The sequence below is a fragment of the Aquarana catesbeiana genome, linkage group LG02 (assembly GCF_042186555.1).
Source record: "Aquarana catesbeiana isolate 2022-GZ linkage group LG02, ASM4218655v1, whole genome shotgun sequence".
Taxonomy (NCBI): Eukaryota; Metazoa; Chordata; class Amphibia; order Anura; family Ranidae; genus Aquarana; species Aquarana catesbeiana.
In genome coordinates this window covers 187090142-187378499 of record NC_133325.1, presented here as the reverse complement: position 1 = coordinate 187378499, position 288358 = coordinate 187090142, and the positions used below count along the sequence as shown (strand labels likewise).

Here is a 288358-nt window from a genome sequence, read left to right as displayed (position 1 = left end):
ACACGCAATCGCACCCGCACGAGTGACCCGAGGGAGAGCGCTTCTCTAAAGGGGCACTCGAGAAGAGGAGGAGCCAGGAGTGCCGCTGAGGGACCCCAGAAGAGGAGGATCGGGGCCACTCTGTGCAAAACCGACTGCACAGAAGAGATAAATATGAAATGTTTGTTATTTAAAAAAAAACAAAACAAAGTTTTAGTTATCCTTATCCTTTTACTCTCAATCTCTGAAACTGGCCCTATTTAGATTTTCATTTGAACAGTCATACAGAAATTCTGAAACATGGTTCATCTGAACATTCTTTCTTGTAAAACTCATCAGGTCTTAAAAAATATGTATGAGGTAGATAAAAAAACAAACCTTCATACTCACCCTCTATGCTATGATTGCTCAGTTCTTATCAGTCACCGCTCTACCCCTTGGGGCATCGGGCTGAGATGGGGCGGGAGTAGCTGGCTTCTGCTCTCAGCCGTGCACTGAGAGCTAGAGCCAGCTGACAATTTGATAGCAGGGTGGATTCCAACAATATTGTCAGGATCCTTTCAGAGCCTGGAGCTGCTCTGTAAAGTCAGTTGACAGCAGGCAATAGCCCAGTATAAGTTGTCTTTGGCTAACGAGGGAGCAAAATTAAGTGCACTTCAGTGACCTACAAGAAAAGTATAACCAAAAAAAAACTTTGGCCACACTTTTTTTTAAGGGTATGTAAGGTGGGGGGGGGGGTTGTTTGTCATGTGCTCCATGTTTTCTTCCTTGTTGTGCACCAAGCAAGGGTCACATGAGTGGCGTGCCCCGGGTTGGGTTCTTTTGGGCTACGTTGGGCACTTTGTACAGGGTCACTTTACTACACACACAGGGTACCTTTGCTTTGTGTCATTATCTCGATACCTTACAACAAGCCTCTGGCTGCCGTTGTGGATCACTCAAACCTAGGGTGGACATCTACTCTCAGAGATGACACTGACACTGCAACTGTTCTCCAATTAACTCTCAGTTTCTCGTGACAATGTACACCTTCACAGTAACGTAACTTGCATTCTGGAGGGACACGCTGAGCTAGTGTCCACAACCACCCATCCATCTTTTCCCACTACAATCCCCAGTAGCAGAGTGGGCCCAGCCGTGCACCCTGCGTGGACTCCACACATGCACTTAACTTAACACTTCTGTTACTCTTGGTAACCACTTATGTCTTCTCATTACTCCATTCCATACTGATGTCTTCATACCCCAATGTGTTAAGACCCACCATTTAACTGTGTGTGTGCCAGTTACTTACGATACACCTCTTTAGTAACTTCAGACCAGGCAAGGACAACGTTTCAGTACTTTACTTAGCAAAAGTGCAAAAACAGACATTTCAGGCAATACGTGATACTTCCCTACTCCTAACTATAACTACAGGTTGGTGTGCTGCCCCGCCATACCTGCAAAAGTGCATTCCAGTGTCCATAGTCCTTTATAGGCTCTCTCACACAAGTGTAGATCCTTTTGGAGGCATAGTCCAGTGCTGGCATCTTCAGGGCAAATCCCAAGTTAAAAGTTTTTCTTGCAGGCCATGACAGACGACATTCTTCTTCTCCTACGGGTCTCACAACCCAAGGCTGTATGGTACTCACAAAATGCTTTCTTTGGTACCACTGGCAACTCCCCGGATTTCCACAGAGTCGACTCCCTTGCTGGACTCTCGAGGGACTCTTTTTCTGAACTCTCTCAGAATGGACTTCTGTCCCGTTTATATCAGACAGGCAAGTGGGCCAGGCCCATGCAGGAAAAACCCACCAAAGAGATCAGGATAGCGGGCAAAGCATTAACCTCCCCCAGCTGGGACAGAACCCACTAACCGTTCCAGCGTGCTTGCAGGTATTTTCCAGGCCACAATATGTTACACTGTATAGCTAGGAATTTCTACATCTACACTCTGGGTAAAGAGTCTTAATTGCAGCCTCATTCATTACAAGGACTAGTCACATGGTAGTACAATTGGGTACTTATTGGGTAATTAGTAGCGGACAGATAATGTAAAAAAGAACATGGCTACTGATTGTATTCTGATCTGAATACTATAAGGTCCCGATGGCCCAGTCTGTCACTTTTTCCCTAATTTCCGTGGGAAGGGGAAATTTTGTATAACGTATAAACAAACTGGTTCCGTGCTTCATAATATTTCCAACTACAATATAACAGTGCTCTGCCATTCCTCAATTACATATTATAAACACACTGGTGTACATTACCACCATCAATGAACAACTAAATGTGTAAAAAGTCCATGAAAGAGACAAAAAAGTGAAATAAAATGTAAAAATAGGCGTTTTAAGAACATGCTTCATTGTATAGTCACTGATCCCGGGTGGGAGTACATCTGGTGGAGGGCACACAAGCCCTTTGGCATGTAATTGGCACTGTTCGGTGAATTGAATTAAGAAGTGGGCGAAGAGCAATCTACACTGAATATTGTTTTTCCATCACTACTCACCTTATTATGAGGTGACGTTTGGGATCATTTTTATTTCTATTTTTTTAAATGTATTTCACTTTTATTGTTTTTTTCATGGACTTTTTACACATTAGTTGTTCATTGTTCATTTATGGCGGTGATGTACACCAGTGTGTTTATAACATCCAATTTAGGAATGGCAGAGCACTGTTATATTGTAGTTGGAAATGTTGGGAAGCGTGGCACCAGATTGTTTATATATTTTTTGACACATCTGAGAGAGTGATAGGTGTGGGCAATGCACTATACTTACCTTGCACAGCAGCTCCCAAGGTTTTACACCTTTTGAAATTTTGTATAACACCCATTGTGCTGGACATGCGCTGTCTGCCTTTCATCTCCTTATTCCACCTGCAGTACTAGACCTTCCATGCACAGTCAGAGTATGTTTCCACTTTCCGTACTAACAGGTACCAAATTCACCACGCAAGGTACCTCAATCTGTCCGACAGGCTTCCACATTACAATCAAGCAGTCCTGCCCAAAACAAACAAATATTAGGATCTATGGGAAAATGGCTTTCCCTCAGTGTATGATATACAGCCCCTGCTGCCAGAGTCTTGTTGAATCTGAAGCTGCTGTAATCAGGTGCAGGCCTCTACACATCCCATACGTACACATTTGCTTTGTACCAACGCTGTATCTTGGCTTAGGCTAATAAGGTCCAGACCTAGGGCGGCACATTGGAGGGGGGCAGCAAAAAAGGTGCCTCCCCCACACATAATAAAACAGCCTCCTCCCGGATCCCACACGAAAAAAAATCCCCGCCAGCTTACCCTACACTTTTAGTGTAGCGCCAGTCTTATGGGGCGGACTGGGCCGGGGGGGGGGTTCTGAATTTTTCACTTATTTGTATAATGACTAGGGAATTCCCAGTCATACAAATAAGTGAAATAATCCTATGATTACAATCAGTGGCAGCAAACACAAGTCCTTCTTACAAGATAGGAGTAATCTTACTAATCCAGTGACATATTGTAATAGCACATATGGGTGAACGGGTCCTAGTTTAACTAAAACAAAGTCCCAGATAATATCTTATGTATTAGCTAAGATTAGTAGTATAAATATTTCTTCTCTACAACATACTGTACAATGTGCAATGCATATTATATTATCCATCTCAAAACTCGGTATTATATAAAACTGAATTTCTCATTGTTAATTCTTGTAGTTATTAAATTATTAAATATTTTATAATATGCATATTTTTATAGCATATATATATTCTTGATTGTTTTTTAGTTTAATTAAACTACAATCAAAAAAAATAAATTAAAAAAATATATATATGTGTATATATATATATATATATAAAATGTATTTGTTGACAGGGCGGGTCTTAGACAGGAAGGGGTGTGGCCTTGACAAGAAGGGGTGGTTCATATATAAATTAGGGGCGCACGAGTTTAGTCAGGCCTAGGGCGCCACAAAACCTAAATACACCACTGCTTTGTACTGTGTGTACAGTGTGCTGCTTTTACTGAGAGATCTCTTTGCAGGGATGAGAAACTGACAGATCGCTCCCTCTATACAGAACTCTGTGTTGTTTACAAACAAAAGAGCTTTGGGCTGTGATTGCACACAGCTGATCAGCAAATCCTGACTGTAAATCATTCGCCGGGACTTGCTGACAGGCTCCCACTGTGTGCAATCACAGCGGGTGCTGGGCAGGGGGCGGGTGCGTGAGAAGTACGCTTTGCCTACAGCAGCCACCCGTCCGCAGTACATTACGGGCGGGGGTTGCTAAGTGGTTAAAATGTTTTTATTATTACTTTTTTTTTTACATTCATTTTTTGATCAACTTTATTGCTATCAAAAGGATGAACAACAACCCTTGTGATAGCATTAGCAGTGACAGGTACTCTTTACTGAGAGATCGGGGGTCCATTAGATCCCCAATCTCTCCTCTGCCCTCCAAACCGGCCAATTAAATCAAGATCAGTTTGATCGGCTGTTTTACTGGCCAGTAACGGTTAATAAACAAATAGCTGAAACTTGAAGTGATGAAACCTTCTTTGCTTCCAAATTCATACTGGGGAATGGAAGTCGGTGTGGGGGGGCCCTTCGACTGCAGCCACAGCCATGATCCTGATATCACTACTTCCCGACGAGGACATACACAGTACCTTCATCAGTCGGAAAGTGGTTAATACTCTTCACTATCTGAAACTTGCACACATATCAGCTTTGATAAAGGGTGATTATAAGGGGGGCAATAGTCCTACTACTACTACTACCAGGGGCGTCAGGAGGGGGGGTTGGGGGGTCCTGAAGCCCCGAATGTGACCCCGAAAAGCCCAGAGTCTCAGGCATGCAGCTCTCCATTGTTAGCCCCGAGCGGCGAGCGCCGGGACCAATCTGATCCTGAGCGCCGCCGAGTGCCGCGGAGTGTGGCCGAGTCCTGCCAAGTGCGGCCGAGTGCCATAGCAGGTCTCGCCTTCTGGAGCCTGCAGCGCCTATGATGGACATCCCACTGGTCCAATGCCATAGGCGCTGCAGGCTCCAGAATTACAATGCAGCTGCCGCGCCACATCCCCGCTCGCCGCTCGGGCGAGCGGCTCTCCTCTCCTCCTCGGCTCCTCCTCTGAAGACTGACTGACTGACTGCCTGCTTGCTGTGACACCGCACACCACAGCTGAGCTGAGGTAGGTCAGACAGTGTTTGTAAATGTCAGTGTATGTAGGTCAGGCAGGTCAGTGTAGGTAGGTCAGTGTATATAGGTCAGTGTAGGCAGGTCACTACTGTCAGTGTATGTAGGTCAGTGTAGGTAGGTCAGTGTAGGTAGGTCAGTGTATGTAGGTCACTACCGTCAGTGTATGTAGGTCAGTGTAGGTAGGTCAATGTAGGTAGGTCAGTGTATGTAGGTCACTACCGTCGGTGTATGTAGGTCATGTAGGTCAATGTACGCAGGTCAAGTAGATCAGTGTATGTAGGTCATGTAGGTCAGTGTATGTAGGTCATGTAGGTCAGTGTATGTAGGTCAATGCATGTAGGTCATGTAGGTCAGTGTATGTAGGCCAATATATGTAGGTCATGTAGGTCAGTGTATGTAGGTCATGTAGGTCAGTGTATGTAGGTCATGTAGGTCAGTGTATGTAGGTCACTACCTTCAGTGTATGTAGGTCAGTGTAGGTAGGTCAGTGTACGTAGGTCACTACCGTCAGTGTATGTAGATCATGTAGGTCAGTGTATGTAGGTCACTACCTTCAGTGTATGTAGGTCAGTGTAGGTAGGTCAGTGTATGTAGGTCACTACCGTCAGTGTATGTAGATCATGTAGGTCAGTGTATGTAGGTCACTACCTTCAGTGTATATAGGCCAGTGTAGGTAGGTCAGTGTATGTAGATCACTACCGTCAGTGTATGTAGATCATGTAGGTCAGTGTATGTAGGTCACTACGGTCAGTGTATGTAGGTCAGGTAGGTCAGTGCATGTAGGTCAGGTAGGTCAGTGTATGTAGGTCAGTGTATGTAGGTCAGGTAGTTCAGTGTATGTAGGTCAGTGTATGTAGGTCAGGTAGGTCAGTGTATGTAGGTCAGGTAGTTCAGTGTATGTAGGTCAGTGTATGTAGGTCAGGTAGTTCAGTGTATGTAGGTCAGTGTATGTAGGTCAGGTAGGTCAGTGTATGTAGGTCAGGTAGTTCAGTGTATGTAGGTCAGTGTATGTAGGTCAGTTAGGTCAGTGTATGTAGGTCAGGTAGGTCACTGTATGTAGGTCAGTGTATGTAGGTCACTATCGTCAGTGTATGTAGGTCAGGTAGGTCACGGGCCAGCCAAAAAAAAAAGCCTGCGTCACATACACCACCCCACCCCCCCGTTTCCGGCCTTGGACTTTGGGCTGAAGCCCCTGGTCTTTTTGCCACCTAGCAACGCCCCTGACTACTACTACTACTACTAATAATACTGTATATGGCTACTTTGTTATGTGTTTTAATTAAGGGATAACTGTAATGTAAACGTGTGGGTGGTACCTCTACGGTAATGTAAAGTTTCAGAAAATATTAAAATATTTTATTTTATGGCTTAGTTTATCCCTATTTTTAAAGCAACATTAAATAATAAGATCTGATAAGATTGAAATCAGAATTTGTGAAGTTTTTCTAGAGTTTGCTTCTTCCATAGTGATAGCCATGTTTGTTCACACTAATTAAAATGTGTAACTATGTTATACTGGTCAGACCAAAATAGCAAGGGTCAACCCCCCCCAGTAATGCAGTCATACCAGTTTAGGTGACCCAAGGAGTGGACAGGCAAGCTTTACGTAACAAGCCATTCCAACAGTTTCAAGTCTAACTATCGCCCCCTAGTGCTGTAGTGTCTTTGTATCCCAAGCATGTTCATTAAATAAAATGCTTTGAACAGTTCAAAGCTGTTGTTTAAGTACTGTTTTAGGGCTAGTTCACCTCACAATCCTCGCATTCAGCGTTCATTTCCACAGGCGTGTTTTTAATGCAGTTGTAATGCATTTCAGTGTGTTTCCATTTTTTTCTTTTGCAAAATCTTTATTTTTAAAGCAGCATGCTAACATTTACTTGGGGTTGCTTCCTGCTTCTTCCTCAGATTCTCCATTGTTTGGTATGTGCATTAGTGCAGAGAATCTTCAGAGTCCTAAGGATCCCCCTCGTGTTTATGTGCCTCCCATTGCATTTACTTGCATTTAAAAAAAATGCATTCTACTGTACTTTTTTTTACCTTTTACTTTACTGAACACAGTGGTGTGAATAGGGTGATTGAAAAACAATGATTTTACTGTGAATCAATATTAAATTATGTGATTGCGCTGCCTCAATACTAAGGTAGAGTAAAAAAAAAAAGTGACAATAAATGACTATAGATGTACACATAATCCCTTTCATGCCTAATGCCGCGTACACACGACCGGACTTTCCGCCAGAAAAGCTCAGACGGAACCATTCCATCGGATATTCGGATCATGTGTGGGCTTCATCGGACTTCTTCTTTCGAAAATTCTGATGGACCTAGAAATAGAACATGTTTTAAATCTTTCCAACGGAATCAATTCCTATCGGGAAAACCGTTTGTATGCTATTCCGACGGACCAAAAACGACGCAAGGGCAGCTATTGGCTACTGGCTATTGAACTTCCTTTTTCTGGTCCCGTCGTACGTCACCGCGTTGTAAACGATCGGACTTTGGTGTGATCATGTGTAGGCAAGTCCGTTTCAGCGGAACTCTGTCGGAAAAATCGTCAGAGTTTATTCTGCTGGAAAAAACGGTCGTGTGTACGCGGCATAAGCCTACTTCTGACATTTGTTGCTTACAAGTTAAAATCTGCTAGAAAACTACTTAGAACCCCCAAACATTATATATATATATATATATACAGTGGGGACGAAAAGTATTCAGACCCCCTTAAATTTTTCACTCTTTGTTATATTGCAGCCATTTGCTAAAATCATTTAAATTCATTTTTTCCTCATTAATGTACACACAGCACCCCATATTGACAGAAGAACACAGAATTGTTGACATTTTTGCAGATTTATTAAAAAAGAAAAACTGAAATATCACATTGTCCTAAGTATTTAGACCCTTTGCTCAGTATTTAGTAGAAGCACCCTTTTGATCTAATACACCCATGATTCTTTTTGGGAAAGATGCAACAAGTTTTTCACACCTGGATTTGGGGATCCTCTGCCATTCCTCCTTGCAGATCCTCTCCAGTTCTGTCAGGTTGGATGGTAAACGTTGGTGGACAGCCATTTTTAGGTCTCTCCAGAGATGCTCAGTTGGGAGTCAGGGCTGGGCCATTCAAGAACAGTCACAGAGTTGTTGTGAAACCACTCCTTCATTATTTTAGCTGTGTACTTAGGGTCATTGTCTTGTTGGAAGGTAAACCTTCGGCCCAGTCTGAGGTCCTGAGCACTCTGGAGAAGGTTTTCGTCCAGGATATCCCTGTACTTGGCCGCATTCATCTTTCTCTCGATTGTAACCAGTCGTCCTGTCCCTGCAGCTGAAAAACACCCCCACAGCATGATACTGCCACCACCATGCTTCACTGTTGGGACTGTATTGGACAGGTGATGAGCAGTGCCTGGTTTTCTCCACACATACCGCTTAGAATTAAGGCCAAAAAGTTCTATCTTGGTCTCATCAGACCAAAGAATCTTATTTCTCACCATCTTGGAGTCCTTCAGGTGTTTTTTTAGCAAACTCCATGCGGGCTTTCATGTGTCTTGCACTGAGGAGAGGCTTCCATCAGGCCACTCTGCCATAAAGCCCTGACTGGTGGAGGGTTGCAGTAATGGTTGACTTTCTACAACTTTCTCCCATCTCCAGACTGCATCTCTGGAGCTCAGCCACAGTGATCTTTGGGTTCTTCTTTACCTCTCTCACCAAAGCTCTTCTCCCCCGATAGCTCAGTTTGGCCGGACGGCCAGCTCTAGGAAGGGTTCTGGTCATCTCAAACATCTTCCATTTAAGGATTATGGAGGCCACTGTGCTCTTAGGAACCTTAAGTGCAGCAGAAATTTTTTTGTAACCTTGGCCAGATCTGTGCCTTGCCACAATTCTGTCTCCGAGCTCTTTAGGCAGTTCCTTTGACCTCATGATTCTCATTTGCTCTGACATGCACTGTGAACTGTAAGGTCTTATATAGACAGGTGTGTGACTTTCCTAATCAAGTCCAATCAGTATAATCAAACACAGCTGGACGCAAATGAAAGTGTAGAACCATCTCAAGGATGATCAGAAGAAATGGACAGCACCTGAGTTAAATATATGAGTGTCACAGCAAAGGGTCTGAATACTTAGGACCATGTGATATTTCAGTTTTACTTTTTTAATAAATCTGCAAAAATGTCAACTGTGTTTTTCTGTCAATATGGGGTGCTGTGTGAACATTAATGAGGAAAAAAATGAACTTAAATGATTTTAACAAATGGCTGCAATATAACAAAGAGTGAAAAATTTAGGTGGTGACTGGTACTCTTTATGGAGGGATCGGGGATCTAAAAAAACCCAAATCCCTCCTTTGCACTTCAAAGTATTCAGATTGCCAAAAACGGCGCCATTGGCAGCTGAGTAAAACGCAAGCGACGACACAAAGAAGACTGGAACTAAGCCGTTTCTGGCTTCCTTCCAGTCTCACTCTAGCCGGCGGAAGTGCCGGATCACGGATTGGGTCTCCCGGTGGAACGGGAGGCCCGGGAAGAGCGGCAGGAAGGTGGTGGGAGGGGGGACATTCCCTCCCGCTCCTCCGGGATAACAGACAAGCGGCTTTTAGCCGCATTGGTTGTTATCCCTGAAGAGCCGACCGACCGCTCTAAAAAACAGTACCAGGCTGCAGACATCACCTCGGTATAACCCCTTAAAGCCGAGGCCGCATATGTGCATACAGTCGGCACAAAGGGGTTAAAGATAAAGTGTTAATGCAAAATAAACCCATGAACAAATATATAAATAAAATAATGCAAAAAAAAGTCCAATAAAGTGAAATATGAATAATAAAACTTCTTAAATAAGTGCAATACAGAAAGTTTCTATTTCATAAGGTGCTTCATAGAGATGACACCACGGTGTTTCAACAGTTATCAGCTTGTGCTCCTTTCACCAGGTGAAGTGCAAGCTCACCTTCATAATGGACCCCAAAGCCGATCAAGCAGTTGGACCACACTCTGATGTTCAGGTTCCCTAAAGACCAATGGGATTCCTTCTCCAAAATGGCTCCACACAGCTCACAAGTAGGTCATAGGCAATAAACAGAAAAGACAGCCTCCAATAGTACAGTATCCAGGTTAGTAAGCTCAACAAACCGCACAGAACCCACTTCATAAAATGCACTCACATTTATTTCATAAAAAAACAGCAAGTAATAAAATCCAGCATCTCACATTATCCAGTGAATAATCCCACAGCCAGGCTCAAGCTCTATGCGCATGTGGTTCGCATTCAGTTCAGCGGGAACTGGCTGAATTTCAATCCATGTATAGCGTTCCCATTCATGAGAAGTCAATGTATCAAGCGACTTTTCATGAACAGGCATGCTGGTATATTTTTGCTCGATCAGCACTACAACAAATCAGCTGCAGCGCTGATCAGTGTATTCTGACGGCGGGCGAGTATCACCATCATAATACAATAACACAGAGGGGAGGGTTTCCCTATCCATTAATGGGGGGCACAAATGGCAAAAAAAAAAACAACAGGGGTTATAATCCTCCCTTACTCTTCCCACTGCAGGGATTAACTGCTTGTTTTGTCCAGGGTATCATAAACAAGGTGATCTACCTACCTTATTCACTCAGCAACCAATGTTCTCCTCCACGGTTTGATTTTCCTGCAATATGGGCAGTTGCTTGGGGTCCTCCTGTACAATGCAGGACTCCAAAGCACCAGTGGCATGAAGAGTGGGAAGCCTGCGTGTGCGAGGTATAAGGTAAGTATAAAAAAAACCTTCTCTCATGCTGCTTACATTTTTTCCTTTAGAAATGTAATTTTGCTGCGGTACTTTTCTAAACATGGGAAAAATGCGCTACTTTACAGCCAGACTAAGGGGACCCCCCAGGCACGATATTTAGAGGAATATTTCATTTTTATTGTTTCACTTTAAGCATTCTTAAAATCACTGCTCCCGAAAAAAACGTCAGTTTTAAAAACTTTTTTTTGCATTGATCCATGTCCCCTGGGGCAGTTTTCGGGTCCCCAAACACTTTTTATGGCAATAACTTGCAGATAAGCCTTTAAAATTAGCACTTTTGATTTTTCACGTTTGTGTCCCATAGACTTTAACGGTGTTCGCATGTTCGCACACATTTTTTGTCTGTTCCCAAGTTCTGGTGCGAACCGAACCGGTGAGGTGTTCGGCTCATCCCTACTTGAGAGGTAACATATCTATATGTACCTATGTATCATGATGTGAAAGCATGGATCTGATACATCATTTGGGATGGTAACAAAATGCAATTTGAGGAGTTTTGTTCTTTTTTTTGCAGTTCAGTATTTCAAACTCTTGAGTTCAAACTATATAAGTTCTAGACCTTCTGTCATTTTTTGGACCATGGAGGTCTCTGTTGATCGTGGTGGTAATATTTCCACTTAACCATATTCTCAACACACCTATAAGAACACTATCTTGCACTTTTCTAGTGCACACACCAAATATCTGTGAGAGAATCTCCCAGTCTCACAGTTTCTGAAGGTCCTCAAGATTTGTTCCAAACCAACTAACAGAGAAGCTCAGATTGAACATGTGCAGGAAAAAATGTTGACAGGCGTTATCCTGATAAAGAGGATTCTTGAAAAACATTAACAAGTGCCATTACAAAGGTGGATAATGAGGTACCTCATAAAATGCAGACTGGACGACTCCCTTTTATACAGACGTACAAATTTTACCAACAGGCACAACAACGTTCTTCTCAGCAACAGAGGCTTATGCCTTGAGGTCAAGAAACCTCCTGCACATTTATAGAGTTGAACCCATCTATAAATGTCAGAAAAAATCCTTTTTGGCTTTCTAGCAAAGAAAGGTTGGTTTGTTGTGCTCTTATATGTGGTTTTACATTTACCCAATCTCACACAGGTCAAATCTATCATATTCCGGAGTATTAAAACTGGAACACAGATTATTGTGTATATCCTTTGCAATATCCTTGTTTGTGCCCCTTTGCCTTCATTTTTTCTTTCTCTGCATCCTCTTTTATGTCTTTTCCGTAAAATGGATGTAAACCCGAAATTTTTTTTTTAATTAAGGCTTGCACCTTGTACAGTTAAGGATTTCATATCATCTATGCCCAGTCTTGCCACAAAGAGTTAATCCAGCTCTGAGCAATCCTCTTATCTTTTTTCAGTAAGATAAAAACTGACACACAGAGAAATAGGAGTCAGTTCTTCCTCCTTGCTGTGAGTGACAGGTGATTTACATATCTCATGCAGGAGCGCGAGAAAGACATTCTGTGTACTTCAGATCCCCTCCTCCTTTCGTCTCAAGCTCTCCCAGGATTGGCTGCTCCACACCTCAGCATGATTGGGCATGCTGAAGTCATGTGGTGACTTTTCTGGATTTTGACTGGATGTTAGTGATCATAGCAGAAGTTCAGTGTAAGAAATACACAGGAGAAAATGCATATTGACAAGGGGAGTGTAGAGGTGGGTGGGGAGTCTACTGACATCACAACTCCACCCACGAGCTCCGGACAACAGACCCACCCACAGAATATGCACAGAGGGGAGACATTTGACAGGTAAAGATACATGCAGGAGGCATGTATATCCTTATAGATAACCACTATGGCAGTAGTTTAGAAAGGATGAGAGTGGGTTTACATCCACTTTAAATGTTGCCTTTTCTTTGTTTTTTGTTTTCTTTTTTTGTTTGTTTTTACTCCTCTGATATCCTCTTCTTAGTCCTAATATTTTGCCTGTTGTACTTTTTCTAAAATATCCTCTTCAACTCCTATATCTATGCCTTATCTTAAAGACTACAACCTTGGTTTCCAGGTTCATACTTATATTTTCAACTTTGTGCTGCTGAACTTAAAGGGGCACTCAACTAATATACCCTAGAACAGTGTTTCTCAACTTTTTTCAGTCAAGGCACCCTTTAAAATTCCGCACAATCTCGGGGCACCCCATTCTAAAGTGTAAAAAATGAAACAAATAGTTTTACATAACGAAGCAACATCCACACACATAGGACAACCCACGTTACAAATGATTTACTCTTCTAAAGCAAATACACCTTTGCACACTGGTACTGACTAGTATTCCAGAGTTTCTCTTCTCTCTCAGATTTTTTCCCTCACTCAACCAATGTGACCCCAGTGCTGATGGGGACGGGGAGGGGATTAGCAAACCAGGATGCTGTGCAGATGCCAGACATCCTCCTTATCAACCGATGATATCATTGGTTGTTAGGATGCTGGCAACTGAAAGGTTGTAATGGTGCACAATGAAAACCCATGGCTTTGTGTAACTAAATGGCAGGCTTGATCCACCTGCTAACTTTTATATACAGTTTTTTCTGCAATTTTTTTGCAATTTGCGAAGGCACACCTGAAGGAACCTGAAGGCACCCCGGTTAAAAAGGGTTGCCCTAGACTGTGCCATATGTTATTATTGCTAACCTTGCCCCTTCAGTGTCACCCTCTGCAGAATGATTTGAATATGTCCCTAATATGAGCCGTGGAGGAAGCTGACTTATTGAATCTACACTCTAAAGATGGTCACACAAAGAGATCTCAATTTAAATTTGTCACTCCTGTGCTTATTGCCTGAGAATTGAATGTCTCATCTTGAAGCTTAAAGCCGGCCATAGATGGATCGATTTTCTTTCCTGCAACCTGTGGCTCGTCAATCGCTTGATTCCCCCATCAACATCAGCACAGTCTGTGGAAAAAATGCAAATGAAAAAAAAATGTGACAGTACACAAATAACAATCGAATACACAAGAATGAAACAATGTAATATTTAATGTTGAACCTTACCTAAATACACCCCATAAAACTCACACCTTCTAAATAGAAAAAAGAAAAAAGCAAATTTGTCCTAAGCCACTTAATGGCTGAAATCCAGTAAAATCTTGCAGCAAAATCAGTTTCTCCTAAATCACTGCTCTCATCCCTATTAACCACACCTATTAGCCACTATGCTAAGTCCATCAGATACCTTATCAGTCAAAAGGAGAATTATTTAATTGGACAGGACACAGTGGGGGACATTTACTAAAACTGGAGCATTCAGAATCTGGTGCAGCTGTGCATGGTAGCCAATCAGCTTCTAACTCCAGCTTATTCAATTAACTACTTGCCGACCAGCCACCGTCGTTTTACAGCGGCAGGTTGGCTCCCCTGCGTGAATCACCCTAGCTGTACGGCGGCCGCTTTAAGGGCTATAGGGGAGAGCCAGAATGGGGATCTGTCAATGTAAAAGACAGATCCCCATTCTGTCAGGGAAGTAGAGAGAGATCGCTGTTCCTAGTGATCAGGAACAGCGATCTCTCTCTACTCCCAGTCAGTCCCATCCCCCCACAGTTGGAAACACCTCCCTAGGACACACTTAACCCCTTGATCGCCCCCTAGTGTTAACCCCTTCGCTGCCAGTGACATTTATACAATAATCAATGGCTATTTTTAGCTCTGATCGCTGTATAAATGTCACGGGTCCCAAAAAAGTGTCAAAAGTGTCCGATCTGTCCACTGCAATGTCGCAAGCCCGCTAAAAAACGCTGATCAACACCATTACTAGTAAAAAAAAAAACAATAAAAGTGGAAAAAATCTATCCCCTATTTTGTAGACGCTATAACTTTTGTGCAAACCAATCAATATACACTTATTGCGATTTTTATTTTTACCAAAAATATGTACAAGAATACATATTGGCCTAAACTGATGAAGACATTTTTTTTTTGGGGGGGGATATTTATTATAGCAAAAAGTAAAAAGTATAAACAAAAAGAAAAATGGTAGTTGCGCTGTGATAAAACGGGAAGGGGAGTGGAATGTGGAAGGGACTCAGTGTAAAGCGAAGGTGATAGAGAGGTGAAAACAGCCCAAATGGGGCCACAGATACACTTAAAAGGAGATACCGATATATACAAAATGATAAAATCAAATGTAGCATGTATAGTGTATAACGAATGTGGCAACTGTGTGGCCTATAACAAATATCTCAAAAAATGAATATACAATGGATAAATTTGATCAAACTTAAATGAAACACTCAACCAAAACGTCCAAATGGTCTAGTCACAAAACTAGCACAAATTGTCTGACATAAATTAGGAGCTGAATACAGTGAATCCATATAGGTGAATATATAGCAGTCCTACCACCAAGCAGCATACAGATCTTCAGTGTGAACACCTCCGTGTCTATAAGCAGCTCACCTTACTGCTGTAAGGTATACAGCATGTGCTTAGTTGCAGACCACGGGCGGACATGGATATCCCATCCGGGTGTTTAAAATGGTTCCAATGGTGGATATATAGAACGATAATGGAAAATGACATAAGCAATATATCAAGTATAACACCGTGATGACCAGAGAGGGGACGGACCAGGGAGAAGGGATGCACTCACTTTTTTAAAATGAGTGTGGGCAGCAATCCACGAACGCCGAGTTCGTATGCCTCAATAGATATCTTCAGTTAGTCCCAGCTCCACAATGCTCGTCAGATGTAGTAGGTGTATATTGGGTATAAGGAAAGAGTATGCATAGCATAATTCCGAATAGTAAACTAATTTTATTCAAACAGTAAAACAGACTCACATTTAAAAGCAGACTGCGGCACATAACATCCACGAGCGCCGAGCTCGTCTCCTGCCGTTAAGTTGTGACAGTATCCTGTGCTCCATTTTTCTTTTTGTTTATACTCTTTCTGTTTGGATCAGTCACACAGGTGTTGCAGCAGTGTCCCTTAGTTTAGGTTCTTCGTGACAGCGCGGGAGTCACTCATATTCAAAAAGTAAAAAGTATTGTTTTTTTTTTTGCAAAATTGTCGCTCTTTTTTTGTTTATAGCGCAAAAAATAAAAACTGCAGAGGTGATAAAATACCACCAAAAGAAAGCTCTATTTGTGGGGCAAAAGGGAGCTCAATTTTGTTTGGTTACAGCGTCGCAGGACCGTGCAATTGTCAGTTAAAACATCGCAGTGCCGTATCGCAAAAAATGGCCTGGTCATTAAGGGGGCAAATCTTCCGGTCCTTAAGTGGTTAAGCTTTGACAAAAAAAAAAACTGTAAGCAAGCTGAATGGTTTCTATGCAGAGCTGCACCAGATTTTGCACGCTCCAGCTTTAGTAAATCCCCCCAATACATCGTTTTTACCAGCAGTGACAACAGTTGGATAACATGGATACTATGGGGTTGATATCTGGAGCAGAGTGCAGAATCTGGTGCAGCTGTGCATGGTAGCCAATCAGCTTCTAACTTCAGCTTGTTCAATTAAGCTTTGTCAATAAAACCTGGACGCTGTTTGCTTTCTATGCACAGCTGCACCAGATTTTGCACTCTCTAGTTTTAGTAAATTAATATAATGGGGAGGCCCAACAGCAGCTCTCCATTTTTTCTCCTTGATATAAGCTTCTGCTGAGATCTAGACATACATAACTGATTTAACCCACAATACGGTTCTGCTTATTTTATAACTCCTGCAATAATTCTAAATAAAATATAAATCCCTAATACCCTGTCCCAGTTGGTCTTTCTGTACCGAAGACAATGGTCACCAGAGCAAACAGAGATAGGGTTGCCACATCATCCCTTTAATCCAGGACACATATGAATTCCATAGGTTCTGAGGCTGATTTAATGCAGATAAGGCATCAAGTGAGTTTAATTACCACCTTAATCAGCCACAGAACCTGTGTAATTAATGTGTGTCCTGGATTAAAGGGATGATGTGGTAACCCTAAACAGAGAGGGCGGGTTTGCTCATCAGGGACACAGACGGCAATAGAAACTTGAAAGGTGTTCTCACTCCTTAATCATTCTATCCAGAACTTAAAGTGTTTGTTACCCTAAAAAAAAAAAAAAAAAAATGAAAAAAAACAATCCTGTTCCTTTAAAGCATGTTATGCAGTACAGTGCTTTGCTGTGTAATTTGGCCCCCTGTAACACATGAAATACCTGGCTGATCCTGCCTGGCTATACCCTCCCCCCTGTAAACTGACCACGGTTTATCATGGCTGCTGAGCCCTGACACCGTGGTCAGTTTACATGCCTCTGTCATCCGCAGCTCTCTCCTGTCCTCTCCCCCCTCCCCTCCCTGCCTGTCAGCTCCTGTATGTATGTGTGAGCCGCCCCTCCCCTCTTGCTGCTATTCGTAGTAATTTAAACTATAACACGCAGTGTATGTGTTTGTGGAAAACAAAGTGTCTAAATACCTTTTTTGCAGGTCTTTTCAGGCCGGTCACATGACTTTCGGCCGCTCTCCGCCCCATCTAAGGGCTGCAGCGGGAGGGGCCGAGCAGCCAGCACAGCGGTCACTTGACCTCCTGGCTGATGTCAGTGGGAGATCTTGGCCCCTCCCGCTGTAGCCCTTAGATGCAGGTGGAGAGCGGTGGGGAGTCACATGCCCGGCCTGAAGATATCTGCAAAAAAGGTATTTAGATGCTTTTTTTATCCACAACTACATACACTGCATGTTACAGCTGGATACAAGAGAGGGGCTGGCAGCAATGCAGTGTAAGGTTCCGAAGACTGTAGCCTCCCTGACGGTATTCCCGAGTGTGGCTCGGGTTTAAATTTCAGCACCATTAGCGGTAACCCCGAGCCACACTCGGGATTACATCTCAGGATCCTGGTGCAGGTTACTTACCTTGTCCCCAGGATCCTGCGATGTCCCCTGCGGTGTCTGCGGGCTCCGTCCTCTGCCCGAAGCCTCTCTGTGCCAGGTTCCGTTCCCTGCGAGCGTCGCGACGCACGGGGGCGGAGCTTGGCGGCAAATTCAAAACATTTTTAAAATTATAACACATACAGTACTGTAAGATTACAGATTACAGTACTGTATGAAATCATTTCACATCCCTTTTGCCCCCAATGCTTTGGCCCATGCCCTGCATGCAGTTTTATATTATATATACTGTTCTTTCTGCCTGGAAACTTGAGATTGTCCATAGCAACCAAAAAGTGTCCCTTTACGTCAAAAGTGGCTTTAGACCAGCTAGAAAACAGCGATAGTAAATTAGAACACTTGCAGAATTGAGCGATAGTGAATCGTGGGGAAATTTATTTTATTACTATTATATTATTATTATTATTTTAATTATTTATATTTATTTATTATATTATAATTTATGATTTTGTGTTTCAAACTTCATCATACCCGAGATATCTACTAGACTCTTGGTGGACAGATCTAAGTGTGTTATTGCTAAGAATTACAGATCTACAATATAAAACGCCAAATTTCTATGCAAAATAATTGTACCGCTTTGAGACGCAAAAATCTGAAATGATCATACCGCCAGGGAGGTTAAAGCGATTCTAAAATAAATAAAATAAAACAATTGTTATTCGTACCTGCCAATGGTTTTACACAGAGCAGCCCCAATCCTCTTCTTTTTGTGTTCCCTGCCAGTGGTTCTGGCTCCTGCTTCCCTGCCTAGTGTCTCCAATAGCAAGCCTCTTGTTTTGGGGGCACTCAAGCAAGCTCACTTCCGAGCCACCCTCCTGTGAATAACCACTGTCCATTCACACACAGAGCATGGCTTGGCCCCACCCTCCACTCTCTCCTCATTGGCTTACTGTCTGTGATTGACATCAGCAGGAGTCTGTGTGAGCCAGTCAGGAGAGAGAGACCAGGGAGAGCCGGGAGAGCCGCTGCTGTAATGCGCATCATTGGATCGAGATGGGGCTCTGGTAAGTATAAGGGGGGGCGCTGCAACCAGAAGGTTTTTTACCTTAATGCATAGAATAGATTAAAGTAGAACTATAGGCAAAACTTTTTTTTTCATTTTGGATAGAGTAAGGGAGGGTTATAAACCCTGTCAGATTTTATTTTCGCCATCTGTGTCCCATTGCAGAGATTTCCCTTCACTTCCTATCCCATAGCCAAACAGGAAGTGAGAGGAAATCCTTATAAATCAAGGGAATTCCTTGAGGACCCCCAGGTCACCAGAACTAGTCCCCACTGCAAGATTTCTCCTCTATTACTTTTCTGGGGACAACCCAAATTTGGGATTTTTTTAACTTTCACTTTCAATGATAATGGTAAACATGACAGAGAGGATAAATCTCCTTAACAGGGGCACAGACAGCATTAAAAACTGACAGGTGTTCTAATCCCTCTCCACTCTATCCAAAACAACACAAAAAAAGTTTTGCCTTTAGTTATACTTTAAGGTAAAAAAACTTCTGCCTTCAGAACCAGTGGCGGCCGGTGGAATTTTTTTGGGGGGGGTAGCAAACAGTATTCCCCCCCCCCCGTTCGGTTGGTAATATTCATTCGCTGTTGTAACACACCTGGGTGGGCTCCGGTCGCATTCTCTGCAACCCGAGCCCATCCTATTTTGAAGCCTATTAGAGCCTCTGGTTCTAATCAGGTGCTTAAAAAAAAACAAAAACCTGGCAGCTGTAATTTATGCACCCGGTGCCCTGAAAGGGGCCGGACGCATGTATAGGGGGTGTCTGGGGCAGCTATGCATGAATCTAACCATTGTATATCGAGGGGTGGCCTGGAGAGAGGGGGCGGCGCCCAGGAGCCCCTAATGGACAGGCCGCTACTGGGCCCAACTCAAGAAAACTTGGAAAATTCCTCCTTGTAGTAGGGCTACACTTGCACTGCAAGGGTTAACTGTTCATTTAGGACTAGGTGACATGAAAAATTAAAGAGTACTTACCCAGTATTCTGATCCGTTGTGCTACTAGACCAGTCCCCACAGTGTCTTCTCCTCAGACCTGATGCAAGGTCCATAGCCCTGTACTAGACATGAACACACAAGCGACAGGCCACTGCCAGAGCATAGGAGAGTGCTGACTCCCCTGGTCTTAAGTGAGCAGTTTAATGAGCTGTATTTTGTCAGCAAACAGTGAGAAATGTTGATGGTAGCTGGCTGTGTACATATACTTATCCTGTACAGATTTTTGGACATAAAGCGTGGTATAGATATATGAATATTTGCTAGTGTTTCTCCAGCTGAACATCCGTGTTTCGTTCTTTTTGCCATTGTTTTCTAATGCTCATATTTGGGAAATTCCTGTTCAGACAGTCCAGTGTTTTGTAAATGAGCCTTCCTGCAGCACATTAAGTTATTTTATTGGTGTTTCCCATTTCCTGCTACTGACAGCCCCTGACATGTTTCCTGTTCTTCACACCATGGGGATGGGATGCTTCTATCATGTCCACCTCTCCAACTTTGTTTTATTTACTTTGCATCTGTGCTTGAAGCACTGCACAACTTACAGAGCAGATGAACCATCCTCTACCCACTTTGAGCATTCACTTCTAAAGGGGTTATGTGCTAAGATTTTTGGGCAAGCAATTAAACGTTATTGTGGACAACAATCCAACAGTGTAGGGGCACCCGTACAAGCAAAAATAAGTACAAGCAAATAAATTGCAGGAGGGCTCACCTTGCTGATTTCGGGCTCAGATTTACCCTGCAATTATTTATTCCATATGCCTTACAGAAAATAAACAATACAGTTACAGTATGTGCGCTGTAAAGCATATCTCCAGGCAGGTATAGCTCGTTTACACTTGCAGCAGCCTATACCACCCCTCTAAAAGGGAATCCATGGTGGATCGCTTTTTAGAGGGGAGTGGTTGACAGGCAGCTGGGAGACAATGGGGTTGATTTACAAAAGGCAAATAGACTGTGCACTTAGCAAAGTGCAATTGTTCAAAGGGCAGTTTCTCCAGAGCAGTGGTCTCCAAACTGCGGCCGGATGTGGTCCTTTGCTTGGTTTTATCTGGCCCTTGGGGTACTATTTTATTCACTGACAACAATGAACGGCACAATTCCTAACAATGTCATCAATGATAGAGCACAGTTCCTCCCAAGTACACCAACAATGGCGCCCAATGACACCATTGATGGGGCACAGTTCCTCCCGAGTACACCAACAATGGCGCCCAATGACACCATTGATGGGGCACAGTTCCTCCCGAGTACACCAACAATGGCGCCCAATGACACCATTGATGGGGCACAGTTCCTCCCGAGTACACCAACAATGGCGCCCAATGACACCATTGATGGGGCATAGTTCCTCCCAAGTACACCAACAATGGGGCCCAATGACATCAATGATAGGGCACAATTCCTCCCAATAACACCAATGATGGGGGATTGTTTATTCCTACCGATGCTGGGACATTCTGTACTCCCAATGGCCACAGTCCGGCCCCCCTTAAGTCTGGAGGACAGTAAACTGGCCCTTTGTTTATAAAGTTTGGAGACCCCTGCTCCAGAGCTTAGTAAATGAGCAGAAGCTCTGCTGACTTCCATCATCCAATCATGTGTAGGCAAAAATGCTGCTTTTTTATTTTCCCTGCACATGATTGGGTATTCTTTGTATAGTGAAGCTTTACCTCATTTACTAAGCTCTGGAGCAACTGCACTTGCAGAGTGCAACTGCACTTCACAAAGTGCATAGTCTATTTGCCTTCAGTAAACCAACCTCTATATGTCTCCTTACTGCGTTTTAACCCTGAAAAGCCAACACCACTGCACCACGACTGTCCACATCATGAATGGCTGCAGGGTGGTTGCAGTGTGGCTTCATGGATTCATTTTGGAGGTGATGCTGCCTGCCCAACCCAACATGGATCAGCAATTTTGCCACAGCCTCTTTGCAAAACATTGGGGCCACAGCATGTGTACAACCTTATCTGGCTGCCAATGGCGTTTCAATAGGGCAGTAGGATGTTGGGTGGAGTGGTTACATCAGGAACAAATTATTATTATTATTATTATTATTATACAGGATTTATATAGAGCCGACAGTTTACGCATCGATTTACAACATTAGGGCAGACAGTACAAGTACAATACAATTCAATACAGGAGGAATCAGAGGGCCCTGCTCGTTAGAGCTTACAATCTAGGAGGGAGGGTCAAGTTATACAAAGGGTAATAGCTGTGGGGTTGAGCTAATGGAGAAAATAGTGCAGTTGTTAGATGGAGGCAGGATAGGCTTCTCTGAAGAGGAAAGTTTTCAGGGATCGCCTAAAAGTGGATAAATTTGGAGACAGTCTGACAGATTGGGGTAGGGAATTCCAGAGGATGGGTGAGGCTCGGGAGAAGTCCTGGAGGTGGATATAGGAGGAGGTGATGAGGGAGCTAGAGAGCAGGAGGTCTTGGGAGGAACGGAGATGGTGATTAGGTTGGTATTTTGAGACTAGATTAGTGATGTAGCTGGGGGCAGAGTTGTGGATGGCTTTGTAACTTATTGTTAGTATTTTGAATTTAATTCGTTGGGCGAGTGGTAGCCAATGGAGGGATTGGCAGAGAGGGGTAGCGGACACTGAGCGGTTTGTAAGGTGGATTCTGGCAGCAGCATTCATGATGGACTGAAGGGGGGGTAGTCTATTTAAAGGTAAGCCAATGAGGAGGGAGTTGCAGTAGTCCAGGTGAGAGATAACCAGGGAGTGAATCAGGAGCTTTGTGGTTTTGTTGGTTAGAAAGGGACGTAGTTTAGAGATGTTGCAGAGGTTGAGACGGCAAGCTTTGGAAAGTGATTGGATGTGGGGCCGAAAGGAGAGTTCAGAATCCAGGATAACACCTAGCACCCTGACATTTGGGGACGGGTGGATGGTTTTGCCATTGCTCTTGACAGACAAGTCAGGGGAAGAGGCACGTGGGGGAGGAAATATTATAAGCTCGGTTTTGGACAAGTTGAGTTTGAGGAAGTGGTGTGACATCCATACAGATATGTTGGTTAGTAAGTTAGTGATGCGTGAGGAGACTGATGGAGTGAGTTGAGGGGTGGAGTTGAGGGGTGGAGAGATAGATTTGTGTGTCATCAGCATAGAAATGTTATTGAAAGCCATGAGAGGCTATCAACTGACCCAGGGAAGAGGTGTAGATTGAAAATAAAAGAGGTCCAAGAACAGAACCTTGGCGGACCCCGACAGAGAAGGGAAGAGGAGTGGAGGAAGTAGAATTGTAAGTGACACTGAAGGTGCGTTGGGATAGGTAGGATGAGAGCCACTGAAGAGCACAGTCACAGAGACCGAGGCAGTAAAGTTTTTTGAGGAGGAGGGGGTGGTCAGCCGTGTCAAAGGCAGCTGAAAGATCCAGAAGTAGGAGTACAGAATAGTGTCAGTTGGTTTTTGAAGTTAGTAGGTCATTTGTGAGTTTTAAAAGAGCAGTTTCTGTGGAGTGTTGGGGGCGAAATCCAGATTGAAGGGGATCAAGAAGGTTGTTTTTAATGAGGTGGTCACTCAGTTGGTTGTAAACCAGGCGTTCAAGGAGTTTAGAGGAAAAGGGGAGCAAGGAGATAGGGCGTAGGTTGTTAAGATTGGTAGGGTCCAAGGACGGCTTTTTAAGTATTGGGGTGACCAGTGCATGTTTTAGAGCATTGGGGAAAATGCCAGAGGTGAGGGAGAGATTGAAGATGTGGGTTAGAGAGTGTAGGATGGGGTCAGAGGGCGACCGTAGCATTTGAGAGGGAAATAGGGTCCAGAGAACAGGTGGTTAGGTGGGTGATAGAAAGGAGTTTAGCAACTTCTTCTGTAGTAGCAAATTTGAATAGGGGGAGTGTCAGTTGTACCTGTTGTTGACATGGGGTCTTAGCTGGGGGAGATACCTGTAGAATGGAGATTTCATCACGGATTGTATCAATCTTGTTTTTGAAGTGATTAGCGATCTCCTGGGCAGTGAGTAAGTCAGTGGGTGGAGGCGGTGGAGGACAAAGTAGAGAGTTGAAGGTAGAGAAGAGTTTACTGGGACTGGATGAGAAGGTGTTAATAAGAGTTGTAAAATAGGTTAGCTTGGCAGTGTGGAGGAAAGAATAGTATTTTTGGAGGGCAGATTTGTATTGGTTGAAGTCTTTGAGAGACTTAGTCTTGTGCCACAGACGCTCAAGAGCGCGACTACGTTTTTTGAGAATTTTAGTGTTATCTGTTTGCCAGGGTTGTAGGGGTCGAGGCCTGATTCTGCGTGTAGTGAGGGGAGCGAGCTTGTCCAGGGTGGAGGACAGGGATTAATTGTAGATGGACGTGGCTTGGTTGGGGCAGGACAGGACTAATGTATTAGTACATTTATTTGTAAATGACAGAAATTCACTTTATTTTTAGCCCGTGAAAGAGAGGGAATGCAGCAAAGCATGATCAGTGTGCTACTGCTCCTTCATTGTCAAGTGCTGAGTGGTCCAGAGACAAGGCTGTATTCCTGCAGGATAGATTGCAGAGAGATTTTGGACCTGGCGTTGTCTGGTGTACCTGGATCAAAATTTTGGAATTGAAGCATTGCACTGCAATATTCAAGTCCAAACATAGGTTTACTCCAAACATAATGTCAGGAACCTAAAGCAAGCTGTGCTCATTTACATACACATACTCATACTCGTGAGCGTAGATGTAGAACTGGACTTGCAAGATGGAAAATGCGCATGCTCATGTGCATTAATTAATATCCATGCAGTCTGTACTTATTTCATGATGCAAAACACTCCACACCGATGTGCTACACATTTTTTCCCATGTTTGTAAAATGCTTTCCCTTTCTTTCTAGGCCTATGTTTCCAATGGGTCTCATATAGCCTTCCCTTTCAAGGGGTAATAATAATCAGTCTTCTCTTATCCACAGCCCCAAGGATTTTTGGATGGCTCCAATCTCCTCCAGTTTATAAACCCATCAAATAACGTGTAACAGAGACACAGAAGAGGTGACAGGGGTTCTATTACATTGTATTCCCCACCAAAAAGTGTTTCAATTAGGTGAGACTGGGGAAATGTAATTTATTATAAAAAAAAGTCTCCACTAGGTGGCAGCAGTGTACAATTATAAGAGAGCAAATAGATGACTACAGCAGTAAACATTCCTGAGTTATAACCATCATTGTTCTACTATACAGTAGCTAGTAGACAGGGTAGTTTTGAAACTGTGGATATTTTAATAATACTCTAGATCAGGAAGAGGCAAGCTTGGAGGTGAGGAAGGTACACTGAAGTGTCCAAAGATATACCATGGGTCCTTCCAGAGACAGTATTATCTAACAAAAGTCCCTACCAATTGCCAATTTGTAATATAGATAGATAGATAGATAGATAGATAGATAGATAGATAGATAGATAGATAGATAGATAGATAGATAGATAGATAGATAGATAGATAGATAGATAGATAGATAGATACAGATAGATATATCTATCTATATATATAGATAGATACAGGGCTTTTTTTCAGGGGGAACTTGGTGGAACTCAGTTCCACCACCTCTGGCTCAGACCCTTTGGTGCCTGCTCACCACAATTGCTTGTAAATACAGAAGTCTGCTTTCTGTGTTTACAAGTGACAGCTCTGCACTCTGTATGTAATGCAATCCTGGTATTTAATACCCCTTTAAGACTCTCCTACCGTTTTTGTGAAATTTGACTGAACACACCCACTATTTGATGTGATTTGGAGGGTGTGTGTAGGGGGAGGGGTTTTGTGGGGCCAAGTTCCAGCACCTATTGTTTGAGAAAAAAAGCCATAGATAGATAGAGAGATAGATAGATATAGGTATATAGATATCTATCTATTGATCGATCGATAGATATCGCAGGGCTTTTTTTCTCAAATAATAGGTGCTGGAACTTAACCACAGCCCCACAAAACCCCTCCCCCTACACACACCCTCCAAATCACATCAAATAGTGGGTGTGTTCAGTCAAATTTCACAAAAACAGTAGGAGGGTCTTAAAGGGTCATTAAATACCAGGATTGCATTACATACAGTGTGCAGAGCTGTCACTTGTAAACACAGAAGCCAGACTTCTGTATTTACAAGTGATTGTGGTGAGCAGGCACCAACGGGTCTGAGCCAGAGGTGATGGAACTGAGTTCCACCAAGTTCCCCCTGAAAAAAAGCCCTGTATATATGTGTGTGTTTATCTATTTATGATTCATGGCAGAAACAATCACTTCTGATAGTTCTCAGCTGCAGCCATTGACAACTACTGTGAAAGCTGTGATTGGCTACAGCTATCACATGGTCAGGGCTGCTAATAGAAATCATGGGGCCCCGTACAGCCTACCTGACGGGGCCCCCCTCAGCCTGCCCCTGGTCCCTCTTTCAGCCCCACCCCTTGTCCCGCCCCTGGCCCCTCCCCAGACCCCACCTTGAATTAAAGTGCAGGTTTGTCTTCAAGTGATATTTATCTTTCTCCAGCCAGTTATAAGTTTGATTATCCAAAAGAAATACTGTGATGATACAAGAGAGGGTCAGAGACTGCAGACATACTACAGGAGATGGTCAGAGACTGCAGACATACTACAGGAGATGGTCAGAGACTGCAGACATACTACAGGAGATGGTCAGAGGCTGCAGACATGATACAGGAGATGGCCAGAGACTGCAGACACAGTACAGGAGATGGTCAGAGACTGCAGACATACTACAGGAGATGGTCAGAGACTACAGACATACTACAGGAGATGGTCAGAGGCTGCAGACATGATACATGAGATGGTCAGAGACTGCAGACATGATACAAGAGATGGTCAGAGACTGCAGACATGATACAAGAGATGGTCAGAGGCTGCAGACATGATACAAGAGATGATCAGAGACTGCAGACATAATACAAGAGATGGTCAGAGACTGCAGACATAATACAAGAGATGGTCAGAGGCTGCAGACATGATACAAGAGATGATCAGAGACTGCAGACATGATACAAGAGATGGTCAGAGACTGCAGACATGATACAAGAGATGGTCAGAGGCTGCAGACATGATACAAGAGATGGTCAGAGACTGCAGACATGATACAAGAGATGGTCAGAGGCTGCAGACATGATACATGAGATGTTCAGAGACTGCGGACATGATACAAAAGATCAATGCAGCCGCACCAGTGCCCTTCAATGCAGCCTCACTGTGCCCATCTACAGCCTGATCAGTGCCCATCAATGCAGCCTCACTGTGCCATAGGCATGTGCAATTCGTTTCGTTCCGAATTCGTTTTTTAACGAATTTCGACAAATTCGTTAATTCGGGAATATCCGAATTAACGAAAACCCGTTTAAAGATTTTTTTTCGAATATTCGTAAATTCGATAAAATTGGACATTCGTAAATTCGGGCATTCGTACATTCGCAATTTACGAAAATATATTTCTACATTCGTACATTAGTAAATTAGTGAATTTGTAAATTTGTAAATTCGAAAATTCGGAAATCTGAAATAACAGTTAACTAATAATAACTTAACTATTAGTAATTACTAGTAACTTTTAAATTATAGGTATTGTAATTTCCTTTCAAATTTGGCTGTTAGTGAATGTAGCACATACAAATTTATCCGAAGTTATGAATGATCCGAAAAAACGGAATGGAAGGTAATGAATTAATAATAATAAATAACAATAAAAATAATAACAACGTTTTATTATTATTATTTATTATTAATTTGTTCAGTTCCATCTGTTTAGATGCAGCATTCGTTTTGGATAATTCGTAACTTCGGATAAATTCGTATTTGTTACGTTCACTGACAGTCAAATTTGAAAGGAAATTACAATACCTATAATTTAATAGTTACTATTTCAGATTTTTGAATTTTCGGGTTTTTGGATTTTCAAACTTCGAATTTACAAATTTCCGAATTTTCTAATTTACAAATGCATGATTTTACGAATTTATGAATGTACGAATTTACAAATGTACAAATGTAAAAATGTACGAATGAACGAATGTACGAATGAACGAATGTTCGAATGTACGAATGTACGAATTTACGAATTAACTCATGGACGAATTTACGAATCGCGATCATAACGAATGACCCGAAAAACGAAAAAAATAAACGAATGAAACGAAAACGAAAATGAACAAATTTTTTTACTGTGCACATGTCTACTGTGCCATCAATGCAGCCTCACTGTGCCCATCTGCAGCCTCACTGTGCCCATTTCAGCCTTATCAGTGCACATCAATGCAGCCTCACTGTGCCCATCAATGCAGCCTTACTGTGCCCATCAATGCAGCCTTACTGTGCCATCAATGCAGCGTCACTGTGCCCATCTACAGTCTCACTGTGCCCATTTCATCCTCATCAGTGCACATAATTGTAGCCTCACTGTGCCCATTTCAGCCTCACTATGCCTATCTGCAGCCTCACTGTGCCCATCTGCAGCCTCACTGTGCCATCAATGCAGCCTCACTGTGCCCATCTGCAGCCTCACTGTGCCCATTTCAGCCTCACTGTGCCAATCTGCAGCCTCACTTTGCCCATCTGCAGCCTCACTGTGCCCATTTCAGGCTCCCTGTGCCCATCTGCAGCCTCACTGTGCCCATTTCATTCTCACTGTGCCAATCTGCAGCCCGACTGTGCCAATCTGCAGCCTCTCTGTGCCCATTTCAGCCTCACTGTGCCCATCTGCAGCCTCACTGTGCCCATTTCAGCCTCGCTGTGCCAATCTGCAGCCTCACTTTGCCCATCTGCAGCCTCACTGTGCCCATTTCAGGCTCCCTGTGCCCATCTTCAGCCTCACTGTGTCCATTTCATTCTCACTGTGCCAATCTGCAGCCCGACTGCGCCAATCTGCAGCCTCTCTGTGCCCATTTCAGCCTCACTGTGCCCATCTACAGCCTCACTGAGCCAATCTGCAGCCTCACTGTGCCCATTTCAGCCTTACTGTGCCCATCTGCAGCCATACTGTGCCCAGTTCAGCCTTACTGTGCCCATCTGCTGCCTTGCCAGTACCTTGATTACACAGAGTATTACACAGGAATCTCCCTGTTCCCCAATGCATGTTTTAGAGCATTGGGGAAAATGCCAGAGGTGAGGGAGAGATTGAAGATGTGGGTTAGAGAGTGTAGGATGGGGTCAGAGGGCGACCGTAGCATTTGAGAGGGAAATAGGGTCCAGAGAACAGGTGGTTAGGTGGGTGATAGAAAGGAGTTTAGCAACTTCTTCTGTAGTAGCAAATTTGAATAGGGGGAGTGTCAGTTGTACCTGTTGTTGACATGGGGTCTTAGCTGGGGGAGATACCTGTAGAATGGAGATTTCATCACGGATTGTATCAATCTTGTTTTTGAAGTGATTAGCGATCTCCTGGGCAGTGAGTAAGTCAGTGGGTGGAGGCGGTGGAGGACAAAGTAGAGAGTTGAAGGTAGAGAAGAGTTTACGGGGACTGGATGAGAAGGTGTTAATAAGAGTTGTAAAATAGGTTAGCTTGGCAGTGTGGAGGAAAGAATAGTATTTTTGGAGGGCAGATTTGTATTGGTTGAAGTCTTTGAGAGACTTAGTCTTGTGCCACAGACGCTCAAGAGCGCGACTACGTTTTTTGAGAATTTTAGTGTTATCTGTTTGCCAGGGTTGTAGGGGTCGAGGCCTGATTCTGCGTGTAGTGAGGGGAGCGAGCTTGTCCAGGGTGGAGGACAGGGATTAATTGTAGATGGACGTGGCTTGGTTGGGGCAGGACAGGACTAATGTATTAGTACATTTATTTGTAAATGACAGAAATTCACTTTATTTTTAGCCCGTGAAAGAGAGGGAATGCAGCAAAGCATGATCAGTGTGCTACTGCTCCTTCATTGTCAAGTGCTGAGTGGTCCAGAGACAAGGCTGTATTCCTGCAGGATAGATTGCAGAGAGATTTTGGACCTGGCGTTGTCTGGTGTACCTGGATCAAAATTTTGGAATTGAAGCATTGCACTGCAATATTCAAGTCCAAACATAGGTTTACTCCAAACATAATGTCAGGAACCTAAAGCAAGCTGTGCTCATTTACATACACATACTCATACTCGTGAGCGTAGATGTAGAACTGGACTTGCAAGATGGAAAATGCGCATGCTCATGTGCATTAATTAATATCCATGCAGTCTGTACTTATTTCATGATGCAAAACACTCCACACCGATGTGCTACACATTTTTTCCCATGTTTGTACAATGCTTTCCCTTTCTTTCTAGGCCTATGTTTCCAATGGGTCTCATATAGCCTTCCCTTTCAAGGGGTAATAATAATCAGTCTTCTCTTATCCACAGCCCCAAGGATTTTTGGATGGCTCCAATCTCCTCCAGTTTATAAACCCATCAAATAACGTGTAACAGAGACACAGAAGAGGTGACAGGGGTTCTATTACATTGTATTCCCCACCAAAAAGTGTTTCAATTAGGTGAGACTGGGGAAATGTAATTTATTATAAAAAAAGTCTCCACTAGGTGGCAGCAGTGTACAATTATAAGAGAGCAAATAGATGACTACAGCAGTAAACATTCCTGAGTTATAACCATCATTGTTCTGTTATACAGTAGCTAGTAGACAGGGTAGTTTTGAAACTGTGGATATTTTAATAATACTCTAGATCAGGAAGAGGCAAGCTTGGAGGTGAGGAAGGTACACTGAAGTGTCCAAAGATATACCATGGGTCCTTCCAGAGACAGTATTATCTAACAAAAGTCCCTACCAATTGCCAATTTGTAATATAGATAGATAGATAGATAGATAGATAGATAGATAGATAGATAGATAGATAGATAGATAGATAGATAGATAGATACAGATAGATATATCTATCTATATATATAGATAGATACAGGGCTTTTTTTCAGGGGGAACTTGGTGGAACTCAGTTCCACCACCTCTGGCTCAGACCCTTTGGTGCCTGCTCACCACAATTGCTTGTAAATACAGAAGTCTGCTTTCTGTGTTTACAAGTGACAGCTCTGCACTCTGTATGTAATGCAATCCTGGTATTTAATACCCCTTTAAGACTCTCCTACCGTTTTTGTGAAATTTGACTGAACACACCCACTATTTGATGTGATTTGGAGGGTGTGTGTAGGGGGAGGGGTTTTGTGGGGCCAAGTTCCAGCACCTATTGTTTGAGAAAAAAAGCCATAGATAGATAGAGAGATAGATAGATATAGGTATATAGATATCTATCTATTGATCGATCGATAGATATCGCAGGGCTTTTTTTCTCAAATAATAGGTGCTGGAACTTAACCACGGCCCCACAAAACCCCTCCCCCTACACACACCCTCCAAATCACATCAAATAGTGGGTGTGTTCAGTCAAATTTCACAAAAACAGTAGGAGGGTCTTAAAGGGTCATTAAATACCAGGATTGCATTACATACAGTGTGCAGAGCTGTCACTTGTAAACACAGAAGCCAGACTTCTGTATTTACAAGTGATTGTGGTGAGCAGGCACCAACGGGTCTGAGCCAGAGGTGATGGAACTGAGTTCCACCAAGTTCCCCCTGAAAAAAAGCCCTGTATATATGTGTGTGTTTATCTATTTATGATTCATGGCAGAAACAATCACTTCTGATAGTTCTCAGCTGCAGCCATTGACAACTACTGTGAAAGCTGTGATTGGCTACAGCTATCACATGGTCAGGGCTGCTAATAGAAATCATGGGGCCCCGTACAGCCTACCTGACGGGGCCCCCCTCAGCCTGCCCCTGGTCCCTCTTTCAGCCCCACCCCTTGTCCCGCCCCTGGCCCCTCCCCAGACCCCACCTTGAATTAAAGTGCAGGTTTGTCTTCAAGTGATATTTATCTTTCTCCAGCCAGTTATAAGTTTGATTATCCAAAAGAAATACTGTGATGATACAAGAGAGGGTCAGAGACTGCAGACATACTACAGGAGATGGTCAGAGACTGCAGACATACTACAGGAGATGGTCAGAGACTGCAGACATACTACAGGAGATGGTCAGAGGCTGCAGACATGATACAGGAGATGGCCAGAGACTGCAGACACAGTACAGGAGATGGTCAGAGACTGCAGACATACTACAGGAGATGGTCAGAGACTACAGACATACTACAGGAGATGGTCAGAGGCTGCAGACATGATACATGAGATGGTCAGAGACTGCAGACATGATACAAGAGATGGTCAGAGACTGCAGACATGATACAAGAGATGGTCAGAGGCTGCAGACATGATACAAGAGATGATCAGAGACTGCAGACATAATACAAGAGATGGTCAGAGACTGCAGACATAATACAAGAGATGGTCAGAGGCTGCAGACATGATACAAGAGATGATCAGAGACTGCAGACATGATACAAGAGATGGTCAGAGACTGCAGACATGATACAAGAGATGGTCAGAGGCTGCAGACATGATACAAGAGATGGTCAGAGGCTGCAGACATGATACAAGAGATGATCAGAGACTGCAGACATGATACATGAGATGTTCAGAGACTGCAGACATGATACAAGAGATGGTCAGAGACTGCAGACATGATACAAGAGATGGTCAGAGGCTGCAGACATGATACAAGAGATGGTCAGAGACTGCAGACATGATACAAGAGATGGTCAGAGGCTGCAGACATGATACATGAGATGTTCAGAGACTGCGGACATGATACAAAAGATCAATGCAGCCGCACCAGTGCCCTTCAATGCAGCCTCACTGTGCCCATCTACAGCCTGATCAGTGCCCATCAATGCAGCCTCACTGTGCCATAGGCATGTGCAATTCGTTTCGTTCCGAATTCGTTTTTTAACGAATTTCGACAAATTCGTTAATTCGGGAATATCCGAATTAACGAAAACCCGTTTAAAGATTTTTTTTCGAATATTCGTAAATTCGATAAAATTGGACATTCGTAAATTCGGGCATTCGTACATTCGCAATTTACGAAAATATATTTCTACATTCGTACATTAGTAAATTAGTGAATTTGTAAATTTGTAAATTCGAAAATTCGGAAATCTGAAATAACAGTTAACTAATAATAACTTAACTATTAGTAATTACTAGTAACTTTTAAATTATAGGTATTGTAATTTCCTTTCAAATTTGGCTGTTAGTGAATGTAACACATACAAATTTATCCGAAGTTATGAATGATCCGAAAAAACGGAATGGAAGGTAATGAATTAATAATAATAAATAACAATAAAAATAATAACAACGTTTTATTATTATTATTTATTATTAATTTGTTCAGTTCCATCTGTTTAGATGCAGCATTCGTTTTGGATAATTCGTAACTTCGGATAAATTCGTATTTGTTACGTTCACTGACAGTCAAATTTGAAAGGAAATTACAATACCTATAATTTAATAGTTACTATTTCAGATTTTTGAATTTTCGGGTTTTTGGATTTTCAAACTTCGAATTTACAAATTTCCGAATTTTCTAATTTACAAATGTATGATTTTACGAATTTATGAATGTACGAATTTACAAATGTACAAATGTAAAAATGTACGAATGAACGAATGTACGAATGAACGAATGTTCGAATGTGCGAATGTACGAATTTACGAATTAACTCATGGACGAATTTACGAATCGCGATCATAACGAATGACCCGAAAAACGAAAAAAATAAACGAATGAAACGAAAACGAAAATGAACAAATTTTTTTACTGTGCACATGTCTACTGTGCCATCAATGCAGCCTCACTGTGCCCATCTGCAGCCTCACTGTGCCCATTTCAGCCTTATCAGTGCACATCAATGCAGCCTCACTGTGCCCATCAATGCAGCCTTACTGTGCCCATCAATGCAGCCTTACTGTGCCATCAATGCAGCGTCACTGTGCCCATCTACAGTCTCACTGTGCCCATTTCATCCTCATCAGTGCACATAATTGTAGCCTCACTGTGCCCATTTCAGCCTCACTATGCCTATCTGCAGCCTCACTGTGCCCATCTGCAGCCTCACTGTGCCATCAATGCAGCCTCACTGTGCCCATCTGCAGCCTCACTGTGCCCATTTCAGCCTCACTGTGCCAATCTGCAGCCTCACTTTGCCCATCTGCAGCCTCACTGTGCCCATTTCAGGCTCCCTGTGCCCATCTGCAGCCTCACTGTGCCCATTTCATTCTCACTGTGCCAATCTGCAGCCCGACTGTGCCAATCTGCAGCCTCTCTGTGCCCATTTCAGCCTCACTGTGCCCATCTGCAGCCTCACTGTGCCCATTTCAGCCTCGCTGTGCCAATCTGCAGCCTCACTTTGCCCATCTGCAGCCTCACTGTGCCCATTTCAGGCTCCCTGTGCCCATCTTCAGCCTCACTGTGTCCATTTCATTCTCACTGTGCCAATCTGCAGCCCGACTGCGCCAATCTGCAGCCTCTCTGTGCCCATTTCAGCCTCACTGTGCCCATCTACAGCCTCACTGAGCCAATCTGCAGCCTCACTGTGCCCATTTCAGCCTTACTGTGCCCATCTGCAGCCATACTGTGCCCAGTTCAGCCTTACTGTGCCCATCTGCTGCCTTGCCAGTACCTTGATTACACAGAGTATTACACAGGAATCTCCCTCTGTGTCGTTGACTGGGGTCTGAACTGTTCGGCGGTCATCAACAAAGCCCCGCCTTCTAGATCGTGATAGATGGAACACTGATTCAATTTCCCGGTATTGGAGCATTGTTCCGTCTATCATAAGGCGGGGCTTTGATACAGTGAGTGGATGGCCGCTGGACAGTTCAGACCCCAGCTCCATGACACAGAGAGATCTGCTGTGTCTGGTGGACACAACAGCAGTCACAGGAACCTGCTGCTGCGCGGCCCTGGGGGGTTCGCACATGATGCAGTTTTGGGATGACATACAGATACATCTGCCTAGATCAGTGCTTGTCCCGCCCAGCTGTTTATGTATAGTGGCCAGGCGGAAAGTGGATAAAGTATGTTACCCCAGCATTTCCTGATATGTGCCTGCTATATCATGTACTTGTGTTAAAAAGTATCCTGTTCTATTTGTATTGCCTTCTTTCTGTGAAATGAATGCTTGGTGATCCTTCCAGTCCCCCTGATTTGCTATTTCAAACTGACCACGCTAGGCATGAGACCACATCCATCCCAGTGTAGTCAGTTTTCTGGTTGTACTGGGAGAACAGCCTTCCTGTCTTCCAATTGCCAAGACTTGTGCTGACATGCCCTCCTACACAGCTCCTCACTTTCAAGTTCAGTGTATTGCTTCTCCACCCGCTTCCTCCAAGACCCTAAGAATAGAAGTTACCGTATGTCATCACTTATAAAAAAAAATATGTTTTTTTCTTATATTTATGCTCAAATGTTTTGCCTTTCATTTCTATTTTAAACTGATAAACATGATATTTATCATGAATCATATGGGTAATATAAATAATAATAATAGATTAAAAAATCATAAAAGTGACCTAAAAAAAAACTGATAATAAATTTTAGAATCACCTGATAAAAATTCCTTTATGCTAGGACTCATATACCAGATAGAAACAATGTGAAAGTTCATTTATATGTTGACTAAGAGTGCCAAAATAGTATTAATGAGCATTGATGGAAAAACTGCACGCAGTTCCTAACTTGGAGTGAAACTAAACCCTGCTATCCTTTGCAGCCAAGGAAGCTACCATCTTAGCCTCTGTTTGATTTTGCAACTGTCATGGTGCTGCATATGTGATCAGTTATGACAACAGCCATTTGATGGTTTGACAGTTTGGTTGAGTGCAAAAGCAAATGTGACAGCTAGCATTCCCGGCATGCTGGGAATATAGCTATTGTTTTAATTTGTTAAATCGATGGGTTTATTATTATTATTATTATACAGGATTTATATAGCGCCAACAGTTTGCGCAGTGCTTTACAACATTGGGGAAGACAGTACAATTACAATACAATTCAATACAGGAGGGATCAGAGGGCCCTGCTCGTTAGAGCTTACAATCTAGAAGTTTAGTCCCACTTTAAAGTGTTCACCCTGAACTTTTTTTTTTGTTTTAGCTAGAGTGGGTGACAATGGTTTCATCATTGAGGGAAAACGTGCAATGGAGACACAGTTTGGGTGAAAGGGTGAAATTACAATGTATTCCCTACCAAAAAGTGTTTCAATTAGCTGAGACTGGAGAAATGTAATTTGTTATAAAAGTCTCCTCTAGGTGGCAGCAGTGTACAATTATAAGAGAGCAAATAGATGACTACAGCAGTCAATTTTCATTGCTCTGTTATACAGTAGCTAGCAGACAGGGTAGTTTTAAAAGTGTGAATAATTTACACTTCTTGATAACACTAGAAAAAAAAAGCCTTTGAAAATTCGTTTGCAATAACTCCATCAGTATCACCAGCAAAGAAGCTTCATTATTATCCGATTAAAAGAAGAATAGAATGTGCGCTGCATTTGGAGATTTCATATTCTGCCACGTCACGAATGTTAATTCTCGACGAACGCTAGTTTACAAGACTGACTGCTTCTGGCTCGTCCTTGCTTCCGAGCATGCATGTTTGTACTTTAGACTTTTGTCCGACAGACTTGTGTACACACGATTGGAAAATCCGGCAACAGACATTTGTCCGCGGAAAATTTTAAAACCTGCCATCCAACATTTGTTCACGGAAAGTCCGTCAACAATTGTCTGATGGAGTATACAAACCTGGGATGTGCTGTGGACCATAGGAAGGAATCGAACAGGCTGTTCACACATTTGAAGAATGAAGAGGGGATCCAAATCGGGGAATTTCTTAAAAAATATAGAAAGACTGGTAAAATCTTCATCTTAAGAAGATTAACCCTACCAATGAGTGAAAGAGGCAAATGCTGCCAAGCATCTAGCTGTGTTTTAACCTTGGTCAGTAACGGCAGGAGATTCAATCACATGTAATCTGCTACTTTAGAAGTTATGTGAATACCGAGGTATTTAAACTGTGATACCCAGGCAATGGGGACCTTTTTTGTCGCCAGAGCCTGAGCACCCATATCAATGGCCATTGCATTTGACTTCTCCCAGTTCACACACAACCCCGAGAACCGGGAAAACTCTCCCAATATCTCAAAGGCTGCCTCTAAGGATAGCCCTGAGTCCTTTAAAAAGAGAAGCATGTCATCTGCATACAAGGCAGTACATTCATGAATGCTTCCTACCTCTAATGCCTTTACATCAGGTGATTTCCTCAGCACTATGGCAAGTAGCTCTATCACCAGGGCGAATAATGAAGGCGACAAAGGGCACCTTTGACGCGTTCCTCTATGCACCTCAAACTGGGGGGAGATAGACGTACTTAATTTGATGGCCGCCACTGGCTTACTGTAAAGCAGAGATATCCATGTTCTAAACACATCCCCAAACCCCATATGTCTCAACACCGCCGACATGTAAGTCCAGTCCACGGAATCAAAAGCCTTAGCCATATCGAGAGATACCACCACTGTAGCCCCAGGATTAACATGTTCAATTTGTAGGTGTGTGAACAGCCTGCAAAGGTTTGTCTCTGTCGACTTCTGGGAGATAAAGCCTGTTTGATCTATTGCTACTAGAGTAGTAATAACCTTTGATAACCTTGTGGCTAGTATCTTTGTCAAGATCTTAAGATCCTGATTCAAAAGTGCTATGGGTCTATAAGAGGAGCAGGCTAACGGGTCCTTACCCGGTTTGGGCAGAAGGATAACCTGGGCCTCCAATAGCGAGTCTTTTTATCTAAACAGTAAATAAAAAGAGACCTAAGCCGCGGAACCAGGGCCTCCAGATGTGATCTGTACCACTCTATACAGAGCCCATTTTTATCACCCTGTTTAAAGATGGACTCAGCCCTCCTTGTCCAGGAAGTATGCTTTAGCTCTGTAAAGTGCAGCGCCAAAAGACGGCGAGCCTCCAAAAGCTCCAAGTAGGTGACGTCTGATTAATCATTCGCATGAGCTAATTCACACAACCCACACTATAGGCAAATCAGCCGAATCAAGGTTATCCTCCCAGTAACCAGAAAAGTGCGGTGCCACCTGAGAGGATACTGACTCTACTTCAAACCAGCCCGGGTTTAACCTCCATGCTCCATGCCTAAGCCGCGAGGGCAGACCAAGCTGCACAGATAAGGGCGTATGATCTGAGAGGCCTCCAGCAAGATAATTAGCGCCCCGTACTAACTGCAGCATGGGACCATTGGCAAAGGCCAGATCTATCCATGAGGATGATCTATGGGTTTTTGATAAATGGGAGAAACTCCTGGTGATTGGATTTTTCCACCTCCACAGCTCCGTCAAGGAAGCCGTGTCTGCCCAGGCAACTAAATCCGCCGATGCCACTCTGGACGCGTTGGACGAATCCAAGGCGGTACATAATATGGCATTAAAATCACCTGCTATCAATAGGGGGAGATGTATGAAAGGAGCCAACTTACCCAGCAGATCGTACAGCACCTGAATCTGGAATGGGGGAGGAACATAGAGGTTCACCAGCACCATTTTATGTGTATATAGATCAACCAGGAGAATTATGAATCGACTACCAGGGTCAGTTATGACCTGATGAATGGTACAGGGTACCGCCCTGCTGATCAGGATAGCAACTCCTCTGGCATATGTGGAGTACGTGGCGTGAAAAGCACGCTGGATCCATGACCTACGCAAGGACAACACTCTGTTCCCATCCAAGTGTGTCTCCTGTAAAAACACCAGCTGCGGTTTTATTGGTTTCAAGTATTGGAACATCAAGGCATGGCGGAACTTATCGTTTAGGCCTCTGACGTTCCAAGACACCACATTAACAATTGACCCCGCCATAGTCATATATTAACAACACATAGTAATCCGCATATACCGTAAACTTTAGCATGTGTGACCAATAGATCCCCATATTTTGGACATATACCTGAACACTCATGTCTAGAAACCCAATATGGAATATTGCACATTCGTCGAACAAAATTCCCAAATCCCATGTAACCCCCTGCTGCAGTGTTAAGAAACCAGAAAAAAACTATACACCCAGCTTGTTCCCAAAACTTGTCCCCAAACGTTGAGAGAATGTGACCGTAAAAAAGGAGTCATAACAAAACAAAAACAAAGAAATAAAAAGCGAAAAACTCACATCCCGGCCATGCCCCCCCTGTAGTCTATTTTTAGTAAAATTGTTTCTTACTGTGTTTTCTGCTTCCTTGTAACTTCCTTCATGAGCTCCCAAACTTCTCCTTTTCCCTCTCACGTCCATTTGTGTGGAACAAGCAGTGCAGTTTAGTTGCTGTCACATGCACTGTTCTATGCACACTTCAAAACCCATATAGTCCATTGTCCATTTGGGGCTCGAGCAGGAGAGAGTGGCTACATTCTTACATACAGTGGGACCATGGAGAACAAATGTAGCCATCCTCTAGAAGGAAGTCAGATTGGAATTTGGAGATTTGGAGGAGGCTGAGAGGAATGGAAGGGACTTTTTTTTTTTAACTCTGTACTGTCACTTTTTTTTTTTTTTTTAAACACTCTTTATTTTAAGAATTTTACATACAGATAAGAATACTGGAAAAACGTATACAGAGTTCAACATAAGCCATTTCAAAGGCAATATGACAAAATAGACTAAACAGAAAACCTTCCTGTCCATAGAGTGTATAATTGCTCTTTAGCCTAGGTTCATGCTGATGCGATGCGGGAAACGCAAATCCTGTGTGTTTCCCGCATTACATTGGAATTGCATGGCCTCCATGGTGTCAATGTTAGATTAACGACCCAAAACAGCTCGCAAAATGCAGTGCCATTGCCAGAACCACATCAAATGGGTGTGAGCAACCATGCGATGCGATTCAGGTGTGGGAAAAAAAGAAGGGTCCTCTACCATTTTGGTGCAGCAGCGATTTACAAAATGTGTGGCTTAAATCGCACCGCACAGATATTGCATGTGATATGCACATGAATGCAGTGCGATTCACATGCAGTATCCCGCAATGCACAAGTGTAAACCCAGGCTTACTGTCACTTTAAAGTTTCCCCATCAAACAAAATTATTCGGGGGATTGCTATAACAATTCAGACAACATTTCAGCTGGAAGCCTTTTTTAGACCCTGTTCACACTGGTTCTCTTTTACTGTGCTTTTTTTTTTTTTTTTTTTTTTTCTTTTTCTTTTTCTTTTTTTGTCTCTTGTTCTTTGCCACATCAGCTAAGTACTATTCATGAGGATATATTATTTCAACTTTTCAGTCAAACTTATCCCTCAATACTTTCACATCCTTGTGGCTGTTTTCTATTGGCAGATACACCTTATAATCCCTATATACTCTATACAATATTTGCCTTTTACCTTCATGGTTTAATTCCGTATCCTATTACTATATACCCTCCCCCCTCACCCCCACTCCTCCCGAAACCCCCCATTTGAGAGAGAGAGCTCCAACGCAACCTCAAGCAGTTGGTAATCCCTTCCTACTATTTCTAGTGATTCTATAGCCTGTCGCAATAGGTAACTTCAATCTTAATTAGGATGCTTCATTTAGGGTGAGTTTTCTGCTTTGTCCTCCCACACCTCAGCTGCCTGGTTGGAGGCCTTAAATTTGGCCCAGTCTCTCCATGTCTCCTCATACTCCTCCATCTCCGTTCCTTCACTGTACCTCAGATATTCCATATGATAGATTTCGTCTATTTTGTCGAGCCACTCCCGCATTGAAGGTCTCATACTGTCTCGCCAGTGTCTAGGGATGAGACTCTTGGCCGCATTGAGGAGGTGTGGTGTTAGGCTTTTACGAGTTTTTGGAGTTTTTGGATGGTGTATTGCTACCATGGTGCAGGCAAACCCAGGGGTCGTCCGAGATTTTCTTATTGGTTATCAAGTATGTGGTCTCTCGCACCTCCTCCCAGAATTTTTTAATTTCTGGGCACGACCACCAGATATGCGCTGCTGTCCCAACTTCCCCGCACCCCCTCCAGCAGAACTGCGAAGTCTCATCCTGCATTTTATGTGCTAAGTCCGGAGTGATGTACATTCTGGCCATAACTCTATAATTCATCTCCGCAATCCTATAGTTTACTGACATGCCATTTACTCTACTCAGAATTCTCCTCGCCTCATTGTCACTGATCTTATTTCCTAATTCCTCCTCCCATTTCCCGAGAAATCTTGGTCGGCCTGTCTCTCCCATTTCTATCAGGCTTCTGTATATTCTTGACATTCCTCCCCTCCTATTTTTCTTTATGAGTAATCTGTGCCCTTAAGCGGGACTAGCGGCGAGTTATATTTCCACCTCTCTCTAGTGTGAATTTTATCCCAAGTATTTAAAACGTGTTTTGTGATATCGAATGTTTTAGTGTTTAATTTTCTAACTTGTGGTGGTATCCAAATATTTTTTCCCAGTTCTACCCCGCTCATTATATTTCCTATTTTCACCCATTGCTTTTCCTTGTTGTTATTAATCCATTCTGGTATACGTGATAAGATTACAGCTGTGTAATATTTTTTGATATCTGGTGCTCCCCAACCCCCCCTCTTCTTGCTACGCACTAATTGTGCATATTTTACTCGTGACTTCTTCCCTCTCCATATGAAGTTTAAAAAAAGTGTGTGCATTTTATTCAAAAAATTCTGTGTGATTGCCAGAGGTAGCATTTGAATTTTGTACGTGATTTTGGGCAGAATTGACATTTTAAGTAAATTTATTCTCCCGCCCCATGATAGCCTATTCCGCGGAACTCTATTTAGCTCTGCTCTAGTCTCATTAAGGAGATTCATGAAATTGGCTTGAAACATTTCTTCTTTTGTTGGTGTTATTTTTACTCCCAGATAGCTCAGTTCCTTTACCCCCCATTTAAAAGGTATGCTCTTTTGGTAGGCCTTATCCCCCCCTTTATCTTCTACGACTTCCATTACTTCTGACTTTGTCGCGTTTACCCGGAAGTTTGATAGCCGCCCATATTTTCTAAGGGTCGCTAATATATTGGGGAGGGTAATCCTTGGGCGAGTGACGTATAACAAGACGTCATCTGCGAAGGCTGCTATTTTATATTCGTCTTCCCCTATTTTAATACCGCTGATGTCCGGGCTGTGTCTGATCGTGGCTAGCAGCGGCTCCAGAGTCAGCACGAACAGCAGCGGGGAAAGTGGGCAACCCTGTCTGGTGCCATTTTTCAACTCAATGGCCTCAGACAGGGTACCATTAATTTTGACTCTGGCCGTGGGGTAAGTATATAAAGCCCTGATCTTATTAATCATTTTGTTACCAATCCCAAATTCCTCCAAAGTATTCCACATGAAGCCCCAGTCTACCCTGTCGAATGCTTTTTCAGCATCGATCGACAGGAGTAGTCCTGGGGCTCCCCTGTCCTTCATTATCTGGGTCACCATTAGGGTTTTTATACCGTTATCCCTCCCTTCCCTCCCTGGTACGAATCCCACTTGGTCGGGGTGAATCATTTCTTTTATAACCCTTTTCAGTCTATCTGCAAGGATCTTTGCATAGATCTTTATATCGATGTTCAGGAGAGAGATGGGTCTGTAACCGGAACATGTGGTGCCATCCTTCCCCTCCTTCTTTATAACCGTTATCTTCGCTTCTAATGCTTCCTTTCTTATCTGCCAATTTTCCCCGATCCCGTTAATGTAAGAGCATAGTATAGGGAGGAGGGGTTTCTGCAGCTTTTTATAATAGAGGGCAGTCAGCCCATCGGGTCCTGGGCTTTTCCCGTTAGGAATATCCTGGATGGCCCTCCTGACTTCCTGAAGGGTCACGGGGGCATCCAGCATGTTACTGTCCTCTTCCGAGATTTTATTTAGGCTTGCCTCTTTTAGGAACATTTTACTGGCTTCTTGCCTATGTATGACCTGTTCTTGAGTGCTACCCGCTTTAATTGCATACAATGCCTCATAGAACTTATGAAAAGTTTTGGCTATATCTTGCGTTTTGTATTTAATATCCCCCGAGCTGTTTCTAATTCTTTCGATGTAATTACTTATTTTCTTCTTTTTTAGGGTCCTTGCCAGGTATCTACCGGGCTTATTGCTATTTATGTACCTCTCTTTTTTGACCAAGTAGTAAGTTTTACGTGTTTCTTGTTCCAGGGATATCCTCAGCTCTTTTCTCTTTTGGTGTAGGGTCCTCCAAATCTCCCTCCCCCCTGATGTTTTGTGTTGTTGCTCTAGTTTGTAAATCTCTCTGGTCAGGGCAAGCCTTTGATTTTTCATTCTCTTATTTCTTTCCCCGCCTATCATCATAAAGATCCCCCTTATGTATGTTTTATGCGCTTCCCAGATTGTGGCCTCATTCACCTCACCGGGGATATTAATTTTAAAAAACCATTCTAGTTCCTCCTTTAGTCTTTTTAAGATAATGGTATCAGCTAAAAGATCCTCATTTAATCTCCATCATGTGCCCTGTGCGTCGGTTTCACCCATCTTTAAATGCAGATTCACAGGCACATGGTCCGAAAAGGACATATTGCCAATGGTAGCCTCTGTGATTTCCTCCAACATCCTGTGTTCTACCAAAAAAAAATCGAGTCTTGAGTATGTCCCATGCACGGGGGAGTAGTAGGTGTAGTCTCTTGTGTCTCCCTGTTGTATCCTCCAGACATCCACTAGTTGGAGCTGGTGAAGTTTTTTTTTAAGTTTCTCCGGCCACAATCCTCTTTTCCCCCGAGCATGGGACGTACAATCTCTCTCGGGGTCGAGACATAGGTTAAAGTCTCCTCCTACGATTGCTCTCCCCGTCTTAAAAGTCTCAAATTTGGTCAGTATGGCCATTACTGTTCTGTAAGTATTTTTATTTGGCCCATAGATGTTCGCCAGGGAGTACTTCCGTCCGTTGATTTTCCCTTTCAAGAAGAGATACCTCCCCTCCGGATCGGAGAGCCTCTCCTCTAGTTCGAATCTCGTTTCCCCGGCAAACCCTATGGCCACTCCCCTAGCTCCCCTAATTGGTGAATCACTATAGTACCATTCTGGGAATTCCCTGGAGAAGATGGTTTGATTCCTATTGGTGCTAAAATGAGTCTCTTGCAACATTACCACCTCGGCCTTCAAGAATTTTAATTCCCCCAAAATATTTGCACGTTTAACACAGGCATTTAATCCCCTTACATTGTAAGAGATGATTATTAAGTTAGCAGGCATCTCTCTTTTCTGTTAATATTCTATTTTCTATGAGACAAGCTCCTGATACTATGGGTTGCGTTGGGCTCTCCCTTACTCCCCTCCCCCCCCCCCCCCCCCTCCAAAACCCCGCAAAAAAACCCTTCCCCCCCCTTCCCTTTCCCCTATTTTTTGGGGGTGTAGCAGGCCTTGTCTTGGCCCTTGAATTATAACCGAGGTTCTCCACCGCCACTCAGCCCCCCAGTTATCCCCCAGAGGTTGAGCTCGGTGCGGGGTATGGTCGCGATCGCGGGGCTCCATTTCTTGTACAGGAGCTATCGGCCTCGGCTCTCCCTCCCTCATGCCTCTCCCCCTCCCCCCCCCCGTCCCGGTCACCCCCCCTCCACCATCCCCCACCAGCCCCATGGTCTACCATATCATCGCTGGGTAGACTGTTTGTACGTCTATACACGAGCCACTGATTATCCTTATTCCTGCTTCTTTCTCCCTTTTTCTTTATTATTATTATTTATTTATTTTTTTCTCTTTTTTTTTTTATTTTTATTTGCAGGTATACTACTGATTTCAAACAGGTCTCCAACTAGGTATTTCCCCTATTGGTTCGTGGTTGGTATTTTTCTCCCACCAACCCGGGATGTCCACCGGGGGGATTTCTAAATGTTCACAGAATTTTTGTGTTTCTTCAGGGAATCTTAGCACGGCCTTTCGGCCTTCTTTGCGTCCGATCAGGCAGGCTGGGAAGCCCCAGGAGTATTATACTCCATGCGTTTTTAGGGTCGCCAGGAGAGGTTTCTGAATTCTTCTCCTGTTGAGCGTCTCTGCTGCAAGGTCTTGGAAGATTTGGAGGTTTGTATCTTTATACTTAGCCTGGAGATTTCTCTTTAAATTGGTGGTTATTTGTTCTTTGTCCGCAAAATTGTGGAAACGCATGATAACATCTCGTGGTGGGTTTCCTCTGATATCAGGTGGTTTCCTAATTCTGTGCACCCTGTCCACTTTCAACTTTCGGCCTACTTCCATTGGGTTCAACAAATCATTAAAAATTTCTTCCATTTTAAGCTGGAGGTTCTCTATTCCATCTTGTGGTTCCGGGAGGCCTCTGATCCGGAGATTCTTTCTTCTGTTGCGATTTTCTTGGTCCTCCAATCTGTATTTGATATTTCTATGTTCGACCTGCATTGCTTCCATCTGGTGTTTCATTTTTTGGATTTCGGCTCCCTGTGTTCCCACAATGGTTTCCGCCTCTTCAACTCTTTTCAGTAGGTGGCTCATATTTTCATGGACTATATTGATCTCCCCCTTGATTGAGGCCTCCAGTCTGGCGAACATCTCTGCTATTTCTTCCTTCGTGGGGAGTATTCTACCCTGCTGGAGTTCGCCTGATGATTCCTCATCTCTATCTTGACCTATAGGTCTTGTGTCCCCTTCAGCCGTTTGTTTTCTTGTTCCCGTTTTGCCTGCCCGCTCCGGTGTCTTGTTTTTTGTGCCTGTCGTCACTGTTGCCGCTGTAGCCCCTGTTAATTCGCTCGAACTCTCTTTGCTACCATCATTCGTCATGTATCTCCTGATTGTACCTGGACTTGAGCTAGTCCTGGGTGGATTTGCCGTATTCCCTCTGGTTGACTTGCCCCTCATTTCCCTGTTTCTTCCGGCCCCTGAAGGGGTAGGCCGCTGAGATATGCTGACCCTGAAGGTGAGGGGGTCCCCAGGAGTTACCCCAAAATGGTGTTCGCAGTGTACCTGGGATTTCAATCTTAGGGGTCTACTGCTAGACTAGTTGTGCTTGATATTCAAGACAGTCACAAAAATAAAGAGACCAGAAGGTATGGTCGTAGACTCAGGGATGTATGCCACTATTCCACCCCCGATTATGATCCCGGGTATTATCAAATGTGAAGGGCTCTGGGGGTACCAATGTCGTTGTGAGATCGTTATTAACTCCTCCCGCCCTTCCTATCTACCCCTCCTTCAGTTATATCCTGGTTAGGACTAACTATTTAGCACTGAGTGGATAGTTTTTGTACAATGGTTTCAGACACTTAATGTTGCAAGATATTACAGATAGCATCATGATTTGAGGCCCAATCTTTTCAGGGATGGGGGGGCAAAGATATCCAGCCAGCTGTAAATCACATTATGGCAGTCACTTACCCTCCTCGTGGGTTTAGCATTTTGCAGAGTCTTACCCTTCCTGGCTCCTTGCACCTCCTGGATGCTTCCCGCAGTGCTTAGATTGCCACTTACTTGCTTCTCTGTTGAAATCTTCAATTCCTGCTACGTGCACTTCAGCAACTCTTTCAGTGATTTCGCCGCTGATGAAGATCACTTCCTAAGAGCTGGTTACTTTATCTCCGGGAGGGGGGGTGTGACGGCATCCCCGGCCTCAGACCCGGCCGTGATCCTCTCTTGCTGCCACCGCCGTCTCCGTGAATCGCGGCACTGCCTCCACCGCCCTCCTCCCTACCTTCGATCTCGGGAGCTGGGGAGGATGCCGAAGGAGAGGGGGGCGAACAGGGGGATGTCGGCTGCGTGCTCCGCACAGTAGTCACAGCACGCCGGGACGAGAGGGGGGGGAGGCTAGTGTTTACTCCGTGAGCGCGTCGTCTGCATCACGGCTGGAGGGGCGCCGAGCTGCCGCCTCACATCTCTAGCGATCCGTCCTCGCCCACATCCAGCTCCTCCCTCCCGCTCCCTCTTTTACTGTGCTAAAACACACCTTTCCAGTGCGACAAAAGCACATGAAAAATAGTTCCCTTTAAATTCTGTTCATATCTATGTGCTGCATTTTTTAAAAGTGTGCTGCATATTTTAAGTCTTGCTTGCTGAATCTTTAGTGCCTTGTTTGAAATACGCACCAAAAAGGCACCTTCCATTATAGTCAATGGAAACCGCAAAAATGCACCAAAAACGCAGCACTTTTTTTTAAATGTGTTTTTTGAGTCACGTGTCAAATTTTTTCCAGGTGACCAGGGATAAAAATGCATGCAAAATGCATGTAAAACACGAATGTGGTGCGTTACAACTCAGTGGGGGTTATTTATTATTATTTACTAAAACAAATACAGTACTGTAGCTGCTGACTTTTACTATTAGGGTACTTACCTGTCCAGGTATCAAGCGGTGTCCTCACCCGAGCCAGTTCTTGAATGAACTCTCGGTGCTGCCGCCGCCGTCTTGGCTAAGGGAGACCGGCTGTGAAGCCTTGCAGCTTCACAGCCGGGTTCCTACTGCGCATTCGCGAATCACACTGCTCTCTCTCAATGGGCCAGGGGAAGGAGGAGGAGCCGAACTGAGCCAGAAGTGGCGGCAGGTACCCACTCCCCCCCAAAAGGTGCCAAATGTGGTAGCTGAGGGGGGTGAGGCAGACATGTGGAGCTTCCCCTTTTGGGTGGAACTCCGCTTTAATTGAACAAGCTGAAATTAGAATTTGATTGGCTACCATGCACAGCTGCACCAGATTCTGAGTGCACAAGTTTTAGTAAAACTAACCCAATATGCATTTTTAAAAGCGCATATCACATTGCATGCAATGCATCAGTGTGAACAGGCCACTAGTTTCAGTTAATTAAAGTGAATGTGAACCCTATCTATCTTAAAACATTTCAATCAAGTACAACAGGGGTCCTCAACCCCCAGGCCGCAGGCTGGTGCCAGGTCCGTCTATTGATGAGTGGGCCGCACAGTGGGAGGTGACCACCTGCTTTGCGGCCAAGTCTGTGTGTCCTATCCTGACTCCTCTGCCCATTTGGCCGACAGTGTCATTCTATCAGCAGGGCAGGTGGCAGGAGGGGCTGTAGATCAGAATGGAGAGCTCCTCCCGCACCCTGCCCTGTTGATAGGATGACATGGTTGGGTGGGCGGGGAAGTCAGGAGAAAACACACACTCACTAATCACTTCCTCTGCCCTACCAAAGGTAGCCAAAGATAGGAGTCCCGTTTAGGGGAAGCAGAGATTAGAATGAGGAGAGAGGAAGGGGGGGGAGGCAGACTGCAGGGGCACTGTGATGGAGGAGGCTGTTATTGCTAGGGGTACTAGGGGGAATGCACTGTAATGGGGCACTGTAATCATTACAGTGCCCCTTTACAGTGCAGTCCACTTTATATTCAGTGGCATCATTGGGGGGGCAGAGGGGGCCATGGCCCCCCCAACATCATACTGTGCCCCCCCCCATGTGCCCCCCAATTAAAAGAAATGGGACTGGGAGCAGTGAATGCAGGGGACAGGGATGGACTAAGCCACCGTAGTGCTGGCTCCGGCTCAGCCTCCACCTTACTCTACTCCTGACCATTGGTTGCTAGAGCCGCCTGACGTCTAGCAACCAGTGACGTCAGAGCCGGAATTGATAGTCCTCTCTCCCCCTTCCTTCCTCTCTCGCACAGGATGGGAGAGGAGACAGCCGATCTGCTCCTTCCCCCTCCAACCCTCTCCTGTGTGTGCACTGCGGGAAGTGTAAGCTCGTTAGCTTCTCACTTGACTTCCCGCGGTGCACACACAGGAGGGGTCGGAGGGAAAAGGAGCAGATTGGCTATCCCCTCTCCAATCCCGTGTGAGAGAGGAAGGAGAGGGGAGAGAGAACTATCAATGCCAGCTCTCGGGTTCTGAGCTGTTCTATGAGAGAGATGCTCTCAGCTCAAAGCCATGCTGGAAGGCAGGTGGCATTCATGAGCACTGATAGGAGGCACTAATGGGCACTGATAAGTGGGATTGGTGAGCGCTGGTAGGAGGCACTAATGGGCACTGATAGGCAGCATTAATGGGCACTAATATGCTGCACTTATGGGCACTGATAGGCTGCATTGATGAGCACTGATAGGTGGCATTTATGGGCATTGAGCACTGATAGGCAGCATTGATGGCCACTGATAGGCTTCACTGATGAGGAGGCACTGAAAGGTGGCATTGATGAGCACTGATAGGTAGCACTGATCAGCTGCACTTGTAGGCAGCATTGATGAGCACTGATAGGTGACACTGATGGGCTTTATTGAAGAGCACTGATAGGTGGCACTGATAGGCAGCACTGATAGGCAACATTGATGAGCACTGATAGGCTGCACTGATAGGAGGTACTGATGGGCACTAATAGGTGGAATTGATGAGCACTGATAGGCAGCAATGATGGGCATTGAGCACTAATATGCAGCATTGATGGCCACTGATAGCCTGCACTGATGAGGAGGCACTGATAGGTGGTATTGATGAGAACTGATAGGTGGCACTGATGGGCACTGATAGGCTGCATTGATGAGCACTGTAAGGCAGCACTGATGGGCATTGAGCACTGATAGGCAGCATTGATGGGCACTGATAGGCAGCTCTGATAAGCTGCGCTAGTAGGCGGCATTGATGAGCAATGATAGGTGGCACTAATAGGCGGCATTGATGAGCATGTATGTTAGCCCAACATTAAAAAACAATTACACTCTTTGAATTTAGGTGGCCGCCTGCAGTTGCAATGTTCAGCTAACATCTCTCTTTCTAACAAGACCTCTGGAGTGCATTCTATTCTTGAAAAAAAAATAAAAATATATATATATATATATATATATTTTTATTATATATATATATATATATATATATATATATATATATATATACATATACACAGTTGTGCTCATAAGTTTACATACCCTGGCAGAATTTATGATTTCTTGGCCATTTTGCAGAGAATATGAATAACACTAAAACTTTTCTTTTACTCATGGTTAGTTTTTGGCTGAAGCCATTTATTATCAATTAACCGTGTTTACTCATTTTAAATCATAATCACATAACAGAAACAGAAACTACCCAAATGACCCTGATCAAAAGTTTACATATCCTGGTGATTTTGGCCTGATTTTGGCCTGATAACATGCACACAAGTTGACACAAAGGGGTTTGAATGGCTATTAAAGGTAACCATCCTCACCTGTGATCTGTTTGCTTGTAATTAGTGTGTGTGTATAAAAGGTGAATGAGTTTCTGAACTCCTGACAGACCCTTGCATCTTTCATCCAGTACTGCACTCACGTTTCTGGATTCTGAGTAATGGGGAAAGCAAAAGAATTGTCAAAGGATCTGCAGGAAAGGGTATAGTTGAACTGTATAAAACAGGAAAGGGATATAAAAAGATATCCAAGGAATTGAGAATGCCAATCAGCAGTGTTCAAACTCTAATCAAGAAGTGGAAAATAAGGGGTTCTGTTGAAACCAAACCACGGTCAGGTAGACCAACTAAAATTTCAGCCCTAACTGCCAGGAAAATTGTTCGGGATGCAAAGAAAAACCCACAAATAACTTCAGGTGAAATACGGGACTCTCTGAAAACATGTGGTGTGGCTGTTTCAAGATGCACAATAAGGAGGCACTTGAAAAAAGATGGGCTGCATGGTCGAGTTGCCAGAAGAAAGCCATTACTACACAAATGCCACAAGTATCCTGCCAAACAGCACAGAGACAAGCCTCAAACCTTCTGGCACAAAGTCATTTGCAGTGATGAGACCAAAATTGAGCTTTTTGGCCAGAACCATAAACGCTTCATTTGGAGAGGTGTCAACAAGGCCTATGATGAAAGGTATATCATTCCTACTGTGAAACACGGAGGTGGATTGCTGATGTTTTGGGGATGTGTCAGCTACAAAAGCACAGGAAATTTGGTCAAAATTGTTGGCAAGATGAATGCAGTATGTTATCAAAAAATACTGGAGGAACGTTTGCATTCATCAGCAAGGAAGATGCGCATGGGACGTACTTGGACATTCCAACATGACAATGATCCAAAACACAAGGCCAAGTCCACCTGTCATTGGCTACAGCAGAATAAAGTGAAGGTTCTGGAGCGGCCATCTCGGTCTCCTGACCTCAATATCATTGAGCCACTCTGGGGGGATTTCAAACGTGCAGTTTATGCAAGACAGCCCAAGAATTTACAGGAACTGGAGGCTTTTTGGCAAGAGGAATGGGCAGCTTTACCATCTGAGAAGGTAAAGAGCCTCATCCACAAATACCACAAAAGACTTCAAGCTGTCATTTATGTTAAAAGGGGAAATACATGGTATTAAGAACTGGGGTATGTAAACTTTTGATCAGGGTAATTTGGGTAGTTTCTGTTGTGATTTTGATTTAAAAAGAGTAAACACAGTTGATTGATAATAAATGGCTTCAGCCAAACACTAACCATGAGTGAAAGAAAAGTTTTTGTGTTATCATTCATATTCTCTGAAAAATAGCCAAGAAATCATAAATTCTTCCAGGGTATGTAAACTTATGAGCACAACTGTGTATATATATATATATATATATATATATATATATATATATATATATATATATAAATTGCGTTTTATAGTTGGCCCCCCTACTTTTGTCCCTGTTCCCCCATGTGCCCCCCCCTTAAATATCAAAGCTGGAGACGCCACTGTTTATATTACAGTGCCCCCTTTACATCACAGCCCCCCTTTACATTACAAAGCCCCCTGTACAGTGCAGTCCCCTTTCCATCACAGTCCCCCTTTACAACACAGTGCCTCCTTTATAGAGCATTAATGTAAAGAGGATCTGTGATGTAAAGGGGACTGCACTGTAAAGGGGCACTGTAATGTTAATGGGGGCTGTGGTGTGAAGGGGAACTGAGGACACTGATATAAAGGGGGACTGTACTTTAAGGGGGGGTTGTGGTGTTAAGGGGGGGCAGACTCTGTGAATATCTCATATCCCCCGACATGTCCACCAACCCAACCCCCTCTCCCCAGTCCCTGAAAATTGGCTGTCATAAAACCGGTCCCTGGTGCCAAAAAGGTTGGGGACCGCTAAAGCACAATACTAATCTAAGGCAATTTAAGACAAAATAAAATACTATTTTTGAATAGTTTGCAAGCAGTCACGTGAGCTCTAAGCAGACCCTGCATCCTGGGCTCTGAGGGGTGGCTGCTGCCAACATCACATATCCCAGCTGCTGTCACTCAACTGGGCAGGGGGCATATCTTCAGAGATCTGACCACAGGAGTACAAGCAAGCACAGTGTTTTGTAAGGCCTCATTTACATGGAATATATGAATTTGTGCCCCGTGTGATGCCCGTGTGTTCCACCCATCCACGTGTAGACAGTACTATTGCTCTCAATATGACATCTGTGCGGGTTCAGGGATGGGGGATATGAAAAATATCAGAAATGTTTGCAGCAGGCTTCACTTCTTTCACAAAAGACCAGCAGGTATGGGAAGAGCATACATTGATATTTTTAAAATCAATTTAGTGCCGGTTCACACTGCTGCGATGCAGAAACCCTGAAAATCCACTGCGGGTCTCTGGCGGCAGTTCACACTGCCCTATGCGAACAGCTGGGAGTGTCAGTTAAAAGTTAATGACACCCCCAAACCAGCAAATTCAGACAGGAATCAGATCGCATGGGTGTGAACACCCATGCAATCCGATTCTGCTGCAGACCAAAAAAAGGGTCCTGTGCGAGTTTGGTCTGAATGTGATGCAAATTTAGCCATACTATCTGTATGGCTGAAATCGTATCGCACAGAGATCGCATGTAATTTGCACTGCAGTGCTGTGTGAATCGCATCCAATCTCGGACATCGTAGCAGTGTGAACCGGCACTAAGGCTTGGTTTACACTAGTGCAAATTGGATGAGGGTTTCCCCGCATCCAATTCGCATGACAGGAGATTGTGACTGGCTCTCTATGGAGCCGGTTCACATATCTCCGTGGCAGCTCCGGAGCGGCTTGCACAGGAGTCCTGTGCGTCTTTGGCTCTGTTTCGGAGCTGAATTCAGGCAAAAATTTGGCGCTGATTCGTCCCTGAAACAGAGAACAGGGATGCACCGGACCCCTGCTGCGAGACGCATCCGGCTTAGATGTGCACCCAACCTAAATCTTTTATGTAATCCAGCATTGCCAAGCTTCTCACTTGTGCTTCAAGATGGAACTGCAGTGGAGTGAGAAACAAGTAAGAAGCAGAGCCACTCACAATATGGGCATACAAATAACTATGGGGCAAAAGATAAATCTTAGGATGAAAATAAGAACCATTCAGAAATCTGTGTCTGCTGAGACCATCATAAAACAAGGTTTTTCATGTTTGATTGGCATACTGCACCTTTTGCAATAGATAAATAAAAAAATAAATGCACCCATATTAAATAATATGAAAAAGGTGCATTTATTATTTTTTTGTTTCTGAGCCTGCAAGGCATCACAACGGATTGTGGGTACAATGCTCTGACTCTTGGAGATTATTCCTCCAGCCAGAAATTTGTACTAAGGCACAGATCCTTCAGTTATGGGGCTGGAGGAATTATCAATGGATGACAAGTTCAGTGGCATCACCGCACTCCTACTCCATTGAAAATGATGAGGTTCATTTACTAAAGGCAAATAGACTGTGCACTTTGCAAATGAGAGCTTAGTAAACAAGGTAAAGTTTAACTTTGCAAAGAATACCCAATTATGTGCAAGGTAAATTAAAGAACAACTTTTTTTGCTTGCACATGATTGGATAATGGAAGTCAGCAGAGCTTCTGCTCATTTACTAAGCTCTGGAGCAACTGCACTTGAAGAGTGCAACTGCACTTTGCAAAGTGCACAGTCTATTTGCCTTTAGTAAATCAACCCTTATGAGTCCCTCTGCAACAATGGCAGATGGGATTTGTAGTTTTTCATCCACGGATCTCTGTTGCCATGCTGTATATTACACCCTAAATATGGGTTCAATATAAATGGTCAGAAAGATGGAGTTCTCTTTTAAAGAAGACCTCAACCAGGTGATAGTTTTCAAATACTCATGGATACACTCAACATACAATTTTGGCATAATTTGGATTAATGAATTCCCAATTGCTTTACTGTCATCTCTCAGAATTATGGATTATGGGTTTGCAATAGAGATTTTTTTTTTGTATATTCTATTTTTAACTGTTTGCCGACCGCCGGCTGTCAATTGACGGCCAGGCGGCGCGGCTCTCGTTGCGGGAGGGCGTCATATGACGGCCTCCCATTTAAACAGGGAATGTGCGTGATCGTGTGCGCGCATCCCTGTTCCTTCGGTGGCAGCGTGTCACGGAGACACCGCTTGCCACCGTGGGGGATGAACAGCCATTGGATATGGCTATTTACCACGTGATCGGCCGTGATGAAGTCACGGCTGATCACACATAGGTCCACCCCATTGTGCACAGCGCATGCGCGGGATCGCGAGCGCACTGCTCGTGCACGTCGGTGGCGGAGTGTTCGCGGGAACACTACTTGTCACTGATGCCGGTAAACAGCCATTGGCCAGCTGTTTACCCACATGATCGGCTGTGATCCTTTCACAGCCGATCATAAATGTAAACACAGAGCGATAACTAGCTGTTACTAGCTCTTCTCTCCTCACACACCGTTTCCAGTGTGAGGAGAGAAGAGCCAGAAGCAGTGAGTTACCCATCTGTGTTCTGTAGTGTCTGCACCAACACCACACCTGTCCCATCGGCCCCCCCCCAATTGTCATCTGTCACCCAACAGTCACCACAGTCACCCAATAAAGTGCACCTGTCACATAAGGGACTGCCATCAGTGACCGTCAGCGGTGCACCTGTCACCCATCAGTGACCGTCAACGGTGCACCTGTCACCCGTTACAAATCAGTGACCGTCAACGGTGCACCTGTCACCCATCAGTGAGCGTCAGCGGTGCACCTGTCACCCGTTACAAATCAGTGACCGTCAGCGGTGCACCTGTCACCCGTCACCCATCAGCCATCACACGTCACCCATCAGTGACCGCCAGCCATCACCCATCACCCATCAGTGACCGCCAGCCATCACCCGTCACCCATCAGTGACCGCCAGCCATCACCCGTCACCCATCAGTGACCGCCAGCCGTCGCCCATCAGTGACCACCAGCCATCACCCGTCACCCATCAGTGACCGCCAGCCATCACCCGTCACCCATCAGTGACCGCCAGCCATCACCCATCAGTGACCGCCAGCTATCACCCGTCACCCATCAGTGACTGCCAGCCATCACCTATCACCCATCAGTGACCGTCAGCCATCACCTGTCACCCTTTAGTGACCACCAGCCATCACCGGTCACCCATCACCCGTCACTGTCCGTAGCCTGTCACCCATCAGTGACCATCGCCTGTCACACCGTCATCACCTATCAGTGAAGGTCAGCTGCCGCCCATCGCACAGCTCATCAGTGACTGTTACCTGCCACCTGTCACACCGCGTCATGTCCAAAAGAGTATACAACAGTGAGGAGGCATTCCAGATCCTCTCCATGACCGATGAGAGCAACGGGGAGTTCTCATCAGATTCTGATTCTGATTCTGAATCCAATTCGGCACTTGAACCGAATAGTGAATCGGCAAATGATTCGGAGGAAGAATGGGTCCCTAAAGGGCACGGCACTCTGGAAACCAGGATTATATTCCCAGGCCCAGTACCAGCGCTGCCACCAGCAATAGGCCCCAGGAACAAATTCCCAGGCCCAGTACCAGCGCTGCCAACAGCATTAGGCCCCGGGAACAAATGCGCAGTACCAGCGCTGCCGCCGGCAATAGGCCCCAGGAACAAATGCCCAGACCCAGTACCAGTCCTGCCACATCACGCCTGAGTACCAGCACAGGAAATTCCAATCCAGCTACTGGAGTGTCACACCCCCCAAGAGCCAGGGCCTCTACATACATGCCAGATGGTCTTGCCAACCCAACATGGCTGCCTTCCAACTCGGCATCACCAATTATTCCCCCTTTCATAGCACTGCCAGGTGTGCAGACCAACACCCAAAATTTCTCAGTGATTGATTTCTTTCATATGTTTTTGCCCGACACTATGCTGCAATTTATTGTGGACCAGACAAATTTATATGCCCAGCAATATATTGCCAACAACCCCCAATCTTCATATGCCCGTCCTTTGGAGTGGAGAGATCTGAATTTGGAGGAGTTCAAAGTGTTTATGGGCCTCACCCTAAACATGGGGATTTAAAAAAAAAATGAAGGACATGCCTATTGGTCCACCAACCCTATCCACAACATGCCCATTTATTCTGCCGTAATTTCCAGGTCCCGATACAAGATGATAATGTGCTTTCTTCACTTCAGCGACAACACCCAGTGCCCTCCCCACAATCATCCAAATTACGACAAGTTATATAAGATTCGCCCACTGATAAATTTCTTTTCCCAACAATTTGCAGAACTCTATGTACCCAATCAGAATATATGTGTCGATGAGTCCCTGGTACCCTTTTCAGGCCGGCTAGGAATAAAGCAATATATTCCTAGCAAAAGGGCCAGATACGGAGTAAAATTATACAAGCTATGTGAGAGAGCCACGGGATATCTGTATGCGTTCCGCATATATGAAGGAAGAGATTCCCAGCTCCAGCCCCCTGAATGCCCGGCCTACATGGGCACAACTGGAAAGATTGTATGGGACCTGGCATACCCACTTCTGAACAAAGGATATCACATATACGTTGACAACTTTTACAGGAGCCTGCCCCTTTTCAAACACTTATACATTGCAAAAACCCTGGCCTGTGGAACCTCCAGAAAAAATAGGAAGGGCTTCCCAAAATTTCTAGCAAACAAAAAGCTGCGAAGGGGGGAAAGAGCATCATTGCGATACAACGAAGTGCTGGCCTTGAGGTGGAAGGATAAGAGGGACGTGCACATGATGTCCACCATCCATGACGACACTACAATTGAGGTACAAAGAAGACGAGGTCCCATTGAAAAGCCAACATGTGTCCAAGATTATAATCTCTACATGGGGGGGGGATTTTAGTGATCAAATGATTCTGCCCTATTTGTCAATAAGGAGGTCCCGATTCTGGTATAAGAAGGTAGCAATTTATCTCATCCATTTGGCCATTTACAATTCCTATGTAGTCTACACCAAATCCATTGAAAGCCCCACCCCCTTCCTAAAATTCATAGAAGAAGTTGTCACGTCCCTCATCTATCACCAAAGACCCCCCCCCCCGAGAAGACCTTCGCTCTAAAGCTGTTTGCCGACTTCATGAGCGCCACTTCCCCTTCAGCATTCCACCATCTGAAGCAGACCGAAGACGGCAAAAAAATGTCGCGTGTGCACCAAAAGAGGATTTAGAAAAGATACCAGCTACCATTGTCCCCAGTGTCCCTCCCAACCTGGCCTTTGCATTGGTGAATGCTTCCAACTTTATCATACATCCCTAAAATATTAGCCCATATTTTTAACCATTTCCCAATTTTCATCATCTGTGCTGACCATTTTCCATTCTTCCCCAAATAACCATGCCACTGCCTTCCACGTGAACTGACCCTGGCCTGTTTTTTGACTATGCCTCTGCCTTCCGTTTGGACTGCTTCCACGTGAACTGACCCTGGCCTGTTTTGTGACTATGCCTCTGCCTACCGTTTTGACTGCTTCCACGTGAACTGACCCTGGCCTGTTTTATTAACTACGCTACTGCCTACCGCTTGGACTGCTTGCACGTGAACTGACCCTGGCCTGTTTTATGGACTATGCTTTTGCCTACCGCTTGGACTGATCTGTTGCCCTGCTACTGTAGTACACAGGGGTCTCACATATGTAAGGGGCTCCAGAATTTTTTTTCGGATGGAGAAAACAATTTTTTTTGTTTTCTCCGGGTTTCGGAATTTCCGGATTAGGGTCTGGAGTCCGGAGGCTTCATAGAGATTTGGGTGGGTCGAAGCCTCTACCCCTGTGCCCCTGTGCACAGGTCTTACCTGATTGCGGCCCTCAGCCTGCTGCTGACTTACTACCACCATGCCTCTGCCTGTCGCATGAATGGTCCACACAGCTACCTGGACTATGCAAATAATTCACTGTAGCAAGAGGCAGTATGTTTATGAAGGGCTGGAGAGCGGTACAATAATGAGTGTCTGCAGGTAACAGTGTACCAGGACCAATATTATGGCTGTGCTGGCTGTCTCTGACTGGACAATTTCTATGGACTGTGCTGTGCTGACAATATCCTTGTGCTGACTATAGACAATATTCCTGCCTGCTGCCTGGATAATTACTATTGCTGTCACTAAGCACATCCCTGGCTGCTGCCTGGACCAGTGCTCTCCTCTGTGGATACTACTAAAAGCACAGGTAATGCTTTTTTTTTACCCTTTCCGCAATAGAATTTATTTTGGATTGTAATTCTTGGTATGTGCATGCTATGTGTTAGAAATATGAAGGGTTTTCAAAAATGATAGGTTGCCAGGAAATTATATATGTCATTTATGCTCCTAGAACGCCTGATGGTGCTACTTGGATGTTGGGCCTCTGTATGTGGCCAGGCTGTGTAAAAGTCTCACACATGTGGTATCGCCATACTCAGGAGGAGTAGCAGAATGTATTTTGGGGTGTCATCTTTGCTATGTACATGCTATGTGTTGGAAATATCTGATAAATGAACAACTTTGTGTAAAAAAAAAATGCGTTTTCATTTTTTTCCCACATTTTCCAAAAACTTCTGGAAAAAAAAGAACCATTCAAAAGACTCATTATGCCTCCTAGATTATACGTTGGGTTGTTTGCTTTCGAAAATGTGGTCATTTTGGGGGCAATTCCATTGTTCTGGTGCTCCAGGGCCTTCAAAAATGCAATAGGTGGTTGAGAAATGAGATGTGTCATTTATGCTCGTAGATCGCCTGATGGTGCTACGTCAATGTTGGGACTTTGTATGTGGCCACGCTGTGTAAAAGTCTCACACATGTGGTATCCCTATACTCAGGAGGAGTAGCAGAATGTATTTTGGGGTGTCATCTTTGCTATGTACATGCTATGTGTTGGAAATATCTGATAAATGGACAACTTTGTGTAATAAAAATGCGTTTTCATTTTTTTCTACATTTTCCAAAAACTTCTGGAAAAAAATGAACCGTTCAAAAGACTTATTGTGCCTCATAGATTATACGTTGGGGTGTTTGCTTTCCAAAATGGGGTCATTTTGGGGGCAATTGTCCTGGTGCTCCAGGGCCTTTAAAAGTGTAATAGGTGGTTGAGAAATGAGATGTGTCATTTATGCTCGTAGAACGCATGAAGATGCTACTTCAATGTTGGGCCTTTGTATGTGGCCAGGCTGTGTAAAAATCTCACACATGTGGTGTCGCCATACTCGGGAAGAGTAGCAGAATGTATTTTGGGGTGTAATTGTATGCATATGCTCTGAGAGAGAAATAACTTGTTAATATGACAATCTTGTTAAAAGAAAAAAAAATCTTCATTTTGCAAAGAATTGTGGGAAAAAATTACAACTTAAAAAAATTCACCATGCTACTTACTTAATACCTGGAATGTCTACTTTCTAAAAAGGGGTCATTTAGGGGGTATTTGTACTTTCCTGAGTTAGTGTCCCAAGAAATGAGATAGACCGTCAGTACATCAGGTGTGATCAGATGTGATCAGTTTTCAGTGATTGGCACCATAGTTGTAGACCAGTGTTTCTCAACTCCAGTCCTCAAGGCGCCCTCAACAGGTCATGTTTTCAGGATTACCATTATTTTGCACAGGTGATTTGATCAGTTTCACTGCCTTAGTAATTATCACAGCCGTTTCATCTGAGGGAAATCCTGAAAACATGACCTGTTGGGGCGCCTTGAGGACTGGAATTGAGAAATGCTGTTGTAGACTCTATAACTTTCACAAAGACCAAATAATTTACACTAATTTGGGTTATTTTTACCAAAGATATGTAGCAGTATAAATGTTGGCCAAAATTTATGAAGAAAAATTACTAATTTGCAAAATTTTATGATAGAAACAAAGAAAAAGGCATTTTTTTCACAAATTTTTTTTTTTTATAGCACAAAAAATAAAAAACCCACTAGTGATTAAATACCACCAAAAGAAAGCTCTATTTGTGTGAAAAAAGGACGCAAATTTCATATGGGTACAGTGTGGCATGACTGAGTAATTGTCATTCAAAGTGTGAGAGCTCTGAAAGCTGAAAATTCGTCTGGGCCGGAAGGGGGTGTAAGTGCACTGTATTGAAGTGGTTAATAGTATACATTTCTTTTAAAAAAAGGTTGTCATTTTCATCATCAAATTCCAATACAATTCACATAAAACTTCTCCTAACCCAACCCCCCTCCCCCCCCAAAAAAAAAAAAAACACTAAAGAAAACTTAACAAAACACCCCCCTCCAAATCCTCCATCCTCTAAGGATCCAAAAGTAGAGGCGAGGCTCTTCTCCGCTGAACGTTGCTGATTGCTCCTGTACTCCCACAGTCAACCACTTATCTACCTAGCTATCCACTTTCTCACTTATTCATCCCCATTTAAACATTTTGGGCTGAAATGGGAGAGATGCAATAGGGATTTAACTGGAGAATCCCCCAACACACTGATTTACGAGGTGAAACAGTAAGGGGAGCTCGAAGGTAGCCTATTGTCAACAATGCAGACAAGTGTAAATAAATATATATTTATTTAATATTATAAATTGTATATGTTTGTATTTCAGGATAGTACTAGTCCTTGGCCTTAGGCACAGGATCTCTGCCATTTTACAATACCGGAGGGTATTGATTCAAAAGAGACTAACTTGGTTCTGGCTGATTAATCTCCATTTCACCATTATCATAAAATTTGAACCATGGTAAGTAAAAGTTCATTTAAATCAGCTGACATGTTAAATATTTTCCATTTTTAATATGTAAAGGCAAACATTTTTTTTTACATTTTGTATAGAGTGAGGAAGGGTTAGACACTTTGTCAACTTTATAGCGCTATCTGTGTCCTTGTTGGCAAGGTATGGCCTCCCTCCCCAACAGTTAGCCGGAGCAGATGGTGTGGGGTTTCCAGCAGAAGGGCTGGCAACAGGGTCGAGTACTGCTGGACTCTGCCCTCAACTAACAGGAGATGGATTTCCTGTGAAGGTGGATGGGACTTCAGTCTCCACCTGTATACTCCAGGGATGCTGGGCAGTCGGCCCAGATCCCCAACAGCATGACGGAGTGAGCCCAGTCCCCCTGTCTTCTATCCAGCGGCAGAAAGGACTCCAGGGAGAAGGGCCAGTCCAGGCCTCTCCCCAGCGGCAGATATGTTCTCTGAGAGAGGCAGAGGTTGGCTGGGTGAGTAATACTCTGTTTGGAACAATTTGTTTGGGGTACTGTGTGGGTACAGGCAGTAGAGGACTGGAACTACTGACTAACTTCGGAGTCAACCCGTCTGGGGCCTCCTCCTGTCGAAAGGGGAGAAATGTGACAGACCTAGCCGGGACAGAGGCTGTTGGAGAGGACTGGGTGTGAGCCTCTTGCCTTTTGATTATGGGCCCTGGATTTTCAATGGAACGGCGCTCTTTGTGGGGTGAATTGGAGGTCCGGTCTGAACTGTACTAATCGGACTCAGTCGTGTATATAGGTATATATTGTATGTTGTTTGATTCTGTTGGGGACTCCTTGCTGTGGATTTGTGTCCCTGAAGAGGGAGGGGGGATTCCTCCAGCAGCCCCCTGCTGATAGGACTGATTAATTCTGTTGGGACACATCCTGTGAGGAGATGCTGGTGTCATCAACTCCAACTACCTGTGTTTATGTTAATTGAATGAGCTGATCACATTGTCCTCTATACAATGTAGGAGACGGGACGACTCCTATTGGAGCTGCTGCTATTGTGAGGAAATGTCCTGTGATAATTAACTCAGTCTGGGCAATAGGTCATGTCTCAGTCACCTAGGCTGTATAAAGGATTAGTTAATTAGCTCATGTTAATTAGGTTAATTAGGTTAATTAGGCAGATCACCAATGAGGCAGGATGCCCTCCAGGGGCCAGCTTAAGGGCAGCACACTGACTGCATCACACCGCAAAGCTCCGCATGTGCAGGGCGCTGCTGTCTCTGCGCGTTATTCCAAACGTTCTTTTTTTGGGCCTTTTTTGAGATGAGTGCATCAGATCGCCTCGCTGCTATTTGCAACATATGTCTCAAGTGTATCTCGCGTGGCCAAAACATCTCCCGATTGGGCACCACATGCTTGACCAGACATATGTTAACCTGCCATGCAGTTCGTTGGCAAGCGTATCTAAAATACCCACACCAAACAACAAAGAGGACCTCTCCTTGCTCCTCATCAGCTGAGATCTCCAACCCCACTATACCTTCAGTCCTCTCTGAGACCTGCACTGAGAGGAATGAAGGTGTAGAATTAGGCGTGTCACAGCCAAGTACTTGTGGGCAATCTGCTTTCGGTACACCGATGTCAGATTGTACCAGGCAAATTTCCCTGCCCCAGCTGCTGCACCGCCGAAAGAAATTCGCTCCCAGCCATCCACATGCCCAGCAGTTGAATGCTAGCTTGGCAAAATTGCTAGCACTTCAACTGCTACCTTTTCAGTTGGTAGACTCTGCCCCCTTCCGGTTCCTAAGTGGCAGGTACCCAAACGCCACTTTTTCTCACGGATGGCGATTCCGGCTCTCTACCGGCATGTGGAAGGCAATGTCTTGGCCTCGCTGTACAGGGCAGTCGGTGGTAAGGTGCATATTACCGCTGACTCATGGTCCAGCAGGCATGGACAGGGACGTTACCTAAGTTTCACGGCGCATTGGGTCACTCTGCTGGCAGCTGGGAAGGATGCAGGACAAGGTGCAGTAGTGTTGGAGGTTGTTCCGCCACCACGCCTCCAAAATGCCACTACTAATGATTGTGACACACCTCTCTCCTCCACCCCCTCCTCTTCTTCTTCCTCCATGGCCTCTTCCTGTGCTTTGTCCTCGGAACCAGCGGTGCTCCGTAGGCATTCAAGGGGCTACGCAAGTATGCAGGCCAAAAGATGCCATGCGGTGCTTGATCTGATGTGCTTGGGGGACAGGAGCCACACTGGGGCAGAGGTTCTGTCAGCTCTGCAGGGGCAGGTTCAGAGGTGGTTGACGCCACGCCAACTTAAGGCAGGAATGGTGGTTTGCGACAATGGCACCAACCTCCTCTCCGCCCTCCGACAGGGACAACTGACCCATGCTCCCTGTTTGGCTCACGTCCTTAACTTGGTGGTGCAGCAGTTCTTGGGCAGGCTTAGAGGATGTCCTGAGGCAAGCCAGGAAAGTCTGTGTGCATTTCCGCCGGTCATATAATGCCAGTGCTCGGCTGGCAGACCTCCAAAAGGAGTTTAACCTACCCAAGAACCGCCTAATCTGTGACATGCCCACCAGGTGGAACTCAACGTTGGCCATGCTACAGCGGCTGCACACGCAGCAGAGGGCCATCAATGAGTACCTGTGCGACTATGGCACCAGGACAGGGTCAGGGGAGCTTGTTTTTTTTTTTTCCCCACGCCAGTGGGCCATGATCAGGGATGCATGCACTGTCCTGTCACCATTTGAGGAGGCCACGAGGATGGTGAGCAGTGACAGTGCATGCATCAGTGACACTGTCCCCCTTGTCCACCTGTTGGAGTACACGCTGCGTGAAATAATGGACAGGGCACTTGAGGCAGAACAGAGGCAGGAAGAGGAGGACTTCCTTAGCTCTCAAGGCCCCCTTTATCCAGACAGTGTTCCTGCGTGCCCGCCGATCACACAGGCAGAGGAGGAGGAGAAAGAGGAGGAGGATTGTGTCAGTATGGAGGTGGAGCCTGGCACTCAGCATCAGCAGCAGTCTTTAAGGGATCAGTCCCAAGAAACACATGGACTTGTACGTGGCTGGGAGGAGGTGAATGCGGACCATGTCATCCTTAGTGACCCAGAGGACCGAATGCCTCAGCAAACCTACGCTGCATGGCCTCCCTGATCCTGCAAAGCCTGCATAAGGATCCTCGTATTCGTGGTATCAAGGAGAAGGACCAATACTGGCTGGCAACCCTCCTTGATCCACGTTACAAGGGTAAGGTTGCGGACCTTATCTTGCCGTCGCAGAGGAAGCAGAGGATGAAACATCTTCAGGAGGCCTTGCAGAAAGGTCTGTGCAACGCATTCCCAGAGACTGGGAGGTTACAAACTCCTGTTTCTGGACAACGTGTTGCTGAGGCTTCGGTCAGTCAAAGAAGGAGCGGTGGAGAAGGTGGCCGTCTGACCGATGCATTCAGACAATTTTTTAGTCCGCAGCCCCAAGGTATGATCGGTTCCAGCAACCATCGCCAGCGTCTGTTTTACATGGTGCAGGAATACCTAGGGGCAAGATCTGTTTTGGACACCTTTCCCACCGAAAATCCTCTGGGTTACTGGGTCTTGAGGATGGATCACTGGCCAGAGCTTGCACAGTATGCAATTGAGCTACTGGCCTGTCCTGCATCCAGCGTTCTTTCGGAACGCACATTGAGTGCTGCTGGAGGCTTTGTAACCGATCACAGGGTGCATCTGTCCACCGACTCAGTCGATCGACTGACCTTCATAAAAATGAATCAGTCTTGGATCACCACCAAGCACCTGATGCTGATGTAACCGAATCATTTTTTTTTAAATGTCAGATCCCTTCAAAGACTGCCTATGCTGATGCTGAGTGACTATCCTGTTATGCTGAGTAATTATCCTCTTCCTCCTCAATGATCATGCTGATAGCTTGTAAGAACATTTTTGGTTCTGGGCGCCTCCACCAGTGCCTAAGGCCCAATTTTTAAGCCCCTGTTTAACAAGGGCATGTAATTACAATTTTTGATGCAATTCTTTGCAGCAGGGATAGTTCCTGCGCTCCAGCTAGAATATCTGTGAGGGGTTGCAGTGTTGTGGCATCAGCACCAGTGACTAAGGCCCAATTTTTCAGCCCCTGTTTAACAGGGGCGTGTAATTACAATTTTTGATGCAATACTTTGCAGCAGGGCTCGTTCCTGCGTTCCAACTAGAGTATCTGTGAGGGGTTGCAGTGTTGTGGCACCAGCACCACCACCACCAAAGGCCCAATTTTTCTGGCCCTGTTCAACAGGGGCATGTAATTACAATTCTTGATTGAATATTTCACAGAAGGGCACGTTTCTGCGCCCACCAAGATTAACTGTGAGGACTTACAGTGTTGTGGCACCAACACCACCACCACCTCCACCACCAAAGGCCCAATTTTTCAGCCCCTGTTCAACAGGGGCATGAAATTACAATTCTTGATCAAATATTTCACAGCAGGGCCCGTTTCTACGCCCACCAAGATTAACTGTGAGGACTTACAGTGTTGTGGCACCAGCACCAACACCACCACCAAAGGCCCAATTGTTCAGCCCCTGTTCAACAGGGGCATGTAATTACAATTCTTGGTCTAATATTTCACAGCAGGGCCCATTCCAGCTCCCACCAAGAGTAACTGTGAGGACTTACAGTGTTGTGGCACCAGCACCACCATCACCAAAGGCCCAATTTTTCTGGCCCTGTTCAACAGGGGCATGTAATTACAATTCTTGATCTAATATTTCACAGCAGGGCCCTGTGAGTGCTTACAGTGTTGAGGCCACAACAACACCTAAGGCCCAAATTTCTGCTGAGTATATAGGGCAGGCCCCTACTTTCAAACATCCAACTTACAAACTACTCCTACTTGCAAACGGAAGGAGACAACAGGAAGTGAGATGAAATCTACCCCATAGGAAGGGAAATTCTCTTCTGTAAGAGTTAATATGGGAAAAACTTTTCTCCTTTCCACTGATGCTTTATCACCAATCCTTGTTTTACTAAAAACCCCAAATTTTCAAAAAAATATGTCATTGGGACAAAAAGTGAGGTGAAATCTTCTGAAGAGGAGCACAGACAGCAAAACAAATGTCACAGGGGTGATAACCCTTCCCTATGTTTTCCAAAAAGCTTAAAAACAGATTTTTTGGCTGGAGCTACACTTTAAAAATGTACCAGTTCAAAATTACAAACAGATTCTACTTAACAACAAACCTACAGCCCCTGTCTTGTTTGCACCACCTGTATACTGCTGTTCAGAGTATATAGGGCCTGGGGGCCCCACGCTTTTCCTTTTTTTAATTTGGGTATGGGGTTCCCCTAATATCCATAGAGGACCCAAAGGGCCTGGTAATGGACTGGAGGGTACCCATGCCGTTTGTCTCACTGATTTTCATCCATATTGCCAGGACCCGACATTACATTAAAGCCGCAAGCAGTTTTAATTGACTTTTTTTCCTTTAAAAATGTCATTTTGTGCAGGGACTGTTCTAAGCACGGAAAACACGCGCCACTTTACAGGCATACTATAGACACCCCCCAGGTACGATATTTAAAGGAACATTTCACTTTTTTTTTTTTTAAACTTTAAGCATCATTAAAATCACTGCTCCCGAAAAAACGGCCATTCTTAAAAGTTTTTTTTGCATTGATACATGTCCCCTGGGGCAGGACCTAGGTCCCCAAACCCTTTTTAGGACAATACCATGAAAATTAGCCTTTAAAATGAGGACTTTTGATTTTGAACGTTCAAGTCCCATAGACGTCAATGGGGTTCTAACGTGCGAATTTTCGGTCCGTTCTCAGGTTCTGGTGCGAACCGAACCGAGGGGTGTTCGGCTCATCCCTAATTATCACCTAAACAGAAAACAAGGGGAAATACAAAATTCAATAGATTTTCCACCAGAACAAGAGTTGTTCCATTGGCAGCTAAGATTCACTAAGCTTTCACTTTTGGGATCCTTTCTCTGATTTACCGTTGCATCTTGAGGACAATGCTAGCTGATCAGCCCTTCTGTACTGTACCTTAAAAATAAATGAAATGAAAGTCTACAAAAATATGTGTGTTTAAGATGGTGCTGTTTCCAAGAAAAGTCTTCCTGAAGCTGCGTTCAGCTTCCCAGAAGTTTGTAGAAATTCGGCCATGTTAGCAGAAAGTTGCTGAGGGTAGTTCTGAAGCCGTTGTATGTTTACAATGAGAAATTCCCTTTTTACCTATAAACTAAATACATAAATGGCAGAATTCTATTAAACATTAACTGTGACAGGGTGTGTATCAGGGATCATAACAATGACAAAGCACCTATTTATTTGTGTTAAATGTGTACTCTTCAACTGCCATTTGATACCTGTTTGCTAGTTCTACGGGCCAAGATCCAGGTACCATATCACACAAAAGTGAGTACACCCCCCACATTTTTGTAAATATTTTATTATATCTTTTCATGTGACAACACTGAAGAAATGACACTTTGCTACAATGTAAAGTAGTGAGTGTACAGCTTGTATAACAGTGTAAATTTGCAGTCCCCTCAAAATAACTCAATATACAGCCAATAATGTCTAAACCAATGGCAACAAAAGTGAGTACACCCCTTAGTGAAATTGTCCAAATTGGGCCCAAAGTGTCAATTTTTTGTGCGGCCACCATTATTTTCCAGCACTGTCTAACCCTCTTGGGCATGGAGTTCACCAGAGCTTCACAGGTTGCCACTGGAGTCCTCTTCCACTCCTCGATGACGACATTACAGAGCTGGTGGATGTTAGAGACCTTGCGCTCCTCTACCTTCCGTTTGAGGATGCCCCACAGATGCTCAATAGGGTTTACGTCTGGAGACATGCTTGGCCAGTCTATCACCTTTACCCTCAGCTTCTTTAGCAAGGCAGTGGTCGTCTTGGAGGTATGTTTGGGGTTGTTATTATGTTGGATTACTGCCCTGCAGCCCAGTCACCGAAGGGAGGGGATCATGCTCTGCTTCAGTATGTCACAGTACATGTTGGCATAATGAACTGTAGCTCCCCAGTGCCGGCAGCACTTATGCAGCCCCAGACCATGACACTCCCACCACCATGCTTGACTGTAGGCAAGACACACTTATCTTTGTACTCCTCACCTGGTTGCTGCCACACATACTTGACACCATCTGAACCAAATATGTTTATCTTTGTCTCATCAGGGTGGCACAGTGGTGTAGTGGTAGCACTCTCACCTAGCAGTAAGAAGGGTCGTTGGTTCGAATCCCAACCATGACACTACCTGCCTGGAGTTTGCATGTTCTCCCTGTGCCTGTGTGGGTTTCCTCCGGGTACTCCGGTTTCCTCCCACACTCCAAAGACATGCTGGTAGCTTAATTGGATCCTGTCTAAATTGTCCCTAGTATGTATGAATGTGAGTTAGGGACCTTAGATTGTAAGCTCCTTGAGAGTAGGGACTGATGTGAATGTACAATGTATATGTAAAGCGCTGCGTAAATTGACAGCGCTATATAAGTACCTGAAATAAATAAATAAATAATAAATAAATCAGATCGCAGGACATGGTTCCAGTAATCCATGTTCTTTTTTTTTTTTTTAAATTGTTTATTTATAAGTAGGATCAGGACCGAAAGGACCCACAAGGTACATATCATCACATTAATGACATATTTAGTACAGAGTGACATAGGAGGATAAACATTGTACATTGCGGTAACTTATTTCTGGTAACATCTTCTAACAATTTCAGAACTAATTTGGTGTGGACCAAAATGCTCAAGAGGATATACTCCTAATTAAACTCCCCCTTGGTGATTGGCCGGTTAGTGTCCACGGGCCCGATCCCCTTTTTTTTTTTTTTGTATGGAGAAAAGTGTGGAAAAGTATATAGATAGAAGCAAGGTGTTAGCTAAGAAAAGAGAGACAAAGAAAGGAGAGGGAAAAGTTAAGGGATAGAGGGGAGGGAGTATGGAGCTTGACGTTGTGGGTGAAGGTATGATTTTGAAACTCACAAACATGGGGCAACGTTTGGTTTGACTTTTTCAAGGGCTTAACCGCACAAATTGGATTACACTGCTGATTTTAAAGTTTGGCCCTCTGATGAGTATATGAACATAGTCCATAATTGCCAGGTCTTAGAGAATGTTTCTTCTCTGTGTTGTTTCGTCAGGATAAGGTCCTCCATGCTCTTTATTTCTTCCACTCTTTCCAACCACATAGTTATGGTCGGAGGTAGCGGAGATCTCCAGCAGAGTGGGATACATGCCTTAGCGGCATCCAATAAGTGGCGTATCACTGACTTCTTGTAAATTTTCTCTGGGGTATCTGTCGCGTGTAGTAAAAAGAGTGCGGGGTCATCGGTAATTGTCATGTCCGTAAATTTTTGTACTGTTTCTTTCACTATCTTCCAAAAGTGTGCTAATTTGGGGCAAGACCAGAATACATGTAAGAGGGTCCCTTTTTCCTTCTGGCAGCGCCAGCATGTATCTGGTATCGCAGCGGAGTATTTGTGTAACAGCTCAGGGGTTCTGTACCACCGAGATAGTATTTTGTAATTTGTTTCTTGTGTCCTGGCACAGATGGATGATTTATGTGTGAATTCAAGAATACGTTGTCTCTTTACTTCGCTAAACCTACAATCTAACTCCTTCTCCCATTTTAACAGCCCAGGTGGGACAAAGTCTGGGGGGGGGATATTCAGGAGGCCGTAAGCCAGCGACAATGTGTGTGTTAGGGTACCTGTCTCTGTAAGGATTGTCTCTAGTGTCGTTAGGGTTCGAGTATTGTCCGCGGGTGGGGGTGGTATAGAGTTGAGAAAATGTCTCAGTTGGAGGGTACGTAAAAAGTCCAATTTGAATAGACCATTAGGGTCAGACAATTCGCCATTCGTTTTCCATCGTCCCCCCGTGCTAAAATGTGTAGCTAGATGTAGTCCCTCCTCTTTCAGTTTCCGGAGAATTCTATCTTCCAATCCCGGTTTAAACAGAGGGTTGCCTATTATGGGGTATAAGGGTGAATTTTGAGAGGAGAGTGTCGTCTGGGAAACAAGTCGTGCGCATATTCGTGCCGTGTTGCCTATCAATGGATGGCATTTGAGTTCAGTGGGCAAACCCTGGTAGCACCAAGGAGTGCCTTCTAGGGGAATATTGGTGTGTGATTGCTCTATAAGGGTCCACATTTTGGTCTCTTTATGGCGAGACCAGTCTATGAGTCTTCCTATGTGTATTGCGTGATAGTATGCCCGGATGTTCGGTAGTGCAAGGCCTCCATCTTTTTTAGGGAGTACCAATATTTTGTTGGATAGCCTGGGTTTCCTCTTTGCCCAAACAAAGTCTGTGAAAGTTGATTGTAGTCGCTTAAAGAATTCAGAGGGGATGTGTATGGGAATTGCCTGTAATAGATATAGAATTTTTGGCAAGATGGACATCTTTAAAATGTTGCATCGGCCTAGCCATGAATGTAGACCACTCTGCCAGTTGTTGAGAAGCTTTTTAATTTTCTTTAGCAAGGGGGGGAAGTTGAGTTCGTACAACTGGGATAGAGATGAGGGGATAAGTGTGCCCAGATATTTGAGTGCCCTGTTCGTCCACTTCAGCTTGAAGCTAGCTTGAAGATGTGTGAGTTGAGTGGATGGAATCCCCACCCCCATTGCCTCTGATTTTGCAAAGTTAATTTTTAGGTGGGACAGTCTGCCGTATTCAGTGAATTCTTTCAATAAGTTTGGGAGTGAGATTATTGGGTTTGATAGTGAAAACATCAAATCATCCGCGTAAGCGGAGACTTTATGTTGCGTTTGGTTAATGGATACTCCAGTTATGTCTGGATTCCGTCTTACATGGCACAGGAAGGGTTCTAGTGAGAGTGCAAAGAGTAAGGGCGACAGTGGGCAACCCTGACGTGTACCGTTCGTGATTGGAAAAGCCTCTGAGGTTACTCCATTAGCCCTAACCCCTGCCGACGGTGAAGTGTAAATAGCAGAGATCCAATTCAACATATTATTTCCCAGACCAATATGTCTTAGGGTAGCAAACAGAAATGACCAGTTTACCCGGTCAAATGCCTTCTCGGCGTCAGTACTAAGGAAGACCGTTGGTACGCTATGTGTGATTGCTTTATTGAGTAGGTTCAATACTTTGGTAGTATTGTCTCGTGCTTCTCTGGATGGGACAAAGCCTACTTGGTCTAGATGGATTAAGTTGGGTATCTGTTGTTGAATTCTGGAGGCGAGTATTTTAGTGAATAATTTTAGGTCCGTATTTAATAGGGATATTGGGCGATAGCTCCCGCACTGCGTCGGGTCTTTACCTTCTTTGGGTATCACTGCAATTTGGGCTAGTAAGGTTGCTTGGTGAAATGCGTTTCCTTTACCTAAGTCATTGAAAAGTTTGAGCATGTGTTGTCCTAGTGTTGGGAGTAACGTCTTATAATATTGTATGGTCAGACCGTCAGGGCCCGGAGATTTCCCTTTTTTGGCGTGTTTTATTGCTGTGTGAAGTTCCGCCATTGTTATAGGTTCGTCCAGTATGTCTCGTGTTGTAGTCGGAAGAGTGGGCATGTGAGAATTAGCGATATAGTCTTTGATGTGTTCAGTAGGGATTGAAGGTGACTGCAAATTATACAGTGTCTTGTAGTAAGACAAAAATTCCTGTGTGATCTGTTGGGGAATAGTCTTCTTTTGTCCTGTGGGGCTGAATATATGTGGGATATAAGTCGCTAGCTTCTGTGCCTTAAGTGATTGGGCTAGTAATCTACTGCATTTATTGCCCGATTCGTATATTCTTCCCCGGGCTATCTGAAGCGCTGCCTTCGCCTTAAATTGTAAAAGATCCGTGATCTGTGTGCGTACTGTGTCTAGCTCACTACCTCGAGTCCCGGTCGGATTCTGTTTGTGGTCTCTTTCTAGTGCGCGTAGCTTAGTCAGTAGTGTTGTCAGTTGTGTATTTCTTTGCCTTTTTAGCCGTGCACCATGCTTTATAAGAACTCCCCGGATCACCGCTTTATGTGCTTCCCAGGTTAGGCCCCCATTTTCGTCGTTCGTAGTATTAGTGTGGAAATATCGTGTGATTTCTGTCGTCACATCTGCTACTACTTCTGGATTCTGTAGAAGGCTTTCATTAAGTCTCCACGGGTTCCTTTGTCCTCTGTAGTAGTCGGCTAATGCGTAAGTCATTGAGACTGGTGCGTGATCCGACCAGGTGATGCTGCCAATCTTTGAGCCTTTGACTGCGTGTAGTTGGTTTTGGGGAATTAGAAAGAGGTCAATGCGTGAGTATGATTGGTGTGGCCGTGAGAAGAAGGTGTAGTCCTTCTCTCCTGGGTGAAAGAGACGCCAGACGTCTACCAGTTGTGATGTGTGGAGTGCCGAGTGTATCTTTTTACGTGTGCTACTTGTGATCGATGAGGATCCTGTAGAGGTGTCCTCTGCGGGGAGTAGTGGAATGTTGAAATCGCCCCCAATTAAGAGTTGGCCTTCAGTAAATTTTTGGAGCGCGTCTAGTTGTCTTTTTATGAAGGAGTCTTGTTGAGTATTTGGGGCATATAGATTGGCAATGGTCACTTTACTGCCACCTATGAGGCCTTTTACAAACAGGAATCTCCCTAGTGTGTCTGTCTTTATGTCTGTCAGAGTCCACGGGACTTTTGCTGAGATCTGAACAGTTACCCCCCTAGATTTGGCTGCTGAGTGGGTAGAGTGGTAAACTGTCGGGTAATGTCTGTTTTTGAGTATCGGTAATTTATTGTCTTTAAAGTGCGTCTCTTGTAGCAGCACAATGTCTGCTTTCATTCGCTTCATATCGTTTAAGAGCATGCGTCTCTTTTCAGGAACATTAAGCCCTTTCACATTAAGGGTGATCACATTTAGTTCCTCCATGTTTATGAGCGGGTTAAGGGTAGGGATGAGGGGGGAGGGGGGGATGAGAGGGGGGGGTTAAGCAGGGGAAAGAAAACGGAAAAAAAGTAATGAAAAAATAGGTAAAGCAGAAAATGAGTAGTTAGTAGGTTAGAAGAACGTAGTGGATAGGTGTACTCCGAGTGTAACTTCCTCAGGAAGCACCTATCCCCACAAGTATGTCTACAAAACTAAGCAAAAACAATATTGCTTTTACGCCCCTGGGTATTTACCCAAGCAGGAGCGTTTGCCTATGTGGGGGAGAGTCGAGCCAAGGCCATGTATGGAGGACCCCGCCGTCCTTCACCCCCTCAGACCTATAGTTGTGTATGAGCATGTGAACGAGGTCAATACATTTGCAAAAACCAGGTGGTATCATTTACACATAACAATATGCATTCCTGGCATCTCCTGGATATGATCAACCTGAACAATGATAACCAAACAAAAACACCCCAGTAACTTTTTCAACCAATTGTGTTTGCATTTGTATCCCTGGCGGCATAGCCCCTTCCTCCCGTGTTCATTAGCTCCCTCCATTTCTGGTCTTCTAAAATCATCTTAGTTACCGGTACTACGGGAGGTGTCTGCACTCCGAATGGAAAGTATCAAACCTCGGTAGCGGCTCCCCCGGTCAACCTGTTAGTCAGGCCGTCAGGGTATCCCTCAACCTTCCACAGTATCGGTATACATCCCCTCACCAACCTCAGGGCCCCCCCAGTCATATATCTCTACAGTAGTATAATATATTGATGCAGACCCCTTCATCCCCCCCGCATTATTTACACATCACAGTTATTAGTCCTGTTGTCATCGGATGCAACGTCAGAACCCGCCTCCTCCCCCCTCCCGATGTGGGTATAGAGCCAGTTTGTTGCCGGGCTTCCCAAAGATGACAGTTACAGGGCTAGTAGGAAGTTGCTCTCAAACCTATCTGGCATCTCGGGTGTATAGATCATGTTAGGAAGACCCCCCGCTGGAGGATTGCTCATCTTCTGTCACTTACTTTTTCAGTGAGTGTCTCCTGGAGTGGTTGCCCGGTAATCAAAGCCCATGGGGGAGTTATATCACACCTCTCGTACACCGGCAGGTTTTGTTATGTGCAGGCAGAGGTGGTGAAGGATCGTCTCGATGGTAAAGAGGTCGAGGGCTCACCATCTCCTCCTGCCGTCCGATGGGCTTACCGCTCCTCCCATCAGGATGTGGGATCTGTATCCAGCGGGGGAGTGGTGTCTTCCGGTGGGTTGTTGTCAGTTGGGGGGTTGAGATCTAACGTATCTGTGTGGGTGAGATGGAGGTAGGGGTGTTACCTCCCAGATGCTCCGCTGCAAATCAAGTAGGAGGAGATAATCGTTTAGGGCTGTCCGCGGTGATACCCAAGTGCTTGCCATAAAAAACCAAGGGTGCAGAAAACTTATCGTCTGTAATACATAGAGGCAAGAGAAAAACCAAAAACAAATAAAGAATAAACAAAAAGTGCGATTGCTCAGGATTCCAATCTCCCCTTAAGACTCACGGGCAACGTTATTTCCAAGCCTGATGCGGGAGCGTCCCCTAGGCCTTTGGGAGCGTGTAGGTGGGTTAGCTCTTCCCGCATTCAGGCCTGGGCGACCTGTAGGACGGGGTATCTTCAGTAGCCAGTTTGGGACCGTAAATGGTTCCGACTCCAGGAAGGTGAAGAGAGCAGGGAGATCCGTCGGAGTACGCAGCGTGAAGGATGATCGATCGTTCCGAAAGGTAACTGCCAACGGATATCCCCACCGGTATGTACATCCTCGTCGTCTTGCTTCTTTCAACACTGGTTTTAGCATGGCCCGACGTTGTAGTGTGGCCCTGGATAAGTCTGGAAGGATTTGGATGTGGGCACCATCGAATTCGATCTCCCCCTTCTCCCAGGCATTCCTCAGGATCAATTCCTTCTGGGCAAACCTGTGTAGTCTGCACAGGACGTCTCGGGGTCTGGCTGGGTCCGACGACCTGGGTCCTAAGGTACGGTGTATTCTGTCTATTTCCATGCTAGGTGGCGGATCCGACAGGAGTCCACGGAAGATTGCCGTTGCTGTTTCGGCCAAGTCCTCAGGGCCAGTGGCCTCAGGGATCCCCCGCAACCTTAGATTGTTTCGGCGGCTGCGGTCTTCCATTTCCTCGATGTGTATTTGCATCTCCTGGGCTTCTAGTGAGTGTGCCTGTTGTGTTTGCTCCATAGCTTGTATTTTCTCCTCCAGAGCCGCAAGTCTGCTTTCTCCAGAGGTGACGCGGTTTTCCACATTATGCAAGTCTGTTTTCACCTCCTGGATGTCCTTACTGTGGGCCTCCTCAATTCTCTGTATGAGGGCCTCTATATCAGCTCTTGTAGGGAGGGCTCTGAGCATGCTGCGGAGGTCTTCCTCTATAGGGGGCTCGAAAGCTGAGTTACCCTCCATGGTTGGGCGGAATATCGCCGGCGTTCCCGTGAGGGGAGTAGGTGTCTGTGTGTCAGCAGGTTGCGAGCTCTGTGATCTCGCCGAAGCAGTAGCTATGGATGATGCACGTGGAGCAGCCACGATGGCGCCTGGAGAGAGGGCTGTTTTGCCGTTAAAAAAGTACGGGATCCCTGGCTGTGTAGATCGGTGATTAGATCTCCTGGTAGATGATCTCGTCCTGTAGCGTGTGGAGAGGTTCATGCCTCGTTCACATGGGTCAAAAGATGTTTTTCGGTCCGTGTAAGTGGGTTCGGGCAGGGAGCTCCAGACAAACACGTCTTCACACAGCCATCGCTAAGCCACGCCCCCCGTAATCCATGTTCTTAGTCTGCTTGTCTTCAGCAAACTATTTGTGGGCTTTCTTGTGCTACATATTTAGAAGAGGCTTCCTTCTGTAACGACAGCCATGCAGACCAATTTGATGCAGTGTGCGGCGTATGGTCGGAGCACTGATAGGCTGACCTCCCACCCCTTCAACCTCTGCAGCAATGCTGGCAGCACGCATATGTCTATTTCACAAAGACAACCTCTAGATATGATGCTGAGTACTTGCACTCAACTTCTTTGGTCGATCATGGCGAGGCCTGTTCTGAGTGGAACCTGTCTTGTTAAACCGCTGTATGGTCTTGGCCATCATGCTGCAGCTCAGTTTCAGGGTCTTGGCAAATTTCTTATAGCCTAGGCCATCTTTATGTAGAGGAACAATTCATTTTTTCAGATTTTTAGGGAGTTCTTTGCCATGAGGTGCCATGTTGAACTTCCAGTGAACAGTATGAGAGAGTGAGAGCGATAGCACCAAATTTAACACACCTGCTCCCCATTCACACCTGAGACCTTGTAACACTAATGAGTCATATCATTGCTCACATAATTTGTAATAAAAACATCTTTGCCATTCTGAAGCTTCCTTCCAACCATCTTGCTAATTATTTTATATATACTATGATTCTGTACTTGCCAAATATGCTGCAGAAATCTCCCTCCACGAAGTGCTGCAACCATGCTGCAACCATTTTATCTGTGAGCAGCTAAAGTTGCTGCCTGTTCACTTCCTGGATTTACACAGAGGCACATCTCCAGCTCTGCAGACCTGCAGCGCTCATTTGCCCTCTTATGATTCATCCCCCCTCCCTTCCTGGCAAACTCTCACAAGAGTGAGAGAGAGAGCTGTGCATGATGTCATAAGCCTAGGCTTTTTACCAGACAAGAAACAGGAAGTGGGGTGTATAAGGTATTTACTGACAGAAAAAAAATGTTTTACTATCCAAAGTTAAAACAAGAAGGGCAGAAGATTTAATAGATGGAAAGTTTAAAAAATGACTGAAGGCCCGCTTTAGAGTCAAATATGTTTTTATTGCTTTTAACTGAATAAAATAATACAATATAGGGTAATACAATGCAAGTCACACTTTCTGTATATTGTTGGAAACATTTCCAGTGTTGAAGGTCTGCTTTAATGGCTGTGTGTTGAGTTCTTTTGAGGGGACAGCAAATTTACACTGATATACAAGCTGTACACCCACTACTTCACATTGTAGCAAAGTGTCATTTCTTCAGTGTTGTCACATGAAAAGATATAATAAAATATTTACAAAAATATGAGGGGTGTACTCACTTCTGTGAGATACTGTAAGTCTAGTGCTCTATGGAGGATATTTAAATTATCCATACAGAATGAAACCCTGGCTTTGTCTTTGTGTTGCTTTTCTTTTTTTTTTATCTATGGGTATTTTTTTAAGAAACTCTAATGTTAAGATTTAATACATGACAAAGGATTCCCAGAACACTATGGGTTATCTAAACAGACAGCACAACAGGGGCTGCTTAGTACAGGGGATGAGTCAATAAATTGCAGCTGGAATTGAAGAACCCGTAAACAAAAGCCTTTTTTCATCAGGCTGTAAATAGATACATTTGAATAGGAGCCAGAAGCTCCATTTGCTACTTCAGAAGGAAATAATATGTGTACAAAACTACTATACATTTCCTTTACAAAAAATGAAAAAAAGAATTAACTCCAAATATCCAGGCCATCCCTCCGGAGCCCTCTGCGTGAAGGCCGCTGCTGTGATGCCAAATGCTGCCGATGTAGTGGCCCATACACTGTACACCACAATACACAGCCCTGGAGTGAGTATCCATCATAATGGTCACAAAGGCAAGCGCTCAATGATAGATGAAAAAAGCACTTCTTATTGGTCAGTGCAGTGGTTGCACTTAGCAATGAACGCTTGCCTCTGTGAACAGTATTGGGAATACTCACTTGGAGCCTGCAGTGCTGATCAGTGTATTCAGACAGCTAGGAAGTTGTCCTGCTCTCAGAATACAAAGGCACAGTGGGGGTGATTCCTCCATCAACCCCAAATGTGTGAATGGGGGAATTGGGTCAGGTTTTTTCATTCAACCCAGTGGTTGACGAAAAAAAACAGACTCATCTATGGCTAGCTTAAGTCCCCATTGAGTAGATTCATTGTCTCCTTTTGTCCTGGTGACCATTTTCAAATGAAAGCAAATCCAAAATGTTGTCACTGGAACAAGAACAAATATTCCAACGGTAACACTTGTTCCAATCACAAGTGTCCCCCTTTGGAGAGATTTCCTCTTATTTCCTAATGTGTCTCTTGGACATAACTTAAAGGTAAATCTCTTCAAAGGAACATAGATGGCAAAAACCTGTTAAAAATATTTTGGTGTTAGATATACTTTAAATAACGAGCACCTGTTTCTTTTAGACCCTGTTCACACGTGTAAAATGATGTGCGCGATATGTGTCCTGATTTCTGTGTCTTTCAAACATTCTTTGAACTTTTGGGCATCCTCTCAGCCATACCTTTCCTTTAGTTTTGCTGGGCACTGGTAAAAATAATGGTACCAGTAGTAGCAGGCAGGTTTTGTGGCTACAGTCGTTGTTTTTAATGGGACCACCATGTGCCCTTGAATCTGGAAGACCAGCATTAAAGTTCAGAAAAGGCAAGTGTTGCACATACCTTTTGATATTAATATTTTCAGAATTGTCAGACGAATGTGAAATCCTACATTTTTTTTTAATTATAATCATCAGTACTGTAGTTCATATGCACAACTGTTGTCTAGGTCTCCAGCAACAGGGCTCAATGTTCTAAGCTTGCCGCAACTTGATGAATGTTTTGTGTGATCACTCAGAAATTATTTTTTATAAAGTGTTACTGTAGGAATTTGTATAATGAATTCACTGTGGCTAATAGGCTTTAAAACCTTGATCAGATTATATTAACAAAAAAGCTCATTTTTCAAATGATTAGCTTGTGTAACAGTAGTACATTTCCACATTTCCTTGTTCTTTCTGTCATGTCATTAGTTGTTTTAGGTGTGCATGATATCCTGGTGAGCTCTGTTATTGTAATTCACAGACCCAGAATGGTTGCAGAGAAACAATTGTAGTCTATAACAGTAATAGCAGGGTTTTAAGAAAAAGTCTATTTTTTTTTCTTGCATATCAAATGCACACTTTCTTTCTAAGATTGCAAATGTGTTATGGCCCTGAATTAGTTCTTGGGTTTAAAGTGTTAATAAACCCTAATGTATTGCTCCTTTGTCTTTTTTATATATATATATATATATATATATATATATATATATATATATATATATATATATATATACAGTGGCTTGCGAAAGTATTCGGCCTCCTTGAACTTTTCAACCTTTTGCCACATTTCAGGCTTCAAACAAAGATATAAAATTTTAATTTTTTGTGAAGAATCACCAACAAGTGGGACACAATTGTGAAGTGGAACGAAATCTATTGGATATTTTAAACTTTTTTAGCAAGTAAAAAACTGAAAAGTGGTGCGTGCAAAATTATTCGGCCCCTTTACTTTCAGTGCAGCAAACTCACTCCAGAAGTTCAGCGAGGATCTCTGAATGATACAATGTTGTCCTAAATGACTGATGGTGATAAATAGAATCCACCTGTGTGTAATCAAGTCTCTGTATAAATGCACCTGCTCTGTGATAGTCTCAGGGTTCTGTTGAAAACGCAGAGAGCATCATGAAGACCAAGGAACACACCAGGCAGGTCCGTAATACTGTTGTGGAGAAGTTTAAAGCCGGATTTGGATACAAAAAGATTTCCCAAGCTTTAAACATCCCAAGGAGCACTGTGCAAGCAATCATTTTGAAATGGAAGGAGTATCAGACCACTGCAAATCTACCAAGACCTGGCTGTCCCTCTAAACTTTCAGCTCAGACAAGGAGAAGACTGATCAGAGATGCAGCCAAGAGGCCCATGATCACTCTGGATGAACTGCAGAGAACTACAGCTGAGGTGGGAGAGTCTGTCCATAGGACAACAATCAGTCGTACAATGCACAAATCTGGCCTTTATGGAAGAGTGGCAAGAAGAAAGCCATTTCTCAAAGATATCCATAAAAAGTCTCGTCTAAAGTTTACCACAAGCCACCTGGGAGACACACCAAACGTGTGGAAGAAGGTGCTCTGGTCCGATGAAACCAAAATCGAACTTTTTGGCCACAATGCAAAATGATATGTTTGGCGTAAAAGCAACACAGCTCATCACACTATCCCCACCATCAAACATGGTGGTGGCAGCATCATGGTTTGGGCCTGCTTTTCTTCAGCAGGGACAGGGAAGATGGTTAAAATTGAGGGAAAGGTGGATGCAGCCAAATGCAGGACCATTCTGGATGAAAACCTGTTGGAGTCTGCAAAAGACCTGAAACTGGGACGGAGATTTATCTTCCAACAAGACAATGATCCCAAACATACAGCAAAATCTACAAAGGAATGGTTCACAAATAAACGTATCCAGGTGTTAGAATGGCCAAGTCAAAGTCCAGACCTGAATCCAATCGAGAATCTGTGGAAAGAGCTGAAAACTGCTGTTCACAAACGCTCTCCATCCAAACTCACTGAGCTCGAGCTCAGTGGGGCAAGAATTTCAGTCTCTTGATGTGCAAAACTGATAGAGACATACCCCAAGCGACTTGCAGCTGTAATCGCAGCAAAAGGTGGCAAAAGGTGGCTCTACAAAGTATTAACGCAAGGGGGCCGAATAATTTTGCACGCCCCACTTTTCATTTTTTTATTAGTTAAAAAAGTTTCAAAAATCCAAAAGATTTCGTTCCACTTCACAATTGTGTCCCACTTGTTGGTGATTCTTCACAAAAAATAAAAATTTTATATCTTTATATTTGAAGCCTGAAATGTGGCAAAAGGTTGAAAAGTTCAAGGGGGCCGAATACTTTCGCAAGCCACTGTATATATATAGTCCAAAATGCAGGGCTAATTCAAATCAGAAAGTTAATTCAGTGAAGATCAAGAAACAAATGAATGAAGAACCTTCCGCCAATTCTAGTGCGCTAGGAAAGTAGAAGCACTCAACACCCAAGTGTGTCTCAATCTGCTTACCAGATATCGATTGATAATGAGCCTCAAATCAATCATGGGTAGTATAGGCGTCTCTCTCCACAGGGGAGAGACGCTGTGGTCTCAAAAGGATCAAGTAATTCAATAGCATATAGCCACCATTCAGAGAATTTCCAAAGTCAGGGCAGGATTCATGGATTTACACCCCTCAGCAATGCAGCATTGCCCATCGACATAAAAAGAAAGCCAAAGTGGCAAGAAATAGTGAAGCCTGTCAAGTAAAAAAAAAAATGTATTTAATTGTAGTTCACTTACAGGTGTACAGAAGATACAGTCATCATGATGTAGGTCAAAATTCCGCGGTTCTTAGCGTGCTTGCATCAGCCAGCCTAACATATCTCCATGCCTCTGATGATATCCTCTTCGGATGAAACATATTAGGCTGGCTGATGCAAGCACGCTAAGAACCGCGGAATTTTGACCTACATCATGATGACTGTATCTTCTGTACACCTGTAAGTGAACTACAATTAAATACATTTTTTTTACTTGACAGGCTTCACTATTTCTTGCCGCTTTGGTTTTCTTTTTATGTCCATGGGCAATGCTGAATTGCTGAGGGGTGTAAATCTATGAATCCTGCCCTGGCTTTGGAAATTCTCTGAATGGTGGCTATATGCTATTGAATTACTTGATCCTTTTGAGACCATCTGTGGCCCTGTGGAGAGAGACGCCTATACTACCCGTGATTGATTTGGGGCTCATTATTAGTCGATATCTGGTAAGCAGATTGAGCCACACTTGGGTGTTGAGTGCTTTTACTTTCCTAGCGCACTAGAATTGGCGGAAGGTTCTTCATTCATTTGTTTCTTCATCTTCACTGAATTAACTTTCTGATTTGAGATAGCGCTGCATTTTGGACTATATTTATTTTTGTTTGGTTATCAACGAACTGTGCTGGCTGCTTTCATATATTCTGTGTATATCTTTATACATTTGCTATAGCGCTGATATCCATCTACCTCCTTCTTTACATATATATATTGTGCATTCACATCAGCCCCTGCACCTAAAAGAGAAGTATGGGTTTTCTTTTTATTGCAGAATCATACTTACCTAGGTGAATACAGAATCTGTCCCCCGGCTCCTCTAGGACTGACAACCAAACACCTCCGATTGCTCGGTTCTCACAGCTCCCTGAGCAGGGAGATGGTGACTTTCAGTCAGCGGCTCTCCGCTCTGCCCCCTCAACCCCCCCATGCTCCCTGGGGCGCTGGGCTGTGGAGGGGGCGGGAGCTGCCAGCTCAGGCTCTCAGCAGCACACTGAGAGGCTGAGCTGGGTGCTGGCCCAGGCATGTGGGTGGATCCCAATCATATGGCCACAATCCTTCCCGAGCCAGGACCAGCTCTGTAACATCCGACGATATTGAGGTTTAGCTTCTGTCTGCTGAAAACAGGTCACAGAATTGCAGAATGAACTGTACTCCTGCGATTCACAGGAGAAGTACAGCCAAACGAGCTTTGGCTGTACTTTTACTTTAGGAAATTTACAATCTACAGTACCTAACTCACATTTATACATACACTAAGGCCAATTTACCTACCAGCATGTCTTTGGTGCGTGGGAAACTGGAGTACTCAGAGGAAACCCATGCTGACAGAGAAAGAACATGCAAACTCCAGGCAGCAGTTGTTGTGGTTGGGATTTAAACCAACAACCCTAATGTTGCAAGACAGACGTTCTAACCACTTAGCCACTGTGCTGCCCTTAATTTATGGCCTTTAAGAGTTTTGCTTTCTTTTTAATTCAGTGTATGCTGTGTATGCTGATGTAAGGAGGGGGGCTCTGGTGACCAGAGTCCCCCCCACATCAGAGTTTCCCTTTACACCACAATCCACAGAGTTCCCCTTTAAATTAGAGTCTGCAGAGTTCCCCTTGCCCTGCCCTTACCCTGTGAACGCTGATGCTGCAGACTGTGATGTAAGGGGGAACGCTGCAGACTCTGATGTAAGGGGGCTCTGGTGATCAGAGACCACCTCACATCAGAGTTTTCCTTTACACCAGCCTGTCTGTAGACTACTCTAGCCTGCCCATATACCTGCAGACCATGGCTGGTGTGAGAAAGAGAGCCAGTGCCACCACTATTTGTCTTCAGGCGGGGTCCAGAGGCGCAAGTGCAGGCCTGTGGAACACGGCAAAAGAAATAGGTGGAGAGCTGCCGCAAAAATTTCTGAGTCAGGGGCGGAGCCCATGGGGGGGGGGGGGGGGTGGCAAAATGAGGTTTCGCCTAGGGTGTCAAAAATCTTTGCACCAGCCCTGCGCCTAACAGAAAAAGAAGCCTACTGAAAATAATTTTCGATTTGAGTGAAGTGTAATAAAGTTACCTCTACTGCAGAACAGGTCTTATTTTCTTTATGTTGAAGGTCTAAAGCCAATCTGTCCATTTCTTTGCCCAACACTACCTGTCCAACATGTGATTGGAATAATCTTTTCATTGAATTACAGGGGATTCAGTCATTTAGGCTGGGTTCACACTGGTGCGACACGACAGCCGTCCTACTTTGGATCCGACTTTGCCCTGCGACATGAAGCCGGCATGTGTCCGACTTTCAATGAACGGGGATCCGACTTGGATCCCCGCCAATGCCGGCACTGTGTTTGGTATGAATCTTTAGGGGGGAACTCCGCGCCAAATTTTAAATAAAAAACCGGCATGGGTTCCCCCTCCAGAGGCATACCAGGCCCTTGGGTCTGGTATGGACCTTGAAGGGAACCCCCTACGCCGAAAAAACGGCGTGGGGGGTCGCCCCCAATCCATACCAGACCCTTATCCGAGCACGCAGCCCGGCCGGACAGGAATGGGGGTGGGGACGAGCGAGCGCCCCCCCCCTCCTGAACCGTACCAGGCCGCATGCCCTCAACATGGGGGGTGGTGCCTTGGGGGAGGGGGGCGCGCTGCGGCCCCCCCACCCCAAAGCACCTTGTCCCCATGTCGATGAGGACAAGGGCCTCTTCCCGACAACCCTGGCCGTTGGTTGTCGGGGTCTGCGGGCGGGGGGCTTATCGGAATCCGGGAGCCCCCTTTAATAAGGGAGCCCCCAGATCCCGGCCCCCCACCCTATGTGAATGAGTATGGGGTACAGCGTACCCCTACCCATTCACCTAGGAAAAAAGTGTCAATTTAAAAAAAAACACTACACAGATTTTTAAAGCATTTTATTAGACAGCTCCGGGGGTCTTCTTCCGACTTCGGGGGTCTCTCCGGTTCTTCTCCACGCTCTCCGGATCTTCTGCCGGGCTCCTCCGCTCTCTTCTGCTCTTTTGCCGCTCTTTTGCTAAAGCGGAGGAGCCCGGTCTTCGGTCTTCAATCTTCTGCCTTCTGCCTTCTGCCTTCTGCCCTCTTCTCCTGATGTTGACACGACGCTCTCTGGGGCTAGAATGCTCTCTGTGCGCTCTGCTCTGACTTATATAGGCGGTGACCCCGCCCCCTTATGCCGTCACAGTCCCTGGGCATGCTGGGACTGTGACGTTTTAGGGGGCGTGGTCATCACCCGATGACCACGCCCCCTAAAACGTCACAGTCCCAGCATGCCCAGGGACTGTGACGGCATAAGGGGGCGGGGTCACCGCCTATATAAGTCAGAGCAGAGCGCACAGAGAGCATTCTAGCCCCAGAGAGCGTCGTGTCAACATCAGGAGAAGAGGGCAGAAGGCAGAAGGCAGAAGATTGAAGACCGGGCTCCTCCGCTTTAGCAAAAGAGCGGCAAAAGAGCAGAAGAGAGTGGAGGAGCCCGGCAGAAGATCCGGAGAGCGTGGAGAAGAACCGGAGAGACCCCCGAAGTCGGAAGAAGACCCCCGGAGCTGTCTAATAAAATGCTTTAAAAATCTGTGTAGTGTTTTTTTTTTAAATTGACACTTTTTTCCTAGGTGAATGGGTAGGGGTACGCTGTACCCCATACTCATTCACATAGGGTGGGGGGCCGGGATCTGGGGGCTCCCTTATTAAAGGGGGCTCCCGGATTCCGATAAGCCCCCCGCCCGCAGACCCCGACAACCAACGGCCAGGGTTGTCGGGAAGAGGCCCTTGTCCTCATCAACATGGGGACAAGGTGCTTTGGGGTGGGGGGCCGCAGCGCGCCCCCTCCCCCAAGGCACCAACCCCCCATGTTGAGGGCATGCGGCCTGGTACGGCTCAGGAGGGGGGGGGGGCGCTCGCTCGTCCCCACCCCCATTCCTGTCCGGCCGGGCTGCGTGCTCGGATAAGGGTCTGGTATGGATTGGGGGGGACCCCCACGCCGTTTTTATCGGCGTAGGGGGTTCCCCTCAAGGTCCATACCAGACCCAAGGGCCTGGTATGCTCTTGGAGGGGGAACCCATGCCGGTTTTTTATTTAAAATTTGGCGCGGAGTTCCCCCTCAAGAACATCTGAGCACAAGTCGCGTGCCAAAGTCGGATCATGCAAGACGGCAATCCGACTTTGATCCGACTTCAATGATAGTCAATAGACTGAAGTAGGATCAAAGTCGGACCAAAGTAGTACAGGGAGCATTTCTAAAGTCGGAACGACTTGTGTCGGACCAGTTAGGACGGCTCCCATAGGGAAACATTAAATTTCACACGTCATGCGACATGAGCTCCCAATGTCGGAGCGTTTGTCGGACCAGTGTGAACCCAGCCTGAAGCAGGGAAATAGTCCTCTTCGCCAGGTGTTTGAGGCAGGGCAAATAGAATACAATCATGTGAGACCTAATTGCAGCCATTGCTTAGAGCCCTTTCACACTGGGGCGGTTTGCAGGCGCTATTGCGCTAATAATAGCGCCTGTAAACCGACCCGAAAGTGCCGCTACTTTCATTCCAGTGTGAAAGCCCCGAGGGCTTTCACACTGGAGCGATGCGCTGGCAGGACGGTAAAAAAAGTCCTGCCAGCAGCATCTTCGGGGCGGTGAAGGAGCGGAGTGTATACCGCTCCTTCACCTCTCCTGCCCATTGAAATCAATGGGACGGCGCGGCTATACCGCCGGCAAAGCGCCTCTGCAGAGGCGCTTTGCGGTGGTATTTAACCCTTTCTCGGCCGCTAGCAAGGGGTAAAACCGCCCCGCTAGGGGCCACATACCGACGGTAAAACACCGCTAATAATAGCGGCGTTTTACCGCCGACGTCTCCCCCGCCCCAGTGTGAAAGGGCTCTTAGTGCCAATAAACCTGTCAATGGAACCCAAGGCTACTGTTAAACATAATGGGGCCTTGTACAGCCTACCTGACAAGACTCCCTCTGGAAATATCAAATTTTTTTGCTAAAAATACACAAAAATAATTTAGCGAGCACAAACAAATATAACTTACAGTTTCCTGCTAAATATCAAACTGTATTGAGTTACTAAATAAAGCTCTGTGTGTGAATTACCGTATTTATCAGCATATAACATGCACCTTAATTTTAAGAGGGAAGTTTCAGGTAAAAAACTGAAATTTTAAATAAAGAACTTTGAAGCAAAATAAAGGCAATGCCCATCAATGCAGCCTGATCAGTGCCCATCCACAGCCTCACCATTGCCCAGCAATGCAGCCTGATCAGTGCCTATCTGCAGCCTCACCAGTGCCCATCAATGCAGCCTGATCAGTGCCCATCCACAGCCTCACCATTGCCCATCAATGCAGCCTCACCATTGCCCATCAATGCAGCCTGATCAGTCCCCATCTGCAGCCTCACTTTTGCTCATCAATGCAGGCTGATCAGTGCCCATCTGCAGCTTCACCAGTGCCCATCAATGCAGCCTCACCATTGCCCATCACTGGGGCCTAATCAATGTACCAGTGCCCATCAATGTAGCCTGATCAGTGCCCATCAATGCAGCCTGATCAGTGCCCATCCGCAGCCTCACCATTGCCCATCAATGCAGCCTAATGAGTGCACATCTGCAGCCTCACTATTGCCCATCAATGCAGGCTGATCAGTGCCCATCTGCAGCTTCACCAGTGCCCATCAATGCAGCCTCACCATTGCCCATCACTGGGGCCTAATCAGTGCCCATCTGCAGCCTCGCCATTGCCCATCAATGCAGCCTGATGAGTGCCCATCAGCTCAGCCTCACCAGTGCATGGAGATTAAAGCTGCCGGATTACACAGAGCGGGGATCTCCCGATTACTCGGCTGCCACTGTTATACTAAGTCCCGCCTCACATGTCCCGGCATTGGACCAGTGTGCTGTCTATCATAGGAGCCGGTCCAGGAGGCGGGACTTCGTATAACAGCGGCTGCCAAGTAAGCGGGAGATCCCTGCTCTGTGTAATCCGGTGGCGCTCGCCCCCCCGCCCACTCCCCTTACCCTCCGAGGCATCCCAATAGAAAATATCGGCTTAAAACACGCACACATTATTTGCACTCTGTTTTCAGGGAGAAAAAGTGTGCATTATACGCCAATAAATATGGTAGGTCTTATTCACATGGGTGCTGTGACCTGTACAGTGTGAATCAGCTTTTTTTTTATGTGGCTGGAGCTGTGTAAAGGCAGCCTATGTTGCACTATGGGGACACAGCAGCTGTACAAACACAACTCAGACAGTTGATTCTTACAATTTTTACATTATTTTTTTACATTTTTTTTTACAAATATTTTATTACTTTTTACAATTTTTTTCAGATCCCCAATCCTTTCTCTGCAGCCTCAGCTGCACTACAGATGAAGAAACAAGGTGCTCTGTACAGAGGCTTTCTATTCATTCAGAAACTGAAGCATAGTAAACACATTGGGGCATTTACCCAAACTGATCACTTGTGGTTCTCCCTACAGCAGCTGAAAGCCAGGTGGAGGGAGAGAAGGGATGCTGTTATCGCTGTGGGGGTAAGGGGGGTCCACAGGTGGGCCTGGGCAGCAGAGGGAATCAAACCATGGACAGGAGGGGTGATCGGAGTGGTGGGGGAGGCAATTACTGGAACTGATCCCCAAATGTAGATCTCTCTGCAGCATCTGAAAGCCAATGGGAAAGAGAGGAAAAGAAGCTGGTTTCATCCGCTGAAGGGACTCCCACTCGGGGGGATCTGTTCTAGTAACTGCCCCCCCCCACCACACTGATCACCCCCTTCTGTCCATTATCCAATTCCCCCTGCTGCCCCATACAGGAGGCCCTGAGGGAACCTATCACTCAGTCACATTTGAAGTACCTGTAAGTATCTTTAAATGATAGCTCTAATTTACCCTAAGAAAGGTGGATATCTGATTGATTTACAAGGACTCAGTGGCGTCGGGAGGGGGGCTGGAGCCCCGGCTGGAGCCCCGAAAAGCCCCGGGTGTCAGGTGTGCCCAATTTTATTGTTAGCCCTGAGCGCCGCCGAGCGGGGACTGATCTGATCCCGAGCGCTGCCGAGTGCGGCGGAGTCACATAGCAGGTCCCGCCTTCTGGAGCCTGCAGTGCCTATGATGGATGTCCCACTGGTCCAATGGCAAGACCACGGGACATGTGACATTCATCATAGGCGCTGCAGGTTCCAGAAGGCAGAAATTACAATGCGGCTGCCTCGCCACATCGATCCCCGCTCAGCGCTCGAGAGGGCGGCTCTCCTCCTCTCCTCTGGCTGCCTCGCACACCAGCACCACGGCTGAGCTGCTGCTGCTGCAGGACCTGGACACATGAAGTCTGTCTCCTGGTCAGGTAGGTCAGTCAGTGTGTGTATGTCAGATAGGTAGGAGCTCAGTGTAGGTCAGTGTGTGTCAGGTAGGTCAGTGTAGATCAGGTCAGTGTAGGTCAGTGTATGTTAGGTAGGTTAGTATGTGTCAGGTGGGTCAGTGCATGTCAGGTCAGTGCGTGTCAGGTCAGTGAGTGTCAGGTAGGTCAGTGCGTGTCTGCTCAGTGTATGTGTCAGGTAGGTCAGTGCATGTCAGGTCAGTGCATGTAAGGTCAGTGCAGGTCAATGTATGTCGGTGTATGTCAGGTCAGTGTGTGTCAGGTAGGTCAGTGTATGTGTCAGGTCAGTGCGTGTCAGGTAGGTCAGTGCATGTCAGGTCTGTGCATGTCAGGTAGGTCAGTGCGTGTCAGGTCAGTGCATGTCAGGTCAGTGTATGTCAGGTCAGTGTATGTGTCAGGTAGGTCAATGTATGTGTCAGGTCAGTGCATGCCAGGTCAATGTATGTGTCAGGTAGGTCAGTGCATGTCAGGTCAGTGTATGTGTCGGGTAGGTCAGCGCATGTCAGGTCAGCGCATGTCAGGTCAGCGCATGTTAGGTCAGTGTATGTCAGGTCAGTGTATGTGTCAGGTCAGTGTATGTATCAGGTAGATCAGTGTGTGTCAGGTCAGTGTATGTCAGGAGGTCAGTGCGTGTCAGGTAGGTCAGTATATGTCAGGTCAGGTAGGTCAGTGTATGTGTCCAGTAGGTCAGGGTGTGTCAGGTAGGTCAGTGTATGTCAGGTAGGTCAGTAGGTCAGTGTGTTTATGTCAGGAAGGTCAGTTTAGTGGTCAGCATTGATGGGCACTGGTAAGCCAGGCAGCAACCAGCAAGTGAGCTTACCCCCCGCCACACAACCACACAACCCCACCGCCCATCCAAAAAACCCCGCCCCACCCCTCGCCACACAACCCCCCCCCGGTGCCGGCCTTGGACTTCAGGCTGAAGCCCCTGGTCTTTTTGCCACCTAGCAACGCCCCTGCAAGGACTTTACCTGTTACAATAAGACTGGTCCACTAAGAAAGGGAAACTCTGCATAAAGAGGCTTTTAGGAGAAATGGGAAATCATTATTGTACTTCCACCAAGTGTGTTGCCAACTAAACATTAGCGTAATGCCGCGTACACACGAGTGGACTTTCCGTCAGACTTGGTCCGGCGGACTGGACTCCGGCGGACAATTCGATCGTTGTTTCAAATCTTTCCGATGGACTCGAGTCCGGTCGAAAAATCCGCTCGTCTGTATGCTAGTCCGACGGGCTAAAACTGACGCTAGGGCAGCTATTGGCTACTGGCTATCAACTTCCTTATTTTAGTTCAGTCGTACGTCATCACGTACGAATCCGTTGGACTTTGGTGTGATCGTATGTAGCCAAGTCCATTCATTCAGAAAGTCTGTTGGAAGTCCGTCTAAAGTCCGTCGGATAGTCCGTTGGACCAGTCCGGTCGAAAAGTCCGCTCGCGTGTACGCGGCATAACACTCATTCATGAAATCTCTCTACACACTAAAACCTGTATGTACCAAAATCATTACATTTCTCTCTCTGATGCTTTACTTGTAGCCTGGAATGCCTGTTGTTTACAAAGCTCTATAACTCAAGCTAAAATCTACACACAGTAGCAGAGCAGTAGCTAGTCCTTTCTCCCCGTGGTCCCTGTGTACAGGTCCATCCAAGGTTCCCATGGCCTTTGGGAATCTTTTTTCTGTACAGCTGTGGCCAAAAGTTTTGAAAATGACACAAATACTAATTTTCACAAAGTCTGCTATTTCAGTGTTTTAGATCCTTTTTGTCAGATCTTACTATGGTATACTGAAGTATAATTACAAGCATTTCATAAGTGTCAAAGGCTTTTATAGACAATTACATTAAGTTTATGCAAAGAGTCAATATTTGTAGTGTTGACCCTTCTTTTCAAGACCTCTGCAGTTTGCCCTGGCATGTTGTCAATCAACTTCTGAGCCACATCATGACTGATGGCAGCTCATTCCTGCATAATCATAATGGAGTTTGTCAGAATTTGTGGGGGGTTTTTTGTTCACCCACTTCTTGAGAATTGACCACCAGTTCTCAATGGGATTAAGGTCTGGGGAGTTTCCTGGCCATGGACGCAAACTTTTGATGTTTTGTTCCCCAAGCCACTTAGTTATCACTTTTGCCTTATGGCAAGGTACTCCATCATGCTGGAAAAAGCATTGTTCATCACCAAACTGTCGATGTATGGTTGGGAGGAGTTTCTCCCTGAGGATTTTTTTGTACCATTCTTTATTCACACCTCTGATGAAATCCCATTGGATGAAACATGTCAGGCGGGCAGATGCAAGCATGCTAAGAGCCACGGTTTTACACATCATGATGTCTATATCCTGTAACTAACTGTAAGTGAACTACAAAAAAATAGCTTTTTATACCTGACGGGCTTCACTATTGCTGCCTTATTCTTTTAATTTGGGTATCGCTGACCTATTGATTGGATAAATTACATCTACCATATCCTTGGAGTTTGTGATTTTGATGGCTTTAAGTGAATAAGTGCCCATTACAAGCTATATTCTATGATTGGATCAAGTCTATTACCATCAGCAGGGCTTTTTTCAGGGGGAACTTGGTGGAACTCCGTTCCACCACCTCTGGCTCAGACCCTTTGGTGCCTGCTCACCACAATCACTTGTAAACACAGAAGTCTGAGTTCTGTGTTTACAAGTGACAGCTCTGCACTCTGTGTGTAACCCCCATGAACTCTGCACTCTGTATGTAATGCAATCCTGATATTTAATGTCCCTTTAATACCCTTCTACTGTTTGTGAAATATGACCACACCCACTATTTGATGTGATTTGTGGGCGAGGGGTTTAGGGGGGTTGTGGTTGAGTTCCAGTACCTATTGTTAGAGAAAAAAAGCCCTGACCATCAGTGTTTGGATAAGAGATGCAGTGATGCCTTGTGATTGATGAATTTATGTCTATTTATTATCACCTTCAGCAGGTTTGATTCACATTGGGTGTGGTGTGCTTTTCCATACACACTGAAGCTGTGAAGGGTCCTTTCATATCTATCCCTTCTTGGAAAGACCTGTTATTTGAAACAAGCGCTGCATTTTGGACTTTCATTCTTTATTCATGGCTGTGTTCTTAGGCAAAATTGTGAGTGAGATCACTCCCTTAGCTGAGAAGCAATCCCATACATGAATGGTCTCAGGATGCTTCACTGTTGGCATGACACAGGACTGATGGTAGCGCTCACCTTTTCTTCTCTGGATGAGGTTTTTTTCCGGATGCCCCAAACAATCGGAAAGGGGATTCATCAGAGAAAATGACTTTCCCCCCAGAGCTCAGCAGTCCCATTCCTGTCTTTTGCAAAATATCAGTCCTCCCTGATGTTTTTCTCGAGAGAAGTGGCTTCTTTGCTGCCCTTGACACCAGGCCATCCTCCAAAAGTCTTTGCCTCACTGTGCATGCAGAAGCACTCAGCTGCCATTCCTGAGCAAGCTCTGCACTAGTGGTGCCCCGATTCCGCAGCTGGATCAACTGTAGGAAACGTCTTGGTGCTTGCTGAACTTTCTTGGGCGCCCTGAAACCTTCTTCATAAATGCAGTAGAAATGTTTTTTGTGGAATTAAGTTAATTTTCATGGCAAAGAGGGACTTTGCAATTAATTGCAATTCATCTAATCACTCTTCATAACATTCTGCAGTATACGCAAAATGCCATCATGAAAAGCGAGGCAGCAGACTTTGTAAAAATAATTATTTATGACATTCTCAAAACTTCTGGCCATGGCTGTATATTAAATGTTTATTTATGAAATAATGTGTTATATATATATATATATATATATATATAATTTTTTGTTTTTTGTTTTTGTTTAATCATTTTTTTAATCATTTTTTTCCCCTGCATGTTTGACTCAGATCTTACCTTTAATCGGCATCCTAAAATATAACATTTTATTGGCAGCATTGATATTTATGTTGTGTTGTTGTGCCCTGTTGATGATTCCAGAAATGTTTCTGTATCAAACCGTATATATTTTTTTGTGCCTGTAAATCTCTACAAGGAAAGACCTGGAATGCAGATAGTAAAACTTGTTTGAATACAAAGACTACTTGGTTTCAGTGGTTAATAAAGATGGTCAAACAAAGGCCAGGTATCAGCAGAAGAAGAAGATCATTAACTGGTTAACAATCACAAGCTATTCAATCTTAGCAAATACTTCATGTGAAAGGCCGAAAGCAAACCCCACTGCCCTCAATATGCACACAATCAGCTATACATATACACACACTGGCACACATACAGATATCTGTGCAAACACAGCCTCAAACAGAAATCCCACAATTGTATCTATACATGCAGCCTGCAATGCAAACACACGCACAAGTACAGATTTTTCCTTAACACACTGAAAATTAAATACATGACAAATACGTGGACAGAAAACACACCCTTCACTAGCTTTAGGTATAAATACAATGTGGAGCTCAGCTAGAGGCCATACACCTCTCTATTGGCAGTCTTCTGTTTTAAAAAAAATATTAGCAAATTAAAGTAGAGCCAAAGGCACTTTTTTCTGTTTTGGATAGCGTAAGGGTGGGTTATAACCCCTGTCAGGCTTTCTTTTGCCATTTGTGTCCCCTTTGGGCCTTGGGGGGGGCTCCCTTCACATCCTACCCCATAGCAAAACAGGAAGTGAAAGGAAACCCCAAATGTCACCAAGGTCAGGGAAACCCCAAATGTTCTCATTGGGAGATTTCCCCTCTATTCCTGTTCTGCGGACAATCCAAAATTTGGGGTTTTCTTTCACTTGCACGTTTGGTGATATTGGTAAACATGACAAATAGAGAGGGTGAATTTCCCTAAAAGGGGCACAGACAACATTAAAAAACTGTCAGGTGTTCTATTCCTTCTGTGTTTTTTGATTAGGTCTTCTGGTTTTTTTTTTTACTGGTGTTTCTGTCCCAGGTCAGTAGGATAAGGACAAGTGTACAGAGGTCAGCAATATTAAGATCAGTATTCAGGGATCGGTAGGGCAGAGGACAGGGGTAAGCAGGTCAGGGGTTAGCAGAGCCAAGGACAGGGGGTCAGTAGGGCAGAGGAAAGGGGTTATGAGCAGGGCTGGGACAAGGGGTGGGCAGGAGGGGGGGCTTCCCTGGTCACTGTGGTATCATGTGAGGTTCGGGATCACCAAAAGGAGATTGGGGAGGGGGTTTGTGTTGGGATTGGGAAATGAGGGAGGGGGGGCAGCATGAAGTAGGAATTGTTCTAAGAGGGAAAATTTGGGGAAGTGTGCTAGGAATGGTGATTTGGGGGGGGGGACTTGTGTTGAGAGGGGAGGTGGGGAAGAGGATTTGTGCTAGTAGGGATGATTGAGGGGCATTTGTGCTAGAAGGGGAAATTGGGGGGGGGGTGCTGGGAGGGGGGATTTGGAGTGGGGGGATTTGTGCTTGGAAAGGTAATTTGAGGGGTAGAGGATTTGTACTAGGAAGGGGGACTTTTTTTTGGGGGGGGGGTTGTGCTGGGAGCATATGTAGAATGAGAGGATTTGAGCTAGGAGGGCATGGTGCAGGGGTGTCAGGAAGATATGGTATTGGGGGGTCAGGAAGGTACAGTATAGGGGAGTCAGGAGGGCATGGTACTGTGGTGTCAGGGGAGCATGGTGTTTGGGGGTCAAAAGGGAATGGTGCTGAGGTGTCAGGAGGGCACAGAAGTTATTTCCTGATGCAGAACAGTGCAGGAAAGCTGCTGTTGCAAATGTACATGTTCTGATGAGCTGATCCCCGCCGGCCCTCCTCTCTCGTCCATTCCAAATGATACCATCCACAAGCGCCTGGCATGAATTAGAGAGGAGGGCCGGTGGGGTGAGAGCACTACACTCAGGGGAAGAGCTTGAGCTGCTTGGTAGAACGGGTTCTCTGTTCTAATGCCTCAACTCTGACAACAACCTCAGCCCTACTGACCCACCAGGTTAATCAAATGGATACTGCACTGCTACTGGGAGTACAAATACAGATACTCTGCACAAAACTAAGGTTTAGTATCAAAAAGCAAATATCAGACTGCTTGGAGAACCCATTATATTGTCAGGGATTGCAGTAAATAGCAGTATGCACATAAACGATTAAGTAAACAATTAGGTAAATCACTGTTCACTAGACAATATAGTGGGTATAAAAAAGAATCCCCTCAACCTTTAAAATAATCACATTTTGTTGCTTTGGAGCCTGAAGCAAAGATGCAATTTTTTTTTTCATCCAGCTGTATTTACTCAGTGCAACTTATAACATCCAAGTGAAAGATATAACACCAAAATGTCAGAAAAAATAAAAAAATTCAAACACAGAATCACTGATGTGGAAAAAGGATCACTCCTTGTGTCAGTATTTTGTTGAACCACCTTTTGCTTTATTACAGCCTTTAGGCCCCTTTCACATGGACTGTCCGATCAGGTCCACCTGTCAGTTTTTCAGGTGGACCTGATCGGACCCTGCAGTCTCTTCTATGGAGCGGTGGATGTCAGCAGACACATGTCCTCTGACACACGCAGTCATCAGATCTGATCCTGCCTGCCAAAAACAGACGGATGGTGGTCCTATTCCCCATCCATCTGGCAGATCAGATTGGATCGAATGGCATCGGATGAAAATGGACATGAGGTCCATTTCCATCTGATTGCCCCATAGAGGAAAGCAGGACTGTGTCCATGTCTGCTCTGCATAGTGGAGCAGACACAGACCTGTCATCCGCCTGCTGGTTACTGTGCCAGGTCTTTAAAGGGCCGGTTCTTCCTTCTGGGTGGATCTTGTAAACTAGCAATCCGGGCAATCCGGGCAACTGCTTACAGACAATATAGGGCTAGGATTTCGACTGATCAGCTAGCTTATGCTACCTGGGGACACCCTGATTCCTCAGCAACAATCAATCACCCAGGTGCAGGTCCTGCACCCTCACTCTTAGATCGAACTTTCTTTTGTTTCACTAACCTCAGATGTCTGAATCCATCTAAACCTGCTCATAGGCCATTTTCAGATTCTTGCTCAGGCTCGATCCCCTGTGGAATGTCAAAGATATCTGGTCTAGAGACGTGCCGAACGCCAGGTAGCCAGGCCTCTCTCCCATGAGCATACAGGGGAGAACCCCTGTAGCATTGTTCTCTGTGCTGTTGTAGGCATTTATCACTGCTGAGATACGCCTGCTCCAGTGGTGTTTCTTCAGGGAGTGTCCCAAGCATATCTAGTAGGATGTGGTTGAATTGTTTTGGTTGTGGATCTCCATGCGGGTGATAAGTGGTTGTTTTGGGCTTTTGAATGCCCAATAGGTCTACCAGTCTCCTAATGAGTCTACTCTCAAAGTCTCTTCCTTGGTCATAGTGAATGCATTAAGACAGGCAGCAATAGATGAAGAATTTCTCTACCAGATGTTTGTCCACTCTATGCTGGTCTTTGGTTGGAAACACCTGGATGTACTGGGTGAAGAGGTCGCTCATCAACAGGACATTCCCCTGTCCATTCAAATTACGTTTCAAACACAGAAAAAAAATTGCGCGCCAACTCCATCGGTCCTTGACTTTGGAGATGGCCCATTGAGGTGGCTTCAGTGGGTAAAGTCTTTCTTTGTGAATGGAGGAGTAAGTGTGTTATTCCCTACCTGCGCAAAAGATGTGTTAAAATTGTAATCATATATTAGGGGCTGCCCGTTGTGAGGTTTAACCTATAAATGATTAACCTATGAAGTGGAAAAATTGGTGATGAACCGCACACCCTTGAGTAAATTATAAAGTGCAAAGTGCAATGCTATAAACAACCACTAGATGTCCCTAGTGTGTGATAGGGCAATGTGCTATACAAATATAGTGTGACTACAACTGAATAAGCGTTGAAAATCCAGCTAATGTTTCCGGTGGATACCAAATGTGCAATGTCCAAAAAATATCAATATATATATAAGTAATTAAATAAAGTTAAAAAAATCATCAGATGATTTCCAATAATACGGTGATCTCGTGAATCCGACAAACAGATAACTGTAAAATCTTCCTCCACCAACACCGATCACTCAGCCTACTCACCAGATAGACATGACCCCCAATACAGAAGTCATATACAGCATTGGGTGCAAGATGTTCCCGTGCTCTGTCTCAGTACCTGGTGATGGAACCTTCAGCCATTCATCAAAAGGGATACCCGCCAAATCTCCAGACATGATCAAAAAGTGAAAAAGGAACAATCTCCCATGGTGAAGTACGTTCATTTTTTTAAAAATAAGCGCTAAAAACACTTTACAAGTGTGCAAAGTTAAAAAAAGAAGCAGTTTTGTGCTCCACCTGTGTCCCACTGTGAGTGGAAGTGACGTGTCACGCTCGACCACACCCATCACTTTTCGTCAGCATGTCTGACGTCATCGGGGGTCTTTCTTTTTTTGCATTGCATGCAGGAGTGACAGTATCCTTCAATATTAGCCTGCCTGCAGGACCAATAAAAAGGGTCTCTAGTTTGAAAGTTCTTTCAGGCCCTAAATGGCCATGATCATCATGAAAAATAGCCATCACAGTCTCTCTATGTTTTTCTGTCAGGAACAGGCCGCGTCATCACGTAGCTGTAACTAATTTCATTCCTTATGAACCAGGCGTGCTTCTTTTGGAGAGTTTGTTAGCAGTAGATTTGGACTTCGACCCTCCAGAGCCTTAATTGTTAAACTGCAGAAAGTGTGATCGATCTGATCCTTCCTGAAGTCTTTCTTTGAGAGATTGGGCAGGTCCTTGTCCCTCACTTAGGAAAGGTCACAGTATTATTTTGGGACCCCTGCAACTAAGATTCCAATGGCTTTAGCCCTGCCACTTCTCGGCCCAGTGCTCTTGGCACAAGCCTTGGCTGTGGTAAGTACATATGTGAGTGGGTTATTGTTAGTTTTGACCACAAAGTCTTCACCATTCAAGTTAATTTTCTGTTTATCTATCACTGCCCACTTCAAGGCCAAGGACTCTTTCTTGTGTGTAGGGTAGTTCTTTTCATCAGTGTAAGACTTCTGCTCACATATGCAACTGGTCGCAAATATCCATTGTGCTCTGGATACAAGATCCCACATAATCTGCCTCGACTGGCATCGAGATGTAGTTGTTAGGGTTTGGTTGGGCCACCATAGGCTAGGATAGGGGCATTCATTAAGCTCCGGTAGGCCTGTGCACGCCAATCAGTCCACTGGTCTTAGTTGGACTCCCGAGGCTTCCTGAGTCCTTTAGTTTGCTTGGTTTTAGTGAGTCTATGTCATCTCCCTCATCCTCCCTCTTCACCAGCTCATTGAGGGGTTGAGCTATCTTAGCAAATCCCTTGACTAACCTTCAGTAGTATGAGCAGAACCCCAGGAATGATCTCAGTTCAGTCACATTACTTGGTCTTGGCCAGGATGTGACAGTTTCCAGTTTCTTGGGGTTGGTGGCCACTTCCTTAGCAGAGACAAAATGTCCAAGATAAGTGACAGAAAGCTGGTATAACTGGCACTTCTCTAGAGACAGCTTCAGCCCCTCATCATGAAGTCTTTGCAGCACTTTAGAAAACGATGATGCCCTCTAGATATACCAACACTTTAATCAGATTCATGTCTCCCACTGTATGTTCCATCAGATGTTGGAAAGTTGGAAAGATCAGCAACAGGTTCTGATCTCAGACTCTTCTTTTTGTTCTCCAGCATGGCTTCCTCTTGTCACACAGTCCTGAATAATTCAGGATACTTCATGATGGGGTCCAAGAGCTGAGCTTTTCTTAAAACCATTCTCTACCCCTCCAGAAGCTGTTTGGTAGATTGGGTTCTCTGTTCTTCTGCCTCGACTCTGAGAACAACCTCAGCCTCACTGACACACCAGGTCAAGCAAAAGCTGCTTAACCCAGTTAAGCAATGCTACTGGGAGCACACATATAGATACCCTGCACTAAACTAAAGTTCAGTATGAAAAAACAAACATCAGACTGGTTAGTGGAAAATAAACCCAATATATTGTCACAGGCTGCAATACTGTAAATAGCAGTATTTACATAATTATTTAAGTAAAGGATTAGGTCAATCACAGTTCACTAGACAATATGTTCACTAGGCTATAGCAGCAAAGAATTGAGTTCTATGCTGCTATATTATAGTAAACCTGGCAATCCACAAAATCAGCAATAAGTAATGGCATTAGAAAACAGTAATGTCAATAATAATCAGTACTGTGATAATCCCTCTGTAAACAGAAGGCTAGATTGACTTTAGAGTGCACTCTATATATGAATGTCAGCGATTAAATTTAGGACTCCCTAAAGAGGTACCTCTTACTATGGGCAACAAGCAAAGTTCTTGTGAAGCTGCTATCTGAGTGAGCAGTATTTAGCCTTAGTTCTTCAGCCAGCTAGCATTGGGGGCCCAGTCTTTATGGTGGTGCACAAGTATAGTCCCAGTAAAGTCTGCTGGCAGTAAGTAATGCTGCTAGTTAGATGGCCAATCCCTATGTGGTTAATCTCTACTAACAATGACAGGTTAAGGGCAGCAATGACCTCTCATTAGTCCTTGCGATACAGCAACAGGGGTCCCGCTGCTCAGATGTCAGCTCACTTCTGGATGTTCCTGGAGTGACTCCAGTCTTCAGAACACTGCTGCAGGCTTGCAGCAGGTTGATGTGTACACAGGACCAGCGATATGCACATCTCTGTCTCCTCACAGTAAATAGTAAATCCCTTGGTATTCGGCCTGTGAAAATACAGCTCTCTCTCTCCTTATACTCGGCTCACATTGGGAATTGTAGTCCAATAGTCCGTTACGTGCCACAGTAAAGTTTATTTCCTGAACCTGATCTCCCATGATTCAGTGCTGCCAACCATCAAGTCTTTTGAGTTCATTCTGTTTGTGAGCTCCCTCTGGTGGATGGAGGCGGGGTAATGTTAACCCATTCAGTTGAAGTCCTAAATTGCTCTCTGTCTTTAGCCAAGCACCTGGCTACATTTTATATTATGTGTGCATCAAGGCACTTATTCTGCGACTGTACGTACTGTGCCTTCTGAATCCTTATAGTTTATTGTAATATGCCAGAAAACAATAAACTCTCTGCAGACATGTGCCAACAATGCTCTCATAGCCAGAGATCATGTTATCTATATGTTAGCAATAAACATACACATTTCTCTTGTTCAGGCTGCAGATTGAATGGCAGAAATCTCTTAGATTTTTCCATTCATGCTAAACAGTATGGATGGAAGAAGAAGGATGAGCTCAGGCACGCTCAGATGATAGTCTGGACCCTTCTTAGTTATCCCAACAGTAAGCTGTCACTGCACACCACCAATTAGAAGTGGCCGAGGCATCCCTGCCCTGCATCCGCAATTATATGCACCCCGGGATGGGGTATGCCTCAATCTCTTATTGTTGGAGGTGCACAGTGACATCTTACTGGCAGGATAGCTCATGCAGGTTTGGACTAAGATTTAAACATGCTGAGCTCATCCTTATGGAAGAAACCCTCTGCTAGCTATTTATTTCAGACAGCTGTAGCTGTCTGAAAACAGGAACAGTGACAGGAACAGTGACTGCATCTAGTAGAAAGCAGTCACTGTTCAGCCAACCATGTGGCTAGAATTTTAAATGATTCTGCAAGAATCTGCCTAAATTCCAGCTATACATGGCCAACTATAGTCAAATGAGCATCATAGCAATAATAGGGTACCTTTTAAATACAAAATAACAATTTAGTAATGCTTACATGTGGTTTACAGTTTCCTTTGAATTGTGAATTACAATCATTGGTCCACCTTAAATGGGTTTAGGAGATGGGACTGAAGTGTGTTGATACTGTGTGATACTTGGATGATGAGTAAAGATAGCCTTCCTATTATTGTTTTATAGGTGTCAAGGAATCTTCATTCAAGTGTCTCATTATGATTGGATAATTGTGCTTACCAAGTATAACCACCATTAACATTTAAAAAAAATACCAAATCAACTTGGTTGATTAATGTCCTTATGTCCTTGCTTAATAAGTAATATTAAAGGATTTATTGTGTGGTCATCTGGAAATGTCTGAAACAATTTACCTTGATCCTACAACTCCTGCAAATACAAAATGTGCATTTCAAATTCTACCTACTAAAAAGGTGTAGGGATCCTGCCCACAGCAGTATGGAACCCAGTCTGAATATAGTGGTTCTCAGCCAGCCTGGGCATTATTGTTGTAGTTCTGCTTTTTGTTTGGTCTCCCTTAAGCTCAGCTTAATTTTAATTCTGCCTGCTGTTGGAGAGTGTACCTGGCAAGAATATGAGAGTATAGAATGAATCTGAGTTATGAGTATTTCTATCTCCCTAGAAGGAGGTTTGTTATCAAGTGTGCATGCTAGAGAAGGATACAAATGTAGCAATAACTCTCGATGAAGCTGCTGGTTTAAGCGGGCTTGTTACCTTCACTCTCCTTCCCTCTGTTTTACCGGCACTGGTTCTAGGGTTCCGTTGAGTTTACCTCTGGACGATACACGCACCAACACTTGAGTACATTTTCAATGCTTTATTAAACAATTTACTAAGGAAGTAGCAGGAAAGAGGCAGAAGGGAAACTACAGAAGAAACTCAAATATCTTCTTGTAAGATTCTTGACAAGTGTCCTGGTAGAATTTGGATATTACAATAGAATGCGCTCCCCTCGTGGGACACACTCTTTGCTCGCCTGGATAGGCCTCTCTCACTTGCCTAGCAGCCAGTACATAGCACGAACAAAAGTCTCTGCCACAGACTTGTTTGGGATAAACCTGTACGATCCTCTGCCACAGGATGTATTGGTCTTTATGCGATGAACATCAGTCACAGTGCTTGAACCTTTAAGTCAATCCGGCAACACTGTGCTGTATAGTTACTTTAGTATACGTCCTCCAACCGAGTCACCAGGCCCCTCTCCAGACCAGCACGCTGCGTGATCCTTCCATGACGGGTCCTCCCCTGGGATCTCCTCGGTTGTCCAGCTTCTTCCCTCTGGATAGACAGCTCAGGACCATTCCTTGGCTGCTGTGGAAGGCCCCAGACAAGCTTCTGGGCCCAACCATGCGCCGCAGCGACGTGGGCCTCCGGAATGGAGGACCACGAGATTGCTCTCTAACGCATACCTGTCCGCCAGGAGGGCCAGCAGGTGGCTGTAAAACTAACCCCACAATATGGCGTCTGTCCCATAAATACCCTCGCCCAGAATGCAACTCGGAGGACCACCCCAGAGATGTCTCCGGGACAGAAGAGCATCCATACGCTTCAACACGTTGCCTTTCCAACACTGACCAGTGATAACAGCGACACCCACCGGTCAGCATGGAAACACACACAACATCAGCCAAGCTGGAACAGAGGCAAACCTAACCTTCTTAATGAACAAGTTACTAAATTTACCTAGCATATGATAGATCACAAATCTACCAGCGCTACACAAATATTTAATTTGAACCTGGAAAAGAAGTTTCCTACTGTCCTGCTAGAAGGCATAAACAGGTTCAGTAAGGTGATCACATGAGTTGGAGTACCAGAGGTGAAACTTGTCTGCTGAAGGGTGTCTAGAGCTGGGTACAGGCTCTGACATTTCAGGGAGTTATGACAGCTCATCTGAGTCATACTTGTGCTGCTCTACACTCTGTAAAATACAGTGTGCCGATTTGGCTTATAGGGCCACTTCTGTATTGACTGTTAGTAATGATTCAGAATCTTCATTTTTTTTTGTCTTTTTGGGTATCCTGTCCTAACCCCCCTCTCCCTGCATTTCTGGTTCTATAATAAACCCTTAAAATTTTTAAAATGAATGGTGCCCAACTTCTTCAACCCTATAAAGAGCCTAGAATTACACCCTGAGGTGAAATGCTACCCTACGGGGCACCAGGAGGTCCTTAACCATTGCCTAGGGTGGTGCTACACAGGTGAACTACAGTTTCTGTGAAGGGAATTCCTACCATTTATTACAGTATCATACCAAAATGACACAGATTTCTTTACATAAGAGTTAATTTGAACCAGCTGTAGACCTACAAGGTACAGGAGAGGAGTGGGTCTTGACATTTCTATACTAATAAGAAGCAACTGGTTAGCTAAAGGTTCTATTACATGGTCCAGTCATCTGGGTCAAAAGGAAAAAAATCAGTGATCCTAAATAGCGCTCAGCATTCATCACAAAAAAGATGTTTACTGTATCTTTTGTTCTATCAAAGTTTGAAGGTGCTACCATATATATAAACAATGATTTAATGTGAACGAGGGCTTTAATTTTTCCTCAAGGCACCCCTAGATTTATTTTGGCCCACTGTGTTGATGTGGGAATGAAGCAAATTTCTTTCCTGCAACCCCTGGTTGCAGGAAAGAAATTCACTCCATGCATGGCCAGCCTCAGACTGCCAGCAGACTACAAAATACACCTCCACCCAAGCAATTTCTGTTACATCATGCCTAGACCTTTGACTGCCCTTTAATGTAGATGCCCAATTAACCCGATTTTAGATGTTTTCACTGATGATTTGTCATGTTTTCCGTAAAGTGGGGCGATTTATAAAAGTTTTCACACAACGATCACACATTTTTTTACTTGGATTCCATTGTAAAATTGTGTGAAATCTGGGAGAAAGTTGTGTGAATCTTGTGTGAAAGCAATTATCAGTAGACCCCAAAATGTGGTTTACTGTATTTTTTAACTCTAACTGTGTTTGTTGTCCCTTCAAACTGATTGGGGTAAATTCCTATGACAAAGAGCAAACTAAAAAGGTCAGCAACCAATCAGATACAATTTTTCAGAATCTGACAACTGTAAACTGAAATCTGATTCTGGTTTTGATGCCTTATTGTACTTTCCCAACCCTCATTGCTCTAGTACAACATTAATATCCTATTCAGATATTCTTATTCCAACTGTGTGGTTTCTGCCCCATCCTGGTCTGGTTCCAGTATTAGCACTATCTTCATACTGATCACTCAGCACCTACATTGGGTAATTGAGGCAGCTGCAGGGGTTCCGCAGAGGAAAGCCCCCTCCCAGAACACAGAGCTGTTGCCCTTTGCATTGAGCCTGCTAATCACGCTGGGATTAGACTCATTAAACCCACCGTTAGCTTCCCTTCTTACCATGGTAATCCCCTCCGCTCCCCCCAGATAAACGCATTCTTTTAGGGCTTACACAATGTTTACTGGGGGTGACCGCAGAGCCCTCAATGAAAGTGTTGTTTTACATGTTCTTTTCCACTCATATCTGAGAGCACAATAAGGAGGTAGGAAACGTACGTAGGAGACAGATGAGGAGCTGGCTCACGCAGTGTTGGTTTAAATGTGTCACAAGTTATTCAGTCTATCATGAGCTTGCAATGACCCTCGGTGACTGCATTTCCTTCAGTTTACTGTGAATTTGCTGCCTTAATGGATTTTTTATCTACAGTGTGCAGCAACAGGATTTTTCCTCAGCTTTATTGTACTGTTACCTGTACAGTCTGGTACTAATACTAAAAGGTACCTATACAAATCAAATGCTGGACACTGACAGGCAGACATTTCCCAGAAATCAATGGGCAGGAAACATTCACAAACACTAGAATCCAGGTTTAATCATAAAATTTGCCTAATTAAGTGGTGTATGCTTGGTTAAAGCGTATCTAAACGCAGGAACAAAAATGTAAACACAGCAATCATTGGTTTAAATCAGATAGTGAGGAGGCAATATGTCGCCTCCTCACCACCTATCAAACACTCTCGGATCGCTTTTCATGGGAGCAGCAGTGTCTGCTGCACTTGTGAATGAGCCCTTAGTTGCATTCAGCAATGGCACCCTTAATGCTCCTTCACACGTAACGTTGGGGGGTGGTAAAACCCTACGATTGAGTTGGCTTATATGGCTTTTGCTCCCTTCTTCAGCTCCAACTTTACAAGTAGTCCCTCTGAATTACACTCTGTTTGATGCTCTGGAATGGCGGGTCAGCAAGTCCAGATTGTGATCAGATTGTGATCTAGACATTCGGGATGGAAGCAATTTACAGGTATACTTTGTGTTTTGCAGCACAATTGCTGCTTTAGCTCTGGGAATTGTGGATACACTCCAGCATAGTGTATGTGGGGCTTGATTCCCGGGCTATGTTTTGTTCAAACCCGGAGTTGCAATGCGCTCTGTGCGGCCCCCCCTCCCCCCCTTTGGGGATCGGGCGGCGGCTCACAGCGCATCGGCGTCACGCCTCGCTCCTCCATACGGCGTCACTGGTTGGCGCTGTGATGGAGGTACGCGCCTTTACCATCCATCCGACCCAGCGGGACGTGGTGACGTCAGTCATGGGCGGGTCTCCAACGCCCAGGCTGTAGTCCCGCCTCACGCATTGTTGGCCCTTACGTGACGTTGGCGGTCACTGCCGACGCGGGCGGCGTACATATTCAGGCGCCTGTTTTCTCCCTCGGACGCTACCTTCACTCCCGCACACGTGCAGACGCCACAGCTTCAGGAAGCGCTTGTCCTAAGCACACTAAGGTAACACTTAGTGGTTCCTTTTTTGTTAGTATTTTACTTTTTATACTTTTGTTGTCAATAACATTGACTTCTCTCTATGGACTTTTCATCCATTGTAGATATACATCTATGATGATTTTGATTTGGTTTTCTGTTTTTTTTTTTTTTTCTTTTTGGAAGTGATGGTCCGTGTTCTGGGGATGATGCCTGTGTATGCCTGTCCTGCGTTGGGCCCTTGGCCGCCTCAGCTCCGGGGGAGAACAAACCCTCCTTAGCCCGGTGCTTACCCTACGATACACCTTAGCTAGCTACTTAGTGTAAGTATCCAGAAATCGACTTACTGTCCTTTCTGGTTGCTTTTAGCTCATTGGTTGATGTTTTCATACTTTGTCATTTACAGATACCCCACTGCATCTGCCCCTGAAGAAGTGCTATTCACAGAAACACGTCGGGCAACATGGATGCAGCTACTTTTGTTTTAAATATGATTTCATCTAGATCAATGTTTTTAGGAAATTGAATATCTATACGTACCTTTCATATCATGCTGGCATGTACCTCCCAGTTTTGTAATTGTACCCTTTTTATGTAATCTGTCAATCTTGATTCACTGCCCAGATGTCATGTTATTTGTTGTACAAGCATGTATTTAGACAGGTTCTGTTTAGCGTGTATGCGCATGCAACTTTCTATGCTCCTATTGTGTTATGTAATTTTGGACGCCTATGCAATAAATTGACCTTTTTTATCTCAACTCCATCCTGTCAACTGCCTCATTTAAAGTCCCAATGTCCTCCCTGCTTATTCCTTGAACCCGGGATGGAGGCACTAGCCTGTCCTCATTTAAAGTCCCATATTCTCTTTTTTGCTATATTAGGGATGGAGGCAGCTGACAGCAGCTGGCAACTATCCCCTGCCAACTGGTTTTGGAGTTGCTCTGTGTGTTGGTGCACCTCCTTGGTCCACACACAGTTTTGTTTTGCAACACATTGTTTAGGCTATGTCTTATGCGTACGCATGAGCAACCTTTTTTCTTTATATGTGACGTACATCTGGAAGCCACATGTAATCAATTTGACATTTGGTACCACATCCCGTGAACTGCCTCATCCAAAGCCCTTATGTCCTTGCTCTCTTTTTTCTCCCCTAACCTGGGATGGAGGCACTACCTGGTGCCTCATCCAAAGTCCCATTATACAAAAAGTAAATATTTTTGTTTTCATTTCTAGACATTCGGGATGGAAGCAATTTACAGGTATACTTTGTGTTTTGCAGCACAATTGCTGCTTTAGCTCTGGGAATTGTGGATACACTCCAGCATAGTGTATGTGGGGCTTGATTCCCGGGCTATGCTTTGTTCAAACCCGGAGTTGCGATGCGCTCTGTGCGGCCCCCCCTCCCCCCCTTTGGGGATCGGGCGGCGGCTCACAGCGCATCGGCGTCACGCCTCGCTCCTCCATACGGCGTCACTGGTTGGCGCTGTGATGGAGGTACGCGCCTTTACCATCCATCCGACCCAGCGGGACGTGGTGACGTCAGTCATGGGCGGGTCTCCAACGCCCAGGCTGTAGTCCCGCCTCACGCATTGTTGGCCCTTACGTGACGTTGGCGGTCACTGCCGACGCGGGCGGCGTACATATTCAGGCGCCTGTTTTCTCCCTCGGACGCTACCTTCACTCCCGCACACGTGCAGACGCCACAACCTCAGGAAGCGCTTGTCCTAAGCACACTAAGGTAACACTTAGTGGTTCCTTTTTTGTTAGTATTTTACTTTTTATACTTTTGTTGTCAATAACATTGACTTCTCTCTATGGACTTTTCATCCATTGTAGATGTACATCTATGATGATTTTGATTTGGTTTTCTGTTTTTTTTTTTCTTTTTGGAAGTGATGGTCCGTGTTCTGGGGATGATGCCTGTGTATGCCTGTCCTGCGTTGGGCCCTTGGCCGCCTCAGCTCCGGGGGAGAACAAACCCTCCTTAGCCCGGTGCTTACCCTACGATACACCTTAGCTAGCTACTTAGTGTAAGTATCCAGAAATCGACTTACTGTCCTTTCTGGTTGCTTTTAGCTCATTGGTTGATGTTTTCATACTTTGTCATTTACAGATACCCCACTGCATCTGCCCCTGAAGAAGTGTTATTCACAGAAACGCGTCGGGCAACATGGATGCAGCTACTTTTGTTTTAAATATGATTTCATCTAGATCAATGTTTTTAGGAAATTGAATATCTATACGTACCTTTCATATCATGCTGGCATGTACCTCCCAGTTTTGTAATTGTACCCTTTTTATGTAATCTGTCAATCTTGATTCGCTGCCCAGATGTCATGTTATTTGTTGTACAAGCATGTATTTAGACAGGTTCTGTTTAGCGTGTATGCGCATGCAACTTTCTATGCTCCTATTGTGTTATGTAATTTTGGACGCCTATGCAATAAATTGACCTTTTTTATCTCAACTCCATCCTGTCAACTGCCTCATTTAAAGTCCCAATGTCCTCCCTGCTTATTCCTTGAACCCGGGATGGAGGCACTAGCCTGTCCTCATTTAAAGTCCCATATTCTCTATTTCCTAATACCTGTTAATCTTGCCAGAAATGCAGTGTCTATGTCACTTCCTGTGAGCTGAAAAGAAAGCTCAAAGGACCTTATCTTTCTTGTGTAAACTACAAGTCCCATCATTCCACCATTTAATGGAGGTGAACAATGGCAATTAGGTTTAACCCCTTAGAGCTGGCGCCTGCCAGCCCTTTAAGGGGTTTAGAATGGCGGGAGGTGGGGCGGGCTTATGATCATGTGACCAAGGTGATTGGCTGTCATGGATGGGAAAGCTCCCGATTGCAAGCAGCAATCAAGAGCTTTCGGTAACTGTGCTGGGAGCGCGCAGGGCGCGCGCTTTTGGCACAGCTCTATTGGCGCTATTGCATGCAAATATTCAGCCACTCAGTGCCAAGGCCTGCCTGCCGTTAGGCTGCATATTTGCAAGCACTCTGCGTGAAGAGATTAAAATCCAGTCTGTGTGACAACCATGGCTCCTTGGTTGTCTTGTCAAGAAATGAGCATAGCCATGAAGGAAAGCATGCTGGAGGATTACAAGGTGAAAATAAAGGTAAAAAAGCCTGAAAAAAATACAAAACAAAACAAATCCAGCCACCACATCTAATGATTGGTAAACTGCAATACATTACATACAGTATTTCTTTTTAGGCTTAGATATGATTTAATCTCATCTTTATACACTCACCTCTTCGGCAGGAGGATTCTCTGACCAAGTTAAAGGGGTTGTAAACCTTCGTGTTTTTTCACCTTAATGCATCCTATTTTATAAGCAGCAAGGATCGTCAGTGCCTGTTTTAAAATGGCAAAACAAGTGTTGCTAAGCTCTTACTCAGTTGTGGTACTTCTTCTTCTATCTTAGCAATGGCGGATTTCTTACAGCCACTCCACCTGTCAAATCTTCAGCTTGAAGTCTTCACTTTACAGTTGAAACTGAGAATTTCTTAGGTCGATCAGTGTTAAGCTGGGCTTGAAGGCTCTCAGAAATGTCTGCCAGACCTCCTATTGTCAGAGTTTCCTCCAGCTTCCAAGTACTTTGATGGTGTAGGAAAGTGTACTGGCTAACACCTTGGCTTTCTTTGCAATTTCTCTAAAGGAAAGCCCTACACTTTTAAGGGTTATAATGGTCCGTCTGTCTTCCTTTGTTAATTGCCCTTTTCTTTCAATTTTGAGGGCAATATACTACTTCCTGCAGTACAAGAGAAGTATGGGAATTTTTTTAAATCCCATAATCATTCTTACCTAGGTGGTTGCAGCATCGTACCGATGCTGCATCTGTCCCCCGTCACCTCTGCACTGAGAATCGAGCCATTGAACACCGCCAATGGCTTGGTTCTCTCATCTCCCCGAGCAGAGAGCTGCTGCCTATCAGTCAGCAGCTGTCTTGCTCTGCTCCTCCACGCTCATTGGAGTGCTGAGCTGTGGGGGCCGGGGAGCAGCCGTCTCAGTGGCTTGCTGAGAGGCTGAGACGGCCATCAGTCCAGGCACCTGGCGGATCCAGACTTCATTGTCGGGATGACGTGGTGCCTGGACTGATCTTGGTGACGTCAGCAGAGAGCGGATTTCAGACTGCTCTCTGCTGAAAACGGGTCACAGGAGTACAAAACGAATTGCACTCCTGTGACCCATAGGAGAAGCCCAGCCAAACAAGCTCAGGCTGGACTTCTCCTTTAAAAGGGTGCAGTAACACAGTCTGTTTCAACACTGCTTTATTACAGACAGAGCTTGTAAGTAATGAGAGAAAGTTGGGACACCTGTAGGAAGTGTTAGCACAAAGTTTCAAGGCTTAATTTACTTACACTGCTGCAGAATAACTGTAAGTTGTTAACCCATTACTTCTTGTCTGAAAAGGCAGTTTTGTATAATCCTGAAATGTAAATTATTTTTCAGTTTTTGTTAAGCTAAACTTTTTTTTATCACCTCTGGCAGTTTACTGCTTACCTTTGTACCATTTCATGTTATTCACTGGACTTGACCTGTTTAATTTTCAGTAAAAACTGGAAAAATTGGGGTGTTCCAGAACTTCTGACTGGTAGTGTATGTGGCCAGTAAAATAAGAGCAGAGCCGGACCTCCTGGTCAGCTGATTTGTTTAGTGTCACTATGATGATTAAAACCAGAGGATCAGCATGACGTACTGCCAACTAGTATTTTAAGAAGAGGATTGCGTATGGTAGACAAGGTATTTCTCTTGGTAAAGGACTTCTTGAAAGAATCAGAAATTCTTACTGCTCAGCAATATAGTATAATTTGGGAAATAAGAACTGCAACTGTCCATGGAACTAAACAATAAACACATCTATACAATAGACAAATGGCTTTCTGAATGCATTTAAAGAAACAAGACTATAAGATGGGATAAATTATAACCTGGTTTATTATCAGAAAACACATTAAATAAGATTACTTGTTAAAAAGATATTAAATTCTGTTTTGAACATTCATTGTCTCACATCTAAAGGAAGCTGGAACATTAAAATGAACAAATTAAATTACAATTTATAAGTAGAAAAATATACTCTAAGACTGATTGTGCAGCAGCTGTGTTAAAGCAAATTTCCTTTGCAAAGTTACAGTAAGACTTGATCTAAAAAAATATATCTTATTCTGAAAAAGTGGCACACTTCTCAAAAAAGGCCACCTCTTACCCTCTGGTAATTAATAATGCATGGCTCGAGAATGTAGTATTTTTATATCATTATAAAACATGATCAGTGGTAACAAGATTGTCAATGCGCAGAAAGGAACAGCTTGGAAAACTGGAGCACAGGTAGAAGTTGAAATAAATAATATTAATGAGTTCAAAGCTTTCTTGTAAATGTGCTTATTATAGCATCTGTTGTCTCCTTTTGCCCTCGGTATAAACATGTCTCACAATGGTAAAAAAAGGGAATGCCATCCATTCATTTGATATAATTCAGTAAATTCAGTAAATGTGAGGTCAAAAGCAGGTTGCTTGGACAGTGCCAGCACAAAGGTACATCTAAGGCTTGGTTCACACCTATACCTTTTTTAATGCTTTTTGCAGAAACACACTACACTCCATTTAACATGATTCCCTATAAGACATGTTTACAGCTAAGCTTTTTTCAGCCGCTGCATTTTTGGAAAGGGTTAGGGACTTTTTTAAAAGCAAAACGGTGCGTTTTTGGTTCAATAGACTTCAATAGAGAAGCTGCCGAAAAGCATGTTGTGCGTTTTTGCCGCAGTTTGCATTTTGTAATCCACCCAACAAATTGCCCAAATAAAAATGCAAAACGCAGAAAAAATGTGTCAAAAACGCGTGTGCAAAAATGCAAAATGCACCGCAAAAAGAACTGCAGAAACGGCAAAGCAAACTGCATAAGTGTGATCCAAGCCTTAGGCCCCTTTCACACATGCGGACCGTTCATTTCATTAGTTCAGTCACAATTTTTCAAAGAAAAAAAAACAGATAAAGTTTACACCAGTTTACATTAGTTTTTCATCGGTGTCTCCTCAGTTACTCATCAGTTTTTTTACATCCACTACGAATGCAAAAACGGACCGTTTGTCTGTTTACATCCATTTTTCAATTATTCAGTTTTATTAACGGAAAAAAATAGGGCTTCAATCCATTATAAAAAAACAGATGTTGATGGATGCAGATGATCATCTGTTTACATTTGTTTTTCATATGTATGGATGAAAAACAGACAAACGGTCCGTATGTGTGAAAGGGGCCTAAGGCCATACATGGTTTGAATTTCCAAATCTTTTCAATTTTGAATTTCGAAAACAATGTTGGCCTCATCGGATCACAAAATGTCTGATTTTCAAAAGAAAATTAGTTTGGAATTTGACCTATGTATGGCTTGCATTGGGGACTGGCTCAAGCAACAATATAATTGTTCAGTCTGATGACAGGTGTGTGTTTCCCAGATATAGCTTTTCAGCTTTCAAGCTGATCACTTATATCAACACCAGAGTCATCGGGTCAATGATGTTGCAGGCCTGATAGGTCATCATAAGGCCATGTACGCTCGGGAAAACTTTCCTCACTGAGGACTATAAGTAATCTTTCCACTGTTTTGATGTAATCTTGGCCCAATTATGGCTGCTTGGGCTATTTTAGAATGCATTTACAGGAGTCTTGTTTGTTGGGCAAATAATGACTGATGCTGAAAGATATCAAGATACCAATCAAAACCAGCAATCACATGAGTACATTATGTCACTGTGTGGCTGGTATTTTTGCAAGGTATAGCCAACTCGCCCTGATTCTGTCATACAAGTAAAGAAAGCCTACTTCAGGCTTAGTGAAATGGGAACCCATCTGTTCTTTCAGACACTGTGGCTTAGTTAATACAAGCAAGTGAGAGGGCATTACTGGCACAACTGGGTTTAATTTACTAAAACTGGAGAGTGCAAAATCTGGTGCAGCTCTACATAGAAACCAATCAGCTTCCAGGTTTTATTGTCAAAGCTTAACTGAACAAGCTGAAGTTAGAAGCTGATTAGCTACCATGCACAACTGCACCAGATTTTTCACTCTCCAATCTTAGTAAATAAACCACAGTGTCTTTATATGAATTGTATTCCCTTGTTTCTTACTTTCTAAAAGATAAACACAACATATTCCCACCTACCCATACATAAACCATCAACTTAAATAACAATCATATTTGACAGTACAGTAGTATAATAAGAACATGCTGTTTTTTGTTGCATTTTTGCACCATAGCAGAAGTATAATCATGTGTTTGTACACACGCTGTTGAAGATCTCTTAAGAATGAGTGTTAACAGATCATAACTGTTATGGCAAAAGTAAAAATAAATAATCAGTGCACAATGACCTTTGCCTTCTCCTCTATTTCAGTGCATTTATATCTAGAGACTGTACGCAATTTAATTGTACAGACAGGTGATCAGAATTGCAAACTGTGATATTGAGACAGACAAAAGCATCATGGTGTTCACAGGGATCCAGTGTATAACTATTAAGCACTCTGGCTGGTCTACAAGGCCAAGATTGTGCCTATAGATAGTTGGTGTGCATGTCTGCCGACAAAAAAAAAATAAGCTGCACAAATAAAAACATGCTGAACCAGCCATGAAATTGGGGCAAAAAGGCATTAAACATAAAGCTGGTCATTAATTATCAATGCCTTTGTTTTGTTAGATCATTTGACAATAATATGAAATCACTTGTAGCACCTATAGCTCACAACTCCTTTTAGAGTCACCGGGGTAACTTATACTTTAAAAGACAGCATACATTTATTTACTGACACTTATACACCATATGTGTGAATCTGTCTTTTGCCCTGGTTTGTCTAATGCCGCGTACACACGGTCGGACTTTTCGTCTACAAAAGTCCGACAGCCTGTCCGACAGACTTCCTGCGGACTTTCGGCGGACTTGCAGCAGACTTTCTAACGAACGGACTTGCCTACACACGACCACACAAAAGTCCGACGGATTCGTACGTGATGACGTACACCGGACTAAAATAAGGAAGTTCATAGCCAGTAGCCAATAGCTGCCCTAGCATGGGTTTTTGTCCGTCGGACTAGCACACAGACGAGCGGATTTCGGGGTCCGTCGTAGTTACGACGTAAAGATTTGAAGCATGTTTCAAATCTAAAGTCCGTCGGATTTGAGGCTGAAAAAGTCTGCTGAAAGTCCGGAGAAGCCCACACACGATCGGATTACCAGCCAGCTTTAGTCCGTCGGCGTCCGTTGGACTTTTGTAGACGAAAAGTCCGACCGTGTGTACGCGGCATAGGAGTCTCCGCAATGTTCTTTGCATGGGAATTCGTTTGTGATTTGAGGCTGCTGCAAGCAATATGAGAGGCTGTCATGACTGGGATAAAACTGAAAACTACACAAGGCTCCCCTTCCAATGATCAAACATCTACTTTCTATCCTCTCTATATCAGAATGTCTTCCTATTATATAGGAATTTCCCCCCAAAAATGGCAATTTCTAAAACAATTTTAGCAATGACCTTCTTAAGCAATTATCTGCACAATAATTTAGCACATTCCAGGTCCCTCTGATCGCAAATAACGTTAGCCACCAGCTTTTTTATAATAGTCACTCTTTGGGGACCATGTTCCTTCAGGACCATGAATCTTAGCAAGCTGTAATTTGCTTAACTGTACTCAGCAGATAGGCAAAACAGGAAACTGGAGGTCTGTGGGAAGACATTTCAGCAGCATTTCCAGTTAAATCCATCCTTTTTTATAGCATATCAAGGCATTTCCCACCCAAGGACTTTTTTGGCCAGAACAATCAGGAAGTGGCAGTACCAATGAATCCCATCATTCCCTATAAATTCTGGAAGAATGGAGAACAGGTTGTAAAGTAGTCTTATAGGAGCGAATGACCTATGTGCCATTTCATGCCATTCAATATTTGCATAGCAAGATGTCAATACACCATCTACAAGAAGGGTTCCATGAGCAGTCAGTGGAGCATAAACCCCTGTTTTTTCTTGTATGGAAACATTTACAACTTTAGATGGTAGCAGCTGAGTGCTATTAGCAAATATTTGAACAAAGTCCCCAACCTGGACACGATGTGCATAAACTGGCAAAAATCCCGCCAGTGGGTCTCTGGTTGCAAAGATCAAATGGTTTGGTGTAAGCCGAAGGCTGTATGGATGTCCTTCAGCCTCAATAACTATGAACGTGGCTGGCTCATCCAGATCTTTGTGCAAAAACAGCAAAACCTCTGTTGATATCAAATGTCCTGTTTTATCTGTGGTGAGGATTTTATCACCAAGTTGCAATTCTGACAGAGGCTTACGATGACCGCTAATAATATTGACCATGGCAGTTCCTGGAAAGCAGCCACCAGAACGGACAGCTAAGGAGTTGTCTGAAAGATAAAAAATTAGATACATAAGAAAACAAGCAAATGAAAAAACTAAAAGGTAAACACAGAAATAGAACTGTATGATCGAGCCTAATACAAAGAATTTTCAAAGCTACATAATCACTAGTAACTTTGGGAAAATATTGGAGAAACTCTTAAAAAACATGAAACTGCTTTTTAAATTATTAGCACTATGATGTAATGTATTATGTAATATTACAGTACAACAACTTACAGTGGGGACGGAAAGTATTCAGACCCCCTTACATTTTTTACTCTTTGTTACATTGCAGCCATTTGATAAAATCATTTGAGTTCATTTTTTTTCCTCATTAATGTACACACAGCATCCCATATTGACAGAAAAACATGGAATTGGTGACATTTTTGCAGATTTATTAAAAAAGAAAAACTCAAATATCACATGGTCCTAAGTATTCAGACTCTTTGCTGTGACACTCATATATTTAACTGCTGTCCATTTCTTCTGATCATCCTTGATATGGTTCTACATCTTCATTTGAATCCAGCTGTGTTTGATTATATTGAGTGGACTTGATTAGGAAAGCCAAACACGTGTCTATATAAGACCTTACAGCTCACAGTGCATGTCAGAGCAAATGAGAATCATGAGGTCAAAGGAACTGCCTGAAGAGCTCAGAGACAGAATTGTGCCAAGGCACAGATCTGGCCAAGGTTACAAAAAAATTTCCGCTGCACTTAAGGTTCCTAAGAGCACAGTGGCCTCCATAATCCTTAAATGGAAGACATTTGGGATGACCAGAACCCCTCCTAGAGCTGGCTGTCCGGCCAAACTGAGCTATGGTGAGCCTTGGTGAGAGAGGTAAAGAAGAACCCAAAGATCACTGTGGCTGAGCTCCAGCGATGCAGTCGGGAGATGGGAGAAAGTTGTAGAAAGTCAACCATCACTGCAGCCCTCCACAAGTCGGAACTTTATGGCAGAGTGGCCCGACAGAAGCCTCTCCTCAGTGCAAGACACATGAAAGCCTGCATGGAGTTTGCTAAAAAACACCTGAAGGACTCCAAGATGGTGAGAAATAAGATTCTCTGGTCTGATGAGACCAAGATAGAACTTTTTGGCCTTAATTCTAAGCAGTATGTGTGGAGAAAATCAGGCACTGCTCATCACCTATCCAATACAGTCCCAACAGTGAAGCATGGTGGTGGCAGCATCATGCTGTGGGGGTGTTTTTCAGCTGCAGGGACAGGATGACTGGTTGCAATCGAGGGAAAGATTAATGCGGCCAAGTACAGGGATATCCTGGGCGAAAACCTTTTCCAGAGTGCTCAGGACCTCAGACTGGGCCGAAGGTTTACCTTCCAACAAGACAATGACCCTAAGCACACAGCTAAAATAACGAAGGAGTGGCTTCACAACAACTCCGTGACTGTTCTTGAATGGCCCAGCCAGAGCCCTGACTTAAACCCAATTGAGCATCTCTGGAGAGACCTAAAAATGGCTGTCCACCAATGTTTACCATCCAACCTGACAGAACTGGAGAGGATCTACAAGGAGGAATGGCAGATTATCCCCAAATCCAGGTGTGAAAAACTTGTTGCATCTTTCCCAAAAAGATTCATGGCTGTATTAGATCAAAAGGGTGTTTCTACTAAATACTGAGCAAAGGGTCTGAATACTTAGGACCATGTAATATTTCAGTTTTTCTTTTTTAATAAATCTGCAAAAATGTCAACAATTCTGTGTTTTTCTGTCAATATGGGGTGCTGTGTGTACATTAATGGCTACAATATAACAAAGAGTGAAAAATTTAAGGGGGTCTGAATACTTTCCGTCCCCACTGTATGTAAAGTGTAGTAACTAGTTCCATTTCACTTTGCTTAGTTTGGAACAGTTGGAAGTGTCATTGTTGATTGGCTTCCATGTCTTACCAAACTGAGCCCTGATGGAGATCCAGTTGGCTGCTGGTTTTCCAGCATGCTCGTCTGACAAAAGCCGGCTACTGTTGGACCAGCTGCCATGCACACGGGACGAATGTCAGGTGGTTTTTATTGAACCGGCCGATGTCGCCCGGCATTCGGCCTATGTGTACTAGGCCTAAGGCACCCTGTAGACAACTGGTTATTGGAGAAATACCCTTAGACATCTATGAGGCCAAAACTGGTTCTGGGCAGCAACACAGGTTTTTACAAAAGGGGACAACTTGTTGGACCCTAATTTGCAAGCAAAGATCTCTGGATCTTCACACTCACTTAATCCTTATCCATGGATCTTTTCCTGATGGGATCTTTCCAGTGTTACTCCAGCATCAATGCTGCTGTCTACTGTGCTAACTGCTCCCTCAAGCATACTTGATGTGGGTCAGATAAGAGAGATCATTGTTATAAACATAGGTGCTTCATAATCTACAGGGTGAGCACAAAAACCCTCCTTGATTTCAAGTAGTTATACATTCAATACTTATTGGAGTATGTTTACAAATTTGGTGACCACAGATCAGGGACGTGCGGTGAGGTCAGTGGCTGGTGAAGCACTGGCTAGTATCAGAGCCAGATACACACAGGTAACATACGCCGCGAATGTTAGAGCAAGAGCAATAATTCTAGCACTAGACCTCCTCTGTGACTCTAAACATGTAACCCGTAAAAAGTACTGAGGTTTGGCGCCATTCCACAAGTGTGTGCAATTTTAAAGCGTGACATGTTAGGTATCTATTTACTCAGCGTAACATCATCTTTCACATTATACAAAAAATCAGGCTAACTTTAGTGTTTTTTTTTTTTATTCATGAAACAGTTTGTTTCCAAAAAAACACGTTTGAAAAATTGCTGCGCAAATACCGTGTGACATAAAAAGTTGCAATGACCACGATTTTATCCCCTAGGGTGTCTGCTAAAACAATATATATATAATATTTGGGGGTTCTGAGCAATTTTTTACCAAAAAAATGATGATTTTTACATGTAGGAGAGAAGTGTCAGAATTGGCCTGGGTGGCAAGTGGCTAATTACCATAAGTAAGTAATATACAAATAATTATTATATATTGTTTTTAAGGTATTTTACTATATATTTTTTTTCAAAAACTGTATTCAATACAAAAAATGTATTTTTTCTACTTGAAAAAAAAATATTTATCTACTCAAAAAATGTATTTTTTCTACTGCAAAATCTCTGTGCATGCCTCCCACTGCCGGAGGGCAGTAAAATCCAACATGGTGCTCACTCAACAGCAACACAGCTGGTGCATGTTGGAATTTTCTAAAACAGTGTTGTGACTGTGCAGCCTGTTTTTAAATGCAAATTTAATGTGGATCTGCATACTAAAAACTCCATTTTGAAGTGGTACCACAATTTCATTGAGAAAGGATGCATCTGTGATCAAAGAAAGGGACATTCAGGCTGACCATCGGACTCTAAGCAAGTTGTTGATCTAGTCAGAGAAGTTTCCTTGAACAGCCCTAAGAAGTCAGTGCGCATAGCTAGCCGAGAGTTGCATGTCCCACAAAGCACGGTAAGCAAGATCTTATGCAAACGCTTGCAGTTTCACTGTTACAAACTGCAATTGGTCCATTTACACCTGCAAGACAATGAAACGTGACTTAAATTTTGCAGGAATCTCCAGGCGTTAATGGAAAATGATTACCTGCCATCTAAGATCATTTCCAGTGATGAGGCAACCTTCCATTTAAGGCGCACATCAAGTTTGTGTGATACCAGCCAATACCACATGAAACTTTATGAGTTGATGCAACGGTAGCCACCAATGTGTAAGAATATTCCAATAAAGTTACATTCTATATGTGTTGGAAAGTTTGTTTCTCATTCTGTATTTGGGTGTATTTAGTACACATTAAATGCGGTAATATGTACTGTAAATTAATATTTTTAAGCTGACACACAGCAAGCACATCCAAACACAATGCAAACACAGAAAAACATGTTGAAAACTGCAGAAGTCCAGTTGGGTTGAGTTCTTTTTTAAGTTTTCACTTTATTAGCTATATATGCTAGTTATTTTAAATGGTGAAGCATTTGGCTGCAATTGTTTGCATAATGGCTACAGATGTAGTGAGGAGGTTCAATTGTGGTTCAACCAAACAGAATGGGGAATACGCATGATCTAAGCATGCCTGTGGAATGATTGTGGATCCCAGACAAGGTTATTGCAGAATCTCAGAAACTATTAACCCCCTGAGATCTTCACACACTACAATTTTTCCCCGCAGAAAATGAAATAATAGGGATCAGTGAAAAAATGGAGTGCAAACTGAGAGCTAAATATCCTACAGTGGTGTGCCAAATAGGCATCTCTGAACATGCAACATGTTGAACCTTGAAGAAGGCAGGCCACAGTAGCCCCAATTCATTCTGGGTCTCACTTCTGTCAGGTTTTATTGGTTATGGGATTACCAAAAATGGACAACTAAAGAGTGGAAAATATTGCCAGGTCTAACAAATCTTTCTGCAGGAAATGAATTATACTATTGAGTCACTAAGGAGCAAAATCCCCGAGAAATGTTTTCTGAATCGATGCTCTGAAGAAATCAGGCTATTCTGAAAACAAAGTAGGTACTACCAGTACAAGTACTACCTAGTCATACCTAATGAAGTGGACTTTGAATGTACTATATATAAGCAACAAATACTAAGACGTTGTTGAGTTTTTTAAGAGTGGTTAAAAGGTTTATATGTTAATTCTGAAGATTAAAATGAATATATTATTTTATTTTCAAAATATAATTCATACTCGCTGTTCAGCAGCAAGCAGTAAACTTTTTAAAAAGACTATGCAACCCCTTCTCAAAATACTTTGCACATTTCTTATATTCTTCACTAATCTCAGTGCACAGTTACAGTATTAGAGGAGGGGTTGTGTCACTATGGCAAGTATGAAGGTAAAAAGTGAACAATGCTGAGAATCAAGGTGAGAATACAATGGCTAGTGTGGCTTCAAGAAGAAAACAATAGGGAGTCAGTGTGAATCAGAGTGATTACAGGTACATGTGAGAATCTAGGCATTGGAGTAAAAGAGAACAGTCTATTTATAGTTAATTAAAACATAGATCTAAAGAATGTTTTTCTTCTTGTATCAGAAGGTTGTAAGGGCGGAGATACATGGATCAAAATTCTTCTGGTTTAGCAGGGACCAGCTGAATTTTGACCCATGAATAGGCAGGCTGGTTGTACAGAAGTCGATCTACTGATCGACTTCTGTAAAATCAGCCTGTTGGCTATAGCCAGCAGCACTGATCACTGTATTCTGATGGCGGAGAAGTCAACCCAGTGGTTGAACTAAAAAAACTATTACTGTATGGCCAGACTACTGTAACTCTCACTAGCTATTAGGACAATTACAACAGTTTAGAAAAGGAAAACCTAATTAATCACCAATAACCTGACCCCCATAGTGGCTTCTCTTCTCCCAGCATGTACAAACGCAATTTTGTAGGGGTCAGGGAATCTCCCACTCTACCGCTTACGCAGCAGTACTGGCTAGTGATACTGTACGTAATCTGAGATGAACAGAACAAGCGATTTTAAACCACCAAACACAAACAATATCCAGTAGTCCACAGACATTTTTTCACCATCCATGGGAAAATTACTGAATGACAGGGCTGAGAAAGCTCACCATAAACTTCACATGTGTATGAGGGGCTTTAAGTCTGATTGAGCCCTCTACTTAAATCAGTTAAATGCATTTTAAGTGCATTTAAACAAAAGGCGTTCAACGTCTTACAATTGATTTTCTTTCTTTTACTTGAATTTATTGAGAAAAATTAAGGAAAATGGGTACTTACACAGTGTAGTAAGATTGTGCAATAGAACAAACAATTGATTTTCTTTCTAAAGCCTAGTACATAGGGGCCAAATTTCAGGCGACATTTGGCCCATGTGTACTGGAGTCGATCTGACAGAAGCTGGCCTTTCTGCTGATCAGCTCCTGATCAGTGGTGGTGGTGGTGGGGGGGGGGGCTGTCTCCCTATTAGAACTCAATACTAACACCAGACTGTACTAACATCATATTGTTAGTACAGCGGTTCCAACCTGAGCTGTCAGCGGGTTGAACAAAAAAAACAAAAAACTATCAGTGTGTATGAAGCTTAAAGCAAGCCACAGTAGTAGAAAAGCTTTCCCCCTGCCAGCATGCTGCAGAGAAGGACGCTTGCTCTCTGTGTGGAAGCAGTGATCTATTTGCAGATATCCAATAGGCCCTCTGCTAATAAATGATTTGATTTTCAAAATCAAATTATTACTCAGTAATATTCACTGTTCAGCACCAAGCAGAAAACTTAAAAAAAAAGACAATGTAACCCCTTCTCTATAAGCTTTGTAAATTTCTTACTTTTCTTATATTTTAATTAAGTACAGTTACTAGAAGAGGGGTTGTGCCATTTTGACAAGAAGGTAAAAATTGAACAATGCTGAGAATCAAGGTGTGAGATATGAGAACACAATGGGAAGTGTGGCCTCAAGAAGAAAACAATAAGGAGTAAATGTGAATCAGAGTGATTACAGGTACGTGAGAGAATTTAGCCATTGGAATAAAAGGAAACAAAAGGAGAACAAAAACAATTTTAAACCGCCAATCACTAGCAGTGCTATTAACAGTATGCTGTCCACAGACACTACTTAAGTTCCCCTTTTGAAAAAGGTGGTGTAGAGGCTGCAGATGCTGGAACATGTAACATTTTCCACCCTATATTTCAAAACAAAAGGTGTTCAGTGTCTTACAGTTGGTTTTCTTTCTAAAGCAGCTACATCCTGAGTAAAAAAACTTGTCTTCTGCAAGCATGCTGCAGAGAATGACCCTATCTCTCTTTGTGAAAGCAGTGGTCTCTTTGCAGAGATCTGGCATTCTCCCTGCTAAAGCAGCAAGCTATCAGTCCAATGCTGCAATTGCCCCTGCCACCTTTAAGACTGAGAACTGAACAATCAAAGACCACTGATCACTCAGTTCGCTGTCTTCACTGAGCATAGATCTGGTGACTGTCAGCTCTCTGCTTTACTGTTCCAGCGCTTACTGGAGTGCCAAGCTGTGGAGATGGTGGGAGCAACTGGTGGCACACTGATAGGCTGAGCCAGCTGCCGCTCAGGCATCTGGTTGGATCCTGACATTAAAGTCGGGATCTCTCCAAAGCCTGGACTGGCTGAGTGATGTCAGCTGACAGCAGACCTTGACCCAATGCCGGCTGAATATGCGTCACAGGAGTGGAGAACAAAGTGCACTCCTGTGACCAACAGGAGATGTAGGGCCAAAAGAGCTTTGGCCCTACTTCACCTCTAAAAGTCCATCTAATAATCTAAACAGAATCTTCTTTAGAATAAAAATGCCATCTATTAAGTTTGCCCATCCTCCAAGTGGCGGAAAGAGCTGTATACCTCCAAAAAGGGTACCTGCTTTCACTGAGACATGGATGTGTGCTTTCGATTCATAGTACACCCAGTCAAAGCCAGCTTCAACTGCCAGGCGAGCTAACATGCCATATTTGTTTTTGTCTCGGTCTGAAGTTGTGATGTCAAGGGCACGTCCTTCATAGTGCAGAGAGTCATGGGCATGGTGTCCATCCTCGTCCCAGCCTTCTGTGACCCGTAGCCTCACTCCTGGCCACATATTCATGACAGAGATAGCCAAGGCGTTCACTCTATCCTTGCAGCGCTGTAAAGGAAGAAAAGAAGGTCATAAATATGCAGAATACTTCATAAGCACATATTTAACTTTTATTCAAGATAAAAATATGCAGCCAGTGTTGGTATTTGTCAGTGGGACTGCCTATGTCTTCACAACATTGTCATCTTTTCTGCACAGAATCCAAATTAAATTATAAAAATGTATTTCTTTTGCATTTTTTATAACTTAAATGTAGAGAAACCATAGGGATGGGATGGCAGTCACTGTTTTTATACGGTACTGACTGGGCAGGAATCTTATATCTATGGGGAGCCAGACCTGGGCCAGATAGGCTTTCAGGAAACATCTATTATGCCATTTGATGACCTTCTCTAGCTGATATTGTTACTAGCGTGTCAAATTCATTCCTCTCCTTTCTGTTCACATGATCTATAAAGATCTGCCTGGACACTGCATGTGCCTGAAGTCAGTGGTATCATGCATACATATTTTGCTGCCCTCTAAATTCTATGGATGGCTGAACTTTGAGAGATTTTTTTAACTAGATGTAATCTACACCTTAATTTATATAAAATCCATAAGAAACAGATTTTAGCATTGACCAGGGGTCAAGATTATATGCTATGTTATATTATATGCCATGATTGTAGTTTGCTAGAATATTTCATGTACACTTTCAGGTCAAGTGGTGAGCTGTAGGGATGAGCCCGATGTTCAAGTCGACCGTAAGTGCGACTTGAACATCGGGTGTTCGCGGAATAGCGAACAATTTGGGGTGTTCTCAGCAAATTCGAAAGCCGTGGAACACCCTTTAAAAGTCTATGGGAGAAATCAAAAGTGCTCATTTTAAAGGCTTATATGCATGGTATTGTCATAAAAAGTGTTTGGGGACCTGGTCCTGCCCCAGGGGACATGTATCAATGCAAAAAAAAGTTTTAAAAACGTCTGTTTTTTCAGGAGCAGTGATTTTAATAATGCTTAAAGTGAAACAATAAAAGTGAAATATTCCTTTAAATTTCGTACCTGGGGGTGTCTATAGTATGCCTGTAAAGTGGAGCATTTTTCCCGTGTTTACAACAGTCCCTGCACAAAATGACATTTCTAAAGGAAAAAAATCATTTAAAACTACTCGCGGCTATAATGAATTGTTGGGTCCCGGCAATACAGATAAAAGTCATTGAAAAAAACGGCATGGGATCCCCCCCAGTCCATTACCAGGCCCTTTCAGTCTGGTATGAATATTAAAGGGAACCCGAACCAAAATTAAAAAAAAAAATTGCATGAGGTCCCCCCAAATGCTCACATTTTTTTTCATTGATACATGTCCCCTGGCGCAGGACCCGGGTCCCCAAACACTTTTTATGACAATAACTTGCATATCAACCCTTAAAATTATCACTGTTGATGTTCTTGTCCCATAGACTTTAACGGTGTTCGCGTGTTTGAAATAGTAACGGGTACATTGTACCCGTACCATTTCACAAAAAAAGTGTCAAGATGTTAAAAAAAAAACAAGACACACCTTGGGACAAGTCCTTTATTAAAAAATAAAAAAATAAAAATGTCCCATGAAGTCCATTCATCTTCTTCTATGGCTCCGCCGACGGACCGAAAAATAAAATAAAAAAGATCTGCCTCCATGGGACGCACCTGCTGTATGACGCTTCAGCGCCGATGACAGTTCTTTTATAAGTGAAGGCAGGGCCACACGGTGACATATGCGGGTGATCCTGCCCCCCTCTGATGCACGGGGACTTCCCAATGGCTTCCCCGTGGTGTCAGCGGGGGGCGGGGCCACACGTTTACATACCTGGGTGGCCCTGTCCCCCTCTGACGCTACGGAGAAACCACTGTGAAGTCCCCATGCGTCAGAGGGGGGCGTGGTCACCCAGACCTGAAGGGACTGGTATGGAATATGGGTGGACCCCCCACGCAATTTTTTAAAAAAATGTTGGTTCGGGGTTCCCCTTAATATGCCACACATATAAGCCTTTAAAATTAACACTTTTTATTTCTCCCATAGACAATTCATTATAGCCACGAGTAGTTTTAAATTACTTTTTTTCATTGATACATGTCCCCCGAAGCAGGACCCGGGTCCCCAAACACTTTTTATGACAATAACTTGCGTATTAACCCTTAAAATTAGCACTGTTGATGTTTGTGTCCCATAGACTTTAACGGTGTTCGCGTGTTCGAAAAAATTTTTTGCCTGTTCGCATGTTCTGCTGCGAACCGAACCGGGGGGTGTTCGGCTCATCCCTAGTGAGCTGGAAGATTCCTACTACAAGACTATAGTTCATCTTCACTTTGAGAACACAAATGGGTTACTTTACCTATTTCATTTGCACCTTTTTAATGTACATTGTACTTTCATTGTATACATTGTACATTGTACACACATTAATAAGTAACATATTTGCAGCACATTTAATCTAATTTCTTCAGTGTATCAGCCCAAATGACACCCATTCAGCAATTACTAAATGAAACAGCCAACACTGGACAGATCTGTTTCAATAAATAATAGGAACACAACTTCAACAATGTAAATCCTAGTGATATGTTCCCTAAAAAATACACAGTAGGTATGGCACGAATAAGAATCGGCTTCCGAATATAAATCTAATTTATAACAATAAAATTAAAAATGAAGCTCAACAGCAGTATATTCCATATATACATACTGGATATTACAGCCAACATGCTGGAACAGCTAGAGCTAGCACTGCTAGTTCACTGGCATTGGAGTTATCGAAGAGTACCAGTGCTCAGGATTTTCAATCAATACATCTAAGAGTAGGCAGAGGCGGTGCAGGTGCGATTTCCAGTGCTTTGTGGTGTGCTGCCACTGTATCGACTGGCAAAGATGTGAAGAAATCGAGTACAGTAAGGTTCAGAACATCTGTCTAGTTCTACTGTTGTCTGTGTCTCTTAAGGCTACCAACAGACATGGATTGATGTTTGGAAGACCTGACCTCTGAACAATCATTCTGTAGAACACTTTTGAAAGGGCTATATAAAGAGTGGTTACAGTAATTTTAGTCAGGATCTGCCTAGAGCAGGGGTCTCAAACTGGCGACCCTCCAGCTGTTGCAAAACTACAAATCCCATCATGCCTCTGCCTGTGGGAGTCATGTTTGTAACTGTCAGCCTAGCAATGCCTCATGGGACTTGTAGTTTTGCAGCAGCTGGAGGGCCGCCAGTTTGAGACCTCTGGCCTAGAGAGATTCCAGGAGGATCCTGAGGGGGCTTTTCCCATAGATTTGGCTGTGGGATTTTACAAATAGCCCATCACAGGTGGGCAGTTTAGGCAATTCTTTAAGGGCTACTGTATCAATAATTTCCAATGCCACATCTATGTAAAAAAAGAGGTAGTATACTCACCCGTCCTGTGGTCCGTGTCTTCTACCTTCCCTCCATTTGAGAGATGGTAGTAGACATGGTCCAGAAAGGTATACTACCTCTTCTCTAACAAGAAGCTAGCACTGGAATTTATTAATGGCCCAGATAGGGTCTCTTTGAAGGAAATCAGCTGAGATGAACAGTTGCAACCCATTTTCATTTGGGGTGAGTGAAGAAAGATGTTCAGGCAGTTTTACTTCAGTCCTCTGCCTGCAGGCATAAAAAATGTAAATCTCTCCTTTGAAGTACACCAACTAAGCATGGGTGGTACCAGGGGGAGTTTTGGTTTAGTTCCTGCCAGTACTCTTTCAACGCATTTGGGTAAAATTTAGCAAATTTAGAATCATTCAAAGGCTTAGGGATAAATGTGCTGAAACTGACACGTCATACTGACTTGGTGTTAATAAATCTGTACGAAATTTGGAACTGATTGCCTTTCAACATGCTATAAATGTTCTAGTAAATTCACATTTAATGTGAAGCGTGTAGTCTGGATTATCCTTATTACTATGAAAGGACCTTGTTGTGTACTCGGGTTCAGAGAAAGATGGACAGAGAATGTTACCCTGAACCATCTAATGTTTTGTTGGCATTGGCACTTCACAGAATATTTATGATCTTCTAAAGAATGTAAGTATGATCTCTTGAAAAAAAGTATAGTGGAAAAAAATTCAGATGTAAGAGAAGTTGCAGTAGGAAGCCCTGTGTACCTACGTATTAAGTAATAAGGCATGGAGCTGTGAAAGGGGTCAAAATTCTGGTTCTTCCCAGATGATTAGAGTTAGTTGTAGGTTATCTGGTTTAGCACGTAACCCATGTGAAAGTGTTAGAAGTGTTTTCAGTTTTGCAGAAACACACTACAGTCCATTTAACATGGTTTCCCATGTAGCTCACATCTGTGCATTTTATGGAAAGGGCCAGGTTTTTTTTCTGTTTTTTGGTTCCATAGACATCAATGGTTTAAAGATGTGTATTGAAAAAATGCAAAATGCACTTGCAAAACTGCAACCTGCATAAGTGTGAATCAGGCCTAAAAGAGGATATGCTAGAACTGAATCCTAACAATTTGCCTAAAATGTAATGTGATTACTGAGCAGTATATAGGTTAGTTCCTAAGTTACAACTCCAATTCCAATGAGTAGAAGTTAGTAACTAATGCTGGGAAGTAATAATTTTTTGATTCTATTTAACCTAAATCTTTTTTTCATTCAAACTAGAAAAGTATATGTTGTCCTGCAGGAAGATACCATCTTGGAACTCCAAGTACTGAAATTGTATCTCCTTGGCTGCAAGGCTCAGAGCGCACTGATAGCTGCACTGAGGGGTGCTTCATAGAGTGTGTCCTAAAAATAAAGCCTCCCCACCAACCTAATGCCTGTTAGTACTGGAATCCTCTTCACGGCTGGCACTCCATTTTCCTTTTGTCTGATTCACTGGTTTTCTGTCTGCCTTTCATTTTTCTTATATAGCATCCTCTTGTCTTAGGCCATACCATTCTAAGCTTTCCTAATTCTATAATTCTGTACATCTGCCTTGGAACCTATTTTTTTCATGAATTGGTAAAGGATGGAGTGCATTTTTTATAATAGATGTTTACATTCAGAAATTGCAAAACTGCTGCTCCAGACTTCCTGGGTTGGTGCCCATCCTCCTTACAGCACCCACGGGCACAGCCAGTTATCTCTGGTATGCCAGTTCTGCAGTCAGTGCCCAGCATAAGGCAGAGTTTCCCAGCCGCTGGCGCAGATAAGTTTCATGAGAGCTGATTTACCCAAACATATATACTGTTGCGGTTACCAAATTTTACAACATTGGTCAACCTCAGTGTTATGTGATCAACTTCTGTATTTATTTAATACAAGTTATATCAATAATGGAAATCATTGATACAAATGCATTTAGCCCATAGATCATAAAATGAAAAGAAATTTTTTGTCTATAAAGCCATTGAAAAATAACGATAAGAAGGAGATACTCAGATATCCCCACGTTGTCCAAATTCATATTGTTTTCATCTGGCTAGAAGCATTGTATTGCAGTTCTAAAGATAGGATAATCCTTACCAGTCATAAATCACCCCACTTTGAAATACACAAAGGTACCAAGGTTGCACTTCTGTATTGTTCACATTAGCCCTCAAAACAATTGTCTGCCTCTTTAGAGACAATCCTGATACTGTTGCCATAAATCATGAACTATGAAGATTTGCAGACCGTATTATTTATACTTTTTATAACATCACCATTATAACAATAACTATTTTATTTCTGTTCATTTTTTTTTTAAATAATTTAAATTACTGTAAAAAATATGAATTCCAAATCCAAGGCACTTAAACCAGCCCTGAAGCACTTTGTCAATCCAACCTACTAATTGACTTATAACCGTAACCTTGTGGCTGCCATAAGATAAAGTGTATTTAAAGCCAAAGTTTTGGACAGAGTGGGGGAAGACTGAAACCCCTGTTAGTTTCCATGTTCCATTGGGGAAATTTCCTGTTGACAAAGCAGAAAGTGAGAGGAAATTCCCCCAAATTGAATGGAAATCAACTTTTAGGGTCAGTGGCATTGGCTCTTGTTTGCTTTCAGTGAATTTCCATTACAAGTCTCTGGGGATGCAAAATATGATTGAGGCAAAAGGAGGTTAACTGGAGGTTGAATGCACTTGTCAATAGATTCTGAATGATCTCAAAAGCATGTCAAACTGACGTCTGATAATATTGAAACATGTCCAAAGCTCAACGACAGAGGCTCTTAAAGCGGAGTTCCACCCAAAAGTGGAACTTCCGCTTATCTGATTCCTCCCCTCCTCTGGTGCCACATTTGGCACCTTTTGGGGGGGGGGGGGGGGAGCGGGTACCTGTTTTTTACAGGTACCCTGTCCCCACTTCCGGGAAACCGGGCCACGGTGAATTACGTCAGAAGCTCGGCCCCTCTCCTCCTCCCTCCCCTTCTGCTGGGCCAGTGAGCGAGTGCAGCGCGCTTCGCACTTGCGCATTAGGGACCCGGCCATGAAACCGAAATGCTATATTGCCGGGTTCCCTTACCCGCAATGGCGGCAGTAGCACCCGACCAGCCGATGCAAACTTTGACTGCGGTGCCAACATCACTTAACTCCAGGACAGGTAAGTGTCCTACTGTTAAAAGTCAGCAGCTACAGTATGTGTAGCTGCTGACTTTTAATTTTTTAAAAAGCGGGCGGAACTCAGCAGAGACTGGCCAAATTCCAATCTGCCTGTAGCCCTCCTCGTCTGACAAAAGAGGATTGTTTGAGCACTAAGTGTAATTTCTGTCTGCTGCTTTATTCTTCTGCTATCTGCATGAATCACTTCTGACATGTTTTCACCACGTTGACACCAAGATGTAAAAAGGTATCAGAGAGGAGGGAGCTCCAGCACACAACATGTGAATGACAACATCAGCTCTGTTCCTGTGTGAATGGGGTGTGTCCCTTCCCTCCAATCAGCTCTCAGCTTTACCCCCCCCCCCTTTCAAAGCTCAGACAAGCTGTATAGATTCTGGCCTTTGAACAGCTGTAGAGAAGAGAAGATTTAGATAAACAGGTACATCTTATGTAGGAGGATTTGTTTAATCTCCGTGCATTACCTGAGGATAGTCACTTCACTGAGCATATGTGAAGATTTACAACCACTTAAAAGAGCAACTGCAGTCTGCTCACATAATTTGTAATAAAAACATCTTTGCCATTCTGAAGCTTCCCTCCAACCACTTTGCATATTATTTTATGTATACTGTAATTCTGTACTTGCCAAATATGCTGCAGAAATCTCCCTCCACTAAGTCTGGCTGCATCCATTTTAACTGTGGGCAGCTGAAGCTGCTGCCTGTTCACTTCCTGGATTTACACAGACACACAGAGGCACACCTCCAGCTCTGCAGCCCGGCAGCTCTCATTGGCTCTCTTATGACTCATCCCCCTTCCCTTCATGGCAAACTCTCACTAGAGTGAGAGAGAGAGAGAGAGAGAGAGAGAGAGAGAGAGCTGTGCATGATGTCATAAGTCTAGGCTTTTTACCAGACAAGAAATAGTAAGTGTGCTGTATACAGTATTTACTGGCAGAAAAATAATGTTTTACCACCTAAAGTTAGAACAACAAGGGCAGAAGATCTAATAGATGGAAAGATGAAAAAATGACTGAAGGTCCGCTTTAAGGGAGAGGTGGTGACTGGAGGTGAATTAAAAGGTCACTGTATCCTCAGACTAGAGTGTTTGCATACAAGGTCTTTCGAAATGCACCCATGTTTGCCTTAAACCTCTCTAACAAGGACACAGACAGCAACAAACAGCTTATAAACCATTTTTTAAATTCCAGTGTAAATCATATTACTGGATATTTGGGAATCTGTATAACTGCAGATTACACATCCTTATATACGGCTTGCAGTCCCATTTTTTTAGACACACCCACACCATTCAAAGCCTATTGCAAGTACTGTATACTGTATTTTGTGGTTGGGGCAGAACAGTTTAGTTAAAGTGACACTTTTCCCTAAAACAGTATGTATGTATGTCTATTAGAAATTCTTCTTATGCAATTAGATTTCTGCAACATCTTGAGAATAAAATAGTTTCCTGACCCCCATAGATCCAATATAGCCAAACAGCTACATATACTGTAAACATGACCTGTCTCCACAAGCTTGAAATTCCAGTTTACTTTTCTCTTCTATTTAGAAATTTTGGAGGGCTCCTTCACACTATGCCATTCTATTGCAGGACGTTACCACACATGAGTTAACACATGGTTAAGACAGCCCATTCATTTGGCATGAGCTGCCATTGCACCCCAACTACAAATAAAGTGCATATGACCCCTTTATAAATACAGTGCACAAGAATGTGTGCTGTAGTGTGCTGTAGCTCAGGTATATTGCCAGATAGAATTGTGCATTGAAGTGCCATTCAAAATGCCATGTGTGACGCTTTTTATCATGTATTAACACAACACATATGTCTGAAGAGTACCTGAATGTTCTCTGCAAGGCGAGTGTACACAGGCATTTAAAGTGGTTGTAAACATTCGATTTTAAAAAACCCAAAAACCCAAAACAAACGAACATGCCTTTACTTACCATTGCACAGAGCAGCCCTAATCCTCTTCTTCTGGGGTTCCCCGCCAGCGCTCCAAGCCCCTCCTCTTTATCGGGCGCTGCTTTCCGTGGGGCCACCCGTGTGGGCTCGCTCCCCAGTCCCACTGCTGCGTCCACTAATGCAGACAGCGGGACTTGACCCCACCCCCCGCTCTTGTGTCACAGCTTTTGATTGACAGCAGCATGGGCCATTGGCTCCTGCTGCTATCAATCTGTCAAATGAGGAGAGCAACAGCGGCTGGAGCCGCTGCGTACGTGCATATCGCTGGATCGGATCGGGTTCAGATAAGAAAAAGAGGGGTCTGGAGGGGAGCTGGAGCACAGAAGGTTTTCACCTTAAAGAGAAAGTAAACCCTGATGGGGTTTACTTCCTCTTTTGTTCCCTGCAAAGTAAAAGCATAATGGGCTTGTATGCATCGCATACAAGCCCATTATGTGCCATTTACCTGCAAACAAAACCCGCAATGTCCCCGATGTCCCCGCTGGTGGTCGCATTTATCTTCACCCCTCTTCCTTCTGGGGCCTTTATCTCAAGCACTGTGACTGGCCGGAGTCGCGTGACATCACTTCTGCCGGTCACGGCATGGGTCCTTTGGAAACGGTACGATCGTGCCCTTTCTTCAGTGTGCATGCACCGATGATGTCAGCGCATGTGTATATGGTAAATATCTCCTAAACAGTGCAGGTTTAGGAGATATTTCCAGTACCTACAGGAAAGCCTTATTATAGGCTTACCTGTAGGTAAAAGTGATGTAACTAGGTTTACAACCACTTTAATGCATAAAATGCATTAAGGTGAGAAGCCTTAAGGTTTTACAACCACTTTAACCGGTTCCCGACCGGCGCACGCCAATGTACGTCGGCAGAATGGCAAATGTACTTACAGGTACGTCCATTTGAATTCCCCGCCATGCCATTGCATGCGCGCCGGCCGGGAGCTCCGTGAGTCGGGTCGCGGGTCCCGCGGATTCGATCGCCGCGGGGATACCCATGATCGCCTCATGGAGAGGACGAACGGGGAGATGCTGATGTAAACAGCATCTCCCCGTTCTGCCTAGTGACAAGTGTCACTGATCTCTGCTCCCTGTCATCGGGAGCTGTGATCAGAGTAATGACACTGCTAGCCCATCCCCTTACAGTTAGTAATCACTCCCCTAGGACATACTTAACCCCTCCCCGCCCCCTAGTGGTTAACCCCTTCACTGCCAGTGTCATTTACACAGTAATCAGTGCATTTTTATTCGCACTGATCGCTGTATAAATGACAATGGTCCCAAAAATGTGTCAAAAATGTCCGACATGTCCGCCATAATGTCGCAGTCACAATAAAAATCGCTGATCGCCGCCATTACTAGTAAAAAAAAAAATTATTAATAAAAATGCCATAAAACTATCCCCTATTTAGTAAATATATAACTTTTGCGCAAACCAATCAATAAACGTTTACTGTGATTTTTTTTTTTACCAAAAATATGTAGAAGAATACGATTGGCCTAAACTGAGGAAAAAAAATGTTTTTTTATATATCTTTGGGGGATATTTATTATAGCAAAATGTAAAAAATAATGCGTTTTTTTCAAAATTGTCGCTCTTATTTTGTTTATAGCGCAAAAAATAAAAATCGCAGAGGCGATCAAATGCCACCAAAAGAAAGCGCTATTTGTGGGAAAAAAAAGGACGTCACTTTTGTTTGGGAGCCACGTCGCACGACCGCGCAATTGTCAGTTAAAGCGACGCAGTGCCGAATCGCAAAAAACGCTCCGGTCAGGAAGGGGGTAAAATCTTCCGGGGCTGAAGCGGTTAAGATGCATGTGGCATGAGTTCGAAACATGTTAACATGTGTTTATAATGCATTCACACTGACTTGAGTATTAGAAAAAAACACAACCTGTTTTTTTTTTTTTTCACAATAGAAAACACAACCTGTTTACAGCAAATCTCCAGCCAAATAAAAATAACAAGATAAAAATGAATAGCCAATCAAAATTTAAAATAAAATAAGTCAGCTTTTGTTGTAATATTTACTTTCAATTAGGAGCTATCCTCCATGGTACTTCTTTTCTGTCACGAGATATCCTTAGTCTGATGGCCAGCATCATTCAAACCACCTCCTGTGAGCTCAGACTGTCCTGGACCTACTCCAATCTTTGACTGGACAGTGAAAGCAGAAGCAGCACTGTAATCAGCTCATATCTCTGCCAGTCTGCTTTCTTCTGATTATCTCCTTTTGCTGCTTCTTCTTCTCACACTCCAGCCCTGCTGCCCATGGACTGCAAGTGGCTAAAACTAGATACTTGCAATAAAAAATACATTTAATGATGGAAAAATAACTACAGAGTTGCATTAATTGGTGTCTACTATATCTGCCCAGAGTTCAGCTTTAACTTCTCAAAATGACCATATGTGATCTCAAATGCCAATGTAGTCTATCCCTGTATCCCTGTAGTCTATAAACTAAATTATCTGGACAACTGCTAAATACCGACTGCAACTTAACAACCCAAAAATGAAATAGGACTTTAACGGATATGTCACTGTCATTGAGGTAAGCACATACACAGTTCATCATAAAAATACGACTTTATTACAAAAAGCATAAAATATTTTTCACACTGAACATCAGGCCACTTATAGAACCTTGGCCACCATACTCAATCCATAAAAACTTGAAAGATGCTTGTGCATGTAGTAAGCCGAAGCATTTCGCAGAATCAAAGACTGCTTCTTCTATAATAATAATTAAATTTACAATACCTATTTCCAATAATTTGGGGATTTCCCATATTGTTCCTCACATAAATAACAAAAGCAGACCCCATGGGTCCCTCTATGAGATATTTCACCTCTACAGAAATGGTTTAAAGGAAAGTGCTGTATTAATTCCTGGGGGCATGGTTGCCTTTTGGTTATAGATCCATTTAGCCTCCTGTTGTAGGATCTTTTTGTGAAAATCCCCCCCACTGTTGTTGCTGAGAAATTACTGTGATTAAGGCCTGCATTTTTACATATTGGCGTGTAGAGGAGACCAATATCAAGATAATACAGGTGGTCCTGTATTCTTCTAGTAAAGGTGCGTTGACCTGATTGATGACTCTGACATCATTAATCATCACCGGATGCTGATCTGTCTTGTCCTTATGATGCTGTGGTTTGCAAGTAATCAATATTTTGAAACTTGGTGAGCACTTATAATAATGATATTGTACTATATATATATATATATATATATATATATATATATATATATATATATATATATATATATATACATGTTAAAAATAAAATGATACTAATGTTATTTCTATGATGTTTACTCTACTCTTTTATGATTTGGGACACGTAAATGTTTGAGCAATTAAAACCCTTTTTTCCACTGCTAAATATCCAAGAGTTCATTTTTGTCCACAAAAATAAAGCTCCTTTTATTTTGTGTTTAGGCACAATAATTATACGAACATAATTTATTTTATGGCTCCTAATGGCATTTTCATTTTGATTGTAAAAAAACTAAAGAATTTCCTGGAGGGAATTTTACAGTTATCTCTTGATTAAATGGTTGGCCATATTTTTTTACCAATAAAATTCCAACATAAAATGTGTGAAAGAATCGCAAGACAATGTGACTTACTGTTTTGTATGTTTAATGCCACTAGGACAAACACAAACTTAGGGGTAATCTATTATTATAATTAAGATATATTCTGGTGTGTTTGGAAATTGCATATAGAGTTATATTAAAATAATAGCCAATAACAGGTTCTTTAGTGAGGCTACCATTCTTGTAGTCTTCTAAAAAGGCTCTGCCCACCTTCCCATCCTATTTTTCTAACTAAATTATCCTCCACCATTCTCCTTTTGTATGTCTGCTGCATGATTTTTTTATTAAAAATATATTATTAAATGATTTATAATATATGAGAGTCACAGTACAAAAGTTATTATACAGATTCAGGCAGTGAAAACATAAATATATAATGTCACTTCACTGTTTTTACTAAAATATTCCAGACAGAGCAACAGTAATTGTTCTAAAAGTTGTTCTTAAAATGTTGGCCATAAGCTTGTACATTTTCGAACTAACGTGCTTATGACTATTTATACGAACACTCATAGGAAAATTCTCGGTACATTTGATGACTTGAGGAAAGTCGTTTCGAAAGTACGTCAAAGCTTTGTTTCCTTTTAGCATTCGATATTTGAATGAATGTTGTAATCCGAATGGAAACCACATTCACTGTTGGAAATTTGATTGTTCAAGAAGACTTTTTCCCTCCTGCTCCTTTGAGATTTTTTTTGGCACTACAGTCAAAAACAAATGTCGATTTCACCACACTAATGAATTGAAAGAACCTTCTTCAAATGTAAAATTTTAAACAAAATTCTACTAGTGCATGGCCAGTTAAGACCTGCATGCCTGTATCTAAATACTTTATTTTGCTGGTTGCACTTTGGTTCATACTCACAGAAGGCCAAGATCTGAAAACACTTTAATGAAAACAGAATATTTTGTGATTCTATAGTTTATTCATCTACTTTTTTTTTAATATGCTCGTATATGCTCTCTTTTGTATTTTTTTTATACAGTAGATGTATGTGATTACTGTTTAAAGTGGTAATAAACCCCAAATCAAAAATGTATTTTATTGCAGCTTACCAATCATTAGAGGTTTGGCTTTTGGCTTTTTTCCCCTATTTTCACCTGGTGATCTGGACAGTAACACACCTCCTGTATTAGTAAGACATGACTCTGGAGGAATGAGCATGGAAGGCACAGCAGACAGCAGAATTGGCAGTCTGAGGGGAGGGGAGTGATAAATTATTATTATTATTATTCACGATTTATATAGCACTAACAGTTTACGCAGCGCTTTACAATGTGGGGGGGGGGACAGCACAATTACAGTACAGTTCAATACAGAAGGGACAGGAGACAGGAGAGCCCTGCTCGTAGAGCTTACATTCTAAAGAGAGGGGGTGGTGGTACAAAAGGTAATAGATGCAGGGAATGATTTGATGGGGGGTGATAATAAATGTATTGGCAGATTTAAAACCACTAACAAATCAAAGGCAAACTCCAACTCACATTTGATAATCAATTGCAGCAAACATTTTTTTTTTCCTTTTAATAGGAAAAATAAAAGCTGATCATTTTAATTACCCCTGCCAGTGTTAAGTGGTTTGTCTCATCCATGTAAACTGATACATTCTGCTGGAGAGCTTGTTTTTTTGAAAAACAACAGACTTGCTGTCTGGTACACCAGATAAAAATAGAAACAAGAAAGCCTAAAAAATCAACCAATACAGCCATCACATCTAAGAATTGGTAAGCTGTCATATAATAAATACTGCTTTAACTGTGTTTCCTAATAAAACAAAAAACAAACAATTTAGTGGAAGCAGATGTGAATACTATTCCTTTATAACCCAGTGACCTCTAGCTTATAGCACAGTCATTTTTCCAGAGTGCATGAAGCCATTTGTTGTTTATCTTTCAAAAATACTGTATAACGACTATTTCATCTAAAAGTATTGGGTTGTGAATTTGCTAAACACCTGGAATCCCTGGCAAACAGATCACTAAACAACTGAAATACCTATATGTGAACTATGTTGTCTGCTAAATGATTAGTCATTTTGTGGTAAATCAGACACTTCCATTCCATTGGACCACTTTAGCAGAGTCTGGACTCATTTTGATCCATTTATGGCGGTTCCCGTTCCAGAGAAGTCGATCTAATGATCAACTTCTCTTGAATCGGCTTGTTGGAAATGTTCCCAATCTGCTGCAGTGCAGTTCAGTGTATTCTGACAGAGGAGGAGTCCCTGATGTCAGAATACAATAGTACAGCAGGGAGGATTCCTCCATCCATCTTGCTTGTGTGAATGGGGGAATCCAGTCTCTTTTTTCAGATCAGCCTATAGGCTAATCGAATAAAAAGACTGATCTATGTATGCCTAGCTTAACACCTACTACAGCTAGGCAGGCCATACATAAATCATATTTTTCGTTCAACCAGAAGGTTAAACAAAATAAAATGATCGGATTTCCCCATCTACACATTCAAAGTAGATGGGGGAAGCACTCCCACTGAGCTATTGTATTCTGCCAGTGGAGAGCCTTCCAGCTATAGCTCACCACAGAAAAATGGTGGAGGCATCTTTCACTTGTCACAATTTTTTGTGGAATCCTACAGCACATCACTATTGAAGAATCACTGGTTTTTCATGGACTAATTATTTTGATATGGTCAGTTTTAAATTTATTATGGACTTTTTTTCACTCAGTCACCTGATTTGTTATACAGTTTATTTTATTTATTTATTTTTCTCATTTTTTGTTACATTTTCACCAGTCCATCACAGTTGTATTTTTCACTCCTTTATTGCAGTACATTTTGTTTTATTTTGATGTATCATGTAGATTATTGAGCATCACTATTTAATGTAGTCATTTACTCACTCTTGTTCCTTCCCCGAGTGGATCTTGTAATTTCAGGTTTACCCAGTGTGGCAGATTGGCATTCATTACTGTGAGTACATATCTTATTGTCTCACGATTTCAATCATTTTAGCGTGACTTTTTGTTCTTTACACTTACATTTAAAATTCTTGACAATCAGCAAAAGAGGTAGAATCAGCAGGATGGAGACACCACAAGACTGTATGTGTACAAGGGCAGCTCCTGATCCCCTGGCCGGCATCAAGGGGACCCACTTTGACAGCTCTCAAAAATCCACCAATACCCGGCATCCAGCACCGCTATCCATTGCCTCGTGGTAACCCCTACATGCTGATGGAAGAAGCTGGTGGTAACGCATTTCAAACGAACAATCCTCCTTTTTCAAACCTATGTATAGAATCGGCTCAGCTGGGAGTTTAACACGCATTATGTGTGACCGACAGCATCTATTAACAATGTGATAGGAAGCGATTTTTAGCTACATTTAATTGCCACAACTTTGTGTCAGGTGTGGGAATTGAATGTAGCTAAAGATCACTGTCTGTCATTTGACATGTACCTAGAAGATTCACCTGCAACTAGTATTTGGTGAATGTCACATTCACTGCTTTATAAATATACCCTTTCAGGTTACACTTCTACAATGTATATATACACTGAGCAAAATTATAAACGCAACACTTTTGTGTTTGCCCCTATTTATCATGAGCTGAACGCAAAGATCTACACATTTTTCTATTTACACAAAAGGCCTATTTCTCTCAAATATTGTTCACAAATCTGTCTAAGCCCAGGTTCACACTGAGCTGTGGAAATGAAGCCGTGCGAGTTCAGCTGATTTCACTCCCGCATGTCAGTGCCAATTTCGCCCGCGATTTCAGAGACATCTGTGCAGGTTTCTGCACAGATGTCAATGTAAATCGCAGCCCAAAATCGCAAAAAGTAGTACAGAAACAAATTTTTAAAATCGGTGCAGCGCCGCAGATGCGTCGTCGCACCAATTAGGATGGTGCCATTGACGGCAATTGCCGCAGATTTGACACGGGATTTGACATGTCAAAACGCTCCAGTGTGAACCAGAGCTTAATCTGTGTTAGTGAGCACTTCTCCTTTTCCAAGAAAATCCATCCACCTAACAGGTGTGGAATATCAAGATGCTGATTAGACAGCATGATTATTGCACAGGTGGGCCTCCGGCTGGCCACAATAAAAGGCCACTTTAAAATGTGCAGTTTTATCACACAGCACAAGGCCACAGATGTCGCAAGTTTTAAGGGAGCGTGCAGTTGGCATGTTGACTGCAGGAATGTTCACTAGAGCTGTTGCCCTTGAATTGAATGTTCATTTCTCTACCATAAGCCGTCTCCAAAAGGCATTTCAGAGAATTTGGCAGTATATCCAACCGGCCTCACACAACCACAGACCATGTGTAACCACACCAGCCCAGGACCTCCACATCCAGTATCTTCACCTCCAGATCATCTGAGACCAGCCACCCGGACAGCTGCTGCAACAATCAGTTTGCATAACCAAAGAATTTCTGCACAAACTCCCAACCATGACATTACTTGCCTGGAGTTTGCATGTTCTCCCTGCGCCTGCGTGGGTTTCCTCTGGGTACTCCGGTTTACTCCCATACTCCAAAGACATGCTGGTAGGTTAATTGGCTTCTGTCCAAAATTGGCCCTATTATATGAATGTGAGTTGGGGATCTTGGACTGTGGGCTCCTTGAGGGTAGGGACCAATGTGAGTGTGCGATGTATGTGTGGAGCGCTGCGTAAATTGAAAGCACTATATGGGTACCTTAAATAAATAATATATAATAGAGGAGCATCTTAATGAGACACGAGGGATAGGGACAATTGTAGACATTCACTCAGGATGGACTGGTGTCTTTATTCAACCTTACTAACTATGTAACTATATAACTGTCAGAAACCATCTCAGGGAAGCTCCTCTGCATGCTTGTCATCCTCATCAGGGTCTCGACCTGACTGCAGTTAGTCATAACTGACTTGAGTGGGCAAATGCTCACATTCAATGGCATCTGGCAGTTTGGAGAGGTGTTCTCTTCATGGATGAATCCCAGTTTTCACTGTACAAGGCAGATGGGCAGACAGCATGTATGGCGTTGTGTGGGTGAGCAGTTTCCTGATGTCAACGTTGTGGATCGAGTGGCGCATGGTGGCGGTGGGGTTATGGTATGGGCAGGCATATGCTATGGACAATGAACACAGGTGCATTTTATTGATGGCATTTTGAATGCACAGAGATACCGTGACGAGATGCTGAGGCCCATTGTTGTGCCATTCATCCACGACTATCACCTCATGTTGCAGCATGATAATACACGGTCCCATGTTGCAAGGATCTGAACACAATTCCTGGAAGCTGAAAACATCCCAGTTCTTGCATGGCCAGCATACTCACCGGACATGTCACCCATTGAGCATGTTTGGTCTAGATCGGCGTATACGACAGCGTGTTCCAGTTCCTGCCAATATCCAGCAACTTCGCACAGCCATTGAAGAGGAATGGATCAACATTCCACAGGCCACAATCAACAACTTGATCAACTCTATTCGAAGGAGATGTGCTGCACTGCATGTGGCAAATGGTGGTCACACCAGATACTGACTGGATTTCGGACCCCCCCGACCCCCCCCCCCCCCCCCCAATACAGTAAAACTGCACATTTTAGAGTGGCCTTTTATTGTGGCCAGCCTAAGGCCCACCTATGCAATAATCATGCTGTCTAATCAGCATCTGGATATGCCACACCTGTGAGGTGGATGGATTATCTCAGCAAAGGAGAAGTGCTCACTAACACAGATTTAGACAGATTTGTGAACAATATTTGAGAGAACTAGGCCTTTTGCGTACAATAGAAAAAGTCATAGATCTTTGCGTTCAGCTCATGATAAATAGGGGCAAACACATAAGTGTTGCGTTTATAATTTTGCTCAGTGTATATATATTTGATGTGTAAGAACTCATTGGGGTTGATTTACTAAAACTAGACAGAATCTAGTGCAGGTGGTACCCTATCAGCTTCTAACTTCAGCTTGTTCAATTAAGCTTTGGCAATAAAATCTGGAAGATGGTTGGTTTCTATGGAGAGCTGCACCAGATTGTGCACTCTCCAGTTTTAGTAAATCAATCTCATTGTGTCTGGAGTGGCAATTTTTCATAATTTAGTTTAACCAAAAGAAGCTTTCAGATGATGTGCCACTGTGGCTGGCACCGATCAGAAATATGTCATAATAAATGCCAGTATTAAATGAGGCCGTCCTGTTCCACCACTGCTTGTGGCCTGCAGCATACGGCTCAATGACTTCACTTTAATAGTTTGTCACTAATTAACTAGTTTCCATGCAAATTCTTGATTTGGAATGTAAAAAATCTAAAAACTTTCAGATTATGCTTCCTCTTACTCCTACAACAGACATTCTTCTTGAGACACCCTGCAAGCAAAGTTAAAACGTACAAATAATAACGCTGTTTAAATGCACAAAAGACCACTTTTTTTATATCCTCTAAAATCAAAACCATGTTTAAATGTACGTTGTCAGGCAATTACATATGCAAACTCAATTATACCTATTTTAGGTCTCTAAGGAAAACGTGAAATGGACTTTTTTAATAAACATAACCCATCCTCCACTATGGATAGGGAGTAACCTTCCTTTACAGCAATGGGTGATGTTAATAGTTAACAAGTTACAGCATGAGTACATGAAAGCTCAAAGAAACAGTCCGCCAACGTCTTAGTTCAGATCAGTGACCCAAAATACATACTATACTGTATAATATTCAGATATAGCAGGAAAGTAAATTACCCCTTAGTTTCCATAAAGCTGATCTCAGGGCATCACGCCACCCCTTCTTCTTTTGAACTTCACCATAATTAATCACTGTGAATCTAAAACACTCTTTTATTTACCTAAATTTGTAGTCACATATCCTGAGTTGTTTTTATTCCTTATTGAACACCACTAGGCAATATGAAATATTCCTGTTGGCTGTCCAGCAGTGAGGTCCTCTCAGGGTCCAAAAAAGTTCCACAGTGTGACTGAACCGGTCAGTGCACGCACAGACTACCGCGCTGGATCACCAATCCTATTTCCAGGAGAGGTGCAGTGAAGGACACATGGCAAAAAACTTAGATTATATTTTCATTTTATTCTTATTAATTGTCAATTAGTGAGAGGGGTGGGATGTAAGGAGGGGTAGGAGGTTAATATTTGACCATAGATAGGCTTTAAAGCCCAACTCTGGGCAACTAAGAAAATATCCCTTGCATTGGGGCTGTACTCTCACTGTACAGGTTAATTGCTCGCTTAGGTCTAGAAAACCATAACAATAAGTTTTACAAGTGCTTAACTAATCCTCTGCTCCTCCAAGATGCTCGATGGAGTCCCACAGCCTCTTCTTCCCTATGCTCTAGCAGTCTAGGATCCTGATGTCATCAAGACCAAAGCAGGTTTCATAGCCATGCATTGGACTTGTTGATGCCAAGGGACAATCCATTGACAGAACGCAGGGGAGCTCCATCTGCCAGGGGAGCGGAGGATCAGGTTACTACCCTAGACAAAATGAGCAATCAATCCTTGCAGTGCGGGTGCAGCCATTTGCCATTGCTGACCTCCTAAAAATGCTAATTGCTCTCAGGCATCAATCACCTCATTGACCCAGAACAAGCATGCAGCAAATAAAGTCAAAACTTTCAATCTACATTGGTCGCTGTTTGATTATTGAAGCCACAGAATCTAAATAACAGTGAAGCAGTGGGCATTTTCAGAAGAACCACTCAGACATGACATCTCACAGTGTGAAAGGATAGGTTGTATGTAAAGTGGAGTACGTTTTGAATGTTCTCAGCTTATGCCAGACATGCAAACACAAAAGTACATTGAACAATTGTCAGAAGAAACATGTCTTAGCAAACATCCCTTAGACCATTGATGTATTACAGCTGTACATTTTCTCCAATGTTACTCTTTTCATACATAGTAAGGAATTGACAAATATTTAGGCCATTTTTAGAATTTAGAATGGGCTGCCAATACACAACCAAGCAACAAAATAACAGCCCAGCTCTTTTTTTAATGCAATGTACTATCCTGCATGGTATGAACTTGGTGGTGCTGCAATGCAGGTGCATTGGCACATACTGTACCATACATGTGCCTTTTTGGGCCACTTTGTTCTATTTCGTTTTTCCTGTACGTCGCCCCCTATCAGGAGAATGATAGCTTGGCAGGCTGATGGAGGATAAAAAACATAGGTGCTGGATGATCTGCTGCACATGTGTCAAACACAAGCCTGTGGGCTGAATCTGGCCTGCCAGGCCATTTCATGTGTCCCTCACACCTCTCCTGCAGCTGTGGCACCCCCTTTGTCTCCATCCTCACCTTGAGCAACCCCTGGTCTCTAGTCTCTACCTCCCCTGGGCTCAGCTGACTCCAGCCCTCCTTTGGTTCTTTTCCAGACCCTGCACATTCTGCTTCCCAGATCCACCCCCCAGGTTCTTCCTGGCAGCAGCACCAGGTAAGGGGGTACACTTCTGATGGTGGGGGTTGGGGACTCTTAACATCTGATGCAGGGGGGGGTGAGGTGCTCTGGACATCTGCTTATAATATTTATGATAATAATATAATTCTATATCAGTTGAAAAGGACGGTTGCACTTCGCCGGTTTAATCCAAAAGAAACTGTATTGGAGATCATGACAGAACCATGTTCTGTCTGGGCAGTCTCCAATAAAGTTTCTTGTGAATGATATCGGTGATGTGCGACCCTCCTTTTTAGACATCATCTGCTACAGGAGTGTGAGTTGGCTTTGTGCCGGTCTGCACTTTCTTTTCACAGCTTTAAAGTGTTTGTTAACCTAAAAAATAAAGAAATAAAAACTGATCCTGGTTCTTTGCTTGCGCTGTGTAATTCTAGCACCTAAAAAACCTGGCTGATCCTGCCCGGCTATGCCCTCCCCTCTGTAAACTGACCACGGTTTATCATGGCTGCTGAGACCTGACACAGTGGTCAGTTTACGTGCCTAGGTCATCCGCATCCCTGCTCTGTCCTTCACTGTCCTCTCCTCTGTCCTCTCTCTGCCTGTCTGCTCGTGTCAGTGCCTGCCCACCCCCCCCCCCCTCCTGCTGCTCTCATAACTACTATAAAATCCTCCCATTCCCATTCTGTAACATAACAATAAGTGTCCCTGTGCCTGTGTTATATAAAATATGCTGATCTGTACCTATATCAGAGCAGCTCCCGGTGCTCATGTGACTCCTCGGCTCTCTCTCCTCTCTTCCACTCCTCCCCAGCTAACATCAGCGGTAGTGCTCGGCCCCGCCCGCTGGAGCTGTCAGCCAGGCAGAGGAAAGAGAGCCGAGGAGTCACGTGAGCGCCGGGAGCCGCTCTGATATAGTTACAGATCAGTATATTTTTTTATATAACACAGGCACAGGGACACATATTGTAATGTTACAGAGGGGATGGGAGGTTTTTAACAACCACTTTAAGCCCCGTACACACAGGCCAAATGCCAGGCGACATTGGGGGAAGACAGTGATTATTGCATCCGCTTGCGATAATTGCAAGCAAATCCAGCAGGCTGGTTGTACCCAAGTCGATCGATCCGTTGGTACATTCAGCCTGTCCATTAATGGTTTGAGGAACCGGACGAGATTCAAACCATCTATGGCTGGCCTTAAATTATTACTAAAATCTGTAATAATCCAATGCAGATGGAATTATTTAGTAGGATAAAGAGTAGATACATTTATACTGTATAGTTTTACAGATACAACCGGCTCTTTGAGGGAAACCATAATGCTAATGTGGCCCACGATGAAATTGAGTGTGACACCCCTGATCTACTGTATCTACTGATTGTGTGGAAAGACTCTAAACCAAGCTTGAGTGTTACTTGTAAAGTTTATTGTGCGGCTGTATATATCAATACTATATATATATATATATATATATATATATATATATATATATATATACACACACACACACTTTTTTTTCTAATATGCCTCATATTCTGAAGATGTGTGAAAACAAATCTGTATATAACGTATGCTCTGAATTGTGTTCTATGCAATACCTTCCAGGGCGCACCAAGCAGTCAAGCAAGACTGAATGTATGTAGCTTTCCATCGCACAGGGACCACTGCCAATTATTCACCAGCAAGTGAGGGGGGAGAGTGTGATTCACTTTTGTTTTCTTTCCTGGCAGTTTTCTCAAAGCATCCTACACATTTTACCCAAGACACCTTAAAAATACTTTTATTATGCCTCTGCATTCCCACTGGGTCACTACTGCAAGATTGTATCGCTGTCATTGGCTATAAAGCAGTTCATTAGTCCAAAGACATTCTTGTAGTTTAATTGTCTCCTGTCTAAATTGGTCCTAGTATGTGTATGTATGAATGTAAGTTAAAGACCTTAGATCCCTAATGCCCAACCCACCAGCCCACCTGCAAGCTGTTGGGCACCAATTTGGCAGCAGAGTGGCAGTGGGGTGCTGGAGCGCCTGAACGCTTATTAACTGTCATGACCACCAATGCAGGGGAAGAAAATGGGGTTTAACTTTTATTGACACTGACCACAAATACAAGGGGAGTAGGGGTTAAATTTCACTGCCACTGACCACCACTGCAGGGGGGTGGGGGAATTATATTTCACTGCCAGTGACCACCAATGTGGGGGGTTAAAGTAGAATTCCGTGCAAAGCCTAGCTACTCTTATCAATGCTAGCTCCCCCCTCCTAACACCTATTCTGACTTATTTGTGTAAGGAAGACCTGTATACGCGCCTATTTTCAGACCGCTCCAGTCCAGTCACGGGATCTCCTCTGTGTCAGCCAGTGGCCACTGCATGGGAGAGGCGAGAGCGCTTGCCAATGGCTGGTATGGCCTGGGAGAAGTGACATCATACACTGATCAGCCATAACAGCATGACCACTGACAGGTAAAGGGAATATTTCTTTACAATGGCATCTGAAAATTGGTGGGATATATTAGGCAGCAAGTGAACATGTTATCCATGGTGAAAGCAGAAAAAAAATATGGGCATTGCAGTTTGTTGTGTATGGGGCTCTGAAGCCCATGGGGACTTATGTCCACAGCCAAAAGCTTCTACAATGGTCACATGAACATCAGAACTGGACTACAGAGCAATGGAAGAAGGTGGCCTGGCCTGATAAATCACGTTTTCTTTTACATCATGTGAATGGCCCGGTGCGTGTGCGTCACACAGGAAGCACCTACATGGTTAACAGAGGACGGAATTAAAATTAGACTTGAGAAACTTAACATTAATAAATCACCGGGACCAGATGGCTTGCATCCGAGGGTACTTAGGGAACTCAGTCAAGTGATTGCCAGACCGTTGTTCCTAATTTTTACAGATAGTCTACTGACTGGAATGGTACCAGCTGATTGGAGAAAAGCCAATGTAGCACCTATATTTAAAAAGGGCCCAAAATACATCCCTGGGAATTACAGACCAGTTAGCCTAACATCGATAGTATGTAAACTCTTGGAGGGGATGATAAGGGACTATATACAGGATTTTAGTAATACGTACGATATCATTAGCAGTAATCAGCATGGATTCATGAAGAATCGTTCTTGCCAAACCAATCTATTAACCTTCTATGAGGAGGTGAGTTGCCATCTAGATAAAGGAAGGCCTGTAGACGTGGTGTATCTGGATTTTGCAAAAGCATTTGACACAGTTCCCCATAAACGTTTACTGTACAAAATAAGGTCTGTTGGCATGGACCATAGGGTGAGTACATGGATTGAAAACTGGCTACAAGGGCGAGTTCAGAGGGTGGTGATAAATGGGGAGTACTCAGAATGGTCAGGGGTGGGTAGTGGGGTGCCCCAGGGTTCTGTGCTGGGACCAATCCTATTTAATTTGTTCATAAACGATCTGGAGGATGGGATAAACAGTTCAATCTCTGTATTTGCAGACGATACTAAGCTAAGCAGGGCAATAACTTCTCCGCAGGACGTGGAAACCTTGCAAAAAGACCTGAACAAATTAATGGGGTGGGCGACTACATGGCAAATGAGGTTCAATGTAGAAAAATGTAAAATAATGCATTTGGATGGCAAAAATATGAATGCATTCTATACGCTGGGGGGAGAACCTCTGGGGGAATCTAGGATGGAAAAGGATCTGGGGGTCCTAGTGGATGATAGGCTCAGCAATGGCAGGCAATGCCAAGCTGCTGCTAACAAAGCAAACAGAATATTGGCATGCATTAAAAGGGGGATCAACTCCAGAGATAAAACGATAATTCTCCCGCTCTACAAGACTCTGGTCCGGCCGCACCTAGAGTATGCGGTCCAGTTCTGGGCACCAGTCCTCAGGAAGGATGTACTGGAAATGGAGCGAGTTCAAAGAAGGGCAACAAAGCTAATAAAGGGTCTGGAGGATCTTAGTTATGAGGAAAGGTTGCGAGCACTGAACTTATTCTCTCTGGAGAGGAGACGTTTGAGAGGGGATATGATTTCAATTTACAAATACCGGACTGGTGACCCCTCAATAGGGATAAAACTTTTTCGCAGAAGAGAGTTTACCAAGACTCGTGGCCACTCATTAAAATTAGAAGAAAAGAGGTTTAATCTTAAACTACGTAGAGGGTTCTTTACTGTAAGAGCGGCAAGGATGTGGAATTCCCTTCCACAGGCGGTGGTCTCAGCGGGGAGCATTGATAGCTTCAAGAAACTATTAGATAAGCACCTGAATGACCACAACATACAGGGATATACAATGCAATACTGACACATAATCACACACATAGGTTGGACTTGATGGACTTGTGTCTTTTTTCAACCTCACCTACTATGTAACTATGTAACTTACCTGGGGAAGAGATGGCACCAGGATGCGGTATAAGAAGGCAAGTTAGCAGAGGCAGTGTGATGCTTTGGGCAATGTTCTGCTGGGAAACCTTGGGTCCTGCCATTCGTGTGGATGTTACTTTGGTGTCCATGCCTCAATGGGTCAGGGCTGTTTTAGCAAAAGGGGGCCATACTCAATATTAAGTGGGTGGTACATAGGCTCCTATGGGCCATCTGTTGTTGGTGCTCCCTCCTCTCCCCTGCAGAAGCCACTGGTTGACACAGTGGAGTCGGATCACGTGAGCAGACCAGAGCGGTCTGAAAATAAGCAAGTATAACAATCTTCGTTACACAGGTTAGTAAGAATAGGCGTTAAGAGGGGGAAGGGAGCATTCAGCATTTTTAAGAGTAGTTAGCTATTACATTGAATTCTACTTTAATAGTTCTAACACAAATGTGATACATTTGACGTGGATTATTGATGTGCAATAATTTGCATTGCAGGTTGCTTTAAACAAATAGAATATTGCATTTACTGTCTTTTTTTTTTTTTTAATTTTTTTGCCACATCAGTTAACTTTAGCCAGAGACTGCTTTCAGAATGATACTCATATATGTCTCTAATCGAGTCACATCATTGTGGCCTTTCGAGTTTTTTTTTTTTTTTTTTAAGTAATGTGTTACGATTTGCGTTTCAATGTGAAAATAGTAACAATAGTCCCGAACTACAAATCACATACCATACAACTTGTACCTCAAAGCCGGTTGGCCACATATCCTATTATTACTATTATACATATTTATATATTATTACTTTTCTCTTGATTAAGCCCACCCCCCCGCCCCCCTGTGACCCTCCCTTATTGGACCCCCATAATTCCAGGGCACACCCAATGGACAGCATCGATTCTGTACATTGTTCTCTCTTGTCTCTAAGCTACTCCTAACTCGGCCGCACCCCATTAATAAGGAGGCAAGTACTCTCAGCGCTAGAGTAGCACTGATTGCGGGCATGGCATTGCTTGGACCCACAAGTTCCACAATCTCACAAACTTATTGTAGTTGCCTGACCTAATGTAAAATGTCCTTTTGCTCCACACTGTGGAGTTGACGGTTCCAATCCAATCTTCCGGAGTTGGAGGGGTTCTTGATTGCCAAGACTGTGCTATTAGTTTCCTGGCTTGAAACAGGCATCTTGCTACCGATACCGCTGTACTCCTGTCTCTCAGCCCATTATTAACATGTCCCAGCACACAAGTCTTGGGATCAAGCTCTAAATTAATTTTAAACGTTGTATTTATTTTCTTTAAGATCTCGGACCAATACCTGACTAGTTTTGGACACCTCCATACCATATGAATTAAGTCGCCTGTTCTTCTGCATCTAGGGCACTCGTCGTTAATTCTGCGGCCAAACATAAAAAGCTTTTTTGGTGTATAGTAAGATCTGTGCAGCAGCATCAGATGGGAGGCTTTTTGTGAAGGTGAGACCCGACACCTCTGGTCCAAGTTCCAGGATCCTTTTCCACTGTGTGTCCGTTATCTCCCCCACATCGGCCGCCCATCTATCCCTGCCCCCAGGGAAGCCTACCTGCATATTTATTTGCTTTATTAATTGGGTATATATCTCTGAAATTAACCCCTTAGAGGTCTCTGATTTAATTATTGTTTGTAGTAGTGGAATCCTACACCATGTGGGGGGTTGCCTGCCGAGCTGCTTGCTCAAGGCATGCCTAATCTGTAGATAGCTATAGAATACACGATTTGGCAACCCGTGCTCCTGCCTCAGTTCCTCAAAGGATTTCAGGGTATCCCCCACATATAGCTGTATCAGCCGGCTTATCCCGCACCTTTCCCACACCTTGTTACTGTCGACAGATAGTAATTCCTGCAAGTTCTTATTGTTCCAGATTGGTGAGTATTTTGAGATTCCTTTATACCCCATTATTCGCTTAGTTGTCTGCCAAACCCTAGTGATCATTTTAAGTGTCGGGATCTCTCCTTGTAGTGACTCTGCCTCCAGTGCTTCCACTAGTGAACTATGTGGGCTTCCCTGTAAGATAATTTGGGCACTCTTACTTCCCCCTCCATCAATGGCGCATCCGCCGAGTTGTTGTAACTGGGCTGCCAGGAAATAGGTGGACGGATGGGGAACTCCCAGTCCCCCCTCCGTGACGGGGCACTGCAGTTTTTGTAAACCTATCCTGGCCTGCCCTTTTTTCCATATTAATTCCCTGAAAAGGGATTGAATTTTTTGGAACCACTTCTCCCCAATCCAAACTGGGGAGTTGTGGAGCAGGTACAACAACTGAGGCAACCAGACCATTTTAATCAGGTTGGCCCGACCCGCAACAGACAAGGGGAGTCTACTCCAGATATCACATTTTTTTAAAAATTTTGATAGGAGGGGGACCAAGTTGTCCTCGATGAACGCTCTGGGGTCCTTGGATAACACAACGCCGAGATACTTCATTTTCTCCATAACTTTCAATTGGGGCAAGCTCATCGGAGTCGGATTGGCCAATGGATCAACCGGCAGGAGCGATGATTTCTCCCGGTTAATGGTCAATCCTGAAAACTTTCCAAAGTCCTCTACTAGATGCATCACTTTCTCCAGTGAGGAAGTCGTGTCCCCCAGGAAAAATAGGACATCGTCCGCAAAAAGCGCTATTCGCTCTTCCTCCCCTTTTCTATGGAATCCCTGCAGTTCGGATGATGATCTCACCGCTCCCGCCAGTGGCTCCATGGCCAAGACATACAGCAAAGGAGACAAGGGGCACCCCTGTCTCGTCCCTCTTTCGAGGGGGAAACTTTCCGAGTAATCATTATTTATCTTGAGTCTTGCCTTTGGATTTTTATATAGGATCTTTAACCAGCTGATAAATACAGGGCCAAATCCAAACCTCTCAAGCACCCACCAGAGGTATTCCCATTCCAGGCTATCGAAGGCCTTGGCGGTGTCCAAAGACAATATAGCTCTAGACCCTACGTTCTCTGTTGGTACCTGGAGGTTCAAATAGGCCCTTCTGATATTAGTACTGGGCATTTACTGTCTGTTTTCTATTCAGATCCTACTCCGCTGTTGTCCTCCGATTCTTTGTACAAGCAAATTTTAGATTTTTGGTACTTTGTGTTTCTTGACCAATACTACCTAACATGCTTCTGTCAGGAAAAAAAAGACACAGAACGTTTCAAATCTATGCCTAATAAAGAACTATATAACCCAACTATACCCTGATGACCCTTTTATTTGTAAAACCTTAGCAATTGCTCCTGGCACTTATATACCATGTCACCAACAAAACGTAAAGTGATGGTTCATATTTCACTTTTATCGTACATTTTACAATTGTGTCCTAGTCACAGTGATATGGAAACCTAATGGTTCTACATAAAACCTTATGCATATGAAATAGTGACTCACATTTTTGTGGCTTCGTTGCCAAAAACAAATCGCATACACAGGCTGGAAACACAGCTCAAAGGTCATGTACTGAATGAGACATGTATTTCTTACATCAATAAATGTTTTATGGATTGGGAAGTGCTCTTGGTGACAGCGGGAAAAAAAAAAAAAACTGTTTATGATACAGAGAAAAACTAAAGGAGATCTATGATTTGGTATGGTTGCCACTTACAATATTAGCATATAATGAATCAATATTTCTAGCTTCAGGAAAACTTTTAGGGCTCATGCACACTGCAGCTCAAAGGAGCTCAAAGAAGTGACTCCTACAGGCGTTTGAGCTCTTTTGAGCTCTTATATTTTTTGGCCTGGAAACTCCCCTCCATGTTAGCCAATGTGTCCATGCACACTATGGCTTTTTCAAGCATTTTCAGGCATATGCTCCTACAGGCAGAAAAAACACCCCACCAAACTCACGTTTTTGCGAGGAGCTAGTGCCTCAAAGAGCTCAAAAGAGCTCAAAGAAGCTTGAAAATGAGCAAAAACATTTGTTCCAGCTTTTTGTTTTGTTTATACAGTGGTTCAGAAAATACTATCTAGGATAGTCTAGGAACGCTTATGCTCAAAAAAGCTCAAAGGAGCTAAAATAGAAAAGGCTCAATAAAAACATGCACAAGAGCACAAAAAAAGCAAAAGCTTCTTCAATCTGAAATAAAAGCTCAAATGCCTGTAAAAGCAACTTTTGATAAATGAAAAATATAGAGCTCATAAACACCATGTTTCTGCATTTGCAGTATGGTAACGTCTATACGCCACAGATATGCATTCATGGTGGTTGAGGTTTCTGTGCTGAGAGCATGCTCACTGCATGCTTCTGTGACAGTGACTGAGCTGTCACCTACAGCTCCTAGTTTCTAGTTATTATTGTGAGCTGGCAAGATGGGCTCCTGATCATGTGATCACTATGAAATCCAATCGCAATGGTCATGTGATTGGGAAGTCCATCCTGCCCCTCTGCCCTAAGACCCAGTTAAGGGGTCATGGCGGGTGGGCAGGAATGGGTTAACACTAACCCTCTCTTTAACCTTAACACTTATCCTTCCTGTAACCATCACATTAACTTGTCCTGTATCCTTCACATTAACACACTCTTTAAGCCTTACACTAACCCTCCCTGTAACATGAACATTTAACTCTCCCTGTAAAGTCATACACCTTCTATGGCCGGCCTTAGTATGCCATAATGTGCACATATTCTGTATATACTTGTACATTATGTCAAGAGTGACTCACCCTACAAGCCCATATTCAAAATTAAGCTGGCCATAGATGTTCGAATCTCAGCTGGTTCACCAGAAACCGGCCAAGATTTGAACTGTGTATAGGCAGGCTGAATGTACCAAGTTGATCGATTAACTTGGGTACAACCAGCCTGATGGATTTTACTTGTGATTATCGCTAGTGGCTGCTATAGCTGCTAGCAATAATCACTGTCTTCGCCCAGTGGGGATGGCTTCCCTGCCCCCCGCCACCGGGAGAATACAATGTCTCTGCAGGAGGGATTCCCCTGTCAGCACTGTCTGTGTTGATGGGGAAATTATACGAATGGCCTGCCTTAGGCCAGCCATACACAGAGCAAATTTCTTTCCAGCAACCACGAGTTGCAGGAAAGAAATTAGCTTGATTTCCCCATCAACACAGACAGTGTTGATGCGGGAACTTGTCTCCTGCCGGAGAAGCATAATTATGAGAACATACAATGATATCACATATATCAAGTTCCGTTTTACAGCAGAATTTTTTGAGTTTTCTGGTAAACTGCATAAAAATAATCCTACAATTACAATATAACAGTAAAGTCTACTAAAGAAAAGCTATCTCTGGAATAACCTAGCCAGTGTTTAAAGTGTTAAACCTGAAAAATTTGTGACTTTGCAAATGCAAACACTTTGGAAACAATGGCATAGCCTTCCTTGGGCAAATATAGCTGGACAATAAACATCTGTTTCGCTCGCTTTGAAAATTAACAATTTCTTATTTTTCATGGGGGGCAGCGGAATAGGGAGGGGTCAAGAATGGGTGTTGGTTAACTGTTTATTGACATCAATCTTAACTTTGTTAGAATAGAGAACAAAGGGCAAAACAGAGCAATTCCAGCCAACCTTTTGAAAGTCCATAGTTTATTGGAAGGGGTAGGTAGTGTTTGTGTACTTTTGGGCAGTATGCTTCTTTTTTCTGTAATATCACATTTTCTATTTTCAGTGAACCTGACCATAGTGATTCTAGAAGAGATATGTAATACTTCACCCTCCAAAGACTGATCTCTGAAAAATATCTACAAAACTTTAATACAATGGGGTATTTGTTATTTATTTTTTTAAGAAAAAACTGTAAAACATAAAAATAAGATATGTGCATTTTTTTTAAAAGTGAAAAAAGATAAAAACTAAACACAAACAGGATTTTAGCCAATTGCTGCTGAATTGGCCACAATTAATGGGTAGCCCTGTTGGCACAACTGTGTTTAACAAAAGTTTTTTCAATCAACTTTTGATAGATCTCCTGTATCCAAAAAGATGGAAGCAGTGTTCAGGTATTTTTTACAGCCACAGTTGCCAACTGTCAGAATACAATACCCAGCAGGGAAGATTCCGCACAGTGGTATAGTGGTTAGCACTTTCACCTAGCAGCAAAAGGGGTTGCTGGTTTGAATCCCGACCACAACACCATTTGCCTGGAGTTTGCACATTCTCCCTGTGCCTGTGTGGGTTTCCTCTGGGTACTCCGGTTTACTCCCACACTCTAAAGACATGCTGGTAGGTTAATTGGATCCTGTCTAAAATTGGCCCAAGTATATGTATGAATGTGTAATAGGGACCTTAGGTTGTAAGCTCCTTGAGGGTAGGGACTGATGTGAATGTACAATGTATTTCTATAGCTCTGAGTAAATTGACGGCACTATATAAGTACCTATAATAAAATAAATAATCCACACTGTTTAGGGTGAATGAGGGAATTTTCTTATTTATCCTGTTGAGCTGAACAGAAGAAATCTTAAAATGAATGGCCAGTTTCAGGGCAGCATTAATGTAGGGGCCATTGGGGCTGCAGCTCCAGGCCCCTAGCCTAATATAGGCCGGGCCAGGACTGGGGGACCTGAGCAAGCTGCTCCTTACTGTGTTCTTCTTCCTTCTTCCTCTCTCCCCCTGTCAGGAAAATGGGGACACCTGATGTAAAGGGCGACTCTAATGGAGATGCCATCCGGCCGGGGGGGGGCAATTTGCAATCTTCTCCCTGGGCACTGGGTGACCTTGTTCCGGCATTGGGCCCAGCTCAAAAGAAACAGGCTGCGCACAGAAAGCAATAGACATATGAAGAGGAATCTACCCTGACTAGTCCTGCATTCCGCACAAACAGCCTGGGCAGAGTCGTGGGATTAATACAGGGCACTGGGTGGGCAGTCCTAACGGAAGCCTGGTATTTGGCTTCAGTAGTGTCATGTTAGGCCTGCTACACCCTTCTCACTCACCTTAGGGCACGTGCCTGGGGCTTCTGTAGGGGTGGGCCTGAGCGGCTGTGCCCTTTCATCTCATGGCAAATGGCGACCCAAAGCCCTTACAGAGGTCTGGCAATTCAGATGCCAGGCTTCTATAAGGGTTACACCTGTGTGGCTGCACCCTCTCAAGTTTGGGTGCATTCCAGCACAGGCTCCGGAAAATGCAGGAGGGCAGCCAGTAGGAGAAGAGCTGGGATATGTCATATTATCATATCCCTGCTGCTCCTAAATCTGCTCACTGAAATCCTCAGCACCAGGCCCATGATGTTCTTAATCCAGCCCTGGCCAGCATATACTTTGCTTAGAAAATCATTTTTTTAGGGATTAAAGTGGATATAAACCCTCACATATACCCAGTGAAGTGAACAGCCTCAGATGATACACAGAAATGAAACAAATTTCCCTATGTAAGTTTTACATGTATATCTGTTGTCTTCATCTTTATATATTCTTTAGAAAGTGCACATTGTGTTAGAGATTTTCTCTTCCTGTTCAGCACTGAAAGTGAAGTCTGGGCATACAGCTAAGACAGCTGATCGGAGAAAAGGCACACACCCCCACTCCACATTGTCAGAGATTTGCAGAGCTGTTCTGTGAACAGATCAGCTCTCTGCTAATCTATTTATAGCAACCTCCCTCACAAAATTCAGGCTAGTTTTATCTCAGTTAACAGAGAACTTGTCAGAAGTTATCATGCTGATAACAGAACGGGACTTAGTGCTTTGAAGAGAGATAAGAAAACACTGCAGATATATGTGCCCAGCTCAAATTTCATGAATCGGGTTTACATCCACTTTAAGCTGGCCAAAGATGGATCAAATCTCAGCTAGTTTAGCAGGGACCGGTCATCGATCAACTTCAGAATAACCAGCTTGTCGGTTTTTTCATGCAATCACTGCCAGCGGCTAGAGCTGCCAGCAGTGAACATTGTGTTTTGCTGGCAGGGAATCAAACACACAATTCCCAACGCATACATTCCTGTAGAAATGGCTGTGCATGTATGTGGGTGCTGAGGCGACCACCTGCTGGAACCATAAATAGTCAGAGCAAAAGAATGTCACCAGCACACCATGGATTTCCAGAATGGGTCCAAAGCTTTAATCAGCGATTACATTGTTACAGCAGATAGCAATGTTTCGGAGCCATGCAGGACCCCTTCGTCAGACATGTGATGAGTGTCACATGTCTGATGAAGGGGTCCTGCACGGCTCCGAAACGTTGTTATATGCTGTAATGGTGTGATCGCTGATTAAAGCTTTGAACCCATTTTGGAGATCCATGGTGTGCTGGTGGCATTCTTTTGCTGGCAGAGAAGGCTCCCTACGCAATAGCGCTGTGGGAGGGACTCTCCCATCAACACTGACTGTGTGGGGAATCAAGCAATCCCCCCCCCCCCGTGGGGGGAAGGGGTAAAAATTGCATAAGCAAGAGCTGCTTTAGGTGTTAGGGGAGGAGGGAAAACTCTACCTTTCAGAGTAGCTACTGTATATACCCAATCACTAAAATCACATATAAATTTTAATATGCCATTTCAAAAAGCCATCTTTTGAAATCTGCACAACTTGGGTACAGAGGCCCAGCGTTGTCATCCTATAACAGGGAGTGCCTGAACAAGGTCCTACATTGGAGGATCACCATGTATTATTCTAATGAAAGCAGCAAATTTGAAAAGATGCCTTTTGAAATTACATTAGCATGTTAAAGTTTATATGAGATTTTAGTGATTGGGTATATAGCTACTCAAATTATCCCTTTATAAAACAGACATAAAATGGGTACAGTTTCAGAGAACGGACATCGTTTTTCCAAGATCCAGCTGCCTCCCTAATTCTAAATATAGATCTCAACTTTTTTTACTGTGTACTATAAAACTTTATAATCATGCCATCCTATTTTAGAATGGCTTCACAGAGAAGCATCCTGTGTGTACCACCAACATTCCATTTCCTCCTTGATAAAATGCCTTTGTTGATACATTTCAAAGAGTCATGTGCTGGGGTTTTTTCAATGTGATTGGCTCTTGTATCTTTCTTTTTTGATACCAAATCTACAACAAAGGAAACAGAGGTATTTGTTACTGCTGCTGTTTAGCCCATGTAGTGCTGACTAGAGCTTTCTTCCTACTCTCACTAAATCCCAACATCAGGATGATGGTGACTTCCTTTTATTTCACTATGTCTTCCTTCCCTTAAGGAGCGCTTCCAAGGAACAAGTGAAATCAACAAGTAACTAATGCTATTCAGCAATGCTACAACTCTTCAAAAATTGAATATTCCACTCAGTTTAGCCTTATCTGAGTAACCTAATTTAGGGAGCACTTAAAGTAGAAGTAGTAGTTATAGTACTTCATCTGACACTTGCTAGAACTTGGCCAGACTGCTGGTTGGAAGCTAAACAGTGGGGACCTTGAGTGGAGAGTGTGAACAAGTTTGCTTTTGGTCAGGGGCGTAACTAGAAATAGCAGGGCCCCATAGCAAAATGTTGTATGCCCCCCCCCCCCAGCTGCCCTAGTGTCAATGCAGCGTGACCTGTGCCACATACAGCGTGACCTGTGCACAATGCAGCATGACCTGTGCCCAATGCAGCGTGACCTGTGCCCAATGCAGCGTGACCTGTGCCCCATGCAGCGTGACCTGTGCCCCATACAGCGTGACCTGTGCCCAATACAGCCTGGTCTGCCTGTGCCCCATACAGCCTCACCTATGCAGAGGAAGAGGCAAGCCACCCGGATCAGCAGAGAGCGGGATTGCCCGCTGTAACAGCTTTCATTTGAATTTCCCATCTTCCCGGGGCTCATTGTCACATAGCCCCACCTCTTGGCCCGACGCCTTTGATGACATCACATGTCCTGCATTGGATCGGCGTTCTGTCTATCAAAGGCGCTGGGCCAAGAGGTGGAGCTATGTGACGTGAGCCCCGGGAACAATGGAAGTTCTAATGAAAGCTATTACATCGGGCAATTCAGCTCTCTGCTGATACGGACAGCTTGCCTCTTCCTCTCCTCTCTCTTCCCCTGGCTGGGAGACTGTGCCGGCGGTGCTCTCATCCTCACCGGGCCCCACTCGGCTGCGGGCCCCATAGCGCCCGCATGGGTCGCTATGGTGGTAGTTCCGCCCCTGCTGCTGGTGATTGCTGGGTTGCATTTTTAGGTTCTTTTTGGCGATTTTCCTTGTAGCTTTTTAACACCTTTTTCTGTCACTTTTAAACATCTTTTTTTTTTCTTTGCTTCTTTAAGCCTACTAATTAAGGGGAGTGGTTAATTGGTCACAGGTGCTTGAGGCCTATATAACTTTCTGTAGAGCACATCTGAAATTGCCAGACTGCTGGTTGGAAGCTAAACAGTGGGGGCCTTGAGTGGAGAGTGTGAACAAGTTTTGCTTTTGACTTCTGGTGGTTGTTGGGTTGCATTTTTAGGTTCTTTTTAGGGCTTTTCTTTGTAGCTTTTTAACACCCTTTTCTGTCACTTTTTAAACAGCTTTTTTTTCTTTGCTTCTTTCAGCCTACTAATTAAGGGGAGTGGTTAATTGGTCATAGGTGCTTGAGGCCTATATAACTTTCTGTAGAACACATTGTGAGCCTGCTCATCTTTGAGCTTGCTGGAACTTAGACCAAGTGGAACTGGACTATGTGGTGAGTTAAAAAGACAGAGTTAGTGGAACTGGACTAAGCGGTGAGTTAAAAAAACAGAGTTATGCCGCGTACACACGAGCGGACTTTACGGCAGACTTGGTCTGGCGTACTGGATTTCGTCGGACAATTCGATCGTGTGTGGGCTCCAGCGGACTTTGTTTGCTCAAAAGTTGGACGGACTTAGATTTGAAACATGTTTTAAATCAATCCGTCGAAATCGAGTCCGGTCGAAAAGTCCGCTCGTCTGTAGTTCGACGGACAAAAAGCCACGCTAGGGCAGCTATTGGCTACTGGCTATGAACTTCCTTGTTTTAGTCCGGTCGTACGTCATCACGTACAAATTCGACGGACTTTGGTGGATTGTGTGTAGGCAAGTCCGTTCATTCAGAAAGTTTGTCGTAAAGTACGTTGAAAAGTCCGCCGGGCAAAGTCTGCCGTAAAGTCCGCTCGTGTGTACGTGGCATTAGTGTAACTGGACTAAGTGGTGGGTTATAAAACGAAAGTTGAAAACAAGAGGTTATAACAGGGGTCAAGTACCTGTGTAGGGTGAGTGTGTACCTGTGTATTGTAAGTACATGAGTGCTGTATTGAGTATTAGTGTCAGGTAGTACCTGTGTATTGTGAGCACCTGAGTGTTGTCTGAGTAGTGTGTGTGGATCGTTAGTACGTGTGTATTGTGTGTGTGTGTATGCACGTTGGTCTGCGAGTGCACGATGGTCAGTGAGTGCACGGTGGTCTGCGAGTGCACGTTGGTCTGCGAGTACCTGTGTATTGTCTTGTTGAGTACCTGTGTATTGTCTTGTTGAGTATTAGTGTCAGGAAGCTAGTTGTTAGGTAATTTGGACAGGGTATAATCCCCAATCCTCATTAAATTAGTAGGTACGATGCACGGTGGGTGTGGAGATGCTACTCGGTGCATGTCTTGCAGCATGTATGCGTTCCTTGATCATCTGATCGGGGGTGAATACTGCTGTGCAAAATGTAAACGCATTGTTTTCCTGGAAGCCCACGTTCTGAGTCTGGGGAAGCAACTGTCAGCACTGAGAAGACCCTCCATACTAAAGGAGAGCCAGGAATGTACACGGCAGGTGCCGGCAGGGGCCAACACAGAGGCGGATGGAAACAAAGAGGTGCAGGCACTAGGAAAGAGTAGATGGGTGACAGTCAGGAAGGGTAAAGGGGGAAGTGCCAAGGAGGCCGATCCAGGGCTGGAGCATCCCAAAAAGTACGCTCCATTGAGTGACATTGGTGAAACCAGTCAGCACTGCTGGAGCTGAGGGACTCTCCTAGCTGCCGGGGTAAGAACTCCTCCAGTGAGAGTGGGGGGGGAATCGAAAGGGAAAGGAAAGACAGATTCTGGTGGTAGGGGACTCAATTTTTAGAAGGACAGAGAGAGCAATCTGTAACAAAGACCTGAAGCGCCGAACTGTATGTTGTCTACCGGGTGCTCGGGTTCGGCACATCACGGATCTGGTGGACAGATTACTGGGAGGGGCTGGGGAAGACCTGTCAGAGGCAGATGGAGTGTCCTAAAGAACGATTTTAGGGACTTGGGAGCTAAATTGAGGAAAAGGACCTCCAAGGTAGTATTCTCAGGAATACTACCAGTACATCGAGCCACACCAGAAAGGCAGAGGGAGATTAGGGAAGTAAACAAGTGGCTGAGGAGCTGGTGTAGTAAGGAGGAGTTTGGGTTCCTGGAGGACTGAGTCGACCTCTCAGTCGATCACCAGTACTATAGAAGGGACGAACTGCACCTAAATGAGGAGGGTGCAGATCAGTTGGGAGTAAAGATGGCCAAAAAGTTAGAGGGGTTTTTAAACTAGGCAACAGGGGGAAGGGCCCAGAGGTAGAGATAGTCAGCGCGGAACATATTCCTGAGGGTAGTATTGGGGGCATTAGTGGTAGGTTGACTAAAGCACATAAACCCAAGGTAAGTATAGTAACAAGTCCTAGTTGCAATCTCGGAACACCCAACCGGTCTAAACTACATGGCATGTTCACCAATGCCAGGAGCCTGGCAGACAATATGGGTGAACTAGAGATACTGTTGTATGAGGAAGATTTGGATTTTGTGGGAATTTCAGAGACCTGGTTCAACAGCTCTCATGATTGGCTTGCAATCATTCAAGGGTATACCCTTTATCGCAGGGATAGAGAGGGTAAAAAAGGGGGAGGGGTATGCCTATATATCAAGAATAACGTACAAGTAAATGTGAGAGATGACATCACTAAGGGAGCTAGGGATGAGGTGGAATCCTTATGGGAAGAGCTCCAAAGGGATGAAGCTAAGGGGAAAAGAATACTGGGAGTATGCTATAGGCCCCCAACCTGAGGGAGGAGGGGAAGACGGATCTCCTATCACAAGTTGGATTAGCAGCAAGGATGGAAAGTGTTATCATAATGGGGGATTTTATTAATCCAGACATAGACTGGGCGGAGGGAACCACGCATTCATCTAAGGTTCGCCAGTTCCTAAATGTCTTGCAGGACAATTTCATGGTTTAGATGGTAGACGCACCAAGTAGAAATAAAACGTTACTGGATCTACTGATTACCACAATACAGACCTGATCACGGATGTGGAAATACGGGGCAATTTAGGGAACAGCGATCACAGGTCAATTGGCTTCAGTATAAATCACACAAATAGGAAACATATAATTCAAAACCTGGACTGCCTGGGTGAATTCTGGACAGATAGCAACCCTAACCTAGCCTAATAAACATGAACTTGCTACAAACTAAATAATAATTGTGTTGAAACAATAACTTGGGGCAAAATTGCAAGGTGTTCCCCCAACCCTACTTCCTGTAGTGACAACAAATTTCATGCATCAACCTAGGTCTCTATATACTGCACAATATCCAAAATTTCTTGCATAAAAGTATGTTGCTTTTAAAATAGGTAATTTCCAAAATTTGCTGACACACTTTGATAAGAGGCACAGGTTCCATATAAAGACTTGTATACTGTATGTAAGATGTGTTACTGAGCAGTTGCTGAAATATGAGAGCGACAGAAACATTTATTGGCCTGCAGCATAATCAACAATAGGCAGTATTGTGGATTTGTCCTTAGACAGAGGAAGTAAATACTGAAAATTCAATGTAACACACAGATAATAGTAGAAACGCTACAAAACTGTTCATATAATAACATCATCTAATAACATACAGAACAAGTTGTTATATTTATATACAAAATTATAATGTACACTGATCTGTACCTTAAATACATAAGTGATACCAGTCACTTGTCATAATTATCTTTGGATAATGGATATAGAGTAATGCCAAATAGTGCTAATTACACCCAACATACCGAACAACATTAAAGTACAATGTACAATTTAGGGGAAAAACATTGTACGCGCATGCACAGGTAAAGACAGATGCATATACTATCGCATTTTACAAGCATTCAGACGCTAACACCCATATACTTGTATTGGCACCTGTTGTGACGCCAAGGCTCCCTGGGCGCAAGTAAGCGCCAAGCATTTTACACTGCAAGACTCAGAGAGCTCCAAGAGAATATAATATTTGTATGCATCAGAACTTAAGCCCCGTACACAGGATCAGAAAATCGTACAAAAAATACCGCTTTCGAGGAGATCGTACGATAATCTGATTGTTAGTACACAGCTTTCCTTCTAAATTATCCGAAGGGACAAACACGAAAGCGTTTCTCATACGATACAAGATCGTATGATTTTCGTTTGTTTATTCAGTACAGTTTTTGTCCGAAAATACAATACAAATACAACACATTACATCACTTCCGATTTTTTATTCTGTCCTACGAGAATTTTCGTACTTTAGTAACCTCTTTGTTTTCGATATGGAGACTGGCATGCAAAATAAAAAATGAATCTCATTGTGTGTACTAGGCTTTGTAGAGATTTAAAGTGATACTAAAGTCTCGTTTTTTTGTGTTTAAAAATAACAAACATATCATACTTACCTGCTCTGTGCAGTGGTTTTGCACAGAGTAGCTCAGATCCTCTTCTTCTCGGGTCCCTCTTCGGCACTCCTGGCCCCTTCCTCCTGCTGAGTGCCCCCACAGTAAGCAGTTTGCTATGGGGGCACCCAAGCTGAGCCGCAGCTCCGTGTGTCCATTCAGACATGGAGCCGCAGCGAGGCAACACCCTCTCTTTCTCCTCATTGGCTTACTGACTTTGATTGACAGCAGCGGGAGCCAATGGTGCTCCGATGCTGTCTCAGCCAATCTGGACGGAGAGCCGAGTTTCTCCTTCAACATCGCTGGATAGAAATGGGCTCAGGTAAGTATTATGGGGGTTGAGGGGGTTTCTGCACACAGAAATTTTTTATCTTAATGCATAAAATGCATTAAGATAAAAAAACCTTCTGACTTACAACCACTTTAAGCATCAAACCAAAATGGGACTACTAAGAAGAAAGAGAAAAAAAGGGATTTGATTCCAAAAGAAGAACAGACCCCCAAATGAGGAACAGTTGGGAGCTATGTATACATACGGATTTAGAACAGAAGAATTACACCATGCATATTAAGCAAAGTATGAAGACTCCTTGAACCACCTTTAGGAAAAGGGAGCCTTGACTGCTGGAAGCATGGCATCACTGTGGGTGTGAACCTAAAAGGGAAGTTAAGTAGCTCTCTTAGGATTGGCTACAAGACCTGAGGTGACTGGTTGGAGCCTGAACTCTAGGAAAAGGCCCTCAAGTTATATTCTGGGGTCAGTCTAATGCCTGTCTGGCACTGATGTTAAGGACAGGCCTCTTAGGCTATGTGCGTTTATATTTATGGGTGCTCGTGGTATACTGTATACTGTGACTGTTATTGTTTGGTACATTTGGAAAGTTGTACTTTTGAAAAGTTCAATAAAGCTGTGGCCTTGCCCTATTTCCAACTTAATCAGCTTCCGTGTCTTTTTTTTTTTTGGGGGGGGGGGGGGGGGGGGGCGCAAGGTATTGGTTTACTGTATTAGTCGGTCATAAGTGAGCCCATGCTTCTCAGTAGTCAAGTGGATAAAAAAAGTCCTGCTAGCAGCATCTTTGGAGCGGTGAAGGGGCGGTGTGTACACCGCTCCTTCACCGCTCCTGCCCATTGAAATCAGTGGGGCAGCGCGGCTATAGCACTGGCATAGCGCTGCTGCACCAGTGCTTTGCGGCGGTTTTAACTCTTTCTGGGGGGGGTAAAAGTGCCCCGCTAGAGGCCGAATAGCGCCACGAAATCAACGGTAAAGCGCCGCTAAAAATACAGGCGCTTTACTGCCGAAGCACCCACCGCACTAGTGTGAAAGGGGTCTTACGAAAAGGCTTTACCAGTTAACTACACTGTTTTTTCTAAGTTGCTGCATGGTTACCTTCTGCTACATTGTATGTGCCCTGACTATTCCTAGGGATTAACAAAGGGGGATATTCATATAGCAACCTGGTCAAATATGGGGCTGATTTTTGAGAAAAATTTAACGAAAGCCATTTCACACCTATATAGTCAGATCTTCGTAAATGGGGCCTGTAAATGCTTGCACTAAAAAGTCTTGCTTACTTACATATACAACTTAGGTTGTATATGACCTGCTAAGGAGTTTTGCATATTATAAATCACTGTTTAGGAAAAAACTGCTGTGTCACAGTCAAATGACAATCTTTATTATATAGGGATCAACGTGACATTAGTCACAGCTTAGAAAGCTCTTATGTAAATATGTACACTTATGTACACAGTCCTATGTACACTATGTAACGTTTTAGTTTATTCACATGTGCATATGTATGTGCAGGAGTGTCGAAGAGCATGGGAGCAATCAGGGACAAAAGAAATACCACTATAGGATGTCTGCAGTTTTAAAAAGAGTCTCCTGGAACATTGCCCTCTCGTCTTCCTTATACACAATCTAAATGGACTCAAAGAGGTTGTAAACCTCCGAAAACAAAAAACCCTGCAAGACAACGGCATAATGAGCTAGTATACATCGCATACTAGCTCAGTAGCCTCCCTGGCGGTTTTCCCGAGTGTGGCTCGGGGTTAAAATTCAGGACCATTAGCGGTAACCCCGAGCCACACTTACTTACCTTGTCACCGGGATCCTGCGATGTCCCCCGCTGTGTCTGTGGGCTCCGTCCTCCTCTGAAGCCTCTCCGTGCCAGGCTCCGTTTCCTGCGAGCGTCGCGATGCACGGGGGCGGAGCCTGGCGACAAATTCAAAAAATTGTAAAAATCATAACACATACAGTACTGTAATCTTACAGATTACAGTACTGTATGAAATGATTTCACATCCCTTTTGTCCCCAGTGCTTTGGCCCATGCCCTGCATGCAGTTTTATGTTATATATACTGTTCTTTCTGCCTGGAAACTGGAGATTGTCCATAGCAACCAAAAAGTGTCCCTTTACGTCAAAAGTGGCTTTAGACCAGCTAGAAAACAGCGATAGTAAATTAGAACACTTGCAGAATTGGACGATAGTGAATCGTGGGTAAATTTATTTTATTATTATTATTATTTTTTTTAATTATTTATTTTTATTTATTATATTATAATTTATGTTTTTGTGTTTCAAACTTTATCATACCCGGGATATCTACTAGACACTTGTTTGGACAGATTTAAGTGTGTTATTGTTAAGAATTACAGACCTACAATATAAAACGCCAAATTTCCATGCAAAATAATTGTACCGCTTTCAGCACCTAAAATCCGAAATAATCATACCGCCAGGGAGGTTAAGAAATACTTACTTTAGAACGATGCCCTGCAGTGCCTCCTGCACTATGCTCCCATGACCGACATCTTTTACCGGAGTTACTTCCGGGTTCGCAGGCTCCAGCGCTGTGATTGGCCGGAGCTGCGATGACGTCACATGCGCGCGGGAGCTGCCAGTCACGGCACAGGCTCTGAAAAAACAGCACCAGCGGCTGTTTCCTCAGTGTGCATGCGCCGATGACATCGGCAACATCGTATATAGTGAATATCTCCTAAACTGTGCAAGTTTAGGAGATAAATACGGTATATACAGGTAAGCCTTATTACAGGCTTACCTGTAGGTACAAGTGGTGAGTTTACACAGAGTTTACAACCACTTTAAAGTGTATCTATGGTCAAAATGTAAATTCTTATATTTTCCCATTGTGTTTCAATAAATTTTATCCTACTCCTATTGTTCTTAACACTTATTTAGCGGTACTTATTCAACTGTTATTCACTATGCCCTGTGAGTAGGCACTGTTGTGTCACACATTTCACAGACCCTGCCCTCTGAACTACAGATGTGCTGAGAGGAGGAGTTTTAGGAGTAGAGTCACTGCTTGCAAGAAAGCAGTGAAATCACTGCTTGCAAGAAGAAAGGTACCATGGGACATGTAGTCCTTAGAAGTTAAACGTAAACAGCAGAGGGGAAGCTGCCAAGAATCCAGGAAGTTGTGGAAAGCAACACACGCTGCCTGCTTTATCCCCTTGTTTGCTGTAGTGCACAAGGTTGCACAGCATTTGCAGAACAGCCTCATTCACTTGAATGCTACACCCACCAACCATGGCAGGGCGTATAATTTTTGCTGTGGCTATGACATGTGTATACCCCTGGGCACTGCAGATAAAGGGGGTGCAGTTGGATCAGGGGTGGTAAATATGGGGTTTTACTACTCACCAAACTACAAATGTATATGAACCCTTACTGTTCTGAGCCACCTATAAGGCTTCTTTCACACTGATGTGCTGTGGTTTACCTGCATTGTGGGTGCAGCGCAGTGCATCTTTCTGGGTTTGCTGCACTTTGCCATACACTTCTATTATATCCTGCAGGTGTGGTGCACTTTCAGAAAGAGCACCAAGACTCCTGCATTCAGAGAGTGCACAAACCCACAGAATATAACTGAAATCTATGGCTAAGTGCAGCAAATGCGCAAAAAAGCTGCAGGTGCATTGCACCCACAGTGTGGGTAAACCGCAGCACATAAGTGTGAAAGCAGCCCTATACTGTTATGTCCAGTGTATTGCTTCATACTGACCTGAAGATCTCTTCTTTCCAGCTGCTGGCACCACTCTGGGGACTGCTAAGCGGGATAAGAGGTGTAGTGCAGTTGGTATCACTCCGCATGGGACAGGAGCCAACACTACAGAGGAGGCATTGGCTTATGAGGCTCTTGCTCTCTACTATAGCTCCAACTACAAGTAGTCCTTTGCATTGCCCCTTGTTTGATATTCTGGGATGGTGGGTCAACAAGCCCAGATCGCGATCTACCAATCACCTGGCCGCGATCTACTAGTTGCTGACCCCTGCTATAGATCTTCTTTAAACAGCTCAAATACACCTTTCTTGTGGTTGGACCACTGCTGCTTGATCAGGACCAAGAATTGATTACATCCACAGCTAATTTGCTTTCCTGCACATGCATGGCGTCTGTTAATAAAGAACAGCAGATCACACACCCAGTGCATTTTGAATGCAGAACAGGGGTCTCCTGCACTGAATTCTGGTGTGAACGAACCCTTAAAAAATTTCTTTCTACTCAAGCTGACCATAGGGCTTATTCACACCAGAATATGGAGCGGAGAAAACTGCATGCCGTACGCATTTCCTGCAGCGCCTTTAAAACGCAGTGAGTGTACGATCTTCTGCTGGTGTTAATGTATTCCTAATTAGTGAAAAATATACGTTCTTTTTTTTTGTTGTGCCTACCCCCACTAAGCAAAACAATACATAACCGTCCAATACATAAAATAAGGAATTACACACGTGCCTCTATATCTATAAAGTTAAATCAATAAGGTGACTAAAATGCGTAAACACAAGTCTCTTCGTATTTTATTCTTCCATACAGTGATTAAAAGTTCATATATAATAATCCACCCTTCATGTCAATCCTTTTTATCATGCAGGTCACTCCCACTACCATTCACATATGTGCTCACTTTCAAGCGTGACCTGTCAGTACCAGGTCAACCCACACTTTCCCCACACTGGGGTGCAAAACCAGTCCAATACTCAAGTGTATTGCCCTTTAAATTCATGAGGTTGTCTTGCGGGCAAGCTCATACAACACAGGATACCCTCATCACGTAATATGTTAAAATACAGCTTTTATTGTAAATTAATGCACTTACATGAGTACACAATTACACAGCTTGTAATATAGACAGAGGGGTCGTGGCTACCACGTCTCTTCCGGTTTCGGCAAATGTCACCCAACTCCACCCACTTAGGGTTTTTTAAAAGTAGTACATGCACTACTTTTCATATGATCCAGTGTGATTTCAGCCCTTTCACCTAGGTTCACACTAATGCGGTGCGGGAAACCCAGCGATCCCTGCCAGTTTCCCGCATTAAAATCGCACTGCCCTTGTGATCTGCAGCGCGTGTCAGTGCAATCTTAACAACACCTCAAACGCAGGCCACAAACACAGTGCGGACTGATGTGAATGGTTTACTGTTCTATATAAAGCACTGTAGAATACAGTATATTATATACGAGTTATATATACAAAAAAATACTCGCACCAACAGATTTCCACAAAGAGGCACTTGGATATATCTCTCATTAAAATCAATGGAAATTATGTCAGGCTACCTGGCTAAAAGTAGAATGGAGAAACTTGAAACGTAGCAAAGAGAGAATGTCTATTAAATTCATTACCAAAACTACAACACTACAATGACTCTCTAGACCAGAGTCAGAAACCTTTTCCACGTTAAGGCCTCATGCACATACAACAAGTATTTGGGTTTTTTTTCAGCCTTCAAACAAACCTCTATGGGGCCATGCACACATAGGCATTTACAGGCATTCTAGAAGAAGAGCTCTTTAGAGGCTTTAAAAAAAAACACACACACCACCAGCACGTTCAGGAGAAGCTTTTAGGCAGAAAAAACACAGAACGCTCCTAAACACTAGGGCATCAGCGTTCATTCATTCCAATGGCCAGAATAAATTAATATTATGGCCAATGAGATGCCCAACGCTTTTGCAAAACACTGCTTTAGACACATTTTTATGGCTGCTTTTTCTTCCTCTGGAGCAGGGGAAGAAAAGAAAATGTCCTGTGTGCATGAGGCCTAAGTGCCAATTTACAAATATTAGACAACCAGTGTGCCAGTGAACAATAGCCCATTCAGACCTCAGATCAGCCCCAATTTATGTATCTTCAAAAGTACAGCCCCAAAATTGTTGGAAGAACTACATGTAATGTAAAGTCGCTTATATGAACTGACAATATATATATGCATTATACCTTTCCATCCAGCAGGTGGCACTGCAGTATGAGAGTGTGTTATTCTATGGTAACATGATAACAGGATGTTCTGTCTATGCTAAGTGCATGTACTTGTATATTCCTGTTTCCTGTGTCATGTTTCATGTTTCCTGTAAGTCATGCGTTGCTAATCCTCCATGAGAGTAAAGTATTCTCTGCATACAACAAGCTTCCAAGCGCATGATTCAATAACCTGCTAATAGGTTATGGGTCCCAGTCACCAGCAGCACCCAGGGCACCAAGAGTCATTGGAGAAGATACTACAAGCCCAGGCACTGGAAAGAATTCTACAGTGAATCAGTGAGTACCATATGCAAGCTACTGAAAGATGGCAAGTGGTTCAGATGTGAAGTTTATAATTGCAAAGCTGAACAAAGCCAATTACTAGCTGTGGAAGTTCAAGCTAAAATTGCTTTTGAACATGGATGATTTGTGGCAAGTGCTGAATACAGACAGACCCACAAATGGGGAGACGGAGGAATGGGACACAAGAGATAGGCAGGCAAAGGCAACTATATGTTTGCTAGTGGAAGATGACCAGCTTATCCACATAAGAACAGAAAAAACAGCCAAAGGTATGTGGACTTCATTATAAAAGCTTCATGATCGTTCAAGTCTAAACAGCAAACTGTTTTCACTAAGAAAGTTTTACAAGATGAGACTTCAAGAAGGCCAACAAATGTGTGACCACTTGAAAGCTATGCTAGAGATCATAGAGCAGGTGCGTGCCATCGGAAAGGACATCAAAGATAACCATATTGTTGCCCTGCTCCTCTGCAGCCTTCCAGAGACATATACTACTCTCATTAAGCTTTAGAAAGCAGACCCAAGCAGGAGCTGACACTAGCATATATCAAAGGGAAATTAATCGATGAATATGACAGAAGGAAAGAAAATATGCACCATGATAACGAAGCTCTTAAGATTTACAAGGGCTTAAAGCACAACAAAGAAAGCAAAGCCTGTTGTTTCGCTGTAAGAAGACCGGTAACTTATTTATTATTGGCCTTGGACTTATTGCTTTGACATAACTTTTTTGGTTGAATAATGATTTGATTTGGTATATTTTCTATATTTTTGGATGCATAGAATGCACTTTTTGGTTACGTTCTATTGGCAGATAGCATGTCTAATTTTATTTGTTTTATTTTTTTAATGCACAATAAAAAAAATGTGGAGAATAATACTTGGCTATGTGTTTTACTTCAAATGACAGTTTGGGAGTAGGCAGTTACATTTAAAAAAATACAATGTAAAATTAACAAGGGACACCAACATAGTTGTATCTTTGATTTTAAAAACTATGGGATAATGGTGTTGTGGTAACTTGCCTAAAAAAGAAAAAAAAAAAAAGCATAATAATATTATTCTTGATATCACTAGAAAAAAAAAGCCTTTGAAAATTTGTTTGCAATAACTCCATCAGTATCACCAGCAAAAGCCGCTTCATTATTACCCCATTAAAGAAGAAGAGAATTGTGCGCTGCATTTCGAGATTTTAGAATCTGCCACGTCACGAATGTTAATTCTCCATTACGAACGCTAGTTTACAAGACCGACTGCTTCTGGCTCGTCCTTGCTACTGAGCATGCGTGTTTGTACTTTGTACTTTTGTCCGACGAACTTGTGCACACATGCTTGGAAAATCCGACAACAGAAAATTCCACGGGAAATTTTAAAACCTGCGATCCAACATTTGTCCGCAGAAAATCTGACAATTGTCTGATGGAGCATACACATGGTCGGATTTTCCGTCAACAGTCTGTCATCACACATTTCCCGTCGGAAAATGTGATTGTGTGTACAAAGCTTTACAGTCAAGTTCCAGGGTGATGAATGCACAATTCACAATATTAAGCAATGCCCCGCAAAAGGAAAACTGGATGATCATCTATACAGGCTCATCACCACAGACCAGCAAGCCAATATAGTCTCTAATGACCTAGACATGAAATCTGTTCCCTTATGACACAGACGGTTGGGGCACAGAAGTCCAGAAGCTATACAGGATATTATAAAGAGAGGTTTATTAGAATATTTGACAATAATGCTTTGCAAAGTGCTCATGAAATGCAAGTGCTGTATTGAAGCAAAAGCCACACGTGCTCCACTTCCACAGACATCTCAAAGAAAAACCACCCACCCCCTGCAGCTCATACACAGTGACGTATGCGGTCCAATAAAAACTCTCACATCAGGCGGGAACAGATATCTATTGACCTTGATTGATGATTATTCCAGGTACACAACTACTTATCTGATGAAACACTGAAACATCAGAGAAACTTCAAGAGTTTGTTGCCATGTCTAGCAACAAATTCCAATGCAAACCAGGAATAATACACACCAACAATGGAGGAGAATACAAAAGCAAAGAAGTGGCATGGTATTTTAAGAGACAAGGAATAGTACACCAGACAACCACACCATACACTCCTGAACAAAACGGCATAGCAGACAGAAAGGAAAAATTTCATTCTTATAGAAATGGCCAGATGCATGTTATCGGATGCCAACCTACCTCACAAGTACTGGGAAGAAGCAGTCATGACTGCAACCTACCTACAGAAAAGACTACCCTCAAGAGCCATTAAAGGTACTCCATTCCAGTGGGGGCCCATGCATTAAGGCCCGTGAATTACAGCGGGGGGGGGGGGGTGTTTTTGAAGCACCTAATTAGAGCCATAGGCTTTAATAGGTGTTAAAAAAGGTGACGTGCGAGCACTATGCTGGGCGCTCGCAGGTCACTCAGCTGTGTGTTAGAAAAGCAAATCCTAACACTAAACCGCCTTTCCGCTAATCAGGTGCTCGGGTCTGTTACCTGTCACCTGATTGGCTGAAATGACGGCTATCAGGAGGAGAGGACGGGAGATGAGGAAGGCAGGAGACGCTCGAGGGACCCCGCTCATCGCCGTCACCTGCTGCCCCACCAAGACAGGGTAAGAGCGGGTGGGGGTCACACTGGGGGTATTCAAGGGCACACTGGCAGCATTTGATGGCACAGTGGCAGCGTTTGATGGGCACAGTGGCATCATTTGATGGCACAGTGGCTGCGTTTGATGGGCACAGTGGCAGCATTTGATGGCACTGTGGCAGCATTTGATGGCACAGTGGCAGCGTTTGATGGCACAGTGGCAGCGTTTAATGGGCACAGTGGCAGCGTTTGGCACAGTGGCTGCAACTGATGGCACAGTGGCAGCATTTGAGGGCACAGTGGCAGTGTTTGATGGCACCGTGGGAGCGTTTGAGGGCACAGTGGCAGCGTTTGATGGGCACAGTGGCAGCATTTGATGGCACAGTGGCTGCAATTGATGGCACAGTGGCAGAATTTGATGGCACAGTAGCAGCGTTTGACGGGCACAGTGGCAGCGTTTGACGGGCACAGTGGCAGCCTGTGATGGGCACAGTGGCAGCGTTTGACGGGCACAGTGGCAGCGTTTGACGGGCACAGTGGCTGCAATTGATGATTTTTTTTCAAAAATTTTTTGCACCCCCCCCAAAAAATTTTGAGCACCAGCCGCCACTGCTCCATTCAAAATGTGGCATGGATCAAAGCCTAGCATAGGGCACATCAGATTGTTTGGATGAAAAGGATATGCCTAAATTCCAAGTGAAAAGCGATCCAAGCTGGAGAACACAGCCATAGAGGGGATTCTAGTAGGCTACAGCAAGCAAACAAAGGGTTACAGAATCCTACACTCAAAGAGTGACAATTAGCCATATGCCGCTTACACACGATCAGACATTCCGACAAACAAAATCCTGGACTTATTTCCGAGGGATGTTGGCTCAAACTTGTCTTGCATACACACGGTCGCACAAATGTTGTTGGAAATTCCGAACGTCAAGAACGCGGTGACGTACAACACGTTCAACAAACCGAGAAAAATGAAGTTCAATAGCCAGTGAGGCTCTTCTGCTTGATTCCGAGCATGCGTGGAATTTTGTGCGTTGGAATTGTGTACACATGAGCTGAATTGTTGACATTCCGATTTTGTTGTTGGAAAATTTGAGAACCAGCTCTCAAATTTTTGTTGTTAGAGATGTCCGATGGAGCCTACACACGGTCGAAATTTTCAACAACAAGCTCTCATCGAACATTTGTTGTCGGAAATTCCGACCCTGTGTATGCGGCATTAGTGTTTATTTTGATGAGAGCCCATCATCAGAAACACTAAACCCTGAAAGCTGTGAAGTGAATATGCCAAGCAAACCAGAAGAAAAGGTCAACCAAAGCGAACCTTTGCAGGAGTCAGGACAAGAGGTGGAACTCACATTACCTAAATCCAATTCCCCACCAGAACCTGCTGAACTGTCTGAAGACAGAAGATCCACTCGGACTACAAAGGGGATACCATCCCGCAATCATAAACTGTCAAAACACACAGCATACTTGAACCAACATCCTGGAAAGATGTAGAGAAACTGCCAAAATGTGAAGCCAATAAATGGAGAAATGTAGCAGAAGAAGTCACTACAAGAAAATAAAACCTGGACACTCACAGAGTTCCCTCCTAACTGCAAAACTATAGGAAGTAAGTGGACTTTCAAAATCAAGTCAGATGCAGAAGGGAATATCCACAAACACAAAGCCATATTAGTTGCCAAGGGTTACTCCCAAGAAATTCGGTGAAGATTACGATGAAACATTCGCTCCCGTCGTAAAACACTCCACCATCAGCTTCTTAATGCCATGTATACACGACCGGACTTTTCGTCGGACTGAACCCCGAAGGACTTTTCGACGGAGTTCCGACGGAGTTTGAGACGAAACAAAACGGACTTGCCTACACACGATCACACCAAAGTCCGATCGTTTCGAACTTGATGACGTACAACCGGACTAGAATAAGGAAGTTCATAGCCAGTAGCTAATAGTTGCCCTTGCGTCCTTTTTTGTCCGTCGGACTAGCATACAGACAAACGGATTTTTCGATCAGACTTGAGTCCGTCGGAAAGATTTGAAACATGTTCTATTTCTAAAGTCAGACAGATTTTTCGACAATACAGGTCCGATGAAGCCCACACATGATCGAATTGTCCGACGAATTCGTTCCGTCGGACCAGTTCGGTTGAAAAGTACGGTCGTGTGTACACGCCATTAGTGTTGCAGCCGGGAAGGGCATGCAAGTGAAATCTCTACATGGAGCAACCGCCAGGTTTTGAGCAAGGAGATAACCTTGTGTGTAAACTTCAGAAGAGCATCTACAGTCTTAAGCAATCTGCACATATGTGGAATGAGAAAGTGAACAAAGTACTTGCCAGAGAGGGATTCTCAAGAAGTAAAGCAGACCCCTGTCTCTACTTCAGAAATCAAGAAGACAGATAGATATATACCCTTATTTATGTTGATGACATTATAACTTGTTTTGAACAAGAAGGTGATTACAATCAGATAGTTCACAAGCTGAAAGAAAATTTTGAAATCAAAGAGCTAGTGTACATTAGCTACTATCTAGGAATCCAAATGGAGAGAAGAAGATGGAAGTTATCTTTTCAACCAATCTCAGAAAATCTTCGAAATCTCAGAACAATTCCATATGCAAGATGCAAAGGAAGTGAAAACTCCTATGGAACCAGTCTAAAGAGCAATGAAGCAGAAAACTTGATACCCAACAATGACATGTATAGCAGAGCAATCTGTAAGCTGCTATATGTTGCCACTGTGACAAGACCAGACATAGCCGCAGCAGTGGGCATACTATGCAGGAAAGTCTCGGCTCCCTGTCAGCGTGACTGGAACACAGTAAAAAGAGTGATGCAATACCTCAAAGGAACAATTCAGATGAAGTTATAGCTACCAGCAGCATCAAATCCAAAACTGGTGGGATATGTGGATGCTGATTGGGCTGGGGACTGTACGGACCGCAAATCCACAAGTGGTATGGGGAAGGAACCATAAGTTGGTCTAGTCGAAAGCAAGCAACTGTTGCTCTATCTTCAACTGAAGCAGAGTACATTGCAGCAGCATACGCTTGTCAAGAAGCAGTATGGATTTGTCAACTTTTTATGGACACTGGGATAGACATGACAAAACCAATTTCCATTTTTGAAGACAACCAGGGTTGTATAAAGCTTACACAATCAGAAAGGGTCAATCCTAGGACCAAACACATCGATGTCAAGTATCACCTACTGAGGGACAATCAAAAGCAAGGTGTTATTGACATTCAATGCTGCTCGTCAGAGGAGATGACTGCCAGTGTACTCACCAAGCCTTTATTGAAGGAACGTCATAGTTATTTCCAGAAGTAGCTGAATATAATTTGACAAAGCAGATGCTGTTGAGAAGGGGTGTTGGAAGAACAACAACATGTAATGTAAAGTCGCTTATATAAACTGACAATATATATATGCATTATACCTTTCTATCCAGCAGGTGGCACTGCAGTATGATAGTGTGTTATTCTATGGTAAAGTAATAACAGGATGTTCTGTCTATGTTAAGTGCATGTACTTGTATATTCCTGTGTCATATTTCCTGTAAGACATGCATTGCTAATTGTCCATGAAAGGAAAGTACTCTCTGCATACAACAAGCTTCCAAGTGCATGCTTCAATAACCTGCTAAGAAAATATCCACCTTCATATCTACAGACCAGCCCCAATTCAAAAACCTTCAGACCTCAAATCAGCCTCAATTCATGCACTCTCAGACCTTAGAGCATCCCCACTTCAATTACCTTCAAACCTCACATCAGCCCCAATTCCTGCACCTTTAGACCATATATCACCCCCAATTTATGTATCTTCAAAACTACAAATCAGATCCAATTCATGCACCTTCAGACCTCAGTTCAGTACAAGTCCATGTACCTTCAGACCTCAGATCAGTCCAAATTAATGCACCATCAGACTTCAGATCAGTCCAAAATCAGGCACCTTCAGACTTCAGATCAGTCCAAATTTATGCACCTTTAGATCTCAGATCAACCCCAATTGATGCAACTTTAAACTTCAGATGAAGCCTAATTGATGCACCTTTATACCTTAGATAATCCCCAAATCCTGCACCTCTAGGGCTAGTTCACACTACTTGCCACGGAAAACCATCTATGCACTTAGAAACATAGGGGTTTTACTTGCATACCTGTTGCACCTGCTGGTTTCACTGGTGGAAGAAGAGGGTAGGCGGGCAGGCTATTTCACATCTTACACCAATGTCATTGGTGAGCCTATGCTTATACTTAGAGTAGGGCCGGTATCTGAACATCAATGGCATCAGGGAGGTGGGTGACCCTTGGGCACATAAGGGCAGGCCAGACTTTGCAATTACAAGGCGAGGAAATTGTCAGTTACAGCTCATGGCAATGGTGCTTCTGGATGCCACAAAAAAAAGACATTACCATTGCTGACCCCTACGCTACAGTAAACAACCTGCTTATCTGAAAACTGCCCACTAGTCTCCAGGCACACAAATTTTTGCCTTCCAGATATTTTTTTTTGTAAAGTGCATGTTAAGCCAAAAATGGACTTTCTCTGGCACCAGTGCGTTTTGTATTTTTCTATATGATTAATTTTATGATGTATTACAGTTCACAAAATGATGCTAGAAGTACTGTGATAGGCAGAGTTTGTTTATGTGGGTATACATGGCGTGTGTCTAAATATTTCTTCTGCTATTATACAGATTCAGTGGGTTACTGAGCATGGTGCAGCTGCAAAGTCACTGAATAAGGCCTATGTTGTATCTTGTTATCCTACTGTAAACTGGAATCACCTCCTCCTACACGCTGCTCATTCAATGTCTGTCTACCAAATATCTTTCCATGAGATTCTCTTCCAGTGTCCTCGGCCAGCACAGGCGGAATGTTGATAGATGGTGATTTTTTGATAGTTCAGAATTATTCCACAGCAAAACAATGCTCTTTGTTAGTAAGATTCTCTGAGCTGGCCACAGATTTTGTCCTTTGGGCTCCAAATTGCGTTACACATATCCTCTTGCTACCCTCCCACATACAGGAGGTACAGGGATGAGGACAATGAGCCTCTGCTTTCTGCTACACAGGCTGACAGGCATAAAAAAAAAAAAAAAAATCAGAACGGAAAGACCTCAGAAGACACCGGAGAAAGAAATGAATTGTGAAAAGAGAAGAGGTGGAAATAACAGTAGCCAATGACGGGTAAATTGTAGAATGCACTTATTAATTAATGTGCCTGTACCTTTAAGCATCTTGAAGTAAGAAAAGGGTCTACGTGTAGAATGGTACTTGGACTCCTTGCCAAGCCAAAACAATACCCATTTTCCATCGTCTAAATGACTTAACAGGGTGAGAATTTGCCAGCACAGAGTTCAGAAGCAACATAGCAGCTAGCTCCCCAGCCTGCCCACAAAAGAGCTTTTCAGAGACGTCACTGCTGTCAGGAAGCGGGGCAAACGGGGAAAAGGGCAACGTGGGACTGAAGAGAAATCACTAAGCCCTATGTGCGTCCATCCCCTCCTTTTCCAGTAGGCACAAATGAACCCTTGTGGGCACCTCTCCTGTGTCAACCTGAACTTGTTCACCCTGTGAAAATGCAGAATCATCGTCATATCTGCTTCCTGTCAGGCCCCCATGATATTCAGATGTGGTCTTTGTATAATTCCCTGTATGATAATGTTAATTCCTAAGAGATGTAACCTTAAAAAAAAATCACATTTTAAGGTATGAGCTTCATAATACATTTAAAGCTAGAATTGATTTTAAATACAATGAGGTTGGCTTACTAAGGAAGTAGAATTGTTCACTTAGCTTAGTAAATAAGGTGAACCTCTGTTCATTTAATCACATAAAAGGGGGGAAAAAGCTATTTTTTTTTTGGGTGAACAAGTTAACCTCAATGTAAAATAAAGAGTCGGTGTGTAGAAGAGTGGTCTCTCTGCAAAGGTCCAATACACCCCTGCTAAGTCAGAGTCAAAGCTCTCCAGTAAGCAGGGAGCACCAGTTTTACTGATTGCAGTGCTATAGGTCTGAATTGTCGGGAAGGGGGAAGTAAGGAGAATGTGGTGTAGAGGGCATGTCAGTCCTCTGCAGAAAGACTACTGTTTCCACACATAGAACAAGGGTCCTTCTCTGCAGCATGCTGGTAGTGGACACGATTCTCTACTAATACTGTGACTGTTTTCCAAACAAAAACCAACTGTAAGGTTTCAAGTACACTTGGCTGTCATTTACCAAGGCCATGGGAAAACACAAAACGTTCCTATCCTAAATGCAATTCTTCCCTGGTCAGGAGAGGAAGGTTGAACCTCACCTAACTGCGGCAGCTCCTAAACTCTACTAGGAACCTAAGTGTGCAAAAATACGCCAAAAGCTCCTAAACTCACGTTTAGGAGCTGCTAGTGTACATGAAGCCTAATGATTTCCTGATTTTTCTGTGGAACTGGATGTAAAGCTAAAGCTGCTTTATCTGAAAGTTTAATTGGGTTTTGAAACAATGCTACAATCGTGGAGATTCTAGACAGAAAAAGCATGCAACACTGGCAGATGAAATGTAAAACTTTATTTTATTTTGAAGCTATAGTAAATCTATACAGTAGAGCCAGAATTAAACCACCATCTCAGTAACCCTATAATGTGCGGGCCACAAAAGAACATTGGAACAGCTATAACTCTTCATAAATTTGAAAGACTTTCCCGAAACCCCCCTTTGCACCCAGCAGTCACTACCGAGACCTGATCGTACCACAAGTGTTTCCAAGCATTTTGGGAAATTCAAGGTTGAAGCACTGGCAATTGCATGGTTTTCAGTTGGGAATATTCGCTCTAGTGTGTTCCAGGTGTAACTTCACTTTTGTTAGGAAACAATGCAATCATTTCCATGTTTGATTTAGGCATTGCTATTATTTTAGCAGAAGTGTACCTCCGGGGATTTGGCTAATATGTGCATGTATATTCTATTCACTTTCTGCTTCTTTTGTGCTGAAGTGGAGGGTCTGCCTGAATCAGTTGTAATTGGTGAAAAAATATCTTAATTTTTCTCCAGTTATAGAAAACCACATCTGGTTACAGGTCTAGAAGCAAAAGGTCATTTGTTAATAATATTATATTACAAAATGGCTCAGGTAAAAATGACATATACCAATTCTAGCAAACGTAGTGTTACTCTTCAGGCCCTCTTTTTTAATACTAATGTATTGCAGTATCACATTTCTGCAACACTGCCAGCACAGAGTATTTTGTGTGGTGCCATTCATATTGCATGGCACCCCAACACACACAACACAAGTACAGTAGGTGCCAATAGACCTGGGCTTTAGCACACCGTAGTGATGTGTGTGTGTGTGTTGTGAACGGGTTGCCTTAACACAACAGAAACAAATGTTCAATATGCACAAGGTCCAAAGGTTTTAAAACAAAAATAGATTCATCAAGGTCAGCAGACAATAGGATTAGCAGCAGCAGCAGCAGCAGCAACTAAAGTGAAATTAGCTCAGATCTTGTGGATCTTCACAAACAGATAAGAATAAATCAGAAAACTGTAGCAAAAGAAAAAAAATGAGAGCACATTAACCTAGTGTGAAAAAAAAATCAAAATGCATTTGAATATAAAACAATAATGCATTTACAAGCAGAGGCGTAGCTTAAAGCTTGTGGGCCCTGATGCAAAAGTTGACCTGGGGCCTCCCACTACCACCCGCTGCTTCTACCGTGCACCAAGATACTCCCACCGCATGCTAAGATACTCCCACCACATGCCAAGATACTCCAAGTGAGTAAAGAGATATTTCAGATCTTTATTTACATATTGAGTGGGTAATTCAAAAGATTTGGGGGAAACTGTCCACATGTTGACATTCCTCTCTACTTCTTTTTAATACCCTGGAGCAGAGGTAGGCATTCTTTGAGAGGTGGTGATCTACCTGAACAACATGAAAGAGATCAAAGGTCACCAAGGTTTGGCACCCATTTTTTTTTTTGCTTTTAAGAAATTAACTAGCAAGGCCTAACTAAATACTAAGGAACACTTAGAAAAATAAAATAAAACAAATATCACTGTAGAAATATAAATTTAGCCTACCTTAGAAATGGATAGTGTTAGCTAGTAGAGCAGTGGACAGTTTGTGGAGAGTGTCAGTAGTGGATGATGTCAACAGGGCCATGGAAGGTGTCAGTAGGGCAGTGGACGGTGTCAGTAAATGGACATGTCATTAGAGCAGAGGTTGGTGTCAGTAGAGCAGTGGACGATGTCAGTAGGGCAGTGGACAGTGTCAGTAGGGCAATGGATGGTGTCAGTAGGGCAGTGGACAGTGTCAGTAGGGCAATGGATGGTGTCAGTAGGGCAGAGGACAGTGTCAGTATTTTTTAATTTTTACTATTTTATTTTTTATTATTTTTTACTATTTTATTTTTTATTGATTTACTTTTTTTTTTAAATATTTTTTAGGAGCCCTTTGAGGCCTTAGGTAAAACGGCAGGGGTCTAAACAGACCCCTGATGTCTCACTTTTGAGACAGAGAGGGGGACTGAAGAAAAAAATTACCCAGTCCCCTTCTCTGTAGCCTCAGCTACACTGGACAGTGAATGAAAGGAAAGTGCTCTGTGCTGAGCGGCTTCCTGTTCATTCACAAGCTGAAGCATTGTTTACTATGCTTCAGTTATGAATGGACACAGTGAGTGATCGGTACCGATCACTTACTGTGTTCATTCGAAAAGGGAAGGGGCCAGTAAATTACATATTTACCATGCCCTTCCATGCTCTCCATCCCACGCAGCATCTATCAAAAGAGGAAAGGAGGGAAATGCTGCCGGGGGGGGTGGGGGACAGGAGAGCACACAGGAGGGCCCAGCCTGCATAAATAAGAGTAACCTGGGCAGCAGGGGTAGCATATACATGAATAGATCCCCAGAGAAGCAGGCTTTCAGCAGTTGCAGGAGGAAAATGAACGGGAACAGTTCTTGTATATTGCTCCCCCATCGCCTCTCCAGTCGAGGTGTAAAAACAGAATGTGACAGGGAGGCTGCACGGGCCCCCTGCAGCATGGGACGGGATCGCAATAGCGACCCATTTGACCCCTGATTCGGTGCCAGTGCTTAAAAGGGTACTCAGAAAGAGCCTATGCAGAACCCCATGGCCAGCAATGGGACTTCTAATCAGATGGTTTGGATCTGCACAGGGTAAAGCACTACAAGTCCCATGTCAAGATTGCATTTAGGAGCATTACTACTAAGTTTATAACAGCAAAAAATGTTTTTGTTATCAACTTATAAAGGCAGCAATTACCACTATTTTAGCGGCTCCACTTAGATCCTCTTCTCGGGCACATTGTCTGACAACCCCAAGAACCCAAAATTAGACTAAGCTACTCTGCTCACCAAAGCAATGAAGATGCCACTCAAATCAATCTTAAAGTGTGACTTGTGCTGCTTTACCCTGTGCAGCTCTGAACCATCTGTCAAGAAGCCATATTCAGACTGTACCTTGGCCTATATGCCCTGCTTTTGAGTACTCTTAGGGCGCAATATTGTATCATATTTTAATACATTTGGAGATTTGTGACCTCTTTCTCTTTTACCTTAACACAATGTGCATTAAGACATGAAATACTAACATGAGGTGTATAATGTACAGCATAAGATTTAGGTGTAACAGGGCCCTTAAATTGAATGGTTGCCTGCCTCTTTTCCCATGTGGAGGGTAGGGGCAATTAGGTGAACCTGTTGCTTTTCCCTCCAAGGTTATTTTAAAAACCTCCTGCATACAGCATTTCCACGCATTTAAGTAAAAATTAACCTGGGTACTTAAGACAAGTGACAACCCTTATCTTCCTTAAGACATATGGGAACAGGTAAACTGCCTAAAAAAAATATTGAATGATCACACTGATTTGTACCTGGTTGATTAGGTTTATTATCTGATTTTCTCAACTTATGGGTCAGGAGGAGGTCTATGAAGAACACGAACCTGGAGGTACACATGTAACCTGTTCTGTATAAAATTTGGGGACTCTTGCTAAGATAAGTACAGACTATTGTTCACTGTCTTTGGACAACCATCCACCAAATAGCCTTTTGTCAGAAGCCTGTTTCATACTGATGTTTATTGTTGCAGGTTCTGACATCCCAATCCAAAAAATTCTCACAGAAAGAGCGGGATCCATTTCATCACTAGTGGAATATGTGTATCCTATAGCAATCCTTAACCTTAACTTAAATTCAAACTTGGCAGAAGATACTGACACAGACTGGTGATCCGTAGTCATGACAGCTTCTCAGAGCATTCTCATACCTGGAGTAGTCATTTCTGTTGTGCATCAGACATGTTCATCATGCTGCTTTATACATTTTTCATAAATATAAGCTCCAGGTATCACTGGCACAAGAAGTAGAAGAATTCATTCCAATGGGAACAAAAAAAAAAACCTGAAAAATGTTTTATCAATTGTTACTCTACCCAAAGCTAAGGCTCAGACAGATCAAGTAAGATAAAAGAAGGGTAAAATATGTATCTTTCATAACTAAGCCTATTAATATGAATTCTTACAAATTGTGACTGGTTCTCTTCAAAAAAGACCTGCCAATGTATGTAATTTCCCACTGTGGATATTTTAAAGAAGTATACTAATGCCGCGTACACACGATCGCACATTCCGACAACAAAATCCATGCTTTTTTTCCGACGGATGCTGGCTCAAATTTGTCTTGCATACACACGGCCACACAAATCTTGTCGGAAATTCCGAATGCCAAGAACGCAGTGACGTATAACACGTACGACGAGTCGAGAAAAATTAAGTTCAATAGCCAGTGCGGCTCTTCTGCTTGATTCCGAGCATGCGTGGAATTTTGTGCGTTGTATTGTGTACACACGATCGGAATTTCCGACAACAGATATTGTTGTCGGAAAATTTGAGATCCAGATCTCAAATTTTGTTTGTCGGAAATTCCGATGAAAAATGTCCGATGGAGCCTACACACGGTCGGAATTTCCGGCAACAAGCTCCCATCGAACATTTGTTGTCGGAAAATCCGATCGTGTGTACACGGCATTAGAGTCTGTCATCCTTATCCATTTCTTCACTAGATGCTAAGCCACTTTCTTTAGCAATAACTCTCAATCTTGCAGGAAAAAGCATAGCGTAGGTAAGGTGCTGCACTCACAGATGGCGTTTGATGTTGGTGAATCAAGCCCTTAGGCGCTGGACCTCTGCTGAGAAGTCGGGGAAGACTGCGAGGTGTGCGTTACCGAATGGGATGTTTCCCTTCTCACTGTTAAGACGAAGGATCTTGTCCTGGTCGTGAAAGTTTAGAAATTTGGCAATGAACGTTTGCAATGAGGCCCCAGAGGAAGGCTGGCAACCAGGTATGCAGTGAGTGCGCTCCACTGCGAACATGGTGGGAAAGGCCTCTCTGCCATATGTCTTTGTGAAAAGCTCTTCCGGGAGAGATGCGGGATCAGTGCCCTCCGCACCCCCCGGCAGCCCAATGAAGTGTAGGTTACATCTGTGAAGCCTGTTCTCCATATCGTCCTGCTTCTGGGTAAGAAGGGAGATTTGGTGCTGCATAGTGTCAGTAGAACACTGCGGGGGGGGATGGAGATCATCCTCCACCCTGCTGATCCTCGCTTTGGTCTCAGTAACCTGCTCCTGGAGTTTCTGAAAGTCCTGGAAGGTTAAGGATATGTCCACCTTGACTTCTTCAACCTTGGTAGTCAAAGAAGCTTTGGCTGGCAGAGATAGCGTCAAGGACTTCAGCCGTGTCAGCTGCTGGCTGCTCGTTGTCAGTAGAGGCCTGGGCGCCATCTTCTCCTGGTGAGTCTTTCTCCTGCCGCTGGAATTTAGCGAGATTTGAGCTGGCCTCTGGGGATTTGCGAGGGGGAGACATCCCGCCGGGGGTGTCGGGAAGGTTGCCTGGCTCTTAAGTGGCAGAATAAAGTCAGCAAGTGTTCTCCAAGAATAGACTGGAGGATAATCATGAGCGAAGCACCAACACTATGCACCCTATGCCATGCCACTCCAGGGCACGCCCCCAATAAGCCACTTTCTTAGAACAAGACTATGTGTATCCACTGCTAGGACACTTGTCATAGGCATCATTTTTCTCTCCTAAAAGTAATAGAAGGGTAAGGATGACAACTCCAGAGCATGCTTCTTCAAAAAACAAGTTATTATTCAGTGATGTTCTGATTCAGCCAAATTTGCTATCGTGCCCTAAAGCAGTAGTGAAGGCTTATCATTTTTTACCTTAAAGAGGAATACTTGGCACCACCTAACTAATTAAAAAAATGCTCCCTCGCCCCTCCTAACACCTATTCTCACTAAAATGTGAAAGAAAGATACCTGTATACCTACCTATTTTCAGGGATGCTCTGGTTCAGTCAGGTGACCTGACTCCCCTGTTTCAGCCAGAGTGGTTTTAGTGGAGAGGAGGGAGCACCCACAATGGATGGGCCTTAGTAAGGCTGGGTGCACACAGACTGAGTATCAGCCAGTTCAACAGGAACCTGCCCACATTCGGTCAGTGTGTACAGCTGTCTTCTGTCCTTCAAGCTTTTGTTGAAGCAACATGCTGTAAAACAAAACATTCGTTTACGTGTTTATGTGTGTACCATGCTTAAGCCTATAGGTTATGTCAACACTCCAGGCTTTACCAGCAGTTGTCAAGAGTGCTATCATCTCTCTTCTCTGCCCTGCAGCCCAATGGCTGACACAGGGGTGATCATGTGACTGGCCTGAAGCGCCCTGTAAATAGGTAAGTATATACATCTTTCTTACACAGGTTAGTCTGCATAGGTGTTAGGAGGGGGGAGAGAGCATTTTTAAGGTTAGCTAGGTAGTACTTGGAATTCCACTTTTACCTCACGTGCACTCAATGCACTTCACAGGGCAAATCCCCTATCCCCAAACACTTACTTGCTGTCCTTGTCACCGTCGCCAGGTCCTCCACAATCTACCCTATTCCCCAAACTTCCTAGGAGGACGGTACAGGGGTGTGTCTTTCCAGGAGCTGCGTGTTTGAATTTACACACACAGCCCTGGCTGAGAGTATGCACGGCTTTCTCATTTGCAGCTGGCTAGGCAAAGGAGACACCCCCAAAAAGGACAAACTGGGTAACCAAGAAAGGTGGATTTTTAAGGAATCAGACCATACATTATATTTACATTATATTTAGGTCTGGAATTCCTGAACTAAAATTTTACATTAAAGTGTTTGTTTTTTGTATAAAAATACAAAACATGCCTATACTTACCTACTCTGTGCAATGCTTTTGCACAGAGCAACCCTGATCCTCTTCTGAGGTCCCCTGTCGGTGCTCCAAGCTCCTCCTCTTCATCGGGTGCCCCCACAGAAAGCTGCTTTCCATGGGGTCAGCCGAGTCCCGCTGCTGCGTCCATTGACACAGATAGCGAGACTTGGTTCCGCTCCCTGCATCACAGGATTTGACTGACAGCAGCGGAAGCCAAAGAGGAGACAGACGGTGGCTGGAGACGCTGCGTTCGTGGATCAGGCTCAGGTAAGAAAAAAAAAGGAGGGGGGGGGGGCTGCTGCAGCACAGAAGGTTTTTCACCTTAACACATAGAGGTGAAAAACCTTAAGGCTTTAAAACCACTTTAACATTTGTGTATTTGTGATCCTTTCTTCCTGTTTCTGTTCTTTGATCCTCCACTCACTCTGCTCCCCTTTATTATTTACACACATGATATATCCATACGTGTATATTGGCTACAGAGCTAATGAGGACTTATGATGAAACAAACCTCGTGAGCATGTGTGGTTCTGTTACTGATACAGATAAGCAGCGCATCACTGGCATCCATGCTGCAATCTACTCTCCTCCTTTTTGTAATATGTCATGGTATAAAATAGAAGAATAAAACAATATGCAGGTATTTCCATGGCATAGTATGAATTCCACTGTCGTTACACAAAGTACAGTAAAGTGGCACTCAACAGTTTCACTGTGCTCTGAGTGGCACAAGGAGTTCATGCTTTCTTATAGCAGACAGACATCTGATATACTTGAATAGAGTCACATAACTTGCATATATATCCTTCTAATCCAACAATATTATGTTGTAGCACTGGCTCCTGATAACACCATTATTTCTTATCAGACTAAACAGCACATTTATCATAAGCATTGGCAGCTGCACCCAATATAGCAATGTTGTCTGGGGTTCGATGTACCAGTCCCTTCTCTGATATTTGCTAATCCTGTTCTTGGGAGGAACGCATAGTGGCTGTCTACATGGCACCTACAATACTCTTCACATCAAGTCCTTCAAAAAGATGTACACTCATGGTAATAAGAAACTGCAGCGCCCATATTACATACGGTATATATTTTTTTTGTCATACTGTATACAAATGTGCCATGACACTTCAAATTGCTGCTGTAACAAATATATTGTCACCTTTAGTAAACCAATACGTGGTAAAAGTGCATCAGTGGTCCTCAAATAATCAATTCATACTGCACATTCAAGTCTTCACTGCACTATCAGTACTGATTATACCAAACCATGCAACAGATTTAGCAGCACGATCTGGCAGTTATAGTTAGGTCAACTGTCTAGGTTTGATGTGTTAAAGTGGCTGTAAACCCTGGAGATCACTCCCCTGTCACCATTTTTCTCTTGGTGTCAGGAAAACTTGTCAGATGGGACCCATGCTGAGAGCAGAGGAATGAAGGAGCAGACAGAACTGATACTCAGTACTCTTAATTGAGACAAGTACACACTATAGAGCAGTGTTTCTAAACCTTTTTTTAGTCAAGGCACTCTTTAAAAATTATAAACAGTCTCGAGGCACCCCATTCTAAAATGTAAAACGATTGTAATAGTTCTACATAATGCACCAACATCCACAAGTCCAAGTAGGACACCCAACGTTAGAGGCGATATATTCTTCCAAAGCAAATTTTGCAAACAGGTACTGACTAGTATTCTAATGTTTCTCCTCTCCCTCACTCTCCATCACTCAGCTAATGTGACCCCAGTGCTGATGAAGAGGGGCTGGGGAGGGTCAAACAAGGATGCTATGCAAGCGACTAACATCCTCCTTATCAACTGATGATGCCATTGGTCATTAGGACACCGGCAGCTAGAAGGATATAGTGGTGCACAATGAAAACCTGTGACAAATGCCCTGTACACACGATCGCACATTCCGACAACAAAATCCATGGATTTTTTCAGACGGATGTTGGCTCAAACTTGTCTTGCATACACACGGTCACACACAGTTGGTCGGAAATTTCGAACGTCAAGAACGCGGTGACGTACAACACGTTACGACGAGCCGAGAAAATTAAGTTCAATAGCCAGTGCTGCTCTTCTGCTTAATTCCGAGCATGCATGGCACTTTGTGTGTCGAAATTGTGTACACACGATCGGAATTTACGCGAATGGATTTTAGAGCCAGCTCTCAAACTTTGTGTGTTTGAAATTCCGATGGAAAAAGTCCGATGGAGGCCACACACGGTCGGAATTTCCGACAACAAGCTCCGATCGCACATTTTCAGTCGGAAAGTCCGATCGTGTGTACAGGGCATTATTGTAACTAAAAGGCAGCCTTCATCCACATTCCAGCTTGTATACAATTTTTGGCAATTTTTAGGCATTTTGCCAATGCACCCCTGAAGAAACCTCAAGGCCCCCCAGGGTGCCTGGGCACCCTGGTTGAAAAAGGCTGCTATAGAGGGATATGCTTTGTTCATATTTCATGTCTGAGGTTTACAACCACTTTAAGTTACAGAGCATTTACCATTCATTCACTGTCCGGTGCAGCTGGCACTGCAGCGAAAGGGGTTGGGAAATCTCTGTCCTCAGCCCCTTTCTCTGTGGCAAAAGTGATACATCGGGGGTCTGTTAAGAAACAAACAGAAGTATGTCTCCATGCTAGACATACACATAGCAATTTTGCAATATTTCCATCAACTTTTAGTAATCAATAAATATAAGGAATTTTAACTGTCAGTATATGTAGATCACCAAAGGTATTAACGGTTTCCTGCTTATGAGTGACAAATTAAACCAAACTGCAAAGGAAATTGAAAAGGTGTTTGTCATTAATCTCTGCTGCAATTTCAATCATTGGTTGCTCAGAAGCAGAAAAATCTTGAAACAGCAGTTAGCAGAGTGATCTGGATTATTCACTTCCATGTGATCTATTTTTTGCTTGAAAGTTAATCGAAAGATTCCAAAATATCACTAAAGTGCCATATAGATATATATCTATATATCTATATATCTATATATATAGATATATAGCTAAATTTTGGCTTGATTATATATATATATAGATATATATAGATATATCTATATATAGATATATAGATATATCTATATATAGATATATATAGATATATCTATATATCTATATATATATATACATAAACTATAAAAATGTCACATCCCTTGCGAGCTGCTAGGAAGGAATTTCCCATTAAACCATTAGAAATTAGTGACCTAGGGGCCTACAGGCAGTGTTCAGGGCTGATGCTGTATTGTGGCCGTGGGAGAGTGATGATAAGGTTCTGTATGGAGACTGCACCCACAAAGAAAAAAAATTACAAGGAGGAGGTAGTGTGTCTGGGAGCCATTTTTCCATAGGAAAAGAGCCCTGTTGCTCAGTCACACATATTAGAAAAATAGAGATCCGACAGGCATAAGTAGTATGTTTGGGACGGGCTTAGTGGCTCATCATTGGGAGAGCCGCTGACTGTACCCTGAAGAGCTAGCAGCTTCCCAAAGATGTCATGCAAAAAGATGGTGGCGTGGGACAGAAGAGAATAGGATCTCTGCAGGGCAATGCTGGATCCGATGGGTGGGTGAGTATCTTAACTGTGCAGGACCTGCAACCAGATAAACAGGGGTTAAAAACATGGGGGAAGGGGGTAAAGATCAGCTTTAATGATATAATATTCATCCTCGCTGGAGATCAGCTTTAAGGGGTTAGTTCACCTGTTCCAAGGAGCCCCTTGGTATAATTTTCACCAAAGCTGAATAGTGCCCTTGCTATAGGTGATGGCCATTTACGTACCTCCCAAAGCTTGGCTGAGAAACTCCCACAGATGGCATCATCTTGTCCTGCCTCATTGCTGGAACATTGCTAATGCATGGTACACATGCTGGGTTGAACGAAAAAAAAAAATTACAGCTCCGGTCGAAGTTAGTACAGCAATCTCCCCCGCTGAGCTGTTGTGTTCTGACAGGAGGATGACACCCCCACCAGAACACCCCGATCAGCCCTTTCTGCCATTGGCTGAGAGCGCTGACCGGGAGTCAGATGGCTCTGGTTTTCCAGCATGCTCATCTGACAGAAGCCGGACGAACTTCTGTTGGACAGACCAACATACACACGGCAGTATGTCAGCCGTTATTTTTACCTGGTCGATGTCTTCCAACATTCAGCCCTTGTGTAGAGGGCTTAAGGCTTCAGGGGGTATGTAAATAGCCTACACCTTTAGCAAGGACATTATTCAACTTTGGTCAAAATGGCACAGTTTGTTTTTATCTACAGGCGCCCACCTGCATTGGTAGTTTTTTGGTAAAGGTGAACTAACCTTTCAAAAACCTGGGAAATTTAAACAGCATACAGTGAAATAATTGGATGTTAAAACAATCTGCAGATCTAGAGATATCATTTCCTGAAGTTATATGCAAATCCTAACTTTTCCTGTAAAAGTCAAGTTTAGCCTTGCCCCCATCTAAGTCTCCCAATTGGCCATTTATTGTGATGGGTGGCCTCACTGACATGTAAAGAAGTTTTGGAGGTGTGAAGGATAGGTACACTCTAGGAATAAGCTCGTGTTGAGTGAAACGTGTCAAGCTCAGGTGGTCTGTCTATGTCCTGGTTGATTGATTAAAACCTACAATGGTAACTATTCTGGAGTGTGGCGCGTTTCCTTTATGCATTGTGTGAAGTGTGGGGACAACTTTTATAGGTATACAGTAGATGTCATTGCTGAATTCTCCTTCTAAAAAGATTTTTTAAAATTGATTTAAAATTGCATTAAAAAAATTATAAAAATCAAGTGCATGCAATGGCTTCGATACTTTCTGGTGCATTAACCTGGACTATGGGTGCAGATCAGGAGAGCTGACCAAATGTATTGAAGGAGGTCTCTTAGGAGATCACGATGGAAACCCCATAGTTCCCTTAGTACAGGGACACACTGTCTGAGCACACACCACTGCTGATGACAATTATCAGATCTGGAACCTACAAACATGTTAGGTTACATATTTGTGTTTGCTCACAAACAAGAGCTCCAACAATTACACTGGTTATAGAATCAAAGGGTAAACCAATCAGTATTTAAAGGTGATTTCTCAGGAACTACAGAATCCAGATAACACAGTACCGGGACATCACCATACACAGTTACAAAGCAGAGGCTATGAACTCTATCTGCTCCCATCTACACCTTTGCTGCAGCACCCAGGCCTGTACAGGTATCAGTGTGGGGTGGAGGGAGATCAAGGTGTGTACGCAGAAGGGATAAAGGTGGGGGGGTTCTGTTTTCTGAAGGGGGAGGCGCTTTGTGAGTTCAAGGAGTGCTGAAGGGTCAGAGAGAGTTTATCACCCATAAAAAGAAAAAAATAAATAACACTTCAAAATCCTTGAAATTATTGCCATTCCAGTGGGCCGAGAAGAATGTAAGACAGAAGACAGACCTAGGAGACAGAGGGACAAAATCTAGAAAGCTGTGTGGCCCACAGTGTGGTATGGAAATGTTGGCACAATGTGAGTGTAGAATTAGCTACATTATACCTAGTGATATGTATGGCCTAGTATTAATATTTGGCAGCATCCAGTATGTTACATACTTAGAAAAAAGACAAAAGTCTGTAACATTCCAGCCTCTTATTAAAGCGGAACTACACTGCATCTGAGCACCACAAGCAACAGGGTTTTTTTTGTAACATTTAAAGCAAATTCCCCCATCCACTCATGTCTCCATGCTTTATTTTGTTTGAGAAATCACTTTGAAAAACACCCCTAGCCTTTTTGGCTGTGGCCATCTTGAGTAAGGGCAGATGAGATGATTCATATAGCATGTACCTCCTAGAATCTATCTGCCCTTAGCTCAGGCCTACAGACAGAAGAGTGTGCTGCAGCTTTCTTTTACCAAAATTGTATTAAAGGGGTTGTAAAGGTTCTTGTTTTTTCACCTTAATGCATCCTACGCATTAAGGTGAAAAAACACCTGTCAGTGACCGGCCCCCCCAGCCCCCCCGTTTTACTTACCTGACCCCTCGAACTTGACCCACGGGGACGCGCTGTCTCTCTGCCCGGGGTTCTCGGCTGTTGATTGGATAGATTGATAGCAGTGCAGCCATTGGCTCCTGCTGCTGTCAATAAAATCCAATGACGCTAGCACCGGGGGCGGGGCCGAGACCTACATTCGGCCTTATGGATGGCAAATGCTAGACTTGGGAGCACGCCCGCAAGGTAACCACCTCGGGGAATCGCTTCTCTGAGGGGGTTATCAGATGTGGGGAGGAGCCGTGAGAGCCACCAAGGGACCCCAGAAGACCAGGTTCGGGGCCACTCTGTGCAAAACGAGCTGCACAGTGGAGGTAAGTATGATATGTTTGTTGTTTTATTTTTTTTACCTTTACAATCACTTTAAAGTTTTTCAGTATTACAAGTGAAATTAAGCAATACAAATATTAAATATGCTTTGCTCCCCAATTACAAAGTAAGTGCGACAACAGTCTGTAATAAAATATAGGAAATACAAAACTTACAAACTTACATAACATCAATTTATTAGACCCCATACACACTATTAGATTTTCTGCACATTTTTGTCTTCAGATTTACCAAAACCATGTAGTGCAAGGGCCTGCCTGATTGTATGCAAATTGAAACTCTTAAGGTTTGACCTCATATTATATGGTTTGGGTAAATCTGAAAACAAAAATCTACAGAAAATCTAATAGTGTGTATGGGGCCTAAGAGTGAGATGGTCGTCCAAGACTTTAGAATCATGTGTGTGCAAAAGAATGCCAAAAAAGGAACAGCATCCATCCAGAGTATGAAGGCAATATCGTGCAGTCAAGACCACAGATGTGTCTACGATTCCATGACACATACCTTATCTCACAAAAGTGAGTACACCCCTCACATTTTTGTAAATATTTTATTATATCTTTTCATGTGACAACACTGAGGAAATGACACTTTGCTACAATGTAAAGTAGTGAGTGTACAGCTTGTATAACAGTGTAAATTTGCTGCCCCGTCAAAATAACTCAATACACAGCCATTAATGTCTAAACCGCTGGCAACAAAAGTGAGTACACCCCTGAGTGAAAGTGAAAATGTAAAAATTGGGCCCAATTAGCCATTTTTTCTCCCCAGTGTCATGTGACTCATTAGTGTTACAAGGTCTCAGGTGTGAACGGGGAGCAGGTGTGTTAAATTTGGTGTTATCGCTCTCACTCTCTGATACTGGTCACTGGAAGTTCAACATGGCACCTCATGGCAAAGGACTCTTTGAGGATCTGAAAAGAATTGTTGCTCTACATAAAGATGGCCTAGGCTATAAGAAGATTGCCAAGACCCTCAAACTGAGCTGCAGCACAGTGGCCAAGACCATACAGCGGTTTAACAGGACAGGTTCCACTCAGAACAGGCCTCGCCATGGTCAACCAAAGAAGTTGAGTGCACATGCTCAGCGTCATATCCAGAGGTTGTCTTTGGGAAATAGAGGTATGAGTGCTGCCAGCATTGCTGCAGAGGTTGAAGGGGTGGGGGAGTCAGCCTGTCAGTGCTCATACCATACACCGCACACTGCATCAAATTGGTCTGCATGACTGTCCTCCCAGAAGGAAGCCTCTTCTAAAGATAATGTAAATAAAGAACACCTGCTACCATTCAATAGTGATCTCAAACTATTGAATGGTAGCAGCTGTTCTTTATTTACATTTTCTACTTGCTTAGATGCATTTTTCTTCACATATATATTTATTTTTTCACTATAATAATTAGTGTCATTTAAAGGTATATAGCAGCGCATAAGTATACTTTAAATATTTACTCTTCTAAAGATGATGCACAAGAAAGCCCACAAACAGTTTGCTGAAGACAAGCAGACTAAGGACATGGATTACTGGAACCATGTCCTGTGGTCTGATGAGACCAAGATAAAGTTATATTGTTCAGATGGTGTCAAGAGTGTGTGGTGGCAACCAGGTGAGGAGTACAAAGACAAGTGTGTCTTGGCTACAGTCAAGCATGGTGGTGGGAGTGTCATGGTCTGGGGCTGCACAAGTGCTACTGGCACTGGGGAGCTACAGTTCATTGAGGGAACCATGAATGCCAACATGTACTGTGACATACTGAAGCAGAGCATGATCCCCTCCCTTCAGAGACTGGGCCCCAGGGCAGTATTCCAACATGATAACGACCCCAAACACAACTCCAAGATGACCACTGCCTTGCTAAAGAAGCTGAGGGTAAAGGTGATGGACTGGCCAAGCATGTCTCCAGACCTAAACCCTATGGAGCATCTGTGGGGCATCCTCAAACGGAAGGTGGTGGAGCGCAAGGTCTCTAACATCCACCCTCCATCATGGAGGACATGCAGGAGTGGAAGAGGACTCCAGTGGCAACCTGTGAAGCTCTGATGAACACCATGCCCAAGAGGGTTAAGGCAGTGCTGGAAAATAATGGTGGCCACACAAAATATTGACACATTGGGCCCAATTTGGACATTTTCACTTAGGGGTGTACTCACTTTTGTTGCCAGCGGTTTAGACATTAATGGCTGTGTATTGAGTTATTTTGAGGAGACTGAAAATGTACACTGTTATACAAGCTGTACACTCACTACTTTACATTGTAGCAAAGTGTAATTTCTTCAGTTTTGTCACACGAAAAGATATAATAAAATATTCATAAAAATGTGAGGGGTGTACTAATTTTTGTGAACTACTGTATGAAAGGTATGGGTGAGGGGCCTGGCCAAAAAAAGAAAACATTTAGGCAGCCTGGGCCTACCCTGTTCGAATGGAGCCTACACGAGCAGTGAGAGAGGGAAGCGCATGGGAGCAAGCTGCGAAGAGGACAGAAAAAGAAAGAAAGAGAGCAGGAGGGAAGAAAAGAGAGATGGGTACCCCAGGGTTTTTTTGAGCTGTATCACATAAGACCTTTACAGGTCTAGAAATCGGGAGGTCAATTGAGAGGGTGGGAAGTAGTCTATCCAGGGCTGCCAAATCCGTTGGAATTTGTTATACTTGTCCTCAAGGATCGGGGTGTGTTTCAGCTTTAAGAATTTCTGCCTATGAAGTGTTCTATACTCCAGTTGAGATAAGAAAGAAGGCTGAAAGAGGCAACAGAATCATATCTGTAAAATAAAAAGTAATGTTAAAAAATAAACCATGGTTTGACTCGGGGCTTGACAAATCTCAGGCATCATGTCGCCATGGTGACTAGAAATTGCCCCGTGGCGCCTGGACTTTTGCCAGCCCATTCACTGTTGCAGGGATGCACAAGTTGTATCGCTGGCGCTCAGGACATGCAGTTCCGGGAGCCGGGCAGGTCGTTTTTAAAGGCAGAACCACCCCCCCCCCTGCCAGTGCGTCCAGGAGCAGCAGCGCTTTGGCAGGAAAAAATACTCTATGTGTGTAAACTCACCTAAATGCGTGTTAACGCTAGGCACGTCAAGCGCTTAAGTGTTAATTCCTTTCAATGGTCAGAATAAATGATTATTCTGGCCAATTAAATGAATTAACACCCAAGCACCTGATGTGCCTAAACACGTCTAGACGCGTTTACAAGCCTCAGGCAGTTTTCTGCCAAAATGTTGCTGCCAGGAGGAAAGGCATCTAAGCAAGAGAAGGGCAAACTTCCTGTGTGCATGTTGCCTAATGGTTCTACTAAAAAAAAAACTCTAACCTGCAACAATCAAAACATGACTTTGCAGCTTTAGGCCCCTTTCACACGATCGGACCAATCGGATCCGCCTGTCCGTTTTTTCAGGCGGATCCGATCGGGCCACCCATTGACTTCTATGGGGAGGCGGATGTCAGCGGATATGTGTCCACTGACACCCGCCTGGCATCCGATCCGACAAGATCCACTGAAAATAGCAATATGGCGATACGTTCAGCCATCCGTCCAGCGGATCGGATCAGATGGGATCGGATGAAAATGGACATGCGGTCCGTATTCATCCGATCTCCCCAAAGAGGTGAGCGAGGCAGACAGGTCCGTCTCAGCACAGTGAGCGGAGACAGACCTTTCATCTGCCTGCTCAGCGGGGATCAGCGGATCGATCTCCTGCTGAACAAAGAGGAGTCCGTCAAAAGGGATCCGCCGCATGTGAAAGGGGCCTTACCCTAGCCTTAGGCTGGTCATACATTATACAATTTCTTTGTACAATTTTCCTTTAGATTTAACAAAACCCTATAATATGAGGCCAAACCTAAACACTTTCAATTTGTATGCAATCAGGCAGGCCCTTGCACTACATATTTGAAGGTAAATATAAAGGAAACTGAATGAGTAAATTGTATAATATGTGACCAGCTTTATATACAGAACTGTCTTTGTCAAACATGGAAAATATATTTAGTATACACATTCTTTAGAATGAAAGATCTTTCTATAAATAGAAAACATGTTTTCTGAAGAAAAGATTATTTCTTTTTAAATTTTCTGGAGAAAAAAGACTTCCAATGAAGACAATTGTTCCGATGACCATTGTCTAAGAGGGAATTTCTCTCACTTTGGAGAGATTTCCTCTCATTTTCATTTGTTTATACAGAACTGGGAGTCAAGGGAATCTCGCCTATGGGACATAGATGCCATAAAGTCCTGACAGGGGGTTTACGAGTAGCGGCCTGTGCATTAAGCACGCACGGGCGCCGCCCCCTCTCTCCAGCCACCCCTCTATCACCAATAGATAGATTCATGCATTGCATGCATCTATGGCCGCCGCTGCCACCCTCTATTCAGGGTGCCTGAATTACAGCAGCGGGGGGGGGGCGGGTGTTTTTGAAGCACCTGATTAGAGCCATAGCCTCTAATAGGCTTAGAAAAAAGTGACCTGCAAGCACCATGCTGGGCGCTCGCAGGTCACTCAGCTGACTACTCGCTTTCCTAACACTAAACCACCTCTCCGCCAATCAGGTGCTCGGGTCTGATACCTGTCACCTGATTGGCTAAAACGACAGGCGCCGCTATTGGACGCATATCAGGAGGAGAGGACGGGAGATGACCGTGGCAGGGGACGCATGGAGGACTCCACTCGTCGCCGTCACCCGCTGCCCCACCAAGACAGGGTAAGTGCCAGGCAGACGGCGAGCGGGCGGTGGTCACACTGGGGTCATTCAAGGGCACACTGGCAGCATTTAATGGGCACACTGGCAGCATTTGATGGGCACACTGGCAGTATATGATGGGCACACTGACAGCATTTGATGGGCACACTGGCAGCATTTGATGGGCACACTGGCACCGTTTGATGACACAGTGGCAGCGTTTGATGGGCACAGTGGCAGTGTTTGGCACAGTGGCTGTGTTTGATGGGCACAGTGGCAGCGTTTAAAGGGCACAGTGGCAGCGTTTGGCACAGTAGCAGCATTTGATGGCACAGTGGCAGTGTTTGATGGGCACAATGGCAGCGTTTGGCAGAGTGGCTGCATTTGATGGGCACAGTGGCAGCATTTGATGGCACAGTGGCAGCGTTTAATGGGCACAGTGGCAGTGTTTAATGGGCACAGTGGCAGTGTTTGGCACAGTGGCTGCAGTGTTTGGCACAGTGGCTGCAATTGATGGCACAGTGGCTGCAATTGATGGCACAATGGCAGCATTTGATGGCACAGTGGCAGCATTTGATGGGCAGAGTGGTAGCATTTGATGGCACAGTGGCAGCATTTTGATGGGCACAGTGGTAGCATTTGATGGCACAGTGGCTGCAATTGATGGCACAGTGGCTGCATTTGATGGCACAGTGGCAGCGTTTGATTGGCACAGTGGCAGCGTTTGATGGGCACAGTGGCAGCGTTTGATGGGCACAGTGGCAGCGTTTGATGGCACAGTGGCTGCAATTGATGTTTTTTTTTCAAAATTTTTTTGCACCCCCCCAAAAATTTTTAGCACTAGCTGCCACTGGGTTTTACTAATTACCTCCTCTATCTAAAATGAAAAAAGTTTGGCCATTGACATACCACAGAAAAATGAACAAACAAAAGAAAAAATAGTTTTAAGAAAAACAAGTAAAAAAAAAAGAAAAAAAAAGCCAGTCCTAATAAAAAGGTGTATGTTAAAGGCCAAGTCCACCTTTCAGACCATGATTTATTTGAATTTGGTATGGCTGATGCACAGCTAGAGCATCCATTTACAGATGCATTCACAAAATTTGTGAATGGAAATGCTACAAATCCCATTTGCCACCATGACAGAGAGACTTGTAGTCCGCAATGGGCACAAGTGTGTTTGCGTCCCTGCACTTGTAGTCCATTGTATTCTTCCTGTAGCTCTGTAACATTAGCTCCATACTTACAGTCTGCAGGAGCTGGTCCTTTGCCCCCACAATGCACTGATCACAGTTGCAATGCTTTGCAGGCTCCAATTTAAAAAAAATAATAAACACATTTTTTTTATAATTGTGGGTGTATTTCTTTTTTATTTTTTGCAAAATTTTGAATATGCCTTTAGAATAAAGCTGAGGTTTTTATTAGGTCGATCTTTCCTTTGAAATAAGTTTGGGGAATTCTTTATGTTGTGTGGAAACTGTATTGTGCTAAATGTACATTACATCAATACTCGTTCCAGGGGCACAGTGAGCTAAGAACTGGAGAATCGACATCTGATATAGAAAGATACACATGATGGATGGAACTGTATCATGTCTATGGAGCAGGCTGCTGATTGAAGGCCACTCTTGTGGGAACAGTGACTGGGCAGATAAGAGCATCTATCCTAATCATTACTGTTCTTTCCCTTGAAAAAAGTGGAACACCACTTTCCTCCATTCTGACTGATCTAGCTTCCACCGCTGACTTTTTAGGTATATCTATGTGATCATAAAAATAAATACATGGATTCTCCAATCCACACAAGCGAGGTAGATGAAGAAATCCTTCCTGCTGCACTATTTTTTTCTGACAGTGGGAACTCCTCTGTTGTTAGAACTGTCAGTGCTGTAGCCGACTGACTGCATGAGATCATTGAATACATTTTTTTATATTTATTATGATTTTTTATTTATTTTTTCACAATTGTTTGTTAAGCCCCGTTGGGGGGGGCTTTGGTGAAATATCAGTGGTCTATACAGGCCCCTGATGTCTCATAGTTACATAGTTACATAGTAGGTGAGGTTGAAAAAAGACACAAGTCCATCAAGTCCAACCTATGTGTGTGATTATGTGTCAGTCTCACTTTTGATAAAAAGAAAAGTACTGAGTACAGAGATTCCCCAGTCCCTTTCTCTGCAGTCTCAGTTTACTATGCTTCAGCTATGACTAGACTCAGGAGTGATCGGTAGCACCTAAAAGGAGAAGCACCTAAGCATCTGCAGCACCTAAAAGGAGAAGCAAGGAGGGAAGCTGGCAACACTGCGGGGGGGACCCAGGCAGCAGAAAGAAGTGGAACTTGGTCAGAAGGGATGGCGGGGGTAGCATTTACTAGAACCAATCAGCTGTATTTTTCTGCTGCAGCTGCTGAATGCCGGCAGGAAGGAGAGGAGGAGAAACCAGCTTTCAACTACTGCAGGAGAAAAATGCAGCCAATCGGTTCTAGTAAATGCCGCCCCCACTGCCTCTCCTCTCCAGGTGTGACAGGGAGGCTGTACAGGTCTCCCTGAGCAAGGGAAGCCACAGTCTGGTCTGAATAATTTGTCCAGGTTTCAGATGGACTGAAACCCGGACACATGACTCAAAGCCCCGACTGTTCGGGTGAATCCCAGACAGGTGACAACCCTAATTTATAAATGCAGACTAAGCTATTATGTCAAAGCACAAAAGTTGCTTTCAAAATCAGTAAGGGTGAAAAATGTGGCTGCTACCTGTGTTTGTCTGGTAGTGTATGTGTTTATATACAAATGTATATAGGTCAGATGAGCAGATGACACTGCTCTTTTACTTAAAAAAAAAAAAAGTTAAGAAAGTCTTATGCCCCGTACACACGGTCGGACTTTGTTCGGACATTCCAACAACAAAATCCTAGGATTTTTTCCGACGGATTTTGGCTCAAACTTGTCTTGCATACACACGGTCACACAAAGTTGTCGGAAAATCCGATCGTTCTAAACGCGGTGACGTAAAACACGTACGTGGGGACTATAAACAGGGCAGTGGCCAATAGCTTTCATCTCTTTATTTATTCTGAGCATGCTTGGCACTTTGTCTGTTGGATTTGTGTACACACGATCGGAATTTCCGACAACGGATTTTGTTGTCGGAAAATTTTATATCCTGCTCTCAAACTTTGTGTGTCGGAAAATCCGATGGAAAATGTGTGATGGAGCCTACACACGGTCGGAATTTCCGACAACAAGGTCCTATCACACATTTTCCGACGGAAAATCCGACCGTGTGTACGGGGCATAACACTCTAATGTGCCTCTGGCATGGTCTGTGCCTTTTTCTGGACTACGAGCTCCCAATGACAGGTGCACAGGAATGTTCCCTGATCCACCTCCTTGGGACTAAATGTCCCACGAGTCCAAGCTCTGCCAAGCATGCTTGCCCTGTCTAGGCCTCCCTTGCTGCCTGTGTATGTCCACAAATGCATCATCTCTTTGCTGGAAGCTTGCATCTAGGGGTGGCTTTATAGGACCCCACAAGGCAATAGAGCCACAACTTGCGGTAGGGATATTTGGATCGGCTCAGTAAAGAAGAAGGACAAGATTTAAAGAGGTAGCAGACTTGTTTATGTGACCAGGTAAGCTTCTACAATTGCTCTTAAAACTTTAGGTTTTAAAGTGACTTGATCACTGGGAGTACTGTTGTACAGCTGGTTTGAGCAGTGATGGTTTTACCAATGTACATGAACCGTATGTACATTGGGCAAACCATCACTGACAGACCACTGGAGTTATGCCAATGAGAAAATACAATTGTTTTACCGTAGGAAGGTAGGGGTCAGATTTAGTTCTAGCAGTTCATACTCCTATTAGAGCTAACTGGGCTGAATAACTACTGGAGTTGGGAATCTTTATTTGAAAAAATGATGTGAATATTCACTTTAATTATCCGGTTACGTGAAAAGCATCTGCACATGATTGGGCACTCATAGTGCATAGGAATTTACTTTTTTGATTGGATAATTGAAGTCAATATTCAGACAATTTTTTGAGTGAAGATTCTTCAGCTCCTTTAGTAAATTATTCCCATGATGATATAGAAAATTATGACACATAGAAGCACAGTCCACCTATACTGTAAATATAGCGGCACGTGAGTCCAGTAGAAGGTCCATTGTGTTCTAGTTTACTGTGGAAGTACATTTGCAGCTTCTTCTCCTCATACTAGAACATGTCCTCACAATAGCAGTCTTGAATGGGTGCAGGTTACTGCCTTATACCAGCAGTATAAAACCCTGATGCCTCATGCCATGAGCGGATTTCCTGGTCATGGTGGGGCTGAGGATTATAGACAGAACCCAGCACCGCTCACTAGTGACGTGACTCACACATTCCCGAAAGGATCATGACCAACCTTGATCCTATTTAAACTAGAAGCTTGGAAGTACAGTGAGGAGGGGAATGCTGGATACTTGTGTGTTTGGGGGATATGTCCCTAAAGACAAGAGACATAAAGGTGAGGTCTGCAGAATGAATACATGCACTACGACTGTAAAACAAAAAACCTATTTCTTATTATGAAATGAGTCTTGTGGGTGTTAATTTCAAAGCACAGAACTGTAATAAAATGTCAGAAATGTTTAATTCTGCTTTTATTACTTCTGCGCTGTCAGAATAACACACAGCAGCTGAATGAACAATGCCATATTGAAAGAACAATGATTCAGTGTATTTTATTTTCCCTAACAGCAAATAGCATTACATTTTAACTATTTCTATAGTAAATGGCATTGCAATCACAGTGCGTTTTCCTAAGAATTTTCCCAAGTGCATTTTCACAAGAATTTTCCCAAGTGTATGTTCCCAAGAAAGTGTACTCATTTTTGAACTCCAGCATAAAGGTGAATTTCTATATAGAGATCACTGATCTGAATGGAGAAGTGGGCTACCAATGTACACAGGCACGGTACAGTTTCTTTGATACTAGCCTCAGCATCAGTCACTTGATCTCTGTGTAGCTAGTCATCTCTATTTATTTCAATAGCTTAAAAGGACAATGCAGTAAAGGCAGAATACTAATAAGCATAGGGCTAAAGGCCCCTTCATTTCTTGTTTTAAAATTTGCTATACAATCTGCACACAGAACGTATTTCTCCTCCCCTAGACGCCTATGCTCCAGCCGAGGAAAAAGCAGCATTAAAAACGCGCCTAAAGTTGCATTTTGCAAACGCATTTAGGTGCATCAAATGTCTGGGCATTTATTCATTCCACTGGTCAGAATATTAATTTCAGTGGAATGAACAAATGCTCAAGTGCTAAACGCGCCCAGAGATTTTTGCTGCAAAATATTCCTCTTCTGACCGCATGGCCACTGAGTTTTTTTCTGCCTTTAAGCGCCTCCAAGTGTGCAAGGACACATAGGCATAGGGTGTTTTTAAGGAGAAAAAAAATGTAAAATGTCTCTAACAGCTGTATTTTTATTGCCCTGTGTTTATTATTTTTTTTTTACAGGCACTTATATAGCGCTGTCAGTTTATGGAGTGCTTTACATAAACAGTATATTGAACATTCACATTAGTCCCTGCCCTCTGGGAACTTGCAATCTAAGGTTCCTAACTGACTTTCATACATACACACATACTAGGGCTAATTGAGACAGGAGCCAATTAACCTCCAATAATATTAAATAGATGTGAAATTATACATTTTTCAGATGAAATAATGTTTAACCATTAAAAATTTTTAATTTTCAGGAAATGTTGTCCTATCATCACCTGGAATGGATTAAAATGGTTGTAAAGTCAGAAGGTTTTTTTATCTTAATGCATTCTATACATTAAGATAAAAAGCCTTCTGTGTGCAGCAGCCCCCTAAGGCCCCTTTCACAGGGATGGACCATTCAGGTCCACCTGTCAGTTTTTAAGGTGGACCTGAATGGATGCTCTATGCAGGTCTATGGAGCTACAGATGTCAGCCGTGACCATGTCCGCTGACATCTGATCCGATCAGATGTATGGCGATACGTTCGCATCAGTCCTGGCGGATCGGATGAGATCTGATGAAAACGGACATGCCGTTTTCATCCGATCCCTTCATAGGAATCAGCGTGGTTCTGACAGGCCCCTCCCCACTCAGTGAGCAGAGACGGACCTGTCATCCGCCGGCTCAGCGGAGATCAACAAAGAGATCTCCTGCTGAGCTAGCGGACTCCGCTGAGCGGATCCGCCTTGTGTGAATGAGGCCTAATACTAACCTGAGCCCCATCTCAATCTAGCGATGTTGCACAAGATTCTCGGCTGTCCGGGACTCTCCCTCCTCATTGGCTGAGACAGCAGGACAGCGCTGTTGGCTCCTGCTGCTGTCAAAGTCAATGAGGAGAGAGAGGGGGGGCGGGCCGAACCGTGGGTACGTGTCTGAATGGACACACGGAGCAGCAGCTTGGCTTGGATGCCCCAATGGCAAGCTGCATGCCATGGGGGCACACGGCAGGAGGGAAGGGCCAGAAGCACCAGTGAAGGAGCAGAGAAAAAGAAGATACAGGCTTCTCTGTGCAAAAAGCATTACAGAGAGCTAGTAAGTATAACATGTTTGTTATTTTTAAAGAAAAATAAACTGAGACTTTAGTAACACTTTAATTTGTTTGCTTCCTATAGGGACCTCACAATTATGACCAGAAGGTAGTTAAATCTTTGTAAAATTAGTTTTACATACACTGATCAATTATATAATGTTGATGCAGTAAATTCCGCTGGTCCATGCAATAAAACCTTTTTAAAATGAAGCACATAATGCATGTTAAGTACACATGCAGTGGTTTAATAAATATTTTTACGATACAACAACCCATGTCTTTAAGCCATTCAAAAAAAATCAGTGTGAAAAATGACTGAAGTTACGCTTTAAGTAATTACGTGAAATGCCATTGTTCCTAATAGCAATTTCTTCCAAAATATTGCCCTTGTGTCATGTTCAACAATGAATTTCTTAACAAAGACAAAGGATCAATGCCACCAAGATTTAGATGACTGGAGATCATTACAAATAGGTCACTATTTGGTGTCAATTCCTAAAAATAAGAAGTCATTCTTCTGCCCTTTTACACTATTTGAACTATGATGTGTTGGTTCCACGCTGATCTGCCACACTTGTTCTACTTTACACTTGATTCTAGCAAGCAAGTAAACCATGGCAAATTTCCTATACTTGCAGAGATGGAAATCTAAACTGGATAAGACACTGGAAACTGGAAATACACGGGGTTCTTTGGTTTACTCATAAATCCTCGATCTCCAATTAATACCAAGAATCTGGTATAACTTATTGGCCAGGTGGTACAGAACATCAGCGGTCCTACATCAAATTTACCTGTAAGTATCTCCACAATGTTAGAGATGTTAGAATCAGGAGAGAGCTATCCTCCATATCGTCTAAGGCTGCCCTAAACAAAATTGATTTTGTTAAAAGTGAGCCATGATAATCCTTGTCAACTTAGAAGATGACCCCATAGTTTATCTACACCCGGACAATTTTCTCTCTAAAAACTCTCTCGTAATTTAGACTAAAGAGTATAATCTGAGTGGCTCTATAATGTCATGCACCTCATCCCGGTAAATTAAATTGTAAATGTAGAGGAATAGGATTATAACGGTGCTATCAACAACTGAATTATAGGATAGCAAATTGAATAAAATATAATTTCTTTCTTAAAAGGAAATTTCTTTCTTGAAAAGAAATTTCTTTCTTAAAAAGAAATGATATTTTATTCAATTTGCTATGATTCAGTTGTTGATAGCACAGTTATAATCCCATTCCTCTACTCTCTCGTAATTTGTTTAATAAGTGCAGCAAGAGTGTGTATGCCGACCTGAGGAAGCCAACCCATTTTTCTACAATAGAACAATGGCTTTCCCAGAATAATGAAATCATGCTCAATGAAGACGTTGTCACCAAGAAGAAAAATTCCAGAAGACAAGTTCTTTTGGCTTAATTTAATAAATTCTACAGTGTACCACTCTTATAACTCGACACAAGGCTGTTCTAGACCGAATACAAGACAGATTTCTGAAACCATGCTTTTTTACTTTCTTACTCTACTCCATTCTCTTTCTTTCTGCCTCTTTCCTTTCTCCCTCTTTCCTTTCTCCTTCATTTCCCCCCACCTACCCGTTTCTCCATCCATATCACTCATACCCAATAGACTCTACATCCTCATATTGCCTCATCTAACCTTCCCCCACTTACCTACCCTCTCACTCTGAAAAACATGATAACCAATGGTTCTCTATCATCTTAGGTTTCCATGTCCATACAGTATTTCCCTTGTTGCAAAATAACATGTTTGTGTATGTAAGGAAAGCAGAGGGGCTGGCAGGATCACCATGTATTTCACACAAAGAAAGCAATACAAACAGGAACAGGATACATGGTACAGCAGGCACATATCAGGAATATAAAATGTTGGGGTAACGCACACTTTAGGTAGCATTATTACTGTTGTTATTATCATCACCTTAAAACACAGTTGATTATTAGTAGAAATAATATTGCAACTTTTCCTAATAATTAAAAATCCGTCATGGTCAACCAAAAACCTTGCATTCTCAAGGAACCATAGCCGATAAAGAGTAAGGCAAAAACTCTTATAAGGAGAGGTCTAACTTGATTTAACAGGGAAAAACTATTTCTGATCCCCAAAGGCAGCTGGAACGTCCTGGATCAACATTCTACAATGTTATTTCTTATTATTAGTAGTTTCCGTACACATTTTGTGCATTTAAAGCACTTTCAGTTTTTTGTACAAGCAGCTGGCTACAATTACTGTAACTATTGTAAGACTATTTCAACATTTTCACAGCTCTTACGGTAAAGAACCCTTTCTATATACATCCATTTTCCCCCAGGCACATTAGTGCTCCTGTGTTTTTTTACATACTGCTGTTTTTTTTCATTTTGCAGTTATATTTATCAATAGCTTAAAGCGGGGGTCCACCTATCTATCGTTTTTTTTTTTTTGGAGTTCATTCACAAACTTTTCTTCTCATGATTATCTACTCACATGTTCTGTGTAATAAGTCCGCCTGTGTCCGATTTTGTTGTAAAGAATAACTTATAAAATTCACTGAAGGCGGTTTCCATCTTCACTGTGGGCATTTGAAGCCCACAAGCATGTATTTCCTGTATGCAGTGAATGCTGTGCTCCCAGCATTCACCGAGATGTTGTGATGACGCTGTTGCACAATGCATGCTGGGAAGCCTGAGACTAGCTCCCAGGGGACTGTGGGAGGTCTGGGAGAGGCTAGAAACACGCCTACTCCCATGGGAGGAAAACCAGGAAGTGCTAAGAAGATTAGAAAAAAAAAGGTAATTACGGCGATTTAAATTTTTTTACACAGCATGTCAGCATCTAGGCAAGGAAGAGAATGCATAGAGATAATGTTCAAAATTTGGGTGGAACCCCGCTTTAAAAAATTATGTTAGACATGGCATATTTGATTGTATAACACATTTTAGAAATACAAAATGTAAATGTGAATTATAGAAAAGCATGTACTTTTATTATAATTAATCTATTCTTTCAGTTGAGAAGCTTTATATATAACTATAGTGCATCTGTAAAGTATTCACAGCGCTTCACTTTTTCCACATTATGTTATGTTACAGCCTTATTCCAACATTGATTAAATTCCTTATTTTCCTCAAAATTCTACAAACAATACCCCATAATGACAACATGAAAGAAGTTTGTTCGCAATCTTTGCAAATTTATTTAAAATAAAAAATGAAAAAAATCACATATACACAAGTGTTCACAGCCTTTGCACAATACTTGTTTGAAGCACCTTTAGCACCAATTACAGCCCCAAGTCTTTTTGAGTATGATGCTACAAGCTTGGCACACATATTTTTGGGCAGTTCCTCCCATTCTTCCTCGCAGGACCTCTCAAGCTCCATCAAGTTGGATGGGGAGCGTCGGTGCACAGCCATTTTCTGATCTCTCCAAAGATATTCAATCGGGTTCAGGTCTGGGCTCTGGCTGGGCCACTCAAGGACATCCACAGAGTTGTCCCATAGCCGCTCCTTTGTTATATGGGCTGTGTGCTTAGGGTTGTTGTCCTGTCGGAAGATGAACCTTCCTCCCAGTCTGACTACCAGAGCGCTCTGGAGCAGGTTTTCTTCAAGGATGTCTCTGTACATTGCTGAATTCATCTTTCCCTCAATCCTGACTAGTCTCTCAGATCCTGCCGCTGAAAAACATCCCCACAGCATGATGCTGCCACCACCATGCTTCACTGTAGGGATGGTATCGGCCAGGTGATGAGCAGTACCTGGTTTCCTCCAGACATAACGCTTGCCATTTAGGTCAAAGAGTTCAATCTTTGTTTCATCAGACCAGAGAATTTTGTTTCTGATGGCCTGAGAGTCCTTCAGCTGCCTTTTGGCAAACTCCAGGCGGCCTTTCATGTGCAAAAATGGAAATGAAAGGCATGCCACACACACTCAACCCACGGAGGGTCAGCAATGATTTTTTGACTGGTGCTGTGCTTTAACTTGGAGTTATTAATGCCCGGGGTGAATAAAAGCTATACCTAAAATTAGCCAGTTATGTAAAAAAGCAATCTGACCAATTGATTTAGAATGTCAAATAAACTCCCCATAGGAAGGTGCTTATCTTCATTCGCTCAGCAGAGAACAATAAGGACTCAACAATGTTTCTCAGCAGCCAGATGGCTTCTCACAGAAATCTGTTTTCTTACAGTACAGTGCAACTCTCCCTTCTACCCCACACAGTAGATTGTGACACAGATGCTCCAAATTCATTGAAATAACACCTGTATGGCAAAACTGAAGGTGATCATTAAACAGGACATCAACCATCCTTAAAGTGATACTAAATGCACACTGTTTAATTAACATTGTCTTTTCTATTTCTGTATATGGATGATGGCACTGTAATTATTTTAATAAACAAAAACATCTAAGCACCTTTTCCCTAATCAATATACAGCTGTCACATGACCCAGATCTTTCCCATCCGGTCTGCAGGGAATTATAAGCAGGAGGAGTGTCTAGTCCTCTGCTGCTGGTCACATGTTCAAAATAAAAAAACAGCCTTTGGAATACAGAGTAAAAATAAATAATTATTATCAAGAAACTGTTTTATATTGTCATACAAATATATATTTGAAATCAAATCTTTATTATTTTTTGGCAAAAACATGGTGTGGGCGAATTTCTGCCAGTCACAGGCTGTGTCACACCCCTCCAGCCTATGTCTTAGAATAAGAGGGAGGTGAAGTCTCCATCAATCTACATGTAATATCTCGCCCCCCATTGTGTTTAGCTGGTTAGTGGGCATGAAGGAGGAGGGAGGGAGCGGGCTGTATTTTAATGTGAATACGCCCATATGTGTGACTCTATAGTCACATAGGCTGCTCAGATGTGATAGAGAGGAAATGTTCAGCACAGAAATTCACTGAAAACTGAGCATGTGCAGAGTTGCCACCACAGCTGCAAACTCCCTAGCTGAATTAAGGACATTGGAGACAGAAGGGGGAGATACAGAACAGTAGGATCAACTAGTTTTTTTGCACAATACAGAAAACAAATCTCATAGTGGCTGAGTGAGTATGAACAGCATGTAATACACCATTTATTAATAGGTTTTTTATGATGTGGGTTTAGTGACACTTTAAATATGGTTCAGGTATTGCAATTTTTGCATCTTTGATCCAACTTGGCCCAATATAAGTATGTATACACCATACTTGTGGGATCCCTGTTGAAGCTTTAGAGAGTCTCTCACTCAGTTGGAGATTGTAATGTTACCGCCCCACCTCATCACCACCTCCAATTAGAGAACACTTTGCATTTATTGAGAAAATACAGTGTTCCCTAAATAGTGCCCACGCCGAGCGAGTGACTTCCCGTGTGCACAATGCAGCAGGGCAGCCACCTGGCCAGAGATCATTGTAGTAGCCGTGCCACCTACAGTGAATTCCAGTTTGCACTGGGATCCCACAGGTATGGCGCATTATCGCTTACATTGGTCCAAGCTGAATGTAGAAATTGCCCTACCTTGAATTCATTTTTAAACAGTAGCACCAATGACATGTTCACCCTACCTACATATTAACCAATTACCAATTTATTCCCAGTAGTATATGCATTTCTGTAATCACTGCCTTTGATGAGAAGTTGGAAGTGCACTGCTAGATTCAACTACACGGTTTGCACACAGGCCCCAAATTTTGCATACATTATTTTTACTTTCATACACTGTATGTATAAAATGTGAGCTCAGGAAAACAGCACACACATCATTTTGAAATTAAATCTGTCTGGAGTTTCCCTTGATTGTACACAATCCAAATTCTCCTTTACAGTTCAAAGCAAGACACTGAGAGAGCAAACATCATCCAACAGGCAGCCAAACAATCAGATGCACACAAGCAGTACCTGCTGAGTGTACATACAACCGTACAATCTCAGCCAGCTGATGTTTGTACACCTGTCCTACTATAAAGAATTTAAAATCAGATAACATTTAGCAAACACATAAAATGGTTGTAGTAACCAACTAACACAGCCTTTCTCAACTGTATTACCCCAGAGGAACCCATAAAATAATTTGCAGGTCTCAGGGGAACCCTTACTAAAACGAATTAATTGGGGGGTAATGGCAAAAATTCCACGTACATAGGTGGGCAAAAGAAAGAATGCCACCCTTACAAACAGTCAGCTAAAAAAGTTAATAGTTTTCTTTCTGCCAGCTTTGCCAAGTGACTTTGGCTCCTTGACTATACAGCCACCATAAAGCATGGGGTATCCATGATGTATGCAGTGCACATGTTGGAATGCTCCTGTTGCCCCTGCTACTGCTTGAGCTTCACATTCCCTGTTTTAGACCTCTTGCGCATGGGCAAAAAAAGACATGTTTATACCCATATCGTTTTTTTTTTAAAGGGTTGCATAGTTGTTTATGGAACAATGCACCGTGTAAAGATCCCTAATACAATGATGTATTTGGAGCTGTAATTAAAGAAACGTTAGTTTTGAGTGCAGTAAATTATATGCCTATGCATGTATATGCCAGTATATACCAGTATATACCAACCTAAACACATAAATTGCAACCCCGGCAGCTAGAACATGAGAAAGAATTTTACACATGTATAAGCATATGCACATTTACGCTCCTGTACGCAAAATAACCTTTTGTGAACTTGTGCCCAAAACCAAACAGCATTTTTTTCCAGATGAAGTCTTACGTGCATTTACATTTTGCATTAAATGTACAATGCAAAATGTTTAAAGCTGAACGCCAGAGAAAATAAAAAAAAACCAATGCAGTGGAGCTTCCCCCGTTGGGCAAGGGTAAAGGCTTGTTTATGCCTAGGTACCAGTACTAGTAAAAAGGACTTTTACTTACCTAATCCCTCACTTCTATTGGCTCCCTCCATGCTATAGGGCTACCCCACAGCCTTTACTCTAAGGTGTCCCAACAGCTGCAGGCACGCTAACCACCAAGATGGTTAAGATGGAAATGGACCGCCTGTCCGTTTCCATCCGACTGTCATCTGATCCGCTCCACCAGATGGATAGGGAAGGGATCCCCATCCTCCAGTTTTTATCAGAAAGGATTGGATCGGATGTCAGCGGGTGTCATTGGACATATGTCCGTTGACATCCGCCGCTCCATAGAGAGCAATGGATGGTCCGATCGTGTCTGCTGGCAAAAACTTACAGACGGACCCGTTTGGTCCATCTGTGTGAAAGGTGCCTAAAGTATATGTCAAGCCAAAAATTTTCTTCTAATTTTAGAGTGGGGAAAGATTAGAATCCCAGTCTGGATTTTACTGCTATCCAGGGCATGGAGGAATTTTTCCTCACTTCACCAATTTACATCAGGTAGTGGCACAGACAGAAATAAAAACATGTCAGGGGTTCTCCCTTCCTCTATTGTACTAAAGAAAAAAGTGCTTCTATTTCTGCATTGCTGTTGGAGAGTTCTGCTCACTTGGTAAAATGTTGAACAGGAAAGGAGGGGGAATCTCTCTAATGAAGCTCTGGATAGCAGTAAAAAATCAACAGGGGTTCTTATCCTTCCCCACTCTATCCCTGTATCAGGTGTAATTGTGAAACACTCTGGAGTGTTCCCTTCAATCCTAACATGCTATTAGTCTCTTGTCAGCCACACTGGCCAAAAAATAATTCAGAACGCACACCTCTTGTCTTATGTCACAGAGATCACTTACAGCTATTCCTATATCAACTAAAAATTAGGATGCCAATCCACAGCATTGAGGGCTGGTTCATGCCGCATACAGTGCAGTGCGTTTTTATTCTGCAACAAAAACCCATGGACATTGTTTAAACATTGATTTCAATGGTCCTAGTTCCCACCAGTGCAGTGCATTCCATTGCAGTCAACAAAAGTAGAACATGTGTTTTTTTCTGTATGGAACACATCTGGAACGTGGCAAAACGCACCAGAACATACATGTCCACAATTGTCCTCAACTGAGATGAAGAAATAAAAAGGGGGGGAACGCACCAGGACACATGAAAAACACACCGGAACCCATCAAAAAACACATCAAAAACACGCATTCAGACACATCTGGAAAGTAGAAACTGTGATGTGAACCAGTCCTCAAACAAAAAAAAGGAAGACACTCTTGCATCTTCCTGATCAATTTTAAAACGTTACTGGGGGGAAACAGCATTATGTAACAAATATACAACTGCTAACAGTAATATTTTGAATGTTGATTAAATAAACAGAAGAAAGAAAAGTATACAACTAACATACCATTGACAGTTCCAGGAAAATCTGTACCCATAACCCTGCTCATGGACAATAAAGACCACAGGCGGATCATTCTTAGAGAAAAAAATGATCAGCCAGAATGAAAAACCTGTTCTGCTATATATGGCCTGATCTCCTTCACTCTTTACAATTCCCCTCTCAATAAGAATAAACAGGAGTGCCTGGGTTTGATTTTAGAAAAGCACTGGTCAGCAAAATGGCTGGAGGTTCATGCCTGAAGAGCCAACCATCCTGATATATCTACGTGTCTCCATATAATAGCCATAGACAAAAAACTGCACTTTCTAGACACATTTTAGAACAAAGGTTCCAAGCAAATGACTTCCTCTACAGAGAATTTCTACACTTGCAAAATATGCATGAGATGGTATCAGATAATGCGGAAACATTGCTTCCAGGTACAGGAAATGTGCATGCGTACTGTGTGCGGTCATTTCTAACGTTTAAACATACACATGCCAAACATTTAGGCAATGGAAAACACCCAAAACATTCCCAATCCAACCCATTGATCTTTCTAGTTACACTGGTCTGTCAAAACCATTGATTTACTAAAAAATGCAGGCGATTTATCTTAGATGAATAAATTACATCAAACTACAGGTTTATTCAAATGGGTATCTTATGTCTATGGATAAGGGTTCTGCAACCTCTAGATGTTCATTACCTGTGGAAGGAGAACACTGTCTCTGGAGTCCTCAGTTTATTTGGTTAGTTTATTCTGTTTTGTATGATGAATCAAATTTTAATTTTTGTCTAGTCCCAGAACACTGCTATACTAAGGCTCCCTTTACATTAGCGTGTTTCCAAAGTCGAAAGATTTCCAATGCGACTTTGATCTCACTTTACATTCTCTGGACCAAAGTTGCATCAAAAGTCAGACCGGTTCCTCCTGAGGTTTCCTTGAGCAATGGAATCAACAATTCTTACCACTCATGTAAATAACCACTGATAGAATTGATCTTTCTAGCTATCTGTAGTATGGATATTCTTCCCAATTTTTCTTTATTAAAAGTCTTGCAAATTAGTATTCTTCCCACTGACCACCAATGAAAGGAACATTCTTCCCACTGATCACCAATGTAAGGAACATTCTTCCCACTGACCACCAATGTAAGGAACATTCTTCCCACTGATCACCAATGTAAGCAACATTCTTCCCACTGACCACCAATGTAAGGAGGATTCTCCCCACTGACCATCAACAGAAGCAGTATTCTTCACACTGACCACCAATGTAAGGAATATTCTTCCCACTGACCACCAATGTAAGAGCATATCTCCCACTGACCACCAATGTAAGAAATATTATTCCCACTGACCACCAATGTAAGCACATTCCTCCCACTGATTACAAATGTAAGGAGCATGCTTCCCATAGACCACAAATGTAAGGAACATTCTTCCCACTGATCACCAATGTAAGGAGAATTCTTCCCACTGACCACTGACGTAAGGAACATACTTACCACTGACCACCAATGTAAGGAGCATTCTTCCCACTAATCACCAATGTAAGGAGCATTCTTCCCACTGACCACTGACGTAAGGAACATACTTCCCACTGACCACCAATGTAAGAGCATTCTTCCCATTGACCACCAATGTAAGGAGCATACTTTCTAATGAACACCAACGTAAGGTTTATTTTCCCCCTGCCAGCAATATAAGGAGCATTCTTCCCACTGACCACCAATCTAAAGAGCATTCTCTCCACCAACCACCAATGTAAGGAGCATACTTTCCACTGACCACCAATGTAAGGAATATTATTCCCACTGACCACCAATGTAAGAGCATTCCTCCCACTGATCACCAATGTAAGGAGCATTCTTCCCATTGACCACAGACATAAGGAACATTCTTCCCACTGACTACCAATGTAAGCGCATTCCTCCTATCACCCACTGATGTAAGGAACCTTCTTCATACTGATCACCGATGTAAGGAGCATACTTTCCAATGAACACCAATGTAAGGTACATTTTCCCCCTGCCAGCAATGTAAAGAGCATTCTCCCCACTGACCACCAGTGTAAGGAGCATACTTTCCCCTGACCACCAATGTAAGGAATATTATTCCCACTGACCACCAATGTAAGAACATTCCTCCCACTGATCATCAATGTAAGGAACATTTCTCCAATATATGGAACATTCTTCCCACTGACCACCAATGTAAGAGCATTCCTCCCACTGATCACCAATGTAAGGAACATGCATCCCATAGACCACTAATGTAAGGAACATTCTTCCCCTTGACCACCAATGTAAGGAACATTCTTCCCACTGATCACCAATGTAAGGAACATTCTTCCCACTGATCACCAATGTAAGGAGCATTCATCCCACTGATCACCAATGTAAGGAACATTCTTCCCACTGATCACCAATGTAAGGAGCATTCATTCCACTGATCACCAATATAAGGAGCATTCTTCCCATTGACCACCGACATAAGGAACATTCTTTCCACTGACCCCCAATGTAAGAACATTCCTCCTATTGACCACCGATGTAAGGAACCTTCTTCCCACTGACCACCAATTTAGGGAGCATACTTTCCAATGAACACCAATGTAAGGTACACCCCCCCCCCCCCCCCGCCAGCAATGTAAACAGCAATTCCAATGATGTAAGTAACATTCTTCCCACTGATCACCAATGTCAGTAGCATTCTTCCCATTGACCAATGAGGTAAGGAACAATCTTCCCACTGGTCACCAATGTAAGAAGTATTCTTTCCACTAATCACCAATATAAAGAGCATTCTTCCCATTGACCACCAATGTAAGGAGTATACTTTCCACTGACCACCAATATAAGGCACATTCTTCCCACTGACTACCAATGAAAGGGGCGTTCTTTCCAATTACCAGCGATCTAAGGGAGCGTGTCATGGATCACCAACAACAAATCATTTTGTCATATAGAGCAGCCCTGGGTGTCAAATATGGTACATTTATTCTTTTATTTATTCCTGTATCCCAACCTACACTAATGCACTATGAGCTGTACATATAAGTCTAACTACTAGGTCTGTGAGATCTGAAAGTTATTATAATGGTTCCTCCAAATATATTACTATCAGGAGGTGTAATTTTTCAGAAAATGACTTAATCTCTTTTTCTCTGTACCTGGGGTATATCAATAAGTTATAAGTGGCATAATGGATGTGATTACAATATGTATGTCAAAGCCATTAGGGAATATAATTTCACTCTTTATTTAATAAAGTTACACTAAACATATCTTTATTCTCCAAAAACCAACATTACACATCCACTACTTAGTGGCACTTTGATCTATTTGTTTATTACATCATTTTATTGCTGTGTTTTTCTACCTGCTTGCAACATCCTCTGTGAGCTCCCAAACCTCTCATTTTTCCTCTCACTTTTGTCAGCTGTGGTCTTGTGCACTGCTCTATGCACACTACAAATCCCATAATCAATAGTCCATAAGTCCTTAGTCCATCTCAAGAGAGGGTGGTTGTGTTCCTACGTACTGTGGGACCATGGAGAACAAACATAGCCACCCTCTAACAGGAAACTGTATCACAGCAGCAAAAAAGGGAAACGCCAAAAGCAATACAAAATACACTTTTGGACATAGAATAAATACTTAAATGGAATGAAAAAAAAAAGAAAGTTTTAGTGTCCTTTTAATTACTCAATTAAAAGAAGAACTTTGTTTCACTTAATTAACTTTGTGTGTCTGTGTGTCTTTATTGACAAACAGTGGAAAAGTGCAATATGTAAACGAAAGACACACAACATTAAGGTGAAAAATATTGAGTAATTGAGTCATTTTAAAAAATGGAGTCAATAATGAATAAATAAAATTGAGTAAATAATTAATAAAAAAAAAATCAAGTCATGAATGAATAAATAAATAAATAAAAATTGAGAAAAAAATTTGAGTCATTAACAAATAAATAAAATTGAGTTATTAACAATTAAAAAAAAAAATTGAACCATTAAAGAATAAATAAAATGGAACAAATAATTAATAAAAAAAAAGGCATTCATAAATAAATAAAATGGAGTAGTTAATTAATAAAAAAAAAAAAGTTACATGATTACCGAATAAATTACCGAATAAATAAAATTGAGATGTTATTTAATTTAAAAAAATTGAGTAATTAATGAATAAGTTAAATCAAGTAATGAATTACTAAAGAGTGGATTTATAGTCTCTGGTGGGGTTGACCTGCATATTGTAACGCATGTCACATCCATCATGCCACTTGTTAAAAAAGGGTTCCTCCGTGTTAAAAAGGTATATATATATATATCTATATATATAGATATCTATAGATATCTATATATATAGATATATATAGATATCTATATATATCTATATATATAGATATATCTATATATATATAGATATATCTATATATATATAGATATACTATAAGATAGATAGATATATAGATAGATAGATAGATAGATAGATAGATAGATAGATAGATAGATAAAATAATACAAGACAGATGGATAGATAGATAGATAGATAGATAGATAGATAGATAGATAGATAAAATAATACAAGATAGATAGATAGATAGATAGATAGATAGATAGATAGATAGATAGATAGATAGGCAGGTAGCTGTCCCCTCCCATAGGTGAACCTGTCCTCAGTAGTGATGTATGGATGATGTATCTAGGTAGGTATCAGGGCTCTTCTCCGGTGGCCACCTACCTCGGTCATGACCCGGTCAGCCATGGTGTTCTCCTCATCCTTGAAGATGATGTCGGGGTTGTAGTTGAGGACCAGCTCCCTGAACCTGTCGGAGTCCCGGCGGATCTTGCCCTCGGTCTTGCCGCTTGCCCCCAGGGTCTTCTCGGGCACGTTGGGCACGAATTGCTTGTAGCGGAGGGGCACCAACTTGCGCAGGTAACGTCTCCGACCCGCCGGCCCCCGGCCAGGTCCGCAGCACCGCACCGGGACCAGGAGGAGCCACAGGCAGGTGAGCAGCACCGCGATCCGGGCAGAGGGCATCTCCTGTCTGCTCACTGCATGCCGGGCACCCCAGGCTGGCACAGCCCCGGATAGGTGGCTGCTCTTGGTGCACCTGCTGTTTAGGTAAGGCTCCTGCCTCTATGTATGGGGATTAGTAGAAGAGACTGGATCACTGTGTTATGGGACTCCAGGAGGAAGTTAGGAAGTCATCCAGGTAGGTGCCCATGGAGGAGGGGTGGGCAGCCTGTGACAGGTAAGTAGACCTTGCTGTGCACAAGCACCTGACATGTCCTCTCCTAGGTTGCCCCTCCGCTCCTCTATTCCATCTCCCGTCCTCTATGACAGCCCCGGATAATTGCCTCTCCCCGGCCATCGCCAGCTTCATATAGGGACAGGGACAGGAACGTGCACTGCGCCCTCCCCTGGGCACGCCCCCCTACCCAATACTGCGAGACCAGGCGCGCTCCCGGCTACCCTGTGCACGAGCATGTCATTTAGAGGAATTGGGACACTTTGCACAGCTGGTAGCCAACTTCGTTGTGGAAAATGAAAGTATAACTAAAGGCAACATTGTGGTTTTAGTTTCGGACAGAATGGAGAGGGATTGGCACCCTTGTCAGGTATTTACCATTTAATTATCACTGAGAGTGAAAGAAAATCCCAAATTTTCAGTTGTACCAGAACAAGAATAGGGGAAACCTTCCAATAGGGACATTAGTTCTGGTGACACATTGGGATTCCCTCAATTTGGAGGGATTTCTTCTCACTTGTTTTGGCTAGGTGACAAGAAGTGAAGGAAAATCTCTCCAATGGGACATAGATGGGCAAAAAAAAACTGACAGGGGTTAGAACCCTCTTTTACTCTTCTCTAAATAGTTTTGTCTTTCACAGATAACAAGCAATTGTGCTGCAAGTTTGAAAATGACGTGCTAAGCTATTATTAGACATGTCAGGCTTTACAAGTTTGTTGCACAATTGCAGCAAGTCTGCATTGCATGACTTCAGATCAACTTTCTTTGCAAACATTCTGCAAGTCTGCTGCAATTTCTGGTTCAGTTATGTTGTGCAATAGTCATCCCACCACAGGGGTCACTGTGACTGACTGAATTTTCATGCTGTAGACTTGCAGAGCTCTTGCTGTAGACTCACCACTGCAACTTTGCTCTTGCTAGAGTCTTTGAAAAAGTGTCAACTAGAACTTGTGCTTCAAGTGCTCTGCAAGGGTACAACTTGCCAGTGAAAATGTGCAGCAAGTTAATAAGACTTACAATTCAACACTGCCACAAATTTGTGCCAAGTTATCCTTGCTATCTGGGTAGTTCTACTTTAACTGCTTACTGACCGTATAACCTAGATATACAGTGGGAAGGCAGCTCTCCTGCACCAGATCACGTACTTAGCACCTGATCTGGCACTTCCAGGCAGAGGGCATGAGTGCATGCCACTGGCAACCCAACTCTTGTGTGGTTTTACACAGCAGATGTCGATCAGCTAGATTACCGCCGGCACCCGCTGATCGTCCAGAACTCACACAGAGCAGAGCTCTGCCTATGTAAACAAGGCAGAGCTCTGTCCTCTCAGCGGGGAAGTAATAGATTTTTTTCCCCTGCAAAGCATGGAATTAAATCCATTACTAGCAAAAGCACAACATACAGTACAGTACAGTACACATAAACACTGGCTAGGCACACATTTAACCCTTTGATCACCCTAGACATTCAACCCCTTCCCAGCCAGTGTCATTAGTACAGTGACAGTGCATATTTTTAGCACTGATCATTGTATTAGTGTCACTGGTTCCCAAAAAGTGTCAGTTAGTGTCAGATTGTGCACCGCAATATCACAGTCCCTCTATAAATCGCTGATTGCCGCCATTACTAGCAAAAAAAAAAAATTATAACAATGAAAGTAAATAAAAATATTCCATAGTTTGTAGACGCTATAACTTTTGTGCAAACCAATCAATATACACTTATTGGGGTTTTTTGCCAAATATATGTAGCAGAATATGTAATGATCTAAATTTATTTACTTTATAAATAAAACTTTATTTATTCAATTTATTAAGAAATCAAAATGTTTTCATTTTTTTTAATTGGATATGTTTTATAGCAGAAAGTAAAAAAATAATGTTTTTTTTTTTCAAAATTGTAGGTCTTTTTTTTATAGCGCAAAAAATTACAAACGCAGAGGTGATCAAATACCACCAAACGAAAGCTCTATTTGTGGGAAAAAAAGACATCAATTTTATTTGGGTAAAGCGTCGTACGACTGCGCAATAGTCAGTTAAAGTAATGCATTGCCGTATCGCAAAAAATGGCCTGGTCATGAAGCATGAGGGGGGGGTAAATCTTCCAGAGGTCAAGTGGTTAAAATAATAGAAACCTTATTTTTTCACTTTCAGCAGCTGATTTAATCACTTATTGAGCATGCAGCTTCTATATTTTTTAACCCTCGCCTGGGTTCTAGTTTAAAGTGATTCTAAGCCCTGGTTCACATTGATGCGATTTGGCATGCAATTTGACATGTCAAAAATCGCTTGCCAAATCGGCAGCAATTGCCGGCAATTACAGCATCTGAATGGGTGCGACGCCGCATTTGCGGTGCCGCACCGATACCCAAAAGTACTGTTTCTGTACTACTTTTGGTGATTTCGGGGTGCCATTTCCATTGACATCAGTGCAGAAACCCGCACAGATGTCTCTGAAATCGCCCCCGAAGTCGGGACTGACATGCAAAAATGAAACTCTCACGATTTCATTCCCGCAGTCAATGTGAACCTGGGCTTAAGGTTTTTTGTTTTTTTTTCTTTTGTCATTCCTACCTGCTTTGTGTAATGGTTTTGCAAAGAGCAGCTCCAATCTTCTTCTTCTCAGGTTCCCTGCTGGCGCTCAGGGCTCCTTCCCCTTGACCAGTGCCCCCAATAGCAAGCCAGTTGCTGTAGGGGCACTGGTACATGCTTAATCCCAAGCCCTGCTCTATGCATCCATAAGACAATGTGGCTCGGCCCCGTTCCCTGCTCTCTCCTCATTGGCTCACTGGCTGTGAATGCCAGCAGTAGGAGCCAATGGCTCCTGCTGCTGCCAAGGCTCCTGTGCACATCGCTGGATCAAGAGGGAGCTCAGGTGAGTATAAGGGGGGCTGAGGGGGGAGAAGTTCACAGAAGGTTTTTTTACCTTCATGCATAGAATGCAGGCCCGGACTGGCCATAGGGCACACCGAGCACTTGCCCGGTGGGCCGGGGGCCACCGGGTTGCATGTGCTTGTGGGGTTAAGGCAGCTGAGCTGCTCCTTGAGCCCCCGCCGCTCACCTGGCCTCTCCACGGCTGGCTGGCTGGCTGGCCGGCCGGCCGGCCGCCATTACAGTTCGGCCAGGGAGCGGAGACTACCACAATGAAGAGGGAGGGGATCTACGCGAGACGCGGCTGCCGGACAGAGGGAAAGTAAGTGTGGCTCCCTATGCATGCGCCTGGATATGAGGAGCAGCTGCTTACACAGTAAAAGAATCTATCTCTTTATTTTTTTCCTACAGCCTCCGAATGCCTGGTTCTCATTCTCTCCCTCCCGTGGCCATTCAGAGGCTGTAGGAGAAAAATAAAGAGATGGATTCTTCTACTGTGTATGCAGCTGCTTCTCCCATCCAGCTTCTTTCTACTGCCCCCTGGTGCTCTCAGGCTCCCACCATGCTCTCAGGTGCCCCCCCCCCCCATGCTCTCAGGCTCCCCCACTGCTCTTCGGGCCCCCCCAGTGATCACCAACTCCCCCCAGTGCTTTTCAGCCCCTGTACACTCTGCCCCCCCCAGAGCTCTCCAGCCTCTCCCAGTGCAAATCAGCCCCCCAGTGCTCCCAGCCCCCCAGTGCTCTCCAGACCCCCCAGTGCTCATCGCCCCCCCATGCTCTCCAGCCCCCCCCAGTGCTCTCCAGCCCTCCGTGCTCTCCAGCCCCCCCCCGTGCTTATCACCCCTCCCAGTGCTCTCAGGCCCCCCTGTGCTCATCAGCCCCCCTTTACTCTCCGGCCCCCTAGGGCTCTCCAGCCCCTCCCAGTGCTCTCAGGCCTCCCCCCAGTGCTCTTCAGCCCCCTATGCATTCCAGCCCCTCTGTGCTCTCTGCCACCCCCTGTACTCTCCCCCCCGTGCTGTTCACCTCCCGTGTTCTCTGCCCCTGCTTGTGCTCTCCAGCCCCCCATGGTCCCCGCCCCCTCAGTGCTCTCTGACCCCCCCAGTGCTCTCCAGCCCCTCTGTGCTCTCTTCACCTCACGTGTTCTCTGCCCCTGCTTGTGCTCTCCAGCCCTCCGTGGTCTCCATCCCCCTCAGTGCTCTCCGAGCCCCCCTGTGCTCTCTGGCTCCCCCTAGTGCTCTCCACCCCCATGCTGTTCACCCCCTGTGCTCTCTGGCCCCCCTAGTGCTCTCTGGTCCCCCTAGTGCTCTCCACACCCCCCCGTGTTTTCCTACCCCCCTCATGCTCTCCGTGCCTCCCAGCAAATATGCCGTGGGCTGCTCAGTCTAAAATGCTTGGGCCTATTTTTTGTCCCAGTCAGGGCCTGATAGAATGCATAAAGGTAAAAAACCTTCAGCCTTTACAACCACTTTAAACTGAACCCATGACTGCTGCCCCAGGTGTCCTGTTTCAAGGTGGCTCTATTCTCTAGCATCCTATAGAGCCATCCTTACATGCAGAGACTAGAGGTCTCCAAGCTAACAGACTGGCTGGAGACTACACTGTTTCCTCCTAATGCTTTCCTGTGAAGATCAGAATCTCAGGGAAGCAGCACTGAGAGAGCAGCATTGAAAAATGTTTTAACAAATACTGCAGTTTAGATGAAGACAAAAGAAAAAATATTGCCGCTCCAGACAAAAGCTCCCTGAAGCACACACCCTAACAAGGCTCACAGGTGCAGGCTCTGCAGTGGATCAAGAAGCAAAGAGGAGATAGTTAACGCCTTTGACACCGTATGTTGGTGCTTAATCATAGCTATGATTAAGCAACAACATACGGTGTGAAACGCGTTAGATGTCCAGCTCTGCCTCTGTACCATATGGACTGAATTTGGATTTTAAATTATCAACAAAGGTGTTGTATCAGTGTGCGGCCGTCCATGACTCCTCTTTGCTTCTTAAATACTGCAGTTTACTTGGGAATATTTGTTTTATTGTGCTGAATGTGTTAAACAAAAATAATTATTTAAAACTATTTTAACTAAAATAATAAAAAGATAGAGTACAGGCAACACAACGTGGAAACTTGTTTTTGGTCCTTTACATTAAACCTAAATAATGCTAGTTGCCTGGCTGTTGCATTGACCCCCTGTTCACTCATTCTCAGTCACTGACCTAGAAGTTCTTATCTGCATACCTTGATCAACCTAAGAGGCTCAGAATAACAAAGCAAGAGGGTTAACATGAGAGCCAGCAGGTTAGCATTTTTTTTTAAGGAGAGTTCAGCAATGGCAGCCCCATGTGTCTCTCATGATAAGTTCATTAGGCAGGCTTTAGCAGTGAAATTTATTTCTGAAAATATATACAGCGCTGTTTACCTGGCACCTCTAGCTATCCAAGTCTGGGCATAAACCACAAGCACTAACCGATGGAATGTTGTCACCTAAGCTGTTGAATAAAGAGGAATTATCATTTCTGAAAACTGCCATTTCATCCAGCTTGGCTCAATGTTAGTATCCATTTCTGATATCCAGAGTGTGGCTGGGGATGCTGAAAAGCACTGTATTAGTCCGCACTAAAATACAGTGATAGCTGGATGCTGCTCCAGTTGCTTCACAGTGGGGTCACTCATCACCATCATTCAGAGGACACCTTGTATATTTTTAAAGTGAATACAAGGCATTCTCTGATTGGACAAGTTGAGGATAAGGGGCAGATGATATTACAATCTCCACCTCGTCCAATCAGAGAATGCCCTGTATTAATTGAAAAAAAATACAAGGTGTTCTCTGAATAATGGCTGTGCTGTGCGAATGACCTCTAGTGGTCAGTGTGCAGAGGAGATGCTGCTGGATCCATACCCAAAAGATCACGGACTATAGAAAGATACGGCATTACAAAACACGTCTCTCATTGTCACTAGACGATAAATAAAATACCAGTTTGAAAAATAAATTACAATGATTTATGGTTATTTATTTTATAAGGTTTATTCATTTTTTAATTATATATTTTTTATAACTTTTTACAAAGTTTTACAAGTTTTACAACTTTTTACAAAGTTTTACAAGTTTTACAAGTTTTTTTTTTAACTTTTACAAAGTTTCACAACTTTTAACAAATAACTATTTCATAGTAGTTTTTTTCTTTTCAGCTGAGTCCTAATTAAAGTTTGTATGGAACTATGAAGAGCAGGGAGACTGGGACGATAATTCAGCTTATTTATCTCTGCATAATCTGAGCTTCAGCTATTGAGCTCTGTACACAACAGACATTATCAGCAAAACAGTGGTAAATAAGCGAGAAGGAACTTAGAGCTCCACCTGCTGGATCAAACATGTAACTATAAAAGGTTTATATGCAATATTATACATTTACCCAACAAAAATGAATAAATAGTTATATAAATTTTATTTTTTTTTATTCCTGAACATAATAAGGAAATATATAAGGATAAAACAGGGATACAATAAGGATACAATTTTTATGGAGAATATCATATTATATACCTCAAAGTGAAAATAAATAAATACTGCACACTCTTTTCCGCAAGCTTCCTGAATTAGGTGTTTTAAAGAGATTCCTTCTATTCTATTTCAGCGTATTGCCTTTAGGCACTGTTTACATATAAGCAGTTTGTTAACGTGCGTTGCATTAAAACAGCCCATTGAAAGTGAAAGGGCTGCCAATGTACCCCAATGTTTCTGAAATCACAGGCAGATACCACACTTCATGTCCTTGTGCGGCTACACTCACTTATGATGTTATGATGTTGCAGTTGGACACCTGTTTGTACCCATGGAAAAACAGGGGAAGGCACAGGAATTATGGAAATTGGGGACATTCATGAATTGGAAATATTTCAGATGTATCCAGAAGTTAGATTTGCAGATGTAGACAAAAAAAAAAAAAAAAAAATTTTTTTTTTCTTTTTTGCTGTCTGTTTGATGCTGAAGGGATTCCCTTCACTTCCTGTCTTGGAATCACACGAGAGGAAGTCTCCTTAAAGTGAAACTTCATATTAAAAGTGAAGTACTATTCATTTCCTCCCTTCCCCCAGCCTGTAACTGAGCTAAAGGATTTTTTTTTTTTTTTGGAGGGGGGGCATTACTGTTTTTTATTGGTACCCGCTCCCACTTTCTCAATTCCAAACTAGGTGAGGATGATGTCACTCACCCCACCCTCTTCCCACCCACAGCCTCCTAGTACACATCACAGGTCCTAGCAGGCTGCAGCAAAAAACAAACATCAGAAGGCGCACCAGCCTAGTGTATTATTATCCCAATGGTGATTTAATAGAGGCAAATAAAAACATACTCACAAACAGTGAAGGTAAATAGCATGTCAGGCAACTGCCTCATGGTACAGTGGTAGGTGAGACCCAATGTCAAGGAGACGCTGTCCAGGACCCACAAGGAGGCTTACGTGTTTCGAGCATAAGCCCTCTTCCTCAGAGCCAAGGGATTGGGATCCATCGCTTGCTCTGAGGAAGAGGGTTTGCCCTCGAAACACGTAAGCCACCTTGTGGGTCAAAGATGGCGTCTCCTTGGAGATGGGTAACTTTGGGTCTCACCTACCACTGCAGCATCATCTTGAATTTGTGAGCTGACTGTGACTTCCTGCTGAATTATAGCTGACTCCCAAACACAAGATGGCAGTGTCAGGGACCAGCAGTTGCAGGAAGACAGTGCTGGAATCCATGGACTGATATGTCAGCAGCTACATTACTTATAATTTTAAAATGATTGAAGTGATAAAATGCAATATAATTAGAGACAGAGCCCATGGAAAGCAAGAGACGAGTTTAGGGGATGCTGAAGACACAATGGGAGGAATTCAATAAAACATGATATTGTCAGGGCTGGGCTCAGGCCTCCCTTCTCTGAGCTGGCCGCTCAGCTGTCGGCTAATTGCCAGCTCCCATCTCTCTCCACATTTACCCAGCTGTTGATGATATCCTGCTCGTCAGTCCGGCTTACTTAAGCCGTCCAGTCCAGAGGATCTCTGCTTTTTCCTTGGTCAACATCACAGAGACAATCTCCTGCATTCCTGTTTAAAGACTTGCTTTGCTTACATCCCTTCTGGCTCCAGATCCTGATTGCTGTTTCCTATGTTGATCCCTGACTTCTGGCTTGGCTGACTATCCGTTACGGTTACTGAACTTTGGCTATGTTTTGAATACATTTGTTCTTTTTACTTTTATTATTAAACAAGTCTGATTTAACTATACTTCTGTCTCGGTCTGATTTCACGGTTTCTGACAGATATCTTTCCAGCTGTAGGATTCCTTTAAAATTTCTTATAAGACCGATTCCAGTGCTATCTATTACTGTGGCTTTAAGAACCTGTTGCTATGGCTGTGACAGATTCAAAAAGAATTGCTGCCAGTTTGCAAATTTAGGAAACGGGTGATAATATGATTAACTCGAAGCTGGCATACAGAGAGACACCAGGGCTTAGAGTGGGGCATGTATATGCTTGGAAGCTGTCATGAATGTGCCAGCTTCCTGCACAGGGCTCATGTGAATTTGCTAGGAAACTGGTACATGCTGGCATCCTAGCAACCAATGGCTCAATGGAGGCAGTGTAGTTCAGTAGGAGGATGTAGGAGAGTGCTCAGTTTGATCACTTACTTTTATGGCAGAGGATTGTACAGTGAGCCATAGCTGCCTTATAGCCCAGTTTTGGCTATGGAATCGGCCTACTGCCATCCACTGTCAATCACAAGGGAAGTGGAGCTTGGAGACTGATCTCCCATCAGATTTGCCTGCCTTTTGATTGACAGTGGACGGAAGTGGGTTGATTCCATAGCCACTATTTAGTACAAAAGCAGTTATGGAATCCAACTACTGTGTTTTGCTGTCATTCACATATGAGGGGACCTGTAGGGAAATAGTCTTTCATCAGAATCCACCCACCTCACATCAAACCTCCTCAGCAATGTGCCTGTCACACCTGTCACCTCACATCAAACCTCCTCAGCAATGCGCCTGTCTGGCAAAGCAGGGAGGTCAGTGACACTGAGCCAGTGAGATTTTCTTAGGCTCAGCATACTGAGCTGTGCTAAAGACAGAGTGTACAGTATGGAGACTATGGCCCCTGCACAAACTGTTAGCACTATAAAAATCCTGATTAATAATAATACAAGAAATAGAGTTGTGTTGTCTTTGGGGCAGGAAGGCAGCTACATCAATAAGAAGATGTTCTAACTTTTCCCCTTTTTCTACTAAGAATGTGTTTTTGGCTGGCCATACATTTCGGCCCTGTTGGCATTCTCCTGTCCAACATCCTTTGATCCGAAAATTGAAGAATTGAGGTAAAAAATTGTCAGCGGAACAGCGGATGCATCCATATCAGATGCATCCACCGTTTGGTTATTCTGACAGCCACTGTTGGCTGTCTGAATACATTACATGACAAAAGATGTAGGGAATCAATAGATATACAGTGGGGACGGAAAGTATTCAGACCCTCTTTTCACTCTTTGTTATATTGCAGCCATTTGCTAAAATCATTTAAGTTCAATTTTGTCCCTCATTAATGTACACACAGCACCCCATGTTGACAGAAAAACACAGAATTGTTGACATTTTTGCAAATATTCAGACCCTTTGCTCAGTATTTAGTAGAAGCACCCTTTTGATCTAATACAGCCATGAGTCTTTTTGGGAAAGATGCAACAAGTTTTTCACACCTGGATTTGGGGATCTTCTGCCATTCCTCCTTGCAGATCCTCTCCAGTTCTGTCAGGTTGGATGGTAAATGTTGGTGGACAGCCATTTTTAGGTCTCTCCAGAGATGCTCAATTGGGTTTAAGTCAGGGCTCCAGCTGGGCCATTCAAGAACAGTCACGGAGTTGTTGTGAAGCCACTCCTTCATTATTTTAGCTGTGTGCTTAGGGTAATTGTCTTGTTGGAAGGTAAACCTTAGGCCAAGTCTGAGGTCCTGAGCACTCTGGAGAAGGTTTTCGTCCAGGATATCCCTGTACTTGGCCGCATTCATCTTTCCCTCGATTGCAACCAGTCGCCCAGTCCCTGCAGCTGAAAAACACCCCCACAGCATGATGCAGCCACCACCATGCTTCACTGTTGGGACTGTATTAGACAGGTGATGAGCAGTGCCTGGTTTTCTCCACACATACCGCTTAGAATTAAGGCCAAAAAGTTCTATCTTGGTCTCATCAGACCAAAGAATCTTATTTCTCACCATCTTGAAGTCCTTCAGGTGTTTTTTTTTTAGCAAACTCCATGCGGGCTTTCATGTGTCTTGCACTGAGGAGAGGCTTCAGTCGGGCCACTCTGCCATAAAGCCCCAACTGGTGGAGGGCTGCAGTGATGGTTGACTTTCTACAACTTTCTCCCATCTCCCGACTGCATCTCTGGAGCTCAGCCACAGTGTTTTTTGGGTTCTTCTTTACCTCTCTCACCAAGGCTCTTCTCCCCCGATAGCTCAGTTTGGCCGGACGGCCAGCTCCAGGAAGGGTTCTGGTCATCCCAAACGTCTTCCATTTAAGGATTATGGAGGCCACTGTGCTCTTAGGAACCTTAAGCGCAGCAGAATTTTTTTTTGTAACCTTGGCCAAATCTGTGCCTTGCCACAATTCTGTCTCTGAGCTCTTCAGGCAGTTCCTTTGACTTCATGATTTTCATTTGCTCTGACATGCACTGTGAGCTGTAAGGTCTTATATAGACAGGTGTGTGGCTTTCCTAATCAAGTCCAATCACTATAATCAAACACAGCTGGACTCAAATGAAGGTGTAGAACCATCTCACGGATAATCAGAAGAAATGGACAGCACCTGAGTTAAATATATGAATGTCACAGCAAAGGGTCTGAATACTTAGGACCATGTGATATTTCAGTTTTTCTTTTTTAATAAATCTGCAAAAATGTCAACAATTCTGTGTTTTTCTGTCAACATGGGGTGCTGTGTGTACATTAATGAGGGACAAAAATGAACTTAAATAATTTTAGCAAATGGCTGCAATATAACAAAGAGTGAAAAATTTAAGGGGGTCTGAATACTTTCCGTCCCCACTGTATCTTACTTAGCTTCTGGGGCTAAATGAGTGAAATCTTATAGTGTGTGGCCATCATTAGTCGCAAGTAAAATACCAAGCAAGCATCATTTAAAGGAATTATATGATCGTTTACTAAATGTGTATATGTTGCTTAATTGTGTTACTGTTTCTACTGTTCTGGTGATAAGATTTCAGGGCTTTTTTTCAGCTGGAATGTGGTGAAACTCCGTTCTTCCACCTCGGGCACTCCCCTGTCCTCTCCCACTTGTTAGTTGTCACTGATAAACACAGAAGCAGAGGAAGTTTTCTGCACTACTTACTTCCTCTGCTGGCTTCTGTGTTTACCAGTGACAGCGTGCCTCTTCAGAAGATCATTCTCGCTGCTCTTCTGGCAGCCCTCAGCAAGGACTTTTTCCTGGCAGTCTCTGGAGTGGTGAGAGAGGTCTGTGCTGTGTTTGGGTGTTTTTTGAGGGGGGATGTAAGTACTTGCACCTGTAGCTATAGAAAAAAGCCCTGGAAATATTTGAATAAGATAGAAGTACTGTTTGTCTTCTTTCTTAAATTTTTATATTATTTTACGGTGTAACAATAATAAAACTTTAGTGAATAGCAATAATGAAATAGATCACTATAGATCATGTTGACAATCTGCAGTGCAGAAATGAACAAATAAGTGCACAAAATCAATTTCAAGCAGAGTCTGCGGCAATGAACTAACAGTGTTTTAAAGTCATCTCCATTGGACTTTCATGTTTTGTACTATTACATCCTTGAAATAAAAAATGTAAAGCTGAACTCCAATTAACAATAAAAAAATACAATGTTATAGTGTGTAGTGCCTTTCTGGCACATTAAGGGTTAAAGCAAATCTCTAGCCAAAATAATGACATAAAAATTAATAATCAACTAAACAATAAAAAAGCAGCTTTTATTTCAACATTCCCTTTCAATTCAGAGCTATCCTTTGCAGTACTTCTTCTTTGCCACAAGCGTAAGCTAAAAATACCCCTTTAGCAAACTCTTACTAACTTCTTTATGCATGTACTGTGGAGAAATTCATCCTAAAGTTTAAAACAGAAGCACTGAAGTTGTTCAAGACCATTTCTGAGCAACTCATTCAACCCACTTCCTTTGAGTCCAGACTGCCCTGGACCTGTCCCAGTCTGTGATTAGGCAGTGAAAGTAGGAACAGTACAGTAATGAGCTCTTGTTTCTGTCACTCTGCTCCTTTCCCCATCAGTTTGCTGCTTTTTCAACACATTAGCTTTCAACACACTCAAGCCTTTCTGAACACGGACTGCAAGTGGCTGATACCAGGTTCAATTTAGGTACTTACACTGCATGCATTAAAAAATTACTTTTAATGATGTTTTAAAGGTTACAGCACGTCAGCACTACATTCATTTGTGTCTATTATATCTGCCTAGAGATCAGCTTTAAATTTAGTAAGCTGAAAATACTTAATCTCTTTAGCAAGCTCTTACTAACTTCTGTAGCTGCAGGTATGGTGGAGCAATTCATTCTCAAAGTTCAAAACGGAAGCACGGAAGATGTTGAAGACAATTTCTGAGCAGCTCAGCTCACTCTGTGGGCTGCCAAGTCACTGCTGTTGACATGCACCTTGATTATTAGAGGAGTAACTTTACCAGCTCATGTCATATAACTCTGACAGCTCACGTTAGTGGGCTTTCTATTCATTTTTACTACTGTTCAACCTTGTAAAGCATTGTGGTACTTTATAAATGTGTGGTGCTGTCCAGGGCTGATCACTTGCAGGTCAGCGTGAGCGCCACAACTGTAGCCAGCAGCTTTCCATTGCTTTCAATAGGGCTGCCTCCCGCAGCTAGTCACCTGCAACCTTGGTTGGCATTTTCAGATGTAAACTCTGTTGGAAATATTTGCAAGTGTGAATGTAGCCTTACTCCTCTCCTTTCCATCTACCTTAAAGTGAACCTTTCCTCCTTTTCATTAATAATCACGTCAGCATGCAGTTCTGCATGCTAATATAAAATAATCTTACATTCATTAGTTAAACAAACATGTTTTGCTTTCACTTACAATTACTGTTTTTCCACTTCCTAAATGATTGAGGCACTGGTGATGTAGCCTTGACCTCACATCTGCGTCCTGGGAGGGCTACAACACGCTCGCCTTCCTGGTGCACAAAATCCCAGGGGAAGATATTTTTATCACCTGTTTTAACCCCTAAAAACCCATACCACCATGCTGCAACCATGGCCCCATTCAGAACGGCCAGCTAAACACAACGGGATAAGTTTTGCCGCATCATAATGCAAAGCATTACGGGCGCAGAATTTGTACCCGCCCACTGCCTTTGCCCCACAAGTGTAAATCTAGCGTAGGTAAAAAACAAAACTATTTTTTTTTCTTTTTTAGTTTTGAACACAGTAAGAAGAGGTTAGTTCCTCTGCCTTTTATTACTGTCTGTGACCACTTAATGTGTCATAATGTGGCGCCCACAATATGTGGATGCTGTTCTCTTCATCATTGTCCTATGAGCCCAGGATGGCCTGATTTCCTACATTGAGTGGTGAGGTGGGTGTCCTTGATGCCCTGGGCTCCCAGTAAGTGGGTTACATGACACTGACGACCATTCCACCTGGGAGAGGACCAGTAGCCAGGATAGGTGGAGGACACAGAGCACAGTGCTGGAGCATTCAGGTAGTGGGTATTTCTTTGGAACTTTTTTTAAAGGGAAAGAGGAAAGGGATTTTGAAAAAAACAAAAAAATGTCAGTGGAGTTTGGCTTTTAGCCTCTTTTTTTTATTTCCCTCTACGTTTGTTACATTCTTTTATTGCCTGAAAGGTATCAAGAAATGGGTTCATTGACAAAGATTTTACAAATGAAACAGCGGCTCACTTTCATTTTATTAACTTTCTACATTGTAATAGAGATCACAGACATACTGTATAACCATAATTACAAAGAAATGTGTCAATTTTGCAGTTGTAATGTAGTAAATGATACATTACCTTTTTTAACATATTATACAACTTTACACATTTCTGTTACATTCTGCACCATTCTAATAGGACAATGTTGCTGCCTGTCATTCACATCCATCTTCTGGTGTTTTATCATATTCCTGTGAATGCAGTCCTGTTATCAGCAAACACAGACAAATCTCAGCATTACAGTCTCAAAAAGACAAAGGTGATTGGGGTGGTAAGAGCAAGGCAGGTGATAGACTGTGGGGGATAGAGCTCAAAAGAATCTCAAGTTGGTAAACAAATTCCCATTGAATAAAAGTCAGAGGCTGGGCCAAGAGATAAGAGGTGAAATCAAGCGGTGTAAAAAAAAAAAAAAAAAATGATATCCTGTTCCCCTGTGGTACAAGGTCATCACCAGAGCACCAAATTCCCGTGGCCAATTTGTTATTCTTCGGTTCTATTAACAGAAATAGCATAAAAATAAAAAGTCTCTTATATATTATTTTTTTGATATACATTGAGATACACAGCTTGCGAGTTTCAAATGCCTGTTTTATTGATAGAGAACAATTGGAAAGCTGTGTGCATTCCTTCACTATATCAGTGTAAAACAAACTGCTCTTCACACTACAACTCAACAGGCTGAAATACTGCTCAGTGTCTTGAGATGCTGACAGCAATGCCTTAAAATGTCAACAAAATGTTAGACATATCGATTGTGACAATAAAGACATGGTGTGTGTGATGTACAAGTGGCCTGTGAACATACTTAGAATGGTTTGTTGAGCATCAGAACTTAAAAAAAACTCAAAACAACCTCCACGGAGTCGCCACACTTTAATATTTGTGCTATCCTTCGGTTTCGGTATGTACCAGCTTTGGTTCAGTGATAATGTTGACCGATTCTTCATTAAAAATTTGTGTGACATTTTTTAGCAGACTAAAATTGGCTTTCTTAAGGTATTTTCTTGTATTGCGCACCATTCTAATGAGAATCTCCAAGGCCAAAGCTAGCTGACATCCTTCAATATGTGGTGGGTTGTGAGACACAGTGGGTGCAAAGGTAGTAAAAGTCATTGGGCACCAGACACTTCTTGGACGTAAAAGAGGTTTTATTTCTTTTGACAGTCCTTTTCATATTTTTTGGGGGAAAGGGGGTTAGGGCCAGGACACCCTTAGATAGTTGCAAACTCAATTGGCAGACTTTGAGACTTCAATAGGAGGACAGCCGTACAGGGAAAGGCCCCAGCAAGGTGCGCCTTCTGCACGTGCAGGATCGCTGTCTCCAATGGTAACAGTCCTTTAACAGTTCCTAACTCAACGTATCAGTTTTTTCAGCTCCACTACAGCTGCTCCTTGTAGTTCTTCAATACTGAGCTCCTGGTCTCTCATTAGGCCCACTGATTCTTTGACTATGAATCCCTTGAGCTCCTCTAAGGTTTGTGGTGGTATCCCCTCAAGTGTCACCCCTGCTTTTCTGCTGGGTCCCTAGCTTGGCACTCCAAATACTCCTCAAGCTTCACACATGCTAACCGGCTCGGTCCCTGGCTTGGCACACAAGGCTGCTCTGCAAGCGTCTCCTCCGCTGGTTGGGTCCCTGACTCGATCACTGCCTGAAGTTTCCCGATTCTCCACCGTTCCCTTCGGTGAGAATATGATTCCGGCACTTGCTTTAGTTACTCACTGTGGTCCCTGGTAAAGGCGATTGGTCCCTTCGTGGTGAAAGCCTCCCTTCTACCTCCGACCACTATCTACTGCCGGCAGAACAGTCACTTCTGGTTGGACTGCAAGCCGCAGTCCCAACCCTGCGCTGCCCTCTTACTTCTGGATAGGCCCTCACACAGCCTAGCAGCCAGATACCCCTGGGATAGGCCTAATCTCCGGCCTAGCAGCCCAGGGCAAACGACACACATCCACCCAGACGGCAGCCTGGGTGGCACAGAACACAGATCACCTGACCTCACCTGAATATATAGGCTCTCCCAGCAGCCCAAGGGATTAAAGAAAACCCTTGCCTATTGGCTGGGACACCCACATACCCATAACCTGACCTTGGGTTGCCCTTCTCATATCTAGTACCACCAAGTACCCGGCCACCTAGTGGTAGAAGAGAAAAGTGCAAGGTCAAACTTAAGGAGAAATCAATAGATCCCTATCAATCGACCAAGATAACTACTCTTGGCAAGTTAATTTGTGAGGAGCTCCCTGACCAAACTCCAGGGTGCTACATCTACCACCATCATCCTTCACTTTCAGTATGGTGTTTGTTTAGGTGTACGTAGTGCACCTCCACATCACTTTGCACTTGGGCCAGAAATTACTTTTTGGGTCTTATCTGACGAAAACACCTTTCCTCACATTCCAACCTCTAACAATACACCCCCAAGCCTCTTTGAAACATCTAAATGTCTTTTTATTTTTTCTTTATGTCCTCCAATACAGCACGGTGTTTACTATAGTACTGTAGTCTGGTGAACCTTTACTCAAGCCCAAGCTACTAAACTTGGCAGATCTCTCAAAATTCTTGTTGGCCTCTCTGGTTTTTCTCACAATTATTTATTTAGTTCAGGTACTTAAATAGTGCAGTCAATCTACACAGCGCTTCACATATATATTGTACATTCACATCAGTCCCTCCTCTCAAGGAGCTTACAATCTAAGGTCCCTAGCTCACATTCATACATATACATAATAGGACCAATTTAGACAGGAGCAAATTAACTTACCAGCATGTCTTTGGAGTGTGTGAGGGAACCCAGGCAGTCACAGGGAGAACATGAATACTTTAGGCAAGTAGTGCCATGGTTGGAATTTGAACCAACGACCCTGGTGCTGCTAGACGAAAGAGCTAACCACTTAGCCACTGTACTGCCTACAAGTCTCCTTATTTTCACAATGAGGTTTGTAGGACCTTTTCTTGAGTTGCAGTGTTTAACAAAACCCAACTACAGCAGTACCTGCCTGGAGTTTGCATGTTCTCCTTGCTCCTGCATAGGTTCCTCCAGGTACGCTGGTATCCTCCCACACTCCAAAGACATGCTGATAGGTTAATTGGGTCTATTCCAAATTGGTTGGCGCCAGTATGTTTATGTACAGTATGAATATGATTTACAGACCATGGAATGTAAGCTGTTTGAGGACAGGGACTGATGTGAATGTACAATATATATATATATATATATATATATATATATATATGTATATATATATATATATATATATATATATATATATATATATATATATATATATAAATAAATATATACACTCTCATACAAGTGAGTACACTCCTCACATTTTTGTAATTACAGTAAAACCTTGGATTAAGAGCATACTTCATTCCGTAAACATACTTGTGATCCAAAGCACTTGTATACCAAAGCGAATTTCCCCATAAGAAAGGGATTATGCTCTGCTTCAGTATGTCACAGTGCATGTTGGCATTTATGGTTCCCTCAATGAACTTTTGCTCCCCAGTGGCGGCAGAACTCATGCAGCTGCAGACCATGACACTCCCACCACCATGCTTGACTGTAGGCAAGACACACTTGTCTTTGTATTCCTCACCTGGTTGCCGCCACACATGATTGACGCCATCTGAACCAAAAAGGTTTATCTTGGTCTTCTCAGACCACAGGACATGGTTCCAATATTCCATTTCCTTAGTCTGCTTGTCTTCAGCAAACTGTTTGTGGGCTTACTTGTGCATCATCTTTAGAAAAGGCTTCCTTCTGGGACTACAGCCATGCAGACCAATTTGATGCAGTGTGCGGCATATGGTCTGAGCACTGACAGGCTGACCCCCCACCCCTTCAACCTCTGCAGCAATGCTGGCAGCATACGTCTATTCATACGTCTATTTCCCAAAGACAACCCCTGGATATGACGCTGAGCACGTGCACTCAACTTCTTTGGTCGACCATGGCGCGGCCTGTTCTGAGTGGAACCTGTCCTGTTAAACCGCTGTATGGTCTTGACCACCGTGCGACAGCTCAGTTTCAGGATCTTGGCAATCTTCTTATAGCTTAGGCCATCTTTATGTAGAGCAACAATTCTTTTTTTTTCAGATCCTCAGAGAGTTCTTTGCCATGAGGTGCCATGTTGAACTTCAAGTGACCAGTATGAGATAGTGAGCGATAACACCAAATTTAACACACCTGCTCCCCATTCACACCTGAGACCTTGTAACACTAACAAGTCACATGACACCGGGGAGGGAAAATGGCTAATTGGGCCCAATTTGGAGATTTTTACTTAGGGGTGTACTCACTTTTGTTGCCAGCCGTTTAGACATTAATGGCTGTGTGTTGAGTTATTTTGAGGGGACAGCAAATTTACACTGTTACACAAGCTGTACGCTCACTTCTTTACATTGTATCAAGGTGTAATTTCTTCAGTGTTGTCACATGGAAAGATATAATAAAATATTTTCCAAAATGTGATGGGTGTACTCACTTTTGTGAGATACTGTATATGTAAAGCAATGCATCCAGTCACTTGATGTCCCCAGAGCCGGCTTTAGTGGAGAGGAGAGAGCAGCGACAAAGGCTGCAGAGCCGGGGTGGTAACATCACACATAGACTTACTATGGAGAATCCATTGTCCACTACTATCTTTCCTCTGCACTGAAGATAGCGCTGTAACTCTAACATGTGACTGGACCGGAGCGTCCTAAGATTAGGTAAGTATACACATCTTTCTTTTACAGGTAGTTAGCATAGGGCTTAGGATGGGGGTGGGAGTAGGTTTAAGCTTAGTCAGGTTTTGACTGGACTTCTTCTTTAAAAGGTAAATTAATAAAAAATAACAAACATCTCTATACTTACCTGTTCTGTGCAATGGAATTGCACAGAGCAACCACAAACCTCCTCTTCTCTGGTCCACCACCGGCGCTCGTGGCCCCATGGGAAGCTGAGCCCTGCTGCTGCGTCCATTAACACAGACAGTGGGACATAGCCCCGCCCTGCCCCCTACTCCCTCATCACTTAGCTGCTTTCTTTTTGTCTTTCTTGTGAGCAGCGCAGAATTATTTTGCATATACTACTCCCTCATCACTGACTTTGATTGACAGCACTGGGAGCCAATGGCTCCTGGTGCCCCAGCAAAGCCAGCAAGACCCGGAAGTGAGGGGAGAGAAGAGCTGCAGGTGTGCACAGCACTGAATCAAATGAGGGCTCAGGTACGTAAAAAGCGGGGAGGGGGATGCTGATGCCTAAACATTTTTTACCTTAATGCAACTTTGTGTAAAAAAAAAAAAAAATTTTTATTTTTTAGCATTTTGAAACTTTTGGCAAACAAAATGAAGCCTTAAAAAGATTCACAATGCCGCTTTAAAATGCCTTGTTTACTCTCCAAAATGTGGTAATTTTGTGGGTATTTCTACTGTCTCTGTGCTCCAGGGCCTCCAAAAATGTGATAGCTAGTCAGAATATTAGATATGTAATTTATTCCCTTAGAAAGCCTGAAGGTGCTCCTTGGATTTTGGGTCCCTTTATGTGGCTAGGCTGTCAAAAGTTTTGTGGTATTGCCACACTCAGGAGTATCAGAATGTGTTTTGGGGTGTATTTCTAGGTATGCCTATGATGTGTATTAGAAATATCTTATTGATTGACAACTTTGTGTGTAAAAATACATTTTCCTTTTCTTTCCAGCTTCTTCCAAAGGCAAAAAATGAAATTTTCAGAGAACTCAAGCCTTTCAAAAGCCTTTCAGAAAATACCTTGGAGTATTTGTTTTCCAAAATAGGCTTATTTTGTTTCAGTTGTCCTGGTGCTCCAGGTCCTCCAAAAAATTTGATAGGTAGTCCGAAATTAGATGCGTAATTTATGCCCCTGAAGTGGCTCCATAGATTGTGGACCCCTCTATGCTTCTAGATTGTGAAAAAGTCTCACACATGTGGTATCCCCATACTCAGGAGGCATAGCAGAATGTGTTTTGGGGTGTAAATGTAAGTATGCCCATTCTGTGTGTGAGGAATAACTTAAAATGACAACTTTGTAAAAAAAAAAATATTTATTTTCTTTATTTTCCAAAAAATTGTGACAAAAAAATACAACTTAAAACAACTCACCATGCCTCTTAGGAGTCATTTACGCTTGCTTTGACTTCAACACATATTAAAGCGCCTACCGCTTCAACATGCTTTTTTGATGCTTCGGTGGTGCTTTTTTGAAGCTTTAATGAAGCTTGGCAGATGCCCTGTATGTGTGTTGATATCTCATACCTGCAATACCTCCAAAACAAAGTGAAGCTAAAGCTGAATAAAAGCCTCTCAAAAGCTTCAGGTGCTTCAAGCAAGCTTTGTCATAGACTTCTATGGAGGCTTTGAAGACGATTTAAAGCACCGCTAAAGCGTCACGGGGTATAATTTTGAAGCAAAGTCGAAGCAAAGCAAAAGCAAGGTGTAAACAGCACTGTAAGCTAACCATTTTACTTAGTGAAGGGGGCTTTGAGCGGGAGAGCTTTAAAAAAGCGTGTCCGAAACCTTGTTTTGAAGCACGTGTAAACGAGCCCTTACAAAATACCTTGGACTGTCGACTTTCCAAAAAAGAGTCATTTGGGGGGTATTTGTACTATCTTGGCATTTTAGGGCATTTTAGGGCTCAGCACAGTCATTACATCAGGACTCGCCAATTTTCAAACATACACTATATACCACAGTTTGTAGACTCTGTAACTACTTGGTACATTCAACCTGCCCACACATGGTTCGAATCTCGGCCAGTTCCTACTGAACCGTTGAGATTCGAACCGTCTATATGTTTTTGTTTAACTTTGATGTTTTTTTAAAACACTGTAATTATTATACAGGATTGCCCCGTACACATGGTCGGACATTGATCGGACATTCCGACAACAAGATCCATGGATTTTTTTCCGACGGATGTTGGCTCAAACTTGTCTTGCATACACACGGTCACACAAAGTTGTCGGAAAATCCGATCGTTCTGAACGCGGTGACGTAAAACACGTACGTCGGGTCTATAAACGGGGCAGTAGCCAATAGCTTTCGTCTCTTAATTTATTCTGAGCATGCGTGGCACTTTGTGCGTCGGATTTGTGTACACACGATCTGAATTTACCACAACGGATTTTGTTGTCTGAAAATTTTCTAGCAAGCTCTCAAACTTTGTGTGTCAGAAATTCCGATGGAAAATGTGTGATGGAGCCCACGCACGGTCGGATTTTCCGACAACAAGGTCCTATCACACATTTTCCATTGGAAAATCCGACCGTGTGTACAGGGCATTAGTATGTGTTTCTTTTTTCGGAAATTGTTTTGTTTTAACTTATAGCTGCATTATCATTATTATTTTTGTACAGGATTTGAATAGTGCAACGCTTTACAACATGAGGGCAGACAGTACAGTTACAATGCAATTCTAAACAGGAGAAATCAGAGGGCCCTGCTCATTCTGTATGAGTTTTAGCTGTATCTGTATCTGAAGAAGTATTTAGTGTTTTGCCTGAAGCTGGTCCCAAAAATTGCTGGAAAGCTGCAGTAGATATGACTTATGCGAGTCAAGATGGTGTTGAACACATGGTTAAGTCGTTCTCGTTTTAAAAGAAAACAACTAGAACACACAGAGACAAGAAATTACATCTTAACCATATAGTTCTACCTGGAACAACAATACATTATACAAGAACAGATCCACCTAGTGGCAGAGCTTGTAATCACAGTATAATATATGAGATTGATTGTTTCACCTGTGTCTGTATAAACAGCATGCTAACAAGATTTCATTGATGACATGGATACTAGGGAGTGCGTTGTATACAGTTAGGTCCATATATATTTGGACACAGGCACACTTTTCATACTTTTAGCTCTGTATGCCATTAGAATAAAATTAAAATGAAACAATCCAAATGATTTTGAAGTGCAGAATTTCAGCTTTAATTCAAGGGGTTGAACATAAATATCAAGTATACATTTTTGGAATTGCAACCATTTTTATACACAGTCCCCCCATTTTCAGGGGCTCAAATATAATTGGACAAATGGATATAAGCATAAATAAAATTTTCATTTTTAATATTTTGTTGAGAATCCTTTACTGGCAATGACTGCCTGAAGTCTGGAACCCATGGACATTACCAAATACTGGGTTTCCTCCTTTCTGATGCTTTGCCAGGCTGTCTTCAGTTGTTCTTTGCTTGTGGGTCTTTATGCCTTTAGTTTTGCCTTCAGCAAGTGAAATGCATGCTCAATTGGGTTGAGATCAGGTGATTGACCATTGCAGAATATTCCACTCTTTTCCTTCAAAAGCTCCTGGGTTGCTTTTGCAGTGTGTTTAGGATCATTGTCCATCTATACTGTGAAGCGCTGTCCAATCAACTTTGCTGCATTTGGCTGAATCTGGGCTGACAGTATATCTCTAAACACTGCAGAATTCATTCTGTTTTCATGCTTCTATTTTCTGTCACATCAGCAATAAGCACCAATGACCCAGTGCCACTGGAAGCCATGCATGCCCATGCCATCACACTGCCTCCACCATGTTTTACAGATGACGTTGTGTGCCTTGGATCATGAGCTGTTCCAAGCCTTCTCCACGCTTTTTTCTTCCCGTCATTCTGGTAGAGATTATTCTTAGTTTCATCCATCCAAAGAATGCTTTTCCAGAACTGGTCTGGCTTTTTAGATGTTTTTTGGCAAAATCTAGTCTGGCTCAAGTCTATTCTTCGGGCTTAAGAATGGTGTGCACCTTGTGGTGAACACTGTTTTTGCTCTTGTGAAGTCTTCTCTTGATTGTAGACTTTGACAATGATACGCCCACCTCCTGGTGAATGTCCTTCACTTGTCTGGATGTTGTGAATGGGTTTTTCTTTACCATAGAGAGGATCCTGCAATCATCCACTACTGTTCTCTTCCGTGGATATCCAAGCCTTTTTATGTTGCTGAGCTCACAAGTGCTTTCTTCTTTCCATAGAATGCACCAAACTGTTGATTTGGCCACTCCTAATGTTGCTGCTATCTCTCTAATGGCTTTGTTTCATTTTTGAAGCATTACAATGGCCTGTTTTACTTGCATGGACAGCTCGTTTGAACACATGATGTTGGTTCACAGCAATAGATTCCAAATGCAAATACCACAATTAGAATCAACTCCAGACCTTTTACCTGCTTAATTTATGAAGAAATAACAAAGGAGTAAATGGGAAAATATTGAATGCCATGGGTAGCAATAGTACAGTGGTTAAGCATGCTCTAATCAGCTAAATTTACTACTGTAGGCAGAATTCCTCAGCAGTGAAACACATTCTTAAAACAGAAGGCATTCACATGTCTCATTCCATCACATATCCAAAAAATAAGAGGATTATGTCTCAAATCAGCACAGTGGACAGAGCAATGCAAATCATTCCTTTATGCCCCAACAGCTAGATGCACATCTAAAATCGCTGGTGTATAGTGCAATTATAGCCTAATATTATAGAACCATTTATTTCAAACTGCATACAACCATTTTATGCTTTTTGATCAACATCAATACAGTGTTTTTGGAATATGGATGGATGAGACATGTGCATACATTTTTCTCTACAAAGGCTTTACTTGGCTATGCCTGGACCCGGTTGGAGGGCTTTTTGATTCATTTAGTCCCTTCTCACCATAGCTTATATGGCAATACTGTCTGGTTAAGAATGATTTAGAGTACCAAGTGAGTTTGGTTAGTATTACGAAGTTCTCCAATTTTTTCGAGATTGCTTTGTTGTTCTTGTGGAAGTTAATACATGGACCTTTTGAAACTCCATTGATTTACTCCTTCTATGAGTGCTAGTATATCTGTAGTGATAGACTTTAGACCATAGAAAGAAGTAAAACAACAGAGAGACAAGATGAAAAGGGGAATTTCGAGGGGTTTCGAGTGTCCTCTCACCTTAGACATACTGTAATTGGGCATTTGAATGTTGTTGTTTGGGGAATGACTTTGCAGATTCGTCTAAGAACATAGTACTGTAGACACTTAGGGTTTACACGGGCTGCTGGAATCCCCAACAGGAACATATTTTGGTTGTACTTTTGCCTACAAACAGGAGACAGTGCTGATTATTTTGTTTATCTTGTCATTTTATTTTTTTTTTTAAGAAAGACCTTCTAAACCTATTTTGTAACCTGGGAAAATCACCTATCATCATTGAATGATACTTCAGTTTTGAAAATTTAGAATCTATTCCAAATTTGGTTGAAAGATTTCTGTAAAGCTAGCCAAAACCAGCTAGAATTATATTCAAAAATAGTAATTTTCCAAAAGTCCATTTGATTTTCTAATGGTAAATGAGAACAATTAGACAATTGTTTTTGACTAAAGTGAAAAGAAAAATTGAATGTGAAAGATGAAAAGTATTTCTTCACATGTGCTAGGTAGAGTTTGATCTGGAAGTGGAACTTTTGTTGTCTATCACAGACATTCATTTGTTTTATATATGATGTATATGTGGTAGGTTTGTGGTGTATATGGTGTATATAGCGTGTGGTAGGGTTACAGGCATAAACATTTTATGACTTCTATGCATCTCCTGAATTTAACATTAAAATTCCAAATCTTGGCATGGCAATCAAAGGAACTTCTAAGGAAATCTGTCAAGTCACTGATGGTAGTATCACATGTTCTGATGAAGGAATCATATTCGTATCAACATTGCAACATAGGGAAGGGTACTACAGGAGTAGCCAAAAGTCGGACTTTTGAGGCATGGAAACAATGGAGTGGTCACATAGATAATATTCAAAACATTTATTGAAAAAAATACATCTTATGGACACAGTATTCAAAAAGAGAGATAAAAAAACATGAAAATAATACTGTCTGTACAGTGAGCACTTGTGTGTCTACGCGTTTCGCCATGAGGCTTCTTCAGGACCCGATCAAGGTTCAGAGATGTAACAAAAAAGAAAAGAGAGCAAGTCTCACTGTCTTCAGTTTGGTTAGGCCTCATGCACAAAATCCCTAAAACCGGAAATTCTCCAAAATATGAAATGTTTATAACAAATAGTGTGTAGACTTCAAAACATTGCTACAACAGGGGCAAATGTATGTCTTGTATCCAGGCAAAGAAAGACCATAATGATATAGAAAGGTCCAGTATCCAAACAAGGGAGAACACCTTAGTAGGGTTAAGCAATGCTAGCGGCATGCAATGTAGCCATTGCTAGCATGCAATACATGGAGCTGAAGAAAGATGGACGTGCACCTGGGAGACAGCTGGGTGACATACATTTGCCCCTGTTGTAGCAATGTTTTGAAGTCTACACACTATTTGTTATAAACATTTCATATTTTGGAGAATTTCCGGTTTCGGGGATTTTGTGCATGAGGCCTAACCAAACTGAAGACAGTGAGACTTGCTCTCTTTTCTTTTTTGTTACGTCTCTGAACCTTGATCATGTCCTAAAGAAGCATCACGGCGAAACGCGTAGACGCACAAGGGCTCACTGTACAGACAGTATTATTTTCGTGTTTTTTTATCTCTCTTTTTGAATACTGTGTCCATAAGATGTATTTTTTTTCAATAAACGTTTTGAATATTATCTATGTGACCTCTCCATTGTTTCCATGCCTCAAAAGTCCGACTTTTGGCTACTCCTGTAGTACCCTTCCCAATGTCCCCCTATCTTCGGATGTGGCATTGGTAGTGCCTCTTTCTCTCATTCTCCAACATTGCAACATAATTCTACCGGTGTATAGCTATCCAAGTTTGTATAAGGTTGTCACAAAAGTAAGGAAGTCATTCAAATAAGGATCATTGAGATTCCAGTGCCCCACTATGACCTTTGCCTTTGTAAAATTGCATTTAACCAGTGAGAGGGCTATAAGCTGTAAATAGCTTACCCTTTCCCCAACTCTTCATTGCAATTCTTAGAACATAATGGCTCTCTCCTTTGGCCCAAGCACCCTATGTTGACCCCCAGCCTTGGTCGGAGGGCCTTAACTGATCGATAGTAGTTTCCATTAAAATGTATTGCATATGTATTTTTGTTCATGCTGCTTCACCAAACCCACTTTTGGTATCCCCTGCATGGGAATGTCACTTTTGTATTTTTCTATATTCCAATAAAAAATATTGTATCAGAACATAATGGCTCTCAAGGAACAGATGGTCTTCATAGAGAATTTTTAGCACATACTGTATATTCTGCATTGTGAAAAGAAGGCCTGCAGATTTCTCTGGGTATTTTGTCAGCTGGGTGATGAGAATCATCTTTGTCCCCTTCTTCTACAGTTGATGGGAGGATCTCAAATGCTGCAAAAAGCAGTACCGCACTGTACATCAAGGGTGGGCGGATGACCTTTGATACCCTGGGCTCACAGGAAGGAGGTTAAATGACACTGGGCATTATTCTACCAGGAAGAGGAGTAATTCTAGATCCCTGAGCAGGTGAGTCGGTTGGGGACAGCTCTAGAGAGAAGGTGATGATTGTGGCTGCTTTTGATATTTTGACCCATGAGTATAGACATATAGGTTATCTGCCATTGCTTTGCTGGCATTTTTTATCTTCATATTCATCTGTCAGTGGGGAAGCTCACTGACAGATGATGACTCATGTCAAGTTATAAAACGCTGCGCTATCAAAATGATAAATATAAATATATAAATAATAAAGTGGTATTGTGCTCTCTCGTGACATGTATAAAATGTCCAAAATACTATACATTAATGTGCAATAAACTTCAATAAATAAATGAATTAATAAGAGTGCTTCAATAAGCCTGTGAAAAATAATCCAAAATATTTGTGCAATATTCAAACAAATAATAAATAAATATTTCAAGAAAAAAAAAATCATCCATGCGATTCAGTGTTGCATCCATGCAATGCAGTGCTGTATCTGTAATTCAGTGATAGTGCAATGTTCAAACAATATTAGATAAAAAATTCCAAAGAAATATCATCCATGTGATTCAGTGCTACATCCATGTAATTCAGTGTTGCATCTGTGCGATTCGGTGTAGCTTAGTGCTATGATCAAATTAACAGTCCATAAACATTCCAAAATCCATCCATATGTTTCAGTGAACACAAACTAAAGTGCTGTGTGCTCATATAAGTGCTCCCCCCCCAGGTGATAGCCCCTCACCTTAGGGCGTGTGACCTTGCGATTAAGCTTGGTCAAAATGCGCCTTAGAACCTCTATGGGTTCGGTATTGCATGCTGGATCCTGGATAGGTTACATTTGTGCCTCTGTTCCTCACAGCAGTCCAGTTTTATACCTCAGTATATCAATATAAAGAGAACTTCATGGTGCAGTATGTATTACCTTTATTTAAAATTACAATAAAAATCCACAATGGGTACTCACAATGTCAAGGCACTTACAGTACGCCACTCTAAAACAGCGGTAACGATTGGGTGACGGCGGCCGGTAATGGGGTGGCATACTAATTGTTCCCAACAGCTGGTGTGTGTAGCGTTCCGTCCTGTCCCCTTCCCCTACGTGTGTCGATACAAGGGGTATTTGGTATTTTCATCAGGGGGTGATTTAATTGGACAATGAACCTGTCAATTAATATATCCCATCCGCGGCCATTTTGTTGTGGCCTGGAGACACTCTAGTGCACAACTCATGTAATGCTATGGAAGAAACGTCTATATGCAGAAATAGACGGATACAAATGGTGAAGGATAATAGCTATGGATTCCCCATTTTGCCTGTTACATATAATGAAAAACATTTAACGCTGACAGTGCTGCGTTAAACTACTCAGGACGAACGTGGGAAGATCAGACCGGCACCCCATACTTAAACCGGCTAACATGAGACATAGAACTATATAAATATACAATATATCAATACAATGTGAATATATTAAAAAAGTGAATATATTAAAAATATTAAAAATAGATAAATGAAAGATAAATACATAACATAGTTACCAAGAATATTGGTTTATGTGTATAAAATTACATAGTCATACCTAAATATATATGCATTCAAAACCACATCTAGGAACATAAAAAAAATATATATATATATATTACTAGCAAACCCTTACTTAAAATGTATTTTATGTTTAAACTCTCATACGGCAAAAACCACCAAAACCGATGAGATAGTAATATCATATTTAATAATATCGGGGTATGCTTATACTCGAACGGATTTAATCAATAAGGGGCTGTGTATACCCATTACTCACATCATTCATTTATGTATAGTCATATTAATGTGACATTGTGCTTGGATATATCTAAAATTAAACTACTGTAGGTACTCAATGATTACTTAAAAAACATCTAAGATCAAAATCTTTGTTTAACCCTCCAGGGGCTAGAGAACCCAACTGGTGTATCCACCATGATTCCCTTCTACTGATTTCCCTCACATAATTTGAACCCCTCCAATGGCATTTGGGTGCCTCAATGCCCCAAAATTGCATACCTACTGTGCTCTTACCGTGTACTTCTCTAAAATGTACAGCTAAAAAATGCTTATAAAACCCTTTTTTAATGTTCCTCACATGCTCTTCAATACGTTCTTTTTTTTTTGTATAATCACTTTTTATTTTCAGATCAACACATAACAAGACAGGTCCAACAAACGTAAATCGTATAACCACCGACTATGCAGGGTCGTGTAGATGACAATTATATAGCGATTAGGTGGTACAATAACATACATTATCATATAACGATAAAAAAGTTCTAGGTATGGGAAGACTCTGAGAGGCCCGAAAAGGGGGGCAACAAAATAACAGTATAAAAGTTACGTAGATGTGGGATGCATAGAGAGTGTAAAATCTAGCCCAGAAGTACCCCAGGGGCAAACCCCAGATGGGTTGCCATCTGAGGTGTGCGAGGTGTATGGTCCGGTGGCCTGCGACTGGAGCAAGAGGGAGGGGCTCACAAGCCTCCATCAAACCACCCCCAGCTCCTCCACACGCCAAAAAGTCCAAAGAGCAATGATTATGTCCAGATGGGACTGTCAGAGATCCCAGTAATACCGGGATCTGTCCCACAGGCCATTAGAGCTATGTGAGTCAACTTCTATCCAACGGTCCTGCATGAGTTTCCCAAATATCTGCGATATGTGAACAAAGAGGAATGGTAAAGCATAATGTAAAAGTAAGAATAATAAAGGGGAGGAAAAGAAGAGAAAGGAAGAGGAAGGTGGGGAGGGTAAGGAAGTTTGACCAGATTACCTGTAGATTAGAGATGAGCATCTTCCACGTCTGCACTGGATCCGCCATGTCGGCATTCAAGTATCTGAGAGTAAATTTGAATCTCCATGCTTGACCTGGGGGGGTTGGGTCTTAGCTGTCCTAAGGTCTTTAAGTGCAGAATCCGCCAATTCCAACAGTGCAATATCTAAGCTAGAAGGCACCTTGTCAGGGTCTGAAGTATATTCAGTCCAGGGCGCCCAAGTGTTATGGAATCGGTCTTTATAGCCCTTATTAGTCGTCACCCAGTCCTCAGCCTCCTGAATCTCACTCACCCTATTGATCCACTCTGCTCTAGTGGGGATCCTGGGTTTCTTCCAATAGATTGGAAGCAAGCGCCTCGCTGCATTCAACAAATGATGCAGCACACTTTTTTTTATACCAGTGAAGTGGGATCAGGGGGACATGCAGGAGAAAGTGTGTCAGAGAAAGAGGGACACCTATCCCTGTCACTATTTTAATTTGTTTTTGTATATCTTCCCAGAAGGGTTTAATTAGGGGGCACTCCCACCATGTGTATTAATGTTCCTATATGTCCACAACCTCTCCAGCACAACTCGGATGTGGAGGGGTAAAAGCGGGTCAAGTCTGCTGGTACCCTGTACCATCGAGACAGTAGCATAAAGTTTGTCTCTTGAGTTTTGGAGTCTATAGAGGAGGAGTGAGTGAGGTGGTATAGGTGTGACAAGTGCGTCTCTGTAAACGTTAGTCCCAGGTCAGTCTCCCAGCGCCGGACATAGGCAGGTGTAGTTTGGGGAGCAGCAGAGCCTAGTAATTTGTATAGTTCTGAGACCAGGTGAGGTGTTGGATCTTCTGCAATGAAAATGTGTTCAAGCTGAGTGAGGGACGATAGGTCCCTAATAGTATGTACGTGTATTTGAAAGAAATGGTGTAACTGTCTGTACTTCCAAAAGTTCATCCGTGAGCCCTGTCGACCCACAGGCAAGGCATCGTAACTCAAGAGTCTGCCTTCTTTCATGAGCTTACCACAACTGGCGTCTCCACCCTCTACCCATGACTCAAAGAAGCCCATCTGCTCGCCCGGGGGGAACCAAAGGAAACCTCCCAGCGCTGCCAGTGGGGACACAGGGGGGGCCAACTTCAGCAGCGGGTTAATCTTATCCCAGACCGACAGTACCTGAGTCGTCAGGGGGGAGGTCGTCTCCGATAGTCCCCTATGCTCTCAGGACAACCAGGGAGCATAGGATAAGTTTCTACCCACTAGGCATTTCTCCAGGGACACCCATAGTTTCGAGCGAGTATGGAAACGCCAGTTAAGCATCCTCTGCAAGGCTATGGCTCTGTAATATCGTCTGATGTCTGGAACCCCCAGACCACCATTCTGCTTTGAACGTCGCAGAACCTGAAGGGCTATTCTAGGTTTGCGTGCGTTCCATATAAAGTCTGACAGTAGGCTGGACAATCTGTCAAAAAAAGGTTGAGGTAGGGGGATTGGTAGCATCTGTAAATAGAAAAGAATGCGGGGTAGGATGTTCATCTTTATTATATTTACTCTGCCCAGCCATGTAAAAGCAGTCTGCGTCAATTGGAAGAGGTCTTTTTTGACCATTGTTAGTAACGGGAGATAGTTAGCGGAATATAGGTTGTCAAAGCAATCCGTAAGTTGCACGCCCAAGTATCGGAGGGACGACGTAGCCCAAGTAAAGGGGAAAGAGGCCTTAAGGGTCATGACCAAGTGGGGCGCCAGGCAGATAGGGAGAATCTCGGATTTTGAGAAATTTATTTTAAAATTAGAGAGAGACCCAAAGAGCTTCAGTTCCTTCATTAAATTGGGCAATGAGAGCAGGGGGTCCGAAAGATGGAACAGGACGTCATCGGCATACGCCGAGAGTTTGTATTCTGTATTACCGACCTGAAGGCATTTAATGTCAAGGCTAGCGCGTACTGTGCGGAGAAATGGCTCCAGCACTAGGGCGAACAAGAGTGGTGAGAGAGGACACCCCTGTCTCGTGCCATTTCTGATGAAGCAAGCCGAAAGGGTCCCATTTACCTTGACCTGGGCGCAAGGTGTTGAATACAAGGCTGCAATGGAAGATAGCATTCGCGGACCTAACCGCCATGACCGGAGCACCTCTGTCAAAGAAGAACAGTCAACGCGGTCGAGCGATTTTTCAGCGTCTGTTGATAATATTAGGTAGGGTTGTGGGACCGGGTGGGTACGAGCCCAGTGTATGAGGTGCACCGCTCTGAGGGAGTTATCTCTGGCCTCTCTACCTGCTATGAAGCCTGTTTGATCTGGGTGGACAATTTCAGGGACAAGGTGTTTAAGTCTATTTGCCAATATTTTCGCTAGAATTTTTTTAGTCTAAGACTCCGTACACACGGTCGGATTTTCCGACGGAAAATGTGTGATAGGACCTTGTTGTCGGAAATTCCGTGTGTAGGCTCCATCAAACATTTTCCATCGGATTTTCCGACACACAAACTTTGAGAGCATGCTATAAAATTTTCCAACAACAAAATCCGTTGTTGGAATTTCCCATCGTGTGTACACAAATCCAACGCACAAAGTGCCATGCATGCTCAGAATAAATAAAGAGATGAAAGCTATTGGCTACTGCCCCGTTTATAGTCCTGACGTACATGTTTTACGTCACCGCGTTCAGAATGATCGGATTTTCCGACAACTTTGTGTGACCGTGTGTATGCAAGACAAGTTTGAGCCAACATCCGTCGGAAAAAATCCTAGGATTTTGTTGTCGGAATGTCCGATCAATGTCCGACCGTGTGTACGGGGCATAAGTTGAGAAGGGAGATTGGGCGATAGCTCTGAGGGACGGTGGAGTCCTTGCCTTCCTTCGGAATTACAGTGATGTGGGCCAGAAGGGCCTCTGGGGGATGATCCCGCCTTCTGCTATAGAATTAAAGTAGTTACACATGGGAGTCTCTAGTTGGGTCAGAAAGGTTTTGTAATATGCCTTAGTAAACCCATCCTGGCCAGGGCTCTTCCCATTAGGCAAGGAGTCCACCGTAGCCCTGTTAGGGTAGTTAGGGTGATTGGTAGTTCCAGGTCCAAGGACTGTTCGTCCGTGAGCGTTGGGAGGCCTGCTGCAGTCAAGTAGACTCGGATTGCACGTTGTCTAGTATCACGTGAGGCGGGGGGAAGGTCAGAGTCTAAATTATAGAGTGCGGCATAATAGTCTCGGAACTCCGCAGCAATTTTAGAGGATTGTATGAGTGGGACCCCTGAAGCGTCATGTAATTTGTGTATGTACATCTGTGCGTGACGTTTCCGGAGAGCATGAGCCAATATCCGTCCGCATTTGTTCCCGTGTTTGTAATATTTATGTGCCATGAAGCGAAACTGTCTGCGGGTTTGATGGTCAAGTAGACGCAGGCACAAATCCCGTAGCTCTGTCAGGTCCTTCAGCGCCTCAGGACTCCCGTTAGCTTTGTGTCTAAGTTCAGCCTTCTGAAGTACGGTATGCACTCTCAAGAAGTCTGTTTGAAGTACCTTCTTACGTCAAAACAGATAGAATGATATAGTCATGGCTGTTGCACAGGCAGTCTAGCAGCCACAGAGTCTGAGGAGCTCCTCCAATCAGGAAAGTCAACCGGATCCAGGTCCAGGGAGGTAAAAAAGTGCGGGAGGTCGTCTTTGGTGTGAAGGGTCACAATTCTGCCCTCCTTGGTAACTTGGAGGCAAAAGGGGAACCCCCAGCGGTATACTAGTCCTGCGTCTTGAATAGCTGCTAGGAGAGGGCGTAGTGACCTGCGTTGCATGAGGGTGCGTCTTGAAATGAATTGATAAAAGGCTAAGTGTGCACCATCAAAATCAAAATAGGGTTTACCCCTCATCTTCTGCATAATGCGATCCTTAAGCGTATATTTATGCAATTTACAGATAATGTCCCTCGGGCTGTTCACATCTTGAGAAGGGGGTTTCAGGGCCCTGTGTGCATGGTCTATTTCGATAGTAGCAGTAGCAGGCAGACCCACCCTAGAAGACGCCTTCTAGGGTGGGGATAATGTTCCTAGCACCTGTGGCTTCAGGTAGGCCTTGGATCCTGATGTTGGCCCTGCGACTACGGTTCTCTGTGTCATCTAACTGGCATAGCAGGGCCTCAATCTGGTGGCCCTGTGTAGTGCATTTATCTTGTAGCATGGAGATAACAGGAAGGGCTTCCTCAAACTTTTGCTCCAGGGATTCAAGCCTACCCCCCAGGTGTGTTGTATCAGCTTTGAGCTGTGCGATGTCTTCTTTAAAGGCTTTTTCTACCCTGTCAGCAAAGCGTTCAAGAGCAGCTTTTGTGGGTAGGGACATAATATGGCGTCTAATGTCGGTGTCAGCCAGGGATCTGGATCAGCCCGGAGAGGTCGGGGGGGCCGAATCACTTACCGACCTTGGGGATGGTATGGGAGAGTTGTTCGGCTGATGAGGCCGTTCGGTGGTGGTCCGTGCGGCCTTGTGTGCTCGCTGTGTCTTCGCGGCCGGCGCCATCTTGGAAGGCTCGCGACCTCTCCCGCTGTGTCTGGGCTAGTAGGAATCCAACTGAGACTGCCGCGATCGGTCAGTCCGTAGTGGCTGGGAGGATGCCTGGTCCTCAGGGACATAACAGGCGGCGGGTGTAGTATGTTTCACCCCCGTAGCGCTCTTGAAATGCGGCGGTGAGACGGAGCTGAGGAGGCACATGTCTTCACTCCTCCATTGCCAGGACACGCCCCCCAATACGTTCTTTTAATGCCCTTACAGTTCTGGCAACATAAATTAAATTACATGGGCATTTTACCACGTACACTACACCAACTGTTTCGCAAGAGATGAAGTCCCTGATGATGTATGTATGGTGGTTATGAGGACTGACAAAATCTTTTACTTTCCTAACGTTATTAGGAACTCTGGTGCAACTATAGCAGCGACCACAACTGTGGAAACCTTTCATATCCCAAAACAGCTTAGGTTTAGGAGGGGGAGGTTCTACCACATTATGCACCAGTAGGTCACGTAGATTTGGTGCTCTTTTATATACTATCCTGGGCTTCTCTGACAAACTTCCTTTTAAGTGGATGTCTTGTTTCAGGACGTTCCAGTATTTATAGATAATTCGCTCGACATCCTTATTCTGTAGATTGTAGTCCAGAATAATACAAGTACCCATATCATTGTTGGTACTAGTTTGTTTGATGCTGTCCTTAAGTAGATCCTCCCTATTAAGATTCTTAACTTTATCTTTCTCCTTTTCCAGGAAATTCTCATGGTATCCCTTCTGTTTGAACAAAGTGGTTAACATTTTGGATTGTAATTCAAAGTCAACTTCCTGTGTGCAATACTTCTTTATTCTCATGTATTGACCCTGTGGAATGTTGTCCAACCAAGGTCTGAAATGACAACTCATAATGGGGAAATATGAATTGCGATCCGTCGCCTTGAAGTATGTTTTTCTTTCAATTCCTTGAGGTGTGCTGCAAATTTCCAAATCTAGGAAGTGTACCATGCTTTTACTGATGTTCCATGTCAGATTGATATTCTGATCGTTGTTATTCATTATTTCAAGCTTTTCTACCAAAAGGTCCTTGTTTCCCTTCCATATGATTAGAAGATCATCTATGAAACGCCTGTAGAGTAAAATATTGGGGTCTCTGTTGTGTAAAATGCCTTCAGACTCCCATCTGGCCATATATAGATTAGCGACGCTTGGGGATAATTTTGCGCCCATCGCGACGCCTTTAATCTGTAAATAAAAAGTATTCTGGTACCAGAAAAAGTTATGTTCCAAACAGAAACTTAAACATCTTAATATGAATTTCCGTAACTTCTTTTCCATCCCATCCTTGTTCTTTAGGGCCCATTTCACTGCTCTCATAACCCCCTGGTGGTCAATACTGGTATGGAGAGATGCCACGTCATCCGTTGCCATTACCAAATTTTCATTAGAGGTGCACTCATTTAATAACTGTAATGTATGTTTGGTGTCCTTTAGATATGCATGAGTTTCCTTAACAAGGGGTTGGAGATGTATGTCTATATATTCTCCTAATCGGGAAGTTAGGGAATCGATCCCACTAACTATAGGTCTACCCGGGGGATTGTGTCTATGCTTATGTATTTTTGACATAAGCACAAGTGTAACCTATTCAGTATCCAGCATACAATACCGAACCCATAGAGGTTCAAAGGCGCATTTTGACCAAGCTTAATCGCAAGGTCACACGCCCTAAGGTGAGGGGCTATCACCTGGGGGGGAGCACTTATATGAGCACACAGCACTTTAGTTTGTGTTCACTGAAACATATGGATGGATTTTGGAATGTTTATGGACTGTTAATTTGATCATAGCACTAAGCTACACAGCACTGAATTGCACAGATGCAACACTGAATTACATGGATGTAGCACTGAATCGCATGGATGATATTGCTTTTGAATTTTTTATCTAATATTGTTTGAACATTGCACTATCACTGAATTACAGAGATACAGCACTGCATTGCATGGATGCAACACTGAATCGCATGGATGATTTTTTTTTTCTTGAAATATTTATTTATTATTTATTTGAATATTGCACAAATATTTTGGATTATTTTTCACAGGCTTATTGAAGCACTCTTATTAATTCATTTATTTATTGAAGTTTATTGCACATTAATGTATAGTATTTTGGACATTTTATACATGTCACGAGAGAGCACAATACCACTTTATTAATTATATATTTATATTTATCATTTTGATAGCGCAGCGTTTTATAACTTGATTTGATTATCTTGCATGGTATATGAGACATGCGTAACGTTAGCATCTGATCATTTGTAAGATACACTACTTTGGAGACCTGATTTGGTCAACCCCCTGGAGGCTCACAGGACTATTAATTAGCATCTCGAGATGATGGTTGTTAAGGACGTCGACGGCCGGCTTCCCGGCCCGCTGCTTAACAACCAGCTATTTCTTAACACAGAATTTGAATGGATTGATCATTTTTTGACCAATCCGAATTCTAATCATTCTGAAAAGTTGGAATTGTTAGAAAATTAATAAATGAAATGAGTTTTAATGAAAACGAAATTAAATTTAACGAAAACTAATGAATTCCGAAACCTAACGAAACAAATTCCGTAACGAAACAAAATTAGTAACATAATAAATCTATCCAAAACGAAACTAAGCAAATGTTTTTGTTCTGCACATGTCTAAGGTGCATGTTCCAGGGATGTCTTCCTGATACAGGCTTTCCTTCTTGGTGAGTCACGCACACTAGATAGCAAAACCATCATCTGGATGCCAACCCCAAGGCTGGCTTTTTAAGAGAAAAGTAAGCAATGAAGGCTTCCATATTTCTTTCCATAGTATCTCATTAAAAAATGACTATGGTAAAATCTTTTAATGACTGCAGTCATTTCCAGATAGTGAACATCTGAGCTGTATAACAGTAAATAGAAGCTTCCTTAATTCCTGAAATGGAATGTTAAAACCACATTGGTGCGGAGTGCCTCTGCACAAAGATGCTCCTGGCAGCTCGGGAAACATTCACAAATATGGCAGAGTTCCTTCTCATTCTCTCTCCTATTTGGCCACCTCCCATGCTTAAAGAAGGGCAATTGCAGGTCTGCTATTTCCTGACATATAACTTCATTTCCTGCTTTTCATGATTACAGGAGGCGTGCTTGCGTGTAAGGAAATTTTATTAGTTTACTGGGTTAGATGAAACGGTAACAGTGAATGAATTTAAGACAGACCCTAACAGTGTTTAACTCTTTTATGATGTATTAAATGTACTAATCTTACAGAGGTTATACCTACCAGGAGTTATAAATATCATTCTCAACTAATCCTCTTCTCTATTTTTGTCTTAATCATTTAGAAAGGACTTTCTTGTCCAGTAATTCAAAGTGAAGCCAGAAAAGCAGTATAACAGCCAGGCAAATATTATCATGAGGAGGTCAGTAATAGCATTCCCTGCATGTATTTTGCAGTGGCACACCTAGCATTTTTGGCACCCAGAATGAATCATTTTCAAAAACCCCCTTCTCTGTACAACAAAAACTTTTTCCAGTAAAAATCTTAAAATGAAAAGAATAATAGTAAGACAGTAGACAGTAAAAATTGTTACAGTCCCTCACAGTCTTAAATTGTGGGCCAGTGGGAGGAAGACTGCCCTTTATATTTAGAATTCAATGGAAGAATGCCCATAATATTGATGGTTTAGTTGGGGGTTTATTGGGAGGAAGAATACTCCTTAATTGAGGGTTTAGTGGGAGGAAGAATGACCTTTATACAGAGGGTTTAGTGGGAGGAAGAATGACCCTAATACTGAGGGTTTAGTGGGAAGAAGAATCACCCTTATACTGAGGGTTTAGTGGGAAGAAGAATGACCCTTATACTGAGGGTTTAGTGGGAAGAAGAATCACCCTTATACTGAGGGTTTAGTGGGAAGAAGAATCACCCTTATACTGAGGGTTTAGTGGGAAGAAGAATGACCCTTATACTGAGGGTTTACTGGGAGGAAGAATGCCCCTTATACTGAGGGTTTAGTGGAAGGAAGAATGCCCCTTATACTGAAGGTTTAGTAACAGGAAGAATGACCTGTATACAGAGGGTTTAGTGGGAGGAAGAATGACCTGTATATTGAGGGTTTAGTGGGAGGAAGAATACCCCTATACTGAAGGTTTAGTGGGAGGAAATATGACCTTTATAGTGAGGGTTTAGTGGGGGGAAGAATGACCCTTATATTGAGGGTTTAGTGGGAGGAAGAATGCCCCTTATACTGAGGGTTTAGTGGAAGGAAGAATGTCCCTTATACTGAAGGTTTAGTGGGAAGAAGGATGACCTTTATATTGAGGGTTTAGTGGGAGGAAGAATGACCCTTATACTGAAGGTTTAGTGGGAAGAAGAATGACCTTTATATTGAGGGTTTAGTTGGAGGAAGAATGACCCTTATGTAGCGCCACCCCCGAAGAAGCCGCTTGAGAATGTTAGGTTCTATGCTCTGCCTCTCAACCCCAAGAACAGTCTCAGCCCTTCTGGAACACATGGGAAACAAATGTTGTTGCAGACACAATAGTAGATGGTCACCAAGCTATAGTAAAGCAAAAGCATTTTACTGAAAGACTTTTGGATCAAACAAACAGTAATGGCTGTAACTAGGTAGATACCTATGACAAACTCTGATACAATGCCCCTTATACTGAGGGTTTAGTGGAAGGAAGAATGTCCCTTATACTGAAGGTTTAGTGGGAAGAAGGATGACCTTTATATTGAGGGTTTAGTGGGAGGAAGAATGACCCTTATACTGAGGGTTTAGTGGGAAGAAGAATGACCCTTATACTGAGGGTTTACTGGGAGGAAGAATGCCCCTTATACTGAGGGTTTAGTGGAAGGAAGAATGCCCCTTATACTGAAGGTTTAGTAACAGGAAGAATGACCTGTATACAGAGGGTTTAGTGGGAGGAAGAATGACCTGTATATTGAGGGTTTAGTGGGAGGAAGAATACCCCTATACTGAAGGTTTAGTGGGAGGAAGAATGACCTTTATAGTGAGGGTTTAGTGGGGGGAAGAATGACCCTTATATTGAGGGTTTAGTGGGAGGAAGAATGCCCCTTATACTGAGGGTTTAGTGGAAGGAAGAATGTCCCTTATACTGAAGGTTTAGTGGGAAGAAGGATGACCCTTATATTGAGGGTTTAGTGGGAGGAAGAATGACCCTTATACTGAAGGTTTAGTGGGAAGAAGATTGACCTTTATATTGAGGGTTTAGTTGGAGGAAGAATGACCCTTATGTAGCGCCACCCCCGAAGAAGCCGCTTGAGAATGTTAGGTTCTATGCTCTGCCTCTCAACCCCAAGAACAGTCTCAGCCCTTCTGGAACACATGGGAAACAAATGTTGTTGCAGACACAATAGTAGATGGTCACCAAGCTATAGTAAAGCAAAAGCATTTTACTGAAAGACTTTTGGATCAAACAAACAGTAATGGCTGTAACTAGGTAGATACCTATGACAAACTCTGATACAATGCCCCTTATACTGAGGGTTTAGTGGAAGGAAGAATGTCCCTTATACTGAAGGTTTAGTGGGAAGAAGGATGACCTTTATATTGAGGGTTTAGTTGGAGGAAGAATGACCCTTATGTAGCGCCACCCCCGAAGAAGCCGCTTGAGAATGTTAGGTTCTATGCTCTGCCTCTCAACCCCAAGAACAGTCTCAGCCCTTCTGGAACACATGGGAAACAAATGTTGTTGCAGACACAATAGTAGATGGTCACCAAGCTATAGTAAAGCAAAAGCATTTTACTGAAAGACTTTTGGATCAAACAAACAGTAATGGCTGTAACTAGGTAGATACCTATGACAAACTCTGATACAGGCAGTGTAACACAGCAGCACATACAAAGTATCTAGAGCACGTTTTTAATCAATTCAAATGCCCCTAATATGACCTATGTGCTCAGGCATGAAGGGGAATAATAAAGATGACTTATCACAGGTCAGTCTATTTCCCTAAAATCCTGAACTCACAGGCCCAGAACACAAATGCATGGTGCAATATGCAGCAACACGCAATATCAACTTTCTACTTTAAAGCTAGAGTTCCTCCTTAATGAGTATCAGTGTTTTTCACTGAGTCCTTAATGTAGTACAGGGATATGCAATTAGCGGACCTCCAGCTGTTGCAAAACTACATGTCCCATTATGCTTCTGCCTCTGGGTGTCATGCTTGTGGCTGTCGGAGTCTTGCTATGCCTCATGGGACTTGTAGTTCTGCAACAGCTGGAGGTCCACTAATTGCATATCCCTGATGTAGTAGAAGAAGAAACGTGGGAGTCCTTACAGTGGAGATGTCCAGTATCTTCAGCTAGCTTAAAGGTCCAGAGAGATCTTTATGCAAAGAAACTCAGTAATAGAGGGTGACTGGTGTAAGTGTCTCCTGTGAAGGCTCTGATGCAAAGAGGAGGTAAAGGTGTCTGCAAGCAGTGTCTCTCTTTAGATATGTGTGTACAAGTTGGGCTTCTGCCCACTCACCAGTCCTGGAGACACCAAGGTCCAAGGAAGATGCCCTGAATGGCTCTTTAGGAATGCCCCACTGGCAACCTGACAATGGAAGGCCCAGTGATGTCTGCACAGATGCGCCTGGAGATGACCCGGGTGTCCCGCAGCCAATAAGATGTCTGCGATCAATGACCCATGTCCACAGATGCATCTGGCTGGTGAGAGGGTCACTACTCCAGCCCCAAGGACAAGCAAAGGGGGCGAAAATGTCTTCCCATAGCAGATCTCTCTCCGTTCCACTTACCTCATGGTCCCTCTGTCTCTCCTGGGCTCCTCGTGGTCTCTCCTCTCCAGCCCACTGGGTAACTCCCCCTTAACTCTTGCATGCTGGGGTTGTAGTCTGCCCCTCAGGAATTAACATGGGGCCACCTGTCTTCGGGACTACATGTCCCATGGTGCTCCTCTCCAGCTCCTCCCTCATTGGCCCTAAGCATAGTCAATAGGAGTGGGTTTCGGTGGGCCGGGCTGGTTGTTCAGCCCCCAGAGGAGAGGGAGGGAGGAAACCCCCACAGCTCCTGTCCCTCCCTCTTGTCCTGTCCTCAGCGCCGCTGCCTGTGTGTCTGGTGGCAGTGGTAGCTGGCTGAATGAGCAGGGGAATCGGCACCCTCTACACTTATATTGAGGGTTTAGTTGAAGGAAGAATGCCCCTTATACTGAGGGTTTAGTGGGAGGAAGAACAAGAATGACCCTTATACTGAGGGTTTAGTAGGAGGAAGAATGACCCTTGTACTGAGGGTTTAGTGGGAGGAAGAATAAACATTTTATTGAGGGTTTAGTGGGAGGAAGAATAAACATTTTATTGAGGGTTTAGTGGGAGGAAGAATGCCCCTGCTACTGAGGGTTTAGCGGGAGGAAGAATGACCCTTATATTGAGGGTTTAGTGGGAGGAAGAATTCCCCTTAAGTGGAGGGTTTAGTGGGAGGAAGAATGACCCTTATACTCAGGGTTTAGTAGGAGGAAGAATGACCCTTGTACTGAGGGTTTAGTAGGAAGAAGAATGACCCTTGTACTGAGGGTTTAGTGGGAGGAAGAATAAACATTTTATTGAGGGTTTAGTGGGAGGAAGAATGCCTCTGCTACTGAAGGTTTAGTGGGAGGAAGAATGGCCCTTATATTGAGGCTTTAGTGGGAGGAAGAATGATCCTTATATTGAGGGTTTAGTGGAAGGATGAATGCCCCTTATATTGAGGGTTTAGTGGGAGGAAGAATGACCCTTATATTGAGGGTTTAGTGGGAGGAAGAATGACCCTTATATTGAGGGTTTAGTGGGAGGAAGAATGCCCCTTATATTGAGGGTTTAGTGGGAAGAAGAATGCCCCCTATACAGAAAAGTTTAGTGGGCGGAAGAATGACCCTTATACAAGGGGTTTAGTGGGAGAAAGAATGCCCCTTATACCGAGGGTTTAGTGGGGGAGGAGTGCCCCTTATACAGAGGTTTTAGTGGGAGGAAGAATGACCCTTATACTGAAGGTTTAGTGGGAGGAAGAATGACCCTTATACTGAAGGTTTAGTGGGAGGAAGAATACCTCTTATATTGAGGGTATAGTGGGAGGAAGAATGACTGAGGGTTTAGTGGGAGAAAGAATGACCCTTATACAGAGGGTTTATTGGGAGGAAGAATGACCCTTATACAGAGGGTTTAGTGGGAGGAAGAATGACACTTATACTGAGGGTTTAGTGGCGAAAGAATGCCCTTAAAGCTGGCCATACATGGATTGAAAATCTAATGAAAAATTGATTCTGTAAACCATTTTCTTATGGTTAGTGTGCTTACTGCAATAGCCGATTTCTGCTTTAAGGTTGAAAACGAATAAACAAATATGTTGGAAATATTTTTCAAATAAATTATTTTCTAATCATTTGTAGATCAACCATCCAAAAAAAAAAAGTGAAATGTGCTGATAAAACGATTGAGCCATCAAATGTTGGATCGAGAGACCAATTGTTTTTGTTTTGTTTTTTTTGTTGAGCTTCGGAGCTTTGATATTTCTGCCACTGTTCGTTCAATCTTTCTCATTTGCCTAAAAATGGAATACTCATTTTACAGTGCATGCATCATAAATACTGTATACTGGGAATTATTTACTAAAGCAATTTTCACACTAGCCTGTGCATAAGTCTGATGTGAAGGCCAGCTGATATTTCTATAAATCCTCTGAATCTGATTGGGTATTTGAAGTGAACACAGACATTTTCTGTTAATAGGCATTGAGAAGTGAGGTAGCATTGTGGTATTGGTGGAGTGGGCAGGTCATTATAAATAGAAGTAGATTTTGCATCTGTGTATTGTTCAGCAAGCAGCACACATGTCCAGTACAATAATAGTAGCAGCTGTAGAGGTGTTACACAGCTTTCTGTGCTTCCTGCCTCGTGCCAGGGGCCGCCAGGCGGACGGACAGAGCTGTCAGTGCAGCACACCGCACCCTCCCCAGACAATGTAATCAAGAGCAGGAAACACATGGGTACCCCCTTTTCACTGACTTTGTGACATAAAGGCCAAGGAAACAAACACTTATAGACTTCCACTTCTCTGTGACTTCAGTGGCATGAGAACATACGCAAAATGCCAAGCCCCTAAAATTAGGAAGCCAAACTGTAAAAAGACAAATGAGTAAGATGAAAGGGTCAGTCTACCCAAAACGAATACGTTTGTTTTGGCTTGATGCTGGAAAGCAAAATAACCTACCTATGTATTACCTTTTGGATATATAAATGGAGAGATCTTTGTACTAGTAGAGTATATTTGTTAGGAGCAGCATAGGGTGGATATGCAATTAAAATGAACCTGTGCCTATATACATTAAAACACTTTAAAACCGCTGACCTCCTTTCTCTGCAGCCCTAAAGTGCCAGCTAGCCTTACCTGTCAGATGTCATGGCCCTGGGCGTCACGGAACCTATTCCATTTCGGACACCTAGTGGATCCCAGATCCCGTAAACTGTTACCATTCTCTGAACTCCAAACCAAACATGACCTACCTCACCAGGTGTTCTATGGCTACTTGCAGATTCGGCACTATGCGCAAACCATAGCTCCACATCTGCAATTCTCCACACCTTCCTCATTTGAACGCATTGCATTAGAGGGCTTCACACGTAGAGGACTGATCTCGGATAAATACCAGATTAGGGCAAACATGCATACATGCTCCGCTGGGAAAAGGAGCTGGGAGAGGAAATACCCGTGGAGGCCTGGTGGGTGATCTGGAGTCAGGCTGCCAGGAGCTCTCTATGTACCCTCTATAAAGAAAACGCTTATAAGATTCTCTTCTTTTGGTACCTGACCCCCTGGACGTGCTCCATAAAATCTACCCCTCCACCTCTGATTGGTGCTGCCAGTGGGACAGAGGCACTTTTTTCCACATATACTGGACATGCCCTTCACTATCCCCCTTCTAGCGTTTGACACAACTACTGATTCGCCTCTTTGAGGTGCTAATTCCCATGACACCGAAATTCTTCCTGCTCGGCCTCACCCAACTGAAAATAGCCAAACCCTATAAGAAAGTACTCAGACACATTTTCACGGCGGCACAATGCTAAGTTGCCCTTAACTGGAAGAAAACCTCACCACCATCCCCAGAAGCCTTGTACTCCAGGGTCAAGGATGTGGAACTTATGGAGAAAATGACTGACGGGATACGGGACAGGCTAGACAACCATAATAGGGTGTGGGAGCGGTGGCATCTCCGGGTGGACCTACCCTAAGCCGGTAAAAGAGCCAATGCGGTAACCTTCTGCATACTCCTCCCTCTCTTCTCGTACTTTCTTGATCCCTCTTATCTCATCTATTTCTGCCCTCTTGGATATTATCCATGCAAAGTTATGTAGAACACCAGTCTTTAGGTACTACTTATGATAGTTCTAAGAACTGTTATCATTGAAGTTGAAATGTATAATGCAAAATTTTTGTAGACCATTCCTCCCTTCTCAACGCCATTGCGTTTTCCTCACGCATTTTCCTTTTTCCTTCACACTTGTACCTGTGTACTGTTTCTTTTATTGAGACAACTAATGAAAAATGTTATTTGAAAAAAAGAAAAAAACACTTCAAAACAAACTTGTTATCACCTCTGTAGCTAAAGGTGTTGTGGAAAAATTATTCTTCAAATTTCACAAAATAGGCACTATAATCACAGCTCCCCACATTTTCTATGGCAGCAGGGACTTTTCAGCCTTCTAATGTGAACAACAGCAGCAGCTGTAACCCTTTTAAAAATTCTTGGAGTCCATTGAGGGACACATGAAGTCTCAGTTTAGTAGCAAAGCAGTACCAAAAAGCAATATTATAAGCACAGAGGGGTGGAACATGTGTCTCCCAATGGACTCCAAGAAAATGTTTTTACAAAAATCCTGTTTTCTTTCTCATCCTTTGAGGGGACAGGCAGTGCCAAACCTTTGGAACATTCAAAAGCAGTCCAACGCAGCCGTAAGAAACAACTAAGAGGCCCAACATTGAACAAGAACGGGGGGGGGGACCACAACAAGGGTTCATTGCAGGATAAAGCTGCCAGTTCAGACACTTTCCCAGAAAAACTACCTTGTGGGTCACAGCAATCAGAGGAATATTTTTCAAACAGGGGCTTCTGAAGCACCAAGAAGACCAGATTTAAATATTATGGAGGTAAAGGGGAATTGACTTGGGGAGCCAAGAGTCTCTGAAAAAGAATGTCAAGAGCAGAGATCTGGCCCTTAATTGTACTATTGGCTAAACCTTGGTCCAGTCTCAACTGCACAAGGGTTCATTGCAGGATAAAGCTGCCAGTTCAGACACTTTCCCAGAAAAACTACCTTGTGGGTCACAGCAATCAGAGGAATATTTTTCAAACAGGGGCTTCTGAAGCACCAAGAAGACCAGATTTAAATATTATGGAGGTAAAGGGGATTTGACTTGGGGAGTCAACAGTCTCTGAAAAAGAATGTCAAGAGCAGAGATCTGGCCCTTAATTGTACTATGGCCTAAACCTTGGTCCAGTCTCAACTGCAGAAAGGACAGGATCTATCCCCCAAAGAAACTCCCAGAATGAAAGCCTCTGGATCCACACTGAGCAAAATACAACTTTCAAATTTGATTATAGACCTTGTGGGAATTAGACTTCCTAACCTTAAGCATAGGGAAAATACTCATGCCCCGTACACACGACTGGTTTTCCCGTTGGAATAAACTCTGCAGGTTTTTCCGACGGAATTCCACTGAAGCTGTCTTGCGTACACATGATCACACCAAATTTCGACCGTCAAGAACGCGGTGACGTACAACACGTACGATGGGACTAGAAAAAGGAAGTTCAATAGCCAGTATCCAATGGCTTCCGTCTCGTACTTGCTTCAGAGCATGTGTCGTTTTTGGTACGTTGGACTTGGAACAGCATACAGATGAGCGGTTTTCCTGATAGGAATTGGTTTAGTTGGAAAAATATAGAACATGTTCTCTTTCTAGGTCCGTCAGAATTTTCGACGTAAAGAGTCCGATGGGGCATACACACGATCGGAATATACGATGAAAAGCTCCTGTCAAACTTTTTCTGTCAGACATTCCGCTCATGTGAACATGGCCTTAGAGATGCACCTTTACCTTAAAACCTGGGTTTTAACATCCATGCCAATAAAGGCAGTAACTAAGAAGCAATGTGGCTAATCGGTCTTTAAGACAGCAGATCCAGACAGTCTGGCAGAGCCCACAGTGCATTTGCGAGAAGTCTTAGTAGGTCAGCATGCCACGTTCTTCTGGGCCAATCTCATGCTATGAAAACTATGGAATTCCTGCCATCCTGCTAGTGTGAAGCAGTTGAGAAAGAAACTTCAAGGGAAGAAAAAACATAGATGAGGGTATACTAATCCCATGGAGCCACCAGTGCATCCATTGCTTTCCTCAGCAGATCCCTGGACCTGAATACAAATCTTTCCAGCTTATTGCTGAATCTGAAGGCCAGCAGGTGCACATCTGGTATCTCCCACCCATGACACAGGTTCTGGAACCACTCCAAGTGCAGAGACCACTCTCCTGGGACCAGCTGTCTGAGAAAATCCGCTTGCCAATTATTCATGCCAGACATGTACACAGCTGACAAAGCTGGAACATGTTGTTCTGCCCAAGACAGTATTTGCTTTAGATCTTTTGCAGTGAGCTTTTATGTTCCTCTCTGATGATTGATGCAAACCACCATCTCTGTGTTATCCAGCTGAATCCAGAATGGATGACCTGATAGCTGGTCAGTTCAACACGGTATAGTCAAATTCTCATCAAATTGATCAGAAGGCAAAATTCCACAAAAGACTTAGCTGATCATACACTATACAATCTGATTGTACATTCTCCCTTTAGATTTATCAAAACTGTGTAATACGAGGACAAACCTAAACAATTCATTCAATTTGTATAAAAGTAGGTGGGCTCTTGTATTATATAGTTCATGGTGGACCTAAAAGAGATTGTACAATTAGATTGTATAATGTATGGTCATCCTTAAGCCTAGTACACACTATCAGTTTTTTTCTCATTCAACCCAGCAGGCTGAATGAAAAAAAACCTGAAGAACTCGGGAGGAGATCCTGTACTAACAATCCGATGTTAGTTCAGCGATCTCCCCAGAGAGCTATTGTGTTTAGCTATTGCCGATCGTCAGACCTTTTTTCGGTCATGCCCCTTCGACAGAAGTCGGACCGGCTGCCGCACATACGGGGCGATGTCGGCCGGCTTCTATGGCACTGGGCGATAACCACCCAATATTGGGCCTCTGTGTAAGGGGCTTAAGTCCCGTACACCAACAGGGTGTGGACTTCCCCCCAGGTTGGTGTCCATCACCAGTATTTTCCAGAACACGGGAAAGAATGACTTCAGAAACAGATTTCCAAGCCACCAGGACAGGGACAGCCTGATATTTGGTGTCAAAGGAAATAGTTTTTTTCAGGCAGAAGCAACTTGTCCCACAATGGCAGAATGCCATATTGCAGATTCCTTGAAACCGGAATGTCCCATGAAACTGGGTGAATGTACTTGCCTCAAAAGAAGCTATTATCAGACCAAATGTTACAATGCAATAGTGGAAAGTGAGAGGGTTCCTGGACTGGTGTGCATGAACCTAAAACTGAAGAGTCCGATGGTTTTTTTTTCAACAGAATGAACACCTTAGTGTGGTGGTAAGTGTCAGTGATGGCTACTGAAGGTTCACATTGTCCTAGCCGTCTGATCCTTCAAGAGGAGGTTATTCAAGTAACCCACTATCGGGATATCTTGAGAGTGTAAGAGGGCTAGCACTGGAGCCAGCAACTTATGCCTCGTTTCCACTGAGCGGATCGGTTCGGTTCGGTACGGTACACTATTTTGGGTGTTTCCATTATGAAAGTGGCCCATACAACCGAACCGTTCCATTCAGGGTCCTGCTTCAGATGTGGGGCCATAGAAAATGGAACGGTTCGGTTAGGGCGGAGCTACGATACATTCCACTGATTGGCTGACAGAAAACCCTCTGCTGTGCTATGCTGAGGCATTTTTTCTAAACCCTGTATGGCCCCTTGTGGTCCCACTTGCAGTGGAAACGCTCACCAGAATAGACCGGACCATTCTAGGCCATTCAAACTGTACCGACCCGAACCGATCCGCTCAGTGGAAACAAGGCATTAGTGAACAAGGAAAATTTGGTTTTTCAAAACCTCTGTAATTCGCCCTGGCATGCTGTCAATCAACTTCTGGGCCACTTCCTGACTGATGGCAGCCCATTCTTGCATAATCAATGCTTGGAGTTTGTCAGAATTTGTGGGGTTTTTTGTTCACCCTCCCCTTAAAGATTGACCACAAGTTCTCAATTGGATTAAGGTCTGGGGAGTTTCCTGTCCATGGACCCAAAATTTTCATGTTTTGTTTCCCAAGTCACATAGTTATCACTTTTGCCTTATGGCAAGGTGCTCCATCATGCTGAAAAAGCCATTGTTCCTCACATAACTGTTCTTGGATGGTTGGGAGAAGTTGCTCTCGGAGGATGTTTTTGTACCATTCTTTATTCACGGCTGTGCTCTTAGGCAAAATTGGGAGTGAGCCCACTCCCTTGGCTGAGAAGCAACCCCACACATGAATGGTCTCAGGATGCTTTACTGTTAGCATGTCACAGGACTGATGGTTGCGCTCACCTTTTCTTCTCCGGACAAGGTTTTTTTCTGGATGCCCCAAACAATCAGCAAGGGGATTCATCTGAGAAAATGACTTTACCCTAGTCCTCAGCAGTCCAATTCCTGTACCTTTTGCAGAATATCATTCTGTCCCTGATGTTTTTCCTGGAGAGAAGTGTCTTTTTTGCTGCCCTTCTTGACACCAGGCCATCCTCCGTAAGTCTTCTCCTCACTGTGCATGCAGATGCACTCACACCTGCCTGCTGCTATTCCTGAGCAAGCTCTGCACTGGTGGTGCCCCGATCCTGCACCTGAATCAACTGTAGGAGACGGTGCCATCGCTTGCTGGACTTTCTTGAGTGTCCTGAAGCCTTCTTCACAAATGCAGTGGAAATGTTTTTTTATGGAATTAAGTTCATTTTCATGTCAAAGAGGGATTTTGCAATTAATCTGATCACTCTTCATAACATTCTGGAGTATATGCAAATGCCATTATAAAAACCGAGGCAGCAGACTTATTGAAAATTAATATTTGTGTCATTCTCAAAACTTTTGGCCACGGCTGTACAGTAAGCATTTAAAGCATTAAGATCAAAAAAGGTGTGAATTCCACCTTTGGGCATGGGAGCAGTGCACAGTTTAAAGTAAACACCCTAAGAACAATCCTCACCAGAAACTGGGGATATGACCCCCTTGTTTAAAAGTCCAGAGAACGCGTGATGGCGACTGATTAAGCCCTGAAGAGATATCAGAAGATTGAAGATAAAAAGCAAGTAAGGGGCAGGGAACAATACTCTACTCTAGCTTGTAACCCTGGAACACCACCTCTTGCTCACAGCAAAAGCCATCAGACATTCCCTCATTCTGAAAAGCATGGGCACACCTTCATGCCAAAGGTGGTCCTGTCAGTAGACTTGGTAGATTTGGAATGTCAGGTCCTGGGTGTAGTTGGAAAAACAAGATTGGAGGGTCCTGGCGTAAAATTTCAGGGCGTAGTGAAGTGAAAGAGATGCTTCTAAGATGTAGCAAAGGTCTTGCAAGGATAAGCCTTGGGCTTTTCCCACTAAGGAAGGTGGTACTCTTACTCCCAGTAGCATCCTTGATAATAGCAGCCAATGTGGACACAAATATTGTCCCATGAAGGTCATCTGGAGTCGACACTTCTTGCAAACAGTCCAGCACTTCATCTAGACAGCCCCACACAAGTGCATTGACAGAAAACCAATATGGGACAGCAAGTAAGTGGCTTTTAGCAAGAAACAGAAATTCAAAACCAAGGATATCTGGACCATGTGATTGAGTCAATGTCAGCATTGGTTAGATGGTGTTTAAGGAGTTTAACCCATTAAGTCGTGGTTTGGCATAGGAGAAGTACAGGCATAACTGGGTAAAGGAAGAGGCTGTCAAAGAGAGCATGACCCAAGATACATCCTCCATTCTCTGTCAGTGTGATCCTTAAAGGAAAGGGCGTTCTGCACTGGAAAAGCAAGCTCCTTGTTATGGCGAGAAACGGCTAGATGCACAGCTAAGACTGACTAATTAGGGTATAGTGTCAACTGTTTGGGAAATGCAAAAACCCCATCAGGGTACTTCCAGTACTCATACAGAAACAACTCAAAAAGAGGGTGAGAATGGAAGATTTTGATGGCCATAGGGGCCATGTACGCCTCAAAGCTAGATACGATACAGCACTGACAGAAATGACAGGCTAATCTTCCAGTTTTAGCATGTGGTGCACCACATCGATAAATGCTGAAACCATCTCCTAAATTAGAAGTGATAGCCGAATAATGCTAATCCTTAGGGTAGCGTTTATCAGTTAGCCACTTGAGTGATTCAGTGTCACAGTGTTTCCACAGTTGGAAGCAGCCAAGGCTACATATCAGGGGGTAATGCATTTCCAGCCTCTGTGGCCTGGACCAAACATTAGATGGGCAATCTGCATCATAAAGTCTTGCTTGACTGTAGTAAAAAAACCTCCAAGAACCCATTTTACCCTAGATCTCAAAAACTTTTCCAGCAGCTTTACTATCATCTTTGTCCAAGTTCTCCAATATAAGCAGTAGTTCTGTAACCTAGAGTCCAGTTCTGACTGCAGAATAGACAATTGTACGCTAAAGTGCTTTGGTTTAAAGGTTAAAGTGCATCTAGGAGACAAAATGTTTTGTTTTCGATAGACCTGGAAAAGGTTAGAACCTCTGCCGGGTTTTTATGTGTCCCCCACTGGGAAGATTCTCTTTTTATATTTGTCCTGGTGAATATATACAATGAAGGCTGTAGCTTCACACCAAGACAAAGTGTTTTAAGAAAGGACACTTCAGGGTTTCGGTCATGCAGGTAACACCTTCTACGACCCCCTTTGAGAAGTGATCTGCAGTGGATTGTGTTTCAAAGAGTGGCAGAGCAGTTGCTGCCAGGCATTTAGGAGGTGAAACTGCCCCCTTCCGAATGCCCAGTTTTTATTTTTTTAACAGCCCGAAAGTAGATGTAAATATGGCTGCACAATTGCAAGTCAATCATTTGGCTCTTGGTTGCGCTGCTACCCCATTTACTTGAATGGGTTGTTTTTGCTGGCCGTACTGTCAATCAAACATGGAATATTACCTGCGGCTTCAGCATGTGCAAGACCACGAGCGCTTACAAGTTATCTTTCAAGTTAGCAGTAAAACTGCAGCTCAACTGCCTGTTTTTTTTTCTCCCGTGTGAACCAGACCTAACCCATGGGACTGTATGTGGTGTAGTGCTATTCAAATACAATAGCTGGCAGCGCAGCATGACTCAGATGTTCTGCGTTGCATTACTACGGGTACATTCATCCATTGTGGTGTTCTGTGAGCCCATTCAGAATTAAAGTGGAGGGCCACCCTGAAAAAACAAATTGCACCAAAAATCCTAAAAAAATTAAAAAAAACATTTGAAAAAAAAAAAAAAATTAAACTTACCCGAACCCTTGTTGCTAGGCAGTCTTCCTAATCTGCCTGTTCCTATTCCGCTGCATCTTCTGCTCCTAGCTGAGCGGTCCCGTTGCCTTCTGGGAACTGTGTGTGTTCCTAGAAAACCACGGGGCCATTCACAGATCGCCATGCCGCTCGCGCGTGCGCAGTAGGAAACTGGCAGTGAAGCCGCAAGGCTCCACTGCCTGTTTCCCTTACCTAGGATGGCGGTGCAGGAACCCGAGAGCCGAGGGACGGGTCGGCCTCGGGCGGCCGACATCGCGGGCACCCAGGACAGGTAAGTACTTATTTAAAGTCAGCAGCTACAGTGTTTGTAGCTGCTGACTTTAAAATTTTTTTTTAGCTGGCCGGAATCCCACTTTAATGGGCTGCACAAGCACAATGCAGGTTAAAACAGAGTTCCACTCAAAAGTTCACTGTCGGTTTCCCTTTCGAAAATCATCTGGGGTGCCCTGGACAGGTAAGTGTCCTAATATTAAAAGTCAGCAGCTACAGTAGCTGCTGACTTTTCATTTTCATTTTTCGTTGGGGGGGTGTGTGTGTGTGTGTGTGTGTGTGTGTGTGTGTGTGTGTGTGTGGGGGGGGGGGGGGGGGGGGTGGAGGCAGGCAGAACTACTCTTTAAAGTGTGAATGGACTATTAAATTGTATTTGAAGCTGAAACTATTTTTTTTTAGCATAGAAAATGGTTAAAAAGTTTTTTTTTATTCTGTCAGTCAGATATCCCTGTACTTCCTGTTCTAGAAATGCAACAGGAAATAAGAGGAAATCTCCCCCAATGCAGTATTAAACCCAAATCTATAAATGTATTATATTGCAGCTTGTCAATCATTAGATGTGGTGGTTGCATCAGTTTTCTTTGGCTTTGTTCGCCTGGTGATCTGGCCAATAGCACACCTCCTGAGATACCTCCAGAGGAATGCGCACAGGGGACGCAGCATTGTCTGTTCGTGGGGGTAGGGTAGTGTTAAATGTATTAGCAGATTTAGGTACACCAACAAACTAAAGCCAAACTCCAGCTTACGCTTACTACATTCAATTAGAGCAGTGTTTCTCTGCCCCACCCCTTTGGGATAAAGATTTTACGTGAATAAATAAAAGCTGATCATTTTAATCTTCCTTGCCAGTGTCAAGCAGTTTGTCTCTATGTAAACTGATACATTCTGCTAGAGTGCTTGAGCTTGTAAAGGAAAAAAAAAAAAACAAACAGACTTGCTGCTTGGATTACTATGAAAATGATGGCAAAAAGAAAATAAATGCAGCCATCATCTAAAAATTGGTAAGCTGCAACATAATAAATGTTTTTCTTTTGGGATAAGTTCACCTTTGGGAACATGTACCCACTGCTGCATCATCTCCCCAATCCGCGCCTGTAGTGACAGCGAGCCGGAGATCTTCTCCCTGATTTCATCGTCATTTATTCAATTGACAAACTTCTATGAATGGAAGAACTACAAGTACCTACAGCCTTTGCGACTGTCGGCTTGTAGTTCTCCGTAAAACTACCAGGGCACTGTTGAACGATTTACTCTAGGTAGTTCATTAATGCTTTCGGTCAGTGTGTAACTGCCAGGCGGTACAAGTAAACAGTTTACACTGACAGTCTGCAAAATCCATGCATTGCAACCGCAATCTGCTGATTGCAGGGGCAATTCTTTACAGGCGCCAAAAAACAAAAAAAAAACTTTTTTTTACCAGCAAAAAAGATGTGCATTTATTTAATTTTTTTTTATAGGTTAACCTATCCTAGCTATACTAACATCGAATTTTTAGTACAGCGGCTCCGCCTTGAGCTGTCAGTTTTTTTTTTTTTGTTCAAGCCGCTGGGTTAAAAAAAAATATAATAAAAATAGTGGTGTGTACCAAGCTAAAGGCAGCCCATATAATAATTTTTTTTTTTCTTCAGTTCAACCAGGGGGTTGAACCAAAATAAAATAAATGATCTGATTCCCCATCCACACATTCGAGGTGGATGGGAGAATCGCTCCTGTTGTGCTATTGTGTTCTGACAGCATGGAGATTTCCCCACTGTCAGAATACAATGCTCAGTGCTGGTGGCACTGATCAATTGAGAATAGCCTGACAGGTTGGTTGTACAGAAGTCAATCGGAATCTCGACTTTTGTACAACCAAGGTGCCCATACATACAGCCGGTCCCTGGAATTTAGATCCACGTATACTTAAGGAAGCTTACCCCTTCCTTATTTCACGCACAACTAAAGAAAAGAAAAGTTCAGATTTACAAAACGTTTGAAGTTGACTGGTGGCTGTATTGGAGATCTAAACTTAGTACACTTTGATGCATCAGGCTTTGCGTACATGAGAGAGTATGGAGCCTGCAGTGGGTGTGTTTTGGAACCCTTCCTCTGGATTATAAATAGGGTAGCAGAAGAGATTCCAAATACATTAATGAGGTACTAGCCAGAAGCGTTACCATTGTATTCTGACAGCGGGGAAGTCTCCCCACCGTCAAAAAACACTAGCACAGCCGGAGCAATTCCCCCATCCACATTTATGGGGTGGATGGGGGAACAGTGTCAGTTTTTTGCATTCAACCTGCTGCTTGAACAAAACAAAACAAAAAAAAAAAAAATACTGAATCATCTATGGGCTGCTTCTTCAGCACATAGACTGCCTTGAGAGTTGTAAAATCCACATAACCGAAATACAGCCCTACTCCAGCAGATTATGTAATTCAGTTCAATCTCTGTGAGAGAACAGGAAAAGTGAACAAATGACGGTGCCAGTCAGAGCGGGGGATGCGGTTGGCGAATAGGAGTGTCCAAGCTGGTGAACAAATGGAATGAACCTGCCAAGAGATTTCAAAATGAAGGAGGAATAAGGAAGCAGGTCTGAGAGCAAGACAAGAAGCCTTTCCCATTGCACTGTGTAGATGCGTGCTGCCAGGAAGGGCTGTAATTGATGCAGACTACAATACTGAAACACAAGTACAGCTGCCAGAAACATGTAAATACTCCTTTTCCTTATTTTCATTTCTTGGCTTTTTTTTGTTTTTCTTCTTAAAGTTGAATTGCAGTCACAATGTTTTTGGATCATGCCTATAGAACCCTCACTAGTATTTTGTTCTCTCATCCTGACCCTGGTGGTCCCCCCACTACCTATGCGATTAACAGAGCAAGAAATGAAAGGAATCCCTCCAACAGAGACAGACCACAATATATATATATATATATATATATATATATATATATATATATTTATGGTTGGAGCCCTATGTCCGATATGGACATAGATAACATTAATAGTTAACATAAGACTTACCATCGGAAATAGACTTGGAAGTGTGGACTTACCATATGAAATGGACCTGAAAGTGTGCCTTGGTCTAATGAGCGGTATGCCAAAATAAGGGGGCATACCCTGGTTTAAGAAATGATTATTCTGTAAAGAGAAATGAATAGTTGAGAAATGCTGTGAAATGGGGATGGGAGGGTGGGTATCGCGCACAGGAAACCGACAAGCACCACAGGTGAGCGGGCTGCTTAAATACCCCCCGGGCTCCTCCCATAAATTCAGGCCACCATACTGGCCTTCCTACTTATGGTTGGAGCCCTATGTCCGATATGGACATAGATAACATTAATAGTTAACATAAGACTTACCATCGGAAATAGACCTGGAAGTGTGGACTTACCATATGAAATGGACCTGAAAGTGTGCCTTGGTCTAATGGCCGGTATGCCAAAATAAGGGGGCAAAAACATTTCAGGTAGGGGTATAATATTTTATTGGTTTTCAGTTATTCATTGAGCCAATTTGGAAAATGCCTGTGCCATCTCTACTTGAGGATTGGGGATATACCGGGCGAAGCAGGCCGATTTCCACCTGCCTAGCCTTTTGATGACGTGGTCTGGGACCCCGTGGCGGGATGCTGCGGAGGCTGCTCCGATACGAAAGGAGTGTCCGGAGTACTGACTCGGGTTAAGGTGAAGATTGCGGAGAAGTATCCTTATGTGTTTCACAAACTGACAGGCGCTTAAGGGTTTAACTGGGAATGGTAGAAGAGGACTGGTATCCGGTTGTTCAGGCAGGAGTGACAGGAGACGGTTGAGTACGGTGACTGGACACCAGCTGTTATTGGTTTTGTAGAGGTGAATGTCCACTCCAGAGCCTGTTTGCTGGGTTTTAGAAACCTCGAGGCGTAGGACGAAATGGTCTTGGTAGCGAACCAAGTGCTGTCTACACAGTACTTGGTCTGCGGGGTTGTTACAGGTGAACTCACCAGGTCACAAGAACCCGTAGTAAGCCAAATATATGGCTGCTTGTAGGACCGTGCTGGGGAGAAGACCGAATGGAGAAGTAGCCAGGATGGTCGACATATCCCTGAAGATGGGCCCCGTAATGGGTAAGCGCTTGGTGCTAATCGCTGGTTGTTGTTTCTGAATGCCCCTTAGGATGGCTCATATAGCGTGTGCTAAGAACAGTGAAGATTTTGCGGGGTCTTCAAGAGTCAAGAAATGTTGTATGCCGGCTAGGTATAGCCGAATGGTATTGTAAGATAAGGCCAGCTGAGTATGGCAGTATGAAATGAAGGCCAGTACCTGTTTGACATCTGTTGGTCCTTTGCAGCAGGGTGTCAGGAATTTATTGAACGCCTTCCAAGCTGTCTGGTAGGCTTTGAGTGTGTTATGGGAGAGTGAGTGATTGATGAGCTGTGTTGCTCCTTGTAAATGTTGAACTAGTCCAGGGTCAGTTGTGACCAGACAGGGATAGGGGCCGACACTGGATCGGCTCTGGGAACCTGTTTGAAAAAGGAGGTGTAATTAAAACGTGACAGTGCGTCAGCAGCTAAATTATATCTGCCTGGAATAAATGAACAGTGGATGTTAAACTGATGCTGTAAAGACAGTTGTACCAATCTGCGCAGGAAGGACATGACTGCTAGGGACTTGGACCTGCCTTTGTTGATAATGTCTGCCGTGGCCTGATTGTCGGTGGTGAAGACCACAGTTTGCCCTGTCCAATGATGACCCCAGAGCTGTGCAGCTGCCACTACGGGATAGAGTTCGAAGAGGGAAGATGTTTGGGTAAAGCCGGGTATCAACAGTATCTGTTGAGGCCAGGGTCCTGAAAACCATTGGTGGCCAAAAATTGCCACGAAACCTATGGAAGCTGCAGCGTTTGTGACCACCTGGGGTGAAAGGGCCGAAACCATGGGTATAAATAGGGATATGCCATTCCAGGCGGACAAGAATTCCTCCCACATAGATAGGTCCGCTATTGCTGCGGTGACTAGATTCAGGATCTGATCTGGGTCTTGTGTTTCTGACAGGAATCTCAGCAGACGTGACACGAAGGTGCGGCCTTGTGGAATAATCCGCATGGCGAAATTAAGCATTCCCAGGAGAGATTGCAGTTGCTTTTTGGTACACCCCTTGGTGTGGGTAAATTTGTGAAGGACCGCCCTAATGTGGGTTAGTTTGTCGAGGGGGAGACTGGCCTGCATAGTGCAGGTGTCTAAGTTGACCCCGAGAAAGGTGATGTTGTGTGCTGGGCCGTCGACTTTGTGCTCGGCGATGGGAACATTGAGATTTCCGAATACCACTCTGAGTTTGTCGAGGTCTCCTGGGGGCCTGCTGGGTGGTTCTATTAGTAGGACGTCGTCCAGGTAATGGATGACTTCTTGGCACTGAGCCTTGTGTAAGAGTATCCAAGCGAGGGACTGAGCAAATGTGTCGAAGAGCCAAGGGCTACTCTTCGAACCAAACATCAGTTTTGTGGCAAAATAGTATGCCTCCTTCCACTTGATGCCATGCTAGCACCAAAGGGATGGGTGGATAGGCAGGAGCTTGAAGGCATCCGAGATGTCGGCTTTGGAGAGGCAGGCACCTGTACCTGCTTTGATGACTGCTTCGATTGCCATGTCCACGGAGGAATATTTTAGGGAGAATTCTTCGGAGGGGATCAGAGAATTGAGACTGGGAATGTGTGAAGAATGAGGCGCAGACAGGTCGTACACCAAACGTAATTTATTTGTGAACTTGCCCTTGACAAGCCCAATAGGGCTGACTCTCCAGGTGCTGAAAGGGGGCTGAGTGAAGGGGCCTATAACGAACTCTTGGTCTACTCCTGCCTGTAAGAGGCGATCTATGGCTTGTTCATCAATGGCCGCTGAACGAAGATTCCCACATTCGTAGGTACTGTGGGGTAAAGAAATGAGGCCAGTGTGAAACCCTACTGTGAACCCCTGGATAAGGTAGGTGGCCAGGGAGGGGGTGGGGTGTGAGGTGAGGTGAGGTGAGGTAGAGTCCTAGCCACCAGAGGTTGATCCGGCTTAGTCATGCCCTCTTTTGTTGTTTAACCTCGCACAAGTTTCTTGGGTGCGCTCTTTGGCATAAGGTGCAGATGTGGAGTAGGCAGCACTGGCTGAAGTTGCAGGACCCATAGTTGTAATTATTGCAGATGGCTGCCCCTCCTATGGTACGGACTGGGCGTTCAAATTTGTCCACCTGAGGCGTCTGTTCAGGGGCCGACTGACCCTGAAGTGCACCGGAGGTGGAGGGAAATTCGAAGGGACGTCTGATTGTCGCATTGGCGCACCAGGTGGCAGTGTGCGTGGAGGACTGGCAAATCGCACAGAGGGGTGGGCGTAAGCCGGCAAAATGGCGGCAGAACAGCTCTGTGTCCATGAGACTCCAGTTTGTTGTTGTTTGAAACTGAGTGAGCCTGGCTGCCGCTTTTGCGGAAAAGGAACGGTGGTAGTCGTAAAAAGAAAATCCTCCATACTTGTAGCCCAAGTCTACTACCGTATGGAGGTATAAGTCCAGCTCTTCCCTTCTGCTGGGAGCGGCTGAACACAGGACATCTCTCAGCATGACAAAGGCCAGGGTGAACTCTGGGACAGATAATTTCCGGTTCAGTCTGGGGTCTTTGGCTTTAAGAACCACCGATATGTCACCCCAGGAATAGGCCTTATTTTCTGCCAGATTGTGGACAGAAATCAGGAGAGAGGCCAGGTTGACGTCCCTGCCGTCCAAGATGTCCTTCCTGATGCTGGTTGGCACCAAATGGGAGGGGTAGACAATGGGGCTCCAGCCTGTGGTACCTGCAGGAAGGGGTGTTAAAGGTTGGGTTACGGTAGGGTCGGGAATAGCCGTGGCCGGCCGAACCTCCAGGAGTGCCACTCTGGTTTGTACGTCCGTGACCGAGGTAGAGAGGGACGACACCATAGTGTGAAGTTATGAGATGGCCGAGGATATCGACTGGAGAGATGCCTGCTGGGTACTGGGTCCTGCTGCAGCTGGTGGGGGGAAGAGGAGTTTGAACAGCTCGCCTTTCCTGGCTGTAGGCACGCCTCTGCGTCTTAGCTCTGCCGTCAACTTGGGGATAGTCCATACTCTGAGGGACTGCACGCTGCCGCTCTCTGAGACTGGAGAAGGTGACAGGGGGGCCGTGAGGTCTTCGCTGCCGGCCTGGGACATGGTTGATCTGGTAAAGATATCCTGTCCTTCAGATCGTGTATTTTGGTTGACTGTAACCTATTGGGGGTGACATGAATTTCAAGTTTGCTTTGTTTCTCTGAGCCATACTTACCCAACTTGTATTCTCCCTTTTTTTTTTTTTTTTAACTGGGGGGATATCGTCCAACCTGGTGCAAGGTGGACCTACTGAGCTTTGACTGACCTGGGGGAAAACGAAAGGTGATAATTCGTGAAGGGTTTGCTGGCTAACTTGAAGCAGTGACTTGTATTGCAATCTTAGTGACAACGAAATTATTTGAAATGTTTGCCTTGATTATGAAATGAGTGAAGTCTCTTGCCATGACAGAGATCCGGCTCGGTCGTGCTGTGACTGCGACCGACCGCGAACCGGGCTCTGGAGCATGTACTGAAATGAATGAAATGAAATGAATCGAAAAAGCATTGGTGCACACCGGGACGAATCGGTGCATGTTTGATGCATCTGGATTCGAATCGGAGCGCAGTATGAAACAACGAAATGACAGAAATGTTTTCACCTTGACCGAGGCTCGAATTGGTTGTGCCGCATTTGCGACTGGCAATGAACCAAGCTCTGGTATAGGTATTGACATGGACATTCATTGTACTGTTCATTTAAGCACAAGAGAATCCATTTTGTTCTCACTGTTGAAATGTGTTCTGTAACCTTCACCTAACACACAGACACTTCTCCTACTAAACGCTCTCTACTCCCCCCCTCCCTTTTCAAGGTTTTACTTTTGCAATTGTTCTATTCGCTAGTTTTTAATAATATATTTCTATTTGTTAGCTTTTAATAACATATTGCTATTTGTTACTTTTTAATAACATCTCACACCACCCCTTTCTTATCTATGTATAAAATAACATGTAATAATAAATTTTTGACCGAACGGACATTTTAAACACAGTGATTGAGTCCTGTGAATCTGTTCCTGCAGCTGCAGTATTAACTTTGTTTTAGAGTCCCAATCAGAAATCAGTCATATCAGTCTTGGCGAGCCAGCCAGGAGTTTGGCAGAGTCTCCAGAAGGAACCGCGCTTCGATCAGGATCATCGGGAAACGCAGACCTCAAATGCCGGCTAGGTAAGCTGCCCTTAAGCTTGCTATATTTCTGCCTTTTCCTATGTATCCTATCTGTCGGTTCTCAAGGAAACCAGACCACTCTCGGACCTTTCTGGTTGGGTAACGTGTGTGTGTGAATGTGTTTGTGTCCCCCTTCACGGGTTGGACTGTGTGTGGATAGGGAAAATCCTCTGCAGTTCCCTGCGTTGACTCCTTGTGGGCGACCTGGGTCAGAGGCGCATGGTAGGGTCAGATAAAACTCACAGAGAAGAGAAGAGACGAGGAGGGTCTCTTAATGAGTGTTTTGTCTATTGTCATAAACCCCTTCTATCCACGTAGATAAGTGGAGACTATTCTTGTAAATCTGCAGATTTGCTGTACTATTTGTTTTAGAGGCAAGAGGGTATAGGCAAAAGTAGAGAAGAGAGAAGACTGGCCAGTCATTATGGGCATTAAATTAATTAAGGGAATGAAGGGAGAGAGGCCTTCAGAAAATGCCCAGCGCAAGATGAGCGCTAGAGAATATATGAACCGAAGGTACGGTTCTGCCTATACTGAGCCCCTAGATAAATGGGTAGAATGGACAAAGGGAACAGCTAAACCTTTAAAATCTGAAGGGACTTTTGATTTAAAAGTATGGCAAACTTTTCTGCACGATTATGGCCCACTACTGTGCAGTGAAGGAACGTGGAGAATAGCTTGCACATGGGAGACAGAAGCTAAAGTAGCAAATCAAACTGGCTTGACGGAGATATTTAATAAAAGTACTGCCCAAATTTACTACGTTTGGCCAGAAGACTCTGTAGAGGAGGACCCCCCACCTTATGTGGCTGCCAGTTTGGCTTTAAGGGGTCCACGCACAAAAGCAAAAGAATTAGACTACATGGAACACACAAAAGATGAGCTATGCAATATAGTAGAGAGCAGAGGTTTAACAGCCCCATATCAACCTACAAAGAGGGATCTGGCTCGTATCCTAGAAACAGATGATTGGCATAAATCAAAAGGCACATATGCAAACCTAGATCTCTCTGAACTTAAGGCTTTGGCCAGAGGAAGAGAGATAGAGTCTGAACTTCCAGAGCAAACCATAATTTCCAAATTGTGGCAGCAAGATGAAGAGAGAAGGAAGGGAGATGCCAGCCCTTCTGCCCCTGGCATAGAGAAATCTGTTGCAGTTTATCCTGTCAGAACCCAATTAGTTTTTGAAGGTGATGCTGTTGACAGTAAGTCTCAAATTAAATGGCATGTACCTTTTAGTCCCCAAGATATGAGAGCCATATTAGAGGGATTGGGAGATCCTAGAAAGAATCCAATTGGGTTTGCAAACAAACTTAGTGCTGCACAGGAAGCATATGAGGCTTCTGCTACTGACATTCATCAGCTTCTTATTAAAGCAGTGGGAAGCAACATGTCTGGCTATATACTTAAAGAATGTGGTGTAGACGTCAAAAATCTAGGTAAGATGGTTAGTGGACGGGAGGTTTGTGAGAAATTGAAGGAAAAATTGCCCCAAATATATGGACAAACCAGACATGCTGAATTTATGAATGCTAAGCAAGGGAAAGAGGAAGCAGCAGGGGCTTATTGGAGGCGGTTAAGTGATATGGCTGAGGAAGCAGGCATTAAAATAGAGGAAGAGAAGGCGGGAGAAACTGCAAGTCCATCTACACAACTGGTGAAACAAAGGTTTCTTGATGGTTTAATACCCCAGTTGAAAGAAAAGTTGTTCACAGCAAGGCCTGAGGCAGGCAATATGTCTATTCGAGACGTCCTGCCTATCCTGTTGTCCATAGAAAACAGGATTAACCAAAAAGACAGCAAACCCAAGGTAATGTACATGGGGAAGCAGAGAGGAAAAGGAAGAGGAAGAGGCAAAGGCAATTTCAGAAATCATGGCAATCGGGGACCAATTATATGCTACAATTGTGATGGGGAAGGACACATAGCCAAATTCTGCCATCTTCCTGACCGTAGACTAGAAAAGAGCTTAGAGGCCCCTCATGCTGATCCCAGTTCTCTGCCAAAAGCAGTGGATCAGGCATAGGAAAATGGCATGCCAGTATCAATCATGTTAAATAGGGGAGACAATGGTCCCGAGGCCAGAGTAAAAGTATTTTTACAAGAACTCCCCTATCCTGGAGGAGAAACAGAATTAACCTGTTTAATTGATACTGGTGCAAGCCGAAGTGTTTTTAATATAGAGGACTTACCTCCAGGATTATTATCTACAAATGTTATCTCTGGTGTTGGCCTAACCGGGACCTCTACTGATTTGGTTGAGTCCAAGCCACTTAAACTCAGGCTAGGACAGCAAACAGAAATTGTCACTAAAGTGTTAGTTTCAGACACAGTTCCTACCAATCTTTTGGGAGCTGACATTTTAGCAAACATAGACTACACTCCTACAGGAGTCCAAGTGGTCAGTAGTCTATCAGGAGAAGTTTTAAATTCTGCCTGTGGAGTATTTTTAATCCAAGACTCCACTCTGCCATTTCCACCAGAATTGAAAGTGATTCCCACTGAATTATGGGCCACCAGCAAATATGATGTAGGTCTGCTGGATTGCACCCCAGTCATGATAAAAATTAAACCAGGAGCCCATCTCCCACAGATTAAACAGTACCCACTGAGTATTGCTCAGACTGAGGGGATAAAGGATCAAATCACTCAACTGAAAGCAGCAGGGGTTGTTGTACCAATTAAGTCCCAGGTCAATACACCCCTGTTCCCAATTGCAAAGAAGCCAGGCAAGAAGGGTGGGCAGGTGACATATCGCATGGTGCATGATTTGAGAGCCATTAACAATATAATAGAGGCAGATACCCCGATCGTGCCCAACCCCCGCACTTTACTAAGTGGAATACCTGCCTCCAGCACCTGCTTTACAGTGATTGATCTTGCAAATGCTTTCTTTTCGGTGCCCCTGCACCCAGATTGTTGGCACCTTTTTTCATTTACCCATGATGCCCAAAAGTTAGCATGGACAAGATTGCCCCAAGGCTGTGTGAGTAGCCCCTCTGAATATAATACTGCGTTAAAGCAAGTATTGGACCAATGGTCCCCCTTACACCCAAACACAGTTTTGCTTCAGTACATAGACGATTTGCTTATTTGTTCTGATACAAAGGACATTTGTAGCAGAGAAACAGTAAGCCTTCTCCTGTTTCTCTATAACAGTAACAACAAAGTTAGCAAAGATAAGCTACAATACTGCCAAGAGAAAGTGATCTTCCTGGATCACTGCATTTCACATGGAATCCGTCACCTAACCCCAGATCGAGTTAAAACTCTACAAAACTTTGAAAAGCCAAGAAATGTCCGGCAACTACGTGCCTTCCTGGGGTTAGTGGGATATTGTAGGGACTGGATTCCAAATGCAGCAGAACTTATGGCTCCTCTATATGAGGCTACCACTAGAAACCCTTTCAAACTCACATGGGACAATGAATTGCAGATGAAGGAGCTTATTAAAATTTTGTCTGAAGCTCCCGCCATTGGACTTCCTGACTATACGAAGACTTTCTCGTTGTTCTGTCATGAAGTCAATGGATTTGCTGCAGGTGTACTCACCCAGCTACATGGAGACAAACAGAGGCCTGTGATGTATGTATCAGCCTCATTAGACCCTGTCATCAAAGGCTACCCCAGTTGTATGCGAGCCATAGCAGCCTGCATTTTGCTGCTAGACAAAGTAACGGAGCTTGTACTAGATTCTGCTCTGATCCTGTATGTGCCACATGCAGTACAGGAAATCATGAATCAAGTAAATACTAGACATGTGTCTGCCAGTAGATTTGACAAGTACCAGTCTGCTCTTTTTGCTCCATCGAATTTAACAATCAAACGATGTGTTACTTTAAATCCGGCTACTCTTCTTCCTATAATTGATGAGGAAGATGCAACAAATGGTACTGATGTAGAACCTGAGAGTTTTTCTCATGATTGTATGGCTCTTATGGAGGTAGAAAGGGCCTCTGTCACACCAGCAAAAGATGAGCCCTTATCAGATTGTGACACACACTTATTCGTAGATGGTTCCAGATTTTACACTGATGATGGTCAGCCACACACAGGGTTTGCTGTAACCACTACAGACACCATTTTACATCAGGAAGCATTGAAACCCCAGATGTCAGCACAGGAAACGGAGTTGTATGCTGTAGTCAAAGCATGTCATCTCCTAGAGAATCAAAGGGGAAATGTTTACACTGACAGCAGATATGCATTTGGAATAGCCCACGATTTTGGGCCTATCTGGAAAGCACGGCACTTTCTGACTAGTGCAGGGAAGCCAGTGAGACATGCAAAACTCATAGAGCGGCTATTTGAGGCCTTTCAGAAACCAGCAGAAGTTGCCATCTTGAAGGTAAAAGGGCATGCAAGGGGAAGTGACATGACAGCCAGAGGAAATGCTTTAGCGGACCAAGCGGCAAAGGATGCTGCCCTTATGGCATTTGGAGTCACATCCACTGTAGGGGTCGCCCAGGTAGCGGGGACAGTTTCCCCTCATCAAGAGCAGTGGGATGTAGAAACTCTAATTCAGTTGCAGAACCAGGCCCCTGATGAAGAGAAGAATAAGTGGATCAAATGTAATGCTACCCAAAATCAGCAGGGCCTGTGGAGCGCTGACAACAGGTGGTGTCTACCCAGGAGTTTGTACCCAGTTTTAGCACAGCTGGCATATGGCGTCAGTCATCTTGCTAAGGGCGCGATGGTGGCACTTACTGACTACTATTGGATAGCTCCTGGATTTAGTGCATTTGCAGCCAGGTTTTGTGCTTCATGTCTCACTTGTGCTCTGTACAATGCAGGGAGGCCTGTTCATGTTCCCCAAAGGCATTCTCCAAAGCCAGATTTCCCTTTCCAAAGAATTCAAATAGACTACATTCAGATGCCCAGAATAGGCACCTATGAGTTTGCTTTAGTGTGTGTTGACATGTTTTCAGGTTGGCCCGAGAGCTGGCCAGTAGCCAAAGCAAATGCAAAAACAACAGCAAAGAAAATTTTGAATGAAATAGTTTGTAGATATGGAGTTCCTGAAACTATTGAGAGTGACAGAGGAACCCATTTTACTGGGGAAGTAATGAAAGAGGTAATGGAAGCACTTCACATACAGCAAGCTTTTCATACACCTTATCATCCACAAAGTAGTGGTAAAGTTGAGAGACTTAATGGAATTTTGAAAAACAGATGTGCAAAAATTAAAGCAGATACAGGAAAAGGATGGGTGGAAGCTTTGCCATTAGCCCTATATTCTGTACGAACTACCCCTAAACAACCACATGGGCTGTCCCCCTATGAGATTTTATTTGGAGGGCCACCCAAAACAGGGCTATATTTTCCCCAACAGTTGCAGGCTTCTCACTCTAATCTGTTAGAATATGTTCAGATTTTGCAAAGAACATTGAATAAAATACATGAAGGTGTTTATAAATCTATCCCCGACCCAGATTCTGTTTCAGGTATTCACAGAATCCAACCAGGTGACTGGGTGGTGGTCAAGCGACACGTCAGAAAGCCACTAGAACCAAAATTTGACGGACCACATTTGGTGCTTTTGACAACCGGTTCTGCTGGCAAGTTGGAAGGAAAGCCCACCTGGATTCACGCCAGTCACTGCAAGAAAATCCTGAAGTGATGATATCCTTTGAAAAAAAGATGATAATGTTTCTTTTCTTTTTGTTGTTTGTGAGAACTGAGACATGGAAAAATAACCCTTTCATCCAAATGTTAAAATTGTATGCAACCCATAGCAACGCTAGTAACTGCTGGGTGTGTTCTCACTTACATCCCCATACAGGAACAATACCCATGATAGCAATGCCTCTCAATTTCACTGATCTAAACAGGACCAGAATAAATGGCTCATACATAGTCTCCACAGCTAATGAGCACAGATCAGTAACTTTGATGGTTTCGAAACAGATAAACACTCCACAGATTTGTTTAAACATCACATGCCCGTTTAACACTAAATGTAGACGGTTGGGCAATTCAGATTGCAGCGGAGCAAAAATTACAGTTTATGGAGGAAACTATGGTCAATATTATTATATCCCAGATCCAGAACTAAATAGAACCCTTTATAGTACAAATTGCTCACAGTTTCCAATATGTGAAAATATCGGTTTCCTGAGATTCCATGTTATTGCTTCCAGTTTTTTAGGAGCAGGCATACCGTCCATACGTAGAGGGTTATATTATATATGTGGAAATAAAGCTTACGCCTGGCTTCCTACTAATGTTACAGGTACATGTTATATTGGGAAGTTAGTACCTGCTTTGGCTGTTCGCAAAGATACAGTGCGACCAGATCAAAGTCCAGAATACCCTTTAGTGTTCAAAAGAGAGCTGTTCACTGAAGGTGACATGACATGGTCATGGTTCCCTTCCTGGACAGGATGGGGAATTGAAGCAATGAAAAGACTAAATAATTACACTAGAATTGTAGATGAGATTATTAACCTTACTACCACTGATATAGGTTTATTAAATGAAGAAATGGCTCAGCTTAAAAAAGTAGTATTAGAGCACAGATTAACGCTAAATTATCTCACTGCAGCTCAAGGTGGGATGTGTAAGATATTTCGCACTGACTGTTGTATATACATTTCTGATAATGAGGACATTATTAAAGGGCATCTTGCTAAGATAAGAGAACTACAGAATAAGGCCAGAGATATTGCTAAAGATGGATGGAACCCCTTTCAGGGTTTAGGAGGTTTTGGTGATTTTTTATATGGCATAGCAACATGGTTACAGAAACTAGGCGCTTACATTGTGATGTTCCTATTTCTCATGTTTGTTATTTACTTCCTCATCAGGCTATGCCTCTGTGTGACTACCCGCTGTACCAACAAATGTACCACCAGCCCTGATGAACCCATTATTGTGAGAAAGCTAGGAGAGAGCTGAACAGGACGCCGTCTCTCTGCGCCAATGTAACAGGAGTTACCAGCAATCGGCTGAATGTAACGCGGAGAAGAATGGTGTCAAATAAACAAAAGGGGGGAAATGACATGGACATTCATTGTACTGTTCATTTAAGCACAAGAGAATCCATTTTGTTCTCACTGTTGAAATGTGTTCTGTAACCTTCACCTAACACACAGACACTTCTCCTACTAAACGCTCTCTACTCCCCCCCTCCCTTTTCAAGGTTTTACTTTTGCAATTGTTCTATTCGCTAGTTTTTAATAATATATTTCTATTTGTTAGCTTTTAATAACATATTGCTATTTGTTACTTTTTAATAACATCTCACACCACCCCTTTCTTATCTATGTATAAAATAACATGTAATAATACATTTTTGACCGAACGGACATTTTAAACACAGTGATTGAGTCCTGTGAATCTGTTCCTGCAGCTGCAGTATTAACTTTGTTTTAGAGTCCCAATCAGAAATCAGTCATATCAGTATGGATACAGCCGAAATAACTGAGGCATTCCGTAACGAATCGCTGCATTCGGATGCGACTGGTTTCGAAAACGGTGATGCCATGTGGGAGTGAAATGAATGGTAATAGTTCCCATGACAGAGATGCGGATCGGTCGCCCGATATCTGTGACTAGCTATGATCCGGACTCTGGAGCATGTTCAGAAATGAGGCCGAGCCCTGGGGCACACCGTAACGAATCCGTGCATCAGAGATGCGACAGGATTCGAACCGGAGCGCGGTAAGTGCAGGTGTAACAGATTGTTGCCATGACAGAGGCGCGAATCGATCATGCCGCTGTTGCGACTGACTACGAATCGGACTCTGGAGAATGTACTGAAATGTGGCAAATACCTAGGACACGCCGAGACGAATCGGTGCATTTCCATGGGACTGAAATTCGTATCGGAGCGCGATACGTGACAGTGAAATTGCGACATTGCGAATTACAACGGTTGTCTACTTGCGTGGTAACAATTTAGCCTATGCCTGAAATGAAGCGACGTCTACGTCGCTGTGGTTTTTTTTTTTTTTTAAATAAGGAGAAATGGTAACATGATGATAGTGCGAGCGGTATGCATTGCGGTAACGTTTGTGAATTAGCGAATGATTCGTAAGTTTGATATCACAGTTTAGTGACATGATATCTAACAGTGCGTGAAAACAAAAAGTCCGACGGGACCCTACCTGCAACAGAGACAAGAACTAGCGGAAGCTGGTATTCGTATAGTCGGCCTAGTGACGTATATCGCGCACAGGAAACCGACAAGCACCACAGGTGAGCGGGCTGCTTAAATACCCCCCGGGCTCCTCCCATAAATTCAGGCCACCATACTGGCCTTCCTAATATATATATATATATATATATATATATATATATATATATATATATATATATATATATATATATTTTTTTTTTAAAGGAGAGTAGGGAAGGGCAACCCATGTGTGCATGGCACATTTGGGGAGATTTCCCTCTCTTCATCCTCAGCTTGTCTAAAAGCAGTGAGTATGGAAAGCATTTATAGAACTTTCTGCAAACTTTAAGGCCTTTAAATAACTCGTTCCAGTTTGGGAACCAGCTGACATTGTTTTTTTTTTTGTGTGTGTAGCATGCTCAAAATGTGATCAAAAGTACACAGGACATGTGTAGTATGCTCTGTCCTCCTCCCCAGTTGCTGCATTTGCCGGTAATTCCAGACTGCCAAAACGACAGCCAGAGCTGCTGTGTAAAAACAAACAAAAAAAAAAAATTTCCGATATGGTTTATAAACCTTCACATTTATGCACATGCAATCGACATGATCACTGCTGTATGTTTTATATGTTTGTTTTTCTGGTTATTATGGAATGAGAGTAAAACATCCAGAGTAGGGAAGTTTTATGTTGTGCTACATATTGATGAAGAATGCAGAAAACTGCATGTATACACATTCATTTCAATGTGCTGGCTTAAGGATGACAAACTTTCCTCTATAACTTTTACCTATAGGTAAGACTATAATAAAGGCTTACCTATAGGTAGTGTAAATATCCCCTAAACAGTCACAGTTTAGGACATATTTACATTACATGTAGCTAGTGACATCACTGGCGCATGCGTGCTGAAGAAATGGGCAGCTGTGCTGTTCCTTCTGAGCCCTGGGCCGGAATCGGTGGCTCCTGTGCTGGAGTAATGTCATCACGGCTTTGGCTACTCATAGAGCCAAGTCCGCGGACCCGGAAGCAAGATGGGTGAAGATGGGAGCCCACTGCAGCTCTGAGATCTCGGCAAGGGAGGGCTTTGTTTTTAGCTAATGTTAACATATGCGATGCATACTAGCACATTATGCCTTTACCTTTCAGGATGTGAACAAAATAAATTTTTTTTTTTAAAAAGTCAAGCGGTTTACAACCGCTTTAAGGCTGCTTTCACACTGGAGCGGGATGGCATTGACTGTAAAACGTCGCTAGTTTTAGCGGTGCTTTACAGTAATTTTAGCGGTGCTTTTCAACCACTAGTGGGGAACTTTTAACCCCCGCTAGCAGCCGAATAAAGGGTTAAATGCAACCGTGTAGCACCGCTACGCTTTAGCAGCGGTGCCCATTCATTTCAATGGGCAGAAGCAGTGTATACACCGCTCCAAAGATGCTGCTTGCAGGACTTTAACGTCCTGCCACCGCAGCGCCCCAGTGTGAAAGCACTTGAGCTTTCAGACTGAGACTGCAGGGGAGCCATTCCAGGTGCTTTTTAGGCCAAAAGCGCATGAAAAACGCTCCAGTGTGAGTGGGGTCTAATGCGTGTACACAAAAATGCTCTATATTCACTTAGTTGCTCTGCATTAATATAAACTATGGGGGGGGGTTTATTTACTGCATACTCCAGAGATATGTTAACCTGTACAAAACTTTTTTTAGCTTTGGATACAAGGGTTAAATTCCCGGGCTAGTTTTTTTTTTTTTTTTTTTTTAAATGTTGTGTACCATTGGGGAAACTTCCCTTCACTTCCTGTCCAATAGAGATTCATCAAAAATTTGGAGAAAATCTCCCAGAGGGAGGGCAATTCTCTTGACAGTTGTCCATGGAACAGGAATCCTTTATTGGAAGATTTCATGCATCTCTCCTTATGGGGCAACAAGGGATACCGGTACAAATATAGGGGTCAATCTTCCTAAGAGGGACACAGCAAAAAAAAAAAAAAAAAATAGACACTTCAGCTCAAATAAGACAGCAAAAAGCAAGTTTGTATAAAAACCAGGTGATTTTTATTATAAAAACAATTCTCTCATTCATGTACTCCTATATACACACACAACATACAATCCCATCAGAAAACATCCATAAATTGTACAGAGTTCCTGTTATGAGGTATTGCCCCTACTGACAATATATTTTATTGGTCTACCTTTATGCCTGCCATGCACACAACAATCAACCACTTTTAAAAAAGATAACCGAATGGATCAATAGATCTATCATCAACAGTTTCCACTGTAAATGTGATATGATTAAACCCGTTTCGTGAAGGGATGCCTTGATCTTTGGTCTTTTTAGTGATCAAAAGCTTCTTGAAAGGGTTTACAATTGTCTGAAAATTGCCATGCTTATGACCAGTATAATGCTGACCATGCATGTGGAAATTTAAGTGAATTTGAACCACTTTCTATCCACAAGGAATAGCACATACAATTGCAAGTAATCACCAGAAACTAAGCAATGTACCACCCGCAGTTTCAACTGACCACTAGAATTCGGCTGATTGTGTAAGCAAAGCTGGGCAATGAATTGAAAGGCTGTACCGAAAAAAACAAAAAAAAAAACACTAGGGTGATTTCCCCAAAAGTAATGTTATGTCACATTGTCACTTTTATTGGCAGCTTAAGTGCCAGTTCACACTAGTGCAATGTGAGAACCCTGCAAATCCAGTGCGGTTGCCGCATCACACGGTGGTTCACACTGAGATCTGCAAATCGCTGCGGGTGTCAAAGTAAAGGCAACGACACCCCCAGATTGGTCAGAAGATCGCAGTGCGAATTGTGAAATGGTGCAGGAATCAGATCACAAAAGTGTGAACATCCATGCGATCCGATTCCAGTGCGGACCAAAAAAAAGGGTCCTGCACCAGTTTGGTGCAAATGTGATGCGACTTCAGCCAGTTTGTATGGCTGAAATCGCATAGACATTGCATGTGATCTGCACAGCAATGCTGTGCAAATCACATGTGATGTCTGACATCGCACTAGTGTGAACCTGGCCTTAGGGTGCGCCCCCTGGAGGGCTGTATTTGCCAATAACCTCAGGTGTAGCTCAACTGTGGCAACATATCCACTGGTAATTATAGACTGATTACACGCTCAAAAGGTCCCATTATAGAGGTTTTTTTTTTTTTTTTGTTTTTTTTTTACTCCTAACTGAATGCTAGGCTGAACAGAATCATATTCAGTAAGCATCTGCAAAGCATTAGAGAAAACAAAACAAACAACAAAAAAAAAAAAAACAAAAAAAAACACAATCAATCAACTTCTTGAGGCTACTAAAAGCAACCTTCAGTTATAGTGGGCAAATGGTGAATTATAATTCTCAATGGGAGTCCTGACTAAATAAACAAGAATTCACTAGGCTTCATCAGGCTTTAGGCAAGCCTGATGAAGCCTAGTGCAGCCTCAGTAGTTTAAAGTGAACTTTTTTTTTTTTTTTAAAGGTTAACCTTGAGACCCAAAGTCAAAGGGCATGTGACATGTCATGCATCTCTACGACAGCCATTCCAATTGACACTACTGAAGTCGCTGCGACTTCAGAAAATGTTTCTGCACTACTTTGATAAGACTTTTACATGCTCTAGCTTTGAAGCCATGTCAAAGTCACTTCAAAGTTGAACTCCTAAGTTGCACTGAAAATCGCGCAATTTTGTAGTGGGCTAGTGTGAAAGGAGCCTTAAAATAGGTACGCACTATAAGAAAATCAGGTGAACAATCGCCCAGTTTTCCTTAATGTTTCACAGCAAGTCAGAACAAAGGATGGAAATAAAGTACAAAAATGCTTGTATGATAAAGGTTTTTTTTGTTTATGGTTTCTGACCACGCCCAGTCTTTTGTATGTTTTCTTACAAAAACAGTACACATTAAAAGGAAAATACTTTTTTTTTGTTCCTGTACAAGAAAAGCTTTGGAGTTAGTCCCTTCGGAAAAGTTCTTTTGGAAAGTCTGAATTAGATGTGGAAAGTTGTGTACACACTATACGAAAATCAAACTATTGTGCCTCGTATGGAATTTTTCAGAGTGTGTACCCAGCTTTATAGTGATCATGCAAACAGATCAAATATTTCATTATATATACAGTTCCTTGCAAAAGTATTCACCCCCTTGGCATTTTCTTTGATGGCCAAAAAGTTCAATTTTAGCATCATCAGACCAGAGCACCTTCCTCCATACATTTTGGGAGTCTCCCACATGCCTTTTCGCAAACTCAAAACATGCCATTTTGTTTTTTGCTGAAAGTAATGTCTTTCTTCTGGCAACTCTGCCATAAAGCCCAACTCAATGGAGCGTACAGCTTATTGTCGTCCTATGTACAGATACTCCAGTCTCTGCTGTGGAACTTTGCAGCTCCTCCAGGGTTACCTTAGGTCTCTGTGCTGTCTCTCTGATTAATGCCCTCCTTGCCCAGTTCGTGAGTTTTGGTGTGCCGCCGCCTCTTGGCAGGTTTGCTGTTGTGCCATGTTCTTTCCATTTGGTTATGATATATTTGATGGTGCTCGCAGGGATCATCAAAGATTTGGATATTTTTTTATAACCTAACCCGGACTTGTACTTCTTAACAACATTGTCCCTTACTTGTTTGGAAAGTTCCTTGGTCTTCATGGCAGTGTTTGGTTAGTGGTGCCTAGAGCTGCACAATTATTCGTCAAGAATTGTTATCGCGATCTTTACTAAAGTGTTTCACAATTCTTTCTATGCAAAGAATTCTCTCTGCTCTTCTGAAGCCACAGCCCTCAAAAGAAAGGAAGAGAAAAACTGGGCAGTCTGCCAAGAATCAAAACATTATCAGTTGAACTAAGTATAAACATTGTAATAATTTGTCAATGGAATAGAGTGTGTGTGTGTGTGTGTGTGTGTGTGTGTGTGTGTGTGTGTGTGTGTGTGTGTGTAAAAAGTTTAACCACAAACACTAAACCCTTTTCTGATGGCAAACCTTGGCACTCCAGATGTTTTGGAACTACATTTCCCATGATGATCAACTACACTGCAGAGTGCATGAGCATCATAGGAATTGTAGTTACAAAACATCTAGGGTGCCAAGGTTTGACATCACTGCCCTAGAGAATAAAATGGTGGTTGTTGCAATAATTTATGTCACACTTTATTCACTTTATTTGCGCAGCGGTCTTTCAAATGCAATTAATTAAAAAATAAATAAAAACTAACCAGTAAAGTTAGCCCATTTTTTTGTATAATGTGAAAGATTTTACGTTGCGAGAATCGTGAGGGAATCGTGATCTTTTTATTCTAAGCAAAAAAATCGTGATTCTCATTTTGGCCAGAATCATGCAGCTCTAGTGGTGCCTCTTGCTTAGGTGTTGCAGCCTCTGGGGCCTTTCAAAAAGGTGTGTATATGTAATGACAGATCACATGACACTTAGATTGCACACAGGTGGACATCATTTCATTAATTATGTGACTTCTGAAGGTAATTGGTTTTGCACCAGAGCTTTTTATGGGCTTCATAACAAAGGGGGCGAATACATACGCACATTCCAATTATCAGTTTTTAATTACTGAAAAATAGTTTTATGTATATAATTTTCTAATTTTATTTCACCAACTTAGACTATTGTGTTCTGATCCATTACATATAATTCAGATTAAAAAGAACATTGAACTTAAGTCTGTAATGTAACAAAATAGGTAAAAAGCTAAGGGGGAGGGGTGAATACTTTTACAAGGCACTATATAAAAAAAAAAAAAAAAAAATTATATATATATATATATATATATATATATATATATATATATATATATATATATATATATATATATAATCTTCCATTGCTCACCTTTTTTACATGAATAAAGCCCATGTTCCCATACCTTTTTTAAAAAGTCAAAGTCAATAGTGCTCACCTCTATAACTCTGGTAAGAGAATAGCCATGGGGCAGGTATTATAACTGAAATGGTTCTGTGAGCAGTGGGCCAAGTTAAGCTGGCCATAGAGGGATTGCAATTCGGCCAGTTCAGCAGGGAATTTTGATTGGGTCCTGTTCTATTGATTGACAGCTCACAAATGGTTTTGTTGGAAAACTTTAGTTTGATCAGTGTATTCTGCCAGCAGATTCGTCCAACTGACTCCTCCACTATCAGATATACTATGATGCAGCAGGGAAGGATTTACACATCTATCTTGAATGGGTGGATGGGGGAATTTTGTGAAGGAATAAATGGAACCATATATGGCCAGCTTTAATATCGAACCACATCAGTACATCCATCAGTTTATTGCAGTTATTGATAAGTTGGTGGTTGGCTGCCTTCCTGGGCAACTTCCCTGAGCTATCCCATTTCCAGTGATGGATATACTGGTTTTGAGAGTTTGAGGAGTGATTAGCATTTTAAGGATGACATTTGCTGGAAAAGACACAGGAACCTG

At 43.3% G+C, this 288358-nt stretch overlaps 1 protein-coding gene across 2 annotated transcripts; it reads right to left on the bottom strand.

Moving 5' to 3' along the window:
• Positions 1 to 109148: 109148 nt before the first annotated feature.
• Positions 109149 to 214313, bottom strand: DHH (desert hedgehog signaling molecule). 2 transcript variants are annotated; one of them, XM_073614046.1, is made up of 3 exons: positions 213643 to 214313; positions 120999 to 121275; positions 109149 to 113635 (listed from the first exon to the last, which is right to left on the bottom strand). In XM_073614046.1, exons 1-3 carry the CDS (start codon positions 213940 to 213942, stop codon positions 113007 to 113009), a joined length of 1206 nt encoding a protein of 401 aa, XP_073470147.1. In that variant the 5' UTR covers positions 213943 to 214313; the 3' UTR covers positions 109149 to 113006. The 2 variants fall into 2 exon arrangements, with proteins under 2 accessions (XP_073470147.1, XP_073470148.1); XM_073614047.1 differs by having other exon boundaries at positions 121014 to 121275; positions 213643 to 214312.
• Positions 214314 to 288358: the final 74045 nt, after the last annotated feature.

Bases quoted from the DNA above. Each gene is read 5' to 3' on its own strand.
- DHH (XM_073614046.1), bottom strand. From the start codon at position 213,942: ATGCCCTCTGCCCGGATCGCGGTGCTGCTCACCTGCCTGTGGCTCCTC. The intron at 121,276-213,642 runs GTAGGTGGCCAC...CTTCCTTTACAG, and splicing joins CTGACCGGGTCATGACCGAG to CGCTGCAAGGATAGAGTGAA. The intron at 113,636-120,998 runs GTATACAGCTCT...TTTATCTTTCAG, and splicing joins AGCAGGTACCCTTTTTGGAG to ACAACTCCTTAGCTGTCCGT.